At 40.0% G+C, this 209,231-nt stretch overlaps 10 protein-coding genes and 1 long non-coding RNA gene across 17 annotated transcripts; 7 read left to right on the top strand and 4 right to left on the bottom strand.

Annotated features, from left to right (window-relative positions):
* Positions 1 to 13,286: 13,286 nt before the first annotated feature.
* On the top strand, positions 13,287 to 31,357 carry pdcd6 (programmed cell death 6). Its single transcript, XM_053621360.1, has 6 exons — positions 13,287 to 13,510; positions 14,819 to 14,880; positions 23,413 to 23,457; positions 27,726 to 27,884; positions 30,223 to 30,332; positions 30,479 to 31,357. Exons 1-6 carry the CDS (start codon positions 13,434 to 13,436, stop codon positions 30,575 to 30,577), a joined length of 552 nt encoding a protein of 183 aa, XP_053477335.1. The 5' UTR covers positions 13,287 to 13,433; the 3' UTR covers positions 30,578 to 31,357.
* A 12,910-nt stretch (positions 31,358 to 44,267) lies between these two features.
* On the top strand, positions 44,268 to 46,260 carry si:ch211-196f5.2 (uncharacterized protein LOC556372 homolog). Its single transcript, XM_053621385.1, has 2 exons — positions 44,268 to 44,701; positions 45,043 to 46,260. The coding sequence occupies exons 1-2, from the start codon at positions 44,580 to 44,582 to the stop codon at positions 45,275 to 45,277; spliced, it is 357 nt and encodes a 118-aa protein (XP_053477360.1). The 5' UTR covers positions 44,268 to 44,579; the 3' UTR covers positions 45,278 to 46,260.
* On the bottom strand, positions 45,422 to 59,286 carry ipo4 (importin 4). The gene is made up of 31 exons (XM_053621372.1): positions 59,110 to 59,286; positions 58,855 to 58,925; positions 58,649 to 58,735; positions 58,409 to 58,488; positions 58,280 to 58,321; positions 57,998 to 58,127; positions 56,585 to 56,764; positions 56,349 to 56,414; positions 56,103 to 56,204; positions 55,676 to 55,759; positions 55,392 to 55,544; positions 54,962 to 55,015; positions 54,590 to 54,699; positions 54,398 to 54,506; positions 54,154 to 54,283; positions 53,543 to 53,656; positions 53,233 to 53,346; positions 52,988 to 53,111; positions 52,474 to 52,585; positions 51,840 to 51,955; positions 51,669 to 51,746; positions 51,420 to 51,477; positions 51,232 to 51,337; positions 50,813 to 51,006; positions 50,479 to 50,529; positions 50,230 to 50,355; positions 49,878 to 50,104; positions 49,589 to 49,721; positions 46,819 to 46,923; positions 46,652 to 46,721; positions 45,422 to 46,519 (listed from the first exon to the last, which is right to left on the bottom strand). Exons 2-31 carry the CDS (start codon positions 58,918 to 58,920, stop codon positions 46,389 to 46,391), a joined length of 3,252 nt encoding a protein of 1,083 aa, XP_053477347.1. The 5' UTR covers positions 58,921 to 58,925; positions 59,110 to 59,286; the 3' UTR covers positions 45,422 to 46,388.
* Positions 59,287 to 60,826: 1,540 nt separating this feature from the next.
* nanog (nanog homeobox) lies at positions 60,827 to 64,394 on the top strand. The gene is made up of 4 exons (XM_053621399.1): positions 60,827 to 61,732; positions 61,880 to 62,247; positions 62,330 to 62,449; positions 62,587 to 64,394. Exons 1-4 carry the CDS (start codon positions 61,339 to 61,341, stop codon positions 62,902 to 62,904), a joined length of 1,200 nt encoding a protein of 399 aa, XP_053477374.1. The 5' UTR covers positions 60,827 to 61,338; the 3' UTR covers positions 62,905 to 64,394.
* A 10,139-nt stretch (positions 64,395 to 74,533) lies between these two features.
* On the bottom strand, positions 74,534 to 82,511 carry tm9sf1 (transmembrane 9 superfamily member 1). 2 transcript variants are annotated; one of them, XM_053621435.1, is made up of 9 exons: positions 82,400 to 82,511; positions 78,985 to 79,181; positions 78,747 to 78,878; positions 78,370 to 78,492; positions 77,217 to 77,566; positions 76,765 to 76,919; positions 76,310 to 76,495; positions 75,869 to 76,142; positions 74,534 to 75,723 (listed from the first exon to the last, which is right to left on the bottom strand). In XM_053621435.1, exons 2-9 carry the CDS (start codon positions 79,171 to 79,173, stop codon positions 75,330 to 75,332), a joined length of 1,803 nt encoding a protein of 600 aa, XP_053477410.1. In that variant the 5' UTR covers positions 79,174 to 79,181; positions 82,400 to 82,511; the 3' UTR covers positions 74,534 to 75,329. The 2 variants fall into 2 exon arrangements, with proteins under 2 accessions (XP_053477410.1, XP_053477406.1); XM_053621431.1 differs by having other exon boundaries at positions 81,641 to 82,511.
* Positions 82,512 to 82,614: 103 nt separating this feature from the next.
* Positions 82,615 to 93,276, top strand: fen1 (flap structure-specific endonuclease 1). Its single transcript, XM_053621478.1, has 11 exons — positions 82,615 to 82,733; positions 85,009 to 85,114; positions 86,488 to 86,590; positions 87,070 to 87,172; positions 90,354 to 90,417; positions 90,566 to 90,675; positions 90,874 to 91,010; positions 91,307 to 91,505; positions 92,191 to 92,342; positions 92,740 to 92,854; positions 93,028 to 93,276. The coding sequence occupies exons 2-11, from the start codon at positions 85,033 to 85,035 to the stop codon at positions 93,103 to 93,105; spliced, it is 1,143 nt and encodes a 380-aa protein (XP_053477453.1). The 5' UTR covers positions 82,615 to 82,733; positions 85,009 to 85,032; the 3' UTR covers positions 93,106 to 93,276.
* A 346-nt stretch (positions 93,277 to 93,622) lies between these two features.
* esco1 (establishment of sister chromatid cohesion N-acetyltransferase 1) lies at positions 93,623 to 121,966 on the bottom strand. 2 transcript variants are annotated; one of them, XM_053621412.1, is made up of 10 exons: positions 121,738 to 121,966; positions 116,820 to 118,808; positions 116,561 to 116,642; positions 116,278 to 116,356; positions 114,922 to 115,015; positions 114,097 to 114,228; positions 113,851 to 113,940; positions 113,492 to 113,635; positions 110,549 to 110,733; positions 93,623 to 100,174 (listed from the first exon to the last, which is right to left on the bottom strand). In XM_053621412.1, exons 2-10 carry the CDS (start codon positions 118,788 to 118,790, stop codon positions 100,027 to 100,029), a joined length of 2,925 nt encoding a protein of 974 aa, XP_053477387.1. In that variant the 5' UTR covers positions 118,791 to 118,808; positions 121,738 to 121,966; the 3' UTR covers positions 93,623 to 100,026. The 2 variants fall into 2 exon arrangements, with proteins under 2 accessions (XP_053477387.1, XP_053477395.1); XM_053621420.1 differs by lacking the exon at positions 121,738 to 121,966 and adding an exon at positions 119,627 to 120,192.
* Positions 121,967 to 122,085: 119 nt separating this feature from the next.
* On the top strand, positions 122,086 to 147,222 carry rbbp8 (retinoblastoma binding protein 8). Of its 3 annotated transcripts, XM_053621445.1 has the most exons (19): positions 122,086 to 122,132; positions 122,336 to 122,549; positions 124,263 to 124,305; positions 127,555 to 127,650; positions 128,147 to 128,244; positions 130,017 to 130,089; positions 130,399 to 130,553; positions 130,995 to 131,090; positions 131,328 to 131,398; positions 131,683 to 131,744; positions 132,069 to 132,156; positions 132,292 to 132,418; positions 136,484 to 136,554; positions 137,427 to 137,535; positions 137,812 to 138,018; positions 139,854 to 139,887; positions 139,973 to 140,066; positions 140,989 to 141,130; positions 146,708 to 147,222. In XM_053621445.1, the coding sequence occupies exons 2-19, from the start codon at positions 122,438 to 122,440 to the stop codon at positions 146,797 to 146,799; spliced, it is 1,770 nt and encodes a 589-aa protein (XP_053477420.1). In that variant the 5' UTR covers positions 122,086 to 122,132; positions 122,336 to 122,437; the 3' UTR covers positions 146,800 to 147,222. The 3 variants fall into 3 exon arrangements, with proteins under 3 accessions (XP_053477420.1, XP_053477426.1, XP_053477434.1); XM_053621451.1 differs by lacking the exon at positions 122,086 to 122,132 and having other exon boundaries at positions 122,172 to 122,549; XM_053621459.1 differs by lacking the exons at positions 122,086 to 122,132; positions 122,336 to 122,549; positions 124,263 to 124,305 and adding an exon at positions 124,454 to 124,774 and having other exon boundaries at positions 146,708 to 147,220.
* Positions 147,223 to 149,237: 2,015 nt separating this feature from the next.
* LOC128605771 (transmembrane protein 241) lies at positions 149,238 to 166,905 on the bottom strand. 3 transcript variants are annotated; one of them, XM_053621492.1, is made up of 15 exons: positions 166,521 to 166,905; positions 166,179 to 166,225; positions 165,868 to 165,945; positions 163,998 to 164,079; positions 163,818 to 163,895; positions 159,520 to 159,545; positions 159,092 to 159,143; positions 158,452 to 158,500; positions 157,430 to 157,475; positions 155,825 to 155,860; positions 155,700 to 155,734; positions 155,503 to 155,572; positions 155,176 to 155,269; positions 152,778 to 152,842; positions 149,239 to 152,654 (listed from the first exon to the last, which is right to left on the bottom strand). In XM_053621492.1, exons 1-15 carry the CDS (start codon positions 166,590 to 166,592, stop codon positions 152,591 to 152,593), a joined length of 894 nt encoding a protein of 297 aa, XP_053477467.1. In that variant the 5' UTR covers positions 166,593 to 166,905; the 3' UTR covers positions 149,239 to 152,590. The 3 variants fall into 3 exon arrangements, with proteins under 3 accessions (XP_053477477.1, XP_053477486.1, XP_053477467.1); XM_053621502.1 differs by lacking the exon at positions 163,998 to 164,079 and having other exon boundaries at positions 149,238 to 152,654; positions 159,520 to 159,543; XM_053621511.1 differs by lacking the exons at positions 166,179 to 166,225; positions 166,521 to 166,905 and having other exon boundaries at positions 149,238 to 152,654; positions 163,998 to 164,112; positions 165,868 to 165,919.
* Positions 166,906 to 167,003: 98 nt separating this feature from the next.
* On the top strand, positions 167,004 to 187,279 carry riok3 (RIO kinase 3 (yeast)). The gene is made up of 13 exons (XM_053621468.1): positions 167,004 to 167,245; positions 170,189 to 170,304; positions 173,980 to 174,122; positions 174,315 to 174,422; positions 176,369 to 176,478; positions 177,617 to 177,760; positions 180,134 to 180,261; positions 182,242 to 182,424; positions 182,763 to 182,922; positions 183,439 to 183,519; positions 183,614 to 183,703; positions 183,882 to 183,989; positions 184,126 to 187,279. Exons 1-13 carry the CDS (start codon positions 167,210 to 167,212, stop codon positions 184,231 to 184,233), a joined length of 1,515 nt encoding a protein of 504 aa, XP_053477443.1. The 5' UTR covers positions 167,004 to 167,209; the 3' UTR covers positions 184,234 to 187,279.
* Positions 187,280 to 188,061: 782 nt separating this feature from the next.
* LOC128605781 (uncharacterized) lies at positions 188,062 to 195,919 on the top strand. The gene is made up of 3 exons (XR_008385595.1): positions 188,062 to 190,776; positions 194,491 to 194,598; positions 194,734 to 195,919. It is a non-coding gene; the product is annotated as an uncharacterized LOC128605781 (long non-coding RNA).
* Positions 195,920 to 209,231: the final 13,312 nt, after the last annotated feature.

Consider the following 209,231-nt stretch of genomic DNA (forward strand, 5'->3'; position numbering starts at 1 on the left):
CTGGTGGTTCTTATGCACAAATAGAGAACTACACACAGTTTGATAAATGAGACCCCTGGTCTTGATAAATGGACCCCTGGTAGCCATGCGCCTTTAATTCCCTTTAATGAGTTTGCAGTAGAACTGCACATCAACTTGATCCACTTATATCTGGAATATACAGGAAGAGAGTTTGTAGAAATACCAGGAAATACCAGTCCACCATGAGATTTGTGTTGGGTTATGCGGGAAGAGTGAAAAACTATCAGCAATGGACTGCTTTTTAAATAATTCAATGCTGACTTCACATCAGAAGTGAATGTAATTCCCAGTTGCATCACATTTCACTTTCATCAGTGAGTCGGAATCGTGCCATACTAAAATGCAAACACTGTCAAATCACAGCCCTAAGCCATACTTTGAGGCCTGGTGGTAATTGGAGAAAATCTGTGAAGGCATCATTTTCCACACGGTCTACAGTCCATCTGGACCAAATGTTGCCCCAAATTAATCAACATCTATGAATAAATATTTAGGTTTTAAGTCCAGCGATCAGGTCTATATTTTCAAAAGAAATATTGATACTGGCTTGTCCAAGTTCAGTCCTTCACTGAAATAGGCGTGTCGATTTGTTTAACTGTGTGTCAGTCATATTTGGCTTGTGTTTATTGGTTTAAGTTTTAACAATGGGAGGGAACGCAGATGCAGTCACTTGGGCTTTTGATGATAGCTAGTTAAGAGTCAGAATGTCGGATAACAGAAAACTTGATAGTGGATCGCAGAACAGGCTAAACCTCTGGAGGGTGGATTTTATTCAGGTGGATTTTTCAAGGACTTGACGTAACTTTTTAAAACCTGAGGGTCGTACCTTTGTATTCTACACTGCTGCTTAAAATGTTGTGAATCCTTTCGAAGTTTCTGCAACTATATTTGATAAATATGACCTAAAACATCATCTGATTTTCACACAAGCCCTAGAAGTAGACAAAGAGAACCCAGTTAAACAAATGAGACTAAAATATTATACTCGGTCATTTATTTATTGAGGAAAATGATCTAATATTACATATCTGTGAGTGACAAAAGTAGAAAAAGAACCTCTAAAATTAGCAGTTTAATCTGAAGGTGAAATTACAGGCAGGTGTTTTCAATCAGTGGGACGACGATCAAGTGTGAGTGAGCGCCCTGTTTTATTTAAATAAAAGGGATCTATCACAGTCTGATCTTCACAACACATGTCTGTGAAAGTGCATCATTGCATGAGCATTGGAGAGTTCTGAGGACTTCAGAAAAAGAGTTGTTGAGGCTCATCAGGCTGGAAAAGGTTACAAAACTATCTCTAAAGGGTTTGGACTCCACCAATTCACAGTCAGACAGATTGTGTACAAATGGAGGAAATTCAAGACCGTTTGTTATCCTCTCCAGGAGTGAAGACCAACAAAGATCACTCCAAGAGCAAGACGTGTAATAGTATGTGAAATCATAAAGGAACCCAGGGTAACTTCTAAGCAACTAAAGGCCTCTCTCACATTGGTTAACGTTAATGTTCATGAGTCCACCATCAGGAGAACACTGAACAACAATAGTGTGCAAGGCAGGGTTACAATGAGAATGTCACTGCTCGCCAAAAAGAACATTGCTGCCCTTCTGCAGTTTGCTAAACAAATTACATGGACAAGCCAGAAAGCTAATAGAAAAATCTTTTGTGGACAGATGAGACCAAAATAGAACTTTTTGGGTTAAGTGAGTAGTGTTATGTTTGAAGAAAGGCAAACACTGCATTCCAGTATAAGAACCTTACCCCATCTGTGAAACATGGTGGTGGTAGTATGGTGGTTTGGGCCTGTTTTGCTGCATCTGGGCCGGGGCGGCTTGCCAACATTGATGGAGCAATGAATTCTGAGGTATATTCCAGCGAAAATGTCAGGACATCTGTCTGTGAACTGAATCTCAACAGCAAAAAGTGTCAAAAGTTTAAACACAACACAGGTTTATCCAAAAAAAAACATTGTTAAATATAGGAGTGCAACAATTATTGGCATCCCTATGAATTCATATAGGAAAAATATATTTGAAGTATATTCCCAATGATATTTAAAAAAAAAAAATTTAGTACACATGGGTGACTAGAGCAGGAAATTGTTCAACCATGACTTCCTGTTTCACAGGGGTATAAACATGAGGTAACACACAGGCCAGATTCCCTTAGTTATTCATGACAATGGGTAAGAGCGAGGAATATAGCTGTGATGTGCAGCAAAAGGTTGTTGAGCTTCACAAAATGGGGCGTGGCTATAAGAAAATAGCACAAGCGTTGAAAATGCCCATTTCCACCATCAGGCCAATAATGAAGACATTCCTGTCCACTGGAAATGTTATGAATCAACCTGGAATTGGACGCGTGTCTATATTGTCTCAACGCACTGTGAAGAGGACGGTTCGAGTGGCCGAAAAATCTCCAAGGATCACAGCTGGAGAACTGCAGAAGTTAGTTGTGTCTTGGGGTCAGAAAGTCTCCAAAACTACAGTCTGAAGTCACCTACAAGTTGTTTGGAAGGGTTTCAAGAAAAAAGCCTCTACTCTCATCCAAAAACAAACTCGAGCGTCTTCAGTTTGCCAGAAACTACTGGAACTTCAAATGGGATCGGGTTCTATGGTCAAATGAAACCAAAATAGAGTAATGGTAATTTTGGTAATAAACACCAGAGGTGGTTTCGGCACACACAGAGAGGTAGCCATATGGAAAAGTACCTCATGTCCATGGTTAAATATGGTGACGGCTCTTTAATGTTTGGGGCTGTTTTTCTGCCAGAGGACCTGGACATTTTGTTAGGATACATGGCATCATGGACTCTATCAAATATCAACAGAAATTAAATGAAAATCTGACTGCCTCTGCCAGAAAGCTTCAAATGGGCCGTGGTTGGATCTTCCAGCAGGACAATGATCCAAAACATACATCAAAATCAACACAAAAATGGTTTACTGACCACAAAATGAGTCCTGCCATGGCCAAATGTGAAGGATCTGGAGAGATTCTGTATGGAGGAACGGTCTCAGATCCCTTGCCAAGTATTCTCCAACCTCATCAGGCATTACAGGAGAAGACTCAGAGCTGACATCTTGGCAAATGGAAGTATTGACTAAAAGGGTGCCAATAATTGCTGCGCACCTATATTTAACAAAGATTTTTTTTGATAAACCTGTGTTGTGTTTGCATTTGTTTGATATTCATGAGAACAGAGTATTTTTTGTGAATTTTTTTAAACAAAAAGAGCAGAAGATTAAACAATGAAGACCGTTTTTCACAGCCTCTTTGCTCATATTTACCGAGGGTGCCAATATTAGTGGAGGGCAGTGTAATTACTCATAATTGATAATGGAAATTAGATTCAATTAAAGTGTGAGAGCGGTGGAGTAGTTGCTATTATATAATGAATTGTCTGCTAATACCATGTTATCATGATATTACGTATAGTAGTTATTATTTCAGTCTTGATTTTTGTTGTTGTTGTAGATTCATAACATAGTGTACGATATAGTCAGCCCCAACGTTGGTTTAAGGGCTCGCCAACAAGTTTCCCCTGAAAGCAAATATTTTTTAAGCATACTTTGACATTTATTTTTAGCTATTTTCCGGCCGATTGCTCTTACCAAGTGTATGTGTATAATTATTGTATTTGTGTTGTGCATGTAACATTCTGGATCAGTGCGTAATCGCAGCTGAGTGTATCGTGCAAGCCAATGAAAGCAAGCACACGTCTGAGCAGTGCACTGAAGGCACTGAAGGTTTTGCTTTTCAGAGTGGTATGTTGTCTACCTAAACAAAAATACCCTTTGTGCATTCCATTATGTCTGTGTATGTTTCAGTGCGGTTCTGCATATCAGGGCTTGCATAGTGGTAGGCTCTCCCACACAACATGCACTATGCATGTTACCAACAGCCAACCACACACACGCACACGCACATGCACATGCACACCCCTGCCCCTCCCCCTTGTCTCCATGCAGTTTCTGGCAGACCCCCATCCTACTGCCTTCCCTCTCTCTCTCTTCTCTAAACTGAATAGAAAACAGTGGCAGCTGCAAATGGAGGGGCCGGAGTGTGTGTGTGTGTGGGGGGGGGGACATTACAGAGAAGCAAGGTGATTTGCTGTTGTTGTTGTTTGTTTGTTGGTTTGTTCATGTTCTGCCTTTTAAGTAATTGACCATTTAATAAATGTTATAAATATATACAATTATTCCGTGCAAATGCAACATGGCGGATCACAATAACACGGATTCATCGAAACGTTCTGCTCAAACGTACTGCTTTAACTGCCTGCGATGTTTTGGCAGCGGACGCTTGATCAGGGACATCTTCCCCTTCCATTCGCTTTTTCCTCCTCTTTCATACCTACCAAAGCTTCTCTTACCGTTGCTATGGGGATAGAACTCAACTCTGACCGTTCTTCCGATGAGTCAGGCCTCTCCATTAATGACAACCATCATAGGACCACCAGTGTGCAGATATTATTCGGCCAGCGGCCAATTTTGGGCACAGCAGAGACACTTATGTTGTCTCCACACATGTCGAACATCCACAGGTGGGAAATGATTTGCATTTCATGGTATTTGGTAGATGCCCTTATCCAGAGCGACTTACATTTATCTCATTCATGCATCTGAGCAACACTGCAACACTTGGCAGTGCTGGGGCTTGAACTCCTGACCTTCTGATCAGTAACCCAGAGCCTTTAACCACTGAGCCACGATACCTGCTTATTACCATTTGCAAGGCACCGTTCCCTGTTTACAGCACGAGGTCAAAGCAATATGGCTGCTCACACTGAGAAGAGTGTAAAGTATCCCTTCTCTACTTCTCAATGAGTTTATAGCAGAATTGGCTTTACCTCTTTTCAGAAGGTCCAGTGTCAGAGTATTGTAACCACCAGAGGTACAGCTGTGGTTAAGTAGTGTGACACCAACATTCTACTGCATATACACAGTCATAGTTACACACACCATATACAGACACCTCATCATTAGACACATTTATACACACAACATCATCAGTCACACTTACACATATCAACAGATTTATTTACATATATTCTTTTTTGGCAACATAGCTCATGTGAAATACACAATCAGTAACCTGAGACTCAAACCTGGGACCCTGTAGCTAAGAGACAGCAGTACTACCTGTCGCACCATTAATACTTAATTGTTTGGCTGTCAAACACCCTGTTCACATGTGAATGTGGTGACGTGCCTACACACATCTGTTCATCAGTTTGGGTGGTGCAGTGGTCTGAGTGAGTTTTCACAAATGTAATGTCAGGACTGTGGCTCAAGACCAGCCTTAGGTAGGCAAGATTTTTATTTATATATGTCAGACTTGTTGTGTAAGTGATGCAAGGGAAAAGTTAAAGCCCCTGTGGAACAATTGTTAGTTGAAGGCACTGGCAGCTCAGAAGGCTGAGGATGAGTCCATCCTGTCCCTGCTAGAAGCACACAGGTTTGAGGCTTGGCTCGGGTGAGGTGAAAGTGCAGGAACCAGGTTGGGATCTGGCAGAGAAAGAGAGAGAAAAGCCAGTCTGTCCCACCTGGGGTTTGTGGACAGGTGAAAACAGGGGTTATGCTGCAGTGAACCATTTTATATATATATATATATATATATATATATATATATATATGCACATATGTGTGTGTGTGTATATCTATATACATGTATATACATATTTGTTTTATACGTGTGTACACACACACACACACACACACACACACACACATATATATATATATATATGTTTGATGTCTTTTTATATATGTATGCATATGTACATATATATTCATGCGTGTACATGTGTATGTATGTATATTTATATATTTTGTATATATATATGTACTTGAGTGTGAATATGTTTTTAGATATATTAATTATTTATACACACAAGCACGTGTTTATATATTTGTGGATATGTGGTTATTTATACTATATATTTACATGTGTTTATTTTGTTACACTAGACAACTGCATGCTACACCACTGTGTCTACTTTGCCATACTACACAACAGCTTGCTATACTCATGTCTACTTCTCTAAAGTACTGCTCACCTTACTATAGGCCTACAGCATGACCCAAGGCAAGGCTCCCACGCCACGCCACGCCACTCCACTCCGCTCTCACTCTCACTCTCACCTAACGTGCTGTGCAACTCGAGCCTTTCCGACAGTGGGACTTTTTTTTTTTGGAGCTTTATCCTTTGGTTTACACCAGCACTTTGCGTCTGTAAAGAAAGGCCTACAGCGTGACCCGAGGCCAGGCTCCTACGTCACGCCACACCGCTCTCACACTCACCAAAGTTAGAGTTACTCATATGGCTAATGCTAATGCTACATGCTATTGCCAGCTCACTATAGTAGAACAGTACCAATAGCCACTCAGGTCTGTAACTGTAAACATGTGGTTAAGGTAGCTTTTTTATGAGCTTTGCCTGCTCTGATAGAGAAAACAAAAGACATACTTTTGAGGCGTGCATGTTCGTTTGTTTGTTTGCCCACTTGGCACATTGATCATGTTGAATTGGGAATTGAATTCAATTCAATTTACTCTGTATAGCACTTTTAACAATGCACATTGCCTCAAAGCAGCTTTACAGAAACATACAAACACAGGATACAGATTTTAAGTGTGAGACGGTGGCGAGGAAAATCTCCCTGAGATGATATGAGGAAGAAATCTCGAGAGGAACCAGACTCAGAAGTCATCAGACTCACAAACTCATCTGAGTAACAACGGATAGTGTGAAAGTAAAAGAAAGTTCGTTATGGTTTTTATATGAAGTCTGTTTGTTGATCTAGTCCACTGTTCACTAAAGGAGACTTGAGTGTAAAATTGTATGAGGTAATTGCATCCCAAGGCCATCGCAGCAACTGTAGTCCCAGCACCCACAGCAAGAACGTCCATGTGGAATTGAGGTCAAAAACCATTTCTATGGTACTTCAAGTGGTACAATCCTCAGCAATCTCCAGGCTGCACTAATTGGGGTCGTCCTCAGTGGCAGAATATAGCCTCCAGGTGATGAGAGCTCCATCCAGAGTTAGGGCATCAGGACGGATCAGGCATAAAGGGTCAAGGTCTCTGGCATCTCCATAAAATCATATGTGGCTCGACAGAAGGAGAGAGGGAGGTAATGAGAGGGAGACTTCATTCGTCAATTTGCAAATTACCACTTACAAGGCACCACCAACGCAGCATAATACCTGCCTGCTTTTGGTAAGACCAAAGCAAAAACAAAAAGGGGGCAAAAAAGTAAGATCATGTGCAGACCGAAGACTGTACAGAGTAACAGGAAAGACTCAGCGACGTCAGAACACGGACGAGTATAAACACACGTAATGAGGGGTAAACTAGGAACAGGTTCCTAGTTCCAATGACAAGACAAAAAAAAAAAAAAGTAAAAACTAAAACAAAAGTACATCCCTCCATCTGTTTTGTTCTCACTCTCTCAGCCCACTCTCAATGTCTCTTCCTTTGCATCTCTCTTCCTTTCTGTAGGTGCAGCCCAAAACTATAGTCGATTCCTCCAACAGGCCGGAGTCAAAACCAAGAAACACAGGGCTAGGAAGCTAGATAGCTAGGAAGCCAGATAGCTAGGAAGCTAGGGCTCAGAAACACACGTCTATAGGACGAGACGTCACAGTGAGACAAACAAACATGAGCGTCCCAAGAGTTATCAAGAGCTAAACTGAAAAGAGATGGAAACAAATAGGATGAAATGCACATGATAAGATGCAGGCAGAGACAGGACCGGGAAGTCAAAACAAGCAAGGTCACGATAAGAGAACGGGATAATGCCAAGGCATTTAGGGCCACTGCTTAAAAGAATAAAAATACAAGAGAATACATTCTGAGAAAGGAGAAACGTCTCAACATTTCGAGAATTCACCCTGTCCAGGGTGGACCCTGCCTTGTGCCCGATGCTCCCTGGGATAGGCTCCAGGTTCCACCGTGACCCTGAAAAGGATAAGCGGCATAGAAGATGGATGGATGGTTGGATTTTGAGAATTCTCAGTAATTCAAGAGTTACAGCTGTAATGTTGCAGATGAACCTTGAAGGTAACCACTGCCTGAGATGGTGAATCTACCAAAAACTTACGCATAGTCCCACTTACGCATCGTTCACCTTAATGGTTTTCCATTATCCACTATAAAATATAATATTCAGTATAATATGCAGTCTAAGTATGTAACTAAGACAGTATATGAGCTACTGTATATTTCACCTTATATTTAACTTTTCAAACATAAATGGTCATCTTGTGTTTTTAACAAAGCTCATGAATCATTTTATATATGTATTATTTATGTCTGACCAAAACATGCTCTCTGTCATGCCTGGGTTTTTTTGTTTTGTTTTTTTTTTTTTTCAAATCCTGGGATATATAAAATCCCCGTTCCTGAGAGCGTACATAATTTGCTTCACAACCGGAAACAGTGAAAAAAAATCACTGCTACAGTTTTGTATATGCACTGAAAAATACTGGAGTGAAAATTACTCAAGAAAAGTAAACGTCCACAATCTTTTTTTTCAACTAAGTTTATTTCAAATAAGGTTTAAATTTGACCGAGGATCATTCTGCTATAAAAAAAAAAAAAAAAATCAAATAAAAAAAGTGACAATTTTCTTGTTTCATAAATACATTTTAATCAAGTTTGAGTTAAATGAACTGCATACATTTCAACACTGTAAAAAGTACACATCATCTGCACATTTTTATTGCTACTTAATGGGTTCAACCAGAAACAGCACACCAATGAGTATAAGTGCAGTCACATCAGCCTTCATAAACACTGAACTGGCAAGAACCCAAGATGACTTGGGACTTGACTGAGAAGCACAAAGAGGGTGAGCCTCAGGTTTAAAGCTGACACAAAACAAGAAATATTGAAAACAACCCATCCATAACACTCAAAATGAATGCAGTTTAAAGTTCTGTGAACGCACATGCAAATCGAATTCAAAAACCACACCCCCACTTTAACATGCAGTCGGTTCAAGTAAACATTACTTCTTTTTTTTTTTCTAGTTTTGTAAGCACTTGCAAAATAATAGTAAATTTAACCCAGTAAGTCAAATATACACTTTGTGTGGATGTGGTTTAGCCACATCCATCCATCCATCCATACATCCATATATTTTCTATACCTGGAGCCTATCCCAGGGAGCATCGGGCACAAGGCGGGGTACACCCTGGACAGGGTGCCAATCCATCGCAGGGCACAATCACATACACACTCACACACCCATTCATACACTACGGACACTTTGGACATGCCAATCAGCCTACTTATCAGCATGTTTTTGGACTGGGGGAGGAAACTGGAGTACCCGGAGGAAAACCCCGCGGCACGGGGAGCTCATGCCTCTCCACACACACAGGGCAGTGGCCTACACCCCCCAGTGTATAGACATACAGTATGTCGAGTTATTGGATATTTTGATCATTTTGAAATAATATTGTAGAGTGGGTCTAAACCTAAACTGTCAAAAGAGAAAACAAAACTAAAGCACAGCCTAAATGAGGCAATCTGACTTTGTGTAAAGTGAAAACATCCTGACTGCTTTGTAAATACATACACGCATTCTGTGGGTTTTATTTATTTTTTAAAATGATTATTTAGCATTATTTAGCATTATTTACCAGGGGAGGGCTTAGTGGTTTGCACGCTTGCCTCACACCTCCAGGGTTGAGGGCTCAATTCCCGCCTCTGCCCTCCGTGCCCTGCGCTCACCTTACAAGGTCGCAGGTGAGCCTGGAGCCTATCTGAGGCGACGCTCTGGACAGGATGCCAACCCACCGAAGGGCACAATCACACACACATTACAGACGATTTGGAAATGCCAACCAGCAAGCTCCATGCACAGAGGGCGGAGGTGGGATTCGAACCCCCAACCCAAGAGGTGCTAACTGCAAACCACTACATCAAGCCATGATGAAAATATTTGTAAGAAAGAAATTTCTTCACAGATGAGGCAATAACAATGAGGTGCCAGTGTTATGTCAGTGATGATTAGTTTGCTCAACTAAAGTTAGTTTAGTTGGGACCTCCCTGCCCCACATAGTTTTACGTTTTCCCCATGCACTGGATCCTTCTGATCAGCTAATTATTAAGCCCTTAATGAGTTGGACCAGGTGTGTTGAGGGTATGGAGAACTTCAAACTGTGCGAGTCTGGGGGTCTGGGACAGGAGTTAGGGACTAAGGACTAAAAATAATTGTATTATTTGACTTTTAGATATGCTCTCTGTTTGTGCCAGGGCCCTGACTTTTAGACCAGACTACATATTTCTGTTCTCTTGTTGAAAATTGATGCACATAGTTTATTCAAGTTCATTCCTGTCATGAACCGCTCTTGGCCGTCATGCAGGTTCTTTCAGAGTATTGGGGAAACATTTTTCCAACAGACTGGTGAACTGGCATGGCGTTTTTGCGCCATCTAGCGGTACGAATAATTAAATGTCACAGAAGGTGGTAAAACACAAAGAGTGACTAACTTATTATGAACCTTATTGATGTTTGTGGGTCAGATTCATTTGACCCTTCTTCGCAGCTACTCACCCATCAACAACTTATTTTACTGTAATGGTAAATGGTCTGCACTTATATAGCGCTTTTTTAACCTTAGCGGTTTACACTGGTTCTCATTCACACACACACACCCCAATGTTAGCAGAGCTGTCATGCAAGGCGCTAACTTGGGGTTTCAGTGTCTAGCCCAAGGACACTTCGGTATGTGGAGTCATGTGGGCCGGGAATCAAACCGCCAACCCTACGATTAGTGGACAACCCGCTCTACCACCATACTGTCCATAATGATCTTATTTACCTTACAGTAGGACACTTCCTGCTGCATCTGTATACAGTGTACTCATCAACACCACCATGGTCAATTTTCTTTTGGCCAAGGTTATAGGATGTGAAAAAATGTTCACAGGTGATGTCGTGTCCCCTCAGACCTTGTGTCATATCTAAAACCACTCATATTCCATGTTTTCTTTCAGATGTTCCACCAGCTGGATTCCACGTGCATACCTGTGTATTCCAGGCATAACTGGATGAGGTGTCACATACCACCCATATTTTCAGTAAGTATTTCCCTGAATTGGATGGCATTTATCGCCTGAAGGATCAACAACAGAACTCCACCCATTTGACTCACATGCGAATGCGGGTGAGTGTGTCAAACCTTATAAAATTTCACACTCTGACACGTTCTCAATTGCCTTTCTGAACTACAGGGTCTAATGTGACCCTGAACAGTATCTTTGCACCCGAACGGTGTAGAGACTTTATAGAAACCTCAAATTAGTCATCTTCATTTTTCACACGTTCATATATAATCAGTGTTTTCAAAGGAAGTTATGATGTTTCATGAAAAGAATATATATATATATATATATATATATATATATATATATATATATATATATATATATGTAATGTAATGGTATTTCAGAGACATTGCGAAGTTATTAACTGTAGGCTGTAATCACAGTGCTGAAAGTTGTAGGCACTACTGTTATTAAAAAAATAATTAAATAATAATAATCCATCCATCCATTTTCTGTACCACTTATCCGACATAGGGACGATGGAAGCCTGGAGCCTATCCCAGGGGACTCGGGGCACAAGGTGGGGGACACCCTGGACTGGGTGCCAATCCATCGCAGGGCAAAATGGCACACACACTCCGGACAATTTAGAGATGCCAGTCAGCCTATAAGGCATGTCTTTGGACTGGTGGAGGAAACCGGAGTACCTGGGGTAGCCCCCGGAGGGGCAGGGAGAACATGCAAGCTCCACACACACAGGGCTGTGGCGGGAATCAAACCCCGAACCTTGGAGGTGTGAGGCGAACATGCTAAGCACTACGCCACCATGCCCCCCATAATAATAATAATAATAATAATAATAATAATAATAATAATAAGGAGAAGAAGAAGAAGAAGAAGAAGAAATGTCACTTATATATATATAATGTGACAATTAGTGACATTTCTTCTTCTTCTTCTTCCACTTCTTCTTCTTATATAAAATATATACTTAAAATATATATTTTACATACTTACTTATTTAATGATTCGAAGCAGCTTTGTGTAATACTTCACTTGCTGTTACTTAGCAACCAGTGATCATAAGATTGATAAAGATTTGGTTTAAAAACAACGACAACAACGATATCAGATATAACAGCATGGTTTCAACAGAACGCTTTTCAACCAATCAGATTGCGTGGTTGTTCCTAGCCTAATTGTTGTGTAAAAATAAAGATGGGGGAAGGCCTTTGGCACTGGTAGGGGAGTAATCTTTTTACAGTTTATCTTCCTAAGTCCAAACACTTTCCAGCAGTTATTACTGTATGTGTTTCCACTTAGCTTGGTAGCTTGGTAACATCATTCTACATCAGAGAATAATGTCGTTTTTCTAATAGCCAACCGGTCCAAAAGCTATAAAATAAATGATGTGAGACAGAAGGTGAGAAATCTTGCTTCATGAGACCGCTTCACTTCAAGACCCATTAGCACAACCACACTGTAATGAGCCCATCATATTGATTTGGGTGTATTATTATTATTATTATTATTATTAGTAGTAGTAGTAGTAGTAGTAGTAGTAGTAGTATTCCTCAGTCAGGAGGAAACCTATTGTTATTGTTAGTATTCTTCTTCCTCTTACTATTATTATTCTCCTTATCTCCATAAGGTGCGTAATAACTCAAGATCTCTATGGTAAAAAGTTTTGAAATTTGGTACATTGGTAGTACAGACCGCCAGTAACTTCCACACCACAAATGGCCCACGTGAGCCCATAGGTGGCGCTACATGCAACGCCCAAAGAAATCTACATGATTTTCCCTCTGCCCCACAAGTCCAAAATGTCTGAAAATCTCATGGGGAACAACAACAAAAACAGCCATTGGGGACCCATAAAGTCCTCCAGGATAGATTTCCCTTTACATAGAAATGTTTTATTATTACAAGTGAACTGTTCTTAAAGCTTTGAATGAAATACAGGTCTTTTGTTTGCTTTTTTTTTTTCCCTCCCCCAAAGCTGTGCACATGGAGTAATGGAGAAATGTTAATAATGGAAAAACATATAGTACAACCAGACGAGCTTTACCGTCCGTCCGTCAATCAAGGATTACGGCTCCACCCCTTTAGCACAGTTCTGACACGGTGGCAGGCTGCGAGCCAATCAAAACGCTGGCCCGTGATGTGGGCGGTCCAGTGACGTCTTAGAATATGTGATGAGAAGTGGAAAAGGTTGGGTTCACGCCACGCCTCTGCGTGAAGAATGTCATAGTCAGATTGAGACAAGTTCCGAACGTCGCGAGCGCTTTCGATTTTTAGCGTTATTATTATTATTGTTTGTTTGTTTGTTTACAGCCGGACTACATGCGGAAATGGCGTACCAGTACAGACCTCCTCAATATACCAGCACGCCGCCTGACCAAGCTTTCCTGTGGAATATATTTCAGAGGTGAGTGAAAGCACAGCCAGAGATTCCGCATTAAGAGCCCAGACCCTGAACTACTCCTGCGGCGGCTGCGAGCTTGCTTCGTGGACCTGCGTGTCAAGTTGTTGTGAACTAGTTTCACTAGATTTACGGCACAATTCACGACTAAATGCTTTTACGGAACTTCGAGCCTGTGTGTTGCAGTCTTGTGTACAAAAATCAGAAGTTAGAAGGAGAGAGAACGCGAGAGAAAGAGTGTTGCGCGTCATTTGGTGTAACTAGTCGTTTCCTGTTTGGGTCACACATCTGGATCAGCCGCATTCTCTCAATGCATACCACTAACAGTCTTTGATTAAGAGGCACACACGGTGTGAGACAGTTCTCCATTGAAGCTGCTGTTTTGTTTGAGTTAGAAATGCGGTTTTAATGTCGTACAAGCTTCACAGGATTTGCAGGAAGCAGGAAGCAGGGTGGTGCTTCTAATCTCTTCAAACCAGATGATTTTACCTAAGTGAAAGAGCATTCATTCCCTAACGCTGAAAAGGTCCAGCAGTAGACAACAAGAAGTCCACATTCCCACAAGTCCTCAGTTATCCTGTTGACAACTGATGATTCAAATGTCCCTGGAAAGCCAGTTTCCATGGATTTGCCATCCGTGTGTGTGTGTGTGTGTGTGTTGAAAATGTTTGAGGTTTATATGTTCCATCCATTCCTTCCTTCAGGGCAATTATAGTTGTTGTTGGTGTGCACGGGTTGTTGCTAGGAAATGTGTGACTCACTGGAGAATTTCTAACAACAGTTAGTTTTTGTTCGTAACCGAGGCAAATTGTAATCCGCTGATCGTAGGATGGATGTTATTTCGTCTCGGGATATAAGTATATATAATGTACAGCGTCGTGCAGTATATTTGCAACTGTTATTCACAAAACTAACTTGTTTCGGCTTAAGATTGTGTGTGTGTGTGTGTGTGTGTGTGTGCGTGTGTGTGTGGAAGTACTGAAAAGGATTCAACGCGGAGTATGTAAAAGGCCTTTACATCACAGCGAAAAATTTATGTAGGAAAGCCATTTCTAAGTGCTGAAAATACCACCGATTAACATCTGTTTATAAGGATCAGTAGAATACAATTGCCTAATACCTAAAAACTTGTGAGGATTTAACTGAGTATGTGTGTACGTTTGGATATTCTGTATGAATATGTGAGGAATTGTATCGGTAAACCAGTTAACTGTCCTGTAAGCTCTAAATTGTTGTGGCAATGGCACGTTTTACCAAATTTACCAATTTTTACCAAACCGTTTCATTGAAGTAAAATGTGGATTTCTTCCATAGGGTGGACAAGGACAGGAGTGGATCGATCTCCGATACGGAGCTTCAGCAAGCTCTGTCAAATGGTACGTAGGTTTCGATACTCGTTACGCCTGTTGATGTAAGGCAGCGTTGGTCGAGCACAAAAAAAGGCCGGGGAAAATCTGAGTGGGAAGTTTTGCCGTTGCACAAGACAGTTTCAAAATCTGGGATGTTGCGTTCAAAAGTCAGCCTTACCATGGAGAAATAAAGTTCTGTATTAAATCGTCACTTTGGAATGTGACCTTCATAATGCAAAAAAAAAAAAAAAAAGTCCTGTTTCTTTTAAACTCGGATGTGCTTATATGTGAAGTCCTCATGTTCTCCTCATTTGGTTACATTATAGCCTTACTCTAAAATATACACAGTCCATAAATCCATCCATCCATTTTCTATACCACTTATCCTTCTGGGTCACGGGGAACCTGGAGCCTATCCCTGGGAGCATCGGTACCCCCTGGACAGGGTGCCAATCCATCGCATCCCCATTCACACACCCTTTCATACACTTTCATGCATGTCTTTGGACTGAGGGAGAAAACCGGAGTACCCGGAGGAAACCCCCACAGCACGAGGAGAACGTGCAATTTGAACCTCCAACCCTGGAGGTGTGAGGCGAACATGCTAACCACTGCCACCGTGCGCCCTACGCAGTCCGTAAATCCATAATGATCAATCTTTTTCACTAAGCATTGTACGGTTATTAAGAATGAGAAAAAAGATGTACATCACACTTTTACAAGTATTTATACTATTGGTAGCAATTACAGGTTTAAGTCTTTTTGGGTATGATTCTACAAGCTTGGAACACCTAGATTTGGGCTGCATCTTCTCGCATTCACTGTATTTTTCAGGTGTCTCCAAAGATTTTCAATCGTGTTCAAGTCCGGTGTCTGGCTGAGCCGCTCAAGGAGATTGATAAGCCACTTTTGCATTGTCTTGGCACTCTCGGGCAAGTTCATCACAGATGTCTCTGTACGCTTATTAGATCATCTGTCCCTCAATCTTGACAAGCCTCCCAGTACCTGCTGATGAAAAATAACCCCACAGCATGATGTAGCTACCACCGGATGAGCGGTGTCTAGATTCATCCAGATGTAATCCTGGTCATTTTGACCACTATAACATAAAGGCTCGATTGGTGAAGCACTGAGAAGATGGATATCCTGACTATATCCAGGGGTGTTAGCTGGACTGTTAATCATCTAGAGCTGAGCCCAGATTCTTCTCCATACGTTTTTTTTTCCAGCTCGGCTAGTAGACAAAGTTTTGTTTTATGGACGCTGAAGTAACTTAGCTGTCAGTATATGACACGATCAGAAAAAGTTGGATTTATCATAAAACTTGCCTCGGGTGTTGTCACTGTTTGTAGGACTACCAGACGGGTAAAATATAAAACTTTTCTAACTAGGCTAGTTTGGTGTCGCTAGCCAAGGGGAGTCACAACTAAGCTGCTACAGTGCCATGCAAAGTACATTTCCTTTCTTTATACTCTGCTTATATCATGGTCACGTAAACTGGAACTCGTATAGACATTTACACACCTTGTTTCCGCATGAGAGGATGTTACAGTTTCAGTTTCAACCTCTTTACTCATTAAAAAAAAAAAAATCGGCGTACATCCATTTTCCCCTCACACTGACCGTGTGAGCTAGCGCTTGGTAGAATTGAGAGACTGTCAGCCAATAAGACACGAGTATTTCCATGTATTTTCCTGTAAACCCTGTCTGATCGGTCTCGCCTCCGTTCACTGAAGATATAAAATTTCAGATGGACTTCTTTTACTGACTTTCAGTTACGTAGTGACCAACTGCTCCAAGTGGAGAATTGTTCGGGGCTAAAGAAAAAATCTTCAGGGCTACAGCCCCCAATGCCCAGGCCAGGTTACACCCCTGACTGTAGCCACTTCCCCAGTTTGCTCAGTTTGGTTGGGCTCCAGCTCTAGAAAGAGTTTTGATTGTTTTGAAATTATTCCATTGACTGAATGCCATTTATATATATATATATATATATATTAGGTTCTTTAGGCTCAGTTTTGACTGTCATACCAAATGGTCTGAAATACTATTGCTTGACTTCTCATTTTCTCATATATTAATCTCTGCTCAACTTTATCACAACAGCTCTCCCCTCCAGCTTTGTTTTGCCAACTCTACTTTCTATTATGAAAGATTACCCGCTCCCATTTAAAAGTAATTATTTCCATCCCACTTTGTCGCTTTGCTGCCCGTGTGAATGCAGGGTTAAATCCACCCATTATACAACATTGGCATGAGTAAGAATCGACGTGTGTAAGCGTACATGCCCCCCCCCCCCCCAAAAAGTTCATACTCACATGACCAAGGGCTTTCATTTAAGACTTGATTTATAATTGAAGGCGTCTTTGCTTATGCATGTGCATAAGAGTTTTGCAAAATCATCTCATAATGTAAACGTTAGGTCTTTTATAGCTTCTTACAACCATTTAGCAACAAAACGCCTGTGATTGGTTAGTCGCGATTTTCTCTCCAAAACATGATAAAAAAAAAATTCACGAGTAATAAATATGTAATATCGTTATTGAATATGCCAGACTTAAGCTGTTTCATGAATTTATTTATTTTTTACTCCGCTATTTCTCATCCGTGGTATGCGTTGCTGTGGTGTGGTGCGTGAGCACAGCAAAGCAGTGAGAAGGTTCAGTGTGTACTGCATAAAAGCGTCTTTGTTTCTGAGGCCAGTCCAGTGAGCTGTGCCAGATTCCATCTCTGTTAACCAACTTATTAGCAGACAGACTCACACCTATGTGTACATGCTCCCAAGACACACTACATTTCCTGACCTCACTGTGTCAGGAGAACCCACATGACTCGTATTGGGCACCAGATGTAGCCAGAACGAACTGGTATTCTCTATTCTGGTATAATAGTCAATTTATTAATCTATCTTCTCTATATACACTCGGTGCACAATTTCTTCTTTTATTTGATACAATTTTTTATTTGTATAGCGCTTTTAACAATGAACATTGTCTGGAAGCGTCTTTACAGAAACATATGAACACAGGATATGGATTTTAAGTGTGTGAATCGATCCCGATTGAGCAAGCTGGTGGCGATGGTGGCGAGGAAAAACCTCCCTAAGATGATATGAGGAAGAAACCTTGAAAGGAACCAGACTCCTCAGTTGTCACTGAAAGGTCTGTTTTTGACTATGTAACGTTTTCTAGTCGCAGGAGGAATCGAATGTAGAAAGTAGTTTGTCACCCCTGCAGTCCATCTCACAGCACAGTGATTGACTCAGCAGAAAATGAGTGGAGTTATTGTGTACTTTGCCCATGTTTAGTAATTACATCCAGCACAGCCTGTGGCCAAAGCCCTGCCATGACAGTCTCTGTTTCCCATTAAAGTGTCCATGAAAAGAAATTTGGCATTTTAGAGCATTTCCTATGAGTCATTTTTGTCGTAGACATAAGTAAGCCAGTATATATGAACAATATGAGAAATGTGTGTTTTATGTATGGAGTTTGTATGTGTCTGCACTCATGGTTTCATTTCATCATTATGCGTCGGTAGTCGTTTTCCCCTTTCCTCTGTGGAATATAAAAGGCCTTACTGCGAAATTACGCAGGGTATATACTTCTGTGTCCACGTAATTGCAAACACATGAGTGCGTCGGGTGTGGGCAGTCCGATCAGTGTCCGACATCATACTTTGCACATAACTTGAATGTGTCCACTAGGGGGCAGAAAATAAAATAAAATAAAGTTTAGAGTTTCACTGCAGAAGAAATAAATACAAAATAGTGGACACTGAAGATTACCGCTGAGTGTTAATGCACTGATGACATGTTGTTATGCGTTTATACATTGGGGATTTTGTGAGATTTGAGATATTGTCCATCACATATTAAAAGAATGTTCAGGATATGACCAAAAGTTTGTGGACACTTGAGAGTCACACCCAAACGCGGGTCGTCTCCAAACTGTTGGAGTGACACAATTGTATAGGGTGTATTTGTAAGCTTTAGCATTACAGTTTCCTTTCACTGGAACTGGAACCTGTTCCAGGATGCCACAAAGTGGGGTCCATGAAGACATTTGCCAAGGTTAGAGCGGAAGAACTTGAGTGGACCGCACAGAGCCCTGACCTCAACCCGTCTGAACACCTTTGGGATGAACTGGAATGCCGACTGCCCAGATATCAGTGCCTGACCTCACTTATTAATGAACACCAATCCCCACAGCCACGCCCCAAAATCTAGTGGAAAGCGCTCTCAGAAGAGTGGAGGTTATTATAACAGCAAATGCTGTTATTCCAGACTAAATCTGGTATGGGATGTTCAACAAACACATATGGGGTGTGACGGTCAGGTGTCCAAAACCTTTGGCTATATAGTATAGTAAGAAATTCCAACCAAAGTTTCATTCATGTCAACTACAACACTAGATAATTGAGGTGTAACGGTACCTAAGATTCAAATTTGAACCAATTTCAATACAATTTCCGACTCTTAGGAAACAAAAGCTGTGCGTTACAATGTGACAAGTTTAAACATAGCTAAGCTTTTACTGACATGACTCATAAAGGCGTGTGTCTGATTTTATTCTACTGTTAGCTGGTCGTGCTCTCAGTCATAAAGCTCTCTGTAGATCTAGATGTGTTTTTCAATCCTGTGTTCTCTACTACCGAATATGACCTTCTCAATCATGGCAGTAAATACTTTAGCACAGTGAGGAAAGGCTGAACGTAGCAGAGACTAAGCTGCATTTTTTATGATGTGAGCAGGCGTGGGTGTGTGTGTGTGGGTGTGTATGAGCATGAAACTTCTCCCTCCAGGTGTGATGGGTTCTGTCGGCCCATGGGAGTTAAAAAAAAAAAAAAAAAAAAAAAAAAAGTGTGATCATAGCAGATTGGCGTTTGGACAGAAGTCTCCGGTAGGGCCAAAAGTATTCTCACCTTGTTTAAAATTCTGATTTGAATTTTTCAACATAGAGCTTAGTTTATTTAAAGCTCTGGGCCTCTGTAAATTAGAAAACAGCATAGCTGTTAGGGAAGAGTTGACAGCCAGGTTAGCCTCCATGTGCACCCACAGGGGGTCTCAGAGATCAGGTCCCCAGAAGCAGCCCAATAGTAATGTTAAATATGGGTAAACCTAAGCCACGTTCAGACTTGGGCTTTTGCAGTTGGATTGTCGAAATCCTACGAGTCTTGCAATTCCAGATGTAGGACAGAATTATGGAATCCAGTAATAAAGAAAGCAGATGTGAGGAAAAATGGGGAGATTCTGGCAAAGATAGAGAAATCTGGGGAGAGAGATCATTTTAATTGAATTTATACCCATCCCAATCATAGACGAAGGCGAAATATTCCAATTTTCTATGTTCCGTTTAAGTTTTGCAATGAACTTTGTGAAATTCGGTTTAAATGTTAATTTTGGATCTTTGGGTATTATCATTCCATTGTATAGGTACAATGGTCATTAACCATTTTGAACGGAGGACTTTCAAGGAAACCAGGCTTATAAACATCAGAAAGAGACATAAAATTCATTTTTGTCCAATTAGTAGTATATCCCGATAACCTACCAAAAGAAGTCATTAAATGTAAGAAAATGGGACCTGATCCCTCAGAATTCTGCAAGTACAATATTACCTAGTCAGCATATTATCTAATGAGTGTTTTCCTACTCCCCACTTCAAGACCCCTTACTATCTCTTATGCTTAGGGCGAGAGGTACTATCGCAGTGGCGATACGGGCAGGTGAGAGGGGGAAACCCTGCTGTAGCGAGCGGTGTAAAGTGAACCTGGTCGGGATGAACCCGGTCTGGTCAGGGTGAATTATGGATGATAAATGCTTGTTTAGTCGAATAGCCAATGCTTTAGTGATTACTTTTACATCACAGTTTTGAAGTGCAATCGGCCTATAGCCTACAGTATACCAGGCAAAATTTTCTCTCCCTTAGAATGAACTCATTCATCATTCTGAAAAGGAGCAGGGCACGGATGCCACGGGATCTTTTACAGAATTCGGGTCTAAATCCGTCTGGCCCCGCCGTCTTGCCAGGTGGAAACAACTTAACGGCAGAGACTACATCCTCTAAAGTGAAATCAGCGTCTAAGTCTTCCCTGGCAGTGTTAGTTTAGGCATTTCGTTCAGGTCGGAATGAGTGGCATTACTATTGGAAGTGTAAAGTTCACTGTGAAAGTGATCATTAATATCCTTGGGGTTAGTCAGCAGGGTGCCAGCCTCCGACTTGATGCTGTGAATTGACCTGGAAGCTTGGGCCCCTTTGAGTTGTCGTGCCAAAAGCCTATCGGGCTTGCCTCCCGTCTCAAAATGTCTTTCGTCTCTGGCAGAGGGGTTTTGCATGGCATGTACCTTCTGCTTTACCTTCCTTATCATTCATCTGAGAGCTTGTTGTAAAATCTTGCATAGGAAGCGCCTTCACCTTTACCCTGATTGCTGCTCGTTGCATGAAATCTTCCCAACCAATGGCAAAATATTTTTTTTTACATGTCATGCATACAAAACATATATCTTTATGAATACATACCATATCTTTTTATTCATATTTATACACAAAGCACAGAAGTCAAAAGACATTATGTGTGTAAATTTATTCATGCAGTGGAAGTATATTAAGTGTTCATGTAGTTATTCCCCTCACAGTATTTGGAAGATTCAGCACACTATGATCTTTTGTTCCACAAATAACTGGAAATTACGGACTTGTAAGCTACAGAGGGCTCCTAGAGCTCCTGCTTCCAGCAATCCTTCCATCTGCTCGATGGATCTCTTCTCTTCTACAATGCTCCAGACCATCACTCAAGTCCTCCTCCCCGTTATCATTTCTATTATATATGACCTCATTAACATGCATAACACGTACTAACTGCTCTCAAGACATGAGTGTTAAAGCGATCGTGGAAAAGCCCACATTAAACACCTCAGCCAGCAGCTGTCCTCCAATAGCACTTCTTTCTTTCTAAAATTCTTGAAAGGCAGTCAGTTTTTGCTGTTTCTAACCCCGGACAACCTCCAGGATCTGTTCAAACTCGAAAGTGACACACTCTGCAGAAACGGCCCCTGTGGCTGTTTCTGAGAAGCTTCACACTGCTAGATAAGCCAAACTGTCATTTGTCATCTTCTATGACGTCTCTGAAGTGTTCAACATGATTCTCTTGTCCAGCCTTGGAACTAGAGGCCCAGTATGGCGGTAGTTTGCTGCTTACCTGGAGGGACAGGTGCATATAGAGTGATCCAGATTTGCACCATGTAGACTTTCCACTGGTGTTCCACAAGTGTTTCGTCCTCTTCTGTCCTCGATCTATGCCTGCTCTCTCAGTACCTATGTATACCTGCTCTCTCCGAGCCCTTCCTCTCCTTTCCTACCTAAGACACTCGTGTTTCTTCATAGATCTTGTCTGATGGACAACTCATCATGGACGTCAGCTCATCATCTGAAACTAAGTCCCAGCAAGACTGAGCTGCCCTGTACCCCATGTCAGGGTCTGGTGACCATGCCATCTGACAGTCTACACAACTATCGGAAAGTTCTGGACCACCAACTACCCGTCTCTTGTTATATTCATAACCTGTTTCGGCCATGCGAGTTTCTCAGGAGGATCTAGGCTTTTCATTTCATGGAGGCCACTCAGGTGCTTGTTCTTCCAAATTGGTCCTGGAAGCTCTTCTCCTGCATGCCACGAGAGGCCTGCAGCTGATTCATCATTGCAACTGCTCAACTTCTTTTTATTCTCCTCAAATTCTCCCAAATCACTCCATTAGCTTCCTGTAGTTGCCCACGTCGGATTCAAAACACGGATGCTTGCCCACGAACTCAAAACTGACCAGTCCTGACCTATCTGAAGGCATTCATCAAAGCCTGCTCTGAACCATGTTTCCTTCAAGACTCTTAAACAACTAGACTTGACCAACCATTCCTTAAGATGCAAGGAAGATAAGCATCAAGACTGTCATAATGTCTGTCCTGGCACATGGGTTGTGGAATGAACTTCCCCTCTCTGTCCATTGAGAGCAGCAATGGGAAGGGGATTGGATGATGTGCAGCCCAGGATTTAGAAAGTTATTACTGGTAAAATTGCAGTTTTGTTTCTCTTCAATAAGAGCACTGATCTTATATCATAATACATAATATATAATAAAGAGTATATTTAGAATTTCACTTGGATGGTATCATGGTTGGGTAGGTCTGTACGATTTTAGCTTACACTCATACACCGAAAGGCAGTTCTGACTCGGATTTGTGGTCTTTGACCTTGATTTACCTTACTAAATATAATCCTTAATACAAATGTCATATATCAGAGGTAATATTTATTTATTCGAGTGATTCTTGAGTCAACAAGTCTTTGACCCAGTCTGGATCAAGGCACATTGTAGATTTAAAAACTGCACTCTGACTCTAGCTTCCTAACAAGCTGGGATATGCGAAGAAAAGAATTTCACAGTACTGTAATGTACATTTGATAAATGAAAGCTTCTTCCTGTTATGACAGACACCGATTATCATTGTGCTGCTGTAATGCCCTTTCCGTTTTATTATGTTATTAAAATGTTTGCTTTTTCTTTCACAGGCACATGGACACCGTTCAATCCTGTGACTGTCAGATCGATTATAGGTGAGGAAATCTTCCGTGTTTTAGCATGGGTGTCTATCCTCAGCTTTGTGTTGAACTGTTTTCCCTCGGTGCAAGTCCCTTAATTAGTTTCCCCAAGGTCTTTTAATTATAGCTCCTGTGAAATTAAAATGGGTGTTCTAGAGCTTTGTAGAGATAAATATGCCAGTATTTGTACCTCGGATATGAAGTCTGCACTCCCCTGTTAAAACCGCGGTTTTTGTGAAATATGACCACCATGTTAATCGTGTCACATCCTTTTCCATGTTTAATGTGATCTAGCAACCAGCAAAAATCAAGTGAAAAGCAAAGAGAAAACTTTTAGGAAAATAAATCAACAAAAAAACAAAAAGTCAATTACCTGGTTGTCTTTTTGGCTACCAACTTCACACGTCATGATTTGGCAGTTTTATTCCACTCTTCCTTGCAAAAATACTCCAGATCTAACAAATCACAAGGGCACAGCCCTCTTCAAATCATTCCGCAGGTTTTTCCAATCGGATTTACATCTGGGCTCGCACTGGGCCGTTCCAAAATGTTCATCGTCTTCTGAAGCCATTCCCTTGTTGACTTGGTAGACACAGTCATGCTGGAATGAAGTTTTTCTTCATCTTCAGCTGTCTAAGAGAGAGGCCTGCAGGTTTTGTGGCAAAGACTAGTGCTCCAGTCCCAGCTGAAGAAATACAGCCCCATAGCATGACGCTTCCACCACCATGCTTCACCGTGAATCTGGTATATTATTACCAGAAGGTTCTACATTGGTCTCATCAGACCATAACACATTTTTACCTCATGGTTTGAGATTACTGTGTGCATTTGTGTGTTTTGGCAAAATTGAGACCATCTATCCACTTTTCCCCATAGTCTAGACATGTGAAGAATACAAGAGATTGTTGTTACCTGCAGGGAGTGATCAGTACTTGCCAGGTATTGCTGCAGCTCTTTTAATGTTGCTGTATATCTATCGACAACCTCCCAGAGAAGTTTTTGTCCTCCTATATCTTGGTAATGTCACTGTAGTGCCCCATTTTTCTCCACTTATTGATGATGGCCTTCAAGGTACATCTAATGTTTGGGAAACTTTTTTTTTGTACCCCTCCCCCGATTCATACTTTTCAACAATGAGATCCAGTACAAACTGGGTTAGCTCTTTGCGGACCATGGCTTCAGCAGTCGGATGAAACCAAAAAAATGTGAAGAAAATCCTACAGAATTGAGTTTGAATGTGATTGGTTAATTCAGAGCACAGTCACATGCTCAGTTATAAAGGGGTCTGCACACCAGGCAACTTTAAAGTTGTTGTTTTTTTTTTTTTTCTTCTCTCCATGAAGCATTCCTGTTTGTTTTCCACATGGATTTTGTTGGTTGCTAGATCACATTAAAGGTGGAAAAAGATCTGATGATTTTTTATCTTGTTTTCATTTTTGGCACCAAAAAATAAAAAATCGTGCAATTGTGACAGGAGTGTGTAGACTCTTTATATCCGCCGTACATACCATGACTCGCACGAACATGGGTAATGGATGAAAACATGTTCTTTAGTGGGTATATTTTGACAGCCTCTGGGAAAACGGGAAAAGTTTTCGATGACTCATTCTATACTCATCCAATTTGTATGCAATCGAATGCTCTCTAGAACACATATCTCCCACCCATTCCAAAAAAAGCTGTGTTTACCAACCTACATTAGCAAATGGTTGGGTCATTCCTGTAGCTTCGGTCGTGCAGCTTCCCACACGTTATTTCCATTCCAAACCACCCCTTATGTGATGATTTGAGTTCATTTGTGTGTGTCTGTACTTATTCCCCCTCCAAAATCAAACACGGTGTGACTCCGAAAGTATTACAGGCTCCACTGGCCATGATTGTCTACATGCAGTGATGCACAGTTGGTATACCGCTGTGTATGATCTGGCAATCCAGTGACTATTTGGAGAAATTGAAGCATGTTTGAGTGCTTTCAAACCCGTTAGTCCGATTCCTGATTGCTGGCTTTGTGCTTTTCTTCTACCACTCTTGCTGTCTTAAGTGAGCTGATATATTTTTCCAGTTATTGTAGCCACCTCCACTTCATGGAGTGATTAATGTTTTCTTCTCACTCTACCCAAATAGCCAGCAACAAAAAAACATGACCTCATCATTTTCTCACTATATAGTAGCCATGATCTGCTGACGTACTAGTGATTTAGTACTAGTGACTTTTTGAGCGCCTACGACCCTCATTGTTTTTTAACAAAGACTTTTAAGCATGTACTGTGAAAAAAGTGTTGGAGGATTTTAATGAACTTTAAGCACCTGCTGTGCAAACAGCCTCAGCCAAGCTTTTGTACCGTATGACAACTCTGCTAGCTCAGGCTTTTATTTCAGCTTGCACACTTTCTAGTTATAGCCTTTCTAGTTGCTTGTCAGAGGTACCGACGTTCATTTAAACATGTATACCAGAACATTACACCCCTCTCTCGCTTAACTTTTCTCCAGGACGAAATCTATACAGTACGCAAAAATAGGAAAAGTGAAATATTAATAGTGGGAGATAAATTGAGGTAGTCTCCCAGAACATAGGACCGAGGTTTTCAAACCAGGGCTGCAGATGAGATGGGAAAATATCAAACAATAGAGACAGTATCTAGAATTGTTAGTAGCTGTTGTGGAAGTCAGCCAAGCCCTTTGACATGCTCCCTTCCTGACTGCCTTAAGAGGAAATGAATCGACATACAGAATCAATAAATGGCTCTCAAGCCATTTCACAGGCACTTTAACTAATTATTTCTAAAACAGAATCTGGTTATAGGACTAAACTGTCCCTTTGCAACAAATCATGCAAGTGGTACAGTATATTTGCGTGTCCATGATCGATTCTGGTTTCAAAACTAGATGAAGACAATCATGCCAGATGCCTTAAAATGGTTGCTGTGTGGACTGTTCGCTTCTTATTACCATTTACCTCACCCGCTCAATCACTCATTCACCCATTCATTCACACACCACACACCGAATCACTCAAGCACCCAATCACTTCCTTACTCACTCACCAACCTAATCACACATTCACCCATCTGCTCACACACTCACTTATTCACCCACCCATTCTCCGCCCATCATTCACCCAATCACATCCTTACTCACTCACTCTCACACACCAACCTAATCACACATTCACCCATCTGCTCACACACTCACTTATTCACCCACCCATTCTCCGCCCATCATTCACCCAATCACATCCTTACTCACTCACTCTCACACACCAACCTAATCACACATTCACCCATCTGCTCACACACTCACTTATTCACCCACCCATTCTACCCCAATCATTCACCCAATCATGTCCTTACTCACTCACTCTCACACACCAACCTAATCACATATTCACCCATCTGCTCACACACTCACTTATTCACCCACCCATTCTCCCCCAATCATTCACCCAATCACGTCCTTACTCACTCACTCTCACACACCAACCTAATCACATATTCACCCATCTGATCACAATCGCATATTCACCCACCCATTCTCCCCCAATCATTCACCCAATCACTTCCTTACACTCACTCATTCACACACTCACACACCAACCTAATGACACATTCACCCATCTGATCACATTCACAATCACATATTCACCCATCTGCTCACGCACTCACTTATTCACCCACCCATTCTTTCCCCCATCATTCAGCCAATCACGTCCTTACTCACTCACTCTCACACACCAACCTAATCACGCATTCACCCATCTGCTCACGCACTCACTTATTCACCCACCCATTCTCCCCCCATCATTCACCCAATCACTTCCTTACTCACTCATTCACACACTCACTCACCAACCTAATCGCATATTCCCCCACCCATTCCCCCATCATTCAACCAATCACTTCCTTACTACCACAAACTCACTCGCTCACTCACACCAACCTAATCACACATTCACCCATCTGCTCACACACTCACTTATTCACCCACCCATTCTCCCCCCATCATTCACCCAATCACGTCCTTACCTATGAATTCAGTCACTCACACTCAAACCCACTCACTTAAGATCATCATTCATTAATCCCTCCAAATCACTTCCTTTCCTTACTGACTCATACGCCCACCCATTGATTCACCCGCCCATTACTTTTCTATTACTGTACTATTCGTTCACACCCACTCATATATTCACTTACTCACCCACTTATACACTCAAGGAGAAAAGTGAAACCGCACGCACTATAAATGCTCTCTCATCCCTCTCTTTCTCTTCTGCGATTTCTCAGCCATGTTTGACCGCGATAACAAAGGTGGAGTGAACTTTAACGAGTTTGCTGGTGTATGGAAGTACATCACCGACTGGCAGAACATCTTCCGCACTTACGACCGTGACAACTCAGGGTTCATCGACAAGAATGAGTTGAAACAGGCTCTCACCAGCTTCGGTAAGCAAAATAATGCTGATTTTATTTATCAGAGCGTAGGGCAGCGGGCCTGAGGAACAGGTGAATGCCATGCTATGGGATGTTGCTTAGTTTTTTTTGGCACATGCTGAAGCTGATGTTAAAAGAATAAGAGGTTTAGAAATCAATTTAAAAGCATGGCATTCCAGTGCTGAATTATAAATATATATATAAGAAGTATATATAAGGCTTATTATATATAATCAAATGTAGGATGGTCAAAAATTCAGGAACCACTGGAATATGTTGAGCAAATATATCAATCTGCAAAAACACGATACAGTGGCTGATAAACCGTGTAGAGTGTTAGGGTGAACATCATGGCCTGGGCATTCAGGGTGGTAGCCCCGAAGATTTTTTTCTCCACTTGGAGCAGTTTGTCACTACGTAAATCCGTACAGTGAGCGCTTAGTCGTGCCTCCCCTTGGCTAACGACACCAAACTAGCCTAGTCTAGTGCCAGATAGTACGGAAGCCCTAAGCGGCCATACGTTATTCATTTTTTTTCTTTCTTGTTTTCTCTTGATCTCGACTTCATTTTTCTGTGTACTCGACAATACGACAAGTCAATGGGTTTTTTGAATGGAGTTCTTGGTTAAATGCCTGAAATAAGGTCTGTGGCTAACACAAGCTCACGATATTTTCACATTTTATTCTACGACATAAAACACATCCGTAATACACCACTCGGGAGTGGTTTTTTTTTTTGTAAAGCTTTTACGTGGTTTGAAAAAGGCGGTTGCTAACAAGTGGCTAAATGGGACTACAGAGGTTGCCGGGGACGTTAAACGTCATCACGCCAAACAGGAAAACTCCTCTACTACAGCCTCGTTGTGTTTATACTCACACTCTTGCAAACTGTTCCAGCTCAAACTTTCCAACCTGTAGATTTTATCAATTTATATTGTTTTCCAAAGGTAGTGTTTTTTTGTTTGTTTTTTTAAAATAAAGATTGAACAGGGTGTTGGAAGCAAGTGTAAGAATCCTAAACTTTTGTTGGTCACAGAGTTTATTTTCTGCAATAATCCAAAAGCCAATGGAAAAATCCTTTTGGCTTTTTGTCGAGGGAACCTGGGGTGGCCTACAAAAATACCTCATCCCCGCAGGCTAGGGAAGGGGACACCCTTCTCTCTTAATGTGGAGACAAAGTCCATCTCTACAGCGCGGAATTATCACAGTTATGACGGCGAAGACGCCAAGGTGCATGAAACACCAGTCCCATTCACGATGTGTGAGAGTTTCTCGGGATAAAATTGCGTGGTGAGAAAACAGCTATTGGTTATGTCGTGATCATGAGAAAACAACAAAGAAAATAAAATGTATAATGCATGGCTGCTTAGAGCTTCCGTAAGTTTATTTTATCGGTCTGACAGTCCTGAGAACAGTGAGTAAAACCCGAGGCAAGTTTTATGATAAATCCGGCTTTGTCAATTTTTCACATTTTTGATGCAAGAAAAACCAAATGCATGGAACCAATCTGTTTGACGTGCGTTTTTTAAAGTGTTCTGATGGAGCCGATTAACAGTCCAGCTAACGCCCCTGGTGAACATGTAGACTATATGTTGTAACTAATAAATTAAGTATATGTAATTTTACACTCCTTGGTTCCTGACTTTTCAGACACCCCATGTATTGCAATGAATGTATAAGTTGAACAAATAAATAGAAAACGGTTAGTGTAAATAGTTAAGAAATGCTGTGGCACAAACTGTCACTTTTATATATCAAAGTTTTTTTGGGGGAAAATGTTTAATATACAGCAAAAAGGGGATTTAAAGAAAAATACAATGAATTCTCATTTTATTCCTAGTTTCTTTTGAATATTTGTTTATGAATTTCTCACCGAATACAATTTCTTGTATTCTACTTCATCAAAGCTTAGTAATATACAGTGCTCAAACATTTTCTTCAGCTTGTCACTATGTATTTCTCTTAGTGTATTAAGTCTTGTTAAAATTTGTTTAAAATACAGTTTGAACTTTAAATACAGTTCTTTAAAATACTTTAAAATAAAGTTTTAAACCTTAAATACAGTACCCTCCACTAATATTGGCACCCTTGGTAAATATGAGCAAAGAAGGCTGTGAAAAATTCTTTTGCAATTGTTTGATATCCACGAGAACAGACTATATTTTTGTGAATTCTTTGAACAAAAGATCAAAAGGTTAAACAATAAAGACGATTTTTCACAGCCTTCTTTGCTCATATTTATCAAGGGCGCCAATATTAGTGGAGGGCAGTGTCTGTCTAGTAAACTTTTTTTGATCGACTTAGTATGCCTCTGTTGTTGTTTGAGCTTCACGTTTCCTTTCCTCGTCCAGGGTATCGTCTCTCAGACCAGTTCTATAACACACTGATCGAGAAGTTTGACCGGCAGAGGAAAGGGCAGGTAGCTTTCGACGACTTCATACAGTGCTGCATTGTACTACAGGTAAATCTCACAAGGCAACAAATTACACCGCAGCAAACATAAATGAATAAATAAATCGCGTTTGCGCATTTAGCTTTTCCCCTTAAAAGAGCACATACGTTAACGATGAATTTTCTCCCTTTTCCCTCTACCCCAAAAATATTCAGAGGTTAACTGACGTCTTCAGGCGATACGACACGGACCAGGACGGCTGGATCCAGGTTTCCTACGAGCAGTATCTCTCGATGGTCTTCAACATCGTATAGCACAGCACAACCACACACACCAGTGCCAAACAACAAATGTCTCTCTTTCTACTGGTCTTCTGCCAGTGACACCATACACACCTCACTGAAGTATTATGGGACAGGAGATTTGCGCTTCAGTGAATGGATCTTTGTGTCTGTCTGTCTGTTTTCATCTTTCTTTACGTTGTTAAACTTAATACATCTAAAAAAAAATTTAAAAAAAGACGGTAATACTAAGCCCCCTTTTTTCATATTAAAGAACTTTGCGTTGTAAATCGCATTGTATTGTAAACGTCATAGTAACATTCAGATGCATGCCTTCTGATGTAAAACATGTCGTTACTGTGAAAGCATGATCGAACTCGTTCTGTTGTTTCCTATTAGAAGCCATGACCATTTTGAAAGGTGCATTTGAACATGCAGAAGAATTTGATTTGAGATAGCAGGAACAGGCACTTTTGTACTGTTGTGTGCATGAAGCTTTGCAACTGCAAAAACCTCAATGTTTTATTAAAAAAAAAAAAAAAGAACCATTCAATAATGTCTTATTAGCTTTTGTTTGTTTTTTGTATTTCTTTCTGTGGGCTCGACTTCCTTTTAAAATTTCTGAAAGAACACGGTGCGAGACATTCCTGCTACAGGCACATATATATGATTCGCTGCATTTCACCAAAGGAAAAAAAAACAAAACAAACAAAATTCTGTGTATTGAGTGGCCAATCAGCGGCAGATATGTATGTGGAAATTTTGTCTCTTTGCTAAATAAATATTTGTAATGGCTAATTTCTTAAAGCCTAATTCTTTATAATGCCTTTGTTTTTTTTTTTGGTTTTTTTTTGCTAGTTCTTTTAGCACTTACATGAGTGAAAAAACAAAACAAACCCATAAACTGCAAATAAGCCCAGTAAGAATTGTATTAAACGTTTTTTAACAGTTTTGTCAGGTTAATTTGGTCTAACCTGATTGAGCAGAATACAGTACATTATTATTATTATTATTATTTGCCTTGTGTAAAATAGAAGAAACATATTTTATGAAAAGCTTTTATTTAATGATATTGTTATTGAATGCATGGACGTGTAGAGCAAATCCAGAAGCACTGAAGGAAGGAAAATAATTTATTCTATTAGTACAATGTTTGAATAGCATTTAAAAACATGTATAACTTGTGATGATGTTATTACAGAGATTTTATTTTATGTATGTTGTTCTATTTGAAGTAGAATTGCACCAAGTCGTCGGGGTTATAAAAGTCTAGCTGGTTAATGTTATCTGAAGTTACATGCTCCACTACTTTCTGCAATCCAAAAATATATGAAGAGCGAGAGTTTTTGTTTGTTTGTTTTTATAGCTAATTGAGCTCCTATTCAAGACAAGGGCTTGAAAGACGTGTACAGGGAAAAATGCCAGGCTTTTTAGCTGAAGAAAAATCGATTGTTTTTATTATTGTTTTTTAAACAGTACTTTTTTTTCTTCAAAGCATTTCAAAATAACTTGGAGTAATAAATGAGCCATACCACCAATGATAATCAGTAACAATGTTACACTTTTATTTATTTTGCTGCTGTTGTCGTTGTCACTACTACTACTACTACTACGAGTAGTAGTAGGAGTGTCATGAGCTCAAACCCCTGTACTGCCAAGCTACCACTGTTGGGCCCTTGAGCAAGGCCCTTAACCCTTAACTGCTCAGATGTATAAATGAGATAAATGTAAGTCGCTCTGGACAAGGACGTCTGCCAAATGCCATACAATGAAGAGAAAAAAAAAGTACTATTAATACTGCTGCTGCTATTAAAGGTGTCAATGGTAATAATATTAATTATTCTGATGGACTTACAATTCTGCTCATTTTCGAACTGTAGGTTAATTTGACTTTGACTCTTACAGGAGCACATAAGGTTGTTTTTTTTTTTTCTCTCTCTCTCTCTCTCTCTCTCTCTCTCCTTTTCCCTCAACTATACACGTATTCCGAGGCTGACTGATGTGTTCGCGCGACTCAAGTCAGGCGATATGACACAGACGGGGATAGCTGGATACACGTTTCCTACACGCAGTATCTCACACCGGTCTTCAACATCTAATCGTGGTTCATTTTTATCTGCCATTAGATTCATTCTTGTAATAACCATAACAAGATGTCAACCATAGCACCACTGCTAATTTGCCATTGTTTAAAAGCGTCGTTCATATGGAATTATACCAGTGCGGATGTTTCCAGAAAACCCAGACAGCGAATTGAAACGACGCTGGAGATGGACTTTTAACTTAGAAAAAGGTTTCTCATTTCCATCTGAACTAGATCAGTTGAACATCAGACGGAAGTTAAAAGTTAGTTCTTAAGTTATCAATGATTTTCCTAGATTAGATTGATTCAGTGAATGTAATGGTACTAGTCCAATAGTGAAGGGAATGATGATGAGAACAGCCGAAGTAAGTGTTGGGCAGCTATAAGCATTTATAAATACTGGCAGTTTATTGGGCAGCAGGTGTAATCCATGATTTTAACTGGCATTTGAAACAGTCATGGGCTACTCAGGTTATAGATGTATTGTATTGCTATTACATAGCTAAATAGAATAAATAGATCAATATCACTATTATTATTATTAAATTCAGTTTTATTTGTATAGTCCCTTTAACAATTAATGTGTCCCAAAGCAGAGGCGATATTAGGAAGAAACCTTGACTCAAAAGGGAACTCGTTCTCATCTGGGTGACACCAGATAGCGCAATTATAAATAATTCCCTTCTATAACGGTGTAGTACATGATCATATTTACGTAACGATTGATAAATGAGGCCCAATATTTCCTTCTCATGGCACTGTGAATGTGAGAGTGTGTTTTATGTCTAAATCTAAGGACCGTTACAAATTTCTAAGCGCCATGTAATCAGTCTAAATGTGTTCATCCAGAGAAGGCTGCTCTGTTCCACACCCTTAAATCTGCTTTGGCTCCCTCCGAATCAAATCCCCTGTTACACACTCATAAAACGTACATACACTATATGGGGAAAAGTATGTGGACACCTGACCATCATATGCATATGTGGGCTTCAGCGCAAACTGTTGCCACAAAGTTGAACGCATACAATTGTGTAGAATGGTTTGGTATGCACTAACTTTAAGATTTCCCTTCACTGGTATTAAGAAACCTGTTCCCAAACGACAATGCCCCTGTGCACAAACTAATAAGACATGGTTTGCCAAGGTTGGTGTGGAAGAACAAAGAGCCCTGACCTCAACCCCAACAAATAGGTTTGGGATTAATTTAAACGCCGGCTGTGCACCAGGTCTTCTGGCTTAACATCAGTGCATAACCACACTAATGCTCTTGTGGCTGAATGAGCACAAACACCTACAGTCACGGTCCAAAATCTAGTGGAAAGCTTTCCCAGAAGAATGCTGTTACAGCAGCATAGAGGAAGCCAACTTTGGAATGGGATTAAATAGAACAAGCAAGTATACAGGTGCATCTAAAAATGAAGGTGCATCTTCATTTCCTCCCCATAGTTTAATTCAAAAAGTGGAACTTTCATAAATTCTAGATTCGTTACGCATAAAGTGAAATATTTCAAGCCGTTTTTGTTTTAATCTCGATGATTATGGCTTATAGCTCAGGGAAATCAAATAACCAGTATCTCAAAATATTACAAGAAAGAATTTATAATAGAGAAATGTCGACGTTTTGAAACGTATGTTAATTTATGCGCTCAAAACGTTTGCAGGAATTATTGCATCAGTGTGGTGTGGCATGGAGGCGATCAGACTGTAGCACTGCTGAGGTGTTTGTTCTGGAAGCCCAGGTCGCTTTGATAGCGGCCTTCGGCATGTTCTGTATTGTTGGGTCTGGTGTCTCTCGTAGATTCTCTATCGAGTTCGGGTCGGCTGGACGATCAAGCACAGTAATACCACGGTGAGCAAACCAGTTACTACAAGTTTTGGCACTGTGGGCAGGTGCCACGTCCTGCTGGAAAAGGAAATCAGCATCTCCATAAAGCTCGTCAGCAGATGGAAGCATGAAGTGATCTAAAATCTCCGGATAGACACTGTATCGACCCTCGACTTGAGAAAACACACTGGACCAACACCAGCAGATGACATGGCACCTAAAATCATCACTGACTGTGGAAACTTCACACTGGACTTCAAGCAGTTTGGATTCTGTTCCTCTCCACTCTTCCTCCAGCCTCTGGGACCTTGATTTCCAAATGAAACGCACCATTTACTTCCATTTTCCCCATGATTGTGGTTGTGTACTGGAACCAGACTGAGAGATTAAAGCCTCAAGAAACCTTTGCAGGTGTTTTGAGTTCATTCGCCAGTTAGAGCTCTTCTCAGGTCGACATTTCTCTATTAAAAATTCTTTATTCGAATATTACTGGATTTTTTTTATTTTTTATCGGCTGTAAGCTGTAATCATGATGATTAAAACTAAAACAACAACAACAAAAAAGGCTTGAAATATTTCATTTTCTGTGTAATGAGTCTAGAATGTTCTTTATGAAAGTTCCACTTTTTGAATTAAATTATGGGGAAGAAAATTAAGTACACCCCATGGTGGAAATTGGTGGCTTTTTGGACATATTTGGACAAGCAAACATTTGATCGTCTTTGACACAGTGCCTATTATTAAAGTTGCTTTTTCAATCATTTATTCAACAAAAATATCAATATACATGTGATATTCCTCTGTGGAAAAAGTAAGTACACCCTTGGCCTCAGAAGCTAGTATTGCCCCATAGCAGAAATAACTTCTTATAGGCATTTTGCACAAGTCTCTGACATCAGCTTGCTGGAATTTTTTTTGACCAATCTTCCATGCAATATTCTTTCAGTTGCAAGATTTTTGAGAGTTTTCTTGCATGTACTGCCTGACACATATGAGAGGAGTATGAATAAGACCGGGTTCCCCCTGCACTCCCTAAGCAGCTTCTAATCACTGGCACCCCATCTTGAACACCTGATTCAAATTTTATAGATCTGAAGGTGTGATAAATGTAGGGGTATACTTACTTTTTCCATGTGACTGATCTGATTTGTTGTTAATTTCAATTGTGATGTGACTACAAAATGTCCGTTATGTGTCATTTCATAGCGCATCACCTTAATTAATAAGCACTGTTTCAAAGTGGATCAAATGCTTGCTTGTCCAAATTTAGCAAATAAATAAATAAATAAATAAATAAATAAAAATTCCATGAGGTGACGGTATGTCTGTGAGAGCAAGATAGTGGATGAAACTAAGCACATTTTTTTAATATTATCCAAACTACTTATATTATTGAAATTGTCCTCACCCAGGGCCTTACTATATAATTCTCCCTGGGCTATAATGAATCTGTTTGTCACATTCTTGTGTGCCTGTCTTTACTCATTATGTCAGAGCACTGGCACCTGTGGTTTTCTCCCCCTGTGCACAGCCTGTGCGTTGAATCAAGACAGAACAGAATGCCTTGCAAGTTAAGCACAAAACACCATTACACTGCATAACTGTTAGTTGGGGTTTAGGTTCTACTCAAGTACGTCCTTGTGTCTCAAATCACACAGCCACGTGTACAAAGGGCTGAAAGGAAAATATTAGGTAACTATTATGTCCGAACATATAAAATTGTGTGGGGGCACGATGGCTTACTGGTTACCACGTTTACCTTGCACCCTGGGGTTGGGGGTTCAAATCCTACCTCTCCCCATGCTTTGGGGCTTTACTCCTGTTTCCTCCCCCTGTCCAAAGACAGATAGACATTTCCAAATTGTCTGTAATGTATGCAATTGTGCCCTTCAATGGGTAAACACCCCATGCAGGGTGTCCCTTACCCTGTGCCCCGAGTTGCCTGGGATAGACTCTAGGCTCCCCTGTACCCCTGTGTAGGATAAGTGGTACGGAAAATGGATGGACGGATAAAATTGTGTGGACTAACCACTGACGGACTATGTAATCTCGTGTGTGTCTTCCACACCTGATTGTTCACATTTCAGTCAGGTAGCACTCAACTATGGAGTACTGTCTACATTGAGTGACAAATTTATCCCACTAAAGGGATTTATTGGGAGCACTTGTCTTTGTGCACCGAGTCATGTGCTTTATTCAACGAGCAATAAGAAACAACAAAACATTTTCTCTATAGTGTCAGAATGGCTATATGACGGTGTTGGCCCCTGGTGTACTGAAGCTAACTGCTTACTATACAACAGTTACATTGCACCATTTGGTCACACAAGCTTGTCTCATCTGTCTCTTAGAAGTAGGCAATGAAAGCCAAAGTGAATTATTATAAATTTAATTAATGATTACTTAATTAAATAATTTATATACAATTTATACTAATGGGTCATCTCAACTTCTAAGCTGTAGTCACTTACTGCTTTTATCACAATAGAAACAATACAAAAGGTCTGTTCATGACACTGTTCATTTGTAAAACACCCAACGGAACACTGTTTGGAGAAAAATCTATTCACACATGCCAACTATACACCTGTACCAACATGATAAACCAGGCTGGTTCTTCAAATCTGGCCCTCGAGGTCTACTGTCCTGCAGAGTTCACCTCCAACCTCGATCTCTCACTTTTTACAGAAGAATGCTACTATAGAGGACTTATTTCTGTCAAAATTTCAGGTTTGTATCTGGTCCCCCACCAGCGATAATCAACCCGAAAGTGAGAAATTTGATTTTAATTGCACTGTCTTATCCATCTTCTACTGCTTACTCCTTTTCAGGGTCACGGGGAACCTGGAGCCTATCCACTCTGGACAGAGTGCCAATCCATCGCAGGGCACATACACACTCACACACCCATTCATACACTACGGACACTTTAGACACGCCCATCAGCCTACCATGCATGTGTTTGGACTGGGGGAGGAAACCACCGGGGAGAACACGCAAACTCCGCACACACATGGCCCCGGCAGGACTCCAACCGTGATCCATCGTGTCGAAAAGTTCCAGTTTTATTTCATCGCTCCACAGAACAGAATCCCAAAACTTCTGTGGCTTATTTATATGATTTGTAAACAATTTTCTTGTGCTTTGGGGTCAGTAGTGGTGAACGTCTTGGAGTTCTGGCATAGAAACCTTCTGCGTTTAGTACACACCTTACTATGCTCAATGAAACCTCAGAGCCTGTTGCACCAAGTCTTGCTGCAGGTCTTTTACAGTCATGCAAGGGTTTTTCCACAACCTGCCTTCTCAGAGATCTGATTACAGCCGTTGACGGCTTCCTTTTTCTGACCCTAGCCAGTTCAGATATTTCACGTGTTCTAGCTCAAGCACAACTGGTGCAATTAATGAAGCCCTTAATTAGTTGCATCAGGTGTGCTTGAGATAACACCTGTTTTGCATATTTGTGCTGTCGTGAGGGATTCTATTCAGGGGGTTGAATAATTTTAAAATCATTGCAATCATTGCAAGTTGCATTTTCAGTTGAATTTGGGGAAACCACTTGAAGCATTCGTTGTGTTGAACTATTTCAATCGCTTTTGCTAGATTGGTTCAGTGCAAACAGCTGAAAGTCTGTAAATTTTGAAAATAAACCTGATTTGCAATGGGGGTTGAGTAATTTTGATTGCAGCTGTATATTCCTTGGTCTTACCCCTTGTTATGAATGGCTAGAAGAATTTGGCCTGCGTGTTACCTCATACTTATACCCCTGTGAAACAGGAAGTCATGGTTGAACAATTTCCTGTTCCTACAGACCCAGGTGTAGTAAAAAAAAATGTAAATATCATTGATATTCAAATATATTTATTTTTCTCATATGAATTCATAGAATTGCCAATAATTGTTTTTATAAAAATAAAAAAAGACTTTTATTTTGATAAACCTGTGTTGTTTGCAATTGTTTGATATCCATGAGAGTATTTTTCTGATTTTTTTTTTTTAAGAAAACATCAAAAGGTTAACCAATAAATCATTTTTCACAGCCTTCTTTGCTCATATTTACCAAGGGTGCCAATATTAAGTGGAGGGCGCTGTAGTGGTGAATTGGTACCTCTGCACCTAAAGCCAGAACCTGGAACAATGAGAATTCATCAAGTAATTCAAAAGTGGTTTTCAATACCTTAACTGTACTTTACAGCTGAGATCAACAGAACCAGGAATAACGAACACCAGAGAGGTGTCCTTCCAGAAAGACTGCAGATGCTTCTCTCCATTACAACATTTCTTTATGGAAAGACAGTCAGGAAGAAGGAGCAATGAGTCTGTGATGGAAGTGGGAACATGGGATCTTATAGACTATGAGACAGATTTGTTTGCAGACATCGTCACACAGGTCAGTATTACCCATCGTAAACTTACAAGAATCGGGTTTAAGATGTGTTCGTTTTGCAACATGAATATTATTTAGTGTTGAATATTACATTTTGAATATTACTACAGTGTGAGCCTTATTGTCAGGAGATCACCAGTTTGAATCCTGATGATTCCTAGTAAAACTGGAGACCGTTTGAACACTCCATGAAGCTTTTTACAGTAGCACATTAAGCCCTGTTATCCCATCACGATGTTCAAGGAAGTCCCATTGGGGGTCATTTCTTCACATAATTACTGAGGTCTCTTTACACGGTGTTGTTAACATATGTTGAATGTTATACTTTTGTCTAGTACTTGAATGTCAGTTGTTAATGTAGCACCCACATTTCACCTTGGGGATCAGTCAAGTATATCCATCTGTCTATCTATCTATCTAAAATCGCAAAGTTGGACATGCTCTCGGTCAATCACAATGACAATTTGTGGTGTCATGTATGGTGAAGAGGGTAAATAGTGTGACACGGCCTGAGAATAAATAACACTGGGAAGCTGATACAACACAAGACAAGAAGCTGAATACGTTGAAGAACTGGAAAACCTATCCATTATAAGATCACCATATCCAAATTAATCAAACCTTGTGACAAATGGCAAAATTGTTTGTGAAAACCATAAGTCAGGTTTGAAGACCTACTTTGAAAGCCAAAGTTTGAAGCTCTTCAAAAACCAAACAGAAATTGTCATGTCTAGTGAGATCCAAAACGCACTAGACAAAAGGTATTTCAAAATCAAAATGGTAGCAAAACTCCTCATTCCAAATCCACCACAAGAGGGACTCATCACAAAAGATCTGTTTTATGGAAAGGGCCATGCAATGAAGAGTTGTGAAACATTTAAGCACAAATCTAATAAGGAGAAATTGAATGGATTATGTTTTGGATGCTTGGGAAAAAAAATTACACGAGCCAACTGTCAAACCTGTCGTCCCAACCCTCCTCCATACCCAAACCATACAAACGATTCACAACCTGTTACGCTTGAATCTAGGAAAGTAGCATTCAAAATGGAAACAGTTTTGAAAACCACGGAACAGGAAAAGTTTGTGATGTCGTCGGTGTTGGCATTGGACTACTTAAGGGTGTGGATGCTCCAATAGCTCTGGAGCTTTGGAAAAGAAATCACCGGTGAATATAGTGGACTCCATCAGCAAAATACAGCACTGATGGGTGTTCTGCTTCAATTTCGTCAAGGTCCCTTTGCCTTCATGACTGTTAGAGAAGCTTCACCAGGTATAAGTACCAGGAAAAAGACGTTAACTTTTGCACTTTTCCCGTTTCCCCAATGGAGATATCCCAAAAGATATTTTTTGGAACACAGGATGGTTGTTCACATCTTTTGAGCTGTATCGTTCCACAAGTCCCAGACGGATGAGCCGAAGGTTGTTTGTGACAATAAATGGATCTGCAATAATCATTCGGTGCAGAAGAGAGAAGAGGCGTGTGCACACAGATCTACTCCTCTGTACAAACTTTATCCATTGGATATAGATGTTGAGATTTGTAGAATTTATTTACTTTACACCGAGGAATTTTGCCAAAGAACAGTCATCTCTCTCATTCTTGGATACATCCATGAAAAAGTGAGCCATGCTGGCAGAAATCACAACCTCCACACTTCGCCATTACTACTGCATACCTCATGCTGACTCTACAGCCACAGATGTCAACAGTCCAATCTGCCAGCTGACAGAATAACTGAATCTCCCCCTATTCACATGTTGAAATGGACCAATCCAGCTAAAACGAGGAAGGGCTGTAGTTCAAAGATGTACAGACAGGTTATGTTATACAATTATGTTGAAGGTGCCATGTCAAAGAAGTCAAGTCAAGAGCTTCCATATGGCCAAAGGTCACCTGATCAGTCACACCCAAACGATATGCTTATTGAACATACTATTCTGGATTTGCTGTTATAATAACCTCCAGTCTTCTGGGGAGGCTTTCCGCTAGATTGTGGAGCCTGGCTGTGAGGATTTGCCCACAAGAGCGTTAGTGAGGTCAGCCACTGATTTCAAGCAAGGAGGCCTGGGGTGCAGTCAGCGTTTGAGTTCATCCCAAAGGTGTTCAGTGGGGTTGAGGTCAGGGCCACTCAAGTTCTGCTCCAGTCTTGGCAAACCAAATCTTCATGGACCAAATCTTCAGGAGCATGGTCATGCTGGAACATGTTTGGGCCCTTAGTTCCAGTAAAGAGAAATCTTAATGCTATAGCATACAGAGACTTCCAACTTTGTTGCAACAGTTTGGGGAAGAACCACCTATGGGTGTGATGGTCAAGTGTCCATATAGTCTTGCTTGGGATAGTCATGATCATCCATCCATCCATCCATCCGTACTGCTTATCGTTCAGGGTCGTGGGGAACCTGGAGCCTATCCCAGGGAGCATCGGGCACAAGGGTGCCAGGGTGGACAGGGATGGACAGGGTGCCAATCCATCATAGGGCAATCCATCCCTTTCTTGTTCTTAATTAGAATGAAGAAACTGGTACGAGTAGTGCAATTAAATTCAGCTGAGCAGCAGAAAGAGACAAATGGAGCGTGACCTCATTTTCCACACACAGGCTTTTCTGCTGGAGTTGTGACTTGCTGTCAGAAATGAGTGTCTGATCTCAGGGTACAGTGAAATGAGAGCGTATGAACAATGCTGCAGGAATGTAACACCAGCCTACAATAACGCTCTTTGTCAGCATCACGTCAGTAGTGGAAATTGCAGACTGTCACCTTCAGGCCTGTACAATTTAAAAGAAAAAAAAAAGAAAAAAAAAGAAAAGGACTTTAAAGTCATTTAGCTAGAATTGTTTCCTCTGTTCAAACTATAACCTTAAAATTCATTCAGTAATAAGTTCACATTTATACCAAGGGTTGCAATATTAGTGGAGGGCACTGTAAATATGAGGTTGCACATACTGCATGTACAGAACATCCTTTACTATAGGAGCGAAAAAAAAAAGGAAGGAAAAAAATACAAATAAGCAGCTACAATTCCATTAAGCACACATTGGACTGTAGGTAATTTGCCAGGATTGGACTACATGCATTCAGTATTATGATGCATTTCTGTTTTTGAAAGTGCAGCTCTCACAATTTCAGCATCTTTGTCAGTACAACAAGGCAGCAGCTTGTATTTAATTTTTTTTTCGAACCATATGAGGCTGATTCATGCAAAAGAATTAAAGTCCCGACCAAGCACTGAGTGCATAAATTATTAAGTGCATATTTTTCACAAGGTCAACATTTCGGTGTTATAAATTCTTTATTAAGCCGGGGCGCACGGTGGCGTTGTGGTTAGCACGTTTGCCTCACACCCCCAGGGTCGGGGGTTTGATTCCTGTGTGTGTGGAGTTTGCATGTTCTCCCCGTGCTGCGGGGGTTTCCTCCGGGTACTCCGGTTTCCTCCCCCAGTCCAAAGACATGCACGGTAGGCTGATTGGCGTGTCTAAAGTGTCCGTAGTGTATGAATGGGTGTGTGAGTGTGTATGTGATTGTGCCCTGCGATGGATTGGCACCCTGTCCAGGGTGTACCCCGCCTTGTGTCCGATGCTCCCTGGGATAGGCTCCAGGTTCCCCTGTGACCCTGAAAAGGATTAAGCGGTATAGATGATGTATGGATGGATGGAGCTGTAAGCCGCAGTCTTACAAAAAAAACAAAAACAAAGCAAAGCTTGAAATTTTGCACTTTTTCACAATATAATTTTTTTTTTTATGTACCTGTATATAAAATATATCAAAAATATATTCCATATAAAATACATTTCTTATCTTCGCAGTTGTGTACATTCAACAAAACATACTTATGCAGACTGATAGAAAGGGCTTTTAAGGTGTTCTGACTTATCTGAGGTCAGAGTTTGTGTCATGTCCCCACTTTATACATTCAGTTGACTCGTTTTTGTTTCAAAGCAGGTGGGAAATGGTGGTGCTAACCATCGTGGTGGATCGTTATTGCTTTGTGGCTGGTACCAGGGTTATTTCACTCCAAACCCTAGTGGTCTCTGAAAGGAGGTTCAGACCTGGCCATAGATAGAACTTTCAAGAATACTCGTACATAATTTACTACGCTTTGAATTCTAGCATCATCATTTCGTCTTTCATCGGAAGGGAAACCATAAAAGGTTTGCTTGTCGAATTTGTTTGTTCTATGATGGTAACTTCCATCCAGATTCCTGCCAATGTGAAGCAGTTTTCAGTATAACTGTCAGAGGCTGACAACTGTCAGATGGCTACTATGTACCCATCCATTTTCTGTACCGCTTATCCTACCCAGGGTCACAGGAAGCCTGGAGCCTATCCCATGGAACTTAGGTAACAAGGCAGGGCACAATCGTACACAAACTCCCATCACAAACAATTTGGAAATGCCAATCAGCCTGGGGGAGGAGACCTCCAACACACAAGGAGAAAATGCAATTTAATCTCTAACCCTTGGAGGTGCCAGGCAAACGTGCCAACCACTAAGCCACCATGCCCCCTCTACTATGCATGCTTCTAGTAAATACAGCATCCACAAAGCAAATTACCCGTCACAGGTCGGTTTTAATATGCAGCTTTGACATTTTCACACAAAACACAGAGTGGTCAGATGACCTATTCGAACTGACTTGACTTATCGTTGTCACGGTGTGTACTGTAACAAAGCAGAGGAGCCAAAATTATGCACACGGTTATGTAGCACAGGACAGGCAACTCTCGGAGAATGAAAAGTGGGGGGAAAAAATAATAAATGAAAAGAAGATTGAAGGCCTGTAGACATTTCATGACCATGACATGTTACACAAAGGGCCGAGTTAAAGAATCAACATCTTTTCTGTTCATCTTCTTTCATTTATTTTATTAAGTCTCTATGAGAGTGTCGATGGTTTTAAAATGTCCAAATTTGGTCAGTTAAAAGCCCAAAGTATTAAACCGTCTAAGCTTTGAAATGACATGGGCTTAGATTTCGGGCTTTTCTTAATTTGGCGTTTGATATTGTATGTAATCTGATGCACGGGTTGCTTACTAGAGGAAGGGCTGTGTAACGGTTTAAATGGAAGCTGCATCACTGCAAAAAAAGTGTGAGAGGTTAATCGTTCATTTTAGGTAACATCACTGCTGTAATCGTGAATAAAACCATTTTATGTACCCATGAGTTGAGCCCAATCTCAATTGTTAAAAGCGAACGCATGTCACTTTAGAAAACGTCAGCAACTCCGATTTGTTACGAAGCAAGCCTCCTGGAATGAGCACAAGCCCAGCGCCAACTAGAAATGCCCAACAACATACATCAACACAAACATTTTTCACTTTCAGTTAACTGTGTCTGACAGCCTGGTATACTTCGCAGGCTAGTTCAACATTGCGCACATTCGCACGGGCCATTTAAATTGGCACATGCTTCAGAATCTCTCCAAGAACGTCTCCACACCCTGACACGCTCCGAAGAGGAAAAACAAGAGGAGGAGAAAGAAAGCTCGACTACTTCATTTGTACAGAAGTCGTGTGTGTTCCACGTACAAAAGAACACTGATTTTACACCCGACTGATCGTGGAGAGAAAAACAGCTCTGCAAGAACGACAGGAAACTCCAGAAAAGATTTAAGCGTCTCTACAAAGTCAAGATTCAAGCTGGCGGGCCGGGTGAGGGATCTTCAGTCCCAGGAAGAGGGTGGCATTCGGGAAAACGGCGACACTGTGAAAAAACCTTCCAGATTCACCCAAGAAGAGAAAATGATTGTGACTGAAATTGAGAAGGAGATTCCCATGCGTGTGTCCCTGCCTATTGAGGTGATGAGTCCTGACCAGGCATTTCCTTTCCTCAACACGACACTTGCAGATCTGGGCATTGACGAGTGAGTCCTTACGTCGTTACTAGTTTGCATATATGTTTCTGGACAACGTTAATGTTAACAGGCAATACATCTTATATATACACTGTATCTTCTAAATGAAAAGTTGTCTGGCTTAATAACATTGCAATGCATAACAACAGAAAGCGGTGAGCGTAACATGAAATTAAGCTATGACGAGGAGAATCATGATCACAACTATTAGCAGATGATGTATGAAATGTCCGGGATGAGCCGAACATAAACACCTCGCCTGCTTGTTCGTGTACTACCCGGTGTCTGTAACGCTCATCGGGTACGTTCTGTCATTCCGTCAGTGTGAATAATATCGTGTTGATGTGTAGATCGGCAGTGAAAGAGCGTGTGGTGTGGGTAGACACCAAGCGCACAAAGGTGAGGAGCAGATCGGGGAAACTTAAAGAGAAGGAAGTGTCGGTGCTGGAGGTACGAGTGAAGGCACAACTGCCGGGTCAAGCCAAATGCCAGGAGGTTCTCTACAGCACCGAGTCACACACGGACCGCTCTTACTGCCGCAGCGGCATCATCTTCCAGCCGTGGACACGCGCTCAAACAGGTTAGGAAATCCTGAAGTTTCATTTTGTGCGAGGAGAACTAACGCACCAGACACTCGGAATTTTAGTCAGTAGAACCGATATTGCCGCACTGGAAGACCGTGTGGTGCGATTTATCAGTATGGTTGTGAAGAATTTTCCTTGTAACCAATTAACAATAATTTTTTATTTTTATTTTTTTTTGCAGTTGACAATGAGATGGTGGAAATGACCCTGGCTTTGGATACACAATCCCATACCACAAAAGACAAGTCAGAAGAGCAGTTGGAATGAACATAGATCATCATCATAACACACTAACATCATGCTGTTATTTGACCTTTTTAAGATATGACCGGTCTCTAACCTGCTTCTTACTGCAATACTGCTTAAATACAGACTGTTATTTCTGGGATTTTATTAAATCCTTGTCTAGGTGTAAAAATACTCAGACATTTCCCCCAAATGTGGTTACAGTTAGCCACTGATAACCGCATGGAAAGATAGTAATATAATAGTAATGATCGTTTCTTCACGATCAACGTGTTTTAAAGGAGTTTCTTCTAACACAGGCAAGTAAGGCTTAGAAAAAAAAAACACCTCTTCTCTTCTTTGTATAGAAAACTGAAGATTAAGCGGTGTGTTCCAGGAACGAAAACCAGGAACGTGCAAGGAGATCAACTTCTTCTGAACATGCTTTGTGGAACTGCTGATCTCAACACGAGCTTCTATACATTTAAACGATTTCCTAAATATACGTCTTCTCTTTATATAACCATCCTGAGTCGCTGTAGTGAGGGTTCAACGTGCTGAGTGGCCGTCTAGAGAAAACCGCTAGGCGTTTAAGAAGAACTGCATCTTTCATTGCGACGTGAACCTCCGAACATACTCAAAGGATAGGATTTCCCGAGGTTGTTATGTATGCAGCAGATCAAACTAGTATCAAAACAAGCCAAAATAACGGTTAATAAAAGAAATGTCAAATTCTTACAAAGACAAAAAAAAAGAAAAGAAATAAATTATAACACTGCAAAGCAAAATAGTGAAGAGAAGTGCTGAAGTGAACATAGTGACTAGTTGATTGTTAAATGTCTGCTACACTTCCCCCCCACCCCACGTTTCACTTAGTGGGTACTTCCCTAGGATTGAGCGACAGAACTGGTCATCTTTGTTCTTTGCTCAACTGGAAGTGACATCACAGCACTCTCAAATTCCGTGGAGTATCGTTGGCTGATGTCTCTGAGCAGCATGACGAGGGTGTTCTGGGTGTCTAAAAACAAAACGAAAAACCATGCAGTGTAGATAATGAGTTAAAACATACCCATTGCATGTGCACACAAGCACAAGAGCAAATAATAAACGCAGAATCCCGTGAATGAAACAAGAATCCTAGCACCCTCACCTGCATCAATATCCTTTGTTCCTAGAACTTGTGCTGTAGCACACAGAACTTGCTTCATATAGCTAGCAACCTACAGCGATAAATACACGAGAGATCAATACACTGATACGACGTTACAAGAGAAAAGAGGAGAACCTCGTAGGCTAGAGAACTGAACAGGCCGTTACCAGTGCTGGGTTATGGGAGTAGAGGAAAGCCAGGCAACTGTAGACGGTCTTGTTTTCCTCAAGGTCTTCCTTCAGAGGGAGACGATCCAGAAGAGCAGGAAGCACCTGGAGAATGAAGTGGTAACATTTTAATTCAGCCTGAGTGAATTCGGCGAATCTATAAATGGAGCAAAAACCCGTTGGGTTTTAGTTAGGTACCATTTCAAACACAGTAATGGTTTTATTCGTTCATTTTCATTCATTCATCCATCCATCCATCCATCCATCCATCTACAGTAACCACTTTATCCTGGTCAGGGTCGTGGTTAATCCAGAACACAGCCCAGGAACACTGGGCTTCTTAAAGCGGACAATATAAAAAACAGACTTTATAATAAATTCATAAAATATAAATAAAATGAGAAATCAAATAATGTTTAATTACTATGGGTTGCATTTAATATCAATTTGAATATCTTAGTTCACCATTTCCTTAGAAAGCTTTTTTCCTAATATGGATCATTTTTGTGTTAGCCTACTTTTAATTAGGACTCTCTATTGTTTAAGATATTTAAAAAGAAATATTTTATGCTTGTTTATTTATCAATTAACCAACTACATTTATCATTGCTATTATTTTTAATTCAATTAACAGTGACCATGAGCAGAGAGCTTACATTTAACTGTTTATGAGAGACCTCCTGATTAAAGCTTAAACACACACACACAAAAAAATGATTGGTATCTGGATCGGTTTCGGCTGTAATAATCCTGATCGGAGCATCAGTAATGAACACCATTAAACTAAAGCGCTGTGCATCTGGCAGGTAAATAAGCTCACCCAATCACATTCTATATGAGATTATTCAGATATATACACAATATACACAGAGTGGTTCGAGGACTGGCTTGGAGAATTTGGAAAATGGCTAATAGTGTAGCTTTAAATATATTTAAGAGGAGCAGACCTCTGAACATTGAGGTTTTTTGTATTTGTTTACAATGTGGAACAGGTTAACGGTTGTTTTTTTTTTTTTTTTTTGCATTCAGCCTGTAAAATTAACTGAAAATATTCAATTTAGTTTATCAGAAGGTAAAATAATGTTATGGCTCACACTATGGTCCTAAATTCTGTCATAATTGACAAGCTCAAGTTTTCTCATGCCTACTTGTGCGTTATATTGTGGCACGTTAACGTTACCATCTCTTTAAAAAAAAAAAAAAAAACAACTAAATTTCAACTGTGTTCGTAAATTTTTGTAATTAGGAGCATAAGTGCTCCCAAAATAAGTTGTTACCATAGAGCCCTGAGAGAACATATTGATTCGGGATGTTCTAAAATCCTGTGTTAGCACCATGTAGCTCTAAACAGTCACGACTCTCACAACCTGCGATCTCGCCTAATTTATCGTTCTCGGATCAAAACCAACATGCCGGATGGCGGTTCATCTGGGCTGGCATCCCATCGGTTACTGACGTTTCATGCACGTCCTCAAGATTTCACACGAGACAGTCGAGCTATCCAAAACTCTGTAATCGTTGAGTCACGAATATTAAAAGTTTCACATTTATAATTTTATTTTATTTTTTTAAAATGGGGTAGCCAAAACTGGACAGGGGTGAAGACTGGACCTCTACTGCACCTCTGAGCACTCAGAGTCTGCGGCTGACTGACCGACTGCCACCGGTATGTTTAAGTACGAGTCCTGTTCTTTACTGTTTCAATGATTGGAGACTTCAAGACGCCTGAACCTCGTAACCAAGTGCTGATCGTTCATGAACATTGTTGGTGACCACTGATTTACACTGTAAATGACCACGTCCTCATAATGGAGTCACTGGTTAATTTAATCGATTGTTCCCATTTCTTCACAAAGCTACGTCACATAAATCTGATGTCACTGGTTAATTGAGTGGATAACTCATCTGAGATCAATCCATCATCATCATCATCAGACACATAAAGCAGTTCTTCCCATGCTCTTTTAAAAGGCGTTTTAATGTATTTGGTATAAATTGTTCTGTCGTCGTGTTAGCTTTGCAAATCAAAAGTCATTAAGCAAAGTTCTGGTGAGAGTCACTACTGCTAGAAACGGTTGAGGCTTAAGAATTCAGAAAAGCGTACTGTGAGGTTATTGATCACAATATTATACGCTATTAAATAGTCATATCACTCTCACACACACCCACACACACAAAGGCAAATGGAATCTAATGTACACTACCGGTCAAACGTTTAGACTTTATTTTATCCCCCCCCCCCACATTTTAGAATAATAAAGTCATCAAAAGTCTGGAATAACAGAAATGGAGCTATGGGAATTATGTTGTGATAATACATAAATAAATTTTGTATTTTATCATCTCCAAAGTAGACCCCCTTTTTGCCTTGGCATTTTCTCGACTGATTTCTTGAGGAATTTCCCTGAGATGCTTTTTAAACAGTATTAAAGGAGTTCCCACCTACGCTGGACTCTTATCGGCTGCTTTTCGGAATATTGTGCTCAGAGTCATCCGTTTAAAAAATATATTTTTCCGTAAATAAAATGTTCGTTTTTTAATGAAAGAAATGAATATGTTGGCACGATTATATCTTTGGTCTACGACACCGATTTCAAACATTGACTCACACACCTTCAGATCAAAAGGCTTGTAAGATCATGAGAAACATTTCAGTCGAGTGTCCACAAACTTTTGACCGGTAGTGTGTGCATAACTTTAAATGTGCATGGTCTCAACCAAGCACTGTGACTGATGCTTTGAATCTGGCCAACATGCCATACTCCAATACCTGCTCGAGTGGAACCCCTTCCGTGTGGCTCATGATCATCCGGCAAAGTGCAGCACACAGATTATCAATCACTCTCCTGTCCGACTCTCTGACCAGCAGGTTAGAGAAGAGAGACAGCATCATTGGGTAATCGCTGCAGGAAAATGCTGAGGAAGACCAGTGGTACAGAACCAAAACTGATTTTTCAAATGTAAAATTTTTATAGATTTATATAGATATATCAATCATATAATATTATATAGGGGAATGGTAACCTGCACTATACGGTATACTATGCTGTCAAGGATACGAAGAGATGATCGGTCCAGCAGCCTGTGCTAGAGCTCCCAAGCCGAACACACTGTTATTGCGCACCTCTGCATCACTGTCTCGAACACCAGCCACGAGCACGGGCAGCAGCCGATTGGACAGCTTTCCTGCGACAGCCCTGCCTCCAGACACACCAGCCAGGGAGTGCAGTGTCTCGCTAAGCGTGCCCACAGAGAAGGAACGATCTGCCACCGTGCAGGAAGACTTCTGCAGGCCAGTGGTAAAGAAAGAGTTATGCTCGAAAAACAAAAACAATGCAGATTACTGGTGGACTTCTTTTTTTTTTTTTTTTTCCCTGCCCCCATAAATAAAAAGGGAGGGGTAAGACTCACAGCTTTGTTCATAATCAGGGGCAGCAAGTCATTGAGGTGAGAATAAAAGGTTTCTGCTGGTACAGCTGAAGCCAGGACAGGAATTCCCTCCCCGGCAAACTCCTGCAGCATGGCATCATACTCTGCCTAATACACACACAATTAATTAAACAAAAAAAAAGTCAGATCTCTCCGTGACCACAAAGCACTTGAGAAATTCCTGATTTTTCCATTTTCATTTTTCTAAACTAATAGGTAGCGAACAAGAACCTGCTGTTCTTCGTCGTCTCCTTCGTCCCCTCCTCCACCCTGGCAAACAGTCTATGAAGAAACAGGGAAGGTGACTGAGATGAAACAAACCGCGTTGTATTAAACACATTTTACACTGTGCCCCTGTGTGTATCTGGTTACTCTTAATGATTTAATGTAGAGATATATTTTATATCTATACATTAAATCATTAAGAGTAACCAGATACACACTTGGCCCTTACACAGTAGGACAGATTGATTTTAGAACATAATCTGACTACTCAAACATTAGGCCCATTATTTAAAAGGGTACAACAGTATTTCGGCCATTTGTTTTGTTGGGTCGTCCTCACCTTCTTCTTCAGCACGTCTCGGAGGGCGTGGCTGACCTCGGCCAATCGGTTCGGTGTCTGCAGCGCCTCCCCTTTGCACGATTTGATGACGCCGTTCATGGCCTCCAAAACTCCCATGACTACTTGCCGCTCGCGCTCCTGCCTCACTGCGTCCAGGAAGCAGGGCATCGCCACGTCAAGCAGTTTATGTAAAGCTACAAACACATACATACGTACATACACACCTCCGTCGGTTATAAAAATCGATGAAACGAACGGCAGGTTCTCTAAATCACTATCCAGAGCCTAAGAATTACATTAATGGACAGAGGCAAGGCACTGATTAGAGAGTAAAGAGGCACTGGGTGTGTAAACAATGGTGCCGAAGAGGGTAAGAAGAAGAGAGGGGGGTATGAAAATGAGGTGTATGAGGTGTATACCCTGATGATTAGCCTCGGTAGGATTTTCCTGCCACACTTTGTGCTGAGCTCGACAGAATTGGCCCAGGGCACCAAAGGCTGCTCTCCTCACATTCTCATGTGGAAACTGATATGCACACCACAAGTTATTACTCAAAATAACACACACTTTTCTTTTGTTTTTCCTGAGAGTTCTGTGAGCAACTTACATCACAGAGACCATAGACCTGCTCAAAGCTTGACTCCAGGAAGGGCTGGAACGCAGCACTGAGAGAGTGAGAGAGAGAGAAAGAGAGAGAGAGAGAGAGAGAGAGAGAGATGCACATGTATGCTATCGTCAAATAACATGCGCGTGTTTCTTTAAAGGAAAATAAGCACGCTTAAAAGGAAAGCGAAAGGAAGTGTGTCATGTAAAAAAAAAAAAAAAAAAAAAAAAAAACCTCAAACATTTCCGTTACCCGGTGTTAAAAGCGATTTCCCCCAGGGAGTCACAAGCATCCTCCTTCTCGTCCATGTAAGCGTTTTCCACACTGAAGCTACGGAGAAGGAAAACGTGCTTTAAAGTCAGAGTGCTCTCTCAGAACAAGAGAAAGAAACTGCAAAAGACAGAAAAGGAAAAGAACACACACCCAGCAACATCCTCCACCTCATTCTCTCCATCTTCCTCCAATACAGCATCACCACCTTCTTCATCATCATCATCATCATCCAAGAGAACAAACTGCTTGTCCTCCTCTAGATGAGTCTGTGAGGAGAGAAACAATTATGTTAAGCCCTGGGAAGTAATTAGCAAATGTACAGGGTTCTGGTACTTCAGCGGTTATTTTCACTCTTGTTTCTCTCTCGTGCATTTTCACAGGGTGTTTACGATACCTCTCACACACTACCTCTCGGTCTCTCTCTCTCTCTCTCATGTAGCATTCTGGCTTTGTCTGTGTGTTTCTCTCAGTCTCACAGTTTCTTTTCTTGTTTTCTTTTTTTATTATCTTTATTCATTTAGGTGTTGTGTTTTCTTTAAAATCAACAGGTAAGTTGGACCCAATCTGTGACCCAATCTGAATACAATGCTCCCTCCCCCACCAAAAAAAATAAAAAAATTTATTATTAAAAAAAGAGAAGGAAAAAAACAAAACTATTGGCTGATATTTAAAATTTCAGAAACCTTGTATTCTTAACGAAAGCCTATCAGACTTGGAATAACAGATCCAGCTTTTTTGTTTTTTTTTTTGGTGAAGAATTGCCAGAGGGAACGGATGCACTAACCGTCACACCCTCTGTCGATTTTAGGGACAGGACCATCAATGTGGTGATTGCAGTGAGATGAGGATTAATACTTTCTGGACTGATCGTGGACACAGCCGAGAACAAGCTATACCTGAAACACACACACCAAAAAAAAAAAAAAAAAAAAACACCCAACACACAAAACATTTCATTTGTTGAAGGGTAAAACATGTAACTGCAAATTTCATGGCTGAACAAAACACATTAACTTGCACGTTAACTACATCTCGAGATTAAATGACACCTTTACAGAACGGGCAAAGACAGGGCTGCACTGCACTGCTGACGTCACAGTTATTCACAGCGTATTCCCGGATAATTACCCAATCATCACTTTTTTTTTTCAAAACACAGATTTAAATGCATTTATGCATAATAATTACTACAGATGCCCTTCAGCGACATTACTTAACAGACAGATGTCTAGAAATCTAAACCACGCCAGAATCGTGCCGTTTAAGCCAAGGCTATAGACAGAGGAAGAAGTTCGTACGTGCAGCGGCGCAGGTCCGGATCATCCACAGCGTCGGTAAGTTTCAGACCCAGCTGCACGCACTCTGCAGCCAGCGGCCCAAACGCGTCCTTACCGACGGTGCGGGCCAACACAGACAGTGTGTCTGAGTGGAGAAGGGTGGGAGACGGAGACGGAGAGGGACAGAAAGAGAAGGTGGGTTGTTCAGATTACAAAATTTCATAAAAAGAGAACACAGGAAGAAGAAGAGCAAGTCCAATCCCTACCCAAGGCCTGGGTCTGCAGTGATCTCATTTCATCACGCGTGTCTGTCAGGAAACCCTTCAAGCTCTCAATTACAGGAGGGAAATAGGGCACCATCATCTCTTTGGCAGCATTAGCTAAGAGAAAAGAACGTGAGGAAAATGCATTAATCTAGGAACGAGAGGGATGTGCAGAGTCGAACAAATAACGAAACCGTAGCATCCAACAGAACAGGAAACGGCAAGAGAGCTTCTATTAACCAGAAGCAGAGATGCATTTGGACAGAAATAAAACAAAAACTACAAAGCTATTCGTTTGTGTTACTCTGATTACCAATGGCTCCAATAGCACTGACAGCAAGCTCCTTGAGCTTAAGGTTGACGGTGTTGTTCAGGGCTGACAGCATGGTCTCCATAAGAGTTGGCAGGTAAGACTGAATATCATCATCTGATGGAGAGAAGAAGAAAAAAAGCATTCACACAACATTCGATTCGTTTTAAATGAAGTCAGCTGCTTGAAACAGCAAAACACACAAAACATCAATCAAGTTAGCTGAACCTGAAAAAGAAACACATTTCTCAAAAAAGTTAATTAGCCCAATCTAACACAACATGAACGACATATCGTAATAGAAATAAACAGAGCGGCATGTCCGTAGTTCGTAACGGAAGACGCTGTAGATATCTAGATATCGGAATCTTGTCCTGAACCATCTTTCAGATCAAATTGAGCCACTCTTCATGCTTTACGTCCCTACTTTACATACGTACTGCATCTAGGCCTTTGAGGTCCAACTTTATACAGTACCTTGGTCAACAGACATTGTGGTCTATAAATGAACCATTTGCTTACTGACTGAACCGAGTAGAGCTAAAGCGGCCTCCTAAAGACTTCAACACTGTGATTAAGTTTTGTCTCGTTTAGTGAACGCCACACATTCTTACCCAGGTTCTCTAGGAAGTTCTCCAGGGCATAGAAAGCTTTGGTGATGTGGCTGATATTGGACTCGTTCAGAGAAGACAGGTATCCTAGTAACAATGGCATCAGCTCGGCGTGGTATTTACTGATTTCAGGCTGTGATTTAAAGCAAGCACAATAAAAAGACCGCACGCCATGAATACCAGTGTATATATGGAACTGTAAACAGACACCTGCTATAAAAGCCTCTATAGTTTTCATACGTCTTACCTGCAGGTACTCGGAGAACTGACCCAGAGCAAAAAGGCCTGCACTGCGCACTATCTGGTTACTGTCAGACAGACTGCGGCACACTGTCTCCAGCAGAGACGACAGCATCCTGACACACAAGCATACGGTTTAGCAGACATTTATTCGTTTATTGTGTGGAGAAAAGCAGCGGAAATGTGGAAAAGGGCCTACTTAGTGCGAATGTGGTCAGCGCAACCCTCGGCCAGCACTGCTAGACACATGACACCGCCTTTCCTCTCATAAGCGTTCTCACTGGCCAGGCAAGCCTGAGTCAGGGGCATCTGCAGAAGAGATATCAGACAACAGAGATAACTCGGCACTGTATCAGAGCACACCACTCAGTTACTGATCGTTTCCATTTTCTTACGTCCGTCAATGGGTTCAAGTTACGGCAAAACTGGAGTGGAATGTTTAAAAGATGGTACCTCTGTACCATCGATCTGAATCAAGACTCCCCCAGTGCAGGTCTGATTTAATAATAATAATGAATAAATGTTAGCGACGGGCTAAAATCATATCCTGTATATTGATGTTCTTACGTACCAGTTGGTTGAAAAGTTTTTCAGGTGGCATATGAAGAGCCATTGTGTCGATCACCTGCAAATTTAAGATAAACAGCTCAGCTCCTAGCTTTTATTCAAAGTTAAAATGTTTCTCTTCCTCGGTCCTTGGTGGGTCAAGTGAATGAAAGTCTTATAATCTTTTTCTTAATTCCCAAAACACAGATTTAAATTTTAAAAAAAGTCTATTTTTCCCCCCTTCTACTTCCATCCTCTTTTGGGAGGTGGATGTCGGGACTCAGTAAGGGTGGAGGGTTGAGTGTGAATTTATGCACTATTTAAAAAAAAAAATGTTGCATGTTTTTCCTAATGCTCTATAACCAAAATCTTCAAAAGAAAAAAAAATAAATAACAGTCGAAAGGGAGTAAATATCAGTGTCGAAGGGTTACCTGATGTCAGGTGTAAGGGTTACCTGAGCTGCGAAGTGTTTGGGACTCTGACTGTCGCCATCACCTTCGGCATTCTCCTCATCCTCGGGGTCCTCCTCCCCGGGTGGAGGTGTCGCACTCAAAATAGGGAACACCACTTGCAGGATTGGTGCCAAGAGCTTCTGCTTTAACACGGCCTTGAAGATGAGGAAACAGTTACGCCGTATAATGCGCTATTTTCATAGAGTATGGTTTAAAAAAAAAAAAGAATCTTCCTAAATGACCTGACGTTAGTCTCGATAAATAATATCAGAGTATGTAAGGGTACCTTGCTCTTGAATCTAATGAGGAGGGCGATACAAGACAGGGTCTTGACACGAAGGGAATTGCTGAGCGATACATCTGCACTCACCTTAACAAAAAAAAATATATACATATGTACACACGCACATTCATATACAGCCAAATTGATCTTTAATACAGATGATTGGTTTATGCATCTTTGCTTTATGCTGGTCAGTGGACCTGAAGCTTATTACTGGAACACTGGAGTCAAGGCGGGAACACACCCAGGATGGGACGACATTCCATTGCAAAGCATCAGACATTCACACACTAATTCACACCTAGGGTGTGTGGTGGGGGTTTCACCAACTGTTCCACTGCACCATAAGGTCTCAAGTAAGGTCTATAAAGAGATTATTTCAGCAGCAGGAATTAAACGACAGACAAACGTGTGTAAAATGGAGACCCACCTCCAAACTGAAACGAACAATTTCAGCGATGTGCGGCACCACAATAGCGACCTCGCTCTCCATCAACTCATCAAACACCTCCATTGCCTCACTGGCCTGATCCTGCCAAACAAAAACCCAACAAGAGTACAAACAGGTGCGCTGAATAGGCTGAAAAAACAAAACAATGACCTGATGACTGCTCAGATGAGTAGTTAGCACATACTTTAAATGAATAAGTAGGGTGATGAAAAAAAATCCTCTAACCTGGTCAGCCTGAATGAGGTGCTTTAGAGCAATTAACAGTTTCGGGATTAATGAGCGCATCAGGCTCTGAAAAGCACGAAGAACAAAAGAACATGTCTGCACATGACAGAACTAACAGCATTATTCTTCGGACCACAGAGAGAATTCATTTCATACGCATGGATTTGCTAAACAGACTCGCTCAATCTGGTAAAAAAAAATGCATTTGCTTTGTAGCTAAATTAGACATAACAAACCATCTCCTCTGTGCCAGTGTAAGCCGTGATGGCAGTGAGGGTGAGGATGCAATAGTACAAGGCAGTGGTGTTTGTTACATCCTGGAGCACAGTGCCAAAGAGTTGCAGCAGCTGCTTGTAGTGGGGCTTGAAAGGTTCAGGGTTGGATTCCACAACTTTGCTCAGTAACAACAGGCCCACCTGGGAGAGAAAGATTGTTGAATAAAACACAACAAGGCTGTAGAAAGGTGTGTGTGTGTTTGTGTGTGGAGGGCGGGGGGGTCCATTCATCATAAAACCACTCTCTGATACTTTGAGAGGATTCATTAGCACAAATGAGAATGATTACAATTGTCCATTTGTTGTGAAATAAGCTGACTAGATGATATGCTTTTGTCAATGACACCTTATATTGTCTAGTCCTAAATAATTACTGCTTTAGTGTTGAATTAAAAAAAAAAAAAAAGCAAAACTAAAAACAGTCAGAAGTCTCAACAAAAGCTTCGTATTTTGAACCTACATATTCATTCGTTCACTCTTCAGTAAATGCGTTATATATAATATATATAAATTATTATTAGCATGGATATGAATCTAAATAACTTTCATGTTTACATTTGAGAACTTTTTTTGTTTGTTTGTTTACTTGTGCATTTCAGCTCTATTGCCTTTTATGGAGTTTTGCAGGCGTCACCAAATGCAAATCAGCTATGCTATGCACTGCCTGGTAGTTTATGGATGATTGTCTGTCATCAACATTTGTGCATGCATGCAAATTAAAAAAATCAGCATTTCCAGTACTTCTGTAAATCCAGTTTTTAAATAATAATAAAAAACGTTTGGTTTGGCAAACATTTACACACAACTTGACTAAAAAGATTAATAAATGAGGCTCAATATGAGGATTTTTAGGGGGGGTTATACTGACCCCTAGTGGTATAACACTTATACTACTCCGTTTCCCTTGTCTGTTGGAGAAACAAATCAGTGCTCTTGCCATGCAATATACAGACAGATGTGGACAGATACAAACAATAGATGGAGGATTTAGTGTGGTTTTTTTCCCCTTCTGTTTTTAAACGGGGGGGGGGGGCGACTTTGCATAAGCAATTTTAAATCAGAGGTTCTGTTACGTTGTTGGAGATATTTAGGGGTCATGGTTTTAAGTCTATTTTTCCCCTTAGAAAGAAGGGTCGCTGCAAATCAATACAAAGTTATGGAGCAGGCTCGACCAGGATGTTCCCCTTCGCCGTTAACAGGGTGGCAGGTACGAAGGCTCGCTGGATGATTTACTGTGTGAAAAAAATGATGTTTCTTCTACATTACTCCACATCGTCCACGGTCACTCTCCCCACCTCCCTTGTAATATATACACACACACACACACACACACACACCAACGATCCTCCGTGATAACTTTCATGTGATCTCTACCTGCCTGTCCTGAGGATTGTTGCTGTTAGTGGATTCAGTCAGCAGCATGAACAACGCAGGCCAGCGGTCAGGCGTTTCGTGTTTCACCATCACCGCGCTGAGCTGAGAGAGAGAGTAGCGGACTGTGTGCCTTAATAAAAGAATGAGGGGGGGAAACATAACCATGCATGTAAAAACTAAATATACATCTCATTATCATAAATAAATAAATAAATAAATAAATAAAACGAGAGAGAGAGAGAGAGAGAGAGAGAGACAGAGAGAGCGCGAGAGAGGGCTTACTCTGTTTCATGCCGGAAAGCTTGCAGGACCACTTCCTTCAGCCTAAAGGATGAAATAAACGGTTAATCTAAAAATGGTACATAAAAATCATATAAATGCCAAAATACATATAAAGCAAAGTTTCGAAACCTCTCTCTGTGCTGAGGGATTATTTTATTCCAGTGCTTTTTGACTCTCATTCGCAGCATCACCACAGCTGACTGCCGGATCTTAAAATAAAATAATAATAATAATAATAATAATAATAATAATAATACTTTTTTTGTTTGTTTTTTTAAATGGAGCGAGTGATTAAAGATGGGATTGCACACATGGTGGATTTAGTGCTAGTGAAAGGTTGTGAAAGAAGACAGCTGGCCTGCTTCCCACCTGTGGATCTGTGGATCCGGTCATAACCTCGCACAGTGCTGGGATTACATCCGGGTCTTTGAAAGCCTGTTTCAACTGAGCAGTGGCCTGAAATGGGATAAGAAGTGTAAATAAATAAAATATATTACTTTTTAAACAAGTAAATCTTTTCAATACAGCTAACCTGTCTATAAATATCACACCTCCTTCGTTAAACATCACAATACCTTTTGAATCGCCGCGTTATCAGGGAGTGTCAGCTGAGACAAGATGTGCTCAAGTTCCTCAGACATGTTAGCTGGAGGGATGGAGGGAAGGAGGGAAGAAGAGAGGGAGGAAAATATATATACAACTTTAATAACTGGAATAACTACACGGCTCAAGAGGAAAACGTCAGCAGTACCGGCTACCACGCTAGCTGCCGGTCTGCCTGACAAGACGAACCGGAGCTAGAGGCGAGGTGTGAGAAGGGGCTGAATTACCGTTCAGAAATGGACTCAGTTGACATTAGAATAAAATGGCGGTTGAAATTGAAGCGGTTCAGTAAAGTTGGGTCCGAACTCAATCAGCACGCGGGCTGGAAAGGAAGAAGCCGCGAGCCACGCTGTTAAAGGGACAGCAGCTGCTTTTCCTCTTCTTCTTCTTTTTTTTTTTACACACACACACACAAAAAACCCCCCAAAATATCAACAACCAGCGCCGCTTATAGACACGGAGGACTCACTTACTGACATAATACTATTTCTTTCACAAATATATACAACAATTATTGCTTCTACGTTTTAGATTAAACGAAACAAAACAGAAATGGAAAAAAAACCTCCACACAGTGATTAGCATTAAGCTCTGAGAAGAGAATGTTCGAGAACAACAGCACACCTCGCTTTGAAGTTAATGGGGTCGATGATGTGTAGACACACAGGGATAATGTGGTGATTAGGGGCTGTTTGTACGTGAATTTACCATCAGAATGCCAGAGAATTAAACGACATTTGATGAACACAATAGGCTCATTATGACCGAGAAAACACCCATAGGAAAACTACAGTGGAGGGGGGTGTTTATGGGGTACATATCTGTAATATCATTCCATAATAATGAAAGAATAAGTCACCTGTATTGCAAGTGTACAAAACAGCAAATAAAATATCCAATAGCAGGAATATATATATATATATATATATATATATATATATATATATATATATATATATGTGTGTGTGTGTGTGTGTGTGTGTGTGTGTGTGTGCAAGGTACATGCAAATCCTATCTTTTCCCCATTTTTTTTCTTCCCCCAACAGCTGCTTCTAACTCTGAAATGCTGATCATTTACAGGCTCACCATTAACACCTACTAACACACACACACACACACACACACACACACACACACACACACACAAAAAGAGCACATTCACAACAAACATGCAATTTCATGATCATGCAAATGCAACATTCCTCATTCATGCATTCAAATCAGTCATCAGTGTTGTCAGCCCTTCACAAAACACAAACAGACCCAACACAAGTACTCTTATAGCTAGAAAAACAAACAAGAAACTAAAGCCATGAGGAGTTTATTTTTAAAAAAAAAGAAAAAAAAGAGAGAGATACTACACTGAGGTGTTGGATAACATTTAGAGCTTTTGTTAGTCATACGAGATAACACTTGGATTTTAGATTAATACTTCAGTTCAGACACAAGCTTTTTCTTTTTACACAGTAAACAAAATATCATTTCAATGTCAGATTAAGAAAAGAATTCATCCGGGCCTGCTTTGTTTTGTTTACCTGTGCTCAGTTAAGTGAGCTCACGTTTTACTTCTTAAACTGATGTTAAAAAGGTGGCACTTTTTTTGTGTGTGTGTGCCAAATTCTCTAGAAGTCTATTAAGAATAGACTTATACACTACAGCTACAGAAGGCAGGACTTTAATCTTACACACTAAAAAAATGTTGGGGTGAAAATAACCCAAATAAATAAATAAATATGGGGTATTTGAGTGATCATTACTTGTAGGTAATGTGTTTCAAGCTGTGTATGGTGGGTTTGAAACCACCGTGTCAGTATTTTCAGGTGTATTTTGCATTTCTGCAGACAGTATGCCACGGTTTTATATCTTACTACCATACTTCCTTTCTCATAACTATAAACAGACAAAAAATTAGAAAGTATATTTCAGAGAGAAAGCATATACAGTTTTTTAAAATTATTTTTTATTTTAGGTGAGTATCAGATATTCCCCTCCAAGACCAGGTAAAAGCAATGGCAAAACTATTTAACTTATAATCCATGCTCTTTTTATCATTAAATATGTCGTCCTGTCTCAGCACTTTTTTAAAAAAAAACTTAATATGTTGATTAAGACGTGTTCCATCAAAACAATTGCTTTTTGATAACAAAATCTACTGTATACGCTGTTTTAGGCCTCCACCTGATTTTACGGGCGTGGTCGATACGTTTTGATCCTCCCACCCCGTTTCTGATTGGTCAGAACATTACCCTTCCGGCTCCACCTGAAGCCACCCACCCACCCACACCTGGCTTTATAAATCCCCATCAAGACGCTGAAACACTCTTATGTAGACGATGTGATGGGTGAGGGGGTGAAGTTGTGAGGTTGGATTAAGGGGGGTTTTCTGGATACTGTGTCGACTAATACTGTAGGTATTTTGTCCGTATAGCGTTTCACCAGTTTTGGACCCTACAGAGATGGCGGATTGGAAGGTCCCAGTGAGCTACAACTACAGTCCGTCATACCATGCTTACGCGTATGGGTTAGTGTACCAGCAAACCCCTGAGCAGACCCACGCTAATATGAGTTGGGCAGAGGCTGCTTATGGGTCTTCTGTAGGGATGGCAGGGGGTTACTACACCTCACAGCCGCCGCCGTCTTCTCAAACTCCACCCGGGAGTCCGGAATACAACAACCCGGCCTCTGAAGGTCATTACCCGGGTGCAGTCGTGTACTACGCGGACGCGAAGGCGCACACACAGACCGGTCGTCTTTTCCTCGCGCACAACCGGGTCCAGTTTGACCAAAGGAGCAAGGAGCAGGAGCGAGCAGGGAGTGACACGCCGAGCGACTCCGAGTCCCACACACCAGGTGGCATACGGTTCATACAATTAGTTTCCAAGAGCGCTGTTTCCAAACGCATTTGGTAACTGGTCATGCATGCGCATGGCCTAATACATTTTTTCCCCTTTTGCTTTTGTTGTTTTTATAACTGTTCTCTCTCTCGTGTTTCATCAGACTCTTGGAGCTCGGGTAGCAGTCGGGAAGGCAGCGCGGCTCAAGTGGATCTGGATCACCACGACTGGATTAAAAAAGAGCAGGCGCACGAGCCCGACAGCGGCAGCCTCGACACAAACGAGGTCGCATCCAACTCTCTGTCCGCGGCCTCAGAGGGTCCGGAGTGTCTGACCGTGGAGAGAGACGGGGGATTGCCAGCAGCGTCTCATGAGGCCGCGGCGCAGCAGCAGACGCGCAAGGCGAAAGCGCGCACCGCCTTTTCCGAGGAGCAGATGAGCGCGCTAAACGACCGCTTCAATGTGCAGAGATACCTCACCCCTGCAGAGATGAAGACTCTAGCAGGACTCACCGGGCTCACCTACAAACAGGTATACACGGCATAACTCTGTTCATTTCGTCTTCTCATGGATGAATGCAACACTCAACTTGAAACTGTCTTCTCGTTTAAAGGTGAAAACCTGGTTTCAGAACCGCAGAATGAAGCTAAAGAGGCACCAGAAAGATAGTAGCTGGGTCTCGGAGAGGTACATCACAGCTGGGATCCCAAATGGACAGACGACCCATGCTCAGGTAGCTATCTGTGTTTTTGTGCTTCAAAAGCTTAGGATTTTTTTTTTTGTGAATTAAAGAATTGCTTCCTGTCACATTGGAAGGCCTCCTGGTGTGCTGACTTTTTTTCTTTTCTTTTTTTTTCTTGTCCCTCTCAGTTCCAGGTAGATGCACCAATGCTAACCCAAGATCTTTATAACAACCCACAGTTTAGAGATGCTGTATTCAAGAAGAGCCCTCCACAGACCTCCTTTTACCTCAACTACTCTCTGCCCCGGTCTCCTTCCCAGATCTCAACCGGTCGTCAGGGAAGTTGGCGTCTGCCCCCAGCTGTGCAGCACTATGAATTCCTCAATCCTTCCAGCTATGTGCCAGTTGGTGGGGATGCTGGTACTGGCGATGTTGGCACTGTTGATCCAAGCAGCAGCCCTACGCAGATGGCCACAGCACACAACGCAACACAGTGGTCATCTTGAGCAACTGCACTTGGCTGTCTGTAGTTTGTGACGTTGTGTGTAAATAGTTTTGGATCCAACTGCTTTTTATTATAGCTCAGGGTTTCCCTGTTATACTCTGGAGGGGCTGGGGTCTGGCACAATTTGGTTATTTCTCTGCTCTGTTTATTAGGTGTAAATGTGAAATGTGTCCGAGCGGCATAATTCAAGAACAACTCTAGACCCAGACTCTCCAAGAGTGGAATTGGGAATCCTGTTAGCTTTGATGTAAGGAACCCTTGTATATTTTTAAAAAATTTGCTGAAAACAGTCGACTGTGCAAAATTGTCAATGCTTTATGAGCATGGAAATGGTTTTTGTCCCTCTTACTTTTATATGGAAGATCTATTTTTATAACTTCAATGAACCTTCCAGAGTATTTAATGTCTTATCAGGTACCCTTGCTCTTCTTAATCTCTGCTATGTTCAAGGTGTTTTCTTCAGCCCCTGTCTTTCAAGCTGTCTTTTGGAACCACTCTTGCTTGTACTACACTTGCATGTTGTCATGGGGTGATGAGGAATAAATGTTTTTTTCCCCCCCTGGTGTTCTTGCCTAAAAGCAAACGTTTATGTGGCCCTAACTCTTCCTATATTTGTGCAGTAAGCTAAGGTATCCAAAACCATTTGTGTTAGTCATAACTGTATACTAGAATGCCAACTTGTGCTTTGTGTCTGGTTGGCTACCTTGAAGACTTGCTGAGACAACAATGACCAAAGAAGGCATGTGCTCCATGTATTTTTTTTTTTCCTCTTTTTTTTTTTTTCTTTCTTTTTCTTTCTCCATTGAATTGTGTAGCCTAAACCTTTACATGACTGCTGTTTAAGCCATCTAGGATGGATACAGGTTTTGGACAGTTGTCTTTTATATTAAATGTATTCCTTGAAACCTTTTCATACCTGAGGTAATTCATCCATGTCAATAACTAGCAAGCCAAACTGTCTGTCTTTGTACAGGATTTGTTGTGTTTTTTTTTTTTTTTTTTTTTTTTTAAAGTATCTGAAGTTAAGAACAAAATGAACATGTATGGAAATTAGGCTCCATCTAATTTAAATATGAATGTAATTTCTTGCTTGTATCTTTAATGAATGGTTTAAATCTACATCAAAACACCTTTGGTTTTAATTTGGCAATTAAAACAAATTGAATGTTTTGATGTAGATTTAAAACATTTCACCATGGTGTTCTCAAGATGAAGGTAATCTTTGATTAAATGAAAGTGACTTTCCAAACTATTCCAGTTTGGAAATCCTTTGTTAAAAAGAAAAAAAAAATTCTAGCTGGGGATAAGCATGGACATGAATGCAGGTTGTCTAGAAATGGACTCCTGACTTTATTAAAAACAATTAAATTTTTTTTTTTACAGTATTATACAGTATCAGGAAAGTTTTCAGGCACAAATGCCATGATTGTGAAGGAGGTGGAGCTTATGCCACTTTCAAAGTTGCTAAGTTTTGGATTATTTGCATTATCAGCAAGTTATTTAGTAGTCTATGTGTGCCAAAAAAATTCTCCACACAATTATACCACCACCACCACCCTGAACTGTTGACCCAAAGCATGTACATGGTATTAACATCAAATTCTAACCCTGGCATTTACATGTTGAAGCAGAAATTGGGATTCATGTTTTAATTCAATTCAGTTTTATTTGTATAGTGCTTCTAACAATGGATGTTGTCCCATAGCAGCTTTACAGAAATATAAATTCAGCATATAGATTTTAGAGGTATGAATTTATCCCTAATGAGCAAGCCAGAGGTGGTGGCGGTCGCAAGGAAAAACTGTGAGACAATATGAGGAAGAAACCTTGAGAGGAACCAGACTCAAAAGTGACGACACCCTACTATACTGTAGGTGACACCGGCTATTCCGATTATAAATAAATCCCTTCTGTAAATGTGCTAATACTACATGGTTAAATAGTGCAATTGTGCAACTAGGAAAATTCATTAGTTTTTACATGAAGCCTGTTGTTGAATTTCTCCAGTGGTCACTGATGGAAACTTGAGTGCAGAACTGTTTGTGGAAATTGCAGTCCTAAAGCTATCATAGCATAACTTCATATAAATTGAGGTCCAAAGCCATCTTTAGGTTTTTTAAGTGGTACCATACTCAGCAATCTCAATGATCTTTAGGCTGCATCTTGTGGGGCCATGCTCAGCAGCATGTGACTTCCAGTTGATGAGAACTCCAACCAGGAGTAGGGCATCAGGATGGATCAGGCAAGTCCAGAGATCAGAAGGGGTCAGGATCGCCGGTATCCCAGGAGTATCATGTGCAGTTCGACAGAGAGAGGGGGAACGAGAGGGAGAGATTATGGTAACACAGACATGACGGTACATATGGTGGCCAGCCACTCCACCATCAACAAACCCAGTTCACCAGAACATTCTATGCCTGTGAGCCCTCTAGATCTGCTCCTTTATGTAAGAAAAAACTATTAACAAAAAGTTTGACTAAACAAATATGATTTCATCCTGGACTTAAACACTGAGACTGTGTCCAAGTCCTAAATACTAATTGGAAGGCTGTTCCATAACTGTGGGGCTTTGTAAGAGAAAGCTCTTCCCCTTGCTGTAGCAAACATATTTCAAATTTGGTGAGCTTCTGCTTGTCTCAAGTGTAGACTTCAGATTCCTGTTTCTGGTCGTCAAGACTGGAACCCCATGTGTTGTAGCCGTCCACTTTTTAATCTCCCCAAGTTACATCACCCCTCCATAGCACATCTCCATAGCAGCTATCTGAAGAATCATTTTGGTATTCATCTCCTTTTTCCAAATCCTGGCTTTTCAACTGTCTAATCATGAATTTGCTTGTGCATAAGAAGTACACATGTGTAACATATGAGGTAGATTTTTTTTTACAGAATATTGGTGGGCAAAAATATTGAGCTTATTGGCAGAATGATGGTTTATGTTTTAGGGTGGTCCTTTTATCACCCAATAAATATTTCAATACTGTTTATGTTCCCGATAACCGATATGCAGATCCGATATTATTTGTCACGATGAAAACCACCACTGAACAAACTGTTTTCTTTATAACAATTTTGTCAATTTCACTTCCTCCTTGCATACAAAACAAAACAACTTATTTATACACCAGTAAATAGAGGGGTCTGAAAGAGTGCAAAAAATAAACTGCAGTTACTAAAGTGTCATAAAATAATTCTAACAAATAAAAAAAACAACACATAAAACAATCTAAACCATTGCTAGCAGAACTATACTCCAACTACAATCGCTCACAGAGATAATAAATAATTAATTTCCACAGAGCTGTAATTATTTAGATACTTATTAGCGAAATAAAGGTTATATAGTAAACGTTCACATAATTTAGGCAGTCTTAAACAAGCGGATCTTGTTAAAAGCTACATACAGTGACCATGCTGGAACATCAACCCGGGAAGTGAACGGGAATAATGATGTACGGGACATTTTACAAGACTAATGATGCGCATAGACAACAGATAGAGAATTAAATTAAGCGGTTTTATTTACAACATTCACTCATTCAAGGCGGTTTTATTTCATTCATGTAAAGTTATGTCTTTGGGACATAACTCTGTGAGTTTGTCTCTACTTCTTAGCGCCAAGCATTTATGGAACACATCTCGTTTGTGCATTAATGGCTGTTATGTTAAATACAGTTTATTAATTGAAGCAAAGCAAGTATACTTTCCCCGTGCACACCGTTGTTGACTCGTCTCCCCTGTGCGCAATTCTCAAGACTTATCATTTATCGATGGATACGATATTACAAAACCGATATCTGATTATGGAAAAACGCTTAAATATCGGGAAAACCTATTATCGGTCGATCTCTAGTAGTGAACCATCCCAGAAGTGGCCGACCTGCCAAAATTCCTCCAAGAGCACAGTGGCGACTCATCCAGCAAGTCACAAAAGAGCCAAGGACAACATCAAAGGAACTACAGGCCTCTCTTGCATCAATAAACGTCACTGTTCAGGACTCCACTATCAGAAAGACACTGGGCAAAAATGGCATCCATGCATCTGGCATAAACCAAACACAGAATTCCACAGCAACAACATTATACTTACGGTCAAGCATGGTGGTGGAAGTGTGATGGTGTGGGGATGCTTTGCTGCTTCAGGGCCTGGGCAACTTGCAATAATTGAGGGAATCATGAATTCTGCTCTCTACCAGAAAATCCTAAAAGGAGAATGTCCGGTCTTCAGTCCATAAATTGAAACGCAAGCGCAGCTGGATTATAAGACAATGATCCAAAGCATAGAAGTAAGTCCTAGTCCTAGAAGTAAGTGAAAGACTGATCTCCAATTATCGGAAGTGTTCTGTTGCAGTTATTGCTGCTTAAGGTGGCACAACCAGATTTGAAGTTTAAGGGGGTGATTAGTTTTTCACACTGGTGATAGGTGTTGGATCACTTTTTTATGCTTCAATAAATACATAAAAAAAACTGTATTGTGTGTTTACTCAGGTTGCCTTTGTTTTATGTTGTATTTGGTTTGAAGATAAAAAACTATTTAGCATGAGATCTACACAAAAACAGAAGAAATCAGGATGGGGCAAATACCTTTTCACAGCCCTGTAATTTAGTAACATGTAGAACCACCATTAGCAACAATAACCTGAAGTAAAGTTATCACTCCATCACATTGTTTTGTAGAAATACTGGCCCACTCTTTACAACATTGCTTCAGTTCATTGGCGTTTGAGGGCATTCGTTTATGCATACGTTTGATCTCTTAAGGTCCCACCACCGCATCTCAATGGGGTTAAGTTCTGGACTTTGACTTGGCCATTCCAACACTTTCATTTTTTCTTCTCTAGCCATTCAGATGTCAAATTGCTGGTGTGCTTGGCACCACTGTCCTGTTGTATAACCCAATTTCGGCCCAAATTTGTCTCAAGAATATTCTGGTATAAAGTGGAGTTCATCCATCAGTACGTTTACATGGACAACAATAATCCGATATTAACCAGATTAAGACGATACTCTGATTAAGAAACTAGCATGTAAACAGCAATTTTTTATTACCTTAATCCGAATAAAGTCATACTCGAAGTAAACACAAATCGAATTAAGACGTGTGGCGTATTCCTGTTTTAGTCACATTATCGAAGTGCGTTACAGACATGTACACACCTTAATCACACTATTAACATCGTGTGAGAGTTTTCACCACATTGTGCGACAGGACGCGTTCACACACGGCAGCGCTCAACCGTTTGACGGCAAACAAGAGAGCACGGCTGCGTCCCAAACCATGTACTTACCTAATATGTAGGTGAAATACATGTATCCGAGTTAGTATATAGTAGGTAAGTATGTGGTTTAAGACGCAGCCCATGGCTTCAAGCAGGTGTGTATTTGCACGTACAGCATGACTAGTAATCAACTGCACTTGAAGCGTTCGTAAAATTAAAAATAAAAACACCCAAAACTGTATACGGTACCATAATGAAGACGAATTGTATACGTGAAATTCTGGTACGTGAAATAATCGCTCTATGTTCTATAACATGTAAAATGGGAACATAAAAGGAGTATTCTAAAAGCGACTCATGTAAACACCTTAATCAGAATATTATCAGTAATCTAATTATTGACCTTATTCTGAATAAGACAATATTGTGATTAAGGTGTTTACATGAGTCGCTTTTAGAATACTCCTGTCATGTTCCCGTTTTACATGTTCTAGAACATAGTTCGATTAACGGCACACGTCATTACGTCACCGCGCCACGCCGTCCGACGTCCCTCCAGAATTTCACGTATCAACATACAGTTCGTCTTCGTTATGGAATGGTATACAGTTTTGTGTGTTTTTATTAAAAAAATTTACGCACGCTTCAAGTGCGGTTAATTATTTTTCATGCTATATGTGCTAATGGACAACTGCTTGAAACCGTGGGCTGCATCCCAAACCGCATACTTACCTACTATATAGTAGCCGAGATACATGTATTTCACCTACTACAGGCCTATAATAGGTAAGTACGCGGTTTGGGATGCAGCCGTGCTCTCTTGTTTGACGGTCCGTAAAACGGTTGAGCGCTGCCGTGTGTGTACGTGTCCTGTCGCAAAATGCGGTGAAAACTCTCACACGATGTTAATAGTGTGATTTTCTGCTATTAGATAACTAGTAGGTCACAGTAAACAGTCTATACATTGCTAATGTGATGTATTTACTTCGCCATATAGAGAGTGTCGTTGGGGATGAAGCTAACGCATCATCACGTGATATGTCTGGTACTCCAGAGGAAAGCTTTTCAGCCACAGCACCAGATGTTCATCCACCCAGGACACAAGGTGACATGTTTTTGATGTAAATGCTATTTCAGTTAAATAGCCGCTGTGTGTGTATGTATACGTATAAGACAACTCTTTGTAGGTATGTATTGGTTTGACTCATCAGGTTCAGTAGTTGTTACATAGGCTAGCTACTCTATGCTGCACATATTTGTCCCAACGTTTAAAATACGCATAATGTAGAAAATGACGGCGCACGGTGGAATCAATCTCACACCTCCAGGGTCGGGGGGTCGATTCCCACCGTGGCCCTGTGTGTGTGGAGTTTGGATGTTCTCCCCGTGCTGCGGGGGTTTCCTCCGGGTACTCCGGTTTCCTCCCCCAGTCCAAAGACATGCATGGTAGGCTGATTGGTGTGTCTAAAGTGTCCGTAGTGTGTGAATGGGTGTGTGAGTGTGTATGTGATTGTGCCCTGTGATGGATTGGCACCCTGTCCAGGGTGTACCTCGCCTTGTGCCCGATGCTCCCTGGGATAGACTCCAGGTTCCCCGTGACCTTGAAAAGGATTAAGCGGTATAGAAGATGGATGGATGGATAATTAATGTAGAAAATGGAGACACTTAAACATATCTTTTTTTTTTTTTAATTTTCCAAGACTTTTAGCTATGTTATTGCTCTCAAAGCCTGTCACTTCAACTGACGTTTCTATTCTTCTTTTTTTTTTTAATGGGAACGTATTGTGTAGGTTACTCTCGAAGAAAGAAGACTGCGAGATGCACTGTGATCTCTCAGCAACAGCAGTTCATGATACAGATGATGAGGCAACAAAATGAATGGGTTCAAGACCAAATCCAGAAATCCGTGCAAAGAGAGGAGAGACTCCTCAGTGCTTTAATTGAGAGCAATGTCCGTTTCACCGAGCGCATGGTATCAGTACTTGTTGAAGTATTCTGAAGCACCCAGCCACGGCCGATGTTTGCATGTCCTTCACTGCACCCCTTACACTTTCAAGGGTATCACACACAGCCATCTAACTCTCCCATGCAGTTTAGATATGTTTGAGTTTAGATATGTTTGCCTACCTCATATTCGCCTGTGTTACAGGAAAGAATGTTGTTATATAATTATAAATTTTATTATATAAAATTGCTTAGTAAGTGAAACTTACACCCCGGACGGGGCTGAAATGTTTTTTTTATTTTTTTTATATAAACCTCTATTTTTTTTTTGTAAAGTAATATTTAACATAAGTGAGCTAAACTTGAAGAGGTCCCTTTTTTTTTAAATTGTCGTTTCCTTTTTTTTTGCATTTCAAACCCGTGTGCAGTGTTCCTGGAATTAAAGCATATAAAACCCAACAGAAATGGTGTTTGTTTCTGTGATTAATGAGTAACACAAAGTACTTTAAAAAATTTTTTTGCCTAGTTCACATTAAAAGAAAAAGTGCAGCACTTCTTCATAAAATAGTTTCTTTGAATGCAGTTCACATCATGGAGTGGAGATAATAACGCTGAATAAATACTAAGAAGTGTGACTTTCCAAGCTCCTCAAAGCACGCAAATATGCTGGAAGTTAACCACTTGTGCGTAATGTATACTCCTCCGAAGGGGAAAGGTTGCCACCATGTATGCTGATAATACATCTCTCATGGCATAAGCATCTGCGCTGGGAGTGTGTTTCTGTGGTGCACTGTGGGGCTGGGGGTAAAGCTCTCTCCATAACTGTTACCTCCTCCAACCAGCATTGGGGGACCTTCTCCTTTTCTCGTTCACAGAAATTGTGCAGTGTACAACATGTAATCATGCAAGGTGAGAAAGTGAAGTGAAAATCACGGCGTTTCAGGAGCACCCTCCACCTAGACTTCAGTCTGCCAAAAGCAATCTCCACTGTTGTTCTTGCTGAGCTGAGGTGAGCATTGAACGACTCTTGTTCAGGTGTTCGGCCTGGAGACTGTGGGTAACACTTCATCAGCCGGTCCATGAGTGGATAAGCTGGAACTCAGAGGAGAAAGAAACGCACAGGTTCCCCTGAATGACCATCACTCCCTAAAGGTCATACATCAACACAAAGTTATTGATGTCACTGTGATTTAATGTCATTTAATGTTACCAGCCAAGACCATGGTAAAATATTTTTTAACTTTAGCTTAGTGGTTAGCACGTTCGCCTCACACCTCCAGGGTCGGGGGTTCGATTCCCATCGTGGCCCTGTGTGTGTGGAGTTTGCATGTTCTCCCCGTGCTGCGGGGGTTTCCTCCGGGTACTCCGGTTTCCTCCCCCAGTCCAAAGACATGCATGTCCAAAGTGTCCATAGTGTACGAATGGGAGTGTGAGTGTGTATGTGATTGTGCCCTGTGATGGATTGGTACCCTGTCCAGGGTGTACCCCGCCTTGTGCCCCATGCTCCCTGGGATAGGCTCCAGGTTCCCCGTGACCCTGAAGGAAGGATAAGCGGTATAGAAGATGTATGGATGGATGGAGTAGATTGGCCTTTTTTCATAGCTGTGATTGCCGCAGTACATACGCTCCCAGAAACTTGGTAATTGATGCTCCAAAAGCTACATAAAAAAGAAAAAAGTAACGTCAGCATTACAGAAGTATAGCTGAGATTATTGGTCATATTAGCAGATAAACAATATACACTGCGACTTAGGCTCTAGTGGTTTACATACGATATATAGGTTTGAGAGAAGTGAAAAGCACTTATATTTTAAAGTAAATAAAAAAATGTGTATTGTGCTTGTTACAGACATGTCATAAAACACTTCACAGGGCAGATAAATACTTAAAATGGAACCTATGATGGGACAAATACCAGGAAAAACAATTGATCAAACAACAAATACATAATACACGCTATATACAATAAAGGCAAGATTCATGTGGGCTAATACAGGTAAATAAACGTATTCTTCGCTACTTACCAATATCAGTCATCCACGACTGCCTGAAGCACGGATGAGGGCCATCCTTTACGATTAACAAAGTCCCTATATCCATCTTTCGGCGGAAGTATGGGAACGTGCGTCCCGTCAGCGCGTCCGATTATCTGTGGTGTGTGATGTTCCATTTCGGATCGGTGAGCAATTGCATTTGAGTCCTCCAGACTAGGAACCTGGATTAGATTTTTTGCATTCCTTTGCAAAACATGTACACAAACTTCTTGGCCGTGCATTTGTGCACGCCAAATTGATTAGCTATTACTCGGTATTCCCGGCAGCTACCGAGTCGGTACAGCGCATGTACAGTGTCTTCCTGGGGACTCATGACACCCTCCATCACGGAACATATTTTTACAAATGATATCCGGGACACGCGAAAATTTTCTTTCCATTCAGCGTCATCAAATTCCATTAAAACAACTCTCTCCCACCAGTCCTTACTTCGTACTCTCATCCAGTACCCCCGAGTTTGTCGCGGTGAAACGAATGAAATGTTGCCGAATGAAAGTACAGAGGAGGCGTGTTGCTGGAGAATCTGTATCCACCGTCGTCTATTAGCACGTACAGCATGACAAATGATTAACTGCACTTGAAGCTTTCATAAAATTCAGAATGAAACACCCAAAACTGTATACGGTTCCATAACGAAGAACTCTATGTCGATACGTGAAATTCTGGAGGGAACGTCGGACGGCGTGGCGCGGTGACGTAATGACGTGTGCCGTTAATCGATCGATGTTCTATAACACATAAGACAGGAACATGAAAGGAGTATTCTAAAAGTAACTCATGTAAACACCTTAATCAGAATATTGTCTTATTCAGAGTAAGGTCAACAATTAGATTACTGCTGTCCGTGTAAACGCAGTCTATGTCAGTCTGAATGACTGCAAGTTTCCCATCAGACTTCCAGACTGTTGTGGTGATATCCTGGGTTTGGTTTTTTGCCAAACATCTCCAACTTGGTCTCATCAAGATCCAAAGATATTGCTCAAGAACGTTTGTCGTTTATTCAGATGGAATTTTGCAAACCTAAGTTTAGCTGCCATGTGCTTTTTGGAGAGAAGGGGCTTTTTCCTAGCCACGCTTCCATGAAAGCGTAATTTGTTTTTGACTTTTTTCTGATTGGACAGTCATGAACATAAAAATCGATTGTGCTTGTAGAGGCCTGTAGGTCACATGATGTATGTAGTGCTTGGGTTTTTCTTCCCGTCTCTGAGCATTAAACAGGCTGACCAAATCTGCTGGTTTTAATCCTGAGTTTGGGAAACTGTCTGACTGTAAAACATGCCAGTGCGTGGAGTACCATTGTGATTAACCATGTGAAACTGCAACAAGATTTGAATTAATGTACGAGTAGGCGTGCATGGTGCCTTGATTATGGACTTGAGAAATATAATAATTATATATATATTTATAAAAAAATAATTACAAATAATTCATGATATATATATATATATATATATATATATATATATATATATATATATATATATATATATATACACACATAAAAATCTAGAAAATCTGTATTTATGGCCAAACATATGCCATCATAATTTCCCCATTTGGTGGAATTATAAAACTTTATGAAAAAAAAAAACAAAACAACATTTTATGAGGCTAAATAACTAAAAAATGTTTGCACTTCTTAGCTTGTATTTTGGTTTTGTACACTACATCAGTTGATCCATTTATCACTGAGGAATCGCTTTAAATTTCGCAACAACCTTTCATCCTTTCTGGAATTCTAAACACACCCATTTCTAATGAGCATAATTACTAGAAAGAAACCATCACACCCACACAATAAATATAATATCAAACCCCACCAAACACTCCCAAACGTCTCAACATTTAAATATACGGTTCTGAACCGAGTTTCTTCTTTATGTGCTTTATGGGTTTAAGCTGACAGTTTTTAAATGACACTTTGCTGCATGGTTTTTTTTTTTTAGTCGGTAAAACATTATTTTGAATAAAAATTTAATGAATGTCTATTATTAATTAATAATATTTAAAAAAAAAAAATTACAACTCATTATCGATTTATAACCTGGTAAGTTAAACAAAAGAAAGAAATACCAACAGCAAATCATGCTTTTCTAAGGTTTCTAAGGAATACATCTGGACCTGACTTTTACACCTCATTGTAAAAACTCATGAACATTAGAAAATCCAGCGGTTGTTATTAAACATCTGCACAAAAATTAGAGATTCTTTTCTTTTTTTGTAGGAAAAAAAAGGTAGCTTTATTGAAAAGATTGTATATGTAAATCTGAAATAAGATCACAGTAAATGGTGACTAGAGTAGAACATATTGCTCCCATATCCCACATTATTCAGGTCTGATAAAATGTGAGTCTTGCGAAGTTTTGTCCAAAGACAGGTAATAGTTCACTAAAGTAACAGAGCTTAAACTAGACAGTTCATGTTTTGTATATTTAATTATGCTTAGTTATCCAATACTGCTATAAACAGATTTAACATTAGCATAAATAGTTTCAAGAACTTCTACTTTTGCTAGTTTCTTTCTTGTTGGTCTGATTTTTTTCCCACTTCGTCGTCATAAATATCCTTTCTAAAACTATTCCCTTTATGAACGTTTGACGCGCAACTCAATGCCACAACCTTATTGTCCATGCCACGTAAAACCCCCCGAAATTTAACACATATGCATTTATATATGTATGTACAATATATACACACATACATACATACATCCACCATCGATATGACACTTACATCCCATAAGTTATACATTAAACCATTTTCTGATTTCTGAACCTATAAAGTACTACTTCTGTGATTTCATTTTAAACTGTTCATCTGAGTATTGTATGCACTATGCACTGGACAAACCAAATACCATTACTAAACAAGTCAGATTCAATTTCAGTAAACTTTTGGTGCAACGGAGTAACAAATGAACATGCAGTAGTTTCCCACTCTGCTTTCATGTCGTTCAGATGCACGTCGTATATCGTATAATTTAACTAAACTATGTCATCAAGCGTCGGTCTCTCTTCGAGAAAAAAAAAATCACAAAATGTTTTAAAGAGACGGTTTATACTCCATTTCCCGGAAAAATAACCCTCTTCTATTTTGACGTCCGAAAAACAGCTTCACGACGAAGCGTCCGGCGACGGGGAGGGGGGGTAGAAAAAAAAGAAAAGGGTGGGGTGGGGGGGCTAGTGCATGAATGTTATTACAGCCAGCATCGTTCAGTCCATCTTCAGGCTGCGATAGATGTAACGGATAAATGCCAGCGAGGCCCAGAACGAAACAGTCCCAAGCATGAGTGAGAACACGAACGCGGTGAGTAAGGAATAGCCGAAGAACTCCATGCTCTGCACTAGACCGCTCATGCTCGATCGATTCCAATAGTAGAAAAGCGAGTAGACAAATATGAATAGGCCGGTGGATCCCGTACTCAGGATGCTTCGCCACCACCAGCGGTAATCTTCGCCCGAAAGCAGGAAGTAGGTGAGCGCCACAGAGATGCAGGCTCCCACAGACAGCAGGATGGCAAAGACGCAGAGCAGGATGCCGTAAAGCGTGTACTGCTCCCGACCCCACACGGTCGCAAATATGTAGTAGAGCTCCACTGAGATGGCACTGTCGAATAAGAGGGGTGACACGGACAAACGGAAACGAAATGAAAACGTTAATTTTCTGTTTCAGAGTACACATCGCTGGATAAAGGCTCAAGACCAAACGTAAGACAGCATTTCATTCTCATTCTTATTCGCATACTGGTCACCTGAAAGGCAGGAATCCTCCGATGGCCATGTGCACAGCTGTGTGTTTGTACCAGCGCTGCTCTGGGATCTGGCGGGGAATGTTGCGTGTACGACACGGAGCCTGAAAGCTGCCGGCCCGGTTCTTCCCCACAATTCCCCCAATGACTGTAAGGGGAAAACCCACTAGCACCCATGCCCCTAGCAACAGGAGCACTGTAGATGCGGGGAGTGCCTGTGTGGAACCACTCCACCAGTGTACAGAGTTTACTACACTCCAGGTCAGAAAGAGAGGGGCTGAGAGACAGAGAGAGACAGAGAGAGAGAGAGAGAGAGAGAGAGAGAGAGATTAAGTACAACAAAAACTGCTACACTAATGGCTTTTAATTACACTGTGAACATTAAGACATCAATCAATACAGAGAACAAAGGCCCTATTCAGACAATGTTAAAACACGTCTCACCGGAGAAAAGGGTGGAGGTGAGGATGATGTTCCAAACCCAGCGGTGGCCATGGATCTGGGTGTAGAAGCTACACGAGCAGTATCCCGACACACAGCTAGTCAGCGCATACAGTACGATCGCTGCAGAGTTTATGGCTCCATGCCGATGAACGTTAAACATCCCTAGCAATGCCATGATGATGATTCCTAAGGATGGAAAGAGTAGGCCGGTATATTTTTTTAAGGCATTTGGCAGACTCAACTGAGCAGCTGAGGGTTAAGGGCCTTGCTCAAGGGCCCAGCAGAGGCAGCTTGGTGGAACTGGGCCTTGAACTCACGACCTTCCGATCGGTAGTCCAATGTCTTAACCGCTGAGCTCCCGCTGCCCCGTATTAAATTTATTAAATCCTCTCGCGGTCACAAAAGCCAACATGTGCGTCCATTTAGTTTTTTTTAAACGGTGCGCAGAGTCTTACCAGTGGCCAAAGTAAGAAACTGAGCTCCTACTCCAAGCACGGCGCACAGCAAGCTTTTGTTTGATGGAAATCGAAAGACATCTGTGTGAATGATCTTCCAGCCGTTATCACCCTGATCCAGATCGTCGCAGCTTCCATCTTCTTCTACGTTATATCTGGAACAGTTATACAGTTGAGCAGAACTGAATCAGTAACAGAGCTGCAGACATGACCGGAACGCTTCACCTTCCTCACCGAGTACTATCACACTGAACCATACCTCGCGCTAGCTACACCCTTCCCAGAAATGTCACAATTATTAGTAACCTATTCCTCTCAACCTTGTCTTGATCAGACGATTCATTTCTCCTGTATAAAACGCTACAGATGCTCTAGTTCCGCCACTCCATATCTGAATAGTTTCTCTCATCTCCTTCTTCTGCGTCTCTGATATCATCTCTAACCCTCCTCACCTGGCAAAGTCGTTCTTTAACACCCTCATAAGGATTATGATAACGAAGCCTAGCAGCAGCACCACCAGCACCAACGAGTTGATGATTGACAGCCAGTGGATCTCCAGAGTCTTCGGGAAGAAGGAGTAGTCTCGGAGGCGCTCGGCTCTGCGCGAATGGGGCAAGGAGCTCTCGAACCAGTGGACGCTGTAGGTGTGGGTCACCGAGAGACCTCCACTATTGCTGTTTACCCCGTCATGTCCTCCCTCCTCCAGAGGCACCGGCTTCACATCTTTAACAGACACGTTGGCAAAGATCACAGAGTTGCCATTGTACTCAATATTGAAGTCCAAGTGGGTCCACAACCCAACCTGAGGAGAGGAAAAAAGGCAGGAACATTCATTACACCAGGGTTGTACAAATCATAAACTCATTGGATATCCTACAGCACAAATGAAAGCGCCGGTGTCCAATAACTAGACTTAAAAGCAGCAACTAACGGAACTGGAACTCAAAAGCGTGAGGAGCTCATGGAGTGTGTCATTCCTCTTATACCACTGCAATTTTCCAACAATTCATAAATATCTCCTAACAAGAAACATCACTACTGCACAACAATTATCATTTTTCTGTGTTCATTTTATTTATTTATTTTTTTAAATCCACCTGTTATTAGTCTTCGATTATGTGAAGCTTCCGCCGTACACGTCCCCGTGTATGAGCTGTTACTACACAAACGATGACACGTTAGAACGAAGGCATTAATATTAACCTATTGTTCGTCTTACAGCCAAAACTACTGTCCGAGCCTTGCTGCCATAAAAAAAAAAACCCTTTCTGACCAATCAGATTCGAGGATTCAATCGCACTGTGGTGTAAACAAACATATCAAATGAAACGTTTTCTTTGGGGATGTCGATACACTAGAGATTCTTTCTTTGGTTGTTCCTTCTTCTGAGGAATGAATGAATGAATAAATAAATAAATAAATAAATTCAGGCTAGTAATTTATCCAGCTCTGTGTTCTGACAGTAAGTGCAAGAATAAAGTGTTACTCGGCAGCAGAATATCCAAAGCTGCAATAATAATAATAAGCAAAAAATTAGGACTCAACGTCAGCAAGCGAGGCAGAAAATCAGAGAAGCAGATTCAAAAGACGTTCAGATAGGCAGACCTTGTGACTGTGAGGCAGGAAACCACTTTCCTCCATATATCCCACAAAGCCCCAGATTGGAATATCATCCAGGACAAATTCAAAGTAATACAGCTCTTCGATTGCTTCTCTCAACTGATCCACCTATAAAAACAATACCATCACCTTTTTTTTTTTTTAAAAAAAAACCCCAACAACAACAACAACAACAACATTATACAATACTTCAAAAATATAGATAAAATATTTAGCATGCAAGTCTAATTTGTGGCAAAGAGCATTACACTGCAGCATCTGTCTCATAAAATCAATCACAAATGTAAGTCTGAAAATACGAATAATCCCAAAGAACATGATTATATGACGTAAGGAACGATTGCTGACACAAAAGTAAATACCTCTTTCTCGGACAGCGTGAGCTGACATAATGTTTGTCTTTCATTGTTCTCCCTGAAGTGGATGTTGTATAAAGACTCTGCCATCCTGTCGCCATCCAAAACCTCTCCCAGACTTAAGGCTTTATGGCGCACCTGTGAAATGAATAAATCGACTATAAAGACAACGGAACGATGACGTAAAAAAACAAACAACCAACCAACAAAACTCCAGCTGAAATCAAAAGCCACAATCACCCACCTCTTTGGGTCTGCAGACAGGGAGGGTATAATAATGGTAGGTTTCCTGGGGGTTATGGTAAGGCCCTACTTTATTCACGTAAAGCATGACGGGATCGCCTTCCTTGTAAGTGGCTGTCCAGGCAAGTTGTAGGAACAGAAGGCACAGAAGAAGTAGCCGAGAGCCCAGGATCCAGCCTGGAGTCGCCATCGTGGTCCCTACGTGAGAGCAAACTCATTTAAATGTCACGTTCAAGAAAAACCTTAAAAGCTGCCAAAGTGAAATTTTGTTCGAAATGAATGCGCAGACCAAAACGCTGACGTCAAAACCATCCCCTATCAACCAAGCGATGGATATAAAACTGAACAGAGCGACGGAAGACATGCATCGAAAAAAAACAAAACAAAACCCACAGACAAACTAGGTTTACCGCTAACGAGCGACTACTGAAGAGCAAACTCCGCCCTGGGGGTGGGCAATACAGCACCGTGGAAAGGTTTTAGGGACAGGCAAAGAAATGCATACGCTCATGCTTCTTCATATACTTTAACACCGGAGGCGGAGGTAGAAACCTATGGTCAAATCTGGCGACTTTTTGAGCAGATGAGGTCGATACGGTTCTCAAGCTCACGTCACAGATACCGGTTATATAAGCTGTGGCTCGGGTTTTACGACTCACCACCAGTGCGGAAAGCCTGACCGAGTCGGGTCTCCGTGAGCATACGTTCCCAACGAACAATACCTGGTCACCAACATTTGTCCCGCCCGTACCCTTCTTCACTTCGAAATCTCCTCTTGGCTATGTTTACAAGTAATAAAAGCGAGCTATTACATCCATAACCATTTCCTGCATTTCTATTTCCAGACCACTCGCTACCACTGCTTCTTTTTGTCTGCATTCTCGATAGAAATGGTATTTGGTAAATACGTAAAAAGGGTTGGTAAATAGTTTATTTCTATAAGTAATTAGTTGTGTTTTATACGACTCCTTTAATACGTTCTATTTTAGTCTTTTTCCACTATAAAGACATCCTCCTACTCAGCTGGACACTCGAGCTGTCGATCCAAATCTCACTAGCCAACGAGAGTAAAAAAAAAAGAAGATCTAAGTCAAAATCTTTCTTAAGCCCCGCCCCACAGCCGTGTGATTTGTGCCAGAATTTGTTGCCAATGTAAACGAAAACTCCAGCAGCACGAACGGCGAAAACAAAAGGTTAGAAAACAGTCAAGGAAGCACGCCGTTTACTTGAAGAACGTGTTACATTTTAGCCGCCAATTTCCGTTTCAGGGTGTTCCGTTTCAGTGTCTCTCATTGTATACTTTTGTCCGTTTCTTGGGAAGAAACAAAAACAAACGTCACGTTCAATACTTTCAGCACAAATTTCAGTGAAATTCTGGCACTAAGATAATGCCATACTTGTGTTCCTGCTGCTTCTTTACGTGCAAAATAAAATTAAAAAACCTACGCCGTGTGTAAACCGGAATGCTTTGCATCGGTCCGCGGGTTATTTTCCCATAACAACAAAACACTTGTCTCTAGACCGTGAAGTCGGTGCACAGAACATCCATCAGTCATAGGGATGGCTAAAAAAAATAGCGATTCTCTGATTTTAATCGATCAACGTCGACGACGGTTTTAATTCTTAAATATGTTAAATAAGTTGTTAATGAATTTCACTGTTGCACATTTACAAGGTTTTTAAAATATTTATTTATATATTTATTTACAGTAACACGCACTGTGCAGTTTGTGCTTACCTTGTGTGCACTGTCCGCACGTGTTTATGATTTCTAGTTACAATGTTTGTTACCCAAAGTAAAAGTAAAAAAAAAATAATGAAATATATAATTGTGTGGGCTCTATTGTTAATGCAAACAGCTATTTCAGTAACACAGCTAAAGTAGGAGAGTTTCGGTCACCAGCGTTTAAAACATGGATTCCGTGTCTGCAAAACGAACATTTTAAGTGAGACATTGATCGAATCGAAACCATATAAACGGGAATCCAGTCGCCAAATCGGTCGCGATAACCGGGACTATTTAGTCACTCACGTTACATATACATTTGCTGCCGACGTAATAAACCGCTCAAACGTTACAGCAGTCTTTATATTATAAAACATAATATTTATTAAAAATAAATAAATAAAAATAAGGATTGTAGTCAAGGTGTGCGGTCTCATAAAATTCATAATATTCATTCGCGCTCATTCGCACAGAGCATTCAGCAACCCTTCATTTAACGCGTTTAAATCGCGCTGTGACGTCATCTGGCGACTTCACGCGACGACTTGAGCATGGGGTGGCTACTTTCCCCTGAAAAACACTCAGCAACACAGATAGACAGATAGATAGATAGATAGATAGATAGACAGACAGATAGATAGATATTCACCTGAAGGCAGAACACAGGTAATAAAGTAGACAAAACAGCACAGTTTCATAGACCAAATAAATAAAGTCAACAAAAGACGCTGGAGTTCATCATTTCTACATCCTTAGTTTATAGTTTCATAGTAAACAAGCTCTAACAATGTCCCCCCCGTCTAACTGGATTCATATAGGTGCTAAATTACAGTACAAATCTCACTAGTTTGGCTTTAAGAAGAGGATATAGCTATGCGGCTAGCCTATATGAACTGCTTCCGTACAAGCGAAATGCAACCAAAAAAAAAACCTGTTTCCGCTGCCTGGAATCCAGAAATCCTCCTCGGGGGCAGGAAAAGCAGTGGTGTTCTTTCTTTATCTCCGTATAGTCACTACTGAAGATGTACATGTATCCACATATCTTAACCCAAAAAAAAAAAAAAACCCAACCAAAAAAACAGGTCGGTTTACTTCTGTACCGCATCCAAACGCCTCAAGAGGAGGCGACTAGCTGCGGTATCCACGTCACCTTAAAATCAAAATATCGCCAATTTTCCGGGATGGGCGTGGCCAAGACTAACGCCTCACCTGTTTGGATACTTTCACTTCCTCCTTTGTGAAAACTAAAAAAGCGCAACAAAAATATAGAAACACAGCAAAAATGCTGTTTTTTTTGTTAAAAAAAATATACATATAAATTTGTATACATTTTCAACAAGCTCACTCGGAGGCACTTCCTGTGCTTTATGTGTGTGTGTTCAGGATAACTCGGAACTGTCTAACCTACTTCCGGCTTTAGAGCGTTCACGTGAACTCCGAAGTCGGAAATAACCCGAATACTCGCAGTAATCTGGCGTGAAACTGGAGTTAAAAGGATTGTTGTTAACGTGTTGTTAAAGTGAATGGGATGAATCTGTTAACACCGCCGGAAATCACACGAAAGCGCGGTTTAATTTAAAAATTAAATAAAACTCGAACATAAAGCGACTTAACATTTCAATCACTGAGGTTTAATATATTATTTAACGATTTCACATCTAAACGGAAACTCAAAAGACGGCTTAAACACCTTAAATCACTTCTGTTGTTTTTCACTTTTCACGACCAGCGCAGTCATGTTGGAATAACGTCACAATATCCAGACTTCCCAGTTCCCACTTGGTGGAGAATGCAGCAAATATACAACCTGCAACAACAACAAAAAAAAAGCCAGCGGTGTCCAGGCGATCGCGCACCAGCCCACGATAATCAACCCCGATGAATCGATAGAGCGCTCCTGAGCAACGCAGCTGTGTAAGATCGACTCGTAATGCCTGCTTGCGTAAGTCTTCGCAGCGCGCGAAAAAGACGTGCAGCTCATCCTGTCTCGCGCCCGCCTGACTAGTGTGGACTATCGTTTTTTGGTGAGTTATGTCGTTTGATTATCTTTCGGCTTCTTGCATGTTTACACGCTACCACACTTTCTGGAAGACTGCATGCAGTAGGAGTGCGTCGTGCTACAGAAAAAAACAAACACTTTTATGTCCTTATAAATAGCTCCGCGTGAATGCTCGGTGTTCTCGCGATGTAGCGCGCGAAGTTGTTTACACGTTATAGTTCTCTGGTTTTAGCCTAATAGAGTCTGTGTAGTGTTTTTACTGATAATTCATACATTATACATTAACAGAGGGTACATATACACATGTAATCAATGAGGACTTGTATAAATTATATACAGCATTGATGGCTTTTTCAAAATAAAGGTCCTTTTCTGTCATAAATTCTTTTAAATCCATAGATACAGTACTCAAAACAAACTTTTTAATCATCATTTCTACAATAATGGAATATAATTACCTCAAGAAGATTTAAAAAAATCAATATCTGGCCCAAATATTTTGACATGCATACAACATCAACTCAACGTCCATCTTAAGCATCACCTGGTTTCTTGTTTTTTTTTTTTGTTTTTTTTGGTCTAGTAAATGAAGTGACTCATTTTCAACCCAACCTCTTCAACCTTACTGTTTACACAGAAAGTGTTTGCAATTCCTAATCAAATCAGTCATCTCCAAATTCAGTAAACCATTGTTGTCTGGCCAGTGGTCTTTCCAGTCCATTGGTTAGAGCGTTGTGTTTCCTGAAAGTTCATACCATTTTACCTACGTAGAAGATTCATATCAACATCGTGATGATGATGATCAAGACAAACCTCGCCTTGTGAAAGCCCTAGGGTTTTGTGATCGCAAAAATGAACCGCGGAATCAAGGAAATATTCGGAGGAGTTTGCGATTTTTCAGAACCGTGGCAGATTTTCTACAGGTTTGGGCCGAGAAGAGGTCACGAGTAGAGTCGAGAAGGTCTCGTTTACCGACAAACGTCACTGAGAAAGACAGTGCAGAACAATTTCATGCAATCACATAGTTTTCTGCAAAAAAAAAAAAAAAACTGAAGCAAAATCGAGCGTTTTTGTTTGCAACAATCACAAAATTACGCCGCAAAATCCTGTACAGACTGTTAAACGTCCTGATGGTATAACCCTAGCTACAGTTGCCATTTCCTTTTCAGTTATATCTCTATACATCTCTATAAATTTTGAGTATGTATGTATATATTAGAGACGCACCGATACTAAATTTCTCAGCCGATACCGATTATTCAGAGTGATATCGGCCGATACGATAACCGATACCGATAGTTCTGCCTTTTATGCCTTCTTTTAAAAATAATAATTCATTCCACGATTCTGAAAGAAATGCAGATAAAAACTTTATTCTCTCCATTTCAACAAGTGGTTTCACAGTAACTGGTCTCATCAACAGAACACACGTTACTCTAATTAACATGAACACATGAACTCAATTCTGAAGATTAAAGTAAGATTATTAACTTATTGAATGATATTAATTCATATTAACATTGACTGAATTGTAAAAATCCTCCTGTTAGTCTCACATTCACTCTCCACAAACAAAAGCATTTCTACTTCATCATAAACATCAAACTGCTAATATATAGACTTTTAAACATAAACTTTTTTTTGTTGTTGATGCTATTAAGTCATATTAACATTAACTACATATGAACTACACTACTCTACAAACGTATTGTTCTGCGCAATATATACTTTTTTTTTCGTCAATTCCTCTTCATTGAAATCTTTCAACTTTGTACTGGCGCTTTAGTTCAGCTCGAGCAGCGCGACAAGCAAAAAAAAAAAAATTAGACTCGACGCCGAAACTCCCGCTTCACCGCTGCTCACTTCCGGTGTAAAATTTTAATCAGTGCAGAGATTACAGAGATTACAAACTGCAGCTTTGGCGTCATTCCACACAAGAGACATCGTCTTTACACACAGCACGTAATCGATGTGTTTTCCCGCCCTCTTTTGATTGACAGGATATAATCCGCCCTGATCATCGGATGCTTTTTAACTATCGGCCGATGGCTGATCGCGTGAAAAATTGCCATTTTACATCCGTGCATCTCTTTGTGTGTGTGTGTGTGTGTGTGTGTGTGTGTGTGTGTGTGTGTGTGTATATGTATATATATATATATATATATATATATATATATATATATATATATATATAATATATATATATCCATTTTTATTTAAACACTTTTTGTTTTGACATTTAATATCATTGTTGTTGTTCCAAATGAAGTGTTCGAGTCTGTGTGATCTTTCCTATTCAGTTGGCAGTCCTCCACTCGATCGACATGGGAATTCACGGCCTCGCCAAGTTAATAGCTGATCAGGCGCCGACAGCCATCAGGGAGCAGGATATTAAAAATTACTTCGGTAAGTGTGCATATCGTCATGCCGTGCTATTTCACGGTGCAGCGAGCAGTTACGTGTGCAGCAATCGTCCCGCGCTCTGTTCTTCATGCTGGAAGTTTTCTTTCTACACTTAAAATACATTGTGTCGGGTATTGTTATATGGGTGATGTATAAAATCTACCGTTTTTAAACCTACTTTTTAATCAACAACGAAGAAGGGCATTGTCGGGGGGTATGTATAAGGCATAACGATACTGATATTGGTCTCTTTTAAAATATAAATTATGATTATTATTGTTGTTTTTTTTTTTACCATAGTGCATAAACAAAATATATGCGGAGTAGTTACTGTTAGAGAAAACACATTTATCATCTATATCCATTAAATCAGTGGACAACAAGGGTCTTAACTGGGCGAATTTGATGAATTATTTTGTACGACACCTCCTTAACCTCCTCATACATTCCGCACTACAGGTCAAAAGTTTGTGGACGCCCGACTGAAACGTTTCTCGTGATGTTAAAAACCTTTCGATCTGAAGGTGTGCGATTAAATGTTTGAAATCGGTGTCGTAGACAAAAAATAGAATTGCGCCAATATATCCATTTGTTTCATTAGAAAACTAACATTTTATTTAAATTTTTTTTTTTTTTTTTTTTTTTTTTTTTTTTTTTAAACGGACGACTCGGAGCAAAATATTCCAAAAAGCAGCCAATAAGAGTCCGGCGTCGGTGTGAACTCCTTTAATACTGTTTAAAAAGCATCTCAGGGAAATTCCTCAAGAAATCAGTCGAGAAAACGCCAAGAATACATTTCTGGAAATTCTCGGCAACAAGGGTGTCTACTTTGAAGATGCTAAAATACTCAATTATTTTGATTTATTTCATCACAACATAATTCCCAAAGTTCCATTTGTGTTTCTCCAGCGTTTTGGTGACTTTATTCTTATTCTAAAATGTGTGGGTGGGGGGGAGGGGGGGATAATAAAGAACGAGTGTGTCTAAACTTTTGACCGGTAGTGTACATCGGACATCGTCCCAATTTGTTTTCCACCCAAAGCGTTTTCCAAATGAGGAATTCCTCATACATGAGATCTCCACACAGAGAGCGCCGTCGTCTTCGATCTTAAAAACGCATTACATCCATAACTCAAATGATTTTTCTTTCCTTGTAGTCTGACGCCAGGTGTTTCAAATTGCTTATTATCGCAGCGCCTTAAAAAAAAAAAAAAGCATCAGTGTTTCCGTAGGAACGACGTTACTTACAGGAAGAGATCGCTCAAAATGAACGAACAGCTCTGTTAAAATGTACTTTTATATGTTTCGCTATGTTTGGATCGTGTATAACTAGCGTGAACGCTTGTATTTCATTGTTCTGCTGTGATCACACTTAGGGCGCAAGATTGCCATAGATGCCTCCATGTGCATTTACCAGTTTCTGATCGCCGTCAGGCAGGACGGCAACGTTTTACAGAACGACGATGGCGAGACGACAAGGTATTGAACAAGTCGACGCTTTTCCACAGCGTTAAGTACCTGGAGTACGGTGCTGAGTTAGGACTCAAAAACGTGCAATGTTTTGAGTTCGTTACTGTGAAATAAAAGTCTGTTAATGTATACGTGGACTCGGGTACCATTAGACAAGTATGTAGAGCTTTTATTTTTCTTGCAAAGTGTAAAATCTACCACGTTACAATTGATTTAAATAGTAATGGCAATTAGAAAGCGATTAAACATGTCGCTTGCTTTCAAACTGCGTGGTCAAGCCCGAAATTCGGGGGTGCCGTAAGTGCCTGGTGGTTACTGTAAAACCCCATGTATACATGTACTCTATAGTTTCTGCCTTGTGCAAGAGAATTGTGAAAGGACTGTATCCAAAACATATGACGCAATTGTTCTGTGGGATCATTTAGGCTACTGTATAGTTGTTTGTGCTTAAAATAAGTTCTTTCACGTCAATCCTTCTGCGTTGGCAGCCACCTGATGGGCATGTTCTACAGGACCATACGAATGCTGGACAGTGGCATCAAGCCTGTGTACGTGTTTGACGGGAAGCCCCCTCAGCTCAAGTCCGGAGAGGTAATAAACAGCAAGAAGGTCCTAAGAGTCAGCACATTAGCAGCCGTCCCACGAGACGATCCGAATTTACAATGCACCGAGAGGGAGACTTATTTTTCATTACTTCCAACACTGGTCTGCCAAAGAGAAATGGAAAGAACATTATGGACGTAGATGAAACAGCTGGAGTGTGATAGAAATACCGTTTCTGCATCATTTCGCATCCTGTATATGCGTACCACGGTTGCGCCTTTGTGAATTCCAAAAAAGCTGGGACGCTGTGTGAATTGTCAACAAAAACAGAATGCAGTGATTTGCCAATCTCTTAAACCCATGTGTTATTCACAATAGAACATAGAAAACATCTAAAAAAGTTTAAACTGAGGAAACTTTGAGGTAATTCTGAATTTGAAGGCCGCAACACGCCTAAAAAAAGAGTCACCCTCGTCCCTTACGCCCCAGAGATTTCTCCAGATCCTCTGAATATTTTGATATGATGTACTGTAGATGTAGAGGAACATTATTGTGAAATTGTCCACAGATTGTTGAACCTCTGCTCATCTTTACTTCTGAAAGACTGCGTCTCTAAGATAGTCTTTTTATACCCAATCATGTTACTGACCTGTTCCCAATTAACCTCCAGCTCTTTCTTTTTCAGTAGCACTTACTTGACCAGCCTTTTGTCGCCCCGTCCCAACTTTTTTGAGACGTGTTGCGGCCGTCAAATTCAAAATTACCTTGTTTTTTTTTTTTCCTTAAAGTGGTACATTTCCTCAGTTTAAACATTTGATATGTTTTCAGTGTTCTACCGTGAATAACGTACGGGTTTATGAGATTTGCAGATCATTGCATTCTGTTTTTATTTACATGTCCCAACTTTTTTGAATTGGGGTTGTAAAACCAGTAACCTTCACTTAGATAAGGGGAAATTAATGAAACACACTTTGTTTTTAATCATAGTTTTGGGATCTTGGCTGACATGGTATTAGAAAAACAATTTACATGAGATAAATATTTATATAGCTCCTATATATATATTAGTGAAAGCTGAAACTCCAGTAAGCTGATTTTCCCAGTTAAAACATCCAGTGACTTACATTATGCATGATATGTGAGCATCTATTGTTGAATAAGTCTCTTACATATAATTAGAGATGAACCAGCGATTTTCTTTCTTGTAATAGGTCTCACATTACCATTACACTATGGGAAAACACCTGTATCATTAAAATACACTTGGTATAAAATGTGTAGACAAAAATTTCCGGTTTTTGTAATGTGGGAAAAAAAAATTACACGAACATACTGTAAATCATGTCGGCTCTTTTTCCACCTTTAATGTGATGTAGCAACCAGCAGAATTTCAAGTGGAAAAAACACCGTGAATGCCATCGACGAGTGGAGAAAGTGGGGCACCACGGTGACTGAGATTACAAAGAATATGATGGTAGAATCATACATCAGTTCCAAAAAGTCGAAAACTTGAAAATCAGAGAGGCACGGTCCTGTAGGTTCATTCTGTATAACATCAAGAAAATCAGAACCTCTCTCACCGAACAGGCTACACAGCTACTAGTCCAGGCTCTTGTCATTTCAAACTGGACTACTGCAACTCACTACTCTCACTCCATCAAACCCCTTCAGATGATTCAGAATGCAGCAGCACGCCTCGTCTTCAACAAGCCCAAGAGAACCCATGTCACAACCCTCTTCATCTCCCTCCACTGGCTTCCTGTAGCCGCCCGCATCAAATTCAAGGCCTTGATGCTCACCTACAAGACCTTGTCTGGAACAGCACCCTCCTACCTCAACACTCTCCTTACGTTCCCTCACGCAATGTGCGATTGGTTAACGACCAACGTCTAGTAGTTCCTACTCAGCGTGGCTCAAGGTCCCTTTCCAGAACCTTCACACTAACCGTCCCTCAGTGGTGGAATGAACTTCCAACCTCAATCCGGACCACAGAATCTCTCACCATCTTCAAAAAAACAGCTAAAGACCCACCTCTTCCGTGAACACATGGTCAACCCATAAAACGCCAACCCCACATTATCCTTAAAAAAAAAAAAAAACTTACTCTGGCTCTTGCACCTCATCTCTGCGCACTTTCTAGAACTCAATTATAAATCTTGTACAGTAGCACTACTTGTATTGTTCTCCGCTCGATATATCGCTTTGCTTGTATTTCCTCATTTGTAACTCGCTTTGGTTAAAAGCGTCCGCTAAATGAATAAACGTAACATGTAAACGTAACGCTGGGCGTGTTCCATCTGACCCCTCCCTGCATCCGTCGTATCCTTCACATGTTTGGGTGTCTAGGGTGGCTAGATGGGAGCGCTTTCTCATTAAAAAAATCAAAAAAGCATCCAAGCTCGTCTAAATGACCTCAAACCATGTGGCAAAACGTGTTATGGTCTAATGAGACCAAGGTAGAACCTTTCTGAGCATAATTCTAAAAGATACGTTTGACGCAAAAAAAAAAAAAAGAGCTCATCACCCAAAGAACACCATAGACACAAGTAAAGCATGGTGCTGGCAGCATCGTGCTATAGGGCGGTTTCTCTACAGCTGGGACTAGAGTCAAGGGCTCTAGCCAAGATTGACGGAATCATGGCAAAATGTAAATGGCACAAAACCTGCCGGCGTGGAAAAAAAGGACACTCTGCACCACGCTAACGACCCAAAGGACAACAAAGCAATGCCTTCAGAGGAAGAAGATCCAGCGTTTTTGGAATGGTCCAGCCAGAGCCCAGATCTAAATTCTATTGATTTGATGGATCAGATTCGACGTATTTGCAAGGACGAGTGGAATCAAATCGCCGAACCAAGAGAAGTTTGCACTCTTGACCAAAAAGACAGAACGCTCCTTTGTCACAAGCAATAGGTGCGTTCACAGAGTGCAGGTTAAGCGGCGTGGACACTTGTGCACCCAGGTTATTGTAACCTCGAATTTATTTGATTGATACATCACACTGAAGGTTGACAAGATCTAATTCTGCATTAGGTTCTATATATGGCAGTTCACGAAGGTAATAAAGTCATTAAAGATGGCAGGTTAACACGAGGCTGTAGTGACTGAAATATAATGATTTGAAATTTTTTTTGTTTGTTTGTTTTTAGAAGTAAGAACGTTCCTAATGCCACTGAAACGAACTTTATTGAGGCTGTGCTTTTCTTCCCGCACTTCGGTTTCTCTTTGCAGTTGGAGAAGAGAGGGGAGAGGAGAGCAGAAGCTGAAAAGCTGCTAGCACAAGCACAGGAAACGGGTATGACAGAAACGCTTCACATCCTCGAATGTCTAAAAAAAAAAGAAAATCAAATCTCCAGATTTGAGATGAGACACCTTGGTGTTGGCACAGTTCTGCAAACAGCTTTGTTTGTACGGCCTTGACCTTTCATTGTATCGGTCCATAGGTGAACAGGAGAACATCGACAAGTTCAGCAAACGTCTCGTAAAAGTCACCAAGCAGCATAACGACGAGTGTAAAAAACTCCTCACGTTAATGGGAGTGCCTTATATAGAGGTATTGTTGTTTTTTCCCCCTTCGTTCAGCAGAATTCAAATTTCTTAATGATTATTCCTTTTGATTTGTGAACGTATTTACACTCGAGTGTTAGATGTTAAAACGAAAAGCTCTTCAGGTTCAGTACACACACACACACACACACACACACACACACACCGAAACGGCACGGACGCTAATGAGAACGTTCTTGTCCAGGCTCCGTGTGAGGCCGAGGCCAGCTGTGCGGCTCTGGTAAAGGCAGGAAAAGTGTACGCCACGGCGACCGAAGATATGGACGGATTAACTTTTGGAACAAGCGTCCTGCTGAGACACTTAACCGCCAGTGAAGCCAAGTACGTCGATCAAGCTGTTTTAGGGTTACTGATTCTGTCTTGTTTCATGCGGCATCGATTCTAGACGAGTTGAATTCCGCCCAAATTCTGGACCGATATTTCTTCAAGTGTTGTTTATGTTGAAAACTAAGATCTCGCCAAGAAAGCTGAAATCCAGTAAGGTTCCGATACAGTTAGTTGAAGCACTAATATCAACTCTGCTCACTGTGTGTGAGTCTATAGCAAAATAAATAAAAAATGCATTGTCACTTTTGACGACAGACGTTTTGACGGTTACGTTTTCGCCTCACTTGTAGGAAACTCCCAATCCAGGAGTTTCACTTCAGCCGTGTTCTGCAGGAGATGAGCTTGTCACATCAACAGTTCATCGATTTATGCATCCTACTGGGCTGTGACTACTGCGGCACAATCAAAGGAATCGGCCCCAAGAGAGCAATCGACCTCATCAAACAACACGGTTCAATCGAAGAAATCCTCGACAACATCGACCAATCGGTGAGTTCGCAAACACGACCCCATTTAGCGAGAAATCCATCTCTGCAGTATTTGTGTTCGAGTTTGAAATACCGTACAATATCATGAAAACGCGTCGAAGACGCATGCTGTTTATGCCAAAACAGCCTAGGCTAAAGCGAACGGGTTGGACGTTACATCCAGCCCTTTATCCAGAGCCGGAGAAGTACTCGGTAGTCTCCATCAGAAACAGTTCCTCGTGCTAGTCGTCATCATCAGGGTCTAAGAATACGATCAAGTATAAAGTACGCGAGTATAAAGAGCACGTTTAAATAAATCGGATAATTAGTGCGCATTTAATTGTTTAGGGAAGAGGTAGGTCTTCGGTCTTTATTCGAAGGAAGCCACGGGAGGTTCCTTCCACCACCCGGGCGCCAGTACAGAGTAGAGCCTTGATGCAAGTCTTTCTCGTATCCGAAGAGATAATGGATCGAGTCAAGCCATGCTCGAGCTGTTTAACATGGTGCGGAATTTATTTTTAATAAAAATAAAAAAAAAAAACCCATATAGATTATAAATCATTTCAAATCATAACTGAGCGTATAAACTTGGTTAAACGTCTCCTAGTCGAGAGTGACACCGTTATCTTGATCTTACTAATGTTAATACGTCTCTCTCTCTCTCTCTTTCCTTTCACGCATGCGGCGTGTTTGTCCGAATCCTACAGAAACACCCTGCCCCAGAGGACTGGCTTTACAAGGAGGCTCGAGCCCTGTTTCTGGAGCCCGAGGTGGTGGACTGTACCGCGATGGAGCTCAAGTGGAACGAGCCTGACGAGGAGGGACTGGTCCAGTTTATGTGCAGCGAGAAGCAGTTCAGGTAAGCACGGCTGCGTCTCGCTAGAAACCTCTCCACGATCTTAACAATACCGATCCCTCTGAAGGATTGAGATGAATTGTTAATCTGATAAAACTGTAGAGTCTTCTGAATTTTAGAGTCCAGGTAGTGTCAGGATCATGCTTACTTAAAAAAAGCGTCTAGTCTTCATGCAGTCCTTACTATAAAATGTTGACGTTTTAAGGAGAGGAGAACATTTCAGACACGAGGCAGAGCAACTCTGTAATAACGAACAGCCATCGGAGAGAGACGAATGAATATGGCATGGGAATGATGCTGAAAAGCACCCAGCTATTCGGTCTAGTGCCTATGTACACTATTTAACAGTTATTATTGTTATTATTATTATTATTATTATTATTTTTGTGTTCATCGCCAGTGAGGATCGTATCCGTAACGGCTGCAAGAAAATAATGAAAAGCAGACAGGGGAGCACTCAAGGGAGACTGGACACGTTCTTTACCGTCACAGGATCCATCTCTTCTAAACGCAAGGTGTGTACAGCGGTTTACTTTTGGTTTGATAGAATGTTTGCATGTTGCTGCGCTGGATGAGGAATATTTCAGCTGCTCCAGAAAAAAACCCCCAAAATCTTTCCTTACTGTGCATCCCCAAGCTTCGTGTTGGTTCTGAGTCATTTTGATTTCCATTTTTCATGTAACTGCAGGAGCCTGAAGTAAAAGGCTCAGCCAAGAAGAAACAGAAGACAAGTGCAACACCAGGCAAGTTCAAGAAGGGAAAATGAAGGAAAAAAAAAAAGTCTGAAGTGAACATCTGTGGAACTACAATGGGCTGGAACAGTGGAATGTGCTACGACAGTCCTCGCGGTGCTTGATGTGCTTGATGTGCGTGATGTGTGACACAATGCTGCAAAACTTCCTGTTTGAATTAAATAAAGAAACTTTTCTGAACAATGCTTTTGTGTAAAAGGTATTTAATTTGACGGGGGGGGGGGGGTCTTAAATCCCATTGTTCAGTGTACCTGTTAAATAGCGGTAGGACAGTGGTAAAGATGTTAAACTACTGATCAGAAGGTCACGAGATTAAATCCCAGCACTGCCAAGGTGTCACTGCTGGGCTCTCGAGCAAGACCCTTCACTGCTCAGGTGTCGAGTGCAACCTTCTGCGTGACCGTGACTCGGGTAGAGCGGGTTGTCTAATAATCGCAGGGTGGCGGTTCGATTCATGGCACATGCACCTCCACATGCCGAAGTGTACCCCCAAACTCCAGATGGCAGGCTAGTGAGTGTGTGTGTGAATGGGTGATTTCATGATCAAGCGTCCAGAAACTTTTGGCCAAATAGAGTAGATCAGTGGTATACAATACAGGGATGTACCATCAGACATGGAGGTGTTCAGAACCGGCCGCAATCGAGAGTAGTAGATGTTCCTTATGTACATTACTTTAATTATCAAATACAGTTCAGTGGTAAAAGTATTTGCCCCCATCCTGATATCTTGTTTTTGTGTAGGTCTCATACTAAATAGTTTTAAACGAAATAGAATGTGAAAGAAAGGCAACCTGAATAAACACGCAATACAGTTTTTATTTGTTTAATTTTTTTTGTTATTGAAGTAAAAAAAAAAAACACCACCGGGGTTATACCCCTACCCTTTTATTATGTGTGTCCTGGGAGTTTTAATGACCACTGAGAAGTCAGGACCTCAGTTTAATGTCTCATCCAAAAGACCGTGTTTTTACAGTATCATGTCCTCATCACTATAGTGGGGCATTAGGCCCCACACAGACCACAGGGTGTGCGCCCCCTGCTGGCCTCACTAATACCACTTCCAGCAGCAGTCTTAGTTTTCCCCAGGAGGTCTCCCATCCAGGTACTGTCCAGGCTCAACCCTGCTTAACTTCAGTAAGACACTAGGGGAGAGCTGCAAGGTGAAATGGCTCAGGAAATCAGGCCTGCTTGTGTCTAGTCCAGCTGAACCCCATTATGAATGCAGTTTCATGGATTTGGGGAATCGGTAACTATAGGGACAAATACATTTTACACCAGCCCAGTTCGTATTGGATAACTTTTTTGCTTCAATAATCATTCAACATTATCATTTAAAAACTGTATTTTGTGTTTACTCAGGTTGCCTTTGTTTTATCTTAGATTTTGTTTTAATTTCTGAAACTATTCAGTATGAGATATATACACACACAAAAAAAACCACCCCAGGAAAAAAAATACTTTTTCCACAGCACTGCGCATGCATTACAAGTTCTCCAAGAACCTATGGTTGCAATCCAGTACTAAGGTGAGATAGTGAACTGCCTTTTGGACCAATGGATTGTTCATTTACCTAAAGGTAACTTTATTCTTAAAAAAAAAAAAAAAGCCATACTGGAAAAATTGACAATTTACAGAGCAGCTTATTAAGACTTATTTTTGATGGATCACAGGAAAGTTTTTGCCTGTATTGTGCACCTGCTTAAGGAATCACTGGAGCCACCAAACAGAAAGCTTCATTCTGAAGCAATAGATTTGTTCAGTGCAGTGATTCTTATAAACAGTGGCTTTGAATGCGCGTTCAATAGACTGTAGGGTCTTTGCAAGCTCACAGCGGATGTTTTATGTTGCTGCATCGTTACGTAATTCAGTAATGTCAGTCGCTTGACCTTGATGTAGGACTAATGTTGATTTGCTTTGTAATTTGTTGACTTCCTGGCCATAGAGTTCAAATTGCCTGGCTTAAGATCGGGTCTGCCTGAAACGCTTATTGAAAGGTCACACATCGCAGGTACGGTTACGCAGGGCTAATTGCTCCAACATTATCTAACGTCAGGTACAAACCAAGTTTGAGGGTCATTCTGTATCCTAGCACAGACACCCCACCACCAGACATAAGGTGTAAATTAGCTCCCTTTAAGAAGGGTCAGCAATTATAGATTGGCACAATTGCTCCAAGGCTAGCAACAGAGGAGTGTGATGCAAAGTTTTAATAAGGGTGTCACGAGTACCTCTATACATAATCTTTGACCAAAGTTTTTGAGGTTTGGATTAAACCCAATTTGCTGTAAACCCCCTGCTGTAAGAAAATACATTTGTAAAAAATCATGGGGGAAAAAAATCAGAGGAAACCGGGGAGGGGAGCTTGTAGCTAATGTGCTGAGGAGGATCACTTGGTGGGAAAAATATCAGTGCCGTTGTTCCACTCACTTGACCTGGAATTGTTCAGTCCAGTGCAGAGCATATAACGTGTTTAAAAATGGAGACCCAACCCTGTGAAAGCATAACGTAAATAATATCCACACCGATTATAACGTCACGTAGACGGCATTCAAATTCCTCAAGCCTGTTCGAAATGAATGTCCAAAATACAAACCATGAGTGTTAAGTGCAAAGCAGTAGACTTCACAAGAAAAAAAAAATGACTCAAACCTATAGCATAGTAGTTATAAAGAGAGCTCAAATATTTTCTTAATAAGAAGAGAGAACACCGTCATCAATGGAATGGAAATAATAATAAGGTTCTCCTACACCTGTAGCTGTCACAATAATCATAGCTAGCTCCATCTCGTTTTCCTGTAGTCTGTTGTTGTATGGTGTACGACAACAGTACTTATTGTGAATACTGCGTCATCGGTCGCTACACGCACGACTTTGTTGGAATATTTCAAGGGGCGCACATTAACAAAGGGTTATTCAGGAATACACAATCACCCCTGCTGGTTAAGAGACGTGAAACAGAATCATGGTTTCACAGAACTAACCTGTTATGCTAGCTATCCCACTATAACAAAGTTAGCAGGGGCTTTGAAAACATGTAATTAAGAAAACTCATAGCTATAAAACATTATCTTAGTCTTATATGATTATATGAAAAAGTTCTACACACACGAAAAAAGGTCGCTTGACACTCCCAGAAACGTGTCTATGATTTGATGAGTTTCCTTTTGATCAGTCCACTAAAGCCAAGTTTGACCAATTCAAAAATCAATTCAGTAACTTTATTTAGAGATTATGCATAATAATGTATTCGGTTACCAAATACGTTAAGAAATATTAATTTGTTTATTTATTGAAATCATTCTGGAGGGCACTTGTTTGTCATATTTCGCCCTGTACATCAAAAAGTCCAATAATAATTTGTGTTTGTTCGCTCTTTTAGCTTTTCTGACCACTTTTGCGATCCTATTCGATGAAATATTGGGCTTTACATATGGTAATATTCACTTCTAAGGAATCACACTAACCTTGACTTTGCAGCACTTTTTTTGTGGATGCTGATCCTCAATGGTTAGGGACCAGGGCTCCTGAGGAACTTAACCTTCTAAGGCACAATTTTTTGTGGGTGATGAACAGAGTTCTTTTCTGCCACTGTTTCCAGCAGTGTCATTATTATCTGTAGCTCAGATCCCAGTTGAACACGTTTACCCCGATTAACAAGGACGGATGTTCAGGTAAACCGCTGCTAGCTTCTCAAAGTGAATGTGTTTGGTAACGTACAAAGAACAGATTGTTCCAAGCGTATTGTTGGGTGTAGGGCAGTGAGAATACAGTCAAGGGCAAAGGTCATCCCTTTTGGCCTTTTAAAAAAATAAAAAATAATAATAAAATCTGCTCAACTTTTATAATTACCATTATTGTAAAAACAAAGCAGTTCAGATCCAGTGCTGCTGAAAACATGGCACTGTGTGGCTGAGGCTCATTTTCAATGTTCCTTTCCGTCTCATTACATCTTTGAGAAAGCTTTTCGTAAACAAAAATAAATATGACCAAAAGTTATTTCTACAAAAAGACACTGCTTCAGCTGTAAACTAATATTCGATTGAAATACACTGACAAAACCAAAATGTACAAATTCTGAAATGAAACTGAAATGCTGTGATATTTCGAAGGTTGAACGGATCAAAAACGATCTCTATTGCTGCCAATGCCATGCATATCAAGCTCAGTATATTCCAAACAGAATACAACGTATACGGTGAATATGCGATGAAAATAGTGGAAATTATGTTAAAGGGAAACCTGAATTTAGAGAACCAGACGTATTAAAAGCATTCAGCATGTGGAAATGTTTCGCTGGTGCAAAATACAAAATCATGAATATTTTTCAGGCATTTTGTCATTTTCCACTTTACCCTTATGTAATGTGAACACTGAATCTGCAAGTGCAAACAGTTTAAGCTTACACTATATGGCCAAAAGTATTTGGAAACCGGACCATCACACACAAACAGTGCTGTGAAAAAGTATTTATTCTGGTTTTTGTGTCTCTCATTCTAAATTGTTTCAGAAATTAAGACGAAATCTAAGATAAAACAAAGGCAACCTGAGTAAACACAAAATACAGTTTTTAAATGATATTTATTGAAGCAAAAATGTTATCCAATACCAACTGGGCCTGTGTGAAAATGTATTTGTCTCCATAATTACTAATTCCCAAATCTACTGTATGAAACTGCATTCATAATGGGGTTCAGCTGGACTAAACGCAACCAGGCCTGATTACTGCAAACCCTGTTCAATCACCAACACTTAAATAGAACTTTTTCAACAGCATGAAGCTGGTTAAAAGGTCTTACTCAGTAACACACCATGGCAAAATCAAAAGAAATTCCAGAAATGATGAGGAAGAAGGTGATTGAAATACATCAGTCTGGGAAGGGTTACAAAGCTATTTCAAAGGCTCTGGGACTCCAAAGAACCCCAGTGAGAGCCGTTATCTCCAAATGGAAAAACTCTGCACAGTAGTGAACCTTCCCAGAAGTGGCCGACCTTCCAAAATTCCTCCAAGAGCACAGCAACGACTCATCCAGGAAGTCACAAAAGAGCCAAGGACAACATCAAAGGACCTACAGGCCTCTCTTGCATCAATAAAGGTCACTGTTCATGACTCCACTATCAGAAAGACACTGGGGGAAAATGGCTTCCATGGAAGAGTGGTGAGGTGAAAACCACTGCTAACCCAGAAGAACATTAACACTCGTCTGAATTTTGCCAAAACACACCTTGATGATCCTCAAATCTTTTGGGAGAATGTTCTGTGGACTGATGAGTCAAAAGTGGAACTGTTTGGAAGACAGGGGTCCCGTTACGTCTGGCGTAAACCGAACACAGAAATCCACAAAAAAAAACATCATACCTACGCTCAGGCGTGGTGGAGGCAGTGTGATGGTGTGGGGATGCTTTGCTGCTACAGGGCCTGGGCAACTTCCAATAATTAAGCGAAACATGAATTCTGCTCTGTACCAGAAAATCCTAAAAGGAGAATGTCCGGTCTTCAGTCTGTAAGTTGAAACTCAAGCGCAACTGGATTATGCAGCAAGACAATAATCCAAAACATAGGAGTAAATCCTAGTCCTAGAAGTAAGTGAAAGACTGATCTCCAATTATCAGAAGCGTTCGGTTGCAGTTATTGCTGCCAAAGGCAGCACAACCAGATTTTAATTTAAAGGGGCAGTTAGTTTTTCCAAATTGATAGGTGTTGGATAAACTTTTTTGCTTAAATTAAAACAACTGTATTGAGTGTTTACTCAGGTTGCCTTTGTTTTATGTTGTATTTCGCTTGAAGATCGAAAACTACTTAGTATGAGATACACAAAAACAGAAGAAATCAGGAGGGTGGCAAATACTTTTTCACAGCACTGTATGTGGTTCTTCCTCAAACTGTTGCTGCAAAGTTGCAAGCACACAATTGTCTAGAATATCTTTGTATGCTGTAGCTTTAACATTTCCTTCCATTGGAACAAAGGAGCTCAAACCTGTTCCATGACAGCATGACAATGCTCCTATGAACAAAGCAAGATCCATAAAGACATGGTTTGCCAAGGTTGATGTGTTAGAACCCGAGGGGCCCAAGATCTGATCTCAACCCCACTGAACACCCTAGGATTAAATGGAAAGCCTACTACACAGGAGGTCTTCTCACTTGCCATCAACGGTCGACCTCACTACTGCTCTTATGGCTGAATGGGCACAAATCCCCACAGTCACGTTCCAAAATCTAGTGGAAAGGACTTTCCAGAAGAGTGGAGGTTGCTATAACAGAAAGGAGAAGCCAACCTTGTGTTAATGCCCATAGTGGTAGTTTTTGGAATGGGCACATATGGGTGTGATGGTCAAATGAGCACATACTTTTAGCCATTCAGTGTATGCCTAAATGTTTGGATAAATCTAGTCCCAAAAGTCAGATCAATGATCCTACCTGAGATGGAAAAAAAAAAGAAGAAGAAGAAAAAAAAGAGAAAATGTTCTGTTATTGTAAGGTAGCCTCAGGAGAGAGACATTGTTTGCAGTAGTATATTTCATATATTTTCCCCTATGTTCAACGAGGATTAGCAAACATTGATTTTGTAACTGTGCTCTACACAAAATGGCTTCTACAAGATATAGGAAGTCTTAAAATAGGCTTTGAACTAAACCTGAGAGAACTGCACACGCTTTTAACCAAACTTAATCGCTATATGCTACTCTGAAGTCTTACCCAATGCACATTTCCATATGAGATGGCCTTGATGAAGTAGACATCATAATTGCATAAGGCAGGTATACATGATTTCCACTGGTTGAAAATGTTACTTATTGAATATAACCTATAATAGCTCCGTTTTCTTGGGTCCATTTTGTGTTTGGATGCAACGGTTGAAATTGTTCCTCTAAAATTGCTGTAATATTTGAGGGGAGGGACTTTGTGAAAGTGCTGGGTCCGTTTATGAGTGTCGTCAGTTTGAACGTGTCCCACTGATGAAGTTGTACACCAGAAACTGTGAGGTTCCACAGTAATGAGTAGCAAAAAGCTTGCCGTCAGGTGTTGGGTCTGAGAAAGCAATCTCATCTTTGCTTAAATGCGACCCATAGATGAAATTGTTCCTGAAATGGAAAAACAAACTGTGTGAGTGAGAACATGACGGTAGAAAATTTTAAATGTAGAGTTAAATGTAGAAAAGATGATGTATTTAGCAGTTAAAAGAAGAAACACATTTCCAGTCTAAATACACTGATTACTGATAATGGTGTATATTAGAATTTATAAAGTATAACGATTATAAGTCTAAACACAATGATTACTGATGATGGTGTATATGAGAAATCAGTGTATTTTGACTATTACAATTCTAAATACACAGATTTTCAAATAAAATAATCACTGGGAAAGAAATTTGTTAATTAAATGAATTATTTAATTGAATTATAAAGGCACTCTAGTTTTTATTTTTTTTACTGTAGATATGTTACTACAATCATTTGGATGGATAGAGCTAGACTACAAGCCCTGTTATATTGTGTGAGAGTGAGTCATTCAAGGAGTTTGCTGTATATTTACTGTATTATTCAGCTTTAGCTGTGCTAATGTTTTTGATAGCCTGGAGAACAAAATACACATACAGAAGGCTGTGAAAAAATTGTCTTTATGGTTTAATCTTTTGATCTTTTGTTCAACTTCACAAAAATTCTCTGCCCTCATGGATACCAAACAATTGCAAACACACAACACGGGTTTATAAAAAAAAAAAAAAAAATTTTTATTGGCACCACTGAATAGAAGCCGAGTCTGAATATAATGCCTGATGAGGTTGGAGAATACATGGCGAGGGATCTGAGAGCGTTCCTCCATACAGAATCTCTCCAGATCCTTCACATTTCGAGGTCCACGCTGGTGGACTCTCCTCTTCAGTTCACCCCACAGGTTTTCTATGGGGTTCAGGTCAGGGGACTGGGACGGCCATAGTAAGACCTTGATTTTGTGGTCAGTAAACCATTTCTGTGTTGATTTTGATGTATGTTTTGGATCATTATCCTGCTGGAAGATCCAACCACGACCAATTTTAAGTTTTCTGGCAGAGACAGTCAGGTTTTCATTTAATATCTGTTGATATTTGATAGAGTCCATGATGCCATGTATCCTAACAAAATGTCCAGGTCCTCTGGCAGAAAAACAGCCCCAAAACATTAAAGATCCACCTCCATATTTAACCGTGGGCATGAGATACTTTTCCGTATGGCTACCTCGCTGTGTGCTCCAAAACCACCTCTGGTGTTTATTACCAGTAGTTTTGGAGACTTTCTGACCACAAGAGGCAACTAACTTCTGCAATTCTCCAGCTGTGATCCTTAGAGATTTTATGGCCACTCGAACCCTCCTCTTCAGTGTGTTGAGACAATATAGACATTAGGGATGTCAGGAGAACCGATACTTCGGTACCAACGTTCTTAAAACGTGACGGTACTTGTTTTTCTGCAATAGCGTAGGTACCGTGTGTAACGAAAGTACCGTCGTTGCGATTCTTCCAGACCTGATGGGGGCAGCAAATACGCACAAGTGTTTTATTCGGTCCACAAGTGGTAAAGAAGAACAACTACGTACACAGGAAAAACTACAAAAGATGAAGTTCAGCTCCTCCCTGACTTGTTGAGAGGAAAAGAGGCAAGAGTCGAATATGGAAATACTTTGCAATCGAGGCGGATAAAAACAGACATATAATTGATGCTTTGAAGCCGGTGTGCAAACGATGCCATCGTTCACTTCAAACAAAGGGAGGAAACACCTCGAATTTGGCGAAACACCTGAAAGACAGGCACCCCGATCTCTTCAAAGAATTCAAGGTGAGTGAGTTTCAAGTCATATTAACGTCAAACAAACTGTAAAACTTCTAATCCTTATCTTGAAAGACGGTCCTATATTATGTTTGTTTGAGACAGCTGGCATTGTTGCCGTGAAACCAGCTAACGTTACGCTCCGTGTAATGTTAGCGATAGCCAGTTATTTGTTAACGATGCTAACGCATTATAATGTTATAAACTACCTCCTAATGGGCCACCATGCATCGCCATTCAGCCCGTGTCCTGTCAGCAAAATGCAGCCTAATGTCACTAGATTAAATAATTATTTTAATGGTTTTAATAAATCTTTTCGGCCTGAGACCATGTCAGTGAATTTAAACTAATGCTTGCATTCAGCGTATAGCACCTGTAGACTCCACGGTTTTAGTCATTGTCAGATAGTGTTTGATAACTAAAATCTCTCTCTATTTCTCCAGTATCAGCCAGAGGAGGATGTTCACCAGGAGAGTCAGGAGTAAAGTCAGCAAACATTAACACAGTCAACCTTAACAGAAGCTCTTCAAAGGCACAGAAAATGACAAAAACTCAAACGAAGCAAGGAAACTGGATACGGCAGTTGCTGAATTCATATGCATGGATCAAGTTCCTTTCTACACTGTAGAAAAGCATGGATTCCAGCAAATGCTTCAGCAGTTCAACCCCAGATACCAGCCATCAAGCAGAAATTACTTCATGTATACAGAGATCCCCAAACTATACACCGAAACCAGAGACCTCATTTCAGAACATCTCAAAGAAAAACCATTTTATGCCTGCACAATGGATCTGTGGACAAGCAGAGCTGCAGACACATTCAGGTCCATTACCATGCAGTACATAACCAGGTCCTGGGAGATGCACTCCTGGTGCTTGGGCTGTAGTGGTCTGAACACTGAGCACACAGGGGAGAGTTTGAAGGAGGCCTTTGAGAAGAAAATACAGGAAGAATGGAAATTGGACATTTCTAGAATGGTAGGCATCGCAACAGACAATGCGTCCAATAACCAAAAGGCCTTCAAAGATGACTACACATGCATCCCATGTTTCGGGCACAATTTACACCTTGCAGTAAATAAAGTAGTTACCATCAACAGGGTATCTGCAGCACTGTCAAGGCTTCGCAAAATAGTATCTACATTCTCTAGATCACCAAAGCTCTCACACCAACTCACCAAAAAACAGACAGACCTCTCACTCCCAGAACATAAACTCATACATCATGAACCCACCCACTGGAATTCATTGTATGATACAGTCGAAAGGTTTTTGGAGCAGCGGCAAACTGTACGTGCCGTGCTGGCAGAGGACCGAAAAAAAATGGCACCTGATGCCTAAAGATACAGACATTACAATTTTAGAGACTTTAAGAGAAGTCCTTGGACCACTGAGTCCTTTTACAGATGCACTCTGTGGTGAGAAACACAACCCTCTCATCTGTCTTACCACTGAGGTGGAAGATACTGTCTTGTCTTGATGATGAAGACAGTGATTCTATACTTGCTAGGGAAATGAAAGTTGCAATCAAAGAAAATCTCAGGCAGCGTTATGTTGATGAGGAGTTACAGCTACTTTTGAACACTGCCACCTACCTGGACCCTAGGTTTAAAGATAGCTTTGTTGCACTTGAGGCTAATGTGAAACAAAGGCTTCCGGACCAAATAAGGAATGATGCTGATGGCGGAGATGGAGCCCATGTGCCAAGAGGAGCAGAGGCTTCAAGCCATCTAAAAAGTCGAAAACTGACTTGAAACATGTCCTTTCGAGTATCCAAGGAGAAAAGAAAGGCAGTGATGCCACAGCAACTCGGGGGCTTTCCACAAGTGACCGTTTAAATGGAGCGTTTCTGGTATACAGCAAAATGCCAGAACTCAGTGCTGAGGAGGGTCCACTCACCTGGTGGAAAACCAATGGGAGCACATATACCTCTGCTATCAGAGTATGCCAGAAGGTATCTCTGCATCGCTGCATCAAGCTGTGCTTCTGAGAGAGTATTCAGTACTTCAGGGATTATAGTCAGTCCAAGACGCTCAAGACTGACCCAAGATAACATAGATATGTTGGTGTTCCTTTCCAGAAACCTTGAACTGGTCAAGAAAAAGTTCAAGAAGCCATGAAAAGTGATGCCATTTTTGTTTGAATCTGGTATCGTAATGGTAAAGTTGTGCCTTAAAAAAAGTTAAACTTTTGCTGAAAGTTGATCTTTTTTGTGATTTTGTAATTGATCTATTTTGTAAGTGTTTCATTTTATTTATTATTTGAAGGCTACATGCCATTGTTGTTGTGTTTTTAAAAATGTTCAACTGTTTACATATTTATTATATATCTATTTTGTAATCGCTTTTTTTTATTATGTGACTGTTGCCACTATTGTGTTATATATATATATATATATATATATATATATATATATATATATATATATATATATATATATATATATAAAATGCTCAAATGTTTAAATAAAGGAATTCATGTTTAAGTATTATTTATTTATTTTTACACACTGTGGTATCCACTTTAGTATCGAGTATCGTGTATTTTTGCTGGTATCGGTACCGACTACTAGATTTTTGGTATCGTGACATCCCTAATAGACACACGTCCAATTCCAGGTCGATTCATAACATTTCCAGTTGACTGGAACGTCTTAATTATTGCCCTGATGGTGGAAATGCTTGTGCTATTTTCTTATAGCCACTTCCCATTTTGTGAAGCTTAACAACCATTTGCTGCACATCACAGCTATATTCCTTAGTCTAACCCATTGTTATGAATGACTACGGGAATTTGGCCTCATATTTGTGAAACAGGAAGTCATGGTTGAACAATTTCCTGTTCCTAGTCACCCAGGTCTACTAACATTTTTAAATAATATCAATGCAAATATACGTAAATATTTTTTTTTGTATGAATTCATAGGGGTGCCAATAATTGTTGCACACCTATATTTAACAATGAATTTTTTTTTTTTAATTTTTTTTTTTTTTTTTAGATAAACCTGTGTTGTGTTTGCAATTATTTGATAGCCATTTTTATCCATATTGGTATTTTTTGTGACTTTTTTGCACAAGAGATCAAAAGGTTAAACAATAAAGACCATTTTTTCACAGCCTTCTTTGCTCATATTGTATTAGATAATAAAATGCATGGAGAAAACATCAGGTTGCTGTAAATGTACAATAAATGTTTTACATAATAAAAATACATGCACTCTGCCTCGTTCATCAACCTTTTAGTAAAAGGTTTGTGTACGTGTTTGAAAGTCAGATCTTTTTACAAGTTTCTGCCGGATTTACAAAAGATTCAGAAATGCCGATTTTTCTTCGTAATCACTTGTGTATGTTGGCAGAAAGGCAACAGTGGAACAGAAGTGGACGTTGCTTTGACTCACTTCAATGCCAAGAAAATATTTAGCAGTGTAACAGCACCTTAGTGTATTAAGTAAGCATGGTGACAAAAATATGGTGTGACATAAAAACAGAAGGGGGGGAAAAAAAAAAAAAAAAACACCACCACTGTAACCAGGTGATAATGCAAACCAAGCATGTCACACTGTTAGCAGGGAAACTGCTAACAGAACAGATTTATAAGACAGCTTTTGTCCTCGCATGTACTAAATCTTCAAGGCATTTGTTTATGACTTATGCACGGACCGGTCAGTTCTCCGTTTATACGGCACCATTTGTTTTGTCATAGTTGAATGACTAGTGTTAGTCTTAATTTATGGGTTTACGTTGGCTTGGTTTCTCTATTTTCCATATTCTTTCCTAATATTCTTGAATGCTCGTATTTTTAAATGAATAATTCTTTAGTTGTTTTCTTGTATTCTTTAATTGATGCCAATAATATAAAATGACTGGGTTTTCCTCTATGGTATTCATAGACCCTTGACCTAGTGAACTAGCATGAGGAGGTGTTTTGGATAGAGACGGCAAAGCACTTCTTTAAGTCATGGTTTATATTACTTGGTCTTCTTGTATGTAAATTTACACACAGAAAAAATAAATCTGTTCAATATTCACTACAGGCTTTCCACCTAAGGGCATACAAAGCCCATGTGCGAGGAGATCTTGCATTAAAAAAATGTTTCCAGCACTACTAAGTTACAGCCTTCAGGTGATGATTCAGTCCAAGTGCCCAAACCTTTCCAGCCTCCAGGGACAGAAGATCTGCTTTTCACTACCAAGTTTTTCACAACTCAGGTCTTGCCTTCCACCTCAGAGCCATGAGCAGGTCTCTGTAGCTTGGTTGCGAAGTTCCGTGCAACACTGGAAGAATATCGAGGAGAGAAGATTGTGAGGCCAGATGTGGGGTAGCCAGCTTTCCAGCTCTACCATCGAGAACAACAACCTGTTGCCTTGGCATTGGTGAAAAGGTCCACTAGTTCCTCGGCAAATATTTCTGGGTGCAGACGTGGTGGCTCTTGGACTTATGTGCCATCTCAGCAGAGTATTCACTGCATACTTTGCCCTGGCAAAGTAGATTGTGTTAACCACTGTTGGTGCTGTCCATAAAGCAAGTTGGCAGAGAGATGCCTCATATCCCGGATTATATGTGTCCCACCACCAGGACAGAGGTGGTGTTGGAGCAGTTCACTGCATGATTGCAGACAGGAAATGGACACCTGTGTGAAGAGAGAGGGGGAGTAGGAGCGGGACGAGGGATCAGGGCAGGAGAGGGTCGGATTGTAGCGGAGACCAAGGGAAGAGGTTAAGGAGGGACCATTCCTTATTTCCGAGAAGTGGAAAAAAACCGGAACACTTTTTAAGCTTGTTAGTGGATGGGTCTTGCCATAATGTAACAAAATGTAGGATTTGTATGGTGCTCAATAGGGAGGCTTTGCTTGGGTTATCATCATCAGTTAGATTTTAACTGACCAGGGCACTGTGTTCATGTTGTAGGTCACATTTCACAAAACTTTATGTATTATTATTTTTTTGAAGTCCATTTGTAACAGTATATTAAAAATAATCATTTTGACTGACCCTATGCATGATAAATTATGCTTTTCTTCACAGCAGTTTGTTCAGCTGTACACTGGAGATTTTCAGCAGGTTTTCCATGGTTTTAGTATTTTTTTTTTTTTGAGAGATTAAAGAAGTTTTTCTAATCCTTTGATTTTAGCTCTCCTTGTTTTGCTTTGTTCTTTTGTTCAGAAGCAAGCCTTGAGTCCCAATAAAACCATATGAAAACTGGATTGTCTACACTGTTGACATGAAATGCTAGAAATTCAGTTACTCTGCTCTTAAACTCAGTATGAAATTCTGTCAACAGGGGGTTACGATCTGAGATTTCTACTCAATTCTAGAGTACGGTTGATGTCTGGCAGAAAAAAAAAAGTATAATCTCTGCAGAACGTGCTTTGACTTTGCCATAGATCTGCGAGGTTCAATGACTATGTTGATATGGACAGCAGTAATCTAATTATTGACCTTATTCTGAATAAGACGTATAATATTCTGATTAAGGTGTTTACATGAGTCGCTTTTAGAATACTTCATGTTCATGTTTTACGTGTTATAGAACATAGATCGATTAACGGCACACGTCATTATGTCACCGTGCCACGCCGTCCGACGTTCCCTCCAGAATTTCACGTATCGACATACAGTTCGTCTTGGTTGTGGAACCGTATACAGTTTTGAGTGTTTCATTTTTAATTTTACGAACGCTTTAAGTGCAGTTAATTATTCGTCATGCTGTACGTGCAAATAGACGACCACTTGAAACCGTGGGCTGCGTCCCAAACCGCGTGCTTACCTGTAGTAGCTGAGATGCATGTATTTCTCCTACTATACAGCAGGTAAATACGCGGTTTCGGACGCAGCCGTGCTCTCTTGTTTGCCGTCAGACGGTTGAGCGCTGCCGTGTGTGATCGTGTCCTGTCGCACAATGCGGTGAAAACTCCCACACGACGTTAATAGTGTGATTAAGGTGTGTACATGTCTGTAACGCATGTCGATATTGTGACTAAAACAGGAGTACACCGCACATCTTAATTTGATTTCTGTTTACTTCTAGTATGACTTTATTCGGATTATGGTCATAACAAGGTCGTAATAAATAATCGCTGTTTACATGCTAGTTTCTTAAATCGGGTTAATATCGGATTATTGTCGTCCATGTAAACGCACTGACTGTAATGCCTAGATCTCTTTTTTGTCCCCGTTCTCCAGGACTGCTATTCCTGCACTTTGTGTATAGGAACCACGACAACATCAGATGCATTTTATGACATCAGACGCTCTTCCTCTCACAATAAGCAGGAATCAATTAAAGTACCAAGTTAGCAAGGAACACAACAAACCAACTAATAATGACAAAGCAATAACACTGTTAAGATAGGGTGCTAGCCTCTATTGCCATGTAGTCGACTAGACTTGTGGAGATCCATGTGTTGAAACAGTCATATCGGACCAAACGGAGCCCCCTAGATTTCACCTTCGAACTGGATCTCCAGGGATAAACTTCAAGTGCAGCTGGGATGTAGTCCATTTAAACAAAACTTACTCAAGTGGACATAATCTCAATCTTGTCGTCAAGATAGAAGTGCCTAACGGACTTTGTTCAACTACGGTTCTTAATGTGATACCATCTCTTGATGGTTTTCTTCTGTGAAACCCGTCATGCTTTTGGGGTACGCTTTTAAATAAGAACTCTTCCTCTGCTTCCTCTCATGGGAAATCTTTTCACCACTCTAGGTAAAATGGAGTGTGGCTGGATAGATCAGGAAGAATGGGACAGTCCGGAGATCTTTCCAGATGGTTGCGTATACCCTCCGTCTCTGTGAGGTGGCAATGCTGTAGTCGGTGAAGAACATCAATTTCAATCTTGAATATGTTTTTTTTTTTTTTTGGTTGCATCTCTGGCCCCCTGCACAATTGCTGGACAATCTTGGTATTCTTATCAGTCAGTGATTCTTAGTCTCAGTGATGTATGCTGACTAGCCATTGTACATTTGAGATTCATTCAATCTCGATCGGCCCTTTGGGAAGTGTAAGGATCCATATCTGCAAAATCTTTCGAAGGAACCCGATAGGGCCATCTCCTTCCTGGATTGGGTCCAGACCAACTATTCGGACATTATTACCTCTCTCTCTGTGTAGCTCCGCAAGTTTGGTCATGTCCAACATACATGTGACAACGTCTCCTACCCATCGGATTACATAAGTTTGAATGTGCTTTGAATGCTGAATGAAGTAGTTTGAGTAGTATAGTTTGAGAAATCAACCGTGTTTTTTCAGGAAAAGATAGTCCAATCACATTACTCCATTAACACTGGCTGCTGCCTATGATAGATGTCTACGCTGTCTATATCGCCCCGAAACTCTGGATTACTGTTCCAGAAGTTATTAGGCATGCAGGCTCGATAAATGTTTTTAGAATCCAGATTAAAGACCAACCTGTTCAAACTGTAGATTTACTGTAGTCATACTTCCTGACAATAAAGAGTACAAATTTTCTTTTATTCTTCTACAGATTGTTTGTTTTATTCTTTGTCTAATCTTTTATATGAAGCACTTAAAATGTCTCAAAATGAAACCGAAATAAAACACTACAATAATAATAATAATAATAATAATAATAATAATAATAATAATTATTATTCATTGTGCATAATAGGGTTTTGCGATATTTATTTCTTCCCTGCTCACGATTTTCCATCGTCCACAAGGGATAGCTCAAATAAAGACATGAAAATTAGCAGTTCCACCTTTCTGGTTTCAGGAGAGTACCAGAGTGTGCAATAATATTGGTGAAAAGTGATGGTTAAGGCTCTGGGGTACTGAGCGGAAGGTCGGGGGTTCGAGCCCCAGCACTGCCAAGCTGCCACTGTTGGGCCCTTGAGCAAGGCCCTTAACCCCATGGGTGACCCTGCGCTCTGACCCCAGCTCCCTAACATGCTGGGATATGCGGAAAAAAGAATTTCACCCTGCTGTAATGTATACATGACTAATAAAGACTCATTATCATTATTATGAGCTGTCCAGTTGGGAGTTGTGGCAATCGCAAAAACTCAGGTGGTTGCTAGATTTATAAGGTGGTTCTGCAGTGATGCACCGTAAACAGTGAAAAAACAATAACCACCACTATACATATATATGTGTCATTATTGTACACATAGGGATCATATTGTTATCACACAAGTGTGCTGCATAATATAATTTAATTACTCTCATTTTGTTTCACAAAAAGTTATTCCCATATTTTTATTTCATCTACATGTCAGCTGTTTATGCATAATTAACATTCATGCATATGCATGTAGTATGGGGTTCCCAACATGGTTTCTCAAAATGTTTTGTGGCCCGTAAGAACACTTTTTGGCTATCACATGTTAAAATTAATCTGTAGTAAACTGAGTAGACTTACAAGGCAACAATGTTATTATTGTAGTGAGACAAAGTGCAAGTCTTCAACAAGCAGAACGCTTCAGTCTTTCATTTCCCTCTGATGATTTATTTATCTGATGATCAACCAACGTTGAGAACTACGGTATCTAGCTACTGAATCTGAATTCTGAAAGCTTTAACAAAAATGTACCTATAATGATTAATCAGATATGCCTGAACCATGTTAGGTATGTGATTCACTAGACGTATTGCTACAGTGATTAAAGGTGATATAATAGCTGATGCTCACCTGAGACACTCAATCATTCGTGATGCAATGCCTCTCCTCCTCATCATGCTGAAAACCCAAATGCGACTGATCCCACAAACTGCTGGCTCTGGAACAGTAGAGCAGCACCAGGCCCTCTGGCGCTCAAACATCACCTTCTCCCTCTCTGATCCTTCTGGCACTGGCTCTTCGATCACCCTGTAACCCTATACACAGAAATCAATAAATCCACTGGTGGATTACTTCTGAAAACGACACAGAAGTACGATATGCAAAACCAAAAAAAAGTCATCCAAACAAAATTAAATGGAGTAATATATGAGTAATGTCAGTTTAGTCATGTCTGTAACATTCGGCCTCCTTGATCAAGCACGATGAGTTGTATAAATGACCGGATTTACGCTCAAATCAGTCATACTAACGTTTACACCAGAAATCTGATAGTCATGAAAATCCGGAGATTTAAAAAAAAATAAAAAAAAAAAAAAAGAAACCGATTCATATCTTAAACTTCGTATCCTGCTCCTGACTGTGTGTAAATTTATGAATAACAAGACTAAAAAATGTAGACTTCGACTGATTAGCTTCGTTCAATATTCAGATTACAATCTGCAATGAGTTATTGTATTCTATATATACGGATTACGGTGTCAAGTTCAAATCACTTATTTATTACAAATACAAACACACACACACAATATTTATTGTTTCATAGACCTAAATGGCATTCAAAAAATTTTTAGATAAAAAAATAAAAAATAAATAAATAAAATAAATAAAAATAATAAAAAATAAAATCACACACACATAGAAGATACAAAAATCTACACACCCCTGTGAAATTGGCAGGTTTTGGTGATGTAAAAAATGAAACCAAGATAAATCATTCCAGAACCTTTTCTATTTTTATTGCGAAATCGCAACCTATAAGTTAAACTGAAAAACGTAAAAAGTAAGAATCATTTTAGGTAAAAAAATTTAAATAAATAAATAAATAAATAAATAAAAACCCTGGTGCATTAGTTTACCCCTAAGCTAATACTTAGTTAAAGCACCTTTAGATTTGATCACGGCCTTCGATCTTTTTGGGTAAGAGTCGATCAGCTGGCACGTCTTGACTTAGCAATATTTTGCCATTCTTCCTTACAAAAGCATTCTAACTCGGTCAAACTGGCTGGGCTTCTCCTGTGCACATCCCTCTTCAGGTCCGCCCAAAGACTTTCTATTGGATTTAGATCTGGACTCTGGCTGGGCCGTTCCAGATCCTTGTATTGGTGAAGCTGTTCCTTTGTTGATTCGGAGGCTTCGGGTCGCCGTCATGCTGAAAGGTGAAATTCCTCTTCATCTTAAGTGTTTTAGCAGAAGTCTTAAGGTCTTGATCCAAAATGGACTAGTATGTGGAGCTATTCATTATTCCTTCCACCCTGATTAAAGTCCCGGTTCCAGCTGAAGAAAAACAGCCCCATAGTACACTGCTGCCTCCTCCATGCTTCCCTGTGGGGATGGTGTCCTTTTGGTTATGTGCTACGGTGTGTGTTTTTTGTTTTAATTTGTGTTTTGCACCAAACATGTCTTTTGGTATTATGGCCAAATAGATTAACTTTGGTCTCATCATACTGTAACATTATTCCACATGGTTTTGAGAGATTGGATGTGTGTGTAAAGATAGATAGATATAAAATAATAATATACTTTAAAAAAAAAAAGCTTCCATCTTGCCACCTTACCCCGTAGCCCAGAAATGAAAAATTCAGGAGACTGTCAGATGTAGGGAGCAACCAATACTTCCCAGAAATTGCTGCAATTCTTGTAATGTTGTTGTAGGCCTCCCTGACCAGTTTTCTCCTGTTCTATGTCACTGACGTGCCACATTTGCTCCACTTGTTGATCTTTATAGTGTTCCACAGTATATCCAATGCCTTGGAATTTCTTTGTAACCCTCTCCGGTTTGATGTTTTTTAACAACAAGATCCTGTACATGCTTTGAAAGCTCTTTACGGCCCATGGCATTTCCAGTTAGAGCTTACCAAGTTGATGTCAGGTAAATCCTATAGGAACAGCTGTTAACTTGGGGCTAATTTGGGGTTAACCAGGCACTTTAATTGATGGCAGGTGTACAGTAACTTGTATTTCACACGAGTTTGAATGAGACTGGTTGATTTTGAACACTGCCACATTTCCAGTTATAAAGGGTGTGCACACTTATTCAAGCAGGTTACTTTAATTTTGTTGTTTTTCTGCTGGTTTTTTTTTTGCAATCTCACAATAAATGTGCAAAAATGTTCTGATACAGTTTAATTTAGCCTCATTTTTGACATCACAAAAACCTGCCATTTTAATAGGGGTGTGCAGACTTGTGTAGAAAGTAGCCGTAAGCTGCTTTGCCATGGCGTCTGGCTTTCCGCTCTGGGCCAATTTCATGGGGGTTTTGCGGTCGTCACCAGACCCAAATCGACCGTGGTACGCACACACCCAGTGACACTGGTGGTGCCGGGTCATTGCCATTTTATCAACATACAAACACACGAATACAAAGAAAATCAACATTTTTTACAAAACCTTTGTAAATCTGCCATGAATTTTTTTTTTGCTCAGTTTGGTTTACGCAAACATTTACACACAAACTTCACTCAAAAGATCGATGCATAAGGCCATTTTTTGGTGTTGGCCTGCTTGTTGTTTCGCTCATTATATCACACGTATCATATATCCACTAGACCATCCCCCCCCCCCCCCCATGTTCTATTTGATGTTTAATTCAAACGATTCGGTTTAGTAAAACAAATAATTCGGCACAGCCTTCTGCGTGATGTCACTGCATGCGTGAAGTGAAATTTTAAGCAGCCCCAATTTAAAATGTTTTCACATGTTCATGATACTGGACCAAAAAAAAACAAACAAAAAAAAACCCCAATTACACTAACTTAAGCTTTTTTAAAAATAAATAAATAAAAAAACGCTAACCTCCTGAATGTGTTCAGCGATCAGACACCCAGTCACCTTCTTGTCATTTGAAATGAAGAGGAAGGTTTTGGTCTGGGAAGGGACCTTAGTCTCCACTTGCTGGAATCCCAGATCATTGTCCACCATTTCTCTTATTTCCTCCACCTCAAATCAGACAAAATGAGAACAAGCTATTAATAAATTCTAATATATTCATCTGATTTATTAAAGGTTTTATTTAGCGTTAAGTAAAACCAGTGAACGAAGGACTTCTTTTTAACTACCCCACTACAATTTTTTTTTTTTTTTTGAACCCTGTGCTGTATTTATATAGCAATGAAAGCACTTTAAATTAGAAGACTGATCTGAGTAAGCAGTACCTTTTTCAGGGCGTATTTAGGGTCATCTGGGAGAACAAGTATAATCTTGCCATCTGGGTATTCCCCTAAAATCCTCTCCTTCTTCCAACCCTGTAAAAGATTCAAAATAAGTAGCACTGATATCGGCGTGTCCAAAAACAAACACAGAGGTTGTTATATAGGTAGTCCATCACTTCGGGGAGGGGGACAAAATGATGGGAAACAGAACTGTTGTAATATCTGGTAAGGTAAGGCCAAAACACGCACCACATATCTCACGGCACTGATGAACTGGTTGTGGAAGAGCAGGTGCTGGGTCTCATCCTCGGTGGTGGAAGGAGAATACAGCATCCCACACACATTGCAAGTCGTGGCTCCAAATGCGTTCTGGTTCTTCTCCTTCATCACACAATATATAATCACAATCAGACAGGAACTTTAATTAATACTCTGTACAAACGTGAGATTTTTTGGGTAAGGTCTACGATTACAGGTAGTGTCATAAGAGAGAACTTGATAACAATACTGATTCAGATCATATTTGCACATCGCATTTCAGTAAAAAAAATAAATAAATCTATGGCATACTAGCAGCTGAAGAAGTGAAAATAAATCTAAGAAATATACAGTATGTCACAAAATTGAGTACACTTCCAGTGACCAGTATGAGGGAGTGTGAGAGCGATGACACCAAATTAACCACACCTGCTCCCCAGTGACACCTGAGACCTTGTAACACTAACAAGTCACATGACACCAGGGAGGGAAAATGGCTAATTGGTCCCAATTTGGACATTTTCACTTAGGGGTGTACTCACTTTTGTGGCCAGCGGTTTAGACATTAATGGCTGTGTGTTGAGTTATTTTGAGGGGACAGCAAATTTACACTGTTACACAGGCTGTACACTCACTACTTTACATTGTAGCAAAGTGTCATTTCTTCAGTGCTGTCACATGAAAAGATATAATCAAATATTTACAAAAATGTGAGGGGTGTACTCACTTTTGTGAGATACTGTATGTCGCTTATACTTGTATACATGTTTCAGGCTGCTTCAAACTTCTTGGAGCTGCTTATAAAATTAAACTTACGGGGGTTTTTTGCTCTCCTTCGAGGCTTGCAGCCCTTAAATTATCCGTAACCTCATTCCTAAGCTCTGCGTCTGACCCACTGCCACAGCTGCCCCTGAAAAATAAATAAATAAATAAATAAACAAATAATGCATTGCTCATCAAGTAGAAACAGTGCACTGATGAGATACACCACTTTAACAGAGCACCCTGGCGCTTTTTAATCGCCCGTGTTCAACTCCACAACCCAGCAAAAACGAGTTTGGTCACATGAATATCCTAGCAAAGATATTGAAATCATCCATATCGCCCAGTCCTCCTGGGCGCTGTTAAATATCACATAATAATTACACAACTCTGATATGCAAGTGATTTAAGCGAGTGAATTTATCCTTTAATGACATGAATGAGTCAAATTGCACTCGCTGTCCACGCGTGTAATAAGAACACGCGATCAGCCAATCACGTGGTAGCAGCACAACGCATAAAATCATGCGGATACAGGTCAAGAGCTTCGGGTAAAATGTTCACATCGGAACGGGGGAAAAGCGTCATTTCTGTGACTTTAACCGTGGCGTGGTTGTTTGTGCCAGATGGGCTGGTTTGAGTATTTCAGAACCTGCTGATCTAAGATTTTATTTAGAGTTTATACAGAATGGTGTGAGAAACAAAAAATGGTTCTGAGGGTGGAAAGGCCTTGTTGGTACGAGAGGTCAGGGGAAAATGGCCTGATTGGTTCAAGCTGCCAGGAAAGATATGCTAAGTCGTATTAATCATTCTTTACTTTAACCGTGGTGAGCAGAAATACATCTCAACGTGGACAAAACTTCGAACCTTGAGTTGGATGGGCTACAACAGGAGAAGCCCACATCAAGTTTGGGCGAGTCTGCGCCCATGACAGCCTCAGATACTTGCTCTTGGCTGACAGGAGTGCTTTGATGTGCATTCTGAGGTGCTTTTTTTTCTCACCACGGTTGCAAAGAGTGCTTATGCGAGTTACTATAGACTTCCAGTCTGGTCATTCTGGCCTGCAGACCCAGTGCTCACAGGGCACTTTTTTTTGTTTTCCACAGCATTCTGTATAAACTCTAGAGATTGTTGTGGTTGAAAATCCCAGGAGCTCAGCAGTTTCTGAAACACTCAAACCAGCCCATCTCACACCAACAACCACGCCATGATTAAAGTCACAGCGATCACCCCGCCCCCTGTTCTGATGTCTGATGCGTACATTAACTGAAGCTCTTGATTGGCTGATTAAAACGGTTTAAATAAATAGGTGTACAGGTTTTCCTATTAAAGTGAACGGTGAGCGGATATGCCTACTGCAGCTCGGACTTAAAAGAACTTTTATTACCATTTCAAAGACGGGAACGATACCTGTTTTTGCCTTCTGAATTTTCCGTTGGTGTCGTAGGAGACCCGTCTTGCTGGTTAGAGGACTTGATACCCGTCGACGCTAGTAACGGGAAAATATATATTCGAATAAATGTTATGCGTTTTGAAAGGAATAGGTCATAGTCCACAGAAGAAGTTACAATGCTCAGATTGAGACAAAAACAACAACATACAACTGGAACGCAAAGCCCAGATTCCACAATTTTCGAGACAGTCGAATGTCGATCACTAAATGTGGGTATAGTGAACAGTCATTGATGTTTACCTGTAGGGGTCGTGATGCATATGTGCTTTCCCGGTGTTCTAGAGGACTCTACAGCCAAAGATGAGGGTTGCTCCATTCTGCCCTATGAATAAAGTACACATAAAAATGGAATAAATGTGCCAGATATAGTGTATTGTTTGTGCTAAATACGTTTTCTGAGATAAATACAGACGCTTCACTGGTAGAACTGATCAGTATGGTTGTGTCAGAGGCAGAATAAGGGCAACATTGACATGTACATTAGTCCTGATGTCTTTACCTCCTGTTTGGGAACGGCTGGCTTGCTAGTATCGTCACCTGGCTCATCCAGCTCAAAGTCATCTGGTGAGTATTTTGGTCTGGGATTATATGGCTTATACTCCACAACAGGCCTAGGCTTTAAACTGGTAATACCATTGGGCATGGGTGGCGCCACAGCCGGGAGTGTCCGCTTGCACTCGCTCGATCCCACTTTTAACAAGTTTGCTGGAGCAAGTGGTGTGGGAGAATGAGGAGGAGGAGGAGGAGGAGGAGGGCTCGCTTGACAGGTCGATACTGAAACGGGTGAAGTCTCTGTGGAGTCTTTCGCGTCATCCTGACTAGCCTGATCCGATTTCAGTTTTTTAACACGCGTCCATGTCAGTTTGTCCCTCTGCAGCTCAACCTGCCTCAGTTTCTGGAATCGGGATAGCTTCTTTTTCTCTTGGGTTTTAAGGGGGACGGACACTTGGCTGAGGAAAAAGCGTTTCTTGGGCGTACTCTCGTGTGCCTTGGGTTCCGATGTCTCCTCGGTGAGGCTTTCTGGGATGGGCAGGTCACTGGAAACGGTGGGAACTGTCGCATTCTCTACCTCGTTTTTACTCGGAATCATCTCGCTGGATTGAATGCTTTCTTCTGTATTCTCTTCTTTCGCTGCCGCCGTGTCAGACGCGATGTCGTCTGCGATTTCCTCACACAGAGCTAGGAGGTTGAGCTGCTTGGGGGGTGGCCTCTTTGCAGCAGCTGCTCTCTCCCTAGCCATTGCTGCCAGCCGAGCCTTGGTTCTGGCCTGAGGGTTCATTGCTTGCTTTTTGGGCGGTTCTGCACTGGCCTGTGCGAGGGAACCTTGTGTGGAGTCTTTTGCACTGTCTTGTGGAAGAGAAGGAGGTGATGTACTCTCCTTGCATACCACCGCTTTGCTGGTTTCTTTGAGTCCTGTCGATTCCTGCAAGTCCTGGCAGGGCTGCTCGTTATTGTCTAAGGCACTGAGGTCACCAGGGACGTCTTCCAATGTTTCAATCTCAACCACACAGTGTTCAATCTCTATATCGTCCAGTGTTTCTGAGGTCGGAGAGCCCTGCGTCATGCCAGGAGCATCACAGACCACCAGATTCTGTAGAGTATCCTGTAGAAAATACGTATTCACCATGGCAAATGCATCAATATCCGAGATGTTTTCACTATTTAATTCATGCTTGTTCAAGCTAGTTTCTTGAACGGCATTAGAAAATGTTTGTAGAGGAGGCTCTCTCAGCACACCTACTCCAGCATCTAAATTTACAGTGATTTTCCCAATGGGGTCAGCGGAGAGTTCTTCCTGTTCCTCGAGTGATACAGTTTTTGTTGTTTTAGCCTCAGAAGACTGACTCACTTGGGTCACTGAATGAAACACTGCAGCATCATGATCATCATTCAGATCAAGACCAAAATGGGTGATTCCTCCAGCTTTGTTTTTGTCTGGCAGTGTTGTTTCTTCACTGTGCGAATCAGGAGGCTGACCATAGCTGTGCTCTATTAATACAGGGTACATCACTGCCGACACCGTGCAAGCTGCTTCCGAAAGCGGAGACTGACATTTATCCTTCTTCACTCTTGAAGAATATTTCTTGCTTCCTTTTTTAAGGACAGGTGAAGTCAGACACAATTTATCCCCGTCTTTGTTTGAAGCTTTAATACTGATTTTGGAGCCTGGTTCCTTCGCCACTGCAGATTTGATTGATGTTTTTCTCCTTTTCACACCGGTCACCTTATTTGAAGGCGTTTTCAGTCTAGAGGAGCGACGAGGCGGGTTTTCCACATCATCTCTTAGCTGTGTTGAAGATTTTCTTTTGGACTTAACGGAAACTTTCTTCTGTGGCGCTCCTAACCTTTGGGACCTCGTGGGCCGCAGGGGTGTTCGGCCAGGCTTATCAGACGCGGTCAGACTCGGGGCCACCTGTTTCTTATTATCTTGAGGTTCAGTAGATTGCATTTTTCGTTTTTGACATGGCATTCTACTGAAAATGGAATACTGAAACACAGTAACAAACGAGTCAATATTTGACACATGCGCAATAGATTAGCAAGCAAGAGAAGTTAAAAGATCGGTAATAATGGTAAGGTGGTAATTTAATAATGGCTATTGCAAACAAATGAACAATTATTTGAGGAAAGATAACGTGACAAACTATAAACAGCCATCGCAAATGTGCATTCAACATACTAAAAAAAATTATATCACAAATAGCGGTCAACTGATTGACTGTTTTTTCCGATTAATCAGCTTCGATAACTGAATGATGGAACCTTCGGTTATGGGCAAAAATCCACACCGATAGTTTTTCCAGTTGCTTCCATTGCGGAGTGGCTCAGAAAGGTCTGCAGTAATTATACAGTACAAGAGTGGCCCCTAGAGGCGAAATAACAACTATCACTGACAAATTTTGTTGTGTTATTTGAAGTGTTTTTTTTTTTTTTTAAAAAATCATTTTGGATGTCTCGAGTCGATGGCAGCCCGAAAAACTGATTGTGGGAAAGTTATGAAATTTGGCACACAGATACAGGACGGTCTCAACATTAACCATAGCAAGATTGGAGTCTCTCTCTAAAAACCCTCTTGTACCACCAACTGCTCAAATTTTGACTTACGTTTATGCTAATAACCTTTGAACCGTAAGGCCTGGAAATAATTCCTTGGCCCAAGACGATTCGAAGGCACCCTATGACGACATTTTCCGAAACATGAAACATTTTTCTGCCATTTTGAATTTTCTGAAAAAGCTACTTTTTCAACCTTGTCCCAGACGGTTCATCATGCTGGCATAAATAGTTATTAAAGACACAACTAACTTCTGCAACTTTCCAGCTGTGATCCTTGGAGATTTTCGGCCACTCGAACCGTTCTCTTCACAGTGCGTTGAGACGATATAGACACACGTCCAATTCCAAGTTGATTCATAACATTTCCAGCCGACTGGAACGTCTTAATTATTGCCCTAATGGTGGAAATGGCCATTTTCAACGCTTGTGCTATTTTCTTATAGCCACTTACCATTCTATGAAGCTCAACAACCTTTTGCCGCACATCACAGCTATATTCCTTAGTCTTACCCATTGTTATGAATGACTAAGGGAATCTGGCCTATGTGTTACCTCATATTTATACCCCTGTGCAACAGGAAGTCACGGTTGGACAAATTCCTGTTCCTAGTCGCCCGGGTGTACTAAACAAATGTAAAATAATCAATGGGAATATACTTCAAATAGATTTTTCCCCTCATATGAGTGCATCAGGGTGCCCATAATTGTTGCACACCAATATTTAACAAAGATTCTTTTTTTTTTGGTAGAAACCTGTGTTGTGTTTGCAATTGTTTGATATCCATGAGAGAAGAGTATTTTTCTGTGAATTTTTTGAACAAAAGATTAAACAATTAAAGACAATTTTTCACAGCCTTCTTTGCTCATATTTACCAAGGGTACCAATATTAGTGGAGGGCAGTGTATGTGTGTATATATATATTTCTCATTTTAAAAAAAGTACAGTACATTTTCGTGATGCAGTCAGTGCTGTTTATTTTTGTAATAAACTTCAGCAATATTTTACCTTGACTGTTATGTTTTCATTTAGCATCGATTTTTTTTTTTTTAAAAAACCAGTCGATTAATTGGTTATCGGCAGGTACCGCCCGACTTCGTTATCGATATCGGTAAAATCCACAATCACTCGACCTCTACATCGGAAAAACACCGGACACGTTTTACCAGAAAAGCAAGTCGTACTAGTGATGTCGAAGGCTGGATGACGAGTCTGCGTATGCACCCAGAGAACACCGAAGTCGTTCTTGGACCCAACACTAACACTATTAGAAATAAGATGCCTGAGCACATCATCACCTGATGCCGAGCGAAACATACAGAACGCTCGGCGCTATATTGTTATTTTGTGACGCAAGAGTGAAACGTGCGAGTGTGAAACATGATGTCAGCGAAATTCATTTTTAGTCTGTTTAATTAAGATTCACATTGATGGACTACTGCTTATCCTGCACAGGGATATGAGTGTGTGGTACTTACGCTGAAGCGCACAAGCTACAGAAATATTTAAAAACGCATGTTTCCGGCATGTCTACGCTCCCATGCCGGACACCACAACACCCTGATGCACTCTCCGGCTCTGCTAGGGATTCTGGTACCTTCATACCATAATAAACCTGCCCAAGAACAGCGTACGTACTTTGTGTTTCTCGGGAAACCAACACACAGGAGTGCAAAAATTAATAATAATCAGAAGAAGGAAAGAAAGAAAGAAAGAAAGAAAGAAAGAAAGAAAACCCTATCTCTGTGTTGCATGGAGTAGAAGTTCTGAGGGCTTGTAAAAGGTGCTTGGAGACTGCAGTATAAAAATAAACAAATAAATAAATAAACAGTGACTCTACTCTAACTTTCTGCACTGTGATGATGCCAAAAAAATATCAAGATGAGGATAAGAAATTTAAAAAAATAATAATAATAATAAATAAATGAAATGACCAGCAGGAGGTCAGTGTGGTCTGTCCCTCTAGGTGTTGGAAATCCACTTCGATTGAACAGTGGAGAAAACAACTCTCATTAGATTCAATTCTACACACTGGGTCTCATATTAAAGCGAGTTTTGGGGGCGTTTCTGCGTCTCCAACAGCTGAGAAAACGTCCAAACACGCACTTAAATAAAAAAAAAGAAGTGTCAAAACATCAGAGCAGGACATGACACTGAAGTACTCTTCTGACAAGCCACAAATGATGTATGGTGTGGTTTCTGGACGCTACCGTAGCTTTAGCAACACAGCTAACCTGCGGACGGCCATTCAGAAGCGGTTCCTTCAGTAGAGGATCGTTTGCCGGAAACCCCGAAGACACACATAAACGCACGCAAAACGCATAAGAAGTCAACAGAACGACACACACGACTTCAAACTTACTTATAGTGCTCGGTTTTCAAAAACAGCTGGTCTGTGCAGTGTGAAGTTTACGTTCCCTTCCGGAGCTTATGTTTTCTTCGTCGGCCTCGGCTTTGTTGGTGGGTTTGTGTGAATATATCGCCACCTGTCGGCTCGGAGTAAAGCGCCAACGCGCTGATGTATAAACCGTAATCCAGGAGTCTAAAAGAAACTCTTGCATGATGCCGAATTTGGCAAAAGATCTCATTATGTAGGTTCGCTTTTAAGTCCATTTATACCGTGCTGCTTTTTTGTTGTTGTTTGTTTTGTTGTTGTTGTTTTTCGACCTAACCAACAGATGGCGCTAATGATGGAGCCAAAGACTTCTTTGGCGCCGTATTCGTCAAGTTCTAGCTGTAGCTCTATGTAGTCTTTCGGTAAGAATGAACTTTTATTGTAAATTCTAGTGTTTGCGTTAGGAATCAGGTACTTTGATAGAGAAGCAACAATAAGGGGATGCAACAATATTGATATATACATATATATTTTGAGATTTTTTTTTTCTGCTAACATAACATAAGATAATACAATACAGTAGCTAGCTAACGCCGAGATTGTCTCTAAATTACTGTTTGTTCAGGAACTTTCCATTCCAGATCAGGTTCTCCAGCAGACCCGTTTGAGAGTGGTGTCATCTTTACCCCTTACCCCTTAAATCCAGGTTGACTGACTGGAGAGAAGGATGAGCAGTGCTCAGTGTACTGATGAAGTCTGCACACAGGGTTCTAGCACAGAACCTGCCTTCCAAGATCTGCTGGAGCACCTCAGACACTTCCATGATACTACAGTCCAAGGTCACGTGTGAAATGATCTCACTTTTCCCCATTTACGTATTGCAGTGATCGTGGTGATGAGAACAGACTTCTAGAGATGACCCTCACAGTCGTGCTCGCAAAAGTTTCTAGATTTCTGCATCAGTATGACCCAAAACATCGTCAGATCTCCACACGAGTCCTAAAAGCAGATAAAGAGAAGTTAATTAAACACGCGAGACTAAATAAATACATCTAACTTGGTCATTTATTTCTTTAGGAAACACCTCAATCCGGTATTCCATATCTGTGAGTGGCAATATTATGTAAATCTCCAGGATTAACAGATTAATACGGAGGTCATATTAGAGGCAGGTGTTTTCAATCAACGGGATGACGATCAGGTGTTTGATTTAAAAGAACAGGGCTCTATCAAAGTCTGATCTTCACAACACACGTTTGTAGCAGTGTGTCGTGGTACGAACAGTGGAGAGTTCTGAGGAGCTGAGAAAAAGAGTTGTTGAAGCTCATCACGCTGGGAAAGGTCACGAAACCATATCGGAAGAGTTTGGACTCCACCAATCAACAGTCAGACAGATAGAGTGTGTACAAATGGAGGGAATTCAAGAACACTGTATTTATGTCCCCAGGAGTGGTCGACCGACAGGGATCACTCCAAGAGCAAGATGTGTAATCGCACGATTCCAGAAGGCTGTTGGAAAAAAGTTTTGTGGACGGATGAGACCAAAATAGATTTTTTTGGGGGGGTTAAATAAGAAGCGTTATGTTTGGGAAAGGAAAACACTGCATTCCAATATAAGAACCTTATGCCATTTGCGAAACATGGTGGTGGTATCATGACTTGCCATCATTGAAGGAACAATGAATTCTGAAGTACACCAGTGACCTCTAAAGGACAATGTCAGGACATCTGTCTGAACTGAATCTCAAGAGACCCTAAGCAGACAAGTCATTCTACCAAAGAACGGTTAAAGAAGTTAATGTTTTGGAAAGGCCAAGTCAATGTCCTGACTTTAATCCGATAGAAATGTTGAGGAAGGACCCGACGCAGGCATTCGATTGAGAAAATTCAATGTGATTCGATTCAATTGTCTCAAAGCAGCTTTACAGAAACAGCTTTACAGTGTGAATTGATTCCTGTTGAGCAAGCCGGTGGTGAGGAAAACCTCCCTAAGATGATACGAGGAAGAAACCTTGAGAGGAACCAGACTCAGAAGTGAACCCGTCCTCATCTGGGTAACAACGGATAGTGTGAAAGTAAAAGAAAGTTCATTATGGTTTTTATATGAAGTCTGTTTTGTTGAACTAGCCCACTGATCACCAAAGGAGTTCCGAGTGCAAAATTTTATGTAGTAATTGCAGTCTCAAGGCCATCGCAGCAACCACAGTGAGAACCATTTCATGGTATATCAAGCAGTACCATCCTAAGCAATCTCCAGGCTGTATCCTCTGTAGAAAACATCCCACCAACATCCCGGAGTTGAAGCTGTTCTGTATGTATTTGTTCAACCAGGTGCTCTTTATCTACTTGTATGACTTGTTTGAAAATCAGATCATGTTTTAGGTTATATTCATGCAGAAATATAGAAAATTCGAAAGGGTTCACAAACTTTCAAGCACCAGTTGTTTTTGTTGGTTGATGTACAGTAAGCGTGTAAGCATCCCAGGCTGTTCAGTTGCTCGTGTCGTGCAGGTTACAGTATAGTAAAAAAATTTTTTTCTTCTTCTTCTCAGGACTGCAGTTAAAGGTGAATAAACTGAAGAAGGAGCGATGCTTGTAAGTGGAGTTAAAAGAAAAACACATCAGCTTTTTTTGTTTCACTTTTCAAATCCATTTTTCACTCAAACATATATTTTTATTCAGGGGGTTCAGATCCAGGTCTGTTTCCATTCTGAAAGTTCATTTCAGGCCGGGGAATAGCAGAGGTGGAAAGAGTACAAAACATGCTGGCTTGAGGAAAAATGAATGAAAAAGACAACTAAATAAATTATTTACTGGTGAAAATCTACCTGAGTAGATTTGAATACGTTACTGTAATTTAATTCAATTCAATTTTATTTGGATAGCGCTTTTTACAATAGACATTGTCTCAAAGCAGCTTTAGAGAAATATATAAACACAAAGTGCGAATTTATCCCAAGTGAGCAAGCCGGTGGCGACGGTGGCAAGGAAAAACTCCCTAAGATGTTAAGAGGAAGAAACCTTGAGAGGAACCAGTCTCAGAAGGGAACCCATCCTCATCTGGGTAACAACAGATAGTGTAAAAAAGTTCATTATGGTTTTATATGAAGTCTGTTTGGCCTTAGAAGCAGCCATAGACCCAGCAATCTGGAATTGGAGTAGATGAGAGCTCCATCCAGAGGTAGGGCATCCGAAACGGATCAGGCAGGTCCGGAGAGCAGAGAGGATCAGGATCACTAGTATCCACATAAAATCATGTGTGGCTCGACAGAAGGAGAGAGGGAGAGAAAAGATTATTAGGACTGGGAATTAGCATAATAGAGAGACTAGTCAGGGTAGGCGTGAGTAAACAAATACGTTTTTAAGCCTAGACTTAAACACTGAGACTGTGTCTGAGTCACGAACACTAATCGGAAGGCTATTCCATAACTGTGGGGCTCTATAAGAGAAAGCTCTTCCCCCTGCTGTGGCCTTCGCTATTCGAGGTACCGTCAGATAGCCTGCATCTTTTGATCTAAGTAGGCGTGGCGTCTATTAAGATGGAGAGATAGACTTTTCTAGCATCACTAAGAGATTTTCTATAATTCAGTAGGCTCTCCTTCCACGCTGTTTGAAATACTACCAATTTGGTTTGACGCCATTTACGTTCTAATTGTCGAGTGGTCTGTTTTAAGGTTCGCGTTTGATCGTTATACCAGGGTGCTAGCTTTTTCTCTCTAATTAATTTTCTTTTGAGTAGAGCCACTCTATCTAGTGTGTAGCGGAGCGTTGACTCTAAGGATTCAGTCACTTGATCGAGTTCTATCGGATCAGACAGTGATCCAAATCTAATTGATGCCGCTGGAAGGTTATTGATGAAGCTCGGTGCAGTAGCTGATGCGAAAGTACGTTTTACACGGTAGCGAGGTGAGGTGGAAATATTATGATCAATACGTATTATGAACGAGATAAGATAATGGTCTGAGACAACTTCAGACTGTGGAAAAATTACAATATTTTCTATATTTAATCCGTATGTTAGTATCAGGTCAAGAGTGTGACCACCATTATGAGTAGGATTTACTGTTGTTCTATTTCTACAATTGACGCAACTAGTCCAAAAACTTCTAATCTGACCGACTGTGCTGTTTTACTGATATATATGTATGTGTGTGTGTGTGTGTATATATATATATATATAATATATATACACACACAGTATCTCACAAAAGTAAGTACACCCCTCACATTTTTGAATATGACACTTCGCTACAATGTAAAGTAGTGAGTGTACAGCTTGTGTAACAGTGTAAATTTGCTGTCCCCTCAAAATAACTCAACACACAGCCATTAATGTCTAAACCGCTGGCAACAAAAGTGAGTACACCCCTAAGTGAAAATGTCCAAATTGGGCCCAAAGTGTCAATATTTTGTGTGGCCACCATTATTTTCCAGCACTGCCTTAACCCTCTTGGGCATGGAGTTCACCAGAGCTTCACAGGTTGCCACTGGAGTCCTCTTCCACTCCTCCATGACGACATCATGGAGCTGGTGGATGTTAGAGACCTTGTGCTTCTCCACCTTCCGTTTGAGGATGCCCCACAGATGCTCAATAGGGTTTAGGTCTGGAGACATGCTTGGCCAGTCCATCACCTTCACCCTCAGCTTCTTTAGCAAGGCAGTGGTCATCTTGGAGGTGTGTTTGGGGTCGTTATCATGCTGGAATACTGCCCAGCAGATCATGCTCTGTTTCAGTATGTCACAGTACATGTTGGCATTCATGGTTCCCTCAGTGAACTGTAGCTCCCCAGTGCCGGCAGCACTCATGGAGCCCCAGACCATGACAATCCCACCACCATGCTTGACTGTAGGCAAGACACACTTGTCTTTGTACTCCTCACCTGGTTGCTGCCACACACGCTTGACACCATCTGAACCAAATAAGTTTATCTTGGTCTCATCAGACCACAGGACATGGTTCCAGTAATCCATGTCCTTAGTCTGCTTGTCTTCAGCAAACTGTTTGTGGGCTTTCTTGTGCATCATCTTTAGCAGAGGCTTCCTTCTGGGATGACAGCCATGCAGACCAATTTGATGCAGTGTGCGGCGTATGGTCTGAGCACTGACAGGCTGACCCCCCACCCCTTCAATCTCTGCAGCAATGCTGGCAGCACTCATACGTCTATTTCCCAAAGACAACCTCTGGATATGATGCTGAGCACGTGCACTCAACTTCTTTGGTCGACCATGGCGAGGCCTGTTCTGAGTGGAACCTGTCCTGTTAAACCGCTGTATGGTCTTGGCCACCGTGCTGCAGCTCAGTGTCAGGGTCTTGGCAATCTTCTTATAGACTAGGCCATCTTTATGTAGAGCAACAATTCTTTTTTTCAGATCCTCAGAGAGTTCTTTGCCATGAGGTGCCATGTTGAACTTCCAGTGACCAGTATGAGGGAGTGTGAGAGCGATGACACCAAATTTAACACACCTGCTCCCCATTCACACCTGAGACCTTGTAACACTAACAAGTCACATGACACCGGGGAGGGAAAATGGCTAATTGGGCCCAATTTGGACATTTTCACTTAGGGGTGTACTCACTTTTGTTGCCAGCGGTTTAGACATTAATGGCTGTGTGTTGAGTTATTTAGAGGGGACAGCAAATTTACACTGTTACACAAGCTGTACATTCACTACTTTACATTGTAGCAAAGTCTCATTTCTTCAGTGCTGTCACATGAAAAGATATAATCAAATATTTACAAAAATGTGAGGGGTGTACTCACTTTTGTGAGATACTGTGTATGTGTATGTATATATAAAATAATATAATACATTTATATCATTCCTGGTTGCTCTCTCCGTTAGTGATGCGCAAAGACTGGAGGAGTTTTATAACAAGAATCAGCATTTACGTGAGCAACAGAGAACACTGCAGGAATCCATCAAAGTCCTGAAGGAAAGGTACTTTATACGGGTTCATCTCAATTTGACATCGAATACTTGCATGTAAGACCCGTACTTTACACTGTTCTATAGATATACTCTATCTAAAAAGTGTGTGACCGATTAAGAGAAATTCATTACGGAAATGATTTGCCTAAAATAAAACTATATATGATCTCTTTTTTTTTTTTTTAATTTATTTATCTATATTATATATTTATTTAGATATTGCCAGCCGAGCTGACCAGTTTAATTCTGTAATTGTATTTACGTTTCTCAGAAGTCACATGTTCCATTAGTTTTATTTCCTTGCAGAAATGCACTACAAACCATGTTAGAGCGTTCACGTTGCTTCTAGCCTACGTAGGTCTCATCAGCTCGTAACATACTATTGCCTTTAAGAGGCAAAAAAAAAAGGGCGTGGTCAGATGCCCCCTTCTTTCAAAAATCTAGAAATATAAAGTGAACCATGATCTACATGTGTATGTGTAACATGTGATGAATATGTTACTAGATTACAATCTGGACCTTGTGATCGCTGCAGAGAAACAGAAAAACAAATGAAAAAAACACAAGCCGCGTTTGAAAATCTCCCGCTCCTCAATGAACTCCGTAAGTACATACCTGCCTCTCTTTCTGAGTTTCTCTTTGGACTACGGTGCAGTAGGTTGGTTTTTTTTCCCCCGTCCTACACTGCTGGGCCAAATTCCTTTCTATAAACCAAATCCGAGCTAGTTTTCCCAGTTATGTCATGTAGATGTGTGTTGTAGTTTGAAAGAGTGGCAATTCATCTACATTTGTGCGGACATTTTCAGATTTTAGCTTGTAGAATTTGTTGTCCGTGTACCAGCCCCAGGCAGTGTGAAGCGCGAGTATTGCGCCGGCTGGCTCAACTGAAGTAAAATACTTGTGTTTGTTTTTTTAATACAGTGCTGTGAAAAAGTATCCTGATTTCTTTTGTTTTTTCTGTATATATCATGCTAAATTGTTTCAGAAATTAAGACAATATCGAAGATAAAACAAAAGTAACCTGAGTAAACACAAAATAGAGTTTTTAAATGATAATGTTATTTATTGAAGCAAAAAAGTTATCCAATAATAACTGAGCCTGTGTGAAAATGTATTTGTCTCCATAGTTACTAATTCCCAAATCTACTGTATGAAACTGCATTCATAATGGGGTTCAGCTGGACTAGACGCAACCAGGCCTGATTACTGCAAACCCTGTTCAATCAAATCAACACTTACATAGAACTTTTTCAACAGCATGAAGTTGGTTAAAAGGTCGTACTCAGTAACACACCATGGCAAAATTGAAAGAAATTCCAGAAATGATGAGGAAGAAGGTGATTGAAATACATCAGTCTGGGAAGGGTTACAAAGCTATTTACAAAGGCTCCGGGACTCCAAAGAACCCCAGTGAGAGCCGTTATCTCCAAATGGAAAAACTTGGCACAGTAGTGAACCTTCCCAGAAGTGTCTGACCTTCCAAAATTCCTCTAAGAGCACAGCAACGACTCATCCAGGAAGTCACAAAAGAGCCAAGGACAACATCAAAGGACCTACAGGCCTCTCTTGCATCAATAAAGGTCACTGTTCATGACTCCACTATCAGAAAGACACTGGGCAAAAATGGCTCCATGGAAGAGTGGTGAGGTGAAAACCACTGCTAACCCAGAAGAACGTTAAGGCTCGTCTGAATTTTGCCAAAACACACCTTGATGATCCTCAAACCTTTTGGGAGAATGTTCTGTGGATTGATGAGTCAAAAGTGGAACTGTTTGGAAGACAGGGGTCCCGTTACGTCTGGCGTAAACCGAACACAGAAATCCACAAAAATAACATCATACCTACTGTGAAGCATGGTGGAGGAAGTGTGATGGTGTGGGGATGCTTTGCTGCTACAGGGCCTGGGAAACTTGCAATAAATGAGGGAAACATGAATTCTGCTCTCCAGAAAATCCTAAAGGAGAATGTCTTCAGTCTGTGAGTTGAAACTCAAGTGCGATTGGATTATGCAGCAAGACAATGCTCCAAAGCATAGGAGTAAGTCCTTGTCCTAGAAGCAAGTGAAAGACTGATCTCCAGTTATCGCAAGCATTTGTTTGCAGTTATTGCTGCTAAAGGCGGCACAACCAGATTTTAAGTTTAAGGGCGCAGTTAGCTTTTCACAAAAAAAGTTTAAAAACTGTATTGCGTGTTACTCTGCTTGCCTTTGTTTTATGTTGTATTTGGTCTGAAGATCGAAAACTATTTAGTATGAGATCTACACGAAAACAGAAGAAATCACAGCACTGTACAACGTAATCTACACATGTCTGTCATGTATTTATTATGTACTTTTTGAAGATTGTTGGATTATCTGTGTGTATGTTGATGTTTAGAGTCTGAGAGAAATATGCTTAAAGAAGAGAACAGGAAGCTCAGTCTTCAGCTAGAGCAATTACGTGGACAAATGTAAGTGAAATGACCAAGCGCGCACACACACTCACACACACACACTTCATGTTACTGTACCACAAGCACATTTCGTGTTCAAGGTTCCCATTAATTACCACTAAGACTGAAAATTTTAGCATATTTTTTCTCAGCACTTCTAATATTTCATTAAAACATTATCAAATGACCGTTGGTTAAGGAATGGCTTGAGAGTGTGTGTGTGTGTTTCATTCACTCAAGACAATGATTGTATTGTTGACTTTAATATTAAGGATGTTGACGGATGTAAGCATCCGTTTCGCTGGGAAGTAATTTCTGCATGTTTAGTTTGCAGCAGACCGCATTCACCGAGCCAGAGGAAGGCATGATCCCAGACTCGCCAAAGCAGCCAATGTCATTTCCCGTAGTCAACAAGATGAAGCGCAAGAAAGATCACAGCCACATTCGCTATGCTGAAAAATTGCAGCCCCAGCCACTACCTGGTTAGTCATGCACATTTTGTGCCCTCTGCATTTTAACACGAGTACGCTGTTCACTGCTGGTTTTTGCTCAAAAATATGCAAAAAGAGTCATTATTTCCTCACTTGAAAGTTGTAGCGCCCCTGCTTTCTGTCAGGTTAAACGTAGAATATTTCGAGTCCACTGGTTAAGCAGTACTGCATGAGCAAAAGTGCTGATATTCAGTACAAAAGCATGATTGCAAGTGTGACGTCTTCTATACAACCGTTCTACAAACAAATACCCTTAAATTAAATCTGAAAGCGTGCCATTTGAGGTCACGTTCATTATTTAAGTTCAACTTCAATATACTGTGGTAGACAGCTTTAAAAAAAAAAAAAAACTAGCTTTGTCAGTGTCCAAATATTTATGCACTTTAACGGTGAGTATTAAAGGCGTAATCTTTGTTGTTTTCTGTTCTGTAGCTCCCCGGAAAAGAGAGCTGGCTACATCTTTAGGCTGCCATGCTGGCGATGTGCTTGTTCCAGAGACATGTAATATGGATGTAACATGCATTGAAAGTAAGAACTAATAATTGATGAAATAATGCCCAAAATCACATCATCAGACTATATAGATCATCGTCACTATACATTCACAATCAAAAGGGGGTAATCAGAAAAGTGTCAATTTTAAAAAATAATTTTTTTTTATAAGCCGGTATACTGTATACACCAGTTATTTATACTTCAGCATGCTCTGCTATTACTTTTCCCTGACCCTGCTACCATTCGTAATGTATTTGTTGATCTATTTAGAGTGCAATACCAAGATTCATGGCAGAACTGTGGTTGCAGAAACTTGCCATATAGACCTAAATTCTGAGCAGGTTTGTCAGAACCTTTATTGCTTTTTCAGTGAAATGTACTTATTTTAGATATTATGGATTAACACAGAATGTATTTAAATGAACTACTATTTATTTCCCCCCCCCCCCTCTTTTACCATACAACGAAAATATTGGACTAGAAACGATTTGTCTCAGTATTGATGTAGGGATTTTGAAAAATGAGTGTTTGTGCTGTGTGAATGAACTTTGAATACGCATTCTACATCTGGAATCGACCACCGTAATCTTTTACGTTGTTAACTTTTAGCATGTCTTGCCTTCAGATGCATGAGAGTGATGTAAACTTTCTCAGTCAACCTAAGCACAAGGTGAAGAATTTCACTAGGTAAGTAGACTTTCCCAGCAAGACAAAAACACGATTTCTCATTATCGGGAAATTAACCGATATGGAAAGAAAAAAACACCAACAACGTATGATGTGATTTTGTATGTTAGAGTCTTAGTTTATTAATATTTCCGTTTTTGCCGTCATCATCGACTCAAGTGTCTCTGTATTCCAAGACTCCAATCATTTAGGTTGCAATCAGATGGCACTCCCAGCTGCATGTCCTCACTTCAGCTAGACTCGTCTTTAGCATACAAAAGAAATCATTTTAGCCTCTCAGAAGGAGGGAAGCAAAAGCACATTGTCTCTTCTCCGTCCTAATAGTTGTCCGGGGGCCGAAGAGCAGACTATGGAGAAGAAACATGATGGGCCAGAGTCTTCACAAAAACTGTCTGGCAAACACATTGAGCAGGTAAATGTTCATGTAAGACAGTGTATTGGGTGTTTCTGCTTCTTATAAACAGCTCTGTAGCTGTAACTTTGCATTTTGTGTCACATTTCATTTTGGCGTTACTTGTATTATATTCTTATAAATACACATTTCAAGGAAGCATGCAAAAGAAGAAGCTGGGAGACAGAACAGGCCACGCCTGATGCTTCATGTACGAGTCCATGTACGAGTCCATGTACTCCATGCAAGAGTCCTTTGCTGAGCCAGAAATGTAGTCCAAATGGTATGTATGTAACATTTTCTAATAGTTCAGTTCAATTCAGTTGTATTTGTATAGCGCTTTTTACAATGGACATTGTCTCAAAGCAGCTTTACAGAAATATATAAACACGGTATACAGATTTTAAGTGTGCAAATCAATCCCAATTGAGCGAGCCGGTGGCGAGGAAAAACCCCCAAAGATGTTAAGAGGAAGAAACCTTGAGAGGAACCAGATTTAGAAGGGAACCCGTCCTCATCTGGGTAACAACGGATAGTGTGAAAGTAAAGGAAAGTTCATTATGGTTTAATAAACCATAATGAACTAGTAAAGTAAAACTAGTATAGTAATAGTAAAGCCGCTGTGGAGAGAATGCACACATTTGCAGTCATTGTGTAAAAGTACAAACGCATTTAATTTCCAATTTTGGGGCACATGTCGTTTACCCAGTTTAATTTGGCATAATACTGAACTAAGTGAAGTAATTCCTGACCTTGGATTTGTCCAGGTAAATTCCAGGTTATTCGTTTTTACTTGTGTCGAGGTCTGCAAAACCTGTCAGATGTTGCTGTGGCTAAGCAGTCTAGATCGGTGGTCGTTAATCTGTCGATGTCAAGCTACAGTTCGATCGCTGAGGCTTTTTAGTAGATCACGACCATCTACGTACTGTCAACAATCACAAGACATTTTAAAACTTCACTAAAACCGCAAACTCTGTTTATACTGCCTGTAATGTAACTTCATTGTTGCAGTTACACACGGGATACGTATTCAAATTTTGTTGTATTTTATTTATAGCATGTAGCTTCTAGTAAGGATGATTTTTAATAAGATCAGTAAATGATTTAGTAAAAATAAACCACCCGGGGAAAATATCCACTGGTTGGCTAGATAACTGCTGCATATGTAATTGGTGTTGTGCAACTGTATGGGCATGGAGTAGCCCATGGAGGACATGATTCTGGCCAATTACAGTTATGAAATGATATTACCTTTGCAGATAGTCCCCTCTGAAAGTATTGGAACAGCAAGGCCAATTCTGTTATTTTCGCTATACATTGAAGACATTTGGGTTTGAGATCAAAAGATGAATTTGAGATGATAGATCAGAATTTCAGTTTTCATTTCCTGATATTTACATCTAGATGTGTTAAACAGCTTAAAACATGACACTTTTGGTGGCAGACGTCTCAATGCTTAGGTAAGCAAAAGTGTAGGAACAGGTAGTCTTAAAGTAAATAACACTTAATATTTGGTTGCATATCTCTTGCTTTTAATAACTGCTTCAAGCTGGTGACCCACTGATAGCACCAAGCTGTTATATTTTTCTTTTGTGTTGCTTTTACAGGCTTGTACTGCAGCTTCTTTCAGTTGTTGTTTGTTTTGAAGGGAAAATGAAATGCTGCTCAACTGGGTTAATGTGGATCCATTTCTCTGTAGATTGGAAGACACATTCTTTCTCAGACTTATGTAGACCTATGTTTTGGATCATGAGAAGATCCATTCTTTCGCCACACTTTGGCCTTTCCATCACTCTGGTAGCGGTTAATCTCGTTTCCAGAACTTTTGTGGCTCATCTCTGTATTTCTTTGCAAATTTCAATCGGGCCTTCTGATTCTTACTGCTCATGATTGGTGTGCATCTTATGGTATGGGCTCTATATTTCTGCACTTAAAGTCTTCTTCGAATGGTGGATTGTGATACCTTCATCCTTGCCCTGTGAAGGTGATGTCACTAACTGTTGTTTTGGGGTTTTTTCCCATAGCTGTCACAATGTTTGTCATCAACTGCTATTATTTTTCTTGGCCGACCTGTTTCAAGTCTGGTTGTTAGTACACCAGTGGTTTCTTTCTTTTTCAGGACATTCCAAATTGTTGTATTGGCTGTACCCAGTGCTTGTGCAATGGCTCTGATAGATTTTCCCTCTAAGATTCAAAATGGCTTGCTATTTTCCCATAGACAGCTCTCTGGACTTCATGTTGGTTTATACTTTTTAACAACAAATGCAGTCTTCATAGGGAAAAGCTAGATCTTAAACTGAGACTAGATATTCAGAGCTATTACTTCTTTAAACAACCAATTTAACAGGGCACACCTGGGCAGCAAGAAACACCTAACAGTCACGTGTTCCAATATTTTTGATCACTTGAAAAAATGGGTGGGTTGAAACGAAAGGTGCCATGATCTAAGTTGTTTAACACGTCTAGAAAAATCTATCGTCTCGTGTTCATCTTTTGATCTCTAATTCTCAATGTCTTCAATGTTTAGTAGAAACAATAGAATTGGCCTTGCTGTTCCAATACTTTTGGAGGAGACTGTAACTGTTACCGGCTGAGTCATGTCAACCTGCTGTTATGCAGCGTAGCTGGCTAACCTTAAGTCCATATGTGTACTCTGAATGAGAGACCACGGCCGAGCAACGAAAGAAGGTGAAAATATATCATTTCCATGCTGAGTGGGAAAATGAATTTTGCTTTTACAATGGTGAAACAAAAGCCTGTCTGCGTGATACAATCATGGGGAAAAAGAAAGTACAGCCTACTTCAGTTATGTTTTTATTTATCAGGGCCTAAATAAGAATTGTGTGGTCCTCACCAACCTCATTAAACAAACAAAATAAGCAAAAAGTGACAACAAAACAACAGATGCAACAGATTTCAATATGTAGTCATTTTTTTCCCCAAAAGTAAACCAACATTCAAAAACCAGGTGAGGAAAAAAGTACACCCTTCATACTGCCACAATCCTTTCAAGAGTAATTAGCAGCCAGGTGTTACTAATGAAATCCACAAGATTAGTTATTCATCAAGAAGTGTGACTACCTCTATAAAAGCAGAACATTTGGCAGTTTGGTGTTTTGGTGTCTCGGGTGTGTATCTACATCATGTCAAGAAGAAAGGACATCAGCCATGACCTCAGAGTAGAAATTGTTGCCGCGCTTCAAGTTGGGAAAGGTTATAAGGCCGTCTCCAAACTATTTGAAACTCACCATTCTACAGTGAGAAGGATTGTTTACAAATGGAGAGCCTTCAAAACAGTTGCCAATCTTCCAAGGAGTGGATGTCCCAGCAAATTCAGTCTGTTTAATGGGTAGATATATAAAGAAAATCAAGATACATCATGTGACCTACAGGCCTCTGTAAGCACGATCAATGCTTGTTCATGAGAGCACAATCAGGAAAATACTGAACTGAGTATGGCTTTCATTGAAGGATGGCTATGAAAAAGCCCATTCTCTCCAAAAAGAATATGGCAGCATGACTTTGGTTTGCAAAATTGCATCTGAACAAACCACAAAAGTTCTGGAACAATATCCATTGGACTTAGAAGACCAGTGTCTTGTTTAGCGAAAATCAAACACAGCGTATGACCACAAACACCTCATACCAACTGTCAAGAATGGATGATTTGGGCTTGTTTTGCAGCCACAGGACCTGGGGAAAGTTGTAGTCATTGAGACAACGATGAACTCCACTTTATACCAGAATATTCTTGAGACAAATTTGAGGCCATCAGTAAAGCAGCTTAAGTTGGGCTGAAATTGGGTCATGCAACAAGACAAGGATCTCAAGCACACTAACAAAAGAAGAAAAAAATCAAGGTGTAAAAACCCATTTTTCAACATTTTTGGCTGATCACTGTTCAGTGTTAGAAGGATGGGTACTTCATGGGGGCATTGTATTCCGAGTCTCTGATCAAAGACCACCCCTTGGATAACTTGAAATACCAGGGGCCCCAACCATGACCAAGGTAGGCCCCAACAGATTTCTTCACTGGCCAAATGGGTCTATTGTTGGAACTGTTGATTTTAAATATGATGTTATTTTTCTCCAATTGTTCAATGATTTGGCAGATACCCTCAACAGCATGTGGATTTAGAGGATACTGCTTGGTACATTCTTGTCTGTTGCCCAGATAGGGTGTTTACCTAAACTCTCTTTAGTGAGAACACATTAAGGGGAACTTACTTTTCCCATCTTTGAAATTTGAAAATGTCATTTTTATGCAGTCTTGTGTTGCAGAATTAATATTGTGTATCTATGTAAATAAGGTTCATATTTTCTCAAAGATTTTCTCACCCCCTTTCAGATGAGAGCTGGAGCATGGACCCAGGAGCTGCTCTGTCCCAATATGACACAAGTATCCTTCCTCATCCAGAGGTATTATTCTACAATACATATTTCTTTAGCTTGGGTAGTAAATTTCTGGTGTTAAAGTAAAAGTGATAAAGTATACAGTTTATTCTCAATTTAAAACAAAGCACATTAATCTGATTTGTTATAAGTGTTTATTCAGAAAGTATTCAGACCCCTTTACTTGTTGCACACTTTGTGCTGTTGATTTGATTTCAATCTTTTATAATTACCATTTTACCCATCAATCTACACTTCATCACCCATAATGATGACGTGAAAACATGTAGTTAGAGATTTTCCAAAAAAAAAAAAAATTCAAAATCAAAAATTTAAATCTCTTATTCAGAAAAGTATTCAGGCCCTTTGCTGTGGCATTCCAAATTGTGGTCAGGTGCATCCTGTTTGTTTTAATTATCCTTGAGATGTGTCTAAAACTCAATTGGAGTCCACCTGTTACAATTTAAATTGATTGTTCATAGTTTGGAAAGGCACACACCAGGGTCTATAAGGGTTGAAGCTGTGAAGTCCAAGGCAGTTCTGTGGGGACTTCTACAAAGTCTCGAATAAAGTGTCTGAATACTTTTGTGAATCAGAGAATGTTTTTGGTTTATAATTAGTTTTCGGAAATCTCTACAGACATGTTTTCACTTCGGCATTACGGGCGATTAAGTATAGATTGGGGGGGTGGGGGGGTGGGGGGGTTGGGGGGGGAATGGAAATTCAAAATCAAATCTACATCACAACAACGTGTGGAACAAGTAAAGGGATCTGGATACTTTCTGAATCCACTATAAGTCTTGCATTGGGACAAACAGTAATAACCACCAGTCAAGAGATATCTAGGCCCAACACATAAGCGATCTAATTTGTTACAGAACTCTTTTCTTTTCTCACAGCCCAAAATACAGGCAGAGACTGTAGACCTGGACTGCACATATGTGAGTCATAGTTTGCTCGTAGCTCACCAAAAGAGGACTGAATTGAAACAGACAAGCAGCATCACAGGTATCTGCAATTCTGTTGGCACTAGAACATTAGAAATGTGTCAAATGTAATGCCAGGACAATTGTACTAATAATCTCTGCTGCTGCATTGTGGACTAAGAGAGCATTAATATATATACACATTTTTTGTGCTTTTATAGAAGGCACTGTATTTTATAGCACTGACTCATTCATTCTACTTTATTATGTCTCACAGTAGACTCAACTGAGTGGTTTCCCTAGAAGACATAAAAAGGTGAAATGGCAAATTTACAAGTTCAAATCTCTTTTTTCATAGGAATAGGGCAGAAGGCTAATGACAGCTTAGCAAATATCTTTGACACCACTGGGCATGAAGATTATGAGTCCTGCCCTCCGGATGAGATGAGTGCCATGGAGAAGGAATATGTTCTTGAGAATGAGAATGAGGAAGAGGAGGAATGTGAAAAACAGGAGGACGGCACGAAACAAGATGAACATATGGAGGAAGCGGAGGTTATGGATGGTAATGCCTTTTACACTTGCTTATTAAAGCAATCCATTGCATCATTTCCTCATGTAATAAGCACTGGTACTTGCATCTAGAGCAAGTTAGTAACATTACCTCGAAAGATTTACAATGCTTTGCAAAAGTATTCACCCCTGTAAGAAAAAATGAAGAGGATGTAGAAGATCTCAAAGAAGAATAACTTTATTCCAGCATGGCACTGACAAAGTACATGAAGCACCTCCGGTTCGTTGGAGTCAAAGTGAACCCCGGACAATATCAGCACAGACATTTTATACTGTGTTTCAGACCAGGTTTTCTGTATGTAATGTAAATGAAGTTTCATTCTACATGTAAATTAAGGACAGCATTTGATGCGAGCGCTTTCCGTTCTCACAGTACGGATGTTGTTACAGGTGTGACCCCAAATCGTGAGGTGATCGGATTATCGAGACAGATGTCTTTTTTGAATGCTAATTACCGTCGCATAACTCCTTTGTTCATTGAGTCGCAGTGGAGAAACTAATTGACTGGCGTCCAGTTAAACAAACTGTCTCTTTGACAAGGCAAAGGAGATGATTGTACCCAAGTTGTGCTGCCATATTTTTTTTATTTTTTTTTGGAGAGGAGGGGCTTTTTCCTAGTCACCCTCCCTGAAAGCCATACTCGTTCAGTATTTTCCTGATTGTGCGCTCATGAACAAACATTGATCGCGCTTACAGAGGCCTGTAGGTCACATGACGTATCTTGGTTTTCTTTATATATCTACCCATTAAACGGATTGAATTTGCTGGGCCGCCCACTCCTGGGAAGATTGGGAACTTGAAGGCTCTCCATTTGTAAATAATCCTTCTCACTATAGAATGGTGAATTAAAAATGTCTTGGAGATGGCCTTATAACCCTTCCTAGGTTTATAAGCAGCAACAATTGCTTCTCTAAGATCATGGCTCATGTCCTTTCTTCTTGGCATGATGCCGACACGTATCTTATTGCTCCAGACCACCAAACTGAAAGTCTGATTATGATAATGATTAACCAGTCTTGTACAATGCATTACTATCACCTGACTGATAATTACTCTCTTAATGATTGTGGAAATAGGAAGGGTGTACCTACACCAGGCGTCACCTGTGGTTATTTGTTTGTGTATAGAAGTTGATAAGGACCACACAATTGTTATTTAGGCCATGATAAATAAAAACATAGAATTGGAGGAGGATATACTTTCTTTTGCACATGACTGTAGGATATCTTTGTATGGTGTGGAATTACAATTTGCTTTCACTGGAACTAAAGGGCCTAGCCCAAACATGTTCCCACAATGCACCTGTGCACAAAGCGAGGTCCATGAAGACGTGGTTTACCAAGGTTGGAATAGATCAACTTGAGTGGCCTGCATAAAGCCCTGACCTCAACCCTACCGGGCACCTTTGGGATGAACTGGAATGCCGACTGTGCCCCAGACCTCCTCGCCCAAAAGTTGGTGCCTGGCCTCACTAACGCTTGTGTGGCTGAATGTGCAAATCTCCACAACCACGTTCAAAAAATCTAGTGGACAAGCCTCAGGTGTCCACAAATGGGTTTTTTTGGCCATACAGTGTAGTGTGTGTGTGTGTGTGTGTGTGTGTGTGTGTGTGTGTGTGTGTGTGTGTGTGTGTGTATATGTATATGGCTAGAACGATGATAATCTCATTCTCTCTCATCATCCTCCTATTCATGCCCCACTGCCACAATTACATATGAAGAATGCTATATTTTGTACGTACATTTTCTTTGTTTTATTTTTTGAATGTAATTGGGATCACAACATTTACATGGACATTTACTAATGCACGTTTGTTTTTGTAAACAGAAGAAGAAAACCCCATTGGAGGTTCTGCTGAGAGGTGAGATCTGGAACTAGATGTACTGTTAACAAGGTATTTTAAAAACCAGTGCTTAATCTCGCCGTGTTCTTTCTTTCTAATTCAGTGCTAAGGACGAGTCCATTGCTCGTGTGGTAGTTGTACGCAAGAAAGCTGACCGAAGAAAACTTCACGGCCACACATGCAAAGAATGTGAGCTTGTGAGTAAGGTGTTCTTCAAAATATATCTTCTCTCAAACTGCACCACATACAGTCTCTTCCAAAATGATTGGACAGGCAAGGCCAATTCTTTTGGTTTTTTTTTGTACACGTTGGGATCAAAAGATAAATATAAGACGATAGATCAGAATTTTTTTTTAAATTATTTTTTTTAGGTGAGCACAAGTATAGGAACAGGTAGTCTTAAAGTAAATAACACTTAATATTGCATGTTGCATGTCCCTTAATTGCAATAACCGAATCAAGCTGGTGACCCACCGAGATCACCAAACTGTTGCATTCTTCTTTTGTGATTCGTTTCCTGGCTTGTACCACAGCTCCTTTCAGCTGTTGCTCCTTTTCAGGAGGTGAAATGGATGCTCAATTGGGTTAAGATCTGGTGATTGACTTAAAAGTGTCCACTTTTGTTCCCCCTTTTTATGTTGTGTTGGCGGTGCGTTTTGGGTCGTTGTCTTGCTGCATGATGACGTTCCTCCCATTTAGATTGGATACATTTATCTAAATTGGCAGACATGCCACTGTTTCTGTAGACATCTGAATTCATTCATTCATTCATTCATACTTTCCAGTATTTTTGATCACTTGGAAAAATAGGTTCAAACAAAAGGTGCCATTTTCCAAGTTGTTCAACACGCATAGGTGTAAATATCAGGAGCTGAAAGCTGAAATTCTGATCTGTCCTCTCAAATTGAGTATACTGTATAGCAAAGACAAAAGACTTGGGCTTTCTGTCCCAATACTTTCAAAGGGGACTGTATGTCACCAAATGTTACTCAAATCTTACTCACATCATTCAAAATAGTGCACTTCGCACTATTAGATGTTCAAGAGGTTTTAATCAGGATTCTTGAAGTTCACCAAATAAATAAATTCATTCTAATGAAGGCATGACATGTTCTTTAGTATTATGCAGACCTCCCCGAGGAAGAGAGACGGAAGAAGCTGTCGTCCTGCTCACGGCACCGTTTTCGTTACATTCCGCCTTCGACCCCAGAGAACTTCTGGGACGTGGGCTTCCCTTCTACACAGACTTGCATAGAGAGAGGTACTGTCTCTAACAGTTGTTTAGTTTTTACCACAGCATATTTTAAGCAAATTCAGTTGGTGAGGCCATGCTAAATCACAATTATTGCACTTAATGTTGCATTAATAGAAATTGCTATGAATATATTGCATACGTTGTAGAACCTACAGAGCCTATAACATGAATATTTTGGGGAAAACGATTGTGGCTTCATATGGTACCTATAATCCGTTCTTTAAAAGGTTATCTGAAATATTGATGTAACTTACAAAAGAGCAGCTATACTTCCAAGCTGCAAAGAATCTCCTGATGAAATATCAGATGTCTTTGATGACTCGGAGAAGAGTGAAAGCTGTCTTGCATATGTCTCTTGCTTGTAGCTCTTCAGTCTTCATCACAGATCTGGTGAATCAAACCAGTCATACATTTTTGTTGTTATTATTTAAATTACGTAAATTATTTATGCATAACAAATCTCACTTTCGCTGCACCTCATGCTTTCTGTTACTCATGCCTTCAGGCATATTGTTTCACTTGTGTTTACTTAAGATCGTAGTGTTTTAATTTGCGCTACACTTTTTAATCACTGTTTATCGCGTCTACATCGTGAGTGAGGAGGAATGCCGCCTCGTCGCAAATACATCACTTACAGGTCGCTCCCGTTACAATAACCAGAATTGACACTGCAAGCGTGGAAATGCAGCATATAATGACAATAAACTTGAATTAAACTGAAACAAGCAACTCGCACCAATTCCCCCAACCTCTTGCACACAGCGGCGCATTTTGGATATAAACACAAGTTTGTGCTCGTGCATCACTGTCGTGCTTCCGTGCTACACAAGCTCAGCTTTGTAAAGTTTACAGGTTACAGTCTTCTTCGTGGCATTTAATATAAAATCTCCAATGCCTTAGAGGACTTGGAGGTCGCACACTTTTTTTCAGGTGTACACTTTCCGATTACGCCTCCGTCTGATGGTGACTGAGGTCATGTTGGGTATAAAAGGTAATGCTGATATGAACAATAAACTGAAGAAATTCATTGTCGTTGACTGTGGGTATTCTGAGAAAGCTAGCGGTGTCACATTTATGTGCGTTTGACATCATGTGCCATCAACTGGGAAACGGCTTATACTTCCGGTTAGTAAAAACCTCTAGTGTACCATTTGGGACGATACTACCCTTCTAAAATCCATACACTAGACGGTAGAGTACGCAGTGCATAGTGTAAGTGTATAGTATGTCATTTGGGACACAACTTTAGTATTTACTCGCCGATGTGTGAACAGAAATAACGCAGCGAGTAAATGTAGTAGAGCTGCAACAACTAGTCAAAGTAACGCGATGAGTAAACGCCACGTGCAGACCAACTAATTGATGATGAGATTCGTTGACGCCGACTTTCATAATCGATTATTATCAATTAGCAGGTCTGCACGGGGCGCGTTTAATTTAGTTTATACTTTATTGTCCTTTTGCAAGGAAATTCATCTTGGACGCTGAAGACGCACGATAAAAAAAATAAAATAAAAACATTAAAAAGAGAACCATTCTAAATACATTTATATTTACAATTACATCTTGCTGTTTAAAATATTAATAGACACTGGTAGAAATCGGTTGCTTTTGCATAGTGGAATCCTGTAACTCTTCCCTAAAGGTTAATAATTGATGCATTTTAGATAAAACATGGCTCGAATCAGTCACCATTCTTTGTGTATTCTTAAAAACCAACTGCTCATCTATGGATCGAAGCGATGTAGATTCCCTTACACCCATGATTGTCATAGCAATTTTAACAAGACGAGCAAGCTGAGATTTTGAATGGACAGAAAGGCTACCGTACCAGGCTTGCATTCCTTAATTTATCAGACTACTCAGATCAGCCTGGTAAAATAAAAGCATAATCTTCTGACTAACAACAAACAACTTTATGAGCCTTTTTAAAAACTACAGCCGCTGCTGAAATTTTGAACGGAGATTTTCAATGCGGGCTTTCCAAGTAAATGAGCAATCGTTGACCACACCCAAGTAGTTGTAAGTACCCACCTGACTAATAATGGTGTCATGAATGATTACTAGACTATAATCAAATAATCCTTTCGGGTCAAATATTATACCTCTGTTTTCCCGACATTTCCAGTAAGGTTATTTGTGTCACTCCACAGCACAAAATTGCTAACTTTCAGAATGATATTCAGACGTATCCTGGCTTTTCTCTAACAAACTTTAGTATTGCAGTGTCATCAGAGTATTTAATGGTGTAATTATTCTCGTTTCTACTAAGACAATCATTCGTATATAAAGTAAATAGGATGGGAGAACTTTCACAACCTTGAGGAGCACCAGTACTCATGGATTTGGCATTAGAAAGGGTATTGTTTACTTTCACATATTGGGTACGGTTAGTTAAGAAAGAAAAGAACCATTTAATAATAAAAGGACTGACGTGAATCTTTGCAAGTTTATCAAGCAGTAAATGTGGCTGGAGTGTGTTAAAAGCCGAACTAAACTCTACGAAGAATAGGCGTGTGTACGCATTTAGAGTTCTCTAAATGTTGAAGAATCAAATGGGTGACAGTGTTAACAACATCGGCAGTGCCTCTTCCCTCCTTATAAGCGAAATGGATCCCAAGGATCTAAGACTGGGTTTACGTAACATTCCAATCTAGACACCACATATTTCTCCAAGCACTTCATAGCTATAGAAGTTGGAGCAACTGGTTTAAAATCATCATCATCGATAGCACAAGATTTTTTTTTGGGAACAGGTGTAGTGATGGTCTTTTTCCATAATAGAGGGACCATGTGGTTATCTAACGATTGCTGGAAAATTGGGCACCATGCTGGAGTTAACTCCTGCGCACAGACCCACAGAAGATGAGCAGAAACACTATCTAACACTAAACATTATTTCCTCCAGTAGTGCAAATTTTCTGAAAAAAAAAAAAAACTGAAGTAATGTCTTGAGGGGACACGATTAATCTCGCGTCCGTCTCACATGAAACGAAATCACTTCACGTTCCCTGATAAAATCCTTATTGTCAAACTGTGTATAAAACTCATTTAGTTCATCTGCTTCCTTAAACTCAATTGTAATAAGACTCTGTATTTTGGAGTCCATGTTGGAAATAGGTTTCAAAGAGTCCCACAGTTGTTTTTTATTGTTCACTGTGGATAAGTTTTGTTCAGTAATGTCCTTTTTCCGTTTCCTAGCTTCCACTAACAGTTTATTCACTTCCTTTTGGAATTGAAACTTTTAGCTTGGCCCGATCCTACTTTTTTTTTTTTTTTTTTTCCTGTTGATGCAGTCCTTCACTTCTTTCGTTACATGAGGTTTATTATTAGGGAACATAATTATGTCTTTTTTTGGGAAGTTTACTCATCGTGTTACTTCGATCCGTTGTTGCAGCGCTACTAGGATACATATTACTTTGCTTTGTTTCATCCAAAACAACTGTGGGGCATAAAGTCAGCTCTAGAATGATTACTTAGCGTTATTGTTGCCTTTTCTAAAATTAGGAAAGACCTCTTTGTTGTTAATTCGTCTAATCTCACAGTGAAAATATTAATTAGCTTTTGGCTTTAATTTTAGAGTATTTACGTGCAACCCTTTGCTTTAAAAAAAGAAAATAATAATAGTAGTCTCGGGTGGTACAATTTGTCCGGCTTTATAAGTAAATTAACTGGTAAGTTTTACTGAGCAGCAAAACCCAGCAGCCTTCCGTATGTTTTTTGTTTGAAAAGTGGTCTCTTACATAATATGCTGCTTTCTTTCATACAGATATTTTTCTGTAGCACTTAATTTTGTGCTAGAAAACTAAAATTTGGAAATCTAACATGTTTTTGTACTGATTCATTAATGTAGAAGTTAAAATAAGTAAGGAATAATTGAAGACGGGCCATCGAATCATTAGAAAAATAATGCGCACCCTGAGGCGGCAATACGGTAATTTGGTGACGTGAACCGGAACCGTGACGTGCTCAAGACCTGACTGGAACTACTTTAGCTGTGCATTTACTGAAAAATCATTGCACACCTCAGAATGTCCGTCAGCCAATCAAAATTGAGAATTCAACAGAACCAACTGTGGTATAATAAGCTATAACAAAGTTTGTACAAAAAAAAAAAAACACAACTTTTGCACAGTACTGTACATACTGGTAATATGTGGGAGATTTACAACCCTAATACCCTATTTTTTTTTTCCAAAAAATGTATAAAGACAAGGTATTTGATGTTTTATCTAATCAACTGCATAGTTAAACATTTATGTTGAAATTGACGCATGCGACCCATTTAAAAAAAAAGATGGGACACTTTGTCAGATGACCACTGACAAAACGGCCATCGTGTTCTCCGGTCCAAAGAGGAAAAGGACCATCCAAGCTGTTCTTAGCATCAGGTCCAAAAGCCAGCGTCTGTCATGGTATGTGGGTGTGTTAGTGCCCATGGCATGAGTAACTTGCACATCTGTGAGGGCAGCATTAATGCAGAAAGATATGTACACATTTTGGAGCAGCATATACTGCCATCCAGAGCAGGACAACGCCAAACCACATTCTGCCCGGATTACAAGCGCATAGTTGTGTAAGCAGAGAGTGTGGGTGCTAGCATGGCCTGCTGCAGTCCTGACCTGTCTCTGATTGAGAATGTTGGCGCATTATGAAGCGCAAAATAACGCAACGAAGGACCAGTACAGTTGCCCAGCTGAAGAAATGCATAACGGATGAATGGGGGAAAATTCCGCTTGCTAAACTTAACCAAATGGTGTCATCAGCGCACAAACGCTTAATAAGTGTTAGTAAAAGAAAGGGTGATGTTACACAGTGGTAAACAATCGACTGTCCCAACTTTTTTGAAGTGTGTTGCAGTCATCAGATTTGAAATGAGTGTATTTTCAAAAATAAATTAAATTCACAAAGTAAAACATCAAATAATGTGTTAATAATGTGTTTTCAATATAGTACAGGGTGAAATGAATTTTCAAATGTTTGTGGTTTTTTTTTTTTTTTTTGCATTTTCCATACTGTCCCAACCTTTTCGGAATTCACCCCGAGCTTTGATTATTCAACATCTAGATGCTGTACATCAGTATCACATTGATTGTGTCCCTGGTTTCTGCTTACAAGCTTTATATAGTAAGTTGGTCTGACCATCACCGACCATCTTCCTCAAGCTGTTTTAATTTCAAAACACCCTTTTTTACACATTTGATGCACACTGGAGCATACTTCTCTTTAATTTTACACTTCATTTGTCAATTCCAAAATATATTCATTTCTTCCCCAAAAACATTTTCAGTGCTGTTATTGGTAAATGGTCTGTGTGCCTAGACCACATTCCTACAAACATTTTAACTCCAGATGTTAAAGCTGCTGTTCTTGTTTCTTTACACAGTAGTGGGCATGGAACCCAGAGATTTGTTCAGCCACTATCTTATCTGGGATTCATCGAAAACAAATATCATATTCAGTCTTTTCCCCCATGAGACCCACTTCCTAGTTCCTTGAGAGCTTTTCTTGAGAATTGAACACGTATATGCCACATGATTTAAAAAACGTATTCAACTTGTAAATGTGTTATATTTTTAACAGGATACATCAAAGAGGACAACCAGGCAGATCCACGTTTGAGGAGGAAGAAACCTTACCTTGCTACATTCTCACCAAAAGCTAAAGCACTGTAGTGACACTCCACAGGTGATATTCGATATTAGTAGCCTCATCCAATCTCCATGTGTACTGAACACAATTAGCCCATGGAAAATACTATATAAATCCAGTTTTGATCTGGAGGCTAATTATTTTTTACTTAATCTTTCTAATGTGTGTTTAGTATATGATTCAGGTTGTAAATATGAATACTTTGTACAAGATTGTTGAAATAAATAATGAGCATTTACTTGTTTGTTACTTGCTTCAATTATATTTGATTAACAACACCTGCAACACGTAATTTGAGCCTAAAATCACAAGCAACATTCAATCAAAAAAGACAAGATCACTGGGCAAGTCACACAATATTTCCATGGCAGCCATCTGACAGTCTGTCACTGCCATATTTGAAGAACACTTTAGTTGCAGTTGCATTTATATAGCGCTTTTCAAGACATTCAAAGCGTTGCGACGGCAGCCATAGTGCGCCAGAACGCCCACCAGACATCAGATATTGGTGGAGAGGAGAGAGTGATGTAGCCAATTCAGGGATGGGGATTATTAGGGGGCTGTGATAGATAAGGGCCAATGGGGGAATTTCGCCGGGACACTGGGGTTATACCCCTACTCTTTACGATACGCGTCCTGGGAGTTTTAATGACCACTGAGAGTCAGGACCTCGGTTTAACGTCTCATCCGAAAGACGGTGCTGTTTTTACAGTATCGTGTCCTCGTTACTATACCAGGGGCATTAGGCCCCACACAGACCACAGGGTGAACGCCCCCTGCTGGCCTCACTAATACCACTTCCAGCAGCACCCTTAGTTTTTCCCAGGAGGTCTCCCATCCAGGTACTGTCCAGGCTCAACCCTGCTTAGCTTCGAACACTAGGTAAGAACTGCAGGTTGACAGGGGTCTGGCGCAAAAAAAAATAAAAATTTTGTGTGGCGACAGCTGTCACTAGCAGGTCAGTCCAAGTCACCATGGAGCCCAGATGTAGGCACACTGCTCTCAGTTTCCTGAGTAACATCTCTCTTGATGACCAGCTGATTTTTTTAATGACTGTGATGACCAAGGTGAACCTTCAGATGGTGCCATTATTTTGTTTATGGATCCTGATCTGACTTCAGGGTCTGCAAGGTCTCCAAGCTCAACGCTGGCCTCAGGATACCCAATGCATTACTGCAGCACACCCACAGCTGCTGCAGAATAGTTTGGATATTGTGTAGCTATCTCTTTATAATAACCACAATTAGGGAGCGAGAGACACCTGTCCGTAGCCCAATTCCGTGGTAATTTATGGCAAACTTAAAAAATCTACAATACATGCATGGAGACTGAACAAAAGAGGAATTTCAGTCTGTTTTTTTTTTGTTTTTTTTTCCACTGGCTGTTTCACAAACCAATGGGCTGTGCTTCCATTCATGTATGAAAATCCTTTTAGTGTTCTAATTTGTTAACATAATAAACATTATTAGCGTTCGTGTAAACTAAAATCTTTTTAATATTATTAATCGGCCTGATATATTTATTGAAAAGTTAGTGTAATTGTATAATATTTATTAATAATATAATTACTTAGAACGGTTTATTTTCCATTCGATGTGCAACAAGCTCGCATCGAACAAAGAACTGTAAGAAGGTTCCTTTGATCAAGAATGGCGCAGCAGATAATTTGTTTTACTGCAACGAGTTTTCCATTATGAAGAATCAAGTATTTTCAAAAAATGGCTTGTTTTGTGGAATGAGAGCGCAGCTTCATGATGGCTTTGGAACACAAGCCTGTCATTTATACAAAACAACAAGTCATCCAGCCCATCCAATATAAGAAATGCGAACATAATGTGTATTGTCCCTTCTATAATTGCAGGTACATTCGGCAGGTCACATAAATGATATATATATATTTTTTTAATCTAGAGTTTCTAAATATTCTTTCCGAAAAATTTATTATTTCCCATCCATGTTTACGTATTTTAAAAAAAACACAGTTAACCAAAGAATTTGTCAGTCCTGTTATGTACAAATCAGGAAACATGCAAACTTACAATCAAGTCACTGTAATAAAAGCAATATCCTTACATACATACTTGGGGGGGGGCAATTTTAAAACATTTTAAACAAAATTATCAGATGTTTAAAAAAAAATTAAATAATTTCCATTTAAAAACAATTGGTTCTTTAAATTACTATAGAAGAAAACAACTAGAACATAAATTGTATGTGTATAATATGTATATATACGTTATGCAATTTTATAATGTAAAACATTTTTTTGCAGTGAAATTATACTAATCCTTTATCAATTTAATGTAAAATTATTTTTCAAACAGAGTTGATGCTTCCAGTAATATAATTGATCCTAGTAAAAGAAGTGCTACTAAGGTTGTTCGCTCCTGTGACAGGTAGACGGTTGTGTTCAAACAGTTGGAAAAGATATCAAGTTTGATGCATATACTGTATACAGTAATATTAAGTATATTTTCATGGATGTGGGCTACTGGTCGGTTTGCATCTTTGTCTGGAGCAAGTAGGTTATGAGCTTTTCTTTGCTATAGGTAGGCCTAATTCTACAAAAAGAACATTGTACCTATGGTCAAGCATGGTGGAGGAAGTGTGATGGTGTGGGGATGCTTTGCTGCTTCAGGGCCTGGGCAACTTGCAATAATTGAGGGAATCATGAATTCTGCTCTGTACCAGAAAATCCTAAAGGAGAATGTACGGGCTTCAGTCCATAAGTTGAAACTCAAGCGCAGCTGGATTATGCAGCAAGACAGTGATCCGAAGCATAGGAGTAAGTCCTAGTCCTAGAAGTAAGTGAAAGACTGATCTCCGATTATCAGAAGCGTTCGGTTGCAGTTATTGCTGGTAAAGGTGACACAACCAGATTTTAAGTTTAAGGGGGTGATTAGTTTTTGACATTGTTGATAGTGTTGGATGACTTTTTTTTACAAAGTTACATGGCATACTTTCAAAGCAGCATGAATAAAAGTTCCCAATTTATACATGAATTTCAAGGTGGTAACAGTGTTGACAGAAGAAATATACAGTCCCCTTTAAAACTATTGGAACGGCGAGGCCAATTGAATTGTTTGTGCTGTACACCAAAGACCTTTGGTTTTGAGATCAAAAGACGGATAGGAGATGAGAGTTTAGGATTTCAGCTTTTATTTCCTGGTATTTACATCTAGATATGTTAAGCAATATAAAACATAGAACCTTTTGCATCAGACTGCCCGATTTTTAGGTGAGCAAAAGTATAGGAACAGATAAGTCATGAAGTACATTAAATAAGACTTATAACATATTTGGTTGCATATCGCTTGCTTGCAATAACTGCATCAAGCCTGCGACTCACGCACATCACCAAATTGTTGGTTTCTTCTTTTGTGTGCTTTTCCAGGTTTTTACCACAGCGTCTTTCAGCTGTTGTTTGTTTCAGGGGGTTCTCCCTTCAGTCTCCTCTTCAGGAGGTGAAATGCTGCTCAATTGGGTGAAGGTCTGGTGATTGACTTGTCCAGTCTAAAACCTTCCACATTTTCCCCCTGATGAAGTCCTGTGTTGAGTTGGCAGTGTGTTTTGGATTGTTGTCTTGCTGCATGATGAAGTTCCTCCTGATTAATTTGGATGCATTTCTCTGTAAACTGGCAGACAAAATGTTCCTGTAAACTTCTGAATTCATTCTGCTGCTATCAACATGAGTTCCATCATCAATTAAGATTACTAAGACTGCTCCAGAAGCAGCCATGCAAGCCTAAGTCATGACACTACTGCCACCATGTTTCACAGGTGAGCTATGTTTTGGATCATGAGCAGATCCTTTCTTTCTCCATGATTTGGCCTTTCCATAACGTTAGTAGAGGTCAATCTTGGTTCTAGAACGTTTGTGGCTCATCTCTGTATTTTATTGCAAATTCCAATCTGGGGTTCTGATTCTTACTGCTCATGAGTGATTTGCATCTTGTGGTATGGACTCTATATTTCTGCTCTCAAAGTCCTCTTCGAACGGTGGATTGTGATGTCACTGACTGTTGTTTTTGGGTTTATCGTCGCAGCTCTCACAATGTTTCTGCCATCAGCTGTAGTCGTCTTCCTTGGCCAATCCATTCAGTGTCTGTTGCTTGGTACACCACTGGTTTCTTTATTTATCAGAATATTCCAAATTGTTGTATTGGCTATGCCCAATGCTAGGGCAGTTCCTCTGACTGAGTTTCCCCTCTTTTCTCAGCTTCGAAATGGCAGTGTGTACACTGAGCTACACAGTCAGTTGTCATAACCAGCTAAGTCAGTTCACCCCAGAAAGTGACATGACACAACCTAATGTCACACTCAGTACGTTTACATGGACAGAATGATCCAATTTTAACCCGATTAAGACGATACTCTGATTAAGAAACTAGCATGTAAACAGCAAATTTTAATTACCTTAATCCGATTAAGGTCGTACTCGAAGTAAACACAAATGGAATTAAGACGTGTGGAGTATTCCTGTTTTAGTCGCATTATCGACGTGTATTACAGACATGTACACACCTTAATCACACTATTAACGTCGTGTGGGAGTTTTCACCGCATTTTGCGACAGGACACGTACTACCTTGATACGACAAACAAAAGAGAGCACGGCTGCGTCCCAAACCGCGTACTTACCTGCTACAGTATATAGTAGGAGAAATACATGTATCTGAGCTACTGTACCCAACCCAAACTGTACCACCGCTTCAAGCAGTCGTCTGTTTGCACGTACAACACGACAAATAATTAACCGCACTTGAAGCGTTCGTAAAAATTTAAAATAAAAACACCCAAAACTGTATGTTGATACGTGAAATTCTGGACGGAACGTCGGACGGTGCAGGGCAGTGACGTAATGACGTGTGCCGTTAATTGAACTATGTTCTAGAACATGTAAAACAGGAACATGAAAGGAGTATTCTAAAAGCGACTCATGTAAACACCTTAATCACAATATTGTCTTATTCAGAATAAGGTCAATAATTAGATTACTGCTGTCCATGTCAACGTAGTCACGGACTGATTGTGGTGACCGTGAACATCTATTAGATTATGCATTTATAAATGTTGTCATGTAGTTCTATGAACAAAGCCCTTCAGTACAGTTTTTGTTTTTCAGTTCCATTTTTAAAATCAAGGAACAGTATTAACCAAGCATTATAAGACGATAGACATAATTTACTTGAGTTTCCCTAGACAAAACAGTCATACATGATATGTCTTTTGAGCATTAATAATGTAAACAAGCACAAAATAAAAATCAAAGTGCCCTGAAAAATACACCCAGCATGTAATATAATACTGAGCAATAGGAAATTAGGAATTACTGAAAGTGGCAAGAGCATACAACAATGCTATGTAATGATGACATGCTAACTAATAATATACTAGTTACCAAGGTGGCTAGTTTAGTTACAGTCTTAAGCTCAATCCAAAGTAACTCCGTGTCCTAATTTAAAAATGAAATTTACTAACCCCAGAATCTATTTCTGTTACATCATCCAGCTGTTAATACAAAATATATACATACCTAGCAAGAAGATGTACTGTTTTTTTTAAACCATTTGCTGTTATATTTAGACACAGCATATTGCCTGTGTAGACCATGCCATCAGTAATTCCTATTACAGTACAGTGATCACAGATATGTAAATATGCAAACACAAACATCTGGAAATGACATTTTTTGATATTAAATACTCCTCTGAACTGTCATGATTATCAGCGGTTATATTGTATAATATTAGAATGAAAAGAAAGATAAGCCGAGGTGAAGTATCATTATGTGATTATGTAATGAAATTTGTTTTAGCTCTCCAGAAGGCTGTTTGTGTGAATTGACAGCGCCTCAGCAACATGGCTTGTAAGGATGCTGTAAGGAGAAAAATTGAATGAGGTAATCCACATTAGACAATGGGCACTTATACATTTTATAGTACACTGCTCTTCTAAACTTATATTCACAATAATTACTCATTATTAATGGTCACCTCACCAGCATAATGTTAGGGGTCCCAGTTCTATGCTGAATATAAAAACGGACAGAGCAGAAGCCAGTATCTGTAAGTGAGATAAGACAAACGTTTAATAATACAAGACAACAAAAGTAAATACTGCCCAGTTCGATATCACTAAACTTGTAAATAGTACAAGATACTGTTTTAAAACACCTACGTATGTTCATTTTAATTCGGAAAATATCGTATACAGCGCTGCGTGAAAGTTTAGAACTTTCTACGTCTGCATAAATATGACCTAAAACATCATTAGATATTCACACAAGTTCTAAAAATAAGAGACAAAGAGAACCCAATTAAACAAATGAGACAAAAATATTATACTTGACCATTTATTTATTGAAGAAAATGATCCAGTATTACCGTGAGTGGTAAAAGTATGTGAATCTCTAGGATTAGCAGTTCATCTGAAGGTGAAATTAGAGTGAGGTGTTTTCAATCGATGGGATGACGATCAGGTGTGAGTGAGCGCTCTGTTTTATTTAAATAAAAGGGATCTATCGAAGTCTTCACAACACACATTTGTGTAAGTGTATTATAGCACGAACAAAGGACCTTAATCCAGTAGGAATGTTGTGGAAGGGCCTGAAGCAAGCAGTTCATGTGAGGAAACCCACCAACATCCCCGAGTTGAAGCTGTTCTGTACTGAGGAACGGGCTAAAATTCCTCCAAGCCGATGTGCAGGACTGATCAACAGTTCCTGGAAATGTTTAGTAAAGTTTCAAAAAGTAATGTAAATAAAGAGCCCCTTTTGTGTTGTTGCAAGCCTGCCTCCTGTTTCCTTATTTCCCTCAGAACTAAAAAGGGAATTGTTACACTGTTGCCAAAACCCAGTATTTGAAGAAGATTTGCCATAATGAAATCCTCGATCACTCGCAAAGATCGTCAAGACCCTGACTGGCATCGACCAGACTCGACACCAGGTTTTCCAGACTCTTCTATAAGCAAAATCCAGCAGAGGCCTCTACGGCCATGCCCCATTTCAAGCTCTCAAAAATGGGACCGCAGGATGGGACTCACAGTGGACCCAAAGAAGTGTGCAATTGGGTGGGTGGAAGTACAGTTTCTGGGCTTCGACTTGGGCTATGGGCAGGTGCGTCTCCAAATTGATAAGACCGCAGCAATTGCGGCCTGCACGAGACCCAAGACCAAAAAGGGGGTGAGGCAGTTCCTGGTGCTGGTTGGCTACTACAGAAGTTGTGTACCTAATTTTTCAGAAGTCACCAGCCCACTGACTGACATCATTAAAAAGGAGCCGTCAGATCCGGTCCAGTGGACGGAGCCATGCGAGCATGCTTTCTGCCAGGTAAATGTGGTTTTGTTTGTGGGCCCGCTGTTGCATTCACACTCTCTCCCTTTTTTTCTGCAGAGTGACGTGTTGGACAGAGGGTTTGGGGCCATGGTGGTCATGGATTACCTCTGTCATCAGGGGGGAGTCAGCTGCAAGCTGTCCAGTCCCTGTGCTTCACAGTTGGTATGAGGTGCTTCTCCTGAAAAGCTGTCTTTGGTCTGCGCCAAACATGTCTATCTTTGATTCGTTTGTCCAGAGCACGTTACTCCAAAAGACCTGGTCTTTGCCTACATGGCACGCCTCCCATGCAGGTCAAATTTGTGCAATCTCTTACTGATTGTAGAAGCATGCACTTTGACACCAACAGCTGCTAGACTTACTAGCAAATCTTGTGAAGCAATTTGGGGGTTCTTGGAGACTTCATTGTGCATCAGATGGTCTGCTTTTGGGCTGAATTTGCTGGGATGGCCAGTCCTAGACAAATTGGCAGTCGTTTGAAATCCGTGCCATTTGCAGATTCTTTTCCTTCGTTACAGTGGAACGATGTATTCATAAATAATTTGGAGATATGGAGAGCCTTGTCCGATGGGTGGTGGATGTCATAATCATAATGTATATGCTGGCTGGATACTAGGCCACAACACATGAAATGCCCCTGAAATACATCACCTGACCGGAATGCTACCGAACACCATTTGGGAATCTTAAAACAGTCAGTAAAGAAATGGAACATCTCCAGCAAAGATTTCTTCTATCCATGCCAAGGAGGTAATCAGTAAACATCATTAGTGAAGAACATACCAGTCTTTGTTGCAGTAACTTTTATTGTATGGACCCCCTTATTAAATCTCATTCTATAACTGAACAAAAAAATAATACAAATTTTTATAATTTCTAAGATTGTAGTAACAGTAAACAGGGGTGTACTTACTTTCTTTGTATACGGTATAAAATGGTATAAGTCAGTTGGAACAGGTATGTACAGGACATTTAAAATGAAAGAATAATGTCTTAAAAACTCTATTCATGTATCTCACCCATTTGTAATGAATGAGTATGAAAGAAGAATGATGATATCTCTGACCTTGGCCAGGAACAGCCAGACCGCACAGTGCACCAAAGAAAGTCCGCTCTTCAACTTCACCGATGCTAGCACCAGAAAAAAGCCAAGTATAGCACTGTTGGTAAGAATGCACATTTCATTAGCACATCAAGTTGCATTTAATAAGTGAATTAATACTTATTTGGTTTATAGTTATGATTACTTTCTTTTTATATGACTTAACATGTATACGTATAGCAGCGTCCCAAATTGCTGCCCAATCTTTTATAAATTTAACTTTACATCCATATAAATCCATATAAATCTACTTAATGCAATGTTGATTTGGTTTATGTGGAAACTTCCTACCTGGCAAAACAGCCACTATAGAACGTATAGGACCAAAGGAATGGAAAATCCAGAGCACCAAAAAGATCACCTAAGAAAAAAAAATTATAGTTTGAAAAAAATAACAAATGCTATTGGATATTCATCACAACACTCTCCAGGAATAATATGCCACAATGCAAAAAATAGAAGTCACTGAGAAAGAGATGTCGGATTACCTGTTGGATGTGTTGCAGTAGCTAACAGCAAGATGCTAAAAAAAAAAAAAAAGGTTATTTTTAACAGCAAATGAAAACTAATAGCTAATTAAAAACTGTAAAAACAAGTATGTCAGTTTATTTACCTGACCATGTAGTTGATTAACTGTTGTTCAAGATCACTGTTTAAAAAAAAATAAAAATCTTACAGACTATCATAAACGACTTTTGACACACACTGAATGCATTTGGGTTTGAGATCAAAAGATTATCAGATGGGAATTTCAGTTTTCATTTCCAGATATTTACATCTAGATGTGTTAAACAACTTCGAACATGATGGCATCTTTGTTGGCAGACCACTCAATTTTTAGGTGAGCAAAAGTATTCGGAAAAAAAGTAAATAACACGTAACATTTGGTTGCATATCCCTTGTTTGCAATAACTGCATCAAACCCATGGCCCACTGACATCGCCAAACTGTTGCATTCTTCTTTTGTGATGCTTTTCCAGGCTTGTACTGCAGCTTCTTTCAGTTGCTCTTTGTGGATTGTGAAATCTTCATCCCTGCCCTGTGGAGGTTCTTGGTGATGTCACTGAATGTTGTTTTGGGGCTCTTCTTCGCAGGTCTCACATTATTTCTGTCATCACATGTTCTTATTTTCCTTGGCCAACCTGTTCCATGTCTGGTTATTAATGTCACGTATTGGAGGCTAAGGTTAGGATGCAAATGCAGATAAGAGCTTTATTATACGAAAGACAGGCAGACAAATCCAAATCGTGAAACACAGACGTGGTCATAAGCAGGCAAAAGTCAGGCGATTGGCAAACGGGTATAAACGAGGCAAAACAGAATCGAAGCCTAAACAGGATTCAAAAACGAGGGCGAGAACAAGATCAAAACTATGACCCATGAAACGAGGAACAAAGGGTTGGTATTCGAAAAACTCACGTGATACTTTGCAAAGTATAAAGAGACACAAGGGGATTATAATTCTTTTTACAATACAGGGGCGGAGACAGGACAAACCTTAACAAAACACAAACGTCAGAAGAAAACAAAGTCAAGGTCACTGAAAACCCGGCAGCGCGCGTTCGTGCTACAGCACAATGGGAAATCATGACAATTAGTACACCAGTGGTTTCTTTCTTTTCCAGGACATTTTCAAGGACATTCCAAATTGTTATACTGGCTAAGCCCAATGCTTATGCAATGGCTCTGATAGATTTTACTTCTTTTCTCAGCTTCAAAATGGCTTGCTTTTCCCATAGACAGCTCTCTGATCTTTGTGTTGGTTTATCCTTTTTGACAATAAATGCAGTCTTCCCAGGCAAAATTTTATCGTTTAAACGATAAATCTAACAGGACACCCCTGGGCACCAAGACGAACCACTGAGTCTCATTGTAATATTTTTGATCACTTGAAAAATGAGCGAGATCAAACAAAAGGTGTTATTTAATGCACCTAGATGCAAGTATCTGGAAATGAAAGCTGAAATTGTGATCTGTTGTTTCATATTCATCTTTTGGTCTCAAACTCAAATGTCTTCAGTGTACAGCAAAAATGAAAAAATTGGCCTTCCCTTCCAATACTGTATAAATAAGAATTTGTATGTACTTATATGTTATTTAGACACAAGCAAGTTAAAAAACAGGAGATCTGTTTCACTGTAAATAGCACAAATCACAATAAAAAAAAAATTCTATAAAGCACAAACACTACAAGATCAAAACTGGTCAAAATAGTAACCTCAGATGGCTAGACGTTGAGTTCCTCTGGAACACTTTGTATGACCCTGAAATAGAGGAGAAACAGAAAATGATTACATTGAATATACTGCATTGTATTTATTATCATTCTATTACTGTACAACAGTTAAGTTGAAACTCAAGTGCAACTGGATTATGCAGCAAGACAATGATCCAAAGCATAGGAGGTAAGTCCTAGTCCTAGAAATGATGAAAGACTCATCTCCAGTTATCGGAAGCGTTTGGATGAGGTTATTGCTGCTAAAGTTGGCACAACCAGATTTTAAGGGGGCAATTAGTTTTTCACATTGGTAATAGGTGTTAAAAAGAAAGAAATAAAAACTGTATTGTGTTTACTCAGCTTGCCTTTGATTTATGTTGTATTTCGTTTGAAGATCTAAAACTATTTAGTATGAGATATACACAAAACCATAAGAAATCAGGGTGGGGGCAAATACTTTTTCATTGTACTGTATAGTATATAGATGAATATATTGCAACCAAATCACCAATACATTTGTGTTGATATTATAGAATCATCGATAAAGCGTTCGCCCTATCCTCCAGAGATTACCAGTTCGAATCCCAATGATGTCACAGCCGTCTGTGTCCAGGAGCCCAAGGGAGCAAAATTAGCTCTCTCAATCAGCACTCAGTGACACTAGCCAATCATTGGCATCTGTGAGCTCATACATGCAGAAGGTGTGCATTACGTTGCATGAGCAACAGTACGAAGCATGACGTGCTTCATGGCTCACGTGCCTCAGAAGAAGTATGATATAGTTCTCTGGTTGGTAGCTGTCATATAAGAATGGGTCATGACTAAATTAGGGAGAAATTCCAAATAAATAAATAAATAACAGTGTATAATGTGTGGATTTATAGACACATAGCAAATCCTTGGGTACACAATGATTATGAAACCTTTTTTATTTATCATAAAATGACATAGGCTATATGGAGGAATAATTAATCAATAAAATTCTAGATGTAATAACTTTCAAAACTACAAAACAGTCTCACCAACACAGCAAAAGTGGATGACCGCCCATATGTAACCATTTAGCCCAAACTGAAATGGAATAGGGTGAGATAAGATTAAAAATTTGCTTGTATTTCCTCATTTGCAAGTCGCTTTGTATAAATGTGTCTGCTAAATGAATAAATGTCAATGTAAATATCATTTTCACCATTACGCAGGACTGATATCACTATAGTTCAACATAAGCAAATGGGGTGTAGTTTGTTTCTGCTGTATGATTAATTTGGCTACCATGAATTACATCATTAATTTACATCAGTAATATCCAGTACAAATCTGTCCTACTTTAGCCCTGTTCATCAAAATAGTAACAACACATTAGGTCGAGATATACATCATTCCTACTAACCTTCAGAACAATCAGTTGATTCCCATTAGAAAGGGGTTACAAATAAATATTTATGACACAAGAAATAACATGGTTCTGTAACAGGACGTTCTCAGGGAGAACTTGTCTACACTGTAATAAATTAATATTAAGATCACAATCAGGTGTAGTTTAAAGATATGATTTCATTCACTGTGGAAAAACGTTTGATAATGTGATTGGTCGTGGAGGTGTACAAACAAACTGTCTATGTAATGTTGTTTGGTGTGTGTATAAGAGACAAGTTATTTTACCTGACGATTTTGAAGTGCAAGAGTAATAGCTGACAGCAGCATCAGGCTTTCACTGGAAATAATTATAAATCAAAATTACTTGGCGAGAACTGCAAATACAAATGCATCTTTACACTGAGAAAGGCCAATACCAATCCTACATTCAATTCAATTGTATTTGTGTAGCACTTTCAACAACAGACATTGTCTGCCACATGTTTGAGGTAGTAAAAATATGCATCTCTTTGTAAATTCCATAAAAACAGACTGGGTTATGATTTTTCCCTTTCTATTTTTTCCACTTAAAAATGAAAAGAGCGCTACTTGCGATGGTCTACATGTGACACAGAAAATGCCTGTGTTTTTACAATACCTTACTACTACTCATGTAAAATAAGCACTAAGAAATTTCTATCTTCCTGGATATAGACAAGAAAATAAATGCCTACCTGAATGTCTTCACCCACGATGACCTCTTGAGAGTAAAACCAGAAAATAAGAAACTTTGAATTATTTCAGGGGTTATTATTAGGTAAACTTACTTCTAACATTCACTACTGGTCAAAAGTTTGGAGACACTCGACTGAAACATTTCTCATGAGCTTAAAAAACTTGTGTATGATTAAATGAAGGTGTATGATTAAATGTTTGAAACCGGTGTTGTAGACGAAAATATAATCGTGCCGACATATTCTTTTCTTTTATTAGAAAGCTAACAATTTATTTAGGAAAAAAAATCTTTTTGTAAACGGATGAGTTGGAGTGAAATATTCGGAAAAGCAGCTGATAGGAGTCCAGCGTCGGTGGGAACTCCTTTAATACTTTTAAAAAAGCATCTCAGGGGGATTCCTCAAGAAATCATTTGAGAAAATCCCAAGAATACAGATCTAGAAATTCTAGGCAAAAAGGGTGTCTACTTTGAAGATGCTGAAATACTAAATTATTTTGATTTATTTGGGATTTTTTTTTTTTTTTTATCACAACATAATTCCCATAGTTCCACTTGTGTTATTCCAGAGTTCTGATGACTTTATTCTTATTCTAAAATGTGGGATAAAAAAATTAAATAAAGAATGAGTGTGTCTAAACTTTTGAACTTTATATAGTGTATAGCTACTTGTGTCACGTAATGGAGGCGCAGACAGATGCAAATGCAGATAAGAGCTTTTATTAAAGACAGGCAAGCAGACAAATCCAAAACATGAGACAATAGCGTGGTCAAAAAACAGGCAGTAGGTCAGGCGATCGGTAAACAGGTATAAACAAGGCTAAACAGGAATCGAAAACGAGGGCGAGAAAAAGATCAAAACTATAACACATCAAACAAGGAACAAGCGCTTGGTATACGGGAAACTCACGTAAAACTTCGCGAAGTACAAAGAGACACGAGGGGTTTAAATGACAAATGTAATCAAGGGTGAACACAAAACAGCTGAGAGTAAAGATGACACATACGGGAAACAACCAATGACAGTACAGGGGCGGAGCGACGTCCTCAGCCGAGCAGGAAAGCGGAGCGTTGTTCGAAGCGGAGCCTGCCATAGTGACATCCGAGGCAAAACAGGGATTTTTTTGCTGCTGGGATTTTGAGCAGCATCCTCAGCGGAGCAGGATTGCAGAGCGACGTCCTCAGAGAAGCCTGGCGTAGTGACATCCGCGGCAGAGTAGGGAAGCAAATCAGAGCTCTTGCCTGCAACGGGAGGCAGAGAAACATCCTCAGCTGAACAGGATGGCTGAGCGGCATCATCAGTCACCCAGAGAGACTGCGCGTCGTTCTCCATCGACTCTGCAGGCTGAACTTGGTTGGCTGTGTCAGCAGACTCAGGTGAAAGTTTAGTTGGCCGTATCGTCGACCTGGGACAGGAACGTAGCTTGGGAGGCTGCCTCATCAACCACTAGCAGGAACTTGACTTTATGATGGAGCTCTGGAAATGAGACAACCTCTTGGGTCTCGTGCTGGAGTTCTGGGGAGATCACCACATTGAACTCCGACTAAGGTTCTGGAGCTGAGGTCGCCACATTGACCTCAGACAAGTGTTCAACAGGTGAGACCTCCTCATAGGTCTCATGCTGGAACTCGCCACGTTGACCTCCAGCTGGAGCTCTGCAGGTGAGACCACCTCGTGGGTCTCAGGTTGGAGCTCTGGAGATGAGGTCGCCACGTTGACCTCCAGCTGGAGCTCTGTAGATGCGACCACCTCGTTGGTCTCAGGCTGGTGCTCTGCCCTTGCTCTCTTGTGGAGCCGTTTGTGGATATGCCAGTTGCTTTTAAAACACTGCCGGGAGCAGAAATGTGATCCGTGGATCCCAAGATTACTGCATGTAGGACACTGTTGGGTGGCTTCTTTACGGCAGCCCTCGCTCTTAGGCTTGCTCGTCACACTGACTCACCTCAAAAGTTGATCCAGGTTGTAGCTCTGCCCTGGATGTCCAAACTCCTTCATGAATAGTCCCGCAAGCTGAGTTACATTGTTGAGGGCTCTTGACCCTTTACTGGCCAGATGCTCCGCCCAATCACGGGCCGGGCCATAAAGCCGGGACACAATGAACCCAAGCCATTGCCTCTTGTCCGCCTTGGGGTTTGCCAGGCTCGAAAAGTACATTTGGCAGTGGAAAATGAACTGCCTTGGGTAGCCACCCAATCCATAATTCGGGTCCGGGAGTTCTATGTCCGTCCACTGGGGAAACTGGACTGACATGAATGGTGGCCAGGCATTCCTATGTACACTGGTGTGATGCTCTCCTCACTCTAATGCTGCATCCATAATGAGGCGAAGTATTCTGTCATGTAATGGAGGCACAGACAGATGCAAATGCTGATAAGAGGTTTATTAAAGAGAGGCAAGCAGACAAATCCAAAACATGAGACAACAGCGTGGTCAAAAAACAGGCAGTAGGTCAGGCAATCGGCAAACGGGCGTAAACAAGACGAAACAGGAATCGAAAATGAGGGTGAGACCAAGATCAAAACTATAACACATCAAACAAGGAACAAACGCTTGATATATGGAAAACTCACGTAAAACTTTGCGAAGTACAAAGAGACACGAGGGGTTTAAATGACAAATGTAATCAAGGGTGAACACAAAACAGCTGAGACTAAAGATGACACATACGGGAATCCAATGACAGTATAGGGGCGGAGACAGGACAGGAATCACAACAAAGCACACGTGTCAAAAGTAAACAAACTCAGTGTCACTGACAAACTCAGAAGTGCACCACATGCTCCAGTGCTAGCATGAGGGGAAATCGTGACAACTTGGATGTTCAGCAAACTAGATCTACGTGGCATGTTTTGAAAGATTCATATTCTGTTGTTTAGTTTACATCTAAAAAAAAAAAAAAAAGTGTAGTCATCTAATAGCCAGATGATTAGCCTGGTACTGTGACAACTTCTGTAACTTTTCAAGTGTTCTGAAACTTTAATCAATATATACCATATTCGTGCATAGTTGTTTGATATACATTTCAGGCAAGGCAGGCAATGGCCCCCGAGGGCTGATCATTTAAACAGTCAGAAAATTTTCATCTTAAAATAATACGCAACATCTCAGCAACCCCCTTTGCAGGGTGCTCTCTCATTTGAAGACTGGTTTATACTCGTGCGCCATCCCTTCACGCTCAAGTCGCGTGAGCTTTAAATCCTGAAAATGAACAAGGACGTACCTAACTGGCAGCCAGGAGCGCAAGAGAAAACAAGAAGAGGAGGAAAAGAGTCAACAGGACAGTTGTAAGTGATGGAGATAAAGACAAACAAAGCCGCATCTTGTCATCCAATTTCAGTTTTATTTCACCTTATTATTTGTAAGATGAATTACTTTTAATAGTTAGGGCTGGCGTGTTTTGAGTACTGTTAGCAGTTCTTCATGTGGGCTGAAACGCAATAGGTGGTTCCGCTTGGCAAGAATCTGTACTGTGTCGCTTGGGGCAGCGGTGGCTTAGGCTTAAGGCTCTGGGTTACTGATCGGAAGGTCGGGGGTTCAAGCCCTTGGGCCTTTGAGCAAGGCCATTAACCCTCTCTGCTCCAGGGGCACCGTATCATGACTGACTCTCTGCTCTAACCCCAACTTCCTGGCATGCCCTAACCCTAAGGTATGTGAAGAAAATAATATCACTGTGCTGTGAAGACTCATTAAATAAAAAACGAAAATACATTTACAGCATATTTAATGTTGATGGATGATAATTTCAACAAATACATTTTTACATTAAAAGTTGACATTAGTTAGTAAATGCTAGTGTACTGTAAATACTGAGGTTTGATTTCCTATTTGTAAAATACACCATGAAGCTGTAAAAAAACCCCCCACTATGTTCTGTTAGATGCGTTTTGACTACTTAAATGAGACGTTTTCGCTGTACTCGTGTTTGATGCACGTGAATCGAAGAGGGCTTTGGCTGAACGTTCGTCGTGATGACGTCACATGACGCGGCTTGGCCCAAATCTGTGGACAATCTGCGGTAATTAAGAAAAAATTGCAAGTTCCTCCGAATATTGTGGAGTTTCCTTGATTTTGCGTTCTTTTCCGCGATCGCGAAATCCTCGAGGGACCGACTAAAGAACATTTTACATCTTCACGCAGCATTTGGTACTGCTACAGGATGTGTAATTACACTACGCTGTTGCACACTGGACTTTAACTGGCTGCTGATAACTGTCAGTTTGTTTAGATACTGCACTGCATCCAGAATGTCATATTTGCAGAAAAGAAATATTGCTCCTTAGACATTTTTTTGTGCTTACCTCTTTTCGAGTCCATCTAACAAGAAGAGAGAAGACCACTTCTGACACGTTTTGCAACACAAAAAAGAACGGGATAGGCTAGCCACAAAACACACAAACAGATCAGTTAAAAATGTGAGACAACAAGAGTGTAATTACAGCATTACACTTTCATTATCTGTACAGAAATTACAGACATACCAGAATGGACAAGGCTTTGGATCCACCATATATGTTCCCCAAAAAAAGGACTGATCCTGGAAGCCAGGACACTGCTGCAGATCTAGTCATTTTAATAAAGGATCATAAATGTTGGCTACAATGGTGTTATTACTACTCAACTCATAGCTCAATAAAGAACACTGGGTCTCATTTATTCCCCTGGTTACAAAGGGATTTATTCATAAATCCTTCATATGAGAATTTACACATGAAATCCTGTAAAGTCAGAAAAACACATTTGTATCTTCTCATGCTCCGGAGTGTGTGGAAATTTACACATAAGAAGACTAACCTTGTTTGATCGGGTTCAAATCATATAATTTGCAAACAGTTACTACTGCATTTTAATACGCGGATTATGCGCTCAAGTTTAAATCGCTTATGGTGTCATGTTAATGCTATTAAAGAAATATTAAATGGAAAAAAAATAAATCAAGACAGCATTCCAACCCAAATTCATTTTAAACCAAATAACACTAGTCATTCAATGAATCAAAAGTACTCCCTCTTCGGCCTTCTTCTTCTTTTGGCTGTTTAGTAGTCATTCTGCACTTTCCACTCTATGAGCGTTGCCTTTTATAGAGTTTTGTGGGCGTCACTAAATGCAAATCAGCTAGCCTAGGCCGTACATTTATGGGTGATTGTATTCACGTGCGTACGTTGTTGAACAGCGAAGACAATTGGTGTATCCGAAACTTTAGTAAATCCGGAGGAAATATTGTGTTCAATTTGGCTTACGCAAACGTTTACATACAACTTTATGAAAAGTAGGCAGAATGTTGACTTTGATTTTTTCTGGTTACAAGTGATGTCAGATGTCCCAAGGTACAAATCAGAATTACACATTAAAAATCAGCTTTATTCCAACCAATAGAACTAAGGTTACTGCTTTTGCTCACTCAGACTCTTTCCCCATGGTTAATCATGAGCAAAACTTCAAGCGTCCAAGCAAATTCAGCCCAAGAGCGGACCATCTAATGCAAAAAGAAAACTCCAAGAGCCACAAGATTTCATCACAGGATCTGCTAGTAAGTCTTGCAACTGTTGGTGTCAAACTGCATGCGTCTACAATCAGAAAGTGATTGCAGAAAAAGCCTTTGCAAGACTACATACAGGCAAAGACCAGGCCTTTTGGAATAATGTGCTCTGGAAAGACGAATCAAAGATAGCGCTGTTTATTCACAGTAACAGCAGACATGTTTGGCGCAGATGAAAGACAGCTTTTCAGGAGAAGCACCTCATACCAACTGTGAAGCACGGTGGTAGAAATGTTATGGTTTGGGGTTGCTTTGCTGCCTCATGGAGCTTGCATTCATTGTCCAACTATGAATTCTGCATCATATCAAAGAATGCTTGAAGATAACGTGAGGCCATCTTGTCCGGAATTTTCCTTGTGGTTTTGTTCAAATATATCAACTCTATTAATAGGCACTGTTTCAAAGATGATCAAATGTTTGCTTGTACAAATATGTCAAAAACGCCAACAATTTCCATGAGCTGTACTTATTTTTTCCCCCCACATGACTGTATATATTTCATAGCCTTTAAGAATGCCTTTGTCAAAAGAATCACTCATGGCTGGATCGGGAAGCTTTCGCAAGTTCGCGATGGATGTTAGCACATCACACACACACACGATGCTGTTTCCAAACTAATTAACAAATTCGAAAAGCCTGGAAGTGTTGCGGATCAACCGAGAAGTGGACTTCCACAAACATCCACTGATGAAGGCACAACCCACGTGTTCAAAATGTATGGAGAGTTTTGGGACACCCTGTACCTCCAGCGAGTGTTTTTAAATGATTTATACACTACCAGTCTACACAATTCTGCAACATTATTTTATTACCTGGGAAAACCATTGATTTCCACCCATCCCAGTTTCCCAGTCACCAAAAGCAGAAGAGCTCCAATGCAGGTTTGCCACCTGGAATTCAGAGATAAGTCAGAGAAGTCCAGAGCAGCTGAGCATGAAGTTAATTATTATTATTATTTTTTAATTGTGTGTTTAAGAACAGCGAATAAGAAAATGATTTTAAAAAGCAAACGTTATTAGGAAGTGAAGAATAAGGGAAGAACCAAGATTTTAAAAAATAAATAAATACAGATCTGCTGCTAAAGTGCATGTGGATGCTATTAAGCAACCTGTGTCAGACTTACCCCTGGAAAAGGGTGGGATATGTAAACTTCAAGACAGAAAGTACATACTGCAAAAAGAGAATAACTGTTTAGCATTTAATGTCAAGTGTGAATATCATACACAAAGACCCATATAAAGTATAATAATAATAATAATAATAATAATAATAATAATAATAATGTTAGAAGCAGAATATGGCAGTCAATCAGATTTTCAGTAAATATATTTCCAGTGAGGTTATTCACATGAAATTTTCACCGGACATCTGTATTAACTCAAGAAATCCACACATTAAAGTCTATAAATAAAGTTATATATGTGTGCATATATATATACACGCGCGCGCATACACATATCCCCACCTTATTTGAGAAACAGGATCCCACAAAAAAGATGCAGAAGAAAACGCCTGGAATAGCTCGTGCTAAATTCATCGGTCAGAAATCCTGTTTGGAAATCTTTAAAAAACATATATGAGAGAAACTTGCAGCGAACGTCCATCAGAAACCCGACGTCACCGCGGTAAAGTTTGATCACCTATCCACGTAAAGATTTGCTACAAAACTACTTCCTGTATCCAGTGACGAAGCGCGTGACGTATAGCCGCGTTCGATTACAAAAATAAAAGTCCGTTATGAGCACCGTAGCAGTAATTCGGGACTTATTGTTCAACGATGAAGAAAGGATTAAAAGACTGTGGAGAACGTAAACATTATTATAAAAAATGAATAAATACTGCACACTGTAGAATGAGAATAATAACACCTCAAACGTTTTAGAATAGCAAAGCACGTATAATAACTTTTAATTTGAAGAATTTCTGCTGCGCTTTTCCCCCTTGTTCCTGTTTCGACACAGCACTCGCTTACAGTGTTAACGACGCCTGACAGTCGTGAGTGAGCACTGCTCTCTTATTGTAAGGGTTTAAGAGATATACGAGCTTAGCTAACTAACTCTTTCTCAACTTTAAATTAAGTAATTTATTTAAGATTCTTCAGTTTGCTAAGTGCGCATATCTCCTTCGGACATTCGTTGTCATCAAGCTGCCATTATGGATCAGGTAGACGTCGTCGCAGAAGAAATAAAGGTGAGCCTTCCTAAGTAACCTAAATAAGTATTAGTGTTACTTAATCACTTTATAATCACCGGTATATCACTATATAGCAGTGATATACCGGTGCCCAGGCTGCGGCCTGTAACACGGTAATACACTAACTAACCTTAGTTATTTATAATGGTGACGTAATGTACAGTGCCGCAGGAAAACGAGTAATCATTTTAGCGCTTCCGGTTCCATAAGTCAATAAGTTTTGTTGAATGTTTTTTTTTTTTCTTCAAATACCTGAAATAAGGTCTGTGGTAAACACAAGCTGAATATAATTTCACGTTTTAATTTATTACATAAAATACACCAGTAATATTCCACTCATGTGTGTCTGTATTTTTCTTTTTAAAGTTGGTTGCTAACAAGTGGGTAAATGCGACTACAGAGGTTGTCGGGGAAATTAAACGTCATCACGCCGAACAGGAAAAAAAAAAAATACTACATCTACTGTAAATCTACTACAGCCTCGCTGTTTTCCAACTCAAACTGCCCAATTTGTAGATTTATCAATTTTATAGTATTTTTCAATTAAATAAAAAAAGATTGAAAGAGTTGTCGGAAGCTTAGTGGTGGTGACGTTGGAGCCATGCGACCGTGGTGTAGTTTGTTTACAGCCTAAATTTAGCTGTTTACTTCTGGAGATTGTATTTAGTCTTCAAAATTCAATATCTTGATGAGTAAAACGTGGAAGAATCATAAACGTGTGTTGGTCACGGAGCTTATTCTCTGCAATGGGAAAATCTTATTGGCTTTTTTGTCAAGGGAACTAGGGTGATGCTAACTTCCGGGTTGGCTTACGTCAATACGTCATCTGTACAGTACGATAATATTTGACTCTAATGTTTTCTTTTCTTTGGCTTTACAGATTACAGTTTATATATATATATATATATATATATATATATATATATATATATATATATATATAATGTATGTATATGTGTACACCACTGCTACACTGATTTCCCCATGAGGGATTACTAAAAGTATATTAACTTGTTTGGACGTTGACCCACAGTAATAAAGTGACGTCATCACCAAGACCAGTTGCTCAATGGCAGATTCCCATGTGACTGATTACAGCACGAATGCTTTCCTTAAGTTTTTGGTTGTCATTTTGTTCACCACAACATTATGATGTCAGTAATACTGTTATGTCGGCCAAGATGACATTAACCACAACAACAATAAAATAAAATAAAAATAAAAGCCCTCCTTTAGTTCAATGTTTTTATTAATCAGGGCCTAAATAATTACAATAAAAACAATTTTGTGGTTTCTATAAACAAACAAATAACTTCAGGTGACGACAGCAACAATAAACACACACACACACACACACACACACACACACACACACAAAACCAGATTTCAATATGCAGTCATTTGTTAACAAAAAGTAAACTGACATTTTCCCACAGACATTTGGGTGAGACAGATAAGTACACCCTTCCTACTTCCACAGTCATCAAGAGAGTAATTAGCAGCAAGGTCTTACTTATGAAATGCACAAGATTTGTTATTCGTCAATAACAAAGAAGCTTCCTGACATGCAGGGGTGTGCGAAGAAAAGAATTTCACTGTGCGGTAATGTATACGTGATTATATGTTTTATACATTTTTTAAAAATACTATAAAGTGCAGTAATAAATGAAACAAAGTCGCTGTTTAGTTTGACGACCCTTTGCTTTAAAAATAAATAAAGCATAGTCTCTGGTACAATTTGTGCAGTTTTATAAGGAAATGTGCTGTAAGTTTTATTGAGCATCTTGTAGAACCAGTCACAGTTCTTCTGGAGATTTTGACCGTCGCACTTGCAGCAAAACCCAGCAGCCTTCATTGTGGGTTTTTGTCCAAAAAAAGTTCTCTTGCGTAATATGCTGCTTACACACGTTTTTTCTGTAACATTTAATTTTGTGCTGAAAAAAACGAATGTTTGGAATTGGAAATTTTTTGTACTGACTCACTAATGTAGAAGTCATAAAATAAAAATCTATAACAAAGTTTGTACTAAAAAAAAAAGGGGGGGTGCCTAAGACTTTTGCACAGTACTGTATAAATAACATAACTGCCACATATCAATCAGTTATAATGAGGTGTGGTGGCTTAGGGCTGGTGGATGGATTGGGGTTTCGAATTCCGCCTCCGCCCTGTGAGTTTGCATGTTCTCCCTGTGCTTCAGGGATTTCCTCTGGGTACTCCGGTTTCCTCCCCCAGTCCAAAGACATGCGTTGTAAGCTGATTTGGCATTTCCAAATTGTCCACAGTGTGTGAATGTGTGTGTGATTGTGGCCTGCGATGGGTTGGCACTCTGTCTAGGGTGTCCCCTGCCTTGTGCCCCAAGTTCCCCAGGATCCAGGCTCCCTCATGACCCTGTGTAGGATAATAAGAATGTAAAATTTATGTTTTTGCACACAAAACCAAGCATATCTTTTGGAAAGACAGGATTATTTTTTCTATCCTAACAAAATTGGTGTCAAAATACTGGAGTGTGAAACTCCACCTTGAGATGTGTTGAAAAATGTGGCCACCACCTGCCAATCAATCCACAGGTGGCATAGATATTTATCTGGCATAGATATTTATCAAATATCTGTAACTCATTGTTAGTCGTTGTTGTTGTTTATTACATTTGTTACTTGATTTAGGAGCCTACCCACACTGTTGTTAATGTACGTTTTCTTCTTCTTCTTATACTTCCACATGGGAATCTATGGCGGCCCATTGAACACTAAAGTTTTGTAATTAAATTTGACACAGTGATTGAAGACAGTCTCAGCTACCTACACAGCAATATTGGTGTACTCTGAAATAGGTTTACTATAATAACCTTTTCTATGCAATGTTGTAATACTTGAACTGTTTGTTTGTTTGTTTGTTTGTTTATTTGTTTGTTTATTTGTTTGTTTGTTTGTTTATTTTTAGAGCCCGTGGGGTACTGTAAATGTGACCGCGACCCCTTGTTCCCTGACAGATGTGATGAGTGAACAGCTGGCCAAGCAGCTACATGAGGAATACAGCTCCTTCCTCACCTGCCCCGAGTGAGTCTAAGAGCATATGGCATAAAAAGCCATATGCCTTTTTATTGGTCTGTTTTACTCTAGTAGCATTTTATGCTGTTTTAGCATCAGCGCTTTTCTACAGAGCCCAACAGCTGGCCTCATTTATCAGTTTTTTAGTAAAGTTTTGTTGAAAATGTTTTGCAAAATTGACAAAAGTTTTGGAAACACTGATTTTCCCTCATAGTCCTGTACATTGATCACCTGTAAAGTCACACAGATCATTTCCCTTAACTCATGCCCTCAAAACTCAATGTACATAGGGCTGAAAACATGCCTGAAACGGCTTATGGCCACGCATAGACTGGCCGTAGACCGGTCCTCGGTTTCTATGGCGACGTTTCTTATGTCATAATTAAATGACTAGTTTTATTCAAATTAACGGGTTTGCTCACTTTCGTTATTTTTTAATATTCTTTAATCAGTGTAATTAATATAAAACAACTTGGTTTCACAAAATTGTCTCAATGGTATTCTAGCATGATTTTAGTATCCTAGCATGAGAATGTGTTTTGTATAGAGACTATAAAGCACTTTGTTACGACCCCGGTCTAGGGTTGAGGTGTAACATAAAAGAAAGTATAAACAAAAATAAAAATGAGGTTTCAAAATCATTGAAATCTTACAAATTTAATGATTACAAGCAAGAGGAAAGAAGCAATCCAAAACAAACAATCCCTAAGAAAGCAAATCTCTTCAGGGCTGGGCAAGGCCAAAATAATAAGCAGAACAGTCACTACCTTGTCCCGTATCAATTTAAATTACCTAACAAAAAAAAAGTTATTTAAAAAGAAAATACAGAGTCTAACCTGACTCCCTAACTGAGGCAAAAACAGCGAACAAAAGATACACCCAAAAATAATGGCACCCAACCCCTACAGCTTTCGTGATTATTAGAAAATAAATATTTACAATGAAAGATATATTTACAATGGAGGCGTACACTCAGCCACAACACAAGACAAAACGGGGGAATGGGACAACACAAGCTTCTACCACTCTTTCACTCACACACAATACCACAAGCAAGCGATTTCACTCAAACACCGGGAAAAATATTCGCTACTCAATAGTATGCCCACAATCACAGATAAACCACACATCCGCGTTCCTCCCGACATATCGTTCTTCCGCCTTTTTAAATGACGCACAATCTTCTCCTCTCCAATCCCGGTGCAGCACGTCAGCACGTTGAATTGGGGCGGAGCGACCTGTGAGAGCGAAACAGGGAGAGAGAGAGAGAGAGAGAGAGCGCGCGCGCACACACACACACACACACACACACTACGTCTCCTGACGTAACAACTTCTAGTAGCTCAGGTGTCTCATGATGTCTGCTAAATGCTTTAAAAAACGTAAACAGTATTCATCATGTATAACTAGGGCTGCACGATTATGGCCAAAATGATAATCCCGATATTGAGATCTCGATTATTTATCACGATTATTCATTGATTTTAGGGATGACATATTTTTATTGCACTTTCACATTTAAATAAACAGACCGCTGCTTTCACCTCCATGTTGTGTTACATCCCTGCTAATATACAAATCTTTGCATCAAATTAGACTGGTCCTTAAAGTGCATCATCTTGTAGAAGCAAAATATCAATAAAATCGTACCCAAAATATAGGATAAGTAAAAATACCATCAACCAAATGAAAATATGCATCAAATATAACAATATGCAACCAAATGAAAACAATTCAGGCGAATGCAGAAAAGGCAATAACAGTGTTTACAGGAGGAGAGACACAAGACAATTTCTATTAGGAGATTACAAAAATTTAGGAGCACAGTTGAAGTTAAGTGTTGGGGGGTTTTTTTGTTTTTAAAGAGATGGTAGCATTAATGTTCCACAATATAACACACAAGTAGGCATGAGAAAACTTGAGCTTGTCAATTATGACAGAATTTAGGAACATAATGTGGGATCAATAAAAGATGGCGGTTGTGAGATCGGGAAGTTGAGAGAAGCAGATGATGTTCAGTGTTACTCGTCATCATAATGGCTTCTCTGCAGTATTTACACACTTGTTCGGTTGACTGAGGAGATGAAAAGCAGTGTGAAAGTAACTGTTGCTCAGTGTAGATGCATTTTGGACTTCCTGTAGTTTTTATTCCAATTGTATTCTACAACTCCGAACAGGTCACTCGCACCGGTGCGAATAAATATTTATTCACAGTCGCACAAAGTACTTTTCAGTCGCAAACACGAGTGAAATGGTGGCACTGTAGAGCCCTGAGTTTATCTGCAAAGTTTTTTCCTGTTCGGCGTGATGATGTTTAATGTCCTCGACAACCTCTGTAGTGCCATTTAGCATCATGCTAGTGTCATAATTTCTACTTGAATAAGCGCTGGAGCTCGCAGAGAAACTGGCAGCTCAAGTGCTAAAATGCTAACTCGTTTCCAGGTTTGGCGTTACATAATGACATCATCCCGGCGCCGCTCTATGTGATTGGCTGTAAGTGTAGGAAGCACTTGATTTGAGTGGAGAAAACAGTGGAGTTTTCTATGAGCGGAGGACGAACTTTAAAAGTTTAATATCGTAGTCGATCATGTTCGTTTAATCGTGGGCAGTCAAAATCGTAATCGCGATCGATATTCGATTAATTGTGCAGCCCTATGTATAAGCCGTACATAATTATGCAATAATCCATGCAAATTATATGACTACACTTGTAGTCGACAAAGTTAAGGTTTAGTCTTCTTATGCACACAGCAGTATGAGTAGGATACGAACGTTTGTGTGAAAATACTGGATTTTTAAATTAAAACCAATTTTCTTGCTCCTATGCGCGAATTGCAATTAAATCTGTTTGTATTCAGCTTGACAATGATAATGAGTCTTTATTGATTACGTATACATTACAGCACAGTGAAATTCTTTTATTCGCATACCCCGGCATGTGAGGAAGTTGGGGTCAGAGCGGAGTCACTCATGATACAGCGCCTCTGGAGCAGAGAGGGTTAATGGCCTTGCTCAAGGGCCCAACAGTGGCAGCTTGGCAGTGCTGGGGCTTGAACCCCCGACCTTCTGATCAGTAACCCAGAGCCTTAACCGCTAAGCCACCACTGCCCCATAAATGAGAATTAGGGCTGGGTGATATGGGAAAAAATATTGTATCACGATACTTGAGGACATTTCTACTGTATGAAACATGATGTATATCACAGTATATGATTTAGCTAACAAACTGTTTGCAAAACAGTAGTAAAATAAACCAAAAAAATCATTAAACTGAGTTTGATGATACTTTCATTTAATGCCTACAAAGACAAAGAAGATTAAGGTTTTTTTTTTCCCCTTGTATTACGTCAAATCAGTAGCATCCATTCAGTACCATTTTAATTTGTAATGATTAAAAACGTAAAAAAAAAAATCACCATACCTACGATATTTCAGAAAATCCTATATCGCGAAATTGTTTATCACGATATCGACGTTATATTGATATATCGCCCAGCCGTAATGAGAACCCTACCGGGATAAATCCTGTAATGCTGCTAAAATCTGTGCAGCACTGCACGCTAAGCCAGAAATGTTGTTCGGAGACTCTGACTGATATGTCTTACAGTTCTGACAGTTATATGGACACATCTAACCCAGAATCATCTCAAAAATCATGTCATTATTACGTTTTGTTCTTTTCAGTGACTTGGACCTTGCCAGTATACAGCAGGAGACGGAAACATCCAGTGACCTGATGTTGGCTCAGATGCTTCAGATGGAGTTTGATAGGGAGTTTGACACACAGTTGCGCAGAGAAGAAAAGAAGTTCAATGGAGAGAGCAAAGGTAAACCTATCTTGAATCCATATACTGAAGAGCGACTGATCAATGCTAAGAATAAGAGACAGATCTACAGAGGACAACTAGTGATTAGTCAAAGACCTGCATGTTTATCATGCGGTACGTATTCTGTATGAACAGACTTTCTAGCACAAAGTTATTAAGTATTTAAGTGCATGAATTATTGGTCTTTTCTAGTGTCGATTTCCTTTGAAAACTACCGCATGGTTCACCCATTTGAGGACAGTGACAGCTCTGATGATGAAGTAGATTGGCAGGACACGCGCCATGACCCTTATCGCCTTGGTAAGTGTTCGTTTTTCATGAATCAACAATGAATTGCTTGGCATGAGTTACCCTAAGCCTAATACATGTACACCAGTGCCACGCGTAGTTTTATTCAATTGTCTTATTGTAGTCGTAGTCATTGTGCATAACTGTGCACCCATCTAGTAGAGTTGATAGGCACAGTTCTCGATTTTTGTTTACGCCTGACCCACATTAGGTTTCATGCTACTTGTTTAGATTACAAGCTATTGCCAGCTGAACAACATATCTAGGAGAATACTGTTCATTTATTTCTTTTATTTGGTACATTCATATTGTCCTGTAATGTTTCGACATCTTATTATTTATTTTTTTCCAGATAGCTCTTTACTTTTTTTAATATTGCCGGCTTGAACCTCTAGAGAAGAAACACAAAATAGACTAGGGGCACTGCAGACAGTCCATGCTAGCTAGCAAGGAAGCCCACTTGCAAAGAGGTCCAGACTTGGAAGCTTTAGTCTCTTTTTATTGTGATATTTTTCTCTCCTACAGTTAAAAGCTACAGCCAGAATGAAATATCATCTCAAATCATTGTTGGTCTTAAGATATTTAGGTTAATAATAACAAGATTTGTGCCTATTTTAATTGATGTGGAGGTGGTATATATTTTGTGAAAATGAGTAAACAGACCAGGCATTTTCAAAGCAACACATTTTAACAGCAGTTGCAGTGCCCTCCACTAATATTGGCACCCTCGGTAAATATGAGCAAAGAAGGCTGTGAAGAATTGTCTTTATTGTTTAACTTTTTGATCTTTTTGTTAAAAAAATTCTACTACTCTGCTCTCATATATATCAAACAATTGCAAACACAACACAAGTTTATATATATAAAAAAGGTGTGCAACAGTTATTGGCACCCCTGTGAATTCATATGAGGAAAAATATATTTGAAGTATATTCCCATTGATATTTAAAAAAATTTTTAGTACACCTGGGTGACTAGGAACAGGAAATTGTTCAACCATGACTTCCTGTTTCACAGGGGTATAAATATGATGTAACACACAGGCCAAATTCTTTTGGTCATTCATAAAAATGGGTAAGAGCAAGGAATATAGCTGTGATATGCGGCAAAAGGTTGTTGAGCTTCACACAATGGGAAGTGTCTATAAGAAAATAGCACAAGCGTTGAAAATGCCCATTTCCACCATCAGGGCAATAATTAAGACATTCCAGTCAACTGGAAATGTTATGAATCAACCTGGAATTGGACGTGTGTCTATATCGTCTCAACACACTGTGAAGAGGTCGGTTCGAGTGGACAAAAAATCTCCAAGGATCACAGCTGGAGAATTGCAGAAGTTAGTTTCGTCTTGGGGTCAGAAAGTCTCCAAAACTACAATCTGAAGTCACCTACATCACCTCAAGTTGTTTGGAAGGGATTCAATAAAAAAGCCTCTACTCTCATCCAAAAACAAACTCGAGCGTCTTCAGTGTGCCAGACACTACTGGAACTTCAAATGGGATCGGGTTCTATGGTCAGATGAAACCAAAATAGAGCTTTTTGGTAATTTGGTGAGGTGGTTTCGGCACACGCAGAGAGGTAGCCATACGGAAAAGTACCTCATGCCCATGGTTAAATATGGAGGTGGATCTTTAATGTTTTGGGGCTGTTTTTCTGCCAGAGGACCTGGACATTTTGTTAGGATACATGGCATCATGGACTGTATCAAATATCAACAGATATTAAATGAAAACCTGAATGTCTCTGCCAGAAAGCTTCAAATGGGCCGTGGTTGGATCTTCTAGCAGGATAATGATCCAAAACATACATCAAAATCAACACAAAAATGGTTTACTTAAATTTCTTGCATTTAAAAAAATGCAGTGTTGGAGAGAGTCTACAAAGCGAGATGATGCTGAACTGTCACTTTTGGTAACCTAAACCTCATATGGCCTTGATATTATGTGTGATTTTAACAGAAAAGCCAACCACTACACCAAAGAAGGGTTTTGCAGGGAAAGGCAAGAACATTACCACGAAACATGACGAGGAGGTCTGCGGACGTAAAAACACCGCACGAATGGATAATGTAAGTTAGTTACCGTGTGGATATTTCTGTAAAGCTGCTTTGAGACAATAGCTGCGTTTACATGGACAACAATAATCCACTCTTAATCCGATTAAGACCATACTTTGATTAAAAAACTACCATGTAAACAGCAATTTTTACTTACCTTAATCTAATTAAGGTCATACTCGAACTAAGCTCTAATCGAATTAAGACGTGTGGTGTACTCCTGTTTTAGTCGCATTATGGACGTGTATTACAGACATGTAAACACTTTAATCACACTATTAACGTCGTGTGAGTTTTCTCTGCATTTTGCGACAGGACGCGATCACACACGGCAGTTTTACGTTTTACGGCCAAACAAGAGAGTTCGGCTGCGTCCCAAACCGCAAACTTTCCTACTATAGGCCTGTAGTGGGGAAAAATACACGTACACGGCTATTGTATAGACGGTAATTACGCGGTTTGGGACGCAGCCCACGGCTTCAAGCAGTCGTCTATTTGCACGTATAGCATGACAAATAATTAACTGCACTTGAAGCGTTCGTAAAAAAAAAAAAAAACACCCAAAACTGTATACGCAACCATAACGAAGACGAACTGTATGTTGATATGTGAAATTCTGGAGGGACGGCGTGGTGTGGTGAGGTAATGACACGGGCTCTTAATCTAATTATGTTCTAGAACATGTAAAACAGGTACATGACAGGAGTATTCTAAAAGCGACTCATGTAAACACCTTAATCACATTATTATCTTAATCAGAGTAAGGTCAATAATTAGATTACTGCTGTCCATGTAAACGTAGTCAATGTCTATTGTAAAAAGCGCTATACAAATAAAAATAAATTGAAGTTTCCTCTTACTATATTTAGAATATGCATAATGGGTCAAGAGTACACGTATTTCTAGGCTGCTTTTCCAACAGTCTTTACATCCCCACCTATGCTAAGAACATGTTGACATGTTGGCCCAAGTTTTAATAATAATAATAATAATTATTATTATTATTGTAGTGTAATAATTTATCGTGTAGCAAACTTGTTTCCAGTTTCTGGTTTTCTTTTTTCCTTTTTTTTTTTTTTAGTTACTCTGCTTGACCTTTTCTCATACAGCCTTCCTTCTCAAATGTCCCCTGTTTCTTTATGTTGCACAGTTTGCTCCAGAGGTGCATGTAGGTGATGGGATAGGCATGGACCTGAAGTTGTCAAATCCAGTGTACAACTCTCTGAAAAGACATTGTCAAACTGAGCAGAGACGCAGCGCCCGACTTCATGAGAAAAAGGAGCACTCAACTGCTGTAAGTCCTACACAATAATGGAGAGTGGATTTACACATGAAAAGTTATCACTACCCACTACATTTGCACAATTTTACTATTTACTTAAATATACAGTGTATATTTACACTGGTTGTGTCCGCTTTCAAATCTGTCGTGCCTATGCCTTGTACTACTGTTTCTACTGCCTCACTTGCAATGCTTTTTTTTGTTTTATTTTAACCATTATAAAATATAGCTCTATAGCCCTCTCTGAAACTATTGGAATGGGAAGGCCAAGTCATTTCTTTTTGCTGTAGACTGAAGACATACGGGTTTGAGATCAAAAGATGAACATGACAAGAGGGTTTAGAATTTCAGCTTTTATTTTGTAGTATTTATATGTAGACGTGTTAAATGACATAGAACATAGCACATTTTGTATCAGACCACCCAGTTTGTAGGCAAGCAAAAAATATTGGAACGTGTGACTGACAGGTGTTTCTTGTTACCCATGTGTGTCCTTTTAGATTGATTGATTGTTTAAACAATAAATAGCTCAAGAGAACATCTGCTCTTGGTTTTAGCCTTCAGTTTCACCTGTGAAAACTCCATTTGTTGTTAAAAAGGATAAGTCAACATGCAGATCAGGGAGCTGTGTATAGGAGAAAATCAAGCCATTTTGAAGCCGAGAAAAGAGAGACACTTTTGGAGGCATTGGACAAACATTGTGAGAGCTGTGAAGATAAACCCAAACACAACAGTCAGTCAGTACGTTTACATAGACAACAATAATCCGATATTAACCCATTCTGGCTTTTCCACATGATTGTTTGCAAACATCAGAAGGGCAGCGATGTTCTTTTTGGATAGCAGTGACTTTCTCCTTACAGGGCAGCCACGCATACCATTTGTTATTCAGTGTTCTCCTGATGGTGGACTTATGAACATTAACATTAGCCAATGTGAGAGAGGCCTTGGTTACAACCCGGTCTAGGTCGGGATGCAACATACAAAAAAATAAAATAAAAAAAGAAAAGGGTTGGCGAGACCACGATTGTGTTTGCTTTGTTTTTATTCGCCAGACGGAGCACTTTTTATATATACATTGGTTTCAATCTTCAGAAACCGGCCAGGCCAAAATAATAAACAAAAATACCCTCTAATGTTACCAGAATAAAACTAACTAAACTACAAGAAAAGAAAACAAAAATACACCGTCTTCCCTCACTCCCTAGCTAACCCAAAACCAGGAGAAAAGAAGAATCAACACAAATGGCGCAGACTTCCTACTAACCACTCTTTAACCATGCACTATTTACAGAGGCGACTATTAGTGTGTTAATTTCCAAAATAATATATACATATATACACAAAAGTATCACATGAATCGTAACTGGGCAGAGCATAAACAAAGTCAAATCAGGCATAGGGTCATACACAGGCGGAATAGTCATACACAGGCAAAAAGAACTTCTCTCTATACACAAAGCAATGGCAATGACCTGCCCTGAGATGGAGACTGACGAGGCTTAAGTACACTTCCCGGAAACGTGAAGGCAACCAATCCTGTTGCACAAGGCCGGAGCAGGCGTGGACAAGACGTGATCATCCATTAGCAAGCCGGAACGTGACGCATGCAGTAGGCAGGGCCTAGGGAAGGGGGAGGAGACAAAAGAAACCCATCCCACCACCGACATAGACGCACAAATAGCACATAGAGTAAACAGAAATGCATTGGATAACGTAACACCTTTAGTTGCTTAGAGGTTACCCTGGTTTCCTTTGTGACCTCATGGACTATTACACGTCTTGCTGTTTGAGTTTGTTGGTCTTCACTCCTGGGGAGGGTAACAATGGTCTTGAATTTACACCATTTGTACACAATCTATCTGACTGTGGATTGGTGGAGTCCTTACTCTTTACAGATGGTTTTGTAACCTTGTCCAGCCTGATGAGCATCAACAACTCTTTTTGGGGGGGGGATAAATCTGGAATGGGACAAAAAGCAAATATGGGCGTGATTGGTCAGGTGTTCACATTCTTTTGGCCATGTGGATATTTATTTATTTATTTATTTATTTATTTATTTATTAATTATTTTAAAAATGGTAGTTCAGTGTACTTTCTGACAAAAGGTAATAAACATTATAGGCCAGTTTTATTTAGTAAAAAATATTTGTGAAAGCAGTAAAAAAAAAAGGAAGTTTTAAAGGCAATTGCTAAACATTCAATGACGGAAGAATATTAGACAGAAATATGTTGCCATAATGGTGCTCTTATCAAATTCAAAAATAAGCAAGAAAAATTAATTGCATTATATCTCTATAAATTGTAAAATCTAGTGATGATTTTTCTTTCTAAATTTTTACATTTACAGATGATGTGCTCAATTTTAATTGTTTCCATCTATAGGAGCATGCAGTGGACCCCAAGACCAGATTGCTCATGTACAAAATGGTGAATGCAGGAATCCTGGAGAACATTAATGGATGTATCAGCACAGGGAAAGAGTCTGTCGTGTTTCATGCTGATGGAGGGAGGTGAGTGCAGGCTGTATCTGTGAATTACAATGGTCAAGGTTTCGAGCCGAGGTTCCCAAAATTACAGGTTGCTTCGTTTACAAATGGGCTTCCAAGAGAAATTCACCATTTCCTCTTTTGTTTCTGTCATTTATTTTACAAATTACTATTAGAAATATCGAAGATGGATTGTGTGTATTAATGCTTTGAAATGTTTCTACGAGCCACATTCAGACAAGCCACATATAAATTTGATATGGTACATTTTTTCACTATTCTAACACTGTACTAGTGTAGGTTCAGCAAGAAATATAGTCCTATCCAAATTTCCCTATCCATCTACCTCCACTAAACAAACTAATGTTGTGTATCAAATCACGTACTTGTGTACTATTCTAGGCTGTTTTTGAGTACTAACACTAACCCTTTTTCCTATTACAATTAGTGTTTGAATAAATAAAACCTAGCTTTTAAACCTACCAATTTTTTTTTTTTTTTTAAGATTATTAAATACTTTGGAGAGTTTTCGAGTCTCAGACATTTATCACAATGGCAGCAGAAAGTTTTGAGAGCCAAAGATTGTTAGTGTGTTTTAATATTGCTGTGCATAAAATCGCTAAACATGTTACAGATTGACTTGGAAACCTAGCAGACAGGGAAGTTTTGGCTCGGACATGCCACCTAGTGAATGTCACTTTTAAATCTTCCTGATGTACAGTTAGGTCCATAAATATTTGGATTTGGAAAACATTATTATTTTAGCTGTCTACCACAGTATATTGGGGTTGAAATGGAATAATAAATATTCCTCAAAGGGCAGACTTTCAGCTTTACTTTAAGAGTATATATGGTCCCCTCCCGCACGGTTTTAAGGGAACATAATGGAACAATTGGCTGCTCAGCTGTTACATGGTCTGTATCAAAGTCAACCGTCAAAAGAAGACTTTGCCAGAATACATAGAGAGGGGTTACTAAAAGATGCCTCAACAGCAGGAAGTCCAGGCTAAACATAATTTATTCTTTAAAAAGCTTGTACAGTTCTGGAACAACATCCTCTGGACAGATGAGACGATGATTAACTTGTGCCGGAATGATGGGAAGAGATGAGTATGGAGAAGGGAAGGAACTGCTCATGAAGGGAAGCATGCCATGTCATCTTATGGCTGCCAGTGGAACATGTTCCCTTGTATCTATTGATGATGTGACTGCTGATAATATCAGCTATGATATCAGTGCTATTATCTACTTCAGAACTCACCATTCGCTCGAATCGGATGTATATACCCTGAAATTAAAGCTGAAAGTCTTCATTTGTTTTAGTGCATTCAGTTCATTATTATGTACTGCTGTAGACATCTAAAATGTCAATGACTTTGTCAGTGTCCAGATGTTTATGGACCTGACTGTACATGAGCTATACAGGCAAGTGTGTGAACAATGCTGCTTGTGTCGCCACAGGATGCACATGGAAAAAGTGTAAACCAAACCCCTCTGCCTTGCATCCAAGACATTGTTCAAGAACACTGTATGATCTAAATGCCATCAGAAGATGTCAACTCCTTAGTGACACATTCTTCTCTTCTTCCTTTGTTGAATAAAATGTATTCTGCTGGATTCTCTTCACTTTTATGAAATTATGAGTGGATTATGTAGGGAATTGTCTGGTTGAGAAGCCAGGGACCATGTAGTTTTAAAACCTCTATTGGAAATCGCAAATTGCAAAATGTATTGTCTTTGCACCAGGGGTCATGCATATGCTTACACTTAAAGAAAAACTATTTCTTGTCATGCATGTCAACATTTTCGGCAAATGTCTAATGACAAATGATTAATTTGAGTGCTATTTATTTATTTTAAATTTCAAGCATTTAAAAGCCTAGTGCGTACACACCAGGCACGAGTTGAATTTGCTCGTACTGGTTCAAAAGAGTTAATATCGGACTTGTTTATACATTGAAAAACAGCTGAAATGTAGTAATGTTGCTCTAAATCATCTCTTAGCTTCGAGGAGATGCTAATTCCACAGGAGTGTGTCCTCAAGGTCTTCAAGACTACGTTGAATGAATTCAAGAACCGGGACAAATACATTAAGGACGACTACCGCTTTAAAGAGCGTTACAGTAAGCTGAATCCTCGTAAGATCATCCACCTGTGGGCTGAAAAGGAGATGCACAACCTGACCAGGTAAGACTCCAACACCCTTATATGTAAGCGAGCAGTTCTCCACTATTGCTATTTTTGAGGTTTATATCTGCGACTATCCTTAATTTTCAGTTTAATACAACAGTATTAAAAAGGCTCTTTTTTTTTAAAAGGCGTTTTTGTCTCTAGTCTAATCTGGTCTTTCTGTTTTTCCAACCGGGTGGGATGTAAATGCCCTCAAATTAATGTCAAATTAAATGATTTAATTTTAACTCCAATATATACTGTGTAGGCAGCTAAAATAATAACAACTTTGTTAATGTCCATAATATTTATGGACCTCACCATACTGTACGTCTTTCTCTTGGATACATTTACAGGATGAAAAAAGCTGGGATTCCCTGCCCAGAAGTGGTGATTCTGAAGAAGCATATTCTTGTAATGTCTTTTATTGGTCAGAACCATGTGCCAGCTCCTAAGATAAAAGATGCCATGCTAACTTCTGAGGACCTGAAGAAGGCATATTACCAAGTACTACAGGTATACTCTCCCCAGATTTCAATTTGCTATAATTAGGACATTTTCCCTTTACTTGTTGAAAATGACTTGTTTTTTCAGAAAGAAGATTAGAGTAGAATACAACTTCCCTTGATAAACCTTTCAACACTTTATGCATAAGTAATGGCATGAAAACTGATTTTTAAGGAGTTACTGTCACAGACACACAAGATACATGAAAATATTAAAGAAAACATTCCACCAACAGTTTCACTATTCATTAGTTTCATCATTGGAGCATCTGTATCAAACCTGTGTCTGGTCAGAGTATGTATAAAGTCACCATAATATTTCAACAGCCTAAAAATGCTTGATTTGCAATTAAATCAAATAAATTGGTTCCATTCCATTGCTTATGCGCACCAAAATGGTGGACTTTTATTCAAAGTATTAGCTATGATATTCCAAGATAAAGCATTTCTCCGGAATACTCATGACTAGAATACCCAGCAAAAATAATTATTTGTAGGGCACTGTAGTTCTTCTTTTTCTCCATAGATGATGCAGCAGCTGTTTCAGCAGTGTAACCTTGTTCATGCTGACCTGAGTGAATATAATATGCTCTGGCATGAGGGACAGGTGGGGAAATTCTCAGTCATTTTCACTTTCAAATTCTGTTTTAAAATGCTTATTTAGTTATTGTAATATTAGAATTAGTATGATTCTTTTATAGGTGTGGTTGATTGATGTGAGCCAGTCGGTTGAGCCCGCTCACCCTCATGGTCTGGAGTTTCTGTTCCGAGATTGCAGGAATGTATCTACAGTAAGTGTCTCCCTACATAATGTTCTATTGCCCAGTTATTGTTTTTATTTCTACATATTCAAGCTCATCATAACTTTTACAGCATTCTTAATAGATTCAGCTGGGTCTTTCCACAGTGTTTTATTACATACAATAATTGCAGTAATTTATTCACATGCATTTTTTCCCCCCGCTTAAGTTTTTCCAGAAAGCTGGAGTAACAGAAGCTATGCATGTGTATGAGCTCTTTAACACTGTGTCTGGACTGAAAATCACGAGTGACAATGAGGCAGATTTCTTAGCCCAGGTAAGTGTACAATGATTGAACTGTTTAAACTTTTAACTTTATAAAAAGTTTTTTTTTTTTCTTTTTTCTCAAATACTATGTTTTTTTTTTTTGGTGTAGAACAGTGTTTCCTAAATCAATCCATATGTCTTTACAGATTCAGGAACTGGAGAAGATGAATGAGGACCATGTCCAAAAGCGAAGCAAGAAGGCCTGTACCAATACTTGTGAGAATGGCCCACCTCTGTTAAATGAGGATGATTAACAATAAGATAACATCCAGAAAAAAGGCAGGTTCACAAGTTGAGAGGGGTAAAATGTGAGGATGTATAAGTGCATTACACAGCATTTTCTGCTGACTAGGCATCTGAAACACCCATCTTTACACACCTTTTGATGGATTGCTTCAAATAGCAAGTAAATGGTGTACTAATAGATCAACTATATTAGTACGCAGCAGCATCAAATCTTCCGTTTGAGCACAACCTGTTATTGATCAGTGTTGCAATATGGGCTAATAATGGGACAGAATGAGATATGTGCAAATAGATTAGTAAATATGACACGGTGTCATATTTCTCTCTACATAAAAAATACCAGTTAGCATGAATCGAATGCTTATTTAAAGCATTTGGTTGGTGCTGAACATGCTTGATGCGTTGATGTTTTCTGATTTTTGTGGCTTTATCTTAATGTTGCTGTATGCTGGCTTCATGTAATATTTTACAGCTCATGGAGAAATGAATAAACTTTGAAATTGGTAAATGGAATGTGATTAATCAAATGTTTAAGCACACGTTACCAGAAGGTTACAATCTATGCCTTATGTATTTATAACTAGTGATGGCAGGATGAAGAGTCAATCGTTAATTTTTCAAAGTTTCAAATTGGACGTTCAAGACAGCTTCACGACTTCTGTGTTTCAGCACACATAGTGCAGTGTCGTGTAGTCTATAGAGACATCATATCAATTACTGAGAGATTTTCTTTGATTTCAGCTCTTCAAACACACCTGAGAATGTGATCAGTAGTATTACATCATCGCAACATATCATTTACTTCCAGGTGGATAACTCCAGTAGCGCTGCATTGGTATAACAGAATTATCGGAGATATTCAACCAATATATTCGGGGGAAAAAACAAAAACTTTCAGTGATTTTGTACCTTTTAAATACTGGAAGTTGTTCAACTTGGATCTAATTTTAATATTAGCAAAACTGTTGTTTCATGTCAATCACTTCCCATAACAGGACAGTGTGTGTTTAGCACTGACTTTATATAAGTAGTAAAAAAAAATTTTTTAAGTTACTAAAAGCAGTATTGATCATCTATTTGTATTGTATTAAAAGTGACCAATAAACTAAAGTTAAACATGTCAGACTGAAGTGCATACAAACGTTCGCTGGGAAAAGGTCAACCTATTAGTTTGGTAACATGGATAGATGGTTTTAAACTCGTCGCTTTTTCTGTACTGTGGAACTGAGGGATTGAGATATCTCCTGAGTGACTTTATTCATGTTTGTCCTAATGTCTTCTTAGACAGTTAAGCTAAGCATAGGAACATATTTTAAAGCATCAAAAGTGCACTCATGGAGCACCTGTACACCTATTCATTCATGCAATTATCTAATCAGCAAATAGTGTGGTAGCAACGCAGCGCATAAAATCATGCGGATACGGGCCAGCAGCTTCGGCTAATGTTCACATCAGCCCTCAATAGTGGGGGGAAAATGTGATCTCTTTGAATTTGTGTGATCTCGTGATTGTTGGTGCCAGATGAGCTGGTGTGAAAACTGCTGATCTAGGATCTAGTCTCTAGAGATTACCCAGAATTGTGCAATAAAGAAAAAAACATCCAGTGAGCAGTAGTTCTGTAGACCGAAGCACCTTGTTGATTAGAGAGGTCAACAACGAATGTCTAGAGTGGTTCAAGCGGACAGAAAGGCCACATTAACTACGATAGCCATTCTGTACAATTGTGAGCAGAATGTTGAACTTTGAGGAGGGAAGGCTACAACAGCAGAAGACCACGTCAGGTTTTTTTTTCTTGAGCGCCGAAAGATGAGAAAGCTGAGTGGGCACAGGCTCACCATAACTGGACAATTTAAATCTGGTAAAAATGTAGCCTGCTCTGATGAATATCCATTTCTTCTGAGCCACACAGATGTTAGGGTCAGAATTTGTTCTTTCCTTGTTGAAGAAAACCCCTTTCACAACATTTAGCCAAGTCAAGAAGACTCTGGAGGATGTACAGTATGTGTATCTACAGTATTGAAGTCTACAATCAAGAGATGCCTTCATGAATGTAAATACATATGGTTTACCTCAAGATGCAAATCACTAGTAACACTCAAGAACAGAAAGCCCAGATTAGATGTAAAAACACCTGACCAGTTCTGATGCAATGTTAACTTGTACAAGACTGATGGGAAGAGTATGGAAAAAGGAAAGGAAGCGCTCATGTTCCAAAGCATACCACGTCATCTGACAAACATGTGGAGGCAGGGTTATGACATGGGCATGTATGGCTGCCAATGGAGCTGGGTCACTGGTGTTTTATTGATGAGGTGACTGCTGATAGAAGTAGCAGGATGAATTCTGAAGTGTATAGAGCTATCAGGAGGATCTGATCATTTTTATTCACAAAAGCCACTGAGATGCTTGTTTAGTCCCTTGCAAAAAAAAAAAAAATTAATCTTACTAAACAAAATGAAGAAAAAACTACAAACCCAAGAAAGACAACCACCTGAGCAGATTAATAATACGTTTATAACTTTCTTTCAAGACATATACTCAGAAGTTAACACCGTCTTCAACAATATCAGTCTAACAAAATTAACAAGAACAAGCAAAGTCCACAGACAAACCAATAGAAGCAAGAGATCTATAATGCCAATAACCATAGGCCCAACAATAAAGCACCAGGACCTGATGGCCTTCCTGCTGAGTTATGTAAGCAGTTTTCAAAGTTTCAACAGAAACCCCTTCGGTGGTCTGGATCAAAAGGAAGTAGAATAGACGGTTACATTTGTAACAGTCATTCCATAACTGATGCCTTGATCATCCGGGTAGAATGGCCAGAGGATGAGCGTGACCTTTTATATGCTACCCACATGGGATCATGGGGAAAGGTGACAGCTACTGGTTCTCAGCAAGGGAACGAACAAACCGGAAATCTAAGTAGTTCCAAAGGAAACTAGTCATAGAACCATGGTTACATATGTCATCTTTCATTGTTCTAGGTAATTTTTTTAATCTTCGGCTATAATCATCAATTTTTATTGATAAAAATTGCTTGTCCTCAGCCAATTTTGACACATTTGTCACACTCCAATACAGCAGACTCCAACTGATATGTGCTGGGCCCTGGCTACAAGGACAAGCCAGGGCCCAGTGTGCCAGTAGCTTTTTCAATTCCTGTGTTGATAGTTAAGAGAAATAGAACAGTGAATCTGCTGAGAAAGAGAAAACGCTTTGCAGATTCTGCAAATTTAGCATTAATTCCTCGTCAGCCACAACCTGATGCAAAAAATGGGACAGATGGGAAAGTTTTTAATACACTAAATTTAGCCTTATTAAATATTAGGTCTCTGGCAGGAAAAACATTTTTAATTAATGATTTTATGATCAAGCACAATCTTAATTTCATGTTTTTAACTGAAACTTGGTTAGACCAAGATACCAGTGCAGCTGTTCTTATTGAGTCTTCCCCTCCAAACTTCAGTCTTGTAAGTGAAAATAGGGTAAACAAGAAAGCAGGTGGAGTTGCCATTTTGTTTAATGACTCTCTACAATGTAAGATGTCGTCTTATGGAAATTTTGATTCTTTTGAATATGTGGCTCTTCAATTGAATTCCTCTTCTCAATCTATACTTCTAAATGTTTACAGACCACCTAAATACTGTGCAGCCTTTTTTGATGACTTTTCCAAGCGAATGGCTATAATTTTGTATTGACTTTGACTGTGTAGTTATTGTTGGTGATTTTAACATCCATGTTGACAACCCCCAGGACAGAGAGAGTGTGTGTGGTGTTCTTGATAACTATGGACTGACTCAGCATGTGACTGAGCCCATGCACAATAAGGGGCATACTCTGGATTTAATCATCTCCAAGGGTCTGAACATCTCAAAGGTTGTGGTAACTGATATTGCTCTCTCTGATCATTCCTGTGTTTTCTTTGAGAGCGCCATCTCCGTGCATACTAAAGTTCAAAAAGAGGTAATCAAACAACGACAAATCACTGAGAACACCAGTGAAATATTTGTTCAGGCTTTCTCTTCCACACCCGCCCTCTCATGGGTCTCAGTAAATGAGCTTGTAGATAATTTCAATTCTAAAATTACAAATGTTATCGACACCATTGCACCCATTAAGGTTAAGGTGGTCTCTGGTAAGAAAAGATCTCCATGGAGAAATGCCACTCTGGTATGAACCGGAAAGAGAGAGTGTCGGAAAGCTGAACACGGGACAAAAAACAAATCTCCAGATTCACTATAACCTCTATAAAGAGAGACTTCGCATTTATAATTTAGGAAATGCAAGGTGGTCCTTCTTCTCTAACATCATCTCCAAAAACAATAATAACACACGCACTTTCTTTGCTACTATTGACAGGCTAACCAACCCTCCTGTGTCAGTAGCCTCTGACTTTTTATCCACCAGGGCCTGCAATGACTTTGCCTCTTTTTTTACTGACAAAATTAAAAAAATTAGTCAAGCAATCAGTGTTTCCATGTCAGGTACAGGATATGTACTGCCTCTATGTCCATCTACAAACAACTCAATTAGCATGACACAATTTCATCCTATCACTCATGAAAACGTGGGGGCATTATACAACACCTGAAATCCTCCTCCTGCTACCTTGATATTCTGCCAACAGGCTTTTTCAAAAAAAAAAAAAAAAAAAAATCTAATTGCATGGCCTCAGAATTATTAGAAATTGTCAACAAATCTCTTCTCTCAGGTTTCTTCCCACAGGCCCTGAAAACTGCTGTCATCAAGCCACTCTTAAAAAAGAATAATCTAGACACATCACTAATGAGTAATTATAGACCCATATCAAACCTCCCGTTCTTAAGTAAAAATATTGAAAAAGCTATTTTTCAACAGCTGAACAATTACTTAGAACTAAACGACTGTTTTGATGTCTTCCAGTCAGGGTTCTCACCAAATCACAGCACTGAGACTGCTCTTGTTAAAGTCTTCAATGACATCCATTTAAAAATAGACAATGGCAGAATTTTAATCTTAGTATTATTGGATTTCAGTGCTGCATTCGACATGGTTGACCACAATATATTACTAGACAGACTAAAAAATTGGGTGGGACTTTCTGGCACTGTACTAAACTGTTTTGTATCCTACTTAAGGGACAGGGACTACTTCATGTCTATAGGCAATTACAAATCTAACATTACAAAAATGACCTGCGGAGTTCCCCATGGCTCCATTTTGGGGCCTCTCTTGTTTAACATCTACATGCTTCCACTGGCTCAGATTATGAAATACAACAAAATTTGTTACCACAGTTATGCAGATGACACAGATTTACATAACCATTTTGCCAGGGAAATATGATCCCCTACAGGCTCTGAGGAACTGCATTGAACAAATTAATGATTGGATGTGCCAAAATTTTCTCCAATTAAACAAAGAGAAAACTGAAGTTATTGTTTTTGGAGCTGAGAAGAAGCGATTAGAGGTCAGCACTCAGCTTCAGTCTGTAATGTTAAAGACCACTGACCAAGTCAGAAATCTTCGTGTAGTCATGTAGACTTAACCTTCAACAGCCATATTAAGACAGTTACAAAGTCAGCCTACTACCACCTAAAAAATATTCGAAGGGTTAGAGGACTAATGTCTCAGAAAGACTTAGAAAAACTTGTCCATGCATTTGTCTTCAGTCGACTCGACTACTGTAACGGTGTCTTGACGGATCTAAATAAGAAATCAATTAGACAGTTGCAGTTGATTCAGAATGCTGCTGCTCGGGTCCTCACTAAGACTAAAAAGGTAGATCATATAACTCCAGTCCTGAGGTCGTTGCACTGGCTTCCTGTCTGTAAAAGAATTGATTTTAAAATACTGCTGTTGGTTTATAAAGCACTGAATGGTTTGGGTCCAATATATATTTCTGATCTACTGGTACATTATGAACCATCCAGACCTCTGAGGTCGTCTGGAACAGGTCTGCTTTCTGTTCCCAGAGTCAAAACTAAACGTGGAGAAGCAGCATTTAGTTTTTATGCTCCATATCTTGAACAAACTCCCAGAAAACTGCAGATCTGCCAAAACTCTCAGTTCTTTTAAATCAAGACTGAAGACTTTTCTTTTTGCTGCTGCTTTTAATTAAATCATCAAGGTATTTTAATTAATATCTTATATTGCACTGTAACCTTTTTAATCTGTTTTAACCTGTTTTTATTTTTTTGTTGTTTTTATTTTTTATTACTTTTTTTTTATTATTATTATTTTTTATGAACTCTTTTTAAAGTCTTTTCCTTTTAAATGTTGCTTTGTGTTGCTTTTATGTTTTATGTAAAGCACTTTGAATTACCCTGTTGTTGAAAATGTGCTATACAAATAAATTTGCCTTGCCTTGCCTTACGAGTGAGCACTGCTCTCTTATTGTAAGGGTTTAAGAGATATACGAGCTTAGCTAACTAACTCTTTCTCAACTTTAAATTAAGTAATTTATTTAAGATTCTTCAGTTTGCTAAGTGCGCATATCTCCTTCGGACATTCGTTGTCATCAAGCTGCCATTATGGATCAGGTAGACGTCGTCGCAGAAGAAATAAAGGTGAGCCTTCCTAAGTAACCTAAATAAGTATTAGTGTTAGTGTCACTTAATCACTTTATATAGCAGTGATATATGGGTGCCCAGGCTGCGGCCTGTAACACGGTAATACACTAACTAACCTTAGTTATTTATAATGGTGACGTAATGTAGAGTGCCGCAGGAAAACGAGTAATCATTTTAGCGCTTCCGGTTCCATAAGTTTTGTTGAATGTTTTTTTTTTCTTCAAATACCTGAAATAAGGTCTGTGGTAAACACAAGCTCAATATAATTTTACATTTTATTCTATTACATAAAATACACCAGTAATACTCCGCTCATGTGTGTGTGTTTTTCTTTTTAAAGTTGGTTGCTAACAAGTGGCTAAATGCGACTACAGAGGTTGTCGGGGAAATTAAACGTCATCACGCCGAACAGGAAAAAAAAAATACTACATCTACTGTAAATCTACTACAGCCTCGCTGTTTTCCAACTCAAACTGCCCAATTTGTAGATTTATCAATTTTATAGTATTTTACAATTAAATAAAAAAAGATTGAAAGAGTTGTCGGAAGCTTAGTGGTGGTGACGTTGGAGCCATGCGACCGTGGTGTAGTTTGTTTACAGCCTAAATTTAGCTGTTTACTTCTGGAGATTGTATTTAGTCTTCAAAATTCAATATCTTGATGAGTAAAATGTGGAAGAATCATAAACGTTTGTTGGTCACGGAGCTTATTTTCTGCAATGGGAAAATCTTATTGGCTTTTTTGTCGAAGGAACCAGGGCAATGCTAACTTCCGGGTTGGCTTACGTCAATACGTCATCTGTACAGTACGATAATATTTGACTCTAATGTTTTCTTTTCTTTGGCTTTAAAGATTATAGTCCTATATATATATATATATATATATATATATATATATATATATATATATATATATATATATATATATATATATACCACTGCTACACTAATTTCCCCATGAGGGATTAATAAAAGCAGATTAACTTGTTTGGACGTTGACCCACAGTAATAAAGTGACGTCATCGCCAAGACCGGTTGCTCAATGGCAGATTCCCATGTGACTGATTACAGCACGAATGCTTTCCTTAAGTTTTTGGTTGTCATTTTGTCCACCACAACATTATTATGTCAGTAATACTGTTATGTCGGCCAAGGTGGCATTAACCACAACAACAATAAAATAAAATAAATAAATAAATAAAATAAAATAAAATAAAAGCCCTCCTTTAGTTCAATGTTTTTATTCATCAGGGCCTAAATAATTGCAATAAAAACAATTTTGTGGTTTCTATAAAAAAAATAAATAAATAACTTCAGGTGACGACAACAACAATAAACACACACACACACACACACACACACATACACACAAAACCAGATTTCAATATGCAGTCATTTGTTAACAAAAAGTAAACTGACATTTTCCCACAGACATTTGGGTGGGACAGATAAGTACACCCTTCCTACTTCCACAGTCATCAAGAGAGTAATTAGCAGCAAGGTCTTACTAATGAAATGCACAAGATTTGTTATTCATCAATAACAAGCTTCCTGACATGCAGGGGTGTGCAAAGAAAAAAATATTTATTTATTTATTTTTAGAGCCCGTGGGGTACTGTAAATGTGAACGCGACCCCTTGTTCCCTGACAGATGTGATTAGTGAACAGCTGGCCAAGCAGCTACATGAGAAATGCAGCTCCTCACCTGCCCTGAGTGAGTCTAAGAGCTATATGCCTTTTTATTGGTCTGTTTTACTCTAGTAGCATTTTATGCTGTTTTAGCACCAGTGCTTTTCTACAGAGCCCAACAGCAGGCCTCATTTATCAGTCTTTTAGTAAAGTTTTGTTTAAAATGTTTGTGTATGCCAATCCGAACGAAAATGTTTTGCCAAATTGACAAAAGTTTTGGAAACACTGATTTTCCCTCATAGTCCTGTACATTGATCACCTGTAAAGTCACACAGATCATTTCCCTTAACTCATGCCCTCAAAACTCAATGTACAGAGGGCTGAAAACATGCCTGAAACGGCTTATGGCTACGCATAGACTGGCCGTAGATCGGTCCTCTGTTTCTATGGCGACGTTTCTTATGTCATAATTGAATGACTAGTTTTATTCAAATTAAAGGTTTGCTCACTTTTGTTATTTTTTAATATTCTTTAATCAGTGTAATTAATATAAAATAACTTGGTTTCACAAAACTGTCTCAATGGTATTCTAGCATGATTTTAGTATCCTAGCATGAGAATGTGTTTTGTATAGAGACTATAAAGCACTTCTAGTAGCTCAGGTGTCTCATGGTGTCTGCTAAATGCTTTAAATACGTAAACAGTATTCATTATGTATAATCCATACATAATTATGCAATAATCCATGCAAATTATATGATTTGTAGTCGATGAAGTCAAAGTTTAGTCTTCTTATGCATATATTCACACACACAGGAGCATGAGTAGGATACTTCAGATGGAGTTTGATAGGAAGTTTGACACACAGTTGCGCAGAGACAGAGAGAGCAAAGGTAAACCTATCTTGAATCCATATATTGAAGAGCGACTGATCAATGCTAAGAATAAGAGACAGATCTACAGAGGACAACTAGTTATTAGTCAAAAACCTGCATGTTTATCATGCGGTACGTATTCTGTATGAACAGACTTTCTTGCACAATGTTATTAAGTATTTAAGTGCATGAATTATTGGTCTTTTCTAGTGTCGATTTCCTTTGAAAACTACCGCATGGTTCACCCATTTGAGGACAGTGACAGCTCTGATGATGAAGTAGATTGGCAGGACACGCGCCATTTCGTTTCATGCTACTTGTTTAGATTATAAGCTATTGCCAGCTGAACAACATATCTAGGAGAATACTGTTCATTTATTTCTTTTATTTGGTTCATTCATATTGTCCTGTAATGTTTCGACATCTTATTATTTATTTTTTTCCAGATAGTTCTTTACTTTTTTTTAATATTGCCGGCTTGAACCTCTAGAGAAGAAACACAAAATAGACTAGGGGCACTGCAGACAGTCCATGCTAGCTAGCAAGGAAGCCCACTTGCAAAGAGGTCCAGACTTGGAAGCTTTAGTCTCTTTTTATTGTGATATTTGTCTCTCCTACAGTTAAAAGCTACAGCCAGAATGAAATATCATCTCAAATCATTGTTGGTCTTAAGATATTTAGGTTAATAATAACAAGATTTGTGCCTATTTTAATTGATGTGGAGGTGGTATATATTTTGTGAAAATGAGTAAACAGACCAGGCATTTTCAAAGCAACATGTTTTAACAGCAGTTGCAGTGCCCTCCACTAATATTGGCACCCTCGGTAAATATGAGCAAAGAAGGCTGTGAAGAATTGTCTTTATTGTTTAACCTTCTGATCTTTTTGTTAAAAAAAAATTCACAACTACTCTGCTCTCATATATATCAAACAATTGCAAACACAACACAAGTTTATTAAAAAAAAAAAATAAATAGGTGTGCAACAGTTATTGGCACCCCTATGAATTCATACGAGGAAAAATATATATGAAGTATATTCCCATTGATAAAGTTATCAGCCCAGTTATTGTTTTTATTTCTACATATTCAAGCTCATCATAACTTTTACAGCATTCTTAATAGATTCAGCTGGGTCTTTCCACAGTGTTTTATTACATACAATAATTGCAGTAATTTATTCATATGCATTTTTTCCCCCCGCTTAAGTTTTTCCAGAAAGCTGGAGTAACAGAAGCTATGCATGTGTATGAGCTCTTTAACACTGTGTCTGGACTGAAAATCACGAGTGACAACGAGGCAGATTTCTTAGCCCAGGTAAGTGTACAATGATTGAACTGTTTAAACTTTTAACTTTATAAAAAGTTTTTTTTTTTCTTTTTTCTCAAATACTATGTTTTTTTTTTTTGGTGTAGAACAGTGTTTCCTAAATCAATCCATATGTCTTTACAGATTCAGGAACTGGAGAAGATGAATGAGGACCATGTCCAAAAGCGAAGCAAGAAGGCCTGTACCAATACTTGTGAGAATGGCCCACCTCTGTTAAATGAGGATGATTAACAATAAGATAACATCCAGAAAAAAGGCAGGTTCACAAGTTGAGAGGGGTAAAATGTGAGGATGTTTAAGTGCATTACACAGCATTTTCTGCTGACTAGGCATCTGAAACACCCATCTTTACACACCTTCTTTTGATGGATTGCTTCAAATAGCAAGTAAATGGTGTACTAATAGATCAACTATATTAGTACACAGCAGCATCAAATCTTCCGTTTGAGCACAACCTGTTATTGATCAGTGTTGCAATATGGGCTAATAATGGGACAGAATGAGATATGTGCAACTAGATTAGTAAATATGACCCGGTGTCATTTCTCTCTACATAAAATACCAGTTAGCATGAATCGAATGCTTATTTAAAGCATTTGGTTGGTGCTGAACATGCTTGATGCTTTCTGATTTTTGTGGCTTTATCTTAATGTTGCTATATGCTGGCTTCATGTAATATTTTACAGCTCATGGAGAAATGAATAAACTTTGAAATTGGTAAATGGAATGTGATTAATCAAATTGTTACGGCCCAGTCTAGGTTAGGCTGCACAGAGTAACCAGCTCGGGAATCAAATAGATTGACCTTTAAATAAGGGAAGCCAAGAATAACAACACAAACAAGGTTGTGGTATATTGTAACAGACAATTATATACATATAACTGTACAAATTAACCAAAGTAGGTGTAACTTCAGGGTGGGCCAAGGCCAAAATAATAAACAAAGGAATTCTATTAGTAGGTAGATAGCTTACCTAAAAGGAAAAGAACGAAAAATACAAGGATACTTCCCTAACTACCTAAGCAAAAAAAAAAACAGAGACAAAAGGACCCTCTCCCAAAAGAAATGGCAGGCACACCCCTACTGCCGGTGAACCTAGTGAACATATACACAATAGTGAAGAGAATACACATTAACAGGTACAGGGACAACCAAACTCAAAGTCCAAAAACCAGGCAAAAGTCAAAAACCAGAACAGCCGTTAGAAAATAGCATACAAGCAGCACAACCAAACACAATCTCTAAACACCAACACATGTAACCACCTCCAACATCCCACACCATTCTCACTCGCCTTCTTTAAATATGGCTGCCAATCAGTGAGGTCATCCTGGGAGGCGGGAGCAAGGCAGGCTAGGGCAGGCTGGAAAGTCTGGGAGGGAGTTCGGACCTGCACACAAAATATGTCACAGCGCACAAAAACTTCCCATCCCAAGATAGCGGGTTGTAACAAAATGCTTAAGAATACGTTACCAGAAGGTTACAATCTGTGCCTTATGTATTTATAACTAGTGATGGCAGGATGAAGAGTTAATCGTTAATTTCTCAAAGCTTCAAATTGGAAATTCAAGACAGCTTCACGACTTCTGTGTTTCAGCACACATAGTGCAGTGTCGTGTAGAAAGACTTCATATCAATTACTGAGAGATTTTCTTTGATTTCAGCTCTTCAAACACACCTGAGAATGTGATCAGTAGTATTACATCATCGTAACATATCATTTACTTCCAGGTGGATAACTCCAGTAGCGCTGCATTGGTATAACAGAATTATCGGAGATATTCAACCAATATATTCGGGGGAAAAAACAAAAACTTTCAGTGATTTTGTACCTTTTAAATACTGGAAGTTGTTCAACTTGGATCTAATTTTAATATTAGCAAAACTGTTGTTTCATGTCAATCACTTCCCATAACAGGACAGTGTGTGTTTAGCACTGACTTTATATAAGTAGTAAAAAAAAATTTTTTAAGTTACTAAAAGCAGTATTGATCATCTATTTGTATTGTATTAAAAGTGACCAATAAACTAAAGTTAAACATGTCAGACTGAAGTGCATACAAACGTTCGCTGGGAAAAGGTCAACCTATTAGTTTGGTAACATGGATAGATGGTTTTAAACTCGTCGCTTTTTCTGTACTGTGGAACTGAGGGATTGAGATATCTCCTGAGTGACTTTATTCATGTTTGTCCTAATGTGTTATTAGACAGTTAAGCTAAGCTTAGGAATACATTTTAAAGCATCAAACGTGCACTCATGGAGCACCTGTACACCTATTCATTCATGCAATTATCTAATCAGCAAATAGTGTGGTAGCAACGCAGCGCATAAAATCATGCGGATACGGGCCAGCAGCTTCGGCTAATGTTCACATCAGCCCTCAATAGTGGGGGGAAAATGTGATCTCTTTGAATTTGTGTGATCTCGTGATTGTTGGTGCCAGATGAGCTGGTGTGAAAACTGCTGATCTAGGATTTTCACACAATGCGGCCTCTAGAGATTACTCAGAATTGTGCAATAAAGTAAAAAACATCCAGTGAGCAGTAGTTCTGTAGACCGAAGCACCTTGTTGATTAGAGAGGTCAACAACGAATGTCTAGAGTGGTTCGAGCGGACAGAAAGGCCACATTAACTACGATAGCCATTCTGTACAATTATGAGCAGAATGTTGAACTTTGAGGAGGAAAGGCTACAACAGCAGAAGACCACGTCGGGGTTTTTTTTTCTTGAGAGCCGAAAGATGAGAAAGCTGAGTGGGCACAGGCTCACCATAACTGGACAATTTAAGTCTGGTAAAAATGTAGCCTGCTCTGATGAATATCCATTTCTTCTGAGCCACACAGATGTTAGGGTCAGAATTTGTTCTTTCCTTGTTGAAGAAAACCCCTTTCACAACATTTAGCCAAGTCAAGAAGACTCTGGAGGATGTACAGTATGTGTATCTACAGTATTGTCAAAGTCTACAATCAAGAGATGCCTTCATGAATGTAAATACATATGGTTTACCTCAATATGCAAATCACTAGTAACACAAGAACAGAAAGGCCAGATTATATATAAAAACACCTGACCAGTTCTGATGCAATATTAACTTGTACAAGAATGATGGGAAGAGAAGAGTATGGAAAAAGGAAAGGAAGCGCTCATGTTCCAAAGCATACCACGTCATCTGACAAACAGGTAAAGGCAGGGTTATGGCATGGGCATGTATGGCTGCCAATGGAGCTGGGTCACTGGTGTTTTATTGATGAGGTGACTGCTGATAGAAGTAGCAGGATAAATTCTGAAGTGTATAGAGCTATCAGGAGGATCTGATCATTTTTATTCACAAAAGCCACTGAGCTGCTTGTTTAGTCCCTTGCAAAAAATTTTTCGAGAAATATTGCCCTGACCCCCCACTTTCAAGTGTCCTGAAGTTTAAAACGGCAGAGAGATGGACAGCAAAATGATATTCAGGAACATCTAATTGAATATCAGAGAGAGACCAGGATAAAGCCACAAGGTAAAACGAGTCGACTACTACAAACAAAACAGGTTGGTGCACATGCCCAGACCTCAGCAGTGGATACCGCAGCTGCTGATAATTCAAGAAAGCTTGCTTGTGATCAGAATGAAAAGGTGCTGTCATCCTCTTCTCAGGTAGAGAGTGCTTGTTTTCAGTCACTCATTGGCTTGCTGGACCACGTGCTGGAGCAGAAAGTTCAGTCAGCAGCAGTTACTCCACCAGGCAGGGAGCGAATGAACTTTCCAGAAAGGAGATGCAGGGTATGCCAGTCTGCCGATCATTCAACAACTATTCACTGCAGACAGGAAATCCTTTGCATGAGCCGTTTCAAGCTTGGCCATTGGAGAAGAGAATGTCGACAACGTAAGTCAAGAAATGATGTAATGCTGCCACCCGCCCAAACACAGCCCAGATATGAGCAAGGTGGAGCAGGTTTAAACTAGGCAGCACATATTCGGAGAGGGGAAGTGTGGGCAGTGAGGGACCAACCCTCAAAGGAAATGAAGACTTAAAGGAGGTGTATGCGAAGGTTTGCAAAGCAATGCCAGAGGACTGTGCCGTAATTATTCAGAATATCCACAAAGTTGAGCCATTTGGCAAATTATTTCATGCATCAGTGGCAGTTAGTGGTTCTGTTCAGTTGCAAGGATTGCTTGATACAGGATCCATGGCCTGTACAATAAGTGAAGAGGCAGAGCAGAGACTTTTAATAGAGAACATTGTGACAGAACGGCAAGAGCAGACACTTGTTGGCTGTGGAGGGCAACGGGTGAGCCCCAAGTGCATGTATGACACGGAATTGGATTTGTATGGGGTAAGGTGCATGGTCCCAGTCCTGGTGGTCGCTGGTCAGAAGGAGGACATCATCATAGGAACCAACATGCTGAAATATGTGCTGAGTCAACTGAAGAATTATGTCAACTATTAGAAACTTCTCTCATGCAATGCACAGTAGTCTTCTGAATGTGGGCAGTTTTTGGAGATGATTGCTGGGTTCACAAGGTGGACAGGACCAGATGTACCAGATAAAGTGGGTACAGTTAAGCTAACTCAAGCGGTCACTCTCCTCCCCAAGCACGGACACCTGTTGTGGGGCAGGTTGCCATGTAACGTCCCTGTCACCCAGGAGCACGGTGGTGGTGGAGTCTACCTCCTCCAGGTGCAGCCCTCACGGTATCATGGTCGGCAGAGTGGTCACGCCCTTTGGGGATGGCTGGATTCCATGAAAGTCACCAACTTCACAGAAAAGCCACTGACCTTGAAACGAAATTGCAAACTGGCGGACGTCTCCCCTTGCATTGCAGTTGAAGACTTCACTCTGACCCAAGGCTCTTGTCAGAAAGAGAATGACACAGATAAAGTGGATCATGAACACGTTGACAATACTGACCTGAAACAGAGTCTACAGAATGTTGGTCTGGGGGATGTCAACACTGATCACTGCGAAGTAAGCCCGTCCACCAAGATCCAACTGGTGAGAATGCTAGAACAATACCAGGACTTGTTCTCAAAACACCACCTTGATTGTGGAGAAGCCAAGGGTTTCGTGCATAGAATCCAGCTTACTGATGACCGTCCTTTCCGGCTTCCGTATCGCAGAGTGCCTCCAGCCCACTACCAAAAGCTATGCCAGGTCATCACTGAGATGGAGGAGCAAGGAATCATTCGGGAGTCTGTGAGTGAATTTGCCTCCCCACTTGTGATGGTGTGGAAAAAGAATGGTGACCTCAGGATATGCACAGAATTCAGGTGGCTGAACGCAACGACCATCAAAGATGTTCATCCCTTTGCAGAAACATTCTTCAGTACCACGGACCTAACATCAGGTTTTTATAACCTGCCCATGCACGAGGAAGACAAGAGATTCACTGCCTTTACAACACCACTGGGCCTGCACGAATATAACAGAATGCCACAGGGCCTTTGTAACAGTCCGGCATCTTTCATGAGGATGATGCTAAGTGTCTTTGGTGACCTAAACTCCAGTAGTTTGGTATGCTATCTTGATGACCTCCTGGTGTTTGCCCCATCCGAGCAAGAGGCCCTCAGTAGACTGGAGGTCGTTTAACAGAGTCTGAGAGAGCACAACCTGAATTTGAGCCAAAAAAAATCAGCACTTCATACCCAACTGTTCCTCCATAGCAAAGCCTCTTTTTGCCCTTACAGCTGGTCAAAAACAGAGGGGGAAGGTGGGAAAGTTCAATCAGAAACCTGGTGTCTTCAGAAAGCTCGAGCCCACAGACTGGACTGATGACTCTGACTCCGCTTTTCTCACCCTCAAGGAGAAGCTTCTGAACTGTGCAGTCCTGACTCACCTGGACTTCTCCAAACCCCTTATCCTATCCATCGACGCTTCTCTCGATGGCCTTGGAGCAGTTCTGTCCCAGATACCGGAAGGTGAAACCAAAGCATGTCCGATTGCCTTTGCGAGCAAGACCCTCACTGGCTCACAAAAGAGGGATCCGGCTCATCGTCTAGAATTCCTAGCGTTCAGGTGGAGTGTTTGTGAAAAATTTTGTCATTGATTGAAGGGACACGCATTCACGGTGTGGACCGACAATAACCCACTAACATATATAATGACAAAATCAAAACTGGACGCTTGTGAACAGCGGTGGGTAGCCAAGCTGTCCCCCTACACATTCAGTATCAAACATATCCACGGGGGAAAAAACACTGTGGCAGATACCTTAAGTAGAGATCCTTTTGCTAGGTCAGTGGGCCAAAGGTTGATCAGTGAGCCATATAAGAATCTTTAGGCAGAAGCAAAGGAGGAAGGAGTTCAGGATGTCTTCCGCTGCAAGGTTCAGTGTTTTCAAGCAGATTATTCAGGCTATGGGACCGCAGGTGCTCCAAGGTACAAGCCGGCTGGGAATCAGGATTCCTCCGATGTCAGGTCTGTCTGTGAAGCTCACCTTGAGTGTGAGAGAGCTGCAGAGGCAAGAGCAGTAAAATTTATCAAGATTCTTCCACAAGTGGCACCCTCAGAACAAGGCACGCTCCCAGCCATCTCTATTGAGGAGCTTCGGCATAGCCAGGAATCAGATCCAGTCATTGGGGAGGTCCTGCTGCTTGTGGAGCAGGGCAAGCTACCATCCAGACGAGAGAGAAGTAGGTTACCTCCTAGAGCACGGACACTATGCAAGCAATGGCATCAACTGAAAAAAAAAATGCCCTTATGCCCTGAAAAAAAAGGAGCATTTGAGCAAGTCCCGCTGTCCAGGCGAACCGTGACGAGAAGGATCGAGGACATTGTGGGGAATTTGGAGCTTCAGCTGCAACGTGAGGTGGGAAGATTTGACTTTTTCTCCTCGGCTTTAGATGAGAGCATCGATGTTCGTGACACCGCCCAGTTACTCGTATTTGTCCATGGGATAACGGACTTCAAGATTACGGAGGAGCTGGCAGCAATGCGGCCAATGAAAGGGACGACGACAGGGAGCGATCTTTTCACGGAGGTAAATACGTGCATGGAGACGCTGGGACTGAAATGGGAAAGGCTTGCAGGAGTCACAATTTGCATTGGTAATTTTGCATTGTATTATACATCAGCATGTGTTGTGCAAGTCAGTGCTAAAAATTAACCATGTCATTGATGTTGTAACTAAAATAGTTAACTTCATCAGGGCACGAGCATTGAATCACAGACAGTTTGTTTTACTTTTGGAGGAGCATGAGACTGAACATAGTGACATCGGCTACCATACAGCTGTCAGATGGCTCAGCCTGGGCAAAATGCTAAAAAGAGTTTAGGACCTGAAAGCAGAGATTCGAGAGTTTTGTGAGAAGAAAGGAAAAGACATCCCAGAGCTCTCAGATGAGGACTGGATGGCAGATTTTGCATTTGCTGTTGATGTGACTGCACTGATGAATGAACTAAACACCAAACTGCAAGGCAAGGGCCTTTTTGTTCATGAAATGCACAGCCTGGTGAAGGCTTTTATGAGAAAGTTGCAGTTTCTTTCAAGTCAACTGGAGAGCAACACTCTAACTCACATGCAAACCCTGAAAGAATCCATGTTAGGAGCACTGCATGTTGAGTTTTCAAGGAGATTTGAAGATCTCAGAACAATCGAGGATGAAATGCACTTGATTTCCTCTCCCTTTACCTGCAGTGTGGATAATGTCATTGATAATGTCATCACCCAGTGATGTTCAGCTGGAACTCATTGACCTGCAGTCTGATGCAGTACTAGCAGAGCACTTTAAGTCAGGATCACTGCTGGATTTTTACTCTTCTCTCAAGGAGGATAACTTTCCAAACATGAGGAGACATGCTCAGAAGATGTTGGTTCTCTTTCGCTCTACCTACATATGTGAACAAACATTCTCAGTGATGAAGTTTGCCAAATCCAGGTATAGATCCTCTCTCACTGATGCTCATCTGTCAGCTGTGCTTCGCATCTCCACCTCAGACATTCAACCTGACTTTGATGCACTCGTTAAAGCCCAACAGAGACTAGATTTCTCTCATTGAACAAGAAAAAAGAACTGAAAAACACCAAATGAGGTGGTTAGACTACAAATATAAGCATTTAAAGGCACCAACTAGCAGTGAACTGGGACATTTTCTTTGGAGGCCTTTTTCTCAAAATCACAGTTCAGTGACAATCATTATTATAATATGATGTATCTTGCTTAATATTTAGAGTACAAAGACAATGTTGTTACGTCTTTAGAAAGCTAAGAATCTCTTTCCAACAGTATATGAAGCTCAAAATGCATTGTGGGGTGAATGTGACTGAAAATGATCACTAATATAATAAGTCACAAATGGTAAAAATTTTCACATTTTGTTTACTATTATTTTGGGAAATTTGATTGAATAAATGACATTTTTTGTAAGTCAACCTCACTTTTTCATTGATTAATCATAAACTCTTACCAAGCTTACCAGCTTGTCAAAACAGTGATATTTACTGCTTTTTATAAAGAAATACAATTAACATTATGCAGAATTGAGTTCAGCCTTTTGGTCCGGCCCTTCACAATATTTTCTGTTTCTCATGTGGCCCCATGGAAAAAAATAATTGCCCACCCCTGCTCTATAGGATCACCAAGGAACTGTTGACTAGACAGAAAAGGTATCAGTTCGTCCTACCCAAAGACTTAAAAGCCAAGGCCCTCTCTCTAGTGTGCATGACCTTGCAGGGTATCAAGGACAAGCCAGAACCCTATACCTGGCCAGACAGCGTTTTTTCTGGCCACAAATTGAAAGAAAGGGACATCAAAGAATATGTGAAAGGCTGCCAGCGATGTATCTTAGCAAAAACCCCTGAACCAGCTGGCTGAGCTCCCCTGGATAGCATTCGCACCTCTGCACCGATGGAGTTCATGTGTATAGATTTTTGGAACGCTGAGGATAACAAAGAGCGGTGGACGTCTTGGTCATAACGGACCATTTCACAAAATTGGCTCATGCATTCCACTGTGTCAACCAGACTGCAAAACAAGTTGCGAAGAAACTGTGGGACAATGTGTTCTGCATATATGGTTTTCCAGAGTGAATACATTCGGATCAGGGAGCCAATTTTGAGAGTAAGCTCATAGCAGAGCTCTTCAGCCTCACAGGGATCGCGAAGTCACACAACTGTATACCATCCGATGGGAAATGGGCAAACAGAGGTTTAATAGAACGCTTGGCAATATGTTGCGCGCCTTGCCATTAGCAGCAAAACAACACTGGGCACAACAGATACAAACCTTGACTTTTGCTTACAATGCCACAGTTCATGAAATGAATGGATATGCCCCATTCTTTTTAATGTATGGTCGAGTTCCCAAACTTCCGGTGGATGTGGTTTCAGTCAAGTCCTGAGGGACCCAGTCGTTACTGACAAGACCTACGCTGGGAAATTGATGGCAAACCTCCACGAAGTCGCTTGCATTGCTCAGCAACATGTAAGGAAAGAGCAGCAGCATCAAGCTGATGGTTACAACAAGAGAGTCCGTGGCACTTGCTTGAATGTCGGTGACCGAGTCCTGTTTGCAAACAAAGCAGAGAGAGGGAAGAGGAAGTTGGCAGACAAATGGGAACCCACAATCTATACTGGCATGGATCGGAACCCTCAAATGCACATTTATAAAGTCGTGTATGAGAGGGGAAGGACTAAGGTTGTGCATAGGAACCTGATGTTGGACGTGAGCTTTCCATCATTCCCAGAACAAACTAGTGGGGAGCTGGATTCAGATGCTGCGGATGAGGTCAGCGAGCTCCAGCCTCTGTCCATTGATACCCTGAGCGACCTGGCAGTAGAAGCTTCTGAGGACCGTACCCGTTCGTGGATATGCATGTCACCTGATGTTGAGTCCATGGGAGATGGTGCAGAATCAGGAATGGAGGCGGAGACGCCACACCCCCCAACCCGTGGCTCTGATCAGCCGAAACCTGAAAGATACCAATTGGATCCTGCCGATGATGAGAGATCTGCCCAGTTCCAACATGCTCTCTGACTCACACGAGACTTACGCTGACTTTGACACCTTAATCAGTGTTCCTGAATTAGATGAGACAGGCCCCCATAACAGCATTCCAACCACGACAGTGACCGATTGTCAGAAACCTACACAAGACTTAGGGACTGAGACGCACATAGTCAGAACACGTACAGGCAGAGTTGTTAAAGCAATCAATAGGCTGATCGAGAATATGGTGCAAAAACCTTTCACAAGGAGTGCTGTAGGTGGGTTTAACAGAAGGCCACAGTCTTTACGTACCTTGTTTTAAACAGGGTAGAGGGAGTGTAGACACGAGTACTGTGTTATGTTCTTAGTTAGTACATTCTTTTGGGGTTGTAGGAGAGAATGTTCACATTGACAAGTATAGGGTCCCAACATCTTGTGTGGTGTAAAAGGCATCACATTAACTAGGAGAAGCAGTAGCCTGATCAACTTCTGCTTTCTCTGAACTTACTTCGTGAGTAGCTTAAAATGCTGGGTGTGGAATTAGATTCCGATGGTTATGTTGGACCAAATGAGTGTGAACATTGTACCTTATATGATTGCATTTTCTGTCTCGCCTGACCTTCTGTATGTTTAGGATTTGGGTGAAATTAAGGAGGGATGAATGGAACATATAAGAAAAATAGGAAATAATTTATTTATTTATTTATGGGTGTTATTTTATGGCATGTGTTGCTCTGTAAAGTGTATTAATTTCACCAAAATCCTTCACAGTTATTTAATAGTTTGCTGTTATTGGTGTTGGGAGTACTTTATTTGTGTTATAGCACTCTTTACTAATTGGCAGCAGATGTATCGCGTCATTTCCAATTTTTCATCAGTCGGCGTTGAGTTTGACTGAGAGAGGTATTCACTTAAGCCAGTGCAATTATAAAGTTTGAATTTTAAGCTTTAAAAGTTGTTTCAAGTGCACAACCCTGTTTAATCATTTATAGTATCATTAGGATAGACAGACTGTCGTTTTTGCTGTGTATTTTACTTGTAAAATGAGTTTGTGAAAGATGAACAAATTAGCACATTTTTCTCGTGTGTGTGTGCGCTAGCGGTCACCATTTTATCATCTTATCGAGGTACACGCTTACATTATTTTCTCATATTAGGTTTGTTGTGAAGATAAATCCTGTATGACGACGTTTTGCTCTCTTTCAACTCTAAACAGATGTTGAGCTTGTCTACAGGTCGAATAAACCTGAGTTCAACAAGATACGGCGGTGTCCAGTGTCTATTGTGCACCAGAACACAACGCAGTAGGGCTGCACGATTATGGCCAGAATGATAATCCCGATTATTTTGATCAATATTGAGATCTCGATTATTTATCACGATTATTAATTGATTTTAGTGACATTTTTATTGCACTCTCACATTTATTAAGTCTTCTCATGCCACAATTAATTTGAGCTATGACAAATTAATTTACCTTCTGATAAACTAAATTTAAAATTTTCAGTTAATTTTACAGACTGTATGCAAAAAACAACCGTTAACCTGTTCCACCTTGTAAACAAATACAATAAACATCAATGTTTAGTGTTTGAAGTCTGCTCCTCTTAAATATATTTAAAGGTACACTATTAGACATTTTCCGCTGTCATGGTTCTGGGCTGGAGTCAGTTCTCGAACTGCTCTGTGTATATATCTGAATATATATATCTATATAATCTATATAATCTGTATATAGGATGTGATTGATTTAACAGTCAGATGCAAAGCACTTTAGTTTAATGGTGTTCATTACTGATGCACCGATCAGTATTTTTACGACCGATACCGTTCCAGATACCAATCTTTTTTTGTTTAAGCTTTAATCAGGAGGTCTGTCATAAACAGTTAAATGTAAGCTCTCTGCTCGTGGTCACTGTTAATGGAGTTAAAATAATAGCAATGAGATACTGTTGGTTAATTGATAAACAAGCATAAAATATTTATTTTTAAATATCTTAAACAACAGAGAGTCCTAATTAAGAGTAGACTAACACAAAAATAATCCATATTCGGAAAAAGGCTAATAGCCTTCTATGGAAATAGCTTACTAAGCTTAATGTCAAATTGATATTAAATGCAACCCATAGTAATTAAACATTTTCATTTCTCATTTTATTTATATTTTATGAAGTTATTATAATATCTATTTTTATATTAAATTATTTATTTACAACTAAGCACATTTTCTGTCTTTATATTTTAGTAGTTTTATTTTTGTTTGTTTATCAGTTTTAGATTGCTTCCCCAGTACAGTGTCCATGTCTGCTGATATGTTTTGGGGGGGGGATTAAATCAAAACATGGAAACTGGAGTTGACTTTTCTAGTGATATCTGGCAACCGTGAGTTTAAATGGAGTGAATTAGAGTTAGTGAAGGACAGAGGCAGTGTACTGTATGTTTACATACTGAACAGTTGCTACGCTTGATTATGATTGGTGAGGAATTTTTTAATAAAGAAGTTTGAATTAAACCCACCTTGTGGTGTTAGCATTATTATTAATGTACTCCACACGAAGCCACTGTGTACACGAGCAGGTGCAATTTCAGGTTATTTTGTGGGATCAATAAAAGATGGCGGTTTGTGAAATCAGGAAGTTGAAGCAGATGTTCAGTGTTACTCTTCATCATAATGGCTTCTCTACAGTATTTACACACTTGTTCGGTTGACTGAAGAGACAAAAATCAGTGTGAAAGTAACTGTTGTGCGGAGTAGATGCATTTTGGACTTCCTGTAGTTTTTATTTTGATTGTATTATACAACTCTGAACAGGTCACTCGCACCGGCGCAAATAAATATTTATTCACAATCGCACAAAATACTTTTCAGTCACAAATGCGAGTGAAATGGTGGCACTGTAGAGCCCTGAGTTTATCTGCAAAGTTTTTTCCCGTTCGGCGTGATGAGGTTTAATGTCCCCAATAACCTCTGTAGCGCCATTTAGCATCATGCTAGTTTCATGATTTCCCCTCGCGCAAGCACTGGAGCTCGAAGCGAAGCTGGCAGCTCGTGGGCTAAAATGCTAATTCCGTTTCGGGGTTTTGGCATTACAAAATGACGGCAGCCCTGTGCCGCTCTATGGTGATTGGCTGTAAGTGTACGAAGCGCTTGATTTGATCTGCAGCAGAGTTTTCTGTGAGCGGAGGACGAACTTTAAACGTCAATATCACAGTCGATCATGTTCATGTTCATCATGTGAGCAGTCAAAATCGTAATCGTGAACGATATTCGATTAATTGTGCAGCCCTACAGCGCAGTGTAGCCGGGCTAGGCAGTACGGGCCGGTTACATGGGCACAGGCGCACCCTAACTGAACAATTTAAGTCTGGTAAAAAATTTAGCCTGCTCTGATGAATATCGATTTCTTCTGAGCCACACAGATGTTAGGGTCAGAATTTGTTCTTTCCTTGTTGAAGAAAACCCCTTTCACAACATTTAGCCAAGTCAAGAACACTCTGGAGGATGTACAGTATGTGTATCTACAGTATTGTAGAAGTCTACAATCAAGAGATGCCTTCATGAATGTAAATACATATGGTTTACCTCAAGATGCAAATCACTAGTAACACTCAAGAACCAGATTAGACGTAAAAACGCCTGACCAGTTCTGATGCAATGTTAACTTGTACAAGACTGATGGGAAGAGTATGGAAAAAGGAAAGGAAGCGCTCATGTTCCAGAGCATACCACGTCATCTGACAAACATGTGGAGGCAGGGTTATGACATGACTGCCAATGGAGCTGGGTCACTGGTGTTTTATTGATTAGGTGACTGCTGACAGAAGCAGCAGGATGAATTCTGAGGTGTATAGAGCTATACTTTCTATTTGGATTCAGTCAAATGTTGCAAAACTGATAGGATGGCACTTCACAGTACAGATGGATAACAACACAAAAACATACCGCAAAAGCAACCCATGGGTTTCTTAAGGCAAAGAAATTAAGTGTTTGAGCATATTTTTTAGTTACTGAAGACAAAGCTGAAGGTAGAAAGACTCACAAACAAGCAGTGGCAGCTTCAGTAAAGGTCAGCGACACATCTCAAGAGAAGAAACTCAGCATTTAGTGATGTCCATTTGTTCCAGATTTCAGGCAGTCATTGACTGCAAAGGATTTGCATTCAAGTCTTAAAAATAATCCTAATATTTATGATTAGGTTAGTTTGTCCAATTACTTATGAGCCTGTGAAAATGGAGGGACTGTAAAATGAAAATGCCTGTAAATCCTAAATGGTTAATTCAATATTCATGTTAAACCCCTTGAATTAAAGCTGAAAGTCTACACTTCAATCACATCTTGATTGCAAATCCATTGTGGTGGTATACAGAGACAAAATTAAGAAAATTTGGACCTGACTGTATCATATACACACAAGCCTTTTTCATTGTGTAACCCCTTCCTGGCACTGGAACTGTAATATTAGATGAGGTTACTACTTTAAAAGGTTTTAATTAACAGGATCTTGAGTACTTTTCAGTTGATGGTGAATTGGCTAACCTCGATTTACCAGTAGATGATGTTATCACAGGCATAAATGTGTAAAACAGATTTAATCAAGAAATAACAGCGCGGTACCTCCACTGAAGAGTTACCTCACTCACTCACACACTATGAGCTATATGGGAATTCCCCAGAAACAAATATCAAATATAAGCATGTCAAATATATA

Source organism: Ictalurus furcatus, chromosome 1, assembly GCF_023375685.1.
Source record: "Ictalurus furcatus strain D&B chromosome 1, Billie_1.0, whole genome shotgun sequence".
NCBI classification, from domain to species: Eukaryota; Metazoa; Chordata; class Actinopteri; order Siluriformes; family Ictaluridae; genus Ictalurus; species Ictalurus furcatus.

What these genes read in the sequence shown, in the direction of transcription:
- pdcd6 (XM_053621360.1), top strand. Translation starts at nt 13,434, where the DNA reads ATGGCGTACCAGTACAGACCTCCTCAATATACCAGCACGCCGCCTGAC. An exon ending in ACAGGCTCTCACCAGCTTCG is followed by an intron (nt 27,885 to 30,222) that starts GTAAGCAAAATA and finishes TTCCTCGTCCAG; the next exon opens with GGTATCGTCTCTCAGACCAG. An exon ending in AGTGCTGCATTGTACTACAG is followed by an intron (nt 30,333 to 30,478) that starts GTAAATCTCACA and finishes AAAAATATTCAG; the next exon opens with AGGTTAACTGACGTCTTCAG.
- si:ch211-196f5.2 (XM_053621385.1), top strand. Translation starts at nt 44,580, where the DNA reads ATGATTGTGACTGAAATTGAGAAGGAGATTCCCATGCGTGTGTCCCTG. An exon ending in GCAGATCTGGGCATTGACGA is followed by an intron (nt 44,702 to 45,042) that starts GTGAGTCCTTAC and finishes GTTGATGTGTAG; the next exon opens with ATCGGCAGTGAAAGAGCGTG.
- ipo4 (XM_053621372.1), bottom strand. Translation starts at nt 58,920, where the DNA reads ATGTCTGAGGAACTTGAGCACATCTTGTCTCAGCTGACACTCCCTGAT. An exon ending in GCTTTCCGGCATGAAACAGA is followed by an intron (nt 58,128 to 58,279) that starts GTAAGCCCTCTC and finishes TCTTTTATTAAG; the next exon opens with GCACACAGTCCGCTACTCTC. An exon ending in TACCGAGGCTAATCATCAGG is followed by an intron (nt 51,007 to 51,231) that starts GTATACACCTCA and finishes ATGTGTTTGTAG; the next exon opens with CTTTACATAAACTGCTTGAC.
- nanog (XM_053621399.1), top strand. Translation starts at nt 61,339, where the DNA reads ATGGCGGATTGGAAGGTCCCAGTGAGCTACAACTACAGTCCGTCATAC. An exon ending in CCGGGCTCACCTACAAACAG is followed by an intron (nt 62,248 to 62,329) that starts GTATACACGGCA and finishes TCTCGTTTAAAG; the next exon opens with GTGAAAACCTGGTTTCAGAA. An exon ending in GACAGACGACCCATGCTCAG is followed by an intron (nt 62,450 to 62,586) that starts GTAGCTATCTGT and finishes TGTCCCTCTCAG; the next exon opens with TTCCAGGTAGATGCACCAAT.
- tm9sf1 (XM_053621435.1), bottom strand. Translation starts at nt 79,173, where the DNA reads ATGGCGACTCCAGGCTGGATCCTGGGCTCTCGGCTACTTCTTCTGTGC. An exon ending in CTGTCTGCAGACCCAAAGAG is followed by an intron (nt 78,879 to 78,984) that starts GTGGGTGATTGT and finishes TTCATTTCACAG; the next exon opens with GTGCGCCATAAAGCCTTAAG. An exon ending in TCACGCTGTCCGAGAAAGAG is followed by an intron (nt 78,493 to 78,746) that starts GTATTTACTTTT and finishes TTGTTTTTATAG; the next exon opens with GTGGATCAGTTGAGAGAAGC.
- fen1 (XM_053621478.1), top strand. Translation starts at nt 85,033, where the DNA reads ATGGGAATTCACGGCCTCGCCAAGTTAATAGCTGATCAGGCGCCGACA. An exon ending in GGATATTAAAAATTACTTCG is followed by an intron (nt 85,115 to 86,487) that starts GTAAGTGTGCAT and finishes GATCACACTTAG; the next exon opens with GGCGCAAGATTGCCATAGAT. An exon ending in CTCAGCTCAAGTCCGGAGAG is followed by an intron (nt 87,173 to 90,353) that starts GTAATAAACAGC and finishes TTCTCTTTGCAG; the next exon opens with TTGGAGAAGAGAGGGGAGAG.
- esco1 (XM_053621412.1), bottom strand. Translation starts at nt 118,790, where the DNA reads ATGCCATGTCAAAAACGAAAAATGCAATCTACTGAACCTCAAGATAAT. An exon ending in ATGCATCACGACCCCTACAG is followed by an intron (nt 116,357 to 116,560) that starts GTAAACATCAAT and finishes TCCCGTTACTAG; the next exon opens with CGTCGACGGGTATCAAGTCC. An exon ending in CGAATGATTGAGTGTCTCAG is followed by an intron (nt 100,175 to 110,548) that starts GTGAGCATCAGC and finishes TTTCCATTTCAG; the next exon opens with GAACAATTTCATCTATGGGT.
- rbbp8 (XM_053621445.1), top strand. Translation starts at nt 122,438, where the DNA reads ATGAGCAGTGCTCAGTGTACTGATGAAGTCTGCACACAGGGTTCTAGC. An exon ending in CCATGATACTACAGTCCAAG is followed by an intron (nt 122,550 to 124,262) that starts GTCACGTGTGAA and finishes TCTTCTTCTCAG; the next exon opens with GACTGCAGTTAAAGGTGAAT. An exon ending in ACAGACTTGCATAGAGAGAG is followed by an intron (nt 141,131 to 146,707) that starts GTACTGTCTCTA and finishes TATTTTTAACAG; the next exon opens with GATACATCAAAGAGGACAAC.
- LOC128605771 (XM_053621492.1), bottom strand. Translation starts at nt 166,592, where the DNA reads ATGAATTTAGCACGAGCTATTCCAGGCGTTTTCTTCTGCATCTTTTTT. An exon ending in CCAAAGCCTTGTCCATTCTG is followed by an intron (nt 163,896 to 163,997) that starts GTATGTCTGTAA and finishes TTTTGTGGCTAG; the next exon opens with CCTATCCCGTTCTTTTTTGT. An exon ending in CATCCACTTTTGCTGTGTTG is followed by an intron (nt 157,476 to 158,451) that starts GTGAGACTGTTT and finishes CCTCTATTTCAG; the next exon opens with GGTCATACAAAGTGTTCCAG.
- riok3 (XM_053621468.1), top strand. Translation starts at nt 167,210, where the DNA reads ATGGATCAGGTAGACGTCGTCGCAGAAGAAATAAAG. An exon ending in GTTCAATGGAGAGAGCAAAG is followed by an intron (nt 174,123 to 174,314) that starts GTAAACCTATCT and finishes GGTCTTTTCTAG; the next exon opens with TGTCGATTTCCTTTGAAAAC. An exon ending in ACACCGCACGAATGGATAAT is followed by an intron (nt 176,479 to 177,616) that starts GTAAGTTAGTTA and finishes TATGTTGCACAG; the next exon opens with TTTGCTCCAGAGGTGCATGT.